Here is a 283,219-nt window from a genome sequence, read left to right as displayed (position 1 = left end):
TGAAAAATGTAGTTGTAGGCGCGAAGGGATATCGTCCCATAGAAAATTTGAATTTCGCGCCTTTTTTGACTGACAAGATTTGGTTGACCAGCTATATTTCAGTTTACACATTTTTTTTCGTTTAATTTTAATAAAACATTAAAGTTTTTAAGCATTAAACTTTATTTAATTTTCTTCACTATAGATTATTTTCTGATATTCAAGTAGGTATGGTGTTTCAGGTTGGTAACAGGAAATAAGAAAACCACGCTGGTGGTCCACATCTGTAAGTTTAAATATGAAACATGATAAAAACACTTAAATTAAAAACTTAATGTCTTCCCAGCTTTGCTCGAAAACATATAAAAACTCAAAAATGCGCGTTTTCCCAGATATAAAACCTAGCTAGATCGATTTTGCGCCCCCGAAAACCCCCATATAGCAAATTTCATCTAAATCGTTAGAGTCGTTCCCGAGATCCCCGAAATATATATACATATAAATAAATAAATAAATATACAAGAATGGCTCGTTTAAAGGTATAAGATATATATTATTAAAAACTTATAAATAAATTATTTGCCCTAAATCGTGGTAGTGACCTACCAAGTGCGGTAGGGTGCCCAGAAAGGCTGCAGGCTGACCGCTTGCCCCGCTGGATAACAATGCTGATCCGCATCATCAGAAGCATACAGATATAAAGCGCTTTGACAGCTCCTCATAGAGGCAACGCGCGCTAGGCCGCACGCCATAAATCTAAGCTAAAGTCTTAAATTCGAGATCATGAACATGAAATATTTGTTCGCTATAATAGTAAAATCATAGGTCTAATACCTATGATTTTAATATTATAGCGAAAAGTTAGCAGGAGACGGCCGTGCCGTGGTCGTGGTAGGTACAGCATGCGTGGACCAGACAAGCAAACCCTGAATTATTTACCTACCTATTTTACTATACCTTTGTTCACCATTGTGTTCACCTATGTATATTTACTCTTCTTTCCAAGATAATCATTTTTTTTTCAAGATGTAACCCGTATAATCGGGCTGTATAATTTGCCTCAATTTTTTTACACAATGTTGTATGTAATTTTAATTCGATAATTAATGATGTTTTACATATTTATCATATACTATTTTTCCAATTTTTCTTGTATATTACGTTGTTTATTTCGATTGACGTGTTTATTATTTTCGTTACTATGACAGCGGTTTTTTTTTGGCATTTAGCCAGTGTCATGTCGATATAAAAACACTTTAAAAATGCAACGGAAAGGTTGAGTCCTCCATACAATGACATTATTATAACTCAAACAAGAACCATCCAAAGGGGAATGGGGGAAATTGCGATAGGTATTTGCTTCTCTATCACTCTTGCATATCCGAGCGAAATTTAATGGTGGCACATAACGAAATTGGTTTCGCGGAAGGAAACCGTCTTTATTCATCAATGTTATATTTATTAGGAACAAACGTTGACTGCCGACTGTCCTATATATTACACTACTCTTTGCTGCCGACTTCTAGCGCTGGCGGTACACCGCGAAAATCAGTAAAATGCTGCAAATGGTGTTAAAGGTCTGAAAATCGGTACGATTGATCTTTAGGACATTTGAAACAATTTGACCCGAAGCGCCAACAAATAAAAAAAAACGAGAGGAGTTATGACGTCATGTTTCTTTTGTATGAAAAAAAAAATTAGAAACCTATCGTGTGTGGTATTCAACGAAAGGGCTTTCTGAGCCAATGCTAAAAGTATATCACATCGTTACATTTCAGTCATTTTGTTTAAATTATAATAAAAATAGTTTTCAAAACATACCAAGTTTGGGCTTCTCCAGATACAATACCGTTAATTTTTTTTGTAAAATATACCTCAAATTATCCGTAATATCCTCATATCTAACCCTAATAAAGCAATTTTGAAATTATTTACATTTAATTTTTTTTTTAATTTTTCAATTTTACAAAGTGTAATAATAGCCCTGCCGAATATAATGTCCGAATATTATGTCCGAATGAATAAATACGAGTAATAATGTCATTCGGGTAAAATAAGAGTATTGAAACTTGGTTTTTCTACTCCCGTACTTTTATTTGTCATTTAAAGGGTCGTGCACACACCTTTAAACCCCCTATAGTTCTTATCTTATAGTTAGCAGTATCTTTTTGGCACTTTTACGATACTTCGTGTAATCACCACTTAAAAAATATTGTATGGAATACATTGTTGCCAACCTAATTTTAATTGTCATTTCTGACAGACGAGTGAACCATAGACATGTTTTGGTTACTGGTACGATTTTTTTTTTCATCTTTATAGGGCTGTATCTCCTAAACCGTGCGTCGTAGAGCAAAAATAATCAAATTTTCGTTCCCCTTTAAGAAATCCCTAAGTAAGATTTAAAAAACAAAAAAAGAAAAAAAGGAAGAGAAATATTTACAGGGCTGTATCTCCTAAACCGTGCGTCGTAGCGCAAAAGTAATAAAATTTTCGTTCCCCTTAAAAGTCCCACCCACTGAACAACCTATCACATTAGGACATGAAACAATCATCATCATCCATTTTTATTATTATTTCATTGCATTTCAAAGTAAGCGCTTGGTCGTAGAAAAAGTATTGTATGCAACGTTGTTTAACTTTCAAAAAATACTCGTGGCGTCTTTATTAAATTTACTTACTCACGCCACTCGCCTTTTTTGACCTCTCTTAAACAACGGTTGCATAAAATACTACTGCATGTTCCTTTGGTAATATCTAAGCTTTAAGTAAGAAAAAGTTCTAATGAGTGTGGGTGGAGAACTCGGGAGAGGGGGAGCGTTAAAGGTGAGTTTTTTCAGTTAATTCTTTCTTAATTCTTACATAGACAATTTTTACTACGACTTATAGATTCCGAGATATAAGCGACTTTCTGAAAAAAACGTTATATATTAATTTTATGCTTTCTTTTTAAATATTTAATTGAGAGATTCATAATCACACTTTGTAAAACTGAAAAATTAAAAAAAAAACCTAAATGTAAATAATTTCAAAATTGCTTTATTAGGATTAGATATGAGGATATTAAGTATAAAATTTGAGGTATATTTTACAAAACATTTTTTAACGGTATTGTATCTGGAGAAACCCAAACTTGGTATGTTTTGAAAATTATTTATTGTATTATTTAAAAAAAAATACTGAAATGTAATGATGTGATATATTTTTGGAATCGGCTCAGAAAGCCCTTTCGTTTAATACCACACACGATAGGTACAATATTTTTTTAAATTCCATAAAAAAAAAAGATGACGTCATAACTCCTCTCGTTTTTTTTATTTGTTGGTGCTTCAGGTCAAATTGTTTCAAATGTTCGTACCGATTTTCATACCTTTAACATCATTTGCAGCATTTTACTGAATTTCTCGGTGTACCGCCAGCGCTATATATATTATACTACTCTTTGCCTTTTCTTTAAACTTTTTTTTGACAAGTTTTCACAGACAATTAAAAATTTGACATTGATACATCAAGGCGGTTTGTTTACAAAGGGGCCTACCGGGAAGTGCGAAAATCGAAACTCAGCTATTTGCCTCTTTATCGCTCGAATATGCAAGAGTGATTGAGAGGTTAGATAACAAAATTTCGAATTTCTGACTGTATTTTTCTTTAAATAGTTTCAAATACAATTAAGTTGCGTTGTTTTATCACAAAGTTAAAAAGACTTAAAAGACTACTGTCTGTATCATCACCATCAGATCAGCTCGATGGTACCATAAAAATATTGTATTGTCACCCATATTCATGAATCTAGTATTAAACTGGATTGGGCATGAGTGGTGGGGATAACTGACAGAACGGGATAGACTTATGTATCTTTCAGTAGGAGTAGCAGCGAAAGCGCTATTATTGTGTGTCCTTGTCACAGTCTCACATTTTTTTTTATTCCTCACCGTAAATTAGCATGGATGATTGGTCGAATTTATTTGTTGCCCACCATAACAAATAAATTCTACCTATCATAGCGTCGCATTGCGTATGTTTTGTCCCTCACGGAGGCACGCGTAGACCACTTCTATAGGATGCTACCTTCTATGCCCATATTACATATTATGTACTTATGTAAATTTTCAGCTTCATTGAACACCCGGGAAGTGGGTCAAATTTAATTTGCATGATTTGATTGGAACCGGGACAGATGAAACTAACTAAAAGCTTGTAAAAATGTGGCTTTCCAATTTCTATTGCAACTTCAGATGAAAACGTCCTTATTGAAGCATAAGGACCCTTAATTTATGGAAAGCCACATACAACAACCAATTCGAGGCTACTAGGCGGCAAAATACGACTCAATACGAGTAGGTAGGTCAAATAAGAGTAATAAAATACGGATGTATATTTGGCCAAATATTCTTTATTGTGACAAAGTTATTCTTCCTCGCGTTATCCCGATTTTGCCACGGATCATGAGAACCTATGGTTCGCTTGACAATTAATCCCAAGAATTGGCGTAGGCACTAGTTTTTCCGAAAGCAACTGCCATCTGACCTTCCAACCCAGAGGGTAAACTAGGCCTTATTGGGATCTGTTAGGCTGTTAAAGTTTAAAGTTAGCTACTCGTAAGTCTCGTAACACAACATATAAGTTTCACATTATAACAAAAATTACTTACATATATATTATGTACCTAAACATATTACTTTTCTAAAAAAAGGACTGAAATCTAGTGCTGCGAAGAAACGGTATTTTTGTTCGGCTTTTTTGTTGCTATTTTGGCATATGGATACATGGTAGAAGAAGTAAGTGTATGGAATCCTCCTCCATTTTGCGTGGTCCGACGCACCTGGCCGGGTTTTCGCGATTTTCCGTCAATGTTCAATACCTTATTTCTTACGAACACCTAAAATAATAAGTTTAAAATTAATCTCAATGTCTCCAGTTTGCTGTTCATTCAAACTGACAAAATCCAAATTTCTGAGGCAATATACGACCGCTGTCTTATATAAGCCATTAAATATCAACATGAATAACCCCACGTTGCGTTGTTATAAATTTAATTAAATAAATAATTATTTTATTATTTAATTTATATCAACTAATTAGGCATAGCGTCCAATTTAGAATATGGCACAGGCACTAGTTCTTACGAATTTTACCTTAATTTATTAATCAAAGGACCTGAGGTAAAAGTGAGAAGAGGTTGATATGCAGATGCAACCAGCTAGTCGCCGACGCTCCGCTTCCCCCGGGATTAGCCCTTAAGCCTGCACCTAACAGACTGGCTCATAGGGGGCTATGAGCTCGCCGTTGCGTCAATTTTCATTTTTAGAAAAAAAAACTAGTCTACTAACTACTAACAACACAATAAATGCTTATTTTGCCGCATTCTTCACTATCTCTCCCTGTTTCACTGCCATCTAACCCAGAGGACAAAAATATAGCTTATTGTGGCTACTCCGTCTTCCTCATGACTCATGATATTTTACTTCACCATAAAGTAATTGGTGTAATATCAAATGATATTTTTCGCACAAGTTACAAGAAGTTCATTGCTAAGAACCACGACGATTGGTTTAAAATTTAAACTTTATATATAATTTGTTACCTAGTAATTATAATAAATCTGTTTTCTTTTTGACATTTAATGGTATATGTATTGCTGTATGTTTATTGTCAAGTTTTTTTTAATTCTGGACAATTGTCATATATTCGTTTTCATGATAGATCTACACCAACGCAACTGCATGTCATGTTCTTGCGGTTTATTTTTATAACGCCAAGATCAAAATTTGACTGTTAACTCCATCTTGCGTCGAGTAGAGGAATCAAAAAACTATAGAAAATAGAAATGCAGTTTACTCTATGCCATAGAATCCCCTTTTAAATGTCATAAATCCAAACATGGCGGCCATACCAATAGACAATCAAGTCTAGCGATGAAATGATTTGTTTACATGAGATTCACTGACAGATAATGATCTTTACCTATTCGACAACCCACGATAGTTCAGATTCAAATGAACTTCAACATGCGACGTCAAAATTGGCATGTCGAATAAGGCCCCTGGTCACCATACTAACTCCATAGTTAAGGCTAGTTTTAGTGTCACGCGGACCGTCCGTGCGGATCGCTCCGCACCGGACCAATATGTATTAAGTTCAGGGAGCGTTTTAGAGTAAAGCCGACGGGTCCGCGCGGACGACCGTTCGCGTGGACAGCTTTCTCTTGACGGTGCGGAGCGATCCGCACGGACGGTCCGCGTAACTTTAAAACCAGCCTAACCGGTTAACCCCAGGTTCATGGAATGGTGCAAGTGGGCCTAAGAGTCTTAATTCTTCTACGTAATTTACTTTCTACGTTCGCACTAGTATGCGAGTGCCAGCAAGATGAATAGAAAGTAAGTTACGTTCTCGATAGCGTTTATGTCATACCAAACTGGTGGTAGCCGCACAGGCGGCCTAGCCAAGGTGACAATCGCTGTCGCTTCGACAACGAAACGCTTTGTGTCTCCCTATCACTCTTACACATTAGTGCGACAGTGACAGTTGTGACAGTTGCATTTCGATCGCCACGGAGCGTAAGCGATTGGCACGTAGGTCACCTTCAATCGCATGACGTTACTTCTTTGCTTGGTTGTAAGCAAAGCAGACAAAAGCATCAAAACAAACATAATAACACCCTATTACTTCCCAAATTGCCCTCTCATTGTTATGACGTTTAGTACACGAACGTAAAGCGAGTGCTACATGAGCGTAATTTTATTACCGTCGGCTGAATCGCCCGCTCCCTGCCTAATGTCCTTATTAATGCACTGCAGTTTGTGTGCGAGAAGTTGCATCATAACAGGAACATGGTGGAACTTCGGTACAAGTGTACCATTTTACAAGCTTTTATTTAACTTGCAATGTACCTATGTAAGTATGACCGTTATTACAAGCTTTTACTTAACTTGCATTGTTTGTACTTATGGTTAATAGGGGAATCGTTATTCCTTTATGTTGAAGTTCATTTGAATCTGAACTATCGTGGGTTGTCGAATAGGTAAAGATCATTATCTGTCAGTGAATCTCATGTAAACAAATCATTTCATCGCTAGACTTGATTGTCTATTGGTATGGCCGCCATGTTTGGATTTATGACATTTAAAAGGGGATTCTATGGCATAGAGTAAACTGCATTTCTATTTTCTATAGTTTTTTGATTCCTCTACTCGACGCAAGATGGAGTTAACAGTCAAATTTTGATCTTGGCGTTATAAAAATAAACCGCAAGAACATGACATGCAGTTGCGTTGGTGTAGATCTATCATGAAAACGAATATATGACAATTGTCCAGAATTAAAAAAAACTTGACAATAAACATACAGCAATACATATACCACTAAATGTCAAAAAGAAAACAGATTTATTATAATTACTAGGTAACAAATTATATATAAAGTTTAAATTTTAAACCAATCGTCGTGGTTCTTAGCAATGAACTTCTTGTAACTTGTGCGAAAAATATCATTTGATATTACACCAATTACTTTATGGTGAAGTAAAATATCATGAGTCATGAGGAAGACGGAGTAGCCACAATAAGCTATATTTTTGTCCTCTGGGTTAGATGGCAGTGAAACAGGGAGAGATAGTGAAGAATGCGGCAAAATAAGCATTTATTGTGTTGTTAGTAGACTAGTTTTTTTTTCTAAAAATGAAAATTGACGCAACAGCAAGCTCATAGCCCCCTATGAGCCAGTCTGTTAGGTGCAGGCTTAAGGGCTAATCCCGGGGGAAGCGGAGCGTCGGCGACTAGCTGGTGCATCTGCTTATTAACCTCTTCTCACTTTTACCTCAGATCCTTTGATTAATAAATTAAGGTAAAATTCGTAAGAACTAGTGCCTGTGTCATATTCTAAATTGGACGCTATGCCTAATTAGTTGTTATAAATTAAATTAAATAATTATTTATTTAATTAAATTTATAACAACGCAACGTGGGGTTATTCATGATGAATTTTAATGGCTTATATAAGGGCCCTTACGCACTAGCGGTTGGCCGCTTAGGCGGTTCGTTTGAATCTACTATTTCTTCCCATTGTTTTCGTTTTAAAACTCTATCCTTATATACTGCTCCTTCACAATTCGAAATAGCTTCTCGTTGTTGAATTTAAAAAATGAATTTCTCTGTTTCGAAGTTCATGGCTGTGCAACTCAAACGTACAAACTTTTTGGTAATGGTTTGTCGGGGTATCCTTTTTGGCGGACATGGACATCCCCACTGTCTCCCGCTAACGGTACGATGAGTTTCTCACGCAACTAAAACTACGCTAAAGTACACAACAATTAAATAAACAATAATCCTTTTACGCTAGACAGAGATGAACACTAATAAGGTAATACAAAGGTTACAGGAACTTTAAAACAATAGTCGACCGTAGCGGTCGCAGCTTGTGCAATAAACTTTATGGCTAGGCAATCGGGTCCGAGTTACTAGGCAATGTTATGTAAGAAAACGACGGTTGGATGACAACTGATTTAATTTTATAAGTCTACCCACAACATCTTCCCCTTTTAAAGATTACAAATTAATATATTTACCCAACACCAGATTACATAACTTGTATGTTGACCATACATACCCCAATCAATAGGGTTTTTTTTTTAACGTAGTAATGTGTACGTATACCTTATATATATATACTTATAACCTAAATGAAAAATGAATAAAAAACATTTTAATGTATGTACCTATAGAGTGATGCGGGACAAAGCGTGATTACTCGGCTATTTGTCCGCCTCGTTTTCTGATTGTTATCATGGGGGAATGTGACTCGACAACACTTTCCTCAGATGACTCTGCAGATGAAAAGCGGTCCATGTCAGGTGACAATTCCTGTTCCGCATCACCCTCATCGTCACAATTAACATTGGCTTGGTCACTAACATGCGATAAGCATTTTATGAGATGTCTCCTATTCCGTCTATAAATTCCCCTTCTATTTTTCACTATATACGATCTAGGTGTACTACTTTTTGATACAATTTGACCTCTCGTTCTGTAATTTCTGTCTAATATTATAACATTATCGCCTTTTTTCAAAGTTGGTAACGCCTTACACCGCTGATCATAGTACCGCTTACTTTTTTGTTGATTGTTAACAATCACGTCGTATTGATCGGCGGGTAGTGGTTTAGGCTGCAGCAGATCAGGATGAACTGGCAAACGACACTTCAACATACGACCCATTAGCATTTGGGCGGGGGAACTCAAGTTCTCTCGCGGTGTGTTGCGATAACTAAGTAGATTTAAGTGAATGTCGGTGTTGCTTTGAATTGACTTTTTCAATATGTTTTTTATTGTTTGAACCGCTCGTTCACTTTTTCCGTTTGCCTGTGCATAATTTGGCGAAGTCGTTATATGTTCGAAGCCCCAATCTGCTGCAAACCGCTTAAAATCTCTGCTGGTATACTGCGTGCCATTATCACTTACTACTTTTTCTGGAATTCCGTGTCTAGCAAAACTTTCTTTTAAAGCCTGTATAACTGCGGAACTAGTTAAATTATTTAAATAGAGTTCCGACGGTGGTCTCGCGTGTTCCATACTAGTTTTATGTAGGTAAACAAACTGAAACACTAACTTTGTTGCACTTTTACACCGAACGCGAACGCAAACTCAATTTAATCGTAATTTAAAACACCACCGCTGCCACCATGTTATGTAAGAAAACGACGGTTGGATGACAACTGATTTAATTTTATAAGTCTACCCACAACAGGCAATAACTATTATTTTCTTGCTTTACTATAAAAAATAATCTACGTAATTTATTTTGAATTATTAATAAATTATTCTATATCTACATGCTAAATAATATTGTAATTTGTAGTGGACGGATACGTCGGCTACAAACTCATCGGCGGCTCGCCGCACCCTGAACCGCCAGTGCGTATAGACAAGTAGGCGGCCAGCCGCGAAGCGGGCCGCAGCTCTTCATTCAACCGCCGCGGTTAAAAATTTTGTGGCGGTTAAGTGCGTACGATCACAAGCGGTTGCATATTAAATTGGAAAAGCGGCTGGCCGCGCGGCCAGCCGCCCCCGCGGTTAACCGCTAGTGCGTAAGGGCCCTAAGACAGCGGTCGTATATTGCCTCAGAAATTTGGATTTTGTCAGTTTGAATGAACAGCAAACTGGAGACATTGAGATTAATTTTAAACTTATTATTTTAGGTGTTCGTAAGAAATAGGTATTGACAGACATTGACGGAAAATCGCGAAAACCCGGCCAGGTGCGTCGGACCACGCAAAACGGAGGAGGATTCCATACTTACTTCTTCTACCATGTATCCATATGCCAAAATAGAGCAACAAAAAAGCCGAACAAAAATACCGTTTCTTCGCAGCACTAGATTTCAGTCCTTTTTTAGAAAAGTAATATGTTTAGGTACATAATATATATATATGTAAGTAATTTTACGGAGGAGGATTCCATACTTACTTCTTCTACCATGTATCCATATGCCAAAATAGAGCAACAAAAAAGCCGAACAAAAATACCGTTTCTTCGCAGCACTAGATTTCAGTCCTTTTTTTAGAAAAGTAATATGTTTAGGTACATAATATATATATGTAAGTAATTTTATTATGTGAAACTTATATGTTGTGTTACGAGACTTACGAGTAGGTAACTTTAAACTTTAACAGCCTAACAGATCCCAATAAGGCCTAGTTTACCCTCTGGGTTGGAAGGTCAGATGGCAGTTGCTTTCGGAAAAACTAGTGCCTACGCCAATCCTTGGGATTAATTGTCAAGCGAACAATAGGTTCTCATGATCCGTGGCAAAATCGAGATAACGCGAGTAAGAATAACTTTGTCACAAGAATATTTGGCCAAATATAAATCCTTATTATATACTCTCGTGTATTTGACCTACCTACTCGTATTGAGTCGTATTTTGCCACCTAGTAGCCTCGAATTGGTTGTTATATGTGGCTTTCCATAAATTAAGGGTCCTTATGCTTCAATAAGGACGTTTTCATCTGAAGTTGCAATAGAAATTGGAAAGCCACATTTTTTCAAGCTTTTACTTAGTTTCATCTGTCCCGTTGGTTGTCTGTCTGTTCCAATGTAGTTCCAATCAAATCATGCAAATTAAATTTGACCCACTTCTCAGGTGTTCAATGAAGCTGAAAATTTACATAAGTACATAATATGTAATATGGGTGACAAATTGACAATACAATATTTTTATGGTTACCATCGAGCTGATCTGATGGTGATGATACAGACAGTGGTCTTTTAAGTCTTTTTAACTTTGTGATAAAACAACGCAACTTAATTATATTTGAAAATATTTAAAGAAAAGTACAGTCAGAAATTCGAAATTTTGTTATCTAACCTCTCTATCACTCTTGCATATTCGAGCGATAAAGAGGCAAATAGCTGAGTTTCAATTTTCGCACTTCCCGATAGGCCCCTTTGTAAACAAACCGCCTTGATGTATCTATGTCAAATTATTAATTGTCTGTGAAAACTTGTTAAAAAAAAGTTTAAAGCAAAGGCGTAGGTAAAGAGTAGTATAATATGTATATAGCTGGTCAACTAAATCTTGTCAGTAAAAAAAGGCACGAAATTCAAATCTTCCATGGGACGATATCCCTTCGCGCCTACATTTTTCAAAATTGCCGCCTTTTTCTACTGTCAAGATCTGGTTGACCAACTATACCTATATAGCGCTGGCGGTACACCGAGAAATTCAGTAAAATGCTGCAAATGATGTTAAAGGTATGAAAATCGGTACGATTGATCTTTAGAACATTTGAAACAATTTGACCCGAAGCACCAACAAATAAAAAAAAAACGAGAGGAGTTATGACGTCATCTTTTTTTGTAAGGAATAAAAAAATATTATTTAAAAACCTATCGTGTTTGGTATTAAACGAAAGGGCTTTCTGAGCCGATTCCAAACATATATCACATCATTACATTTCAAATTTTTTTTTTAAATTATAATATAAATAATTTTCAAAACATACCAATTAAGTTTGGGTTTCTCCAGATACAATACGGTAAAAATTCTTTTTGTAAAATATACCTCTAATCTTATACCTAATATCCTCATATCTAACCCTAATAAAGCAATTTTGAAATTATATACATTTAGGTTTTTTTTAATTTTTCAATTTTACATAGTGTGATCTATGAATCTCTCAATTAAATATTTAAAAAGAAAGCATAAAATTAATATATAACGGTTTTTTTTTCAGAAAGTCGCTTATATCTCGGAATCTATAAGTCGTAGTAAAAATTGTCTATGTAATAATTAAGAAAGAATTAACCGAAAAAACTCACCTTTAACGTCCCCCCTTTCCCGAGTTCTCCACCCCCCACTCATCACAACTTTTTCTTACTTAAAGCTTAGATATTACCAAAGGAACATGTAATAGTATTTTATGCAACTGTTGTTTAAGAGAGGTCAAAAAAGGCGAGTGGCGTGAGTAACAATAACAACAAACAACAACCGAAAATTGTTAATAAAGACGCCACGAGTATTTTTTGACTCAGTTAAACAACGTTGCATACAATACTTTTTCTACGACCAAGCACTTACTTTGAAATGCAATGAAATAATAATAAAAATGGATGATGATGATTGTTTCATGTCCTAATGTGATAGGTTGTTCAGTGCGTGGGATTCTTAAGGGGAACGAAAATTTTATTATTTTTGCGCTACGACGCACGGTTTAGGAGATACAGCCCTATAAATATTTTTCTTCCTCTTTTTCTTTTTTTTTTCTTTTTTTGTGTTTTTTAAATCTTACTTAGGGGTTTTTTAAAGGGGAACGAAAATTTGATTATTTTTGCGCTACGACGCACGGTTTAGGAGATACAGCATTATAAAGTTTTTTTTTTTGTTTTTTTTTTTATCTCCGTTTTGTGTTTTTTTTTTAATATTAATTAGGGTTTCTTACAGAGGAATGAACATTTTAATATTTTTGCGCTACGACGCACGGTTTAGGAGATACAACCCTATAAAAAAATTCTTTATTTTTTTTTTGTTTTTCGTGTTTTCTAAATATTACTTAGGAGTTTCAAAGGGGAACGAAAATTTGATTATTTTTGTGCTACGACGCACGGTTTAGGAGATACAGCCCTATAAAGATGAAAATAATCGTACCATTAACCAAAACATGTCTATGGTTTACTCATCTGTCAGAAATGACAATTAAAATTAGGTTGGAAACAATGTATTCCATACAATATTTTTTAAGTGGTGATTACATGAAGTATCGTAAAAGTGCCAAAAAGATACTGCGTGTATGCACAAATATTTTTTTGGGGAATAGACTAAAGACTTGTCTTGATAACTATAAGTTAGGGGTTTAAAGGTGTGTGCACGACCCTTTAAATGACAAATAAAAGTACGGGAGTAGAAAAACCAAGTTTCAATACTCTTATTTTACCTGAATGACATTATTACTCGTATTGAGTAATTCGGCAGGGCTATTATTACACTTTGTAAAATTGAAAAATTAAAAAAAAACCTAAATGTAAATAATTTCAAAATTGCTTTATTAGGGTTAGATATGAGGATATTAGGGATAATTTGAGGTATATTTTACAAAAAAATAATTATGGTATTGTATCTGGAGAAGCCCAAACTTGGTATGTTTTGAAAACTATTTTTATTATAATTTAAACAAAATGACTGAAATGTAACTATGTAATATATTTTTAGCATTGGCTCAGAAAGCCCTTTCATTTAATACCATACACGATAGGTTTCTAAACATTTTTTTTTATTTCATACAAAAAAACATGACGTCATAACTCCTCTCGTTTTTAGGGTTCAAATGGCAAAAAACGGAACCCTTATAGATTCGTCATGTCTGTCTGTCTGTCCGTCTGTCTGTCCGTCCGTATGTCACAGCCACTTTTCTCCGAAACTATAAGAACTATACTGTTGAAACTTGGTAAGTAGATGTATTCTGTGAACCGCATTAAGATTTTCACACAAAAATAGAAAAAAAAAACAATAAATTTTTGGGGTTCCCCATACTTCGAACTGAAACTCAAAATTTTTTTTTTCATCAAACCCATACGTGTGGGGTATCTATGGATAGGTCTTCAAAAATGATATTGAGGTTTCTAATATCATTTTTTTCTAAACTGAATAGTTTGCGCGAGAGACACTTCCAAAGTGGTAAAATGTGTCCCCCCCCCCGTAACTTCTAAAATAAGAGAATGATAAAACTAAAAAAAATATACGATGTACATTACCATACCATGTAAACTTCCACCGAAAATTGGTTTGAACGAGATCTAGTAAGTAGTTTTTTTTTAATACGTCATAAATCGCCTAAATACGGAACCCTTCATGGGCGAGTCCGACTCGCACTTGGCCGCTTTTTCTTTATTTGTTGGCGCTTCGGGTCAAATTGTTTCAAATGCCCTAAAGATCAATCGTACCGATTTTCAGACCTTTAACACCATTTGCAGCATTTTACTGATTTTCGCGGTGTACCGCCAGCGCTAGAAGTGGGCAGCAAAGAGTAGTATAATATATAGGACAGTCGGCAGTCAACGTTTGTTCCTAATAAATATAACATTGATGAATCAAGGCGGTTTGTTTAAAGAGGGCCTGCCGCGAAACCAATTTCGTTATCTGCCACCATTAAATTTCGCTCGTATATGCAAGAGTGATAGAGAGGCAGATAACGAAATTTCCCCCATCCCCCTTTGGATGGTTCTTGTTTGAGTTATAATGTCACTGTATTGAGGACTCAACCTTTCCGTTGCATTTTTAAAGTGTTTTCATATCGATATGACACTGGCTACTAGTAGTAAATGCCAAAAAAGAAAAAAAAAACGCTGTCATAGTAACGAAAATAATAAACACGTCAATCGAAATAACGTAATATCCAAGAAAAATTGGCAAAATAGTATATGATAAATATGTAAAACATCATTAATTATCGAATTAAGATTACATACAACTTTGTGTAAAAAAAATTGAGGCAATTATACAGCCCGATTATACGGGTTACATCTTGAAAAAGATATTATCTTGGAAAGAAGAGTAAATATACATAGTTGAACACAATGGTGAACAAAGGTATAGTAAAATAGGGACATAATTCAGGGTTCGTACTTTTCGCTATAATAGGTATTAGACCTATGATTTTACTATTATAGCGAACAATATTTCATGTTCATGATCTCGAATTTAAGACTTTAGCTTAGATTTATGGCGTGCGGCCTAGCGCGCGTTGCCCCTATGAGGAGCTGTCAAAGCGCTTTATATCTGTATGCTTTTGATGATGCGGATCAGCATTGTTATCCAGCGGGGCAAGCGGCCAGCCTGCAGAAGGGCACCCTACCGCACTTGGTTGGTCACTACACTCACTACCAGGATTTAGGGCTAATAATTTATTTATAAGTTTTTAATACCTTTAAACGAGCAATTCTTGTATATTTATTTATTTATTTATATGTATATATATTTCAGGGATCTCGGGAACGGCTCTAAACGGATTTAGATGAAATTTGCTATGTGGAGGTTTACGGGGGCGCAAAATCGATCTAGCTAGGTTTTATCTCTGGGAAAACGCGCATTTTTGGGTTATTATATGTTTCCCGAGCAAAACTCGATCTCCCAGACATTAGGTTTTTAATTTAAGTGTTTTTATCATGTTTCATATTTAAACTTACAGATGTGAATCACCAGCAGAGTTTTTGGAGAGGTGTGGTTTTCTTATTTCCTGTTACCAACCTGAAACACCATACCTACTTAAATATCAGAAAATAATAAAGTGAAGAAAATTAAATAAAGTTGAATGCTTAAAAACTTTAATGTTTTATTAAAATTAAACGAAAAAAAATGTGTAAACTGAAATAGATCTAATTTTTTTATTTGTAGTTGAATAACATATATGTATTTAATCTCCTTTAATTAAAAATCATCTCTGAGTAGATACATATTAAACAATAGGTACTTTTAGGTCTTGGTAGTAATGTTAGGTCTTATGACCTACTGTATTTGACTATATTACTTACCAAGACCGGAGCCTGACCTGTCAGTCACCAACTATTTTGATGCTCTTTGTAGGTAGCATCAAAATAGTTGGTGACTGACAAAGTTACCAAGTTACTAAGGTAGTAGGTACCTATATAGTAGGTAGCAGTAGCGCAATATTTAGTCAAAATATTTTGACTAATTTAGATTCTTTTTATGCCAAAAAAGTAATACAAGCTATTCATGTTCCACTTAGTAATAAAATACGGACTTTTCTGAATATGTGGTTTACGAAATGTGTTAAGGTACAACTTGTGGTTTATTAACGTGGTTTAGAAATAGGCAGCTTGAGTTGAGAGAGGTGATGAGTAAATTGTTTCATTTTTTTACAATTTTGAGCGTTTATAGGAGAATGTGTGGAGCAAGCATTATTTGACGTGTAGGTGTGGGTTCAACAAAAAGATCGCTTGTCAATAAGGCATTCTTGCTGTTAAAATTCAATTATTAATAGCCTTTATCGACCATCAGCAATGTAGTCCCTTTTTGATTGATGGAAATTGTCACGTAAGTTCCACTACTCGCCGCCGCATCGCCTACAGCGCATTCGTTGGTCTATCGCTCACAAGATGTCATTAATTCATGTAAACTTACGTACTGAAAAAAAAAAGTTTTACTCTTTGCTATAAATTACCCTTTCGCACGTCAAAAACTCCAAGATGGTGCCGAAGGTCATAGAGAACCAAGTCTACCTTTGGAATCATTACTTGTCAAAATTTGACATTAGCAATCCACAGTTAGGTGACAACCAAACCAAACCATTATAAACCTTAAAGTAATAATAAAACAAAGTTGTTTTTTGTTAAATTATTGTTTGTACCAAATGAACTTCAGCACTTGATGAACTTCAAATGAACTTCAGCAGTTGAATTTCAAATGACGCGAAATCTGACAGTTGTACATGTCGAATAAGGGCCCAGTACAATTTGACACTGGTTTAACGGTTTAACCGGTTAACTTCGGGTTAGTGGGACGGTGCAAGTACCTAGCGCTTAAAGTCTTAACCAACATCACAGCTAAGTCTTTTATCCTGGTCGGATAGGGGCCCTGGGCCCCTATTCGACATGTACAACTGTCAGATTTCGCGTCATTTGAAATTCAACTGTTGAAGTTCATTTGAAGTTCATCAAGTGCTGAAGTTCATTTGGTACAAACAATAATTTAACAAAAAACAACTTTGTTTTATTATTACTTTAAGGTTTATAATGGTTTGGTTTGGTTGTCACCTAACTGTGGATTGCTAATGTCAAATTTTGACAAATAATGATTCCAAATGTAGACTTTTTTCTCTATGACCTTCGGCTCCATCTTGGAGTTTTTGACGTGCGAAAGGGTAATTTATAGCAAAGAGTAAAACTTTTTTTTTTCAGTACGTAAGTTTACATGAATTAATGACATCTTGTGAGCGATAGACCAACGAATGCGCTGTAGGCGATGCGGCGGCGAGTAGTGGAACTTACGTGACAATTTCCATCAATCAAAAAGGGACTACATTGCTGATGGTCGATAAAGGCTATTAATAATTGAATTTTAACAGCAAGAATGCCTTATTGACAAGCGATCTTTTTGTTGAACCCACACCTACACGTCAAATAATGCTTGCTCCACACATTCTCCTATAAACGCTCAAAATTGTAAAAAAATGAAACAATTTACTCATCACCTCTCCCAACTCAAGCTGCCTATTTCTAAACCACGTTAATAAACCACAAGTTGTACCTTAACACATTTCGTAAACCACATATTCAGAAAAGTCCGAACATGATGATGAGTGGAACATGAATAGCTTGTATTACTTTTTTGGCATAAAAATAATCTAAATTAGTCAAAATATTTTGACTAAATATTGCGCTACTGCTACCTACTATATACCTACTACCTTAGTAACTTGGTAACTTTGTCAGTCACCAACTATTTTGATGCTACCTACAAAGAGCATCAAAATAGTTGGTGACTGACAGGTCAGGCTCCGGTCTTGGTAAGTAATATAGTCAAATACAGTAGGTCATAAGACCTAACATTACTACCAAGACCTAAAAGTACCTATTGTTTAATATGTATCTACTCAGAGATGATTTTTAATTAAAGGAGACTAAATACATATATGTTATTCAACTACAAATAAAAAAAATAGATCTATTTCAGTTTACACTTCTTTTTTCGTTTAATTTTAATAAAACATTAAAGTTTTTAAGCATTCAACTTTATTTAATTTTCTTCACTTTATTATTTTCTGATATTTAAGTAGGTATGGTGTTTAAGGTTGGTAACAGGAAATAAGAAAACCACACCTCTCCAAAAACTCTGCTGGCGATTCACATCTGTAAGTTTAAATATGAAACATGATAAAAACACTTAAATTAAAAACTTAATGTCTGGGAGACCGAGTTTTGCTCGGGAAACATATAATAACCCAAAAATGCGCGTTTTCCCAGAGATTTTTATTTTATTTATTTTTTTCCACACTTACAACTATCTTTACAGGTAAACCTAAGACAATAGTGTAACTATTAACCATACATATCTAAAGTAAGCCATTACGTCTATAACATAATATATTTAATGTTGATATTGTGAATTCAGTCAAAGAGCATGAGAATATGTCAATATTTTCCGCTATTATATTGAGGGTCCGAATAGCGCGCGTCAGTGGCGCCAGACCTAGCAGGTTGGTGCGCCCGCGCGACTCGGCCAGCAGTCGCGGCCGCCGCCTGCGCCCCACGTACCTGTCCGGCACATAGATAAAAACATAGATAAAACCTAGCAAGATCGATTTTGCGCCCCCGTAAACCTCCATATAGCAAATTTCATCTAAATCCGTTTAGAGCCGTTCCCGAGATCCCCGAAATATATATAGGTACATATAAATAAATATACAAGAATTGCTCGTTTAAAGGTATTAAAAACTTATAAATAAATTATTAGCCCTAAATCCTGGTAGTGAGTGTAGTGACCTACCAAGTGCGGTAGGGTGCCCTTCTGCAGGCTGGCCGCTTGCCCCGCTGGATAACAATGCTGATCCGCATCATCAAAAGCATACAGATATAAAACGCTTTGACAGCTCCTCATAGAGGCAACGCGCGCTAGGCCGCACGCCATAAATCTAAGCTAAAGTCTTAAATTCGAGATCATGAACATGAAATATTGTTCGCTATAATATTAAAATCATAGGTATTAGACCTATGATTTTACTATTATAGCGAAAAGTTAGCAGGAGACGGCCGTGCCGTGGTCGTGATAGGTACAGCATTCGTGGACCAGACAAGCAAACCCTGAATTATGTCCCTACCTATTTTACTATACCTTTGTTCACCATTATGTTCACCTATGTATATTTACTCTTCTTTCCAAGATAATCATCTTTTTCAAGATGTAACCCGTATAATCGGGCTGTATAATTGCCTCAATTTTTTTTACACAAAGTTGTATGTAATCTTAATTCGATAATTAATGATGTTTTACATATTTATCATATACTATTTTGCCATTTTTTCTTGGATATTACGTTGTTTATTCCGATTGACGTGTTTATTATTTTCGTTACTATAACAGCGTTTTTTTTTTCTTTTTTGGCATTTACTACAGTAGCCAGTGTCATGTCTATATAAAAACACTTTAAAAATGGAAAGGTTGAGTCCTCAATACAGTGACATTATAACTCAAACAAGAACCATCCAAAGGGGGATGGGGGAAATGTCGTTATCTGCCTCTCTATCACTCTTGCATATACGAGCGAAATTTAATGGTGGCAGATAACGAAATTGGTTTCGCGGCAGGCCCTCTTTAAACAAACCGCCTTGATTCATCAATGTTATATTTATTAGGAACAAACGTTGACTGCCGACTGTCCTATATATTATACTACTCTTTGCTGCCCACTTCTAGCGCTGGCGGTACACCGCGAAAATCAGTATAATGCTGCAAATGGTGTTAAAGGTCTGAAAATCGGTACGATTGATCTTTAGGACATTTGAAACAATTTGACCCGAAGCACCAACAAATAAAAAAAAAGAGAGGAGTTATGACGTCATGTTTTTTTGTATGAAATAAAAAAAAAATGTTTAGAAACCTATCGTGTATGGTATTAAACGAAAGGGCTTTCTGAGCCAATGCTATCACATAGTTACATTTCAGTCATTTTGTTTAAATTATAATAAAAATAGTTTTCAAAACATACCAAGTTTGGGCTTCTCCAGATACAATATCATAATTTTTTTTTTGTAAAATATACCTCAAATTATCCCTAATATCCTCATATCTAACCCTAATAAAGCAACTTTGAAAATATTTACATTTAGGTTTTTTTTTTAATTTTTCAATTTTACAAAGTGTAATAATAGCCTTGCCGAATTACTCAATACGAGTAATAATGTCATTCGGGTAAAATAAGAGTATTGAAACTTGGTTTTTCTACTCCCGTACTTTTATTTGTCATTTAAAGGGTCGTGCACACACCTTTAAACCCCTAACTTATAGTTATCAAGACAAGTCTTTAGTCTATTCCCCAAAAAAATATTTGTGCATACACGCAGTATCTTTTTGGCACTTTTACGATACTTCGTGTAATCACCACTTAAAAAATATTGTATGGAATACATTGTTTCCAACCTAATTTTAATTGTCATTTCTGACAGATGAGTAAACCATAGACATGTTTTGGTTAATGGTACGATTATTTTCATCTTTATAGGGCTGTATCTCCTAAACCGTGCGTCGTAGCACAAAAATAATCAAATTTTCGTTCCCCTTTGAAACTCTTAAGTAATATTTAGAAAACACGAAAAACAAAAAAAAAAAGATTTTTTTTATAGGGTTGTATCTCCTAAACCGTGCGTCGTAGCGCAAAAATATTAAAATGTTCATTCCTCTGTAAGAAACCCTAATTAATATAAAAAAAAAAACAAAAAAGAGATAAAAAAAAAAACAAAAAAAAACTTTATAATGCTGTATCTCCTAAACCGTGCGTCGTAGCGCAAAAATAATCAAATTTTCGTTCCCCTTTAAGGAATTCCTAAGTAAGATTTAAAAAACACAAAAAAAGAAAAAAAAAGAAAAAGAGGAAGAAAAATATTTATAGGGCTGTATCTCCTAAACCGTGCGTCGTAGCGCAAAATAATAAAATTTTTGTTCCCCTTAAGAATCCCACGCACTGAACAACCTATCACATTAGGACATGAAACAATCATCATCATCCATTTTTATTATTATTTCATTGCATTTCAAAGTGCTTGGTCGTAGAAAAAGTATTGTATGCAACGTTGTTTAACTGAGTCGGTTTTTGTTTGTTGTTATTGTTACTCACGCCACTCGCCTTTTTTGACCTCTCTTAAACAACAGTTGCATAAAATACTATTACATGTTCCTTTGGTAATATCTAAGCTTTAAGTAAGAAAAAGTTCAGATGAGTGGAGGGTGGAGAACTCGGGAAAGGGGGGACGTTAAAGGTGAGTTTTTTCGGTTAATTCTTTCTTAATTATTACATAGACAATTTTTACTACGACTTATAGATTCCCAGATATAAGCGACTTTCTGAAAAAAACCGTTATATATTAATTTTATGCTTTCTTTTTAAATATTTAATTGAGAGATTCATAGACTATGTAAAATTGAAAAATTAAAAAAAACCTAAATGTATATAATTTCTAAATTGCTTTATTAGGGTTAGATATGAGGATATTAGGTATAAGATTAGAGGTATATTTTACAAAAAAAATTTTTACCGTATTGTATCTGGAGAAACCCAAACTTAATTGGTATGTTTTGAAAATTATTTATATTATAATTAAAAAAAAAATTACTGAAATGTAATGATGTGATATATGTTTGGAATCGGCTCAGAAAGCCCTTTCGTTTAATACCAAACACGATAGGTTTTTAAACAATATTTTTTTATTCTTTACAAAAAAAAGATGACGTCATAACTCCTCTCGTTTTTTTTTTATTTGTTGGTGCTTCGGGTTTGTTTCAAATGTTCTAAAGATCAATCGTACCGATTTTCATACCTTTAACATCATTTGCAGCATTTTACTGAATTTCTCGGTGTACCGCCAGCGCTATATAGGTATACTTGGTCAACCAGATCTTGACAGTAGAAAAAGGCGGCAATTTTGAAAAATGTAGGCGCGAAGGGATATCGTCCCATGGAAGATTTGAATTTCGTGCCTTTTTTTACTGACAAGATTTGGTTGACCAGATATAGTCCGTCAACCAAATCTTGTCAGTAGCAATGTAAAGCAAACTAAAGTAGGGCAACACTCAAAGAGCAGTATTGCGCTAAGAAAAGCAGCAATGTACATCGAACCAAAAGATTTTTTTTTCCGCTGAGCGCGCCCTGCGTAGGTCAATTCAAATTGTCACTCGCGGTTTATTGAAAAAATTTGAAACATGGACGGACAATTTAAAAGCGATGTTAAAACAATGTTAATCAAAATTATGAACAAATTTGAACTATCGTAGTGCTTATATTCTCTTTGTTCCCTATCTATGTCTTCTAAGTTTACTAAAATAAAATCATATCAAAATGCAGATAATTAGATAGTGCATATATTTGTTATTTACAATATAATATGCCACTTGTTAATGTAAATTAGTGTACTCTTCTGGATGAATATGACATACCTGTGTAATTTTTTTGATTGGTATAGGTATATTGTACAATAGGATTACATATTAAAAATAAAACAACTGATATTTGGGTGTTTATTTAATTTAAAGGTAAATAAGATAAGGGTCACTTTAGCTTACACTATAATTCAGGTCATTAATTGAAAAAATATAATGAAGTTACCAATGTTACCGGGTCACTTCAACCAAGCATAATACTCTGTAGTATTCTATTGCATCTTTGTAAATAGTCACAACTGATTGCTGAAAATATTAGACATGTGGGCCTATGGACGGTTTCCAGGACACAATTTATGGTCTTGTTGGATAGATTTAGGCATACGTTTTAATTTTATTTATGCCTTTTAACCCTAAAACAAAAAAACTGAACATAATCTTAAAAGTTCGAAAGAGTTCTTCCAGTATGTACTTGTCATAACCTCAATTTTTAGTCATGTTTACCATCAACGAGCATGATTGTACATTGTAGGCCCCTTAGCTTTGCTTATTCTTATTTAATGTATTGGTATTTAATGGTGACAGCAGAAATATCTCATGAAACAGAAACGATTCAGAATGAAAACCAAATGAAAACAAATAAGGTGACGGCTGTCATTCACGATCCACATTCCACAGATAAAACACAGATGACACGCATTTTGGAATTATTCGAACACAGTGTTGCTAACCCGCGATTTTTCAAATTTGCCGCCTTTTACTACTGACAAGATTTGGTTGACGGACTTTATATATATACATATTATACTACTCTTTGCCTACGCCTTTGCTTTAAACTTTTTTTTAACAAGTTTTCACAGACAATTAATAATTTGACATAGACACATCAATGTTTACAAAGGGGCCTATCGGGAAGTGCGAAAATCGAAACTCAGCTATTTGCCTCTTTATCGCTCGAAAATGCAAGAGTGATAGAGAGGTTAGATAACAAAATTTCGAATTTCTGACTGTATTTTTCTTTAAATATTTTCAAATATAATTAAGTTGCGTTGTTTTATCACAAAGTTAAAAAGACTTAAAAGACCACTGTCTGTATCATCATCGATGGTAACCATAAAAATATTGTATTGTCACCCATATTACATATTATGTACTTATGTAAATTTTCAGCTTCATTGAACACCCGAGAAGTGGGTCAAATCTAGACACGCGGTAGCGTGTCCAGCCAAGTTCAAAGAAAAAGGAACTGGCGACGCAGCAACCGTGTGTAATATTACACGAACCATTTCGAGCTACTTTTGACCCCTTCACAACTTGAAACCTACTTAACCTACACACATGAAATTTGGCACATGTATTCAAGTCCCTTAGCTTGTTCAAAATAATTATAAAATAATAGAAAATCCTGAAATTATAAAGGATTTGTCTTGGCTAGTTTTTAAGTATAGGCATATCTATCTATATATATAAATGCACGTGTCCTGACTGATTGACTGACTGACTGACTGACTGACTCATCAACGTAGAGCCGAAACTACAAATGCTAGAAAGTTGAAATTTGGACACTAGGTTGCATTTATAAAACGTATAAGAGCTAAGGAGCGATTTTGAGAAATTCAACCCCTAAGGGGGTTAAAAAGGGGATGAAAGTTTGTATGGGGTTCAAGTTTTATTTTGAGCTAGGAAATTGAAACTTTGTAAAAATGTACTATATTAAAAAACAAGAAAATTAATTTCTGCGTTTTCGAAAATTCATCCCCCAAGGTGGTGAAAAAGGGGTTGAAAGTTTATATGGAGATCAAATATTTTTGTGAGTGTTGGACTTGAAACTTTGTATATGGGGATATTATTATAAAACAGGAAAAGTAATTTCAGCGTTTTTGAAAATTCATCCCCTAACAGGGTTAAAAAGGGGTTGAAAGTTTGAATCCATTACAAATGCTTTGAAACTTCTTAGAAAGGCATAATAGCCGATGACAAAAAAAAGTAATTGCGACGTTTTAGGTAATTCAACCTCTAAGGGGGTAAAAAAGGGGATGAAACTTTGTCCTGGGGTGCAAATTTTATTTTATGCTAGGACCTTGAAACTTCGTAAAAAGGTATTAAATTAAAAAATAAGAAAATTAATTTCTGCGTTTTCGAAAATTCATCCCCCAAGGTGGTGAAAAAGGGGTTGAAAGTTTGTATGGAGATCAAATATTTTTGTGAGTGTTGGACTTGAAACTTTGTATATGGGGATATTATTATAAGACAGGAAAAGCAATTTCAGCGTTTTTGAAAATTCATCCCCTAACAGGGTTAAAAAGGGGTTGAAAGTTTGAATCCATTACAAATGCTTTGAAACTTCTTAGAAAGGCATAATAGCCGATGACAAAAAAAAGTAATTGCGACGTTTTAGTTAATTCAACCTCTAAGGGGGTAAAAAAGGCGATGAAACTTTGTCCTGGGGTGCAAATTTTATTTTAAGCTAGGACCTTGAAACTTCGTAAAAAGGTATTAAATTAAAAAACAAGAAAACTAATTTCAGCGTTTTTAAAAATTCATCCCCCAAGGTGGTAAAAAAGGGGTTGAAAATTTGTACGGAGATCAAATATTTTTGAGAGTGCGGGACTTGAATCTTTGTATTTGGGGATATTATTAAAATACAGGAAAAGTAATTTCACCGTTTTGTAAAATTCATCCCCTAACAGGGTTAAACAGGGGTTGAAAGTTTGAATCCATTACAAATGCTTTGAAACTTCTTAGAAAGGCATAATAGCCGATAACAAAAAAAAGTGATTGCAACGTTTTTGTAAATTCAACCCCTAAGGGGGTTAAAAAGGGGATGAAAGTTCGTCTTAGGGTGCAAATTTTATTTTAAGCTATGAACTTGGAACTTTGCAAATAGGTATTAAATTAAGATACAAAAAAAACAAATTTCAGCGTTCTTAAAAATTCATCCCCCAAGGTGGTAAAACATGGGGTTAAAAATTTGTACGGATATCAAATATTTATGAGAGTGCGGGACTTAAATCTTTGTATTTGGGGATATTATTAGAAGACAGGAAAAGTTATTTCAGCGTTTGGTAAAATTCATCCCCTAACAGGGTTAAACAGGGGTTGAAAGTTTGTATGGCGTTCAAATTTTATTTTAAGCTAGGAACTTGAAACGTCGTAAAAATATATGGTATTAAAATACAAGAAAACTAATTTCAGCGTTTTTGAATATTCATCCCCTAAAGTGGTGAAAAAGGGGTTGAAAGTTTGTATGGATATCAAACATTTTTTCGAACGCGGGAATTGAATCTTTGTATTTGGGGATATTATTAAAATACAGGAAAAGTAATTTCAGCGTTTTGTAAAATTCATCCCCTAACAGGGTTAAACAGGGGTTGAAAGTTTGAATCCATTACAAATGCTTTGAAACTTCTTAGAAAGGCATAACAGCCGATAACAAAAAAAAGTAATTGTAACGTTTTTGGAAATTCAACCCCTAAGGGGGTTAAAAAGGGGATTAAAGTTCGTCTTAGGGTGCAAATTTTATTTAAAGCTAGGAACTTGAAACTTCGTAAATAGGTAGTTAGGTAGTAGGTTTTATTAAATAGAGGACATGAAAATCTTCTAAGGGGGTTTAGAGGGATTACATCGAGGACAATTTTATTCAGTTAGGGGCTTGAAACTTCGTAGGTTGTGAAAGACAAGTCTCATGCGTCGTATAATATTAATAATTAAGAAATGATTAACCGTCCTACCGCAATCTCTTGCTGCATAATGTTCTAAGCTAATGTAGAATATATAACCACCAATATACAAATCCACGCGTACGAAGTCGCGGGCAACAGCTAGTAGGTCGGGCTTTTTCTGTTAGTTTTTCAAAAACTTGGTTTATTGTTAAAAACTAGCCAAGACAAATCCTTTATAATTTCAGGATTTTCTACACAGCACAGAACTTGGCACCCATATAGATCTCAATTCTTTTGTCGGCGAGTCAACAACGACACATATTCTTAATATTGAACTTGGCTCTCATTTCACATTTATGTTTTTGTTGGGATTTAATTTGCATGATTTGATTGGAACCACATTGGAACAGACAGACAACCAACGGGACAGATGAAACTAAGTAAAAGCTTGAAAAAATGTGGCTTTCCAATTTCTATTGCAACTTCAGGTGAAAACGGAGTCTCTATTGTTTCCCAAATAGTTTTAAGCCATAATGTATTGTTTGCTCGAATTTTCGTTAGTCATAATTCCTTTGGTTCAGAAACGCGTCACTTTTCAGGATTGCCATAAAACAAATCTAACCTAACCTAAGCTATCTATAGGATAACCTAACTAAAATCTTGAAATGTTAACGGTTTCAGTTTTATGAGTAATGATAATATGACAAACAATACATTGACTTAAAACTTTATGGGAAACAACGGGACCCCATGAAAACGTCCTTATTGAAGCATAAGGACCTTTAATTTATGGAAAGCTACATATAACAACCAATTCGAGGCTACTAGGTGGCAAAATACGATTAAATACGAGTAGGTAGGTCAAATACACGAGAGTATTAAAATAAGGATTTATATTTGGCCAAATATTCTTGTGACAAAGTTATTCTTCCTCGCGTTATCTCGATTGTGTCACGGATCATGAGAACCTATTGTTAGCTTGACAATTAATCCCAAGGATTGGCGTAGGCACTAGTTTTTCCGAAAGCAACTGCCATCTGACCTTCCAACCCAGAGGGTAAACTAGGCCTTATTGGGATCTGTTAGGCTGTTAAAGTTTAAAGTTACCTACTCGTAAGTCTCGTAACACAACATATAAGTTTCACATAACAAAATTACTTACATATATATTATGTACCTAAACATATTACTTTTCTAAAAAAAGGACTGAAATCTAGTGCTGCGAAGAAACGGTATTTTTGTTCGGCTTTTTTGTTGCTATTTTGGCATATGGATACATGGTAGAAGAAGTAAGTATGGAATCCTCCTCCGTTTTGCGTGGTCCGACGCACCTGACCGGGTTTTCGCGATTTTCCGTCAATGTCTGTCAATACCTTATTTCTTACGAACACCTAAAATAATAAGTTTAAAATTAATCTCAATGTCTCCAGTTTGCTGTTCATTCAAACTGAGAAAATCCAAATTTCTGAGGCAATATACGACCGCTGTCTTATATAAGCCATTAAAATTCATCGTGAATAACCCCACGTTGCGTTGTTATAAATTTAATTAAATAAATAATTATTTTATTTAATTTATAACAACTAATTAGGCATAGCGTCCAATTTAGAATATGACACAGGCACTAGTTCTTACGAATTTACCTTAATTTATTAATCAAAGGACCTGAGGTAAAAGTGAGAAGAGGTTAATAAGCAGATGCACCAGCTAGTCGCCGACGCTCCGCTTCCCCCGGGATTAGCCCTTAAGCCTGCACGTAACAGACTGGCTCATAGAGGGCTATGAGCTTGCTGTTGCGTCAATTTTCATTTTTAGAAAAAAAACTAGTCTACTAACTACTAACAACACAATAAATGCTTATTTTGCCGCATTCTTCACTATCTCTCACTGTTTCACTGCCATCTAACCCAGAGGACAAAAATATAGCTTATTGTGGCTACTGGCTACTCCGTCTTCCTCATGACTCATGATATTTTACTTCACCATAAAGTAATTGGTGTAATATCAAATGATATTTTTCACACAAGTTACAAGAAGTTCATTGCTAAGAGCCGGGGTTAGGACCCACGACGATTGGTTTAAAATATAATTTGTTACCTAGTAATTATACTAAATCTGTTTTCTTTTTGACATTTAGTGGTATATGTATTGCTGTATGTTTATTGTCAAGTTTTTTTTAATTCTGGACAATTGTCATATATTCGTTTTCATGATAGATCTACACCAACGCAACTGCATGTCATGTTCTTGCGGTTTATTTTTATAACGCCAAGATCGAAATTTGACTGTTAACTCCATCTTGCGTCGAGTAGGGGAATCAAAAAACTATAGAAAATAGAAATGCAGTTTACTCTATGCCATAGAATCCCCTTTTAAATGTCATAAATCCAAACATGGCGGCCATACCAATAGACAACCAAGTCTAGCGATGAAATGATTTGTTTACATGAGATTCACTGACAGGTGACACACTTTACCTATTCGACAACCCATGATTGTTCAGATTCAAATGAACTTCAACATGCGACGTCAAAAGTGGCATGTCGAATAAGGCCCCTGGTCACAGTCATCTGCGCAGTGTCTGCGGTGCCTACATCCATAAGTGTTAATACTCACTAAAAATACTAGCAATGTTCATTCAGTTCATTAACCCACTGTTTTGTTTGTGTATTATCGTTGTCGCAGGCTCGCAACGTTGCTGACGAAATACGAGGAAAGCCCTGAAGGACGAAGTGGACGAACACTCGACAAAGCTATCGCTACAATTCCAGCGGAATCTTAACGAACATCCGGCCCGGTTCGAAGCAGAACTAATTCCACATGTCATCATCAGCACACACATTCAAAAACCACATCTATCACGTGCCGCAAAAGATTCAAAGTCAAATAATGTGCTCATGATGAAATTCTTTGACACGCGTGATGGTTGCGAACAGAGTAAGTAATATAATATAGTATTGTTTAAGAGGATATAAGTTGTAGTTGCATAATGTTTTATTAATATTTATGAGTTAGTATAAAAGAAGACAGTCGTCTAGGTTTTAGATCACAATAACCGAGGAAATTGCAGCATTTATAGGAAGGATGGTTAATAATCTGAGGGGCTACCGCGAAAACCGAAAATCTCAAATTGCGGGGATCTTTCTCTTTAAAAAAAAAATCGATCTAGCTAGGTCTTATCTCTGGGAAAACGCGCATTTTCGAGTTTTTATATGTTTTCCGAGCGAAGCTCGGTCACCCAGATATTAAATACCTAATTATGCATTTAGTTTACAAAGAAATACCTATACCTACCCCTAAATCTTGAACAAAACCCTTGCGACTACCTACAGAATTTGCTCGCTGCCGGGAGCAGGGAGCTCACACAGAGCACGGAACAATGTCTTCCCCGGGCCAATCAGGGCCGGGGGCGGCGGAAACTTTGCCACGATTCAATTAAACTTGCCCCCGCTATCTGATGACTCCGTGGAGAGGCCTGCGCCTAACGAGGTCGCTAGGGTTGGCGGTACTCGGAAAAATGACTTAACCTAAAGATCAAAAGCAAAAAAAAAATCTTAGTTCTTGGCGCTGAAGTTGTAATTACATTGTTTTGATTTCAAGACTTCTATTGGTCCACCTTACAACATGTAGTATCTAAGTATGATTGATTTTCATGACATTTACCTAGTATTATAACTCCCAATGTAAGCCTATTACTTATAACATAAATTTATTTAAGTATAGAATAGTGCGACTCCACAGTCAAACAAATGTAGTTTTGTGGAGCTTTGTCCTTAACAAAAAAGGTGTAACTTTTGTGTAATAAATAACTAAATAAAAAAATAAAAAAAAATTTAAGTGACGCATGAAATGTTAGAAATAGAAGATAAAAGTGTAACCATCATATCAGTAACAATATTGGCCGTAAATACTTCTGTAGAAAGAGCGTTCAACTTTTTATTTTTGTGAAAGTGAGTTACACCCTAACTTATATTTTATTTTATTTATTGTCACTTAGCAACTATCCTTACAGGTTAACCCTAATACAATAGTGCCTTACTATGTAGGTAATTTATATTAACTTATATTAATTATAATAACAACATATAACATTTGAACAGATTCTTACAAATTCGGACATATTACATGAAAACAAGTCAGTTTGATCAGCCACCAGATTTAGTGTACGGATGGTGCGACTGAGAGGCGCCTTACGAAGCAGGTTTGTTCTGCCGATAGGCTCCACCAGCAGACGCGGTCGCCGCCTCCGCTCCACGTACCCCTCGGGCACACATAAATACATTTGTTGTAGGATCCCCGGGTTGTAAATGCTACCGCGAAGGATCTGCACTAAGTAGCATGCGAGTGCTAGATCCCTACGTGTTTCTAGTTTATTATAACCCACCATGCCTATTACGAACAGTGTGGGATACATTAGCGGATAGAAAGGATACACTCCGTACAGTTTCCAATAGATGTACCTTGTAAACTTATTTTGTATCCTTTCTATCATGGCTTCGTACTAGGGCATTGTACAAAGACGAAATGGCCGTCACGTTCGTAAAGCCCACTGCTCGCCGAAGTACAAAGCCCAGGATTCGGAACGCCTTTTTGCACGTGCTTACAATATGGTCCCTGAAATTCAGGTCTGCATTCAAACTTACTCCTAGATCTCTTACCGATTCCACTCGTTTCAATTGCGATCCTGATATCAAATAATTGTAGGAGAGTGGTGTTTTGGCCCGGGTGAATGTAATTGTCATGCATTTATTTACATTAAAATCTAACTTGTTTCTCCGGCTCCACTCCACCACTCTTTCTATGTCACTCTGAAGTCGCTTGCAGTCATCCTCATCTTTGACCGCCAGAAGCAACTTGAGGTCGTCCGCGAATAGTAGACATCTAGCTTCCTTGACTACTTCCGGGAGATCGTTAATCATGATTATAAATTCTAACGGCCCCAAGTTGCTTCCCTGACTTACTCCGGTCCTGGTAAAATACGGTTTAGACTTGTACCCTGCATACTCAACATACTGTTGGCGGTCCCTCATATAGTCTGCGAAAAACTGCAGTAGTTTGGGTGTGCAGCCAACCGCCGCCATCTTTGCCAGCAAAACATCATTATCCACCATGTCAAATGCTTTCTTGAAGTCAAAGTACGCGGCGTCTACCTGCACCCCAGCGTCAACATAAGGGACTGCGTAAGCCATGGCGTCGAGTAGGTTGCTGGTCGTACTCCGCGCCTTCCGGAATCCGTGCTGCGCGTCCGACATCTGAGCCGACACCTGCTCCTGAATGCTGCGCTGCACAGCCGACTCGAAAACTTTTGCCGGCGTGGATAATATTGCCACTGGTCTAAATCCACTTACCTCCGACCCGGAATCCCCTTTGGGTATGGGAATCACCCGAGTGACTTTCCAGCGTTTTGGAAAATGTGACTTCTCCAGACACAAATTAAATATGTGTAAGAGCGGTTCCTCAAGGGCTCTGCCGCAATCTTTGATAATGATATAGGGGCTTTGGTCGCTTTCTGCATTGATAAAAAAATTGAGTTGGTCGTTTTCTGCATAACTACGGTCAATTGTTGAAATCCGTCCAGATAGTACGTAGATAGTTACTATGTTTAAAGCCCCACCAGAAATATATGATCATTGTCAAGAGGGCGCTATTATTCTAAATGTATGTGGTGACAGTTCAGTTTAGTATGAAACATTTAGCTCCAATGAAATTCCGTAATATGGCGCGTGATCATCTTTCTATACTTTACATAGGTATGACACGCGCCAAAAACATAATTCCATAAACCCCATCTTTCCATCTTTAGGTTGCGCGCAGCCGGCAACCTATACCTATTCAATCCCTTCTTTATTTATGAGTACCCCGTTGTACACTTCTAATTACCCCCAACTCGCAATTGCTGCAATTAACAATCGTAATTTGCGGTGTCGCAACGTATGCGTACGATTCTACGCGCTTGCGCAACGTTATAGATCATGGCGCTATTGGAACATGCTTAATAACCAGAAACTATTAAAAAATATCAATAGGAAAATCAAATATGTACCTAACATTGATGACAGGAAGAAATATAATTTGCTATGAATTGCATCTATGCCGTGCACTATTTCCCGGTGGCATCCCAAAGAAGCCCGGGATTCTCTTAGGCTACCTAACTCCAAGAATTAGCACAGGGGGCCGATTTTTGAATTTCGATCGCTCGATTTTGTCACTCTAAAATCGGTAGAAAACGGCGAAATGGTAATTTTTGAAATTCGACCGATAGAAATTGGGAATCTAGTATTGACCACTCGTTTTCAATTCTATTAGTAGAATTTACATGCCTAGTAGTGGAGATATTACTGAACGAAATACACGAAATTGAGCGGTATAATTTCAAAAATCGGTCCCCAGGAACTTTTTCGAAAGCGACTGCTATCCGACCTTTCGACCCATTAGGGGAAACTAGGCCTTATTGGGATAAGTCCGGTTTCCTCGCGACGTTTTCCGTTACTGAAAAGCGATTGCTAATTATACAATGATATTTCAAACATACATATGGTTAGAACATGCGACCTTTGGTTGAAAGTCACGCCTTACCTAGCCCATAGTGGTACCAGTTACATCTACGCCACTTAAGGATTACCTATCAATTCTACTCAAATTTAATAGCAAATCTTTAGTTGGTGCAGTTCCTTTCAATCATAAATTTCCTCTCAATGCACGTTTTTTCGTCCTGTTGTTGCTTCAGGGATAAAGGCGGGATTCCAGCAGTGTGCGGCACAAGCATTCAGTACAAAAATGCTTGATCCGCATAGTGTAGTCTTTATGTGTTCAAAAATACGGCTTTTACTTTACAAAACTAATTTTTCGTAAGTGTCAGCCCTACATCCAGCCAATAACGTTCAAATCCCCATCCCTATGGTAGCGGAGCGTCAAGCGCGACTCTCGTAACCGCTAAGCCCGACCTGTGACGTTATCTGCCCGCCCCCACTTAAGGTCGCACCCTTACGTCCGTGCCAACTTACCCCAACACCCTCTCAAAAAATTACCAAGCAAAAAGCAACCTTATTTTGGAAGGGCTAAGGGTTTTAAAGTATTTTTTGGATGGTATATTTGATCATTGATGTGTTTGGATAATCAAGGGGATGAACTGTTACGACACGATAGCTTTCAATGAAATTTGAAGACGATCCTTCAGTGCCGGTTGAATGGGCGTGGTAGCTGCTTAATGCCCGGGCTCGAGTTTCTGATGGCTAAATTTATATGTATACCTAAGTATAGCGATATTGTTGTGATTAGGTATATATACAAGTATGATATTAAATTTAGTTTAATAATAAAAAAACTTTGAGCTTTTCTTATTTAACAGCTAAGCAATACGTACAAGTACATGTAGGTATTTATCCGCTAGACATTTTTGGGACGGAACACTTTGAAAAAGATGGATTTACAAGAAAATAATTACGTATGATTTAATACTAACTTCTTAAAAGTAGGTACAATAAATCATATTTACAAGAATATAAATGCTACATAATAAGTAACTTCAGTTAGGGCACACCCTTGTTTTAATAACGAAAAGAGAATCGAGGACCTTCTACTCTAACCGCATCATTACATTTGTAGATAAATAACGTAAAGAATTTCTCGTCAAATTAGTTGCACCCGATATAAGTCATTACCTTGCGGTTACACGTTCCCCGTCTACTTGGAGTTTTGACTAGAATAAATGTAGGTACTCACCAATTCTCAACATATTCTCGTAAAGTTTTGTGAGGTGGGGCCCGATTCTCAAAAGCTTGTAACTTGTAATACAAGTGGAAGTCCCTTTCTAACAAAAGCTGTCAAAAAGTGACATCCGGTTGTATTACAAGTTACAAGTTTTTGAGAAACGAACCCCAGGTTCGATGTTTAAATTGATTTTTAGGGTTCCGTACCCAAAGGGTAAAAACGGGACCCTATTACTAAGACTCCGCTGTCCGTCTGTCCGTCCGTCCGTCCGTCCGTCCGTTCGTCCGTCCGTCCGTCTGTCACCAGGCTGTATCTCACGAACCGTGATAGCTAGACAGTTGAAATTTTCACAGATGATGTATTTCTGTTGCCGCTATAACAACAAATACTAAAAACAGAATAAAATAAAGATTTAAGTGGGGCTCCCATACAACAAACGTGATTTTTGACTGAAGTGAAGCAACGTCGGGCGAGGTCAGTACTTGGATGGGTGACCGTTTTTTTGCTTGTTTGTTTTGCTTGTTTTGCTCTATTTTTTGTTGATGGTGCGGAACCCTCCGTGCGCGAGTCCGACTCGCACTTGGCCGGTTTTTATTGTCGATTCAATTTCTGTAAAATTGTCAAAATGGCGGAGCCATTATTTTTTCACTTTTAAGTGAAGCTTGTGAGGTTTACAGCTCACGGAGCCACTAGTTAAATTTGTTTCATACTCGTAATAATATTAACTTGATAATCATAATAATGTTGCATTGTACATAAACTTAGCAGAAGCTTGTGAGGCGACCTCATTTTAGAGTTATACAACAAAAACGATAACGCGCGTAAAATGGAGCTTATCCAAATACGCACAAATGGTGACCATTTCGAGCTACGCTGTTTTGAAAATGTCTATAGCTATTTTGCAATGGTATTGGCTGTGTGTGCGTGCAGTAGTGACGCTGCCCTGGTGGTGGTCATGAGAATTATTTAAATTACTCGACTGTTACGTTGACTACTTATAGATGTCAAAATACTATGAATACTTGACGAAATTCAGTTTTACTGAATCATCAATAATTTATAGAAAACGCCAATCGCAACTTAAATAATGTAACATGGAAATGATCTTGACTTTTGCTCCTGTCATTCCGATACATTTTTATTTTTAACTGGCTTTTATCGATAATCGATTATCATCTTGGCGGAGGCCCTTATTGTAAGGCATTTAAATAATAAAAGGGTTAAGCAAATTTAAGAAAAAGGTACAATACAATAAAAGATAACGACTCTGTTACATATAATATCCCGGTTTTCTTATTTGAGTCTAAAGTACCTACTGAAAAAATGTATCCCGCCTGTAAGGGTGCAGCATAAAAATTACCTTTAGATTACTTATAACTTTGCAATGTCTACAGGAAGGATGCGATGCGAACGAGTTAGCAGTAAGCATACTATAAATGTGTATGACCCAAAAATCATCTTACTTAAAATAGAAATTATCTCGATTTCGACTATGATTTGATATCACAGTGAAAGCCAACAAAACGAGAATCAACTACCTGTTTAATCAACATGTAGAGCAATCAATCACCGAGCAAGTGCGAAATTAAACGCGTACGTAATAGAAGTAATTAGACCTGTGCGTAGATTATCATCGACAGACTCCGCAAATGGGGCAAATTACGACCGCGTCGGCGCGTGATCGCCGCAGAAGCAACTGGCACATAGGCATTTGCTTTGCCGCAAGGAAAGGTAGATGCTGTGGCCAATGATGATGATGATTTGTATAATTATAATTACGTTAGCGACTACGGCCGCGTAAAACTACAGCGAGCGATAACCGCGAGTCACCATCTACCTATAATCATAATCATAAATCTTTATTTGCGATAGATATAGTATATACAAGATCTTAGGCTAATTTACACAGGTCCATATATCTAGACTTAGATAAGTCATGCAAATTTTACATTTTTAGCTTAGTCGCTAAAATAGCCTACTTCCGTGGTACTATAAAAACATTTGTTAACCAGCCAAGTAAATAGTTTGTGTCTAAATGTTTTGAGGGGCTTTTTTTTAAGATGTGTCTCGCCGAGTTTTTGCCGGTCCCATATTGGGATACCCTCCTCCACTTGAGGGGCGATTTAAATTTTCTCGGGGCAGAGGTGTAGGGTTGGAGCCGGTCTACCTAGCTTTATTTGACGTTCATAAGCGCATTGTAATTATGCCTACTTGAATAAACTATCTTTTATCTTATCTCATCTTATCTTATCTTATTGCTGTGGTAAATGATTGAATGTCTTAATAAACATGGCGTAACAATTTCTACCCCTCATTGCAGTGTGAATTTTTGGAAGCACAAGTTATTCAATGTTAGTATGTCTCACAACAGTTTAAATTCGAATGAAGCACGTTACAAGTCTATCCGGATATCGTGTGTTGATGTTTGTTACCTCTCTTTTCTTTGTGAACATTTCATTATGAAGCTTAGCAAATATACACACTTCAAAAATGTACATTGAGTGTACTGTTAGTAATTTTAAGCTAGTAAAATATTGCATGTAGCAGGTAAGTAATCTATTGGCCTATGCTGTATGCTGTATTATCTGCCCGTCATGTTACGTTACGGGGTTTCATTGCACGGACGCTACTTTGTATAATATGTTTGTATGATATTATGCATAGATTTTTTAACACATTAATCCGACGTCCTAAATTAACTACTCATGAACGACTTTGATTTCATTTGCACCTGTACCATATACCATGCCAATTTTTTAACTCGATAACAATGGAAAAAGTTACGCTTCCGGCAGGACTTGAACCCGCATCCTCCACAATCCGTGTGTTGCTCTTAACCAATTGAGCTACGGAAGCCTTCCAGGACCTCGCAAATCTTTCCATTCGTTCCCTTACCATGCACCAATCAGCGTGAGCGATCTTAAAGATCGTATCAAATCATAATAATAGGCCTTTACCATCTGTGTCAGATGTTTAAGCAGCATCCCGGTTACGACACTTGTGTTCGTGGCTGTAAAGCCCTATACGAGAATAAATTGTTAATTCTGAATATTCTGAATCGGTCGGATGAGGCGGTTTTAGTTTCATTCTAATATAGGTACTTAATAATTATAATTTATGGACTATAATTATGCACTTATAATATGTATGATTTGTATTTAATACGAGTATAATAGTTGTATACTTACATAGATACAGTCTAATACCTTTTACGTTAGGTAATGCATGTCGGATGTTATACATATAAATAGTAAACGTGCAAATCTACTAGGTACGGAAAAAATCAAACGAGATCACGTAACTATCTTTTATCAAGCAGAGACATTTGCAAGCGATACTATTTATTTTATATATTTTTAGTTAGCAGATCGTTACTGGTGAATTCTTTAAGACTCCGGTGCCGTAAAGATAGAGCTTTCTTAGGGTACCTAATAGACATAGAGAAATAAGTAAGCATAGAGTGCTATTTTTCTGTGAGGTAGATGTCGCTATGCTAAGGCGTGGAAACAAAAAGGAAGCTTATTAAGCTTAAGCGTAAACTTCGGTAGCTCAGTTGGTTAAAGGGGCCCACTGATTAACAGTGCGCCGGATGGTATCGGCCTGTCAGTTGTTCGGAACTGTCAACTTATTGTTCTGACGGAGAATCAGTGGGCCACTTTAGAGTGGTTTTACCGGTGTTCCAAAGGAGTCTTGCCTCTTGCCCAAAGCGTCGAATTATTTTTTTCCTTTAATTTAAAAATTTGAATTCTCTTGACCCACACCCTAGTTCTAGACTCACTTCTTATATTTTTAGAGTAGTTGAATTTGCCCCATAGTTGCAATTGCTCTGGCTAGTCTGGCTAAACTTAGGCCTATATATCCTGGATTTCCCCGCCACCTGGTTACCCTTACGACGTATATAATCAGTTTTCTTTTGAACGATAATAATTGGACGGATCCTCAAAATATGAAAGGATTTATCAGTTTTCTAACTGCGTGCACTTTAAGTTAAACTACTACTTATACAAAAGACACACTGCCACCCAAAACTATGCCAGCTGTGAAAGTAGGTACCTACTCTTGAAAACTATCACTGCATTGTTACATTTCAATATAACTATCACTTACTCGTATCTTACAAAAACCATGGTTTGCAAAAGCTGCTTTATTTCTTCCGTATAAAGTTTATATCTATCTGAAGGTCAGCGTTGACTTGGGAGAATGGTAATGTAACTTAGAAACAACATCTGTTTCCTATGCGATGGCGAAATTCGAGATCAGATGATATTTGAGATCATTAAACTGTCAGGCATCAAGCAGTGTTTATTAAAGTTGCTTTTACTGTAGTAAGTAAATGTTATCTTTCAATGCCGCAATACTATGTAGCATAGCATTTGTAAGCTATGGGGATGTCATTTAAAAGACCAAGGGCCCATTTATAAAAAGCTTGTAACTTGTAATACAAGCGGATGTCACTTTTTGACAGCGTTTGTTAGAAAGGGACTTCCACTTGTATTAAAAGTTACAAGCTTTTGAGGAACGGGCCCCAAGAGTCACTTTCAAAATTAAAAATTAAATGGTCCATTGCATTTTATGGGTTGGTACTGGGTAATCACCTAATCACGCTTCGCAGGAAATCTCGGCTGTATACTATAGATTTAAAAAAAATCTTTCCAATCAATTTCTGTATTAGGGCAATACACCTCATTTAATATAAATAATAATAATAATAATGGCGCTGACGTTAAAATGTGTGTGTGGCCTCTTCATACCGAGTAATACCAATAAAGTATATACATATTTGGTAACTTTAATCAACAAGATCATAAAATACTTACTTAATACTGCAGTTATGTACATACAATAACGGAATTATGTTTATAAAATTATGTCAAGTGATATAATTTCAGCATTTTGTTTGCCCCTGTGTTCATGTAACGTGTATCGTGATTACAAATTATTCGTGCTGGAATTTTGACAACTTGTTTGACAGACTGGACAAGTGGACAGACAGACTTAAGATAATGTAGAATTAGGTAGATTTATCGCCGGGTAGTTTACGGCGATTTCTGTAGGTACCCCTAGTGTAAATTACATTCGATAGCGTGACGTGATATACGCGTTTTCTACAAGTCTAATTTTGTATAGGATTTTGAGTTTCCAAAACGTCCCGCTTGGCACACTGTTAACCTTTTCCACGCCGTGTCAAACACAAAAGCTGTCACTCAGACGCCATATCATTGAAGTGTCAAAACTGATGTTGAACTTTATGTATATGCACGTAGGTCGATGTTGCTCTGTGGTCTGTGACCGATTAATCGGTCTTTGGCGTTGAAATTACGGTGCGGATATATCGGTCATTGGCGTCCGAAAGGTTACAATCCCATACAAAATGAGACTTAACGCAAACGCGTAGGTACGTCCGTCAGGCTATCGAATGAAATTTACACTAGGGTGATTTGAAGAACCTCTTATTCATCTCGTGCTGATGCGGGTCATGCGAGTGAGATGAAACTTCCTGCCTCGCACTGGAATGAACTGTCGCCCGCGGTATTTACGGACCGAAACGACCTTCAAATCTTCATGAAAAGAGCGCACTCCCATCTTAGAGGCCGGCAACGCACCCACAAGCCCTCTGGTGTTGCGGGTGTCCATGGGTGACGGTAATTGCCTACCATCAGTCAATTAGTCTGCTCGTTTGCCTCCTATAGAAAAAAAAAACAGTGCGTGCGAGTCGTGTGATGTTCGTTTTATCATATCAATAATAACACTAAATTTTCTTTCCTATTCCTAACAGGCTTCCTCATTTATTGCTTTGATTGTTCCTACTGATAGAAAAGATATTTGATACACATACTTACATACGGCGGATAATGATGTAACACATTATATAAACCTAATTAGACGATAGGTGACCGCGAACGCGTGCAAAATAAAATTAAACTCTAAAAACGAAATCACATTATTGATATTACGTAAAACCGTGTTAGTGTCTTTTTATATTTTTGCAATACAAGTGCGTTCGGAAGAGTAAAGTAGTAAATGTAATTGCATTTATAAGTTTTGCTTAATTAGTGGGTCAAGGCTAGGAGAAATTGCAAGAGATGTCTTTACTTAAAGGCTGAAGATTAAATGATGAGAAGGAAAAAAATCGCTTTTATCAAGACAAAAACATGATTGTTCAAATATTTTTGATACTTTGACAGCGTCGTTAAATCTGATGGTGTATGTACGAGTGAGACCCACAGGCGAGTGATTAAATTAGATATAATTTTTAAGAAAAAAAAACCGACTTCTATGCGGCCCGGTGAAAGATTATTGTAGATGGTGCGCTATGTAGAAAATGAGGTAAAACCACCCACTTTTCTAGTAGCATTTCGTTTCTGTAAGGCTCGCAGTTCTAACCTAACCTAACCCACTTAACAGCGCATATGCGGTGCGGTGTACGGGGGTTTGAGCGGGAGGGGTTTGGCCTCATCATACTTTATACCTACATTTTATGGTAGGTAATCATAGTGGTTTATTTAGTTTAGGTATCATAGTGGTTTTCCGGGTCAAGGTCCGGGTCTGTGTCCGAGTCCGGGTCTAGTCCAGGTCCGAGTCCGAGTCCGAGTCCAGGTCCGGGTCCGGGTCCGGGTCCGAACCGGATCCGGATACGAGTCCGGATCTGGATCCGAGTCCGAGTCCCAGTCCAAGTCAAAGTCGAAATTCGAAATCACCAAACGTGTACTATGCGTCGTTGAAGAGTTCTGTTCTGATCATCATCAGCAGTTCCAGTTCATCAAATGCGACAGTTTTTAATGTTAATGCTTTATTTTATGATGAAAATACAGAAAATTCTATACGTGTGCCTTTAAGATTTGAGGAGTTCCCTCGATTCCTCATGGATCCCATGTTCAGAACTTGAGCTTGACATAAATATGGCTTAAAAACCTAACTTGCTTAACAAACATAACGAAGAGGAAAAATCGTCAAACGCGAGCTATGCGTCGTTAAAGAGTTTCGTTCTGGTCATCATCAGCAGTTACACTTCCTCAAATGTTACTTTTTTGAATGTATATGCTTGATTTGTTGATAAAAACACAACAATCACTATATGTATGCCTTTAAAATTTGAGGAGTTCCCTCGATTCCTTATGGATCCCATCATCAGAACTCGAGCTTGACAGAAATGTGGCTTAAAAACTAAGCTTGCTTAACCAACATAACGAAGAGGACAAATCGCCAAACGTGAACTATGGGTCGTTGAAGAGTTCTGTTCTGATCATCATCAGCAGTTCCACTTCATCAAATGCGACAGTTTTTAATAAAAATGCTTGATTTTCTGATGAAAATACAAAAATCTCTATATGCATGCCTTTAAGATTTGAGGAGTTCCCTCGATTCCTCATGGATTCCATCATCAGAACTCGAGCTTGACAAAAATGTGGCTTATAAACTTAACTTGCTTAACAAACATAACGAAGAGGACAAATCGTCAAACGTGTACTATGCGTCGTTGAAGAGTTCCGTTCTGATCATCATCAGCAGTTCCACTTCATCAAATGCCACGTTTTTGAATGTATATGCTTGATTTGTTGATAAAAACACAAAAATCACTATGCCTATAAGATTTGAGGAGTTCCCTCGATTCCTCATGGATCCCATCATCAGAACTGGGTTTTGACAAAAACGGGACCAATCTGTATGCATATACATACAATCAAAAAAAAAATTTTCAAAATCGGTCCAGTAATGACGGAGATATGGAGTAACAAACATAAAAAAAAATAAAAAAAAGCGGCCAAGTGCGAGTCGGACTCGCCCAAGAAGGGTTCCGTATTTAGGCGATTTATGACGTATAAAAAAAAACTACTTACTAGATCTCGTTCAAACCAATTTTCGGTGGAAGTTTACATGGTAATGTACATCATATATTTTTTTTAGTTTTATCATTCTCTTATTTTAGAAGTTACAGGGGGGGGGGACACACATTTTACCACTTTGGAAGTGTCTCTCGCGCAAACTATTCAGTTTAGAAAAAAATGATATTAGAAACCTCAATATCATTTTTGAAGACCTATCCATAGATACCCCACACGTATGGGTTTGATGAAAAAAAAATTTTTGAGTTTCAGTTCGAAGTATGGGGAACCCCAAAAATGTATTGTTTTTTTTCTATTTTTGTGTGAAAATCTTAATGCGGTTCACAGAATACATCTACTTACCAAGTTTCAACAGTATAGTTCTTATAGTTTCGGAGAAAAGTGGCTGTGACATACGGACGGACAGACAGACGGACAGACGGACAGACAGACAGACAGACATGACGAATCTATAAGGGTTCCGTTTTTTGCCATTTGGCTACGGAACCCTAAAAACATACAACCGAATTGATAACCTCCTCCTTTTAGATTTGGAAGTCGGTTAAAAATAAGATAGGATATTAAAATGAGATATAACTTATGGCATTTTGGTAACATGTTTTTAAGACATTCGTTTCTATGAATTTTAAGCATTTATTACGGTGTTAGTGAGGATCAACTTCCAGTCGAAAACAGCATCTTTATCTCAACAACTTTAAAACAGATTTTATAATAAGGAGTGAGTCATGTTTCATTCTTTTATTTTATTTAAAAATTAACTTATCTAACGGTTTCTCGCAAGATAAAGTGTTACATTTTGGGAACATTCGTCATATTTTTGTTTAAAGACTACCTATTAACGACTTTACAAATTAATCTGTGTTTATAAAACATTAACCACATAATAAAATTTACATAATATTAACATTGTGTGCAGTGTGCAGACTTGATTAGTAAAAAAAGATAAAGAACATATCTAAGTTCGCTTATTATATGTACAGTCGCCAACAGATATATCGGAGCGGCCAAGGCGCTCACAACTAGGTAAACACGCCTCTATTGTCAGGGCGTTAGAGTGCGTGTTCAGATATTGTAAACACCTTGGCCGCTCCAATATATCTAATGGCGACTGTACATACCTGATGATAAAGAATATAACGATCGTCAGACCTGGGAACGTCTCAGAAAAAAAAACATTTGTACTCTTTTCTTGCTAATAGTTACATTGCCTAGATTTGTCTATGATTGAAACTTTGGACACCTATCAGTATCACACCTATCACTCTATCAGATTATGATTGCTTTTGAAAAAAAAAAAAATTAGTTATATATTATGTTATTAAAGTATAACGTAATAACGTAATATATAGGTATATCATATCAATGCGTATTTTCGCTCACTATAATATGAAAACGTAACATGAACAGGTAGGTACTCATCATTTAGTAAGCCTAGTTAATTCATTGCAGTGAAGTAAACATTAGGCCTGTAATAAAACATTTGCAACAGTATAACTGAGTATGAAGGTCGTCGCACATATATGAGAAATTTCGCTATGTTTTCCTATGGTCGAGTGCGTGCGTGCAGGTGCGAAGGCAAGCGCGATTCAGCAGACCATACCTAAGGGCCCCATTTTATACTATAGTTAAAGGGACAGCTACAAACACAACTCTTTAATATTTCTGAAAATGCTACAAGATACGCAATTATAAACTGAAATCGATGCCATATACTTAAGAAAAAGTGACCTCGCCCTCTGGTGGCTGGGGCGGGAATCGAACCGGCGTCTTTAGCTGACGCGGCTAGCTTCCTGGCGACCAGATCACCCAGCCACGACGGTATCCGTTCCAAATTGTCTAGGATATGCAATCTTTGAACTGCCGGCCTAGCCAAGGTTACAATCGCTATCGCTTCGACAACGAAAAGCATTATGTCTCTCTATCACTCTTCCATATTAGTGCGACAGTGACAGTTGCGTTTCGATCGCTACGGAGCGTAAGCGATCGGCATCTTGGCTACGCGGCCTGGGCCTTTGACCAACTCTAAACATAACACAATTTTTCTAGGATCGAACTATACCTTATGTTTTAATATTGATACTCTATGACACTTATAACTGAATAAAATATATAATCCACATTACTTAATTACGGAAGATAGAAGAGTCGTAGAATGTATTGGATCCCATACATTCCACGACTCTTCTCTTTCCGCACAGACTCTAGAACAAAAGATACCAACGAGCTTTTGAACCATCATGCATGCGCCGGCGCTTCGTGGCCATGGTATTCGATTGAAAAGCTTCAATTATGTTACGGTTGTACAAAATGGTGGTGGCCGAGTGGATATGACGTCCGACTTTCAATCCGGAGGTCGCGGGTTCAAATCCTGGCTCGTATACCAATGAATTTTTCGGAACTTATGTATGAATTAATGGCTATGGGGCTCTCCGGGTCCAATATAACAACGCGTTCCGGGTCCTGGTGGGGCTGCCCCGCTTCTGTAGCGCATCAGGGATGTTTGCTGAAGCACGCATATAGGTAGATTGCTTTTATACGACTATGCACAAACGATGCACATCCCTGGTGCGCCGGGTGCGGGCCAGCCCCAACCCTATCCTGCGTTTGATAGCCGAGAGGTTTGACTGCCCATATATGAGGCATTGTGATAACATGCATGTTTCTAGAAGTACTTATTATGTCTAAACGCTACTTAGTAATGTTGTACTTCTAGAAACATTATTTTATTTTATTTAATCAATTTTTAATTATATTTTTAACAATTATTCTGTATATATAGTGATAAGTGTAAACACTAACATAGCTATAAGTACATACTAACAATATCTATGAGTCTGTAAAAGTTACTCGAAATAAATGATTATTATTATATTATTATAATATCAATTGATATTTACCACTAGCTTTTCGGTGAAGGAAAACATCGTGAGGAAACCTGCATACTTCTGCGAAGAAATTCAAAGGTGTATGTGAAGTCCCCAATCCGCATTGGGCTAGCGTGGGGATATAGCCCAAGCCCTCTCGCGTATGAGAGGAGGCCTGTGCCCAACAGTGGGACGTATATAGGCTCAAATTATATATATTATATCATTATTATAAGTTTACTGTAGGGAGTGTAGGGGAACAGTCTAGTTCACAAACATCTTTGCAACCCAACGTTCCAAAAATATGTATATTTACACGTCTCTAAGAAACTGACAATAAGGTCGTGTAAATATATTTTTTGGAACGTTGGTTTGTAAAGATGTTTGTAAACTCGATCGTACAGTACACTCAAAATTATTATTATTTATATATAAATTTATCGTATTTTCTATATATAAATAATAGTAATGGTTAGTGTAATCTTTAAGTAAAATAGATGATTAAAGCAGGGATCGGATACCGGTATTTTTTGTATGGGAACGGAAACGGTATTTTTTCGTTCTTTGCTAATTACTTCATTTCTAATTGGGCAATCTAATAATACGAAGTCGTAACCTACAAACACAACTGAGTGCTACATTTCGAGTATAAAATAATTCGAAAAATAAGGTTATTTCTATGTTTTTGCAAAAAACCGGTTCCGATCCCTGGATTAAAGGCAAATATGTACTCGTTACGCTACCAAACTTAAATTATAATGATATAGCCCACTAATTTCTTGGTTTATCACAACACCATTACTATCAATTACTATCAAATGTTTGTGTACAAAGAACAATAGTTTTCTCACAGATTGGTGGCCAATCATTATGTCACTTCCATTACGTTAGGTATGATAGGCTGAAAACCCAAAAACTTTCTTCTTAATTACAACTCTGATTACAACTAACGCTCTCTCTTTCGAATGTAATTAAGTAATTACTTCCACATGCGGCCCAAATGTGGTTAGTGCGGTTTGTGTCATCTCACCCACAATAACTACGTGGTCACAACCCAAAACCAAGCAGTTTCATGCGTTATCAGAGAGGGTAGAGGGCCTACTGCGAACTTTAACCCTTTCGCCGCCATTGACTTGATATGAAGTCCGAACATTTCGTGCCCTACACGCCACGACTTGATATCAAGTCGTAGTTTTGGCCAGGTTTGTATACGAGCAATTTTTAACATGGCGCTGATGACACTTTATTACTTCATTGACGTGGCGGCGAAAAGGTTAAAGTTCGCAAAATGCGGGCATCTTTCTCTTGTGATGAATATGTGACAATAGTGACATCTATATCAGTTTATATTTAAGGGTAGTATTCCACCTGTCCAACTTCTTTTTCCAATTTGTGTTTTCTCTCACATTTTGCTTGAGGGAGAGAGTAAGACGCCATGAAATTGGACAAACATATTGGACAGTTGGAATACCACCCTAAGTCCTTAGGCCAAATTTTTACTAACGCAAATTATAAAGAATAGTTACATACAGTAACCAGGTAACCACCTAATATATGTAGAGCAAGGTTACGCTATGAAGTAAATTCATTAGAAGACAAAAACCCACATTATTTTTAACGCTTTACGCCGGCTTGGGAAATTCGCTAGAAAACAATGCGCGCAACAACCAAGTTTATAATACTGTCTTCCAGTGATTAACGATTCACTGCAATGTATCTGTAGATATTGCTAAGTCAACTATAAATATTTGGCAATACATTTAGTATAGTTAGATTGATGATAGATGATTTTTATGCATTTAAGTCTAGCGTAACATCATTAATTATGAAGTGGAACTTTTAATAGATCAGTCAACTTTTAAAACAGGTTGTTGTCATGGTAACATGAAATCATAAATAATAACTAATTAGTAACTTCTTCTTCTTCGTAACAGTAGGTATATTTATAAAGGTAATCAGAATATTTTTAATTTTAGTATTTGTAACCTAATTATTCTGGTCATGAGCATTTCCATGGTACGGTTGTTTTCTGTTTTATCTATCAGATTGGCCATATATTCTAGAAACATTCTAGACTAGTATTTTTTATACAATTTTTTTTCATGTTTGACGATCCTTTTGTGAAATTCTTAATTTAATTTAATTTGTGTTTAATTTGATTTGTATAATAATCCAATATTCTTATGGAATAATAACATCAATAAATTGCTCTGATGAAATTAGCTTAAGATAATTTATAAGTATGTTACGATTCATAAGTGCTTGTTGCTAGGCCTACATGAATAAAGTATATTTTGACTATTGACTATGTAGGTAGGTACATATAGGTAAGTTGCTACTTAAGTACAAATCGCAATTATGAAAATAGGAAGTGTGCGATATTATATAAGTATGTACCTAACTACTAGTATATACTTTACATACTACACCTGTCTACCTAGTTCCTCTTTCGTGGCTCTCATCTAATTGACAAGATTACAGATGTGCAAGATGCAGAAAGTTTCCAAGATTTTGAAATGTTAGCAATTTTTTTTACAGGAAACAAATATATGAAGTTTTAGAAATTTGAACATGTGGATTTTCGGAATTTAGAAAGTTTTCGATGACATATCAGTAGACAAAAGCGTATTTTGGGCCCCCGCCACACTCGCGTCTTTTAAAACTTTTTTTTTCTCATTTGCCATTTTGGCACCCCCTTGCCATCCGGCGCCTAGAGCAGCCACTCCACTTGCTCTACCCTAGATCCGGGCCTGGCTGTCAAGCGGACCCCAGGCTCTAATGAGCCATGACAAAATGCCGGGATAACGCGAGGAAGAAGAAGATTCTGACTAGGAATATCCTGACAAACGACAGATGTACCTAAGTTTTAACGCTATCTCAAGACGACTTCTTTTACCAAAAACCTACCTACGTATCAAAAAAACACTACGACTAGAACCAATCTTCTAGAAACGTACTACTACTAATACTTACAACAAGAAAACATTGAAGAAAACGGGATCTCTCATTCAATAGGTCATCGTCTGCCTCATTTCTTACTGAACAATATTTACCTATGGTTGTCAGAGTGAATTGCACTGAAGATGGAGCTTTCGGACACCTGTCAGATGAAACCCCAAGTTCATCAAAGAAGATCGGTCCACTTTAAGGCGGAATGCAATCCGAAATAATGACCAAGTTACAATTAATACATGTCATTATCGGCGCTCACCCTTCTTCGCGCGCGCGTGGGGCGTATAAAACGTGCGCGCGCGCACCGATCGACACACAACCAGTCTTCGGCGGCGGCGGAGACGTGCAGCAACATGAAGTTCTTGGTGAGTTCAGTGAAGTGAAGTGACAGTGACGGTTAAGTGAAAAGTAAATTGAAAACGGCTACCTTCTATCGATCCCGAATTTTGCACCCACTCGTTGAAAAGGATCTGGATCGTACAGAAGTGACTGAAAAGGTCAAATTGGGATCCTGAAAGTTCAAATGCACTTTTGGGACTTTTGGCCGCAGAAGTGGCTAAGGGGCTGGTTTTTCAAATTGGCTAGCATTCGATCTTGTTCGCTAAAAAAATAAGTTGTGTTTAGCTCATTTTGAGCTCTTCGCCCGCTTAGTTACTTTATGCTCCCTTAACAATTCTCATTATTAGGAGTGACTCTCAAATTTTGAGATTTACACATAATTTTAATCAATTTGATTTGTATATAAAGTATATCTTATACCTTTAACCCTTTAGCGGGCAAGGCTCAAAAAAATCCTCAAATCAAGCCTCATCGCCAATCTATAGCACAAAAAAAATTGTACAAGAAAAAAATACAAAAAGACGATGTTATAGGGTGGTATTTTTTAAGACCCTTACCCTATAAAGGGTTAAACGAGAAATTCTTGTTTATTTATATTTTCGGGGGCGAAATATAGATCTAGCTAGCTAGCTAGGTCTTATCTCTGGGAAAACGCGAATTTTTGAGATTTTATATGTTTTCCAAGCGAAACTCGGTCTCCCAGATATTATTATTTATATCAAACCTCACGTATCATTTCCTATTTGTCGAGTGGGTGTATTATGAGAGTAATTTACTTTTCACTTTCAAAGTCTCAGACTGAGAGTAAATTATACCTCCATAACTTACGATTAAGTAAGTGAATCATAAGTAGCACTTATTCACTTTGAATATCCGTGTAATTAATTTAAGTAGCTTTATTGCAGAGCAGCTAATAAATATGTATATCAATTAACCTACTTTGAATTTGTTAGGTTTTCTATTTAATGTTTAATTAATTTATCATAATATTATGCACGATATTAACTTCAATTTATACATACATAGAAAGAGCAATATAAATTACAAGGATGAACTAAAATTACCAAGTTTTGACGATACATAACTACATAGATTATAGATTACTGAGTTATCTACAATAGTGTTTATATAAAAATTAAAAATAAACAAAAATAAAACCAAAATAAAATTACTTAATATAATATCTTTTTAAAAAAAAGGGAACCGCCTTCAAAAAACCAACCTACTGAAAAGTACAAAATAATTTTTATATGGCACCCCTTTACGTGTCCAGTCCCTATCCCACGGCGTAAAGCAAATTTTTGCCAAAAAGTAATTAATACCTAATAATAAGAAAATTAATAATCATCCGGGTAATTACTTAGTTTTTGAAGTCGGTGCCAAACCAAAATTTTTGAGAACCGATATTTTATACAACGAAGAACGCTGCACTTACTTGCACTTGGCACTTGGCACCGCCTTCAAAAACTAAGTAATTACCCGGGTGATTATTAATTTTCTTATTATTAGGTATTAATTACTTTTTGGCAAAAATTTGCTTTACGCCGTGGGATAGGGACTGGACACGTAAAGGGGTGCCATATAAAAATTATTTTGTACTTTTCAGTAGGTTGGTTTTTTGAAGGCGGTTCCCTTTTTTTTAAAAAGATATTATATTAAGTAATTTTATTTTGGTTTTATTTTTGTTTATTTTTAATTTTTTAATTATTTTTATTTATTTTATTTTATTTTTTACTTTTTAGTGATAGGTAGGTACTTCATTTATTTTAGGTTTTGGGCTAAAATACTAGTTTGTTAGGCTCTCTATTTAGTCTACTAATGTTGGTGATGGCCTAACTCGATGATAATCGCGACACAACATAATATGACGTTTTGGTGCTAAACGATTTGTATGTATATTGCTCCCACTCCCACTCCCATTCCCAGTCCCAGTCCGAGTCCGACTCCCACTCCCACTATTTTATCTAAATCGGTTTTAGCAACATAAATTTGTTGGTAGGTATACCGAATACCGATAGCATGGCCACCTACCGGGTCCAATTGGTTTTTCAAACCATCCATGTACTGTACACTAAAACCTTCTCCAGAATGTAACAAACACTTTTCTGAAAACCGCATCAAAATCGGTTCAGCCAAACGCGAGATAATCACGAACAAACATACATACACATACATACGTACATACATACGGGTCAAACTGAGAACGTCCTTTTTTTAAAGGCAGTTAGAAAAAAGTTCATCGACCCACCTAGTGGACCTCTGCAACATAGGCAAACGACGACAAGTCGGTTAACCAAAACAAAGTGTGCCTATGTTGCACCAAACCTAAGTTCCACTAGGTACAGCAAGGGTTTAGCATCAGCTCTATCTTGGGTACTGCTCTCCCAAGTGCTCATCAAGATGTGACAGATTACCAAAATAGCGTGGGCCTATGTTGCACCAAACCTGAGTTCCACTAGGTACAGCAAGGGTTCAGCATCAGCTCTATCTTGGGTACTGCTCTCCCAAGTGCTCATCAAGATGTGACGGATGGCCAAAATAGCGTTGGCCTATGTTGCACCAAACCTGAGTTCCACTAAGTACAGCCAGGGTTCAGCATCAGTTCTATCTTGGGTACTGCTCTCCCAAGTGCTCATCAAGATGTGACGGATGACCAAAATAGCGTGGGCCTATGTTGCACCAAACTTGAGTTCCACTAGGTACAGCCAGGGTGAACCCTGCCAGCCAGGGTGGTTTGGTGCATCAGCTCTATCTTGGGTACTGCTCTCCCAAGTGCTCATCAAGATGTGACGGATAGCCAAAATAGCGTTGGCCTATGTTGCACCAAACCTGAGTTCCACTAGGTACAGCCAGGGTTCAGCATCAGCTCTATCTTGGATACTGCTCTCCCAAGTGCTCATCAAGATGAGACGGATGACCAAACAGCGTGGGCCTATGTTGCACCAAACCTGAGTTCCACTAGGTACATCCCGAGTTCCACTAGGTACATCCATGGTTCAGCATCAGCCCTATCTTGGGTACTGCTCTCCCAAGTGCTCATCAAGATGTGACAGATTACCAAAATAGCGTGGGCCTATGTTGCACCAAACCTGAGTTCCACTAGGTACAGCAAGGGTTCAGCATCAGCTCTATCTTGGGTACTGCTCTCCCAAGTGCTCATCAAGATGTGACGGATGGCCAAAATAGCGTTGGCCTATGTTGCACCAAACCTGAGTTCCACTAAGTACAGCCAGGGTTCAGCATCAGTTCTATCTTGGGTACTGCTCTCCCAAGTGCTCATCAAGATGTGACGGATGACCAAAATAGCGTGGGCCTATGTTGCACCAAACTTGAGTTCCACTAGGTACAGCCAGGGTGAACCCTGCCAGCCAGGGTGGTTTGGTGCATCAGCTCTATCTTGGGTACTGCTCTCCCAAGTGCTCATCAAGATGTGACGGATAGCCAAAATAGCGTTGGCCTATGTTGCACCAAACCTGAGTTCCACTAGGTACAGCCAGGGTTCAGCATCAGCTCTATCTTGGATACTGCTCTCCCAAGTGCTCATCAAGATGAGACGGATGACCAAACAGCGTGGGCCTATGTTGCACCAAACCTGAGTTCCACTAGGTACATCCCGAGTTCCACTAGGTACATCCATGGTTCAGCATCAGCCCTATCTTGGGTACTGCTCTCCCAAGTGCTCATCAAGGCGTGTCGGATGACCAAAACAGCGTGAGCCTATGTTGCACCAAACCTGAGTTCCACTAGGTACAGCCAGGGTTCAGCATCAGCTCTATCTTGGATACCGCTCTCCCAAGTGCTCATCAAGATGAGACGGATGACCAAAACAGCGTGGGCCTATGTTGCACCAAACCTGAGTTCCACTAGGTACATCCCGAGTTCCACTAGGTACATCTAGGGTTCAGCATCAGCCCTATCTTGGGTACTGCTCTCCCAAGTGCTCATCAAGGCGTGTCGGATGACCAAAACAGCGTGAGCCTATGTTGCACCAAACCTGAGTTCCACTAGGTACAGCCAGGGTTCAGCATCAGCTCAGATCTATGTATACTAAAACCTTCTCCAGAATGTAAGAAACACTTTTCTGAAAACCGCATCAAAATCGGTTCAGCCAAACGCGAGATAATCGCGAACAAATATACATACATACATACATTCATACATACATACATACATACATACATACATACATACATACGGGTCAAACTGAGAACCTCCTTTTTTTTTGAAGGCGGTTAAAAATATATTATTATGCGATGTTAATTAAGTAACATTTACGAACCAACAAAAGTTACAAGTTCTATAACACCGAGTTTCTATGGTAGAAAAACATAGTCACCATACCCATAATATTTTTAACTCTTGAACCATTTGACATTCCTTTCTAGTTATTCGATTTCAAACCGTAATTCTTATAGTAGAGATGAGTTTTTGTTTTAAGTATGATGACAAGTATGGTGCTGCTACGGACTAAAGGCTTCGTCACACAGGCGCGTTTTTCGGGCGGCGCGTGAGCGGGGCGCGCCGCGTTTACATATAAAACACTCACGCCTTGCTCACGCGCCGCCCGGAAAACGCGCTTGTGTGAACGCGCCTTAAAGGGTTAAAAACAAAACTTACAACCGCAGAGCTTTGCACGAAACAGCATATTTATCAGGTTTTTTCGATATAAAGTTTCACATGTGAAGTTTTGAGACATTTCCCACTTTAAATATAAATAAATGTTAAACAGTGCATTTTTCAAGATATAAATTGTAACTCCACACAGACAAATGTTAAATGCAGATCAATAGCATTAACATTGTCGCTAAATGAAACTAAAAATGTTAAAAGATCTACCTCATATGTTCTGCACATTAAATTATGGTGGAAATGCTATTTACCATTTTTATACTATTTACCATTATATAATACACCCTTACTGCATATAGTTATTTCCGCCGGCGACCGTTCCGCTAGTCTCCTTGCGTTTCGCTACGTGCACAGTCAGACGCACCCACCGTTTCGGCTACAAATTAGACAAATTTCGGAGAGAGTCAATTGTAAATTCGGTAAACGTGCTATGTTACCAGCGTATTTAATACACATTTGTTAGTTATATTTAGAACTAGCGACCCGCCCGGCTTCGCACGGGTTAACAAATTATACACGAACCTTCCTCTTGAATCACTCTATCTATAAAAAAACCGCATCAAAATCCGTTGCGTAGTTTTAAAGATCTAAGCATACATAGGGACAGACAGCGGGAAGCGACTTTGTTTTATACTATGTAGTGATTGATTAGATTTTCTCAATTTAGCATGGGTATGGTGACCACCCTAAAATATACCCACACAAAAATCACATAAAGGCTGATCGTATGATAGAAAATGTAATCAAAATCGGCGTGGGCTGATGTAACCATACTTAAAAAGTTTCAAGCGGACTCTGGGATCCGATTTAGTAGCTGAGGATGTAACGAGAGTAGCGATCATTTCCCGAAAATCGAATTTTACTGGAAGCAATATTTCCATTCGCAAAATTTACCATTTTATTCTTTCTCACTAGTTTCCCTTCCCGGAAGTATTTTTAACCAATTCGCATATTTTCCTATTATAATTATATTTCAATAGCTTATTTTCCTGATACGTTTTCAAACCATTCGAATAGTTTGGATAACTTTTCTTATTATCTGTAATGTAGATCAATATTGTTCAATAAAATATGTTGGTTCTGGCACTGTTTTGGTCGCAGTTCACCTAACACACTCCTCCTCGCTTCGCTCGTCGTCGTACCTAACTAGGCCCTGTCAAATGACACTCTTTAGTGATTGTAAACAAATAAAATATAGCGGGAAATTATGCGAATGGTTAGAAATCCTGTTAGGGAAATAATCTATTGAATAATAAATATATAGGAAAATATGCGAATTGGTTAGAGATGCTATCGGGAAAGGAACTTATTGAGAAATTAAAAAGTGGTAAAATTTGCGAATGGCAGAAACCGCAACTAGGAAAAAACGATTTTCGGAAAATAGTAGCACCACTCGATGTAACAAGGATAAAGTCAAAGATTAGACTTCCTTAAGTTGGCTAAATAGTTTACATAATGGTACAGCATCTGTATTGCATTCGTGCCTATCACCTACTTACCTAACAACGACGATAAAATCAGCGCAGTTGAAATGTATCCGTACGAGTAGATGCTTATTTACGAAATAATCATAATATCATGTTTCCTCTGATTAAAGCATAGATTAGGTGTTAGAGTACTCATTATAGCGTGTATTCGCTTGATCACTTATCATCAGCCTTTCATTATCCATCCATATTTTTTTATTATCATAATCTTTTTTGAGATCAGTATCGCGGGCGACTGCCTTGCTTGCAAAAATGCGAAGTCCACATAATTATGATAAATTGGCGGAACATTTATACTGCCAATCAATTAAAACCGCTATCCATTACGTCTACATTAAGTGATAGTCAAACTAACTTATGAGCTGACTAAATATAGATCATAGGCGTAATACAGTTACGCAATTCATCCAACATGCTCGACGAGCCGATAACGAATAATTACCGATTACCGCGAATCAGCGACCGAACGATCTAATGACAGATAATTGTTCGATAATATTACGAGCAAAATAGATCATCGGAACAATGGTTATGTATGTTGATATTGCCTGAGACTGTTGATAATTGACAATACGACGTATAAGGAAAATATAACGTCGGGTTTACGTAAACCTCATTGTTTCTACTCGTAATGTTTCTTAAAAAATGTTGTACCTACACGATAATGTGTCATTTATAAAGGACGTGTAATAGACTATTTTGAAGCTGTAGATTAAATGATTAATACAAAATAAAAAGGGCAGTACCTAAATGTGTATAATACATTCGCTTTCTATGAGTGCTTATTATTTAATCTCAAATTGCTGGCTAAGTAGTTCCGCCAGTGTGTCTCATTACAAGTGCTTCAAATGATCGGTTACGTATATGCCTATCTCGTTGCTTTCTCTGCGTATAATAGCAATTAAACATTATAACAGCGGTTTACTTTAATAAAATGGGTTGTTTAGCAACATTATAGTAAAAATAAAACTGAGCTGTTTAGAACTTAATTTCAATGTTTCCTTCATATATTATGACGAGCAACACTTAACTAGAAGTAGAAATAAATCGAAGTAAATCGAATCCACTGTGCTTAAGAACACGCAAAGTAACATTACAATAAGTACAGTATTTAAATACTGTATTGCATTGTCGAAATTACTTCACCTGCCTTGAATGAGAAATAGAAATAGTTTATTTGGTGTTGAATACAAGCTTAAACTATAATACAAATATCTTATTCTAATACAAAACTATGACCAACTATGACTATCGTCCTTAGCCATGGCGCTGGTTTTCAGGGCAATTGTATTATGCAAAGCAACCTTGTTTTAATTAAGGACACTCAGATTTCTTTCCGAGCTCTAATACCTGGTTTAATTGCATCGATTATTCTGGTCATTTGGGGATTATGCGTTCATGTAATCGAGAGATCTGCAGGATAGGCTTTTTATAGACAAACACATCCTGTGTAATTATATTTTCAATCAGAACGGAACGGTTATCTTTGTATTAGATTTAATAGGCCATTGTTTGTTCGAAACTGGGCTAATGCCTGATTGTCTAAAGCAGCGGTCGGCAACCTTTTAGCAGCCAAGGGCCACATAGTAGTTAACGAAGTTGACGTGGGCCGTACTTTGTTAATATTTATGACTTTATCAGACATTGTCGTTTGTCAATATTACATACAAAATAGCCAGAGAGGCTCGCGGGCCGCAAGTGACAGGTTCACGGGCCGCATACGGCCCGCGGGCCGCGGGTTGCCGACCGCTGGTCTAAAGTCTCTTTTTGAACACGCGCCGCCACTTTATATGTAGAACCAGATTTATTCACCGATTACTTCGAAAGTAAAAGTAAATTTTCCACGATGAGGAGAATATGTGGTTTCCAACCTGTTTTCATATCGTATCCGATCGTTACGTAATGGTGTTCAAGTCTTACAAGTGCAGATTAGTCGGATAATTTTCCCGGGTGAGAGTGGTGAGACGTGTTTTCGTTGTCATAACTCGTAACACTATACGTAATGCAAACTATCTGACTACATTGGATAGCAAAAGTATTTAATCTTTTAAAAAGGAACAAGAAACTACTTTAATCGCTAATTAAATCAAAGTATTTCTTATATTTTTATCAATTAATAGTGCTTGAATGTTTATATTAATCATACATAATCACACAGTAAAAAATACAAGTAAAGGTTAGTCTCTGTATGATATTAACATGGACATAGGGGGAAGTTACGCATAAATAATACATTACATTACACAACGACAGTAAATCTAACAATAGCTCTCATAGTTACAGCTTTTTAGCGTCACCTACGGCTAATTACTACACGAGAAACAAGTGAAGATAAACAATTCAAATTCCACGCTCCACTTTGACGCGTTTAACTTACCACTTCCTCGGTTTCCTCTTTTCACTTACGATTACGACATACTTAACGACATGTTCACATTTTAATGTCTTCGTTTTGTCCACAGGTTGTTTTAGTAGCCTCATTGGCCGTGGTGGCCTTTGCCAGCGAGGAGAAAGGCGCACAGAAACAGGCGGCAGCCGAAGACAAGAAGCAGGAGAAGCGAGGAATCTACGACATCGGCCATTATGGCGGCGGCGAGGAGCACAGCTTCGGCGGCCAACAGAGCCATGACTTCGGCGGACACGACTTCGGCGGTCACGAGTCCCATGGCCTGAGCCAAGGACACGGCGGCGACTTCGGCGGCTCCCACGGCTCGTGGAAGCCCATCCAGACCCATCACGGACACGAGCATCACGAGCACGTCAAGCACGTCGAGGTTATCAAGAAGGTCCCCGTGCCCTACACCGTCGAGAAACACGTGCCCTACACCGTTGAGAAGAAAGTGCCCTATGAAGTCAAGGTGCACGTGCCCCAGCCCTACACCGTCGAGAAGAAAGTCCCGGTCAACGTCAAGGAGTACGTCAAGTACCCCGTTTACGTCCCCGAGCCCTACACCGTCGAGAAGAAGGTGCCTTATGAAGTCAAGGTCCCCGTCGACAAGCCCTACGAAGTCAAAGTGAAGGTCCCCACCCCATACACCGTCGAGAAGAAGGTGCCCTATGAAGTCAAGGTCCCCGTGCCCCAGCCCTACACCGTGGAGAAGAAGGTCCCCTACCCGGTGAAGTACGAAGTGAAAGTTCCCCAGCCCTACGAAGTCATCAAGAAGGTTCCCTATGAAGTGAAGGTCCCAGTCGACAAGCCCTACAACGTGTACGTGGAGAAGCCCTACCCCGTGACCGTCGAGAAGCCCTACCCTGTGACCGTGCACAAGCCCGTGCCGTACGAGGTCAAGGTCCCCGTCGACAGGCCCTACAAGGTCGAGGTCGAGAAGCCTTACCCCGTGCACGTGAAGGTCCCGGTGCCCAAGCCCTACGACGTGTATAAGAAGGTGCCCTACACGGTCGAGAGGAAAGTGCCTTATGAAGTGAAGGTGCCCATCGACAAGCCGTACCCCGTGTACAAGGAGGTGCAAGTGCCGCTCGTCAAGGAGGTGCCGTACCCCGTGAAGGTGCACGTGCCCGTGTACTTCAAGAAGGAGGTGGAGCATCATCATCATCAGCACCACGAGCACCAAGCGCCCCAGCACTACGAGAGCCACGGGTGGAACTGAGCAGGAGTACTACGTTAGGTCTCACACCAGTACCTTATTAGGCTAAGTTCGAAATGTGATCAATTAGTATTTGTAGTGTATATATGTTTGCAAAATTGCAATGGTGCTCGCTCGGCAAGGTTGTGATGGCCCGGGCGACCGGGTCTGGCGGCTGCAAGGCTACCATGGACATCGAAATTCGAATCTTCTATCTGCGTCTCTATCTCGCAAATAAAAGAGAAATAGAGATGCACATAGATCTTTGCATTTCGATGTTCGCGGCAGCCCTTCTGAAATGAAGGCTAACTTTCCGCATAGAATTGTCTACAATTCGCGGTACCCAGTTGTATTATAGTGATCTGTTATTACTTGTTTAGCTTTTTGTATGCTTTTGTTATGTATGTAAAATAATCAAAGTACTTTGTACTTTGAACTGAGGCTGATTTATTAAAAAAGTGAAAATTTTAAATGACGTTTTATTCATTGGTCGATAAGTGGTGTGGGTAACTGAATTGTGTTCCTAAATGTCGGAACTACCAAAATACTTTCAGAATTATAAAAGAAACATATTACTATACTGTTTAAGAAAGCCGATCATTGCTGGGTAAAAGATGAAGATATACAAAAAGAGGGACCAACATGAAACAAATAAATTATGTAATCATGATTGTTGGTTCCGATGTGTGCTGGTAGATAATGAATCTCAGTCCCTCCCTAGACCGATTTCATTAGAATTCAAAAACTATCCGAGATAAACAAATGATGATAATTTGTGTCAAATGCATTCCGTCACGTAAATAAGAAAGTATGGAGAATTTACAAATGTTGATGATGATGACGTATGAAAGTAGGCTCTACTCGAATTTATTTGATTAGGCTACATTAGGCACACGTCGTGACCATTGAAATGGTAACGCGGCCAAGAAAGCGAATATACTTAATGTGCTGCCATAAAAATATGTGTCACATTATCTCACATGAAGGCCACAGAAAGCAATGCGCAGAAAACAATGAAATAGTTACAGAAATATTAGAGATTGTAATCCGCTTTAGCATTGAAATGTCGATGAATTCGATAGTAATTGTGCAAGAAATGTAATGGTAATCTCGCAACATTCATTGCTCTTTTAGCCATGCAGTAATTGGTACATTACGTGAACGGTAGATGTGTGTTCTCGACGCCTGCGCAACTCTGTATATAACATAATCTAGAAGGACACATGCGCAGATGAAAGGCGTACATGTAGCCATTTTGGATTGAGTTCGTATGCAACTATGTACGTAAGGCTAGCCAAAGATTCCAGGTCTTATTAGACTAGATAGGCTTGCGTGAGCAATATGTAGATCTCATCACAGTATAGGAACCTAATGATCATATTACATTACAAATATGAGTCAATCAATTCACTCCTTGGGTGATGCACTCGAACTATTGGAAGATGGTTTTGGGATGTTAAATCATTTAATTAGGAATAACAAAATATAATACATATATTATGTCAATACTAGTTTTCAGCTAAACCCACCAGCCACCAGTTTACCAGCTTACACAGCCAACAATATCGGAACCGACATCATTCATTTACTTATTTTATCTAGGATGTAGCTGATACCTAAGAGTGCTGAGAATATTCTCCAAAAAATATAATACTCACATAGTCTCGCATCAAAATAGCAAGCAATTCTTTAAATCTATGCGAAACATCGTAAAACCCAAAACTGTCATCTTAATTTGATTTTGTTATTTTTTGGTGGTTAATAAGCTACTTGTTCAGGAACGTATAAGTCGGGGGGTTTCAAAAAATCCTGTAATAACTCCCTACAGTGTCCTAAATATTGTAGTACCTACTGAAATATCTTTTAGCACATCGCTTGCATTGCATCGATATTTTGACCTTGACTGAGTTGAATAATCACATAAAAATCGCGCAATATCATACCTCAGTTATTAGTGTCAAATTCATCACCGATCAATAACGCTTTTTCGATGGATCGCCGGCGCATCTATTATGTTTCTTTCGATTTTAATGACTGCGCGCACGCGATGACTCGGTTGATCCGGAGGACTATTCAGTAGTAATTTCTTGTTATCAATTGTTATCTGTCTGCTTTCAAGGGTGATATTTCTGGTTGTAGAAAATGTTAATGTTGAAAGCTGAAAGATCTTATCCGTAACAAATTGATAACAAGATATTACTATCTGAATGAGCGTCTCTGTTAGGTCATCTCAGAGAGGTCAGTAGACTTGGTAGTAATGTTATGTTATGACATGAATGGCCTACTAACAATATACACTTAATGTTAATGTTAATAATGTACCCTTAATGTTAATATTAACTAAACTATTTTGTAATTTTGTAAACAAGTTTTTTTTAATTCAGTGAGTTTTACTTATTGAAATTAGTAAATGTTTTAATTGCTACAATTGTATATTATTAAACATCCAAAACCAAATGAATACGCAATTTATATCTAATACCTTTAAACGAGCAATTCTTGTTTATTTATTTATATATTTATATATTTCGGGGATCTCGGAAACGGCTCTAACGATTTCGATGAAATTTGCTATATGGGGGTTTTCGGGGACGAAAAATTGATCTAGCTAGGTCTTATCTCTGGGAAAACGCGCATTTCCGAGTTATTGTATGTTTTCCGAGCGAAGCTCGGTCACCCAGATATTAACATTAGTACGACAAACTTATCGTACAATAATCTTTACCTACTATCAAATGTTTAAATAGGTATGCGATTTATCGTAAACAACAATTAAATGACACACGTCCCATACCTATCACACATTTGACACAAAATATTGACATTAAAAAAATATTTAAAAATTATTATTTAAAGCATTTTGGAGGAATATTGCTGTAAGGTAAGCTAATAACAGTAATAACTACCATCACAGATGCAGGTACGTTGACATTTATTCTCCCAAAATATGCTTCAGTGAAAGCAACCGAGATGTACGTACGTACATGCGTGTTGTTTAACATTTGAAATTATATATATTATAATATAACATTTTACAAGCATTTAAACGCATACTTACCTATGACTTTGTTTCGCCATTTGCAGTAAACTCAGTTTGAGCAATATCCGCGCAACAAGTAAAATGAAAAGCAAATATAATAACTAACTCACTGATTATCTGTCAATTGCTTCATCAGTGTGTCATATTAGTTGGACGTGGTTTACTCGGGACCATAATAATTACTTGTTGAGGTAAATTGCAAGCGATTTTGCGTGGGGTTGGTGTGAAATCTTGAGGTCTGTTATTTCTTATGTAAATGCTAATGTGAGAATTAGAGTAGCGGAACATAATTATTATGTATAAAATATTATAAAGGCGTTTTACTTTGTCCGAGGTATAAGACGTATCACTGCCTTACATTTTTTTAGACCTAAAGAGACAGCTGTATGTACTCATTGTCCACACCGTCCCTTTCTCATAAATATTACCTATTAGTAAATTTTATTTAGTCCCTTAGTAATGTTGATACCCACAACATAAGCCTCATTCAGCGACGATGAAAAAAAAAAGAAAAAATATAAAGAAAAAATATAGAGGAAAAAAAACACAAACCCTAAAAAATTAAGAAAAAATATAAGGAACAAATATACAGAAAAAATAATGACTTATATACATGAAAACTTCCATATTTCAGGAATACATATAATCAAACAACTAAATTCTGAGATTAAAACCCACGATTACCTTATTTGCGTTAGATCAGAACAAGAAAGCTCACTTGCACTAACAACTTCACTTGCTCTCAGCTAGGTATTCTTGATGCAATTAAAGCAATTTGGCACAATTGGAGCAATTCCATATTAACAAACTTGCGTAAGACAAGAGCACCTTGCATTACTTGCAGCAAAAAAATGCAAGGTCACCGTATGGGTGAAATTAATCGCTATCCAGTTTTATTACAATCACTTTCTATGTCTCAATAATTATGAAAATATTAATATAGCCGTGTTCGTCATCCTTAAATCACAATTGGTCAAGAAAAATGCAATTTATCGAAATAGACATGGAATGGAGAATATTTTCTGTGCTTTTTTTGGAGGATATACCTATTAATCTTACTAGACTGAGATAAGTCGGTTCTTACTCATAGTAGGTAGTTAATTTTTTATAAGATATTCGAATGTTAAGAAGAGCTCATAATCACAAGTGACATTCGGGCGTGTAAAAATTTCGTGTTATTTCATGCAAGAGAACTTTTGCGTCACTAATCGTCCTTTTCGATGCTATGAAATATCAGTGGGTACCCAACAAATGACACTTGTAGTGTTTAAGCCCACGCTTTCTTGAGTTTGCAGTTTTCTTGAGCGATATTACAAAATTGAGAGAAACAGAATCACTTTCCGCGATCCATAAATATTAATAATAGGAAGTGTGCTAGCGGGTTAGACGGCCGCCGTCGGCGGGCATTCACGGGCAGACTTCAATATGTGCGGCTCAAGTCCGGTCGTATGGTAAGTACATGGTTGCGCTGGTTATCCTATCTATGATTATCAATTTATCATACAACCTACCGGCAAGTCAATTCGAACGTACAGTCGCCATAAGATATATCTGAGCGGGCGAGGTGCTCAAAAATATCTGAACACGTCTCTATTGTCAAGGCGTTAGAGTGCGTGTTCAGTTATTTCTGAGCATCTCGGCCGCTCCGATGTATCAGATGGCAACTGTACACTGACATCAGCATGATATTTAAATGATGTCATTACCAAATTTTAACGACTAATTGATACGAGAATTATCTAATTAACTATCACAGGAAGATCAGCGCTCGAAGTCGTCAGTAACATGCTGACATGAGGCCATTTCGTGGCATTTCTATTTTTTTTGTTATATGTAAATTGTATGGTGTGTGTTTAGGAATAAAAATTATTTCTATTTTCTATCTACTTGGACGTTAATCTGCCTGCAAGCTTTCCAACTTTTCTTACAGCGCATTTTTTATCCAATTGATAAAATCGCATTGAATTATGCCTACTTAAATAATAAACTATGTTTATCTTATCTTTATAGAATTTGGATTCGTCATGCATCAGTCGCACCGCGAATGGCGGCTTTAGCCCCAAGCTTCCACGTGTTACGAGAACGTTGCGCAACGCCGCGCCGGCGCACCGCGGCGATATCATAATTAACGACTAAATTGATACGAGAATTATCTGCATTTGCGACGTTAATCTGCTAGCAAGCTTTTCTCGGTTACACTCGAGATGTTATGCAAATATTGAGCGATTTTAATTACTCGTAATCTAAATACTTAAATAAAATATTTGTAATTGTATAATGTTATCTAGATATTCTGGTTGCAAACGCAATTATTATATGTCAGTTAATCCGTGATAGACATAAACACATATATAGCACATACCCCTTACTCGTCAGTAGCATAAGATTAAACAATACTTAAATATGTATCGCTAACTTTATATGAGTATTCGGTAAGGTGTGAGGGATTTCGGAATTTGGATAGTCAAGAAAACAATTAAAAATCACACATATTTCTATAAACAAAATGATGCAGGCTCGTCTGACAGCGGCATAATACAAAGCAGTCAAATATTTGCATACGTCGGCCAAATTAAATTAACATAGTAACCGCGTACACATATAACAGTTAAATCACTTGATGACTAACGGACTCATAACATAACCGCCAACTAGACTGGTTTCTGCTTAGCGCGTGCGCGTAACTTTTACTGCGAGTTACGTTGGCGAATAACTATATCAATATATTTAACTAATTATGACAAAACTGGCTTAACTAGCAAGGTATGTTCAAAGGATTAAGTTTACTAGCTTCTGCCCGCGACTGTGTCTGCGTAAAATATAAGAGACCCCTATATCCTTCCTCGGGACTCAAACTATCTCGATACTTGTTATAGTTGTTATGCAGAGCCCGGTTATGGGGATCATATACACAGCGAAAGGAAACCGTCCGCGCCGCCGCCGAAGGAATCGTTGGCATAAAGGACACACTGATGTATTTCTAATATTTCTATAATCCACAAAATGTTAAAGGTCGTCAACAGCCTTAAATTAACTTATAATAGGTATTGAGAGTAAATCTAATGAGATGTTCATCGAACGGTCTATGATATCGAAGAGGAAGTATGACAGGCGACCAGTTGCCAGAGTCGAAAATAAAGTAAAGCGCCCTTGTATGAGCATACTGATACTGTCACAGCTAAAGTGTGCTGTGTGACTTTCCAACAATACTAAACTTCATTTACCTAATCAGTTCAACAGTTAAAGCGTGAAGAGCGTGAAGAGGTAGGTAAGAGACAAACAGACATACAGAATTACTTTCGAATGTTTAATATTACAGTATGAACATATCAATACATTAAACTAATTTATTATGGCAGATATTGCAACTTTTGATTGCGGGATATTTTAATTTTTATGAGTTTTTATTTTAACATAATGATTAATAATTGCCAAAACTGGTTTAATTAGCTGAGTTTTCAAAATATATACATATTTTATTATATGATAATGCAATATACATAAATGAATAACGTAATGTAAACATTGCGCAAATTAAATGTTCACTTCAGTACGGATATGATGGTCGTTCTTGTCTACGTGACAGCGTGATAAAACGGTGTCCGTCACTTTCTTTCCCACGGTGTTAAACAGTGACAGTTATTTTATCACTTGGATAAAGATGGATAAAGCTATCCATAATAGGCTGGCAGGAAATGTAAAGTTTACTTCAATGTCATTTTTCGCTTTAATACAAAGGAGTAAGGTGGAAAATTAAATAGTAACTTTTACTGTTGTACCGTCGAAATTATTTCAAAACTGCAAAATTTACAGCTCATATTTTTGTATAGGACATAATATTTTCCATTTCTATAACGAAAATGTCCATTGTATCCTGTGAATTTTTCCTGAAGTTTTCTAGAAATTTGTGAAGTTTTTGTTAATATTCCGCAACTTGCACATCTATAGGTAAGTGTAATCATTATCTTTGACGTCGACTGTACTACACTACTTACATACGCTGGGTGGTTTTGAAAATACTTGCGAAAATACATTTATACATAGTTCTCATACTAACTAGTCGTAACGCTACCATAATAGACCATGCAGACATCAACGCGCTCGGTGAACTTAAACATCTGAATAATCTGAACGTAATAGAACGCTCTCAAATATAATATTGAATATCGTGTATTGGATCTCTATGACGTTTGTTGTATCTGTATGTATCACTCTATCTGTGACACTACTTTGGTCAAAATCTCCACATCGCAAACATGGCTCCGTGATTGTCTTATTTATTTAAAATATTAATCTTAATTAATCTTAAAGTTTTACAACACTTTTCGACTCACGATGTGGTAAATTTATTATTTATCCAATAATAAAAAGACATTGGATGGATCTCAACAACCTCTCTCAACATATCCTCGGCGACGCGAACTGCTACGCATTGATCTGCCAATATACAATTTGCAGGTTTAGAAGAGCTTGCATTCTAATTGAAAAAAAAATCACGAAAAACAAATTCATAACCCTAAGAGCCACCCCACACTATCGTCTCCCGAGCGTAGGCGTCTAGTCAACTCTATGGTAGCTGCTTGACGCAACGTTGGTGCAACTGCGCAGCGACGCCATTATCCATAGCGCTGACTAGACGCCGACGCTCGAAAGATGATAGTGTGGGGTGGTCAGGGTCTGTAAGTCGTCCCCAAGTCGCGCTCGTGCCACGTGCCTTTTCACACTATTTACAGTTGCACTCTTAATCGTAAAATGATACCGTTCCAGTAATGTATACGCGGATCGATCAGGCGTATAATTAGCGAAGTCATCGCCGCGGTAATCAATACGTGCTGATAAGTGGTTTGCATAATACAGTGGCGCTTGACACACTAATTATGCATGTTCGCGAGCACATTATATGTTAGGGGCCTACTTCGTAACAATGATACTGCAAATTATTATATTACCTAAAGGAAAAATGGTTTACATTACTACTGGTACATTCTCAATATGATTTAAGATGAAACTTTCTTACGGTTTACCGTAAGGATGTTGAAGCGACCTCTATGTCGCTAAGTCGCTAGTCGCTATGCACCACTATCTGTTAAAATAAAATGACTATCGCGGTCCGTTTTTCCTTGAGTTTATTAAATAAGCAAAAAAAAAATTATAGGTCGGCGGTCCGGATGGGGACCGCGATCCGCCTTTTTGTGACCCCTGGTCTATACTGTAGGACTACGTCAAAATGTCTAATTAAAGACTAAAGAACTTGTAAATAAGATCTTGTGCTTAATATACGTAGGTACGGGAAATAATTACCTCGACTTTAATATTTGATTAAGTATCTCCGTGTACACGCTACAAGTTTCCCGTACGGTTTGGGGCAAAAAATCATTAACGTTTTTCATAGGTGATAATTCAGCTTATTTGCAAGAGATTATCATAAAAAACCGGCCAAGTGCGAGTCAGACTCGCGCACGGAGGGTTCCGACCATCAACAAAAAATTTAGCAAAAAAATCGTATTTGTTATATGGGAGCCTCCCTTAAATATTTATTTTATTTTATTTTTAGTATTTGTTGTTATAGCGGCAACAGAGATACATCATTTGTGAAAATTTCAACTGTCTAGCTATCGCGGTTCATGAGATACAGCCTGGTGACAGACGGACGGACGGACGGACAGCGAAGTCTTAGTAATAGGGTCCCGTTTTTTTACCCTTTGGGTACGGAACCCTAAAAACTATATCCGTTCATGCGAGTGATGCGAGAAATAAGAATTTTCCTATGATTATGTAACACAAGACTCGTAAATGGAGTACTTAGTATTAATTATCGCATGACGGTTTATTGGCGTAGCTATGAATACATTCATCATCGTCTTCCTCGCGTTGTCCCGGCTTTTTTCCACCTGGCGGTACGCTTGGTAATTTATCCCAAGAATTGGTGTAGCTTTTACGAAATCTAGAGCCATCTGGCCCCTGTTTCACCACTGTAACAAATGTCACCTGACAGTGACAATTCGCCGTACATTGGGTCCAACAAGTATGTGTCATGACGCTACTAGAGTACTGTCCTGTCAGGCGATAATTGCCAGCGTGGTGAAACAGGGGCCTGACCTTTCATTTCAACCCAGAGGGGAAACTAGGCCTTATTGGGATTAGTCCGGTATCCCGATGTTTTCCTACACCGAAAAGAGACTGGTATATATCAAAATTGTATATCGCACCTATAATCGGCAATTAGGTACATAGTTCGTCTATTGTTTTCTCGCTGAATAATGTAAACACGTCTCGTGTGTTTTTCATGGCGTTGGAAAATGTGACAGTTATGGCAACAACTGCCACTTAAGTTGACGAGATGAATACGGAAGTCATAATTTATGCCATATACAGATTTTACAAGCCATTTTCCCAGGAGGTAGACTCGGTATAACAGCGTATTGCAATCATAAGGCGACAAAACATTTTTTTTTGTCTACGACATAACATTTATTTTATTTATTTATTTAAGTATGAAACAAACGGTCGTACAGAAAATATTGTTACAGTTTCTTCTCTTAATCTAGACCTATAGTTTCCATTTTTGTTACACATATATTTATAATTAAAGCACGAAAAAGTACCTAGCATAATTAATTGGTTTAATAGCTACATATTAAATGACTCTTATTTGTCAGAAATCTTTTCTTAGCTGAGAAGAGCGCTGGTAGCCTAGCGGGTAGAGCGTGCTACTTTCAAATGAACCTAAACAACGAAGTACCTAGACATTTTGTCGCTACTTGTAAGGCGACTTATACCTGTTTTACCCTCTCGGTTGAAAGGTCAGATGGCAGTCGCTTTCGTAAAAACTAGTGCCTATGCCAATTCTTGGGATTAGTTGCCAAGCGGACCCCAGGTTCCCATGAGCCGTGGCAAAATGCCGGGACAACGCGAAGAAGATGATGATTATTATCGAAATAAGGTTACCAATGATCATTCAAGTACAAGTACGTCTGCACTTGCATATTGTAGAGCATCGTACGCGCATTAATCGAGATCAGTAGGGCTAAGATGGCCGGTTCTTTATCATTTGTCACCATAGCTGTCACGTTCTAACAAATATGTAAGTGCGAAAGTGACGCATGGCGTGACAGGTGATAAAAATGCGACCATGATAGCTGGTCTGGAGAAAGCTCAGGACGTGGCGATAACTTGAGAAGCCTGTCGTGGCAGACATCCAGTTGTATTTACAAGTAAGTATTTAATTTACGAGAAAGACAGGATGGAAAAGTGTTGTACTGTTAGCACCAGAAGCTAAGAGTAAGAAGTTCAAAATAATCTGAAAACGACTTTAATGTTAAGAGAATAGGAGCGTGTACAAATTGTACAACTCAAAATCAAGACGCATGCCGAATCTTGTAAGTGACGTAACTAACAGCCCTACCACTTATCATTAGCACAATCGAACTAGGACAAAGATCTAAGTAAATCTCTAGAACAGTCCTCAAAATAGGTATATGTATGTTAATAAAACGTCCCGTTTTCATGTTCACACTATCTGACGATTGAGGACATCGATTTTTCACCCTTTAGAAATTCGCCTTTTACTCTGAATTTACACACTGAAAATATGTTCCAGGGCAACATTGAAGCTTATTCAATACTACACAAACAATACTACACATCTTAGTGGAAAAATAAACCTTCATAGAAAAAATATTTGATCAAGCGAGGTTTTTCGACAATCCCTTTCCAGGGCAGATTCTCTTAACCGCATAGGTACGCGTAGCCATATATGGCGGATATGATATTCAACTCTATTGGCAGCTATTAAAAATCAAAATGAAACAAATATTTTTTATTATATGCATTAAGGGGTATTAAGGGAGAATACGAAACTTACTTATATGCAATCTGACACGAACGAACTCGTAACCCTTGAGCAGGACACCTATTTCCTTGAGCAGGACCTATCCTGCTCCTAAAAAAAGTAAATATGTACATTCTAAATGTAAATAGAGATTTACCTGCAACTTATGACCTGCAAATGGACATTAGGTGTTTTTATGTCGTAACGGAATATCGCGCTAAACCGTATTAAATCCACTATAAGTATTCACGACGTGTGGCAAGTGCGTGCGAACGGTCTTAAAACGAGAGCAAATCGAGATAGAAACAAACACATTGCATAACGAGAGATAACCGACAAACACTCATATTTAACTTAACCACCCGTTTGAAAATTTAACTCTCATCGGTTGAAATAAAATCCAAATTCATACGCACGGAAAATCGAGATGCGACACAGCGAAAGTAATTTCGCGATAAGTAGAAATCTAAATAAAACAAAACGGTAGCAAGCACTTCATTTTAAATTATTAGGCAACTAGTTTGATTGTTACCGTTATATGAAATTTAACTTTATATCGTAGGCGATAGCTTTCGGTTTTCCTTGTCAATGAAAAGTCGATTTACTAAGTGTAGCGTCAAATGAGAATCATTTCTAAAGCGTGTTCTTAAGATTCATTTTCGAGTGGGTTTTTTAACTTCTTGCATATCCGTGTATGGACATGTGAGTTTCAAAAAGGTAATTGACGTTAAAGAATTTTTGAGTCCTTTATTTAGTGTTAAAATAGTTTACGCTTTTTATTTAAAATTATTGTCGCTACTTCTACAAGTAAATGCATTAAGATTTTACGATTCAACATTCGTAGAGAGCCTTCTATTGCTATGCTTATTTAGTAAAGTTAGAATGGTCCTTATGATCTTATGAATTAAGGTTGAATCTTAAGTGTCTGTTTGAACTGGTCAGTATGTCCGTCGAACGGAGATAAGATCTCGCTTTGTTTATCGATTCGCTTTCATACTTTCCATTTTAACTAACAGATTAGGGTGCTTTAGAGTTAATTAAGATTAACTGCAGGGGCGCTATTCTACATTGTTTTTTGATAACTCATGACATCGCATAATGTCTTGAGACTGGGTCACGGACACGGAATTGGCCACATGTCCAGCTCAACTTTCTAGAAGTAATGGATATATCGGTTAGTATTAAAATTATTAAAATGTTAAACGTTTGTTGGTGACATCGACACTTACGGGTCAAAAACTTTTTTAGTATGAGTTAAAGTTATGCGACCTTCCTGTGGACCAAAATAAATGGACATGTATGCCATTAAAAAACTTTGCATTAACGTACCTTATCGGCACTAAGCTTACATACCATTTTTATGTGTAAACAGAAAATTAGCAAAATACTTACTAAATATGACCAACAGCCGGCTCTAAGGGAGTCGCGATGCGACGAAGATGGTTTTAAAAAGGTGGAGAAGAGAAGGAAACCAGCTCGTCAGAACCAGTGCGGTACCGCACCGACCGGACCCAATCATTTGCTGCGTCCTGCAACACCGTCGACGCTGCTGTATGTGTCCCGTCTACACTACCTTACGAAGGTCGATGATATGAATATCGTAAAGTATGTGAAAGCAAAAGCCGGATTCATCCTGAGGGTCGCGAAGTTGGAATCTCGACACAATGCGAATTTTAATTCGTTTGTGGTGACCGTTCCGACTGAACATCTAGCGACCTTCACCAAGGAGGAGTTTTGGCCGAAGGGTGTCATGTTTCGGCGGTTCCGCGGCCGGTTCCCTGACACTGCGGGGTTGCGTAATTAATGCATCGCAATCATAATGTGTCTTTAGTGTTTAGATATATTTTTATAATATGTATGCTAATAGTTTTAAGATATTTATGTATGGGCCACTAGTTGCCTGAAATCATAAAGTAAGTATAGTATAGAGTAGTCGGCCCATACAAGCCTCGCTTAGTTCCACAAAAATTCAAGAGATGTCACTCAGAGCACCATTGGGCCTAAATATATATTTGTGTTATTTCAAATCTTGCCAATTTTTAAATTAACATGTATAGTTCTAATTTATTTAGCATATTACAACAAAAACCTTTTAAAACATCCATTTACACATAGTAAATCGACGCAGAAAAAAATTAATAAATAATGGCATGATTGTTTGAGAAAGACTATCAATAGATGTCACTGTAGTAAATCCTCATACTTTATGATCATATCAACATTATTAAGTAATAATATAATTTATCTCAAAAATGGACGGCAAAGTCGACGTTGCCGGTTAAAAAATAGGTCGCGAAGTGTGTAGTTTATGGTCATTCTAAAAATTAAAAACATTGCAGTCTCGATTTCGGGACTGCAATGTTGCATACAAATTCCATTATTAAACGAGTTCCAAACTTTTTAAAACTTTAAATGGCCTTATCAAATGCATGCATAGGTCCATTAAACAGCCAAACAGATGATCAGCACTTATTATTATTATAATGTTGGTACCGCGACTATTTAGGTGTCTCAAATACGTTGGCGTATTTTCAGCAGAAAAATACACTTCAATTTTTTTTTTAAAGGCGGCAAGCAAATCTTTTTAATGGTTTTACTTTTCTCTGTGAAAATTAGAACGTTGCTTCTGTAAAATATTTCTATTTCTTGCACCATTTTTGAGAAAAGCACTATATATGACTCGGCTGGAAGGCTACTTGCTGGCTTCGGATTCAATTAAACGGACTCCCAAGGTCGTCCGTTTAAAACGAATCCTCAGCCTGCAAGTAGCTACTTCCGAACCTCGACAATAATGTACTATTGTTCTTAGAAACGTGATAATAATTAAAATATATTAAACCTACATGGTATCATCACCCACACTGTTAAGTGTTAACTGTACCGATGTACAGTTAGGAGTGTTGCTGTTTGTATATTAATTTACTTAACCTTACGCATTACAAAATTGTCCTCATATAGCTATACATATATTTTAGGACAGTCTTACACTAATCGACCTACTTGGTAACAAAACATTGTAAATTCTTGAGCAGTTTGAATAGCAGGGCAGGTGACAAAAACTTGCTCAAAAGCATAGAAGGTAGCATCCTATAGAAGTGGTCTACGCGTGCCTCCGTGAGGGACAAAACATATAAATTCGACCAATCATAGCGTCGCATTGCGCCGCTATGATTGGTCGAATTTATTTGTTATGGTGGGCAACCAATGAATTCGACCAATCACGGTGGTCAATTTACGGTGGGGAATAAAACAAGATGTGAGACTGTGACAAGGACAAACAATAATAGCGCTTTCGCTGCTACTCCTACTGAAAGATACATAAGACTATCCCGTTCTGTCAGTTATCCCCTGCTTCTATTCATGCTCAAAAGAGAAGAGACATCCGACATTTAACCCTTTGAGCGCCGTTGGCATGTATACAAGACAACGATAGAACGGTACACTGGCGCCGCTGTCTTGTATACAAGACACAAATTCAACCGCTCGGTAAATGTGAAAAAAATATCAATTGTAAAAAAAATTACACTCATTTTAATGTTTTAGGTCTTTGTTTTTAATAAAAAATGCATTTAAAGCAGCTATATAAATCCATTCTTTTATAATAAGGCTATCAAAGAATTTGCTCCAGTTTTCAACGTTTTTCATGTTTCTCGTCGCCGTTGTCTTGTATACAAGACAGCTAGGGATGGGAATGTTAACTCGATATGAGAATATTCAAAATAAATATCAAATCGCAAATCTCGTTTTATTTAAGCATTTGAACACTTGTTAAATGCCAATTGGTGGTAACTGGTAACCAGTAACTAGATTACGTAAAACGAGAGAGAGACAGGCACAACTATAGCTGAAGTTCAGGGAGCTTCTTCAGCTGTAGATAGTAGAGTCAGACAACTGACAAGTAAATCTGTCCTTGTGGTCTATTTGTAGAACAAATGATTCATTTTGACATGATAGTGTAGTGGGGAGTGATACTCCTGCAGTGAGTCATTTTAAAATAAAGATGATTACAATTTTCACGTGCATATTTTTAGTCACGCACACGTGTTCAAGTGTATAAAAATATCACACTGTTTTAAATCACACGTAGGAACAAAGGACGCGCCGCGCGCCGAGCGTTTATTATGTGACGGTTTATAACCCTTAAAATTTTCTTTGTTCATTCGAACCGAATAACACAGGAACCAAACCTAAAAAGGACAGCTAATTATTTTTTGATAAGAAGTTAGGATGGAAAGTAAAAAAACTCATTGTTCGTTGAGGAGTTAGGATATAAAGTAAAGCTAGGTATGCTACTATTAAATAGTTTTTCAAACTATTACATTAATAAATGACTGAATAAATATTATTGTTCTTCACTCATTGACAATTCAACCCACGTGTAATTTTCCCCAATGCAGTTCCGGTCGACACACTATACGCGGCTCTAACGTTACGCTTATAAAGTTTACGTACCGACGAGCGCTTACGCCGTTGACCGAGAGACTATTATTACTTAATCCGTGCGGAAACAGTCCTTGTCGGTCTGCACTGCGGCCAGTCCATGCGCGCCGTTGTCTTGTATAAAAGACTTCTCGTACAGCCTAGTGCAGTGATATTACGTAATGAATCGATATTGTTTAGTGGTTGTTTTAAATGATAAAGACCTTTATTTTTAACATTGTCGTGTGTAAAAATATGTAAATTTTTGGCATTTTCGAAATAAATTAAAGTTGGTTAAGAACAAAGCCAAATTGAGAAGATTTTTACCATAAATTGTAAATATCGATATCACTATTTGCAATCCCTAAACTTTTTATTAGTTGTTTACTTAAAATTTACTCTGGCGTGTGAGTGAGCGTCTTTGCGGACTAGGTCCGGCGGCCAAAAGGTTAAAAAAATATCCAGTGTTGCCAGATCGTACCTTTTAGTACGGTTTTACGTACTATTTTTTGACCTTGCGTACCTTTTTTGTACGCAGCGTACATCGTACTAAAACCGTACCTTTTGATGTACAATTGTTTATCAACTTTTTTTTTCGTTATATTGGTTCAGGATGGTTTGTTCAGGGCAAAATATCTAATCTGACAACAATAGCCACCATAAAAAAGTACCATGTACTATTGAAAATACACGTTTCTTTAGATGCAGTCGGCAGTTGTGTCTTTCTTACCTGTGCTTTGCTACTAGTAATAGTAATATCGTTTATTGCAAACCATGGTACAATAGAATAGATGTTACAATGGAAAAAGATGACATGGCACCCTGATAGGTTATTGGCAATTATCCATAAAACTACATTAAATAATTTATGTGTAATATTATTCATATTGCTTTGTGATTGCTTCTAATGCAGTTGCTCGAGGAATAATAAAAACGCTAAAAGAAGTTAAAAAAATGATAAAGAATTTGTTCTCGGGCTGTCAGGTACCTAAATCCTACTTTTATTATTAAAAAGGGAAGTTACATAATTATTGTTACTTATCTGCCAACTTGTTTATCTTACCAATCTTATTCAAATGCATTTCTTTTTAATTTATATACTTATGTACATTTGCATATCCAGTAGAAAGTTACTTATACTTGGTCAAGCAGATCTAATCAGTAGAAAAAGGCGGCAAATTTGAAAAATGTAGGCGCGAATGGATATCGTCTCCCGTTACCGTTACCGTTAGGTAGGTCATAGAAAATTTGAATTGCGCGCCTATTTTTACTGACAAGATTTGCTTGACCAGCTATAGTCATCTGAGTGTATTTCGTTTTATTTGGCATTATTATCCAGATTACAAAACTCAGGTAGTCAAAATTCAGCCAGCCATTTATAGCCGGTCAAACAACTTAGTCAGTATAAAATGGCGCGAAATTTAAGTTTTCTATTGGATCATAACCCTTCGCACCATTTTTTTTTAGATTTGCCGCTTTTTTCAACTGACGGAAATGGCTTGACAAATTTTATTTTTCATGTACCTATATCAATGCAAACAAAATTGGTTAACTATGACGTGTACACTACACTTATAGTTGGTCAAACCAATTTGTCAGTCAGTAACAATCAGGAAAACTATACTCATCCACCCACCATACCCCCCACCCACATAGAAATATTGTTTCTGTAAGAAAATTTTACTATAGTGTGTCAAAGGTCTGTTTGATTTCAAACATAGACAGAGAGAATCATACTATCTTTGTCTTACACTAGTACTAGCACCCAAAAGAAAAGGATGAGTATAGTTTTGTTGTTCCTATTTACTGACAAGATTTGGTTGACTCAGTATAATAAAAAAGCGGCCAAGTGCGAGTCGGACTCGGCCATGAAGGGTTCCGTATTTAGGCGATTTATGACGTATTAAAAAAAACTACTTACTAGATCTCGTTCAAACCAATTTTCGGTGGAAGTTTACATGGTAATGTATATCATATATTTTTTTTAGTTTTATCATTCTCTTATTTTAGAAGTTACAGGGGGGGGGGACACACATTTTACCAATTTGGAAGTGTCTCTCGCGCAAACTATTCAGTTTAGAAAAAAATGATATTAGAAACCTCAATATCATTTTTGAAGACCTATCCATAGATACCCCACACGTATGGGTTTGATGAAAAAAAAATTTTTGAGTTTCAGTTCGAAGTATGGGGAACCCCAAAAAATTATTGTTTTTTTTCTATTTTTGTGTGAAAATCTTAATGCTGTTCACAGAATACATCTACTTACCAAGTTTCAACAGTATAGTTCTTATAGTTTCGGAGAAAAGTGGCTGTGACATACGGACGGACAGACAGACGGACAGACGGACAGACAGACAGACAGACAGACATGACGAATCTATAAGGGTTCCGTTTTTTGCCATTTGGCTACGGAACCCTAAAAAACCGTACCTTTTTTATCAAAATCGTACCTTTTTTGACGTACGACTGTACATAAGCTGGAAGCGCTCTGGCAACACTGAAAATATCCCTATATGTATGAGAGCAATAATACAATGTGTAAATGTAAATACATACATATCTTATATTTTGTGATCATATAAAAGCTGGAAGTCCTAGGTTCGGATCCCCCTAAAAGTGTATTAATATGGTGTCCCATGGTGGTGGCCCATTTGTCCCCGCCGCCATACAAGAGGTGTGGACAGATGGGAATAGATATAGACCATTAATATATACACACACAATTAAAAAACAAATAAATGTCCTATGAGGATTTGAACCCAGGACCTCCTACTTCATAGGCAGAACAGGGTCACTGTCACTACTGACTAGCTAGGAGGCCGTAGAAATAATATACAATTTATATATGTTTAAATTAAGTACAGTCAACGTCGTATAGTAGGTCGCATCCAAAGTATTCAAATAGTTCAGTTCGCCATACAAATAATATGGTGTACCGAACTATTTGAATACTTTGGATGCTACCTACTATATGACGCTGACTGTACTTATATAACAATTAACAAATCAGACTGGTAGCCACAGTTTAATGGCTAATCTAGGATTAAAACTTTTTAGTGGCTTGCCATTATGTTCAAAACATTTAGCTTCATACCACATCAAATATTTAAGTTTAATGGGGCGGCATTGCCCGCCAGCATTGAACAAATTGGTTGTTAGTGGGTAGACAAAATAAAGTCACTATCATGTTAAACATTGAATTTATTAATTGTATTTTATTATTTTTAAGAGAATCTTTATAGCATGTGTCTGTCCGTTGAAACAGGAATCAATCTCAACCATCTTCCATTCAAAATATTTTACTTGTGGTACAGTCGCCATCAGATATATCGGAGCGGCCAAGGCGCTCACAAATATATGAACACGCCTCTATTGTCAGGGCGTTAGAGTGCGCGTTCAGATATTGTGAACACCTTGGCCGTTCCGATATATCTGATGGCGACTGTACAGAGATGCATTGACTATTTCATCTTCACTCTCTTGTTGCATACGAGTACATTGTAACTTCTAGTAGCTAGAGGCTGGGTCCTGAAATCAGAAACATATTTTTTATATATAAAATGTAATAATATCACAATAAAGTCACATTGCCTTCACATTGGAGTCTGTTTGCAAATTGATTACATACATTTGCTTACTTTCACTTGCATTAAGTGGCAAACACTAACCATTGTATAGATTTAGACCAAGAAAAGTCTGCAGCGATATTGATCGCCTGCGCAGTACATGTGTTATTTTAAATGTCCAACGTCTTTGAAATTATGATGTATCAATAACAGATGCACTGCGTGGGCTATCAAAATCGCTGCAGAATTTTCTTGCTCTAACTCTAAATACTTTGGAATCTTTCGCTTGCTCGGGTATCAATATTAGCATGGGGGGTTAAAATAAAACTTGACAATAGTTATTAGTGGGCAAGGGGGCAAAGCAGTTGTTTAACCGCTCATGCTAATGTTGATTCCAGAGCAAGCAGAAGATTTGAACTATGAGCGTAGCGAGTGGTTCGAGAAGTGGAATCTTGAGCGTTGTGAGAATTCAAGGCACGAGGGTTAAACAAACATTGCCACCTAATGAAACACAGAATTTATCACCATGCCAAAGCAGGGAAAATACCAACTATAAAATACCAAAAAAATCAAATCCACATGAACATTATAAAGAATTTATAATTCAAAATCATCATTTAAAAGTAAATTTAGTTTTCTCATTAGTATTTGAACAATCAAGGGGGCCTTTACCAGTTGGTGTGGTGATAAATTATTTAATTAACCTTTGTATTCAAAACAAACTTACCTGAAGTGTTAATTTTTTATCATTTATTGGCAAACAGTAGACACTGTCAGATTCATATGTAGATCTTACGATGAGTAGTGTTCCGTTACTACATCGGCAATTCACGTCATCATCACAGGTCTTTCCGTCTATTGCAGACGATTTATGCATTGCTGTTTAGACAACGGGTTTGGTGACTGTGGAGGCCGATGCGTGAGCGGCACGACCTCTCATATTTTGGGCACATATCACGCTTAGCACAGTCTTTAAAGCGCCACATCGGTCTTCCAACGTTCCTTTTAGCATACCTACGCAACTGCACCAAGCAAGACACGTCTAGGTATTCTATTCACGTACTTGTACTATATTTCAAATGAAGCTATAATATGAAATTAAAAAGTTTGTATAAACAGAAACAAAGCAAAGGCAACAAACGCGGTGCCGCTTTGTGGCGACTTGACTACTTGACAGTTAATTTTTAGTGTTGCCGTTGAAAGTTCTTTCTTGTCCCTAAATAGAGCTTTTATGATTTATTATTATACAATATTATTAGTTCAAATAAAATATGATATTCCAAAAGACTACAAATAATATTATATAGTACTTAAATTCCAAAATAATGATAATTATGCCTCAGTGTCCATTTCTGCTTTTTTAAGGAACAGGCGTATAACATTACCCTGAAGTAGGGGACTAATTTTAAAATAGCAATAATCATTACTTGATGCTCTTGATGCCGTTTTTGACGTTTCTGTGCACGCTGTTGTCTGTCTATACTTATAGGTCACATAATTAGTGATACAAACACCTGCCTGGTCAATATACGCAAAATTAGATATATTTATTCTAATTATAACAGAAAAAGTTTATTAAAACAAACATTAAATGCTTTTGTGTAATAATTTCAGGTTTGATAGGTACGGGTTTTGCCATGGGAGAAGTTGAAAAGGAACGTTATGAAAACATGTCTTTGTATGTATAGGTACTAAGATGGTACAAATCATGTACAAATCTGTTGCTTAAAAATAAAAGCACGACGCGACGTTGCCAAACTGCTATGAGTTACTGCGAAGCGAGTCCAGTTTAACTCGACAACGTCGCATTGTATTGTTACAATAGGGTATTTTCGTACTAGTCAAATCAGTTACTTTTTTATAGTTATTGCAATGCAACTTGTATCGTAAATTTTTAGAAGGCACGATAAGAGTGAATTGAGCATGAATTGAGGTATTTTATCTCATTAGGATCGAAAGAGCTCGTGAATTTGAGTACAAATAACACAAAAGTGGCAAAAAAGTACACAATATAAAAAATGGCAAAAAATAGTAGTTTTCGATATAAGTGCGAGAAGTATGTCATTTTGCACGAGTACCGAGCTTTCGATTTTTCCGGTAATATACTGAGGGGCTACCGCCAAAACCGAAATTCGCAAATTGCGGGGATCTTTCTCTTTTACTCCAGTGCAGGCGTAATTAGAGTGACAGAGAAAAATGCCCGCAATTTGCGAAATTCGATTTTCGCGGTTATAGCCATGTCACTTACAACGGATGCCTTTGCTTTGATATCTGGTGGCGTTAAATTAACTCCAAAATCGTCTGAATCACTCATTTTTATTTAATAACTTATGCTTTCTTGGCAATTACTTACAAACATAAATCACTTTAAATGTTGAATAAAAAAGGCGGGAAGGGAATAAAAAAAGTTTTACTTTTAATTGCCATGTTTTTCAATGTGGATTCTGTTGTCACTGTTGTCAGCATTATGCCAATTGAAGAGAAATTGTATTATTAAAATTAATAAAATTAATTTTCAGAACATATAATTATACATGGTCAACCAGATCTTGACAGTAGAAAAAGGCGGCAAATTTGAAAAATGTAGGCGCGAAAGGATATCGTCCCATAGAAAATTTGAATTTCGCGCCTTTATTTTACTGACAAGATTTGGTTGACCAGCTATATGTAAAAAAACATGAATCTTTTTTTATTTCATTATATTGATATATATCTAATTAATTACATTTATATTAAGTGTATAAAGTGTATTGTACGAACGTCAGCTTCATTCAGTCGCGCGTTGTTCAAGTAATACTATTGGGTCTCGAATAATACTCCTTTATGCCCAATCGCGCGTTGTTCAGGTGGGTCATTTATAAGCGGGTCTCGCATAATACTCATTTATTTAAAATGTATCAATCAGATTACTTTTTAGCACTATTGTAAAAAAATCAAACTTTACGCACAATTTGCAGCTACAAAAACTAAACTTTTTGAGCAATTGGATTAAAAAAATATAAAGAAACGCTCAAGTACCAGTGGCATGGTGGCATATAGACGGACTTACGCCAGTAGTAATGTCTAATCCTTTTGCCATGCACCAATGGTAGCATGCGCAAAATTATTATGACAGGTATTTATTTTCAGCCGGTTTAAGTAGTTTCGGCAAGACTTATGTAGCATTCTTATAATATATAAATATTATCATCACCACAGTATCGTTTTCCGAAATTACTTTATGGTTATACCGTTTGGCTACGCTATTTCTCTGTACCCTGCCTCTCCCTTCCCTCCCTGTACTCCTTAAGTACCCGAACTCTCTTTACTCCTACTGAAAGATACATAAGACTATCCTGTTCGGTCATTTCCTTCCACCCCTCATGCTTGATCCAGTTTTAAACTAGATTCATGATTTATTCAATACGCTATAAAGCGACATCTGTTGATTACTTCTAATCGTTGGCAACGACATATGTCTACTAACTTTCAATGAAGACGTATAGATGTCGTTAGGAATTCTATGATTTGGATGTGACACAGCGCCATCTTGTATCCATGATAGGCAACAGTGCATTTTCATTGACGCCATCTAGTAATGATGCGCTTTTAGGCGGTCACATTTGAATGTATGGGATAGCAGCGTCTGTATATATGTAGTCTGTGCTGAAATAAACGATTTCATTCATTCATTCATTCGGTTTTACCAGTTAACGGATAATCCATACATTACCCACAACATCCTGTACATAATATAATTACATAGCTTTTATGAGCTTTAGTACAACTACGTATACTCTCATTTCCGTATTTCTCTGCTACTACTAATACAGAAATACGTGCCTAATAACCATAAATACCTATACATGGTCGTTCTTTCAACCCTTAAATCATAATCCGCGGGGTAAATGTACCGATGTAATTTTTTATGATATAGGAAGCAAACGAGCAGACGAATCGCCTGATGGTAAGCACTTACCATAGCCCATGGACACCCGCAACACCAGAGGGGTTGCAAGTGCGTTGACAGTTAAAATGGGAGTACACTCTTTCCTTGAAAGTTTCAAGGTCGTATCGATACGGAAATAACGCGAGAGACGCAGTTTAACCTTTTCGACGCCGTGTCAAACACAAAAGCTGTCACGCTGACGCCACAGAAGTGTTAAAACTGAAATTGAACTTTATGCATATGCACGTAGGTCGATGTTGCTCTGTGGTCTGTGACCGATTAATCGGCCTTTGGCGTTGAACCTACGGTGCGGATATATCGGTCATTGGCGTCCAAAAGGTTAACTGTGCGAGGCAGGAAAGTGGTGAAGATGGAAATGTTGTCGCGTAGAGCGATATACCTACTGATCGACTTGTACTATGAGACAAACCCTGAAAAATGGATGTTCCAATTTCTTTCGCGCTTTCGTGCTTAGCCCTATAGAATAAGCCGTTTAGCACCTGTAAGCTATATCTTTACCTAGGGTTCCTTGCGGCAAAAACCCTTATATAGCAATCATAGTTATTTATATACCAATCAAAGTTACAAAGGTCCTTAAGATACCACTTATTAGCTCATTTATAAGGTAACATCTTTATCTAGAAAACTAAGTTGACACTGTTAAGACTTTAAAGTACCTAATTAATATCGAGAAAATAATCTTCTATAATTTGTAGCAGAAATATTTAATCAGCTGTCTATAAACAAAAAAAAATAGATAACCGTAACAATAGCCCCTTGATGCAGTTAGATTTGGCCATTGAGTAATAACTTTACGATAGACCGATCAAATATAGATATTTAAACTATTTAAAGTTTTGGTAGTGTTCCCATTCGGTAAAAGCCCGTTTGGGCTCTCGTTTTAGGTTTGTACCTCTCGCGTCGATTGATGGTTCCATCCAGTCTCTTTTGGTTGGGCTTAAATAAATAAAATATTGGTAATTTTCCATAATTAATAAAAATAAAATGAAAAAATTCCAATTCCAATGTGTTTGGGTTAGCGTTGTTCATAACTATTCCAAATTTCAAATCTATAGCTTCAGTAGTTCTTGAGGTATATTTTAGCAATGTGACAGACGGACGGACAGACGGACAGAGTCACACCATAAGGGTTCCTTTTGTACCTTTTTGGTGCGGAACCCTAAAAATAAAGAAATATGTTTTTACCCCACAATTATCACTTAAATGTTTCGTTTCTAAATTAATTTATGTGCTTCACTCCCAAACAATTTCCACAAAAATTTCACGTGACAGCTTAATTTTCATTTAGGACTTTGTTTTATAAGGTGTAGTGATAATTTTAAGGATAAGCTTACTTTTAGGGTTCCGTACCCAAAGGGTAAAAACGGGACCCTATTACTAAGACTCCGCTGTCCGTCCGTCCGTCCGTCCGTCCGTCTGTCACCAGGCTGTATCTCACGAACCGTGATAGCTGGACAGTTGAAATTTTCACAGATGATGTATTTCTGTTGCCGCTATAACAACAAATACTAAAAACAGAATAAAATAAAGATTTAAGTAGGACTCCCATACAACAAACGTGATTTTTGACCGAAGTTAAGCAACGTCGGGCGGGGTCAGTACTTGGATGGGTGACCGTTTTTTTGCTTGTTTTGCTCTATTTTTTGTTGATGGTACGGAACCCTCCGTCCGCGAGTCCGACTCGCACTTGGCAGGTTTTTTTCTCTATGCTGACGTGACGAAACGATCCGACAGAAGAGACCGAGAACCCAGCCTCGTTACTTATCACACAAATTAATCGGACTCAAGTCATAAGAATAAAAAAAAATCAGACCGATAGGGTTGCCTCATTTGCCGCGCGACCGAGTCTTTTAGCACGACAAACTTATCTCTGCACTCACCATCTACAGTTAATAGACATTTTGCTCATGACAAGTTCAGAACGATATTTACATAATCGCAAATATAAGTTGGTCGGCCAAAGGGCGGAAGTTAAGAGGGATGCTTACACAAATAAAATGTTTTAATGCTCCTAATATCCAAATACAGGTGTATCTGTGGACGTGTAATAAAAATACAAATGATATCAAACAAGTTGAGATATCTCTTTTAATTAATAACGAATGAAATGAATTTGTTTATTTAGACGGCTATTTGTAACGTGTAGAAAGTTGTTACATATTTGACAAGCAGTTGTCGGGTTAATGGAGTTTTGATGGTTGGTGCAAATTTAGGTCAAAATAAAATTAAGTACATATGAAACAATAGACATGCAACATATAAATATTACTTTGTTTCATAGTTATTACTAAGTAAATTTTATATTAGGTATAGGAAATTTATTTATCCGATCGCTCTCTAAACTTGTGTCACATATATTGTAACTAGCCCTAGCACAGGCCCCGGTCTTTTTGGGCTGTTACTGCACACTATGCCTTTAAATGCTGGCTTCAATTAAAATGTATAATTAGATATAGTGAAAAGTTTGCTGTACATATTTAATGAATAAACAAAAAAAAATGTACTTAGTAATAAGAGTAAGAGTTTTTTATTTTTATTTTTTAAGGAGGTTTGAGGGTTTTCTCTACCACATCCTTTACTTGACTCCGGGATGTCCTGGAGGAACATCCTCGGGCAAAGACACCCCGAGGTAAGTGGTAAGAGTGGTAACGCGTCAACAATACGAGTATGCAAGTCGGTTAATTTAGCTTTCGTTTTCAAGTTCAGCAGGTAAGTTATAGGGAAAGTGTTCAGCTGTCTGAATTTAGGCAATAAGGTCGAATCTTATTATAAATAAGTTTTCACAAGGTCGCTTAAAACTTAATATGATGGCTTTCTATATATGCATGGACTAAGCACTATAGGTACGTTTAGTTATTTATGGTATACCTATGGCATAACGCTTCACGGCACTTGGGAAGCTGCAAAAGTGCGTAGTTGCGTACCCACACCTACCTTATGAATTAATTCCATTAATAAAGTTGGTAAGCACTTTTCAGCTGGGTGTACGTGTATGTTGTTGTTCTGGAGATGAGGCCACTCGATGACGCCTATTATGAATAGCAATACAGTTTTGTACTAAGAAAGCAAACACGACAGTCGCTTTGTCGCTAGCCCGCGGTCGCGCGACAAACCGCCGCGCCGCGCCGCCGTAGTAGGAAAAGTTCTCGGATTATTTTACAGGAAACAAAGTAAACTTTCATTTTGGAAATGGAAAATTTCGATTCCCAAACAAATAAGAAGAGAAGTTTTTTTTTTCGATTTTTTTTCATGTAGAAATTTCGCGAATTGGGAAGCTTTCAGACGCGACGGTATCAGTAATTTAGAGTAGGTAATAATGCTGCCTAGGTCAGGGGTTCTAAACTTCTAAACTTTTTTTGTTAATCACGTTCAAAAGAAGCAAAAGCTATAGGTTATTTTTTGAACTGGCCAGTTAAAAGATCATTTTTCCCATCTTAGGAGACTGATCCGGAAAGTTAGATAAGTTTACATGTGAAAATTATGGCTAAACAAATTTACGTCCAGTCTATCTAGTATTTATTTACTCCATAGGAACATTTTGCCGTGTATATACCTTCCTACCTCTCTACAGCCACTAATGAAAGCACAACTCATACGTTTTCACGTGAACACTCATTCGGCGATCGCCCCAAATATGTAACATAAGATGTTATCGCGCCAACTATTAAGTTATATCGCCCCTATTAACAGAAATGCCTAGTTAACAGCGCGTTTTGCTTCCAATTCGGTTTAGATGTTTAACCGTTAGGGTTTAATTATAAATATGCAGTTTTCACCCGAGTAACAAAAGTTGTAAATGTAGACTATGACAAAGGGAAAATTAATATGACGGTGGATATAATAAATAAATAATAAATAAACAAATAATATGAGCACAAATATGGTTTGATAGTCTGATTATACCAGAGCCTTTGTGGTTTCAGTGGTTTGTGCAAGTAGGTATTAAGCATAGATTTTTAGTGACTCAGACTTTAAAAATTTAGTTCTTATTTCGGTAAGCCTAGATTGTTACCTAGATAATAATGAGTGAGATAAATGTAGAAAATAATGAGTAAGAAGTAGACAAATTCATACCTGCGACACTTTTACTACTATTTAATATTAGTTGAAAATATTGTAGTGATGGGACAAAAGGGAATAGATTGATATATCTCAGTTAACAAGGGAGTAGTTCTGAATACCTTTAAAATTATTTTAATGGTGTTGACGATTGTACTTACTTACAATGATGATCTTGATTTGACCGCCTTAGGAATATAACACGTAAATAGTTAGTGGAAGCTTTTGCTATACTAAAAAGAGCAGGCGTCACTAAATAATAAAGCAATAACAAAATAAAACATATTTTTTGTGACAATACCTTATCGATTTACATTTTAAACAGATATGGTGTAATATAATATTACACTCGTATACGTTTGGTCGAGTCAAAGAGCGTAGAAAGAAACCTGGTTTTATAGGTACATTATTCAATTCAACTTTTTAGGGTTCCGTAGCCAAATGGCAAAAAACGGAACCCTTATAGATTCGTCATGTCTGTCTGTCTGTCCGTCTGTCTGTCCGTCCGTATGTCACAGCCACTTTTCTCCGAAACTATAAGAACTATACTGTTGAAACTTGGTAAGTAGATGTATTCTGTGAACCGCATTAAGATTTTCACACAAAAATAGAAAAAAAACAATAAATTTTTGGGGTTCCCCATACTTCGAACTGAAACTCAAATTTTTTTTTTTCATCAAACCCATACGTGTGGGGTATCTATGGAGAGGTCTTCAAAAATGATATTGAGGTTTCTAATATCATTTTTTTCTAAACTGAATAGTTTGCGCGAGAGACACTTCCAAAGTGGTAAAATGTGTGTCCCCCCCCCCCCGTAACTTCTAAAATAAGAGAATGATAAAACTAAAAAAAATATATGATGTACATTACCATGTAAACTTCCACCAAAAATTGGTTTGAACGAGATCTAGTAAGTAGTTTTTTTTTTATACGTCATAAATCGCCTAAATACGGAACCCTTCATGGGCGAGTCCGACTCGCACTTGGCCGCTTTTTAAATGTAATATAGGTACTTAAGTAATAAACAATTCAATTAACTTAAGTGAATATGTACAAAGTTATTCTTAATTATTAATTAATATAGATGCCTAGAGTAGATATTTTCTATTTAATTGTGCTAAGCCTTTATCAAACGCGCCGTCAAACAGATAAATCTACTTAATTTGTACGAATGACTTAATCTTTTACTTTTATTTGTTATCGAACGCACCCTTAACTCTGACAACTTATTAATTAAGGGTGGTTAAGCAGTTTCCGCCCTCAACCCTTCACGGCCGCGTAGTTTCGATAACATCTCAATCAAAGCACTTTAGGTTTTATAGTGCGGAGGAGAAGTTAAGGATTTTGAAGAATTTCTCGGTGCATTAGTTTAATGGTATGCTTGTTAGAATTTGTTAATTAACCGTTTTCTAAGCCAGGTAACGTTCACGTTACGCACCTATAGGTACATTTATTTTGCAAACAGATTTACGATACTGATGAAACGTCGGTTGTCTACGATATGCCGAGACCATATACTCACATACTAAGGACACCTCTCCCGTCGCTCCTCAGATAGCCTGGAGAAAGGCAAATTTGAAGGCACGAGACCTCAGAGTCCTCACCCTGCTAGATGGTTGGCCCAAATTACTGCACCTATGCAATTAAAATTAAAACTGCACGGCGCCATATTACGCTTGGCGAGGCTCGAAGAACAGAAGCCTATGGACGAACCTGGTTTTCAACAGAACATTGGTTGTGGCATTAGATATATTTGGTTTGAAATAATATCTTGTATGGGAGTGTCAATTTTCTTATCGATATTTCGGGGTTGGTCCCATAGTAAAAGTTGCTATACAATGAGTACCCACCCCACTTTCAGTGGCTGATGTAACACGTTGTATAACTTTCATGAGTAAACCCTTACCTTTTATTATTTTTAAGGGCACAGGCGCGGCGATCCAGCTTTGACCATGCTTTGACTGACCACCTCACGTTTTTTTCTTTTCCGTGTAAATCCTCCACCTCATTTTACTTACCCGCTCTTAATCTTAACGCGCTTATGTCCATAACGTTAAAGACGCAAATCTAAAACAGCATCCATTTTAAGGCGTATAGTAAAATTTGACACAAATGTAACCGGTGTCCTTTTATTCAAACGTGTTGATATCCTTAAAGATAACGATTGGCGTCGTTTAAAAAAAATGGCGACAACTTTTTTTAAATCATCATGGCGGGCATTGTCAAAGGTCGGTGATAAGTTTGAGATTGTATTACTACGTGATGATCAAAATGGTTTTACGGGCTATTAGTTTTGATAGATCGTAACGTAACTATCGATTTCAAAAACATTGATCTCCGCTTTGGGCAATATATTAGCTAACAACGGAAAAGGGAAATGCTTACTATACCGGAGATACATATAAGAGTTGACATGAGATAATAGCCATCCCTTGAATCTCAAATTCTTGTGAGTATTTTTGTGAATATGTTTTTATTCAAAGAAGCAGTTTGCAAAATCGATTTTCCATGGAAATTGATTATGTGCACGACTGCAGGCAGGGTACCTATAAAAAAAAAAGATTTTGCTTGGTGTGAACATAAGGTATAAAATTAATAGTGTGTAATAGCAGAATTTCTGGCTACCTAGGTATCTATACACACCTGCCCTAGTAGCACGGTCGCATTTTTATAATTTGTCGCCCGTATCATGTGTATGCCTGTCACGTTCTAACAAGTATGTAAGTGCGAAAGTGACGGGCATAGTGATAGTCGATAAAAATGGAACCGTGCTGAGCCCGCTGATTAGTAAAACTAATTTTCTTATCAAACAAACGTTGCCTTGTGATGAATTGCGGGTAATAAAGTATTCATACATTTTGCTTGTACATATTTCGTAGGAGCTTCAAATAAAACCTATTGTTAGTTTGAAAAGTGTTAAAAATTGGCACGAAAATAAAGTATTTTTATGAAAGTAGCTTGAATTAGACTAGATCTGATATATTTATTAGCATATACATCGGGGTTTTCGGTGCGGGAATGTTTTACACTAGGTTTACACAGGTAAAAACTGTAAAAAACGATACTAATTTAACATTTCTAAGGAATTTGGACCTTACTACCTACGTTTAATTCATAGTTTGGTAATTATTTTACAATAAACAAAGTTATAAATACACGAAATCATTCCCGCACCGAAAACCCCGATGTATGTTTATTAGGTAGGTATATAGTATAAGTTTTTATACTTCAGTAATTCCATAGATCTTAAGGTTTTCGCCAGTTTTCATAAATCATTCGTAATGTTTATGACAGAGTCATATTAAAACCGTATCAAGAAATCATCTGCCTGTTAAAAGCAAAAACAAGTGGACATCTTAATTCACCAGTGACAACAGCCCCCCGCTGCGGGGGACGCCGTGAAGGGTCCTCGCGGGGGTCCGCACTAAATCTAGTTTTTGCTGGGTCTAAAAAATGGCTACCGTGGGTGACCGTGGCCCGCAAATAAATTATTTGAGTCTGATGACAAGTTGAGATCGGTGTTGAGGGCAGGGTACAAAAAGTTGCGTTGCGTGGACGATATTGAAAAGTTTTAGCAGTTCCGTTAAAAAATACGAATCAATTCTGACTTGGGGGAATCATTGGGTCAGCATTGTCAGTCAATAGTCAATACCAAACATACACACTAAAGTAACCAGAATACTAACTAGGTAAGTAAGTAGATGTAGTTGGGTGATTGTTGGTTAAGGTAGAGTTGGGGGCATTCCACAAAAAGGTCTTCTTTGTCGGGGACATGACATATATGACCGCTACCTTAATAACCTAAAAATCTGTATTATACTTAATATATTATCATTAAAAAATGTTAGCGCCACGTAATACCCGACACTTATCTGGAATACCGCGTTGGTATATTTTAGATTATAAATATTATATGTAGAATTCACAAATATGAATGAGAAATTTTTAACCCTATGAAGGCAAGTAAGAGAAATATTTCTAAAACAATATGAATCTGTTGCTTATTTATTGAGATAAGGCATTTTATAATTACTTATTACAAAAAACATGTTCGACTTCAATCTCCAGGGGGTACTACTGCCAATCTCAAAGCTTTTAAGTTTTATGAAAGCTTTACGGTTATCTTTGGGCGTCTACTTTAATTTATGGCGGTTTAGATGATCAGCGGACATTTATTGGACTTATTTCCCATAATATGGCTCCCGCCGTTGGTTCTCGTCTGTTGGTCTAAATAATTCACCGTTAGGCTATTGTTAGATCATAATTATTTGTTTAATATTAATAAACAATCTCCAGTGGAGTGTAGGGACCGTCAAATGTGGGGATCACTGTACTGCTTTTATTGAAATTTCTGTATTTCTTGAAATAAATGTATTTGAACTTTTGGATTTTTTTGAATTTTTGAAAATACAGTCCTTAAACTAGGTTAGATAAATCAGTAAACAGTCGTAGCATAAGCGAGCCCAGCTTTAAAGTTGATTGAGACTTACTTGTTTTTCAAGTGGTTCTCCACCTAGTGAAGGTTGGAAGTCAGAGGGGCTACCGCGAAAACCGAATTTCGCAAATTGCGGGGATCTTTCTCTTTTACTTCAACGAAGGCGTAATTAGAGTGACAGAGAAAAATGTCCGCAATTTGCGAAATTCGGTTTTCGCGGTTGCCCCTCAGCTCCGCGTAGTTGTTTGTCCAAAGATTTCAGCCACATTTTTCATTCCATTCCATTCTCGAACATTTTCCTTCAATCACCGGCCTTTCTCTCCCCGATTACGATCAGATCACAGTTACCGTTCGCCTCTCCATCCCCTAAACAGTTGTAATTCCGTAAACACACTAACAATGCAGTCGAATAATCCATTTCCATTTAATTATCTGTCACGTATCACATGTTAACTACAAGTGTTTTTCGCCCTCACCAAAAGGGCCCAAGTGTCATGATTGTCATGAATATCGGACTTAGCTACGATCAACTTCTAAAGTATGCACACATTTCTCGCCCTATCACAATAAAATAAAGTGCAATATCGAATTGATGTTTATGCGAACACGTCAGTTAAAGAGTGCCCTCGCATTGCGACCCCTCGATTTTACACGTTGGGGTGAGTGGAGCGCAATGTTGTGATTCACCGTCCCAATTATGTGATTATTTATGTGCGACAAAGTCATTTGGCTGTTTGTAAACACATTATGCGACCGCTTCCATCGGGTCTCTCTACTTCATCTCTCAGCACAAGGTGGGATGTAAAAGTTTGACAACTGGTCTGGCCTAGTGGGTAGTGACCCTGCCTGTGAAGCCACGGTCCTGGGTTCGAACCCCGTGAAGGGCATTTATTTGTGTGATGAGCACAGATATTTGTTCATGAGTCTTGGGTGTTTTCTATGTAGGTATTTATGTATTTGTATATTATATAATTATATCGTTGTCTGAGTACCCGCAAGACAAGCCTTCTTGAGCTTACTGCAGGAGTTGCAGGACTTAGTCAATCTGTGTAAGAATGTCCTATAATATTTATTTATTTGTTTATTTTATTTAAAAGTATCGATAAATAGCAAGTACTCAATATTTTTCCGTTCCTGTTCTTGTGAGTTATTCAGAATCAAAATCAAAGCATTAGTACCAATTTTTGTTTCAAGCTCTCTTCCTTTATTGTGTACCTAAATGTTAAGAAAATTTTATATGCTTGCTCGAAAATTTGGCCCTCTCTCTTTCGAATAAGTAACTATAGTGTCTATTTAGTTTTTGTTAGTCTATCTATTTACAGTACTTTAACAGACTAATTATGATTATAAATGTTGTCATATTTACGTACTATTAGCCTACTTGAATATTAAATTTCTTGTCAATTCTCTAATTATTATATTTACATACTTACGTCGCTGCGATCATGTTTTAATTTTTTCAAACAACCGACATTTATACGTTTTTATCAGTCATTTAATTTAAATAAATTTGGGTTTATTATCAACGTTTGAATGGGTACTCCTATTGTATTGCACAATTTAAATCATTCTTTTATATTGTAAAGGTCTGAATACACTGGCGTTGCGGTTAGGCGGTGGACAGATGTGGTGACAACCTGACATTCGTTACCATTGTTATCGAATGGTGTCGCGATCTGTTTGCGGCTTGCGCGGACGCGTGTAATGGATCGTATAATGTTATGGAGTCATCACAGTTCGTGATAAATGGGAAGAGAATTGGTTAAACGTATGTCATCATTTGATGCTTGTTTGGTATTAGATGTTATAGTGTTAAAGTAAGTATGTGTACCACATGTTAATTATAATACAATCATCATAAAAATTATACCTAGGTTTAAATTAGAAATGAACTGCAGATATATTTATGGCAATTGAGCAACTTTATGGTAATATCAGAAAAAAATCTATCTAAAAGATGTTGGTATCATTTCTCGCCAGTCTGTCAGTGAAACATAATGTCACGTTCGAAACGTCAAGCCAAATAATTAACCTTTTAACCGCCAGTAATCTTTGATCGAGCGTGCTCGTGTCGCCACCGACAGTAATTGTACCACGCAGAGTAAGGTTGGCATAGTTACGGGAGTTATAAATGTGCTGTAAAAACCAAATCAAATCTTTGTCTTATTTTATCAGACTGTGGCGAAATGAGCTGGATATGTATTAATGTCTAATATATCAGACTCAGGCGGTTAAAGGGTTAAAGTAAGTGTACCTACGCTCTGTTCATTTAAAATTATCATTTAACAAAACAAGAACGGATCATACAAAGTGACCCGTTTTCATTGTTTATTGTTGCCGATTTCCACTATCAGAGTCACGATGTGCTTGTCAATCCGTGTGGGCGTTCCAAAACTTCCATAATATCAAAACGGCTTATCAAACTGTCGACCCGAATGAACAGCCCAACAAAAGGAATTCACGCATGCGTCAACACATCACTTCACCCTGCAAAAGCGCAGTTAGTTTTTTAACGTCTCCTGGGAGTTTTATCATTTTAATTACCGCCCTTCCGGGCCGATAGTCGTCGGTTGATTGACAGACTACGACGACCGACGACGGGCGACCGACGACGGGCGACGGCCGACAAGGGTGGCACGCGGCAGAATTAACTTCGTGTTATCCTGATAGTTGTTATCTGTGGGTGCAGCTTACGTGAGATTAGGGTCCGATTTGGAAGAGACCTCTTAAATGCGATGTAAGCGAGCTTTTGAAATGTTTTATAAGTTAGCATCGCACGAATTGGTACTTACTTATCACAACCTCAAGAAAAATTGCCCGAATTTTCATTTTCCAAATTTTTACTTTTTTAAATAGAGGTTTCTTCATGATGCATTTTGTTGCATAGATGGTGGTTGAAAAAAAGCGGCCAAGTGCGAGTCGGACTCGCCCATGAAGGGTTCCGTATTTAGGCGATTTATGACGTATAAAAAAAAACTACTTACTAGATCTCGTTCAAACCAATTTTCGGTGGAAGTTTACATGGTAATGTACATCATATATTTTTTTTAGTTTTATCATTCTCTTATTTTAGAAGTTACAGGGGGGGGGGGGGGGACACACATTTTACCACTTTGGAAGTGTCTCTCGCGCAAACTATTCAGTTTAGAAAAAAATGATATTAGAAACCTCAATATCATTTTTGAAGACCTATCCATAGATACCCCACACGTATGGGTTTGATGAAAAAAAAATTTGAGATTCAGTTCGAAGTATGGGGAACCCCAAAAATTTAATGTTTTTCTTTTTTCTATTTTTGTGTGAAAATCTTAGTGCGGTTCACAGAATACATCTACTTACCAAGTTTCAACAGTATAGTTCTTATAGTTTCGGAGAAAAGTGGCTGTGACATACGGACGGACAGACAGACGGACAGATGGACAGACGGACAGACGGACAGACGGACAGACGGACAGACGGACAGACGGACAGACAGACAGACAGACAGACATGACGAATCTATAAGGGTTCCGTTTTTTGCCATTTGGCTACGGAACCCTAAAAACATGTAGAGTCGCGTTAAAGCGCTCGATCCTTATTACATGGTAATGTAAACTTCCACCGAAAATTGGTTTGAACGAGATCTAGCAAGTAGTTTTTTTTTAATACGTCATAAATCGCCTAAATACGGAACCCTTCATGGGCGAGTCCGACTCGCACTTGGCCGCTTTTTTTTGATTTTCATTCGATTTCTAGCAATAACAAATCTACAAAAAGACTTATAGATATATTACGGTGTATATATGTAACTGTAACAGACAGTAAATACACTCCCTTTTACGTTACTCTTACCCAATTATATAACTGAAATCAAATAGCCACTCCAAACATCGCTCGTAAAACATTATAATCATCATACCGAAAGCATCATTAAAATCAAATATCGCAACGGAACCCTCACCCCAAGCTATCACACGATAATAGTTTAATTCGGATTAGATAATGTCCCACGGGTGGGCGAGGGCTGCAGGTTGGACTTGAAGGGTGTTTGTGTTCATTGGATTTTGTCCTCAAGTGCATTTATTGGGCAAAGACTTGATATATCTTATTAACTTGCCTTTGCTAGCAGCCCTATTGTTTGTCTCTTGTATATGTCACCGTAAAATTGTAAACACCCGTCAGTTTATAATCTCGCTAGTTAAACTAGTAGTTCGCCCCGAACTGAGAACTCGCGGTTAACCAAAAATTATATAGCGATTGACTTTGTTGCACCTACTTAGGTACTCGTATAGTGCGACATAAAATAATAGAAAATAAATGAGGGCGCCACTTTCTACGTACCTGTCACATTTTTGACGTAAAATGCTTACACATGACAACAATTTAGTATGGACATTTTTGAGTTCCATTTTATTTAATTTCTACTATTTTATGTCGCTCTATAGGCGGCAATGGATCAAAGATCGCGTGGATTTATTGCAAGGTCTGTGGAGCCTTTAACTGATTGATTTAAGCAAAGATTAATATGTATATATAGTTGGCCAAGCATATCTTGTCAGTAGAAAAAATGTAGGCGCGAAGGGATATGGGCTCATAGAAAATTTGAGTTTCGCGCCTTTTTCTACTGACAAGATTTGCTTTTTTGCATCAATTTTGAAGCGCCATTTACAAGTTTAGCGTTAAGTAATATAGATGGCGCTATTTTTTCGAATAAAGGGCTTCGTATACGGCTGTCCCTCCCCTGGATTTAAGTCACCACTATAGAGATTAAAATAAACTGTATCTGTGCTAAGCCGAAATATTTCTTGTCAAATGTCACATACATATATTATGTTTATTCTATTTTATTTTTATCTTGCTAATTATTTCAAAGTGGTAAATTAAAAAACGATATTATAAAAGTGTAAGTCGAGCACTTTCATTTGATACTAAACTCGACCATGTTTCTTGCAAAAAATTGACCAGAATAGCAAGACCCCTCACAAACAGCTTTTTGGCCTTCTAAGCTCTTCTAGCTCAATAACCTCTTGATCGGGCCTGCTCATAATTTAATGACTAAAATATAATGCCCTCGACTACACGTTTACCCAATTTCATTTAAATTAGAACAAATTTACTTAAGTTATTGAGTATCAAACTATCTTCTGACAGTTCAGCTTAAAAACATCGAAATGCCGAGACGTGCCGCTAGCCAGCCGCGTGTTCAAAGTCGAATGTAAGAACTTCGCTTCGCTTCGCTCGCTCGTTCGATTATAAACTGACGGCAGGAGATTATAAACTAACCTAACCTACGTTAGATTATAAACTATCGGGTTCACAATCTTACGGTGACATAATTATATTAAACTACGAGTAGGTATGTATACGGCCAATGTGAAAAATTAAAATGTGACCAATTATAACATACAATTTCCGTACCGATTCCGACAACTCGAGGTCCTCATAGTTTTGGTGAACCAAAATTTTTGACAAATATTTCATGAATACATAGAAAAGACGACAAATTAGATCCTAAATATCTTACATCATGACGCAATTAACCGACCCCGAACACGTACACGATTCGCGCGTCGGCGTTTTCGGCAACATTCAGATGTTTCGGGCCGTTCGCGCGTCTATTACTGATTGGATACGCGCGTCCCCGCCGGCGGCGTAGCCTTTACCGAAAGGGTAGCCTTTTGTAGAAGAGGACTTTGTATCATACTGAAATATATAGCCACATTTTTGCCTGTGTATGCTGTAGAATTACTTTTAGCTTATGACGTCTTTTAACCACGTACCTACGTAATTCAAAGCGGATACCTCATCTAGTGGTTTCCCATCTAGATAAAGCGTTACTGGGTCAGCTTCGCTACCTCTTGGTGATTGCTTGAGGATTTGAGTCTTGGATGCACTTATGACCAAGCACCAAGCTCCAAGTTCGGCCTGGCCAGTCACATCCGGGCCCATAATAGGCGTCACAGATCACTAGTCTGCCGGTCAGTTGTTCGGAACTCTCACCTTTTGCGTTTAACTGACAGGCTGATATCGTCCGGCGAACTGGTATTCCGTGGGCCCCTTCGAAAATTTCTAATTATTATGAAAGACCTTCTTAAATAAAAAATATTTAATTACCTACTATGAAAGTCGCTTATAAAATTACCGAAAACTATTCCAACTTTCTTTCAATCACTCTAAAACTAAAGAGTTTCACTCCACAACATCCAGCTCCGCCGCTAGTGCCGCAAATCTTCCAAACGATATCAGGTAATGATTGATTAGCCTATTATAGGCCCCGCCCTGCCTGCGGCGGCCGGCGTCCACACAAACGGATCGTCACGCCGAAAAGTCTGGTCACACCTTGTTATACCATGACCATTGGAATGAGTGGAAAGACAAATTAGCGTGCTAAAGTGGTAGAAACAGCATTCGATCATGTTGATGAATTTTTATGTCATTTTGACATCACTCGCAACTTTTTGGCACTTCATCCCTCATCCTCATCAAGGAAGTAAGTTCATAATATAACATATAAGAAGTACAAAGGGTACCTACATTAGTAAGTAGTGGTTCACATGGGTCGAGCTCAGGAGCTCAGAGTTAACTTTTGTTTTTTCAACATCCTTTCAAAAGGGTACAAATCTTATCCAACTTTACCTAATGGCTTTTCTACACAATGCTTCTTTTAAATTTTAGAGTAATTAACGGTTAAATGGAAAAAATGTGTTCGAGCTTATGAAATTCTTTGCAACATCTAGGTTACCCTCACGTCGAAATCGTATTGGTATCACTTTACAAATCTAAATAAATATGCCCCTAGCGCTGCAGAGAATAAGCTTCCACAAATTCATTTGCTACGTAGAGATCTTCCCATTGTGTGACAGCCGGCATCAAGAACGCAAACCTCCACAGGCGACACCAACCCTTCATTAGGTACTCTAAGTACTCTTTGATACAAGCAGCGACGTTTACTCGACCAACAACCGCTTGTTGATTAAACGTATGCCACCTAATGATACCCCAGAACTCATGTACGCGCAGTCTCTACTTATAGTCCTTATCTCGTCGCAATAAGGTTTACGTATGATCAGTAATATGTGTCAACGCATGTGTGTATGGACACTGGTAACAGCAAATACAGCAATTAAACTGATCTTTGATCGTCCTTATAACGTTGAAATAAGGGTTACAAGTGGTTTATTAAATGCCTCAATGATGTCCAATCGTTTTGATATGAATGCCAAATGAATTCGTGACTGTCGTCTCTGTCTTTGGCAATGTCTGTAAATATTGGGTATTAACATTACGGAGCAACTTGGAGATAACATTTGCAATTTCGTTCCGATTAAAGGGAACTACCGCGAACGTTGTAAATCCAAATTTTACGATTTCAAGCACACGTCAAACTCCTATGAAAATATAATATTACCAAAATTTTAATTTTAACAAGGTCGTTACTGATTTGCTTTTGTAAGGCCCGATGTGTCAATGTTGTGAGAGAATTGTACCCTTACAAAAAAATAATGAGGAAACTTGAATCTATACATGAAACTAATTTTTTGTGAGATTTGACTGAAACCACTTTTTCGCTGTTTGCTGCGGCGGGGTACTTTTTAGACAAAAGCCCTAAACTCCCATTTCTCCGCTCCGTCAAGGTGCGTCAAACTGTCGCGGCGGGCCGGTAATGAGAGGGCGCGGTGTTCGGTAATGACGTAATTCCCGGCCGCCGCCGCCGTCGCCACTTACGGCCAAATTAATTTACACTGACTTATTGCCGGTACACCAGCACCGGGAGCCTGAACACGGAATTAAGGAGTCTTGAAAAATCGCTTCATTACATGAAATCACGTAAGTTATTACTGTAGCCTATCGAGTTCTGTAACTTTAGAGATGTCACGTGCGCTTTGCTAATATTTTAAAAACCTGTAAATACACCCCTTATTTGAAGAACTCCATAAGCAAGATTTGATGTAGTCAAAACTTAAGAATTCTGTCTGAAGTTACTATAGCTACGCGAATGTTCAGTTATAACGTTGCAGAAACGTTGATAAACTTTTCGTTTGTGCCTCTCTAGAAAATTAGCCCAATAAAAAAGCAAATAATGAAAAAAAAAACATGATAAAAGATGTCAAAAACTTTGTCAATATTTTACAAAAAATTAGCAGATTTCATACAACAAATTAATAATAAAACTACCCGTTATACAAGTTAATTCGCCCACAAAGTGTAGGTATTACGGCTACGACCACGAGTAGAACATTTAAAAAACAAGATCAATAACACATGAAAATATAATTTAAAACATGTTTTCAACAGATACGACGTCAAATTTGAAGAAACAAACCAATAAACACTCCTGTTTTACCAAAAACTGTAATAAAGCCATGACTTCTGCTGATAAAATTTTAGTTACAGCAGCGCCAGCGTGTCGTAAAATTAAGTCTAATTTTACCGCTCACTCGCACGCGGTACGAGTATATGACCATATATGACTCCTAATACATTGTAATACAGCCGTATTACAAAGATTTGCTGTATTATTTAGGATTATTAAGATCTTGAAATAGCGGACCTCCTAAGCTCTTGAATAGCGGAGCTTGTAAAGGAGCTTAGTGACGTTTATATGTATTTTTTTTATTGTTTTGTATGTGTTTTTATATTTTACTTTTATATTCATATTATAAATAACCTAACCTAAGACCCAAATTAAATAAAGAAAAAAAAACACTAAAACTTCAATGTCTCAACTATACTTGGTCAACCAGATCTTGACAGTAGAAAAAGGCGGCAATTTGAAAAATGTAGGCGCGAAGGGATATCGTCCCATAGAAAATTTGAATTTCGCGCCTTTTTTTACTGACAAGATTTTGTTGACCAGGTATAGGTACCCAATGTGAGATTTCCGAGATAATATACAGAGTGATTTTGTTGTCTGAGACATTTACGCTATCGAGAACGTAATTTGCTTTCTATACATCTCGTTTGCACTAATATGCGAGTACGAGCGAGATGTATAGAAAGTAAGTTACGTTCTCGACGGCGTTTATGTCAGTGCCAAACTGATGGTAGCCGTACTGACCATACTCTCGCATGTGAATATTTAGGTATACCTACTGAACAACTTTTACTATAGGGTCAACCCCTAAATCGCAAAAAAAATCGGCTGTTTCATACATTTACCATAATGTAAATGTTTCCTATGGAATAGCAGATTTTATTTGTGATTTCGGGGTAGGCTCCATACCTAGTAAAAGTTGTTTAGTATAATTAGTATATATTCACCCGGTTCACCCCATATTATATAGTCTAGTCAGACAACAAAACCAGCCTGTAGGTATAGGTAAGGTTATTATATGTGGAGTCTGCGCGGAAAGAGAAGAGTCGTCAAATGTATGGGGCACAATACATTCCACGACTCTTCTCTTTCCGAACAGATTCTATATATTATTAAGTAAATTTATATTGTAATTTTATATTAAGAAAACAAATATATGTCTCTGATAAGATGAACTTAGGCAATTAACAACCAAAAAAATATGAAACTAAGCAGAGTACAGAGCTACGTTATTAAATCGATGTATACATAGCTTTTAATACCTATGTGGGCTAGGGTCTTATCACTCTTATCAGTTAGCAAAATGTTCGTCGACAATTAACTGTCGCCAACTATACAAGCCATAATCTAGGCGTCATAATACATATTCCACAACTCGCCTCTCCATTTACCGCTGCCCTTTCAGTCCGCACACCAATCAAAATATCCTCAACGCAGCGCTTTTTACACGCCCGATCAAACTTCATACATTTTTCATACGGCAAAACCTGATTTTACCACAATAGCTGTATCATCACTTTAAGCTAAACTACACCTTAATAGGTTGCTATTAGGGTTGTGTGAGATGTTTCTGTGATGTGGTTTGTGTGTTTGAGTGCAATTAAAGCGCAGAAACGCACGTCATTAGCGGATCGGTAATATTCCACGGTGTTCTTGCGCGGGCGCAGGCGCGGGCGTGAGGAGGCTTGTTTAATTAATAGAATGCGCGGTCTGGTGACACGATCTTTCCCTTTTATGTATGGTTTGGTTATTGATTAGGTTTTACTACGTTTTCTAGGATATGTTTACATATTTATTTACCTAATAAATATGTTTACTGTTTATGCTGGCTGAGATGCAGGATCAGTATCGCCGTTATACGCGCCACCAGCATGTGCATCCGAGGCACACGCCACCGGTTTAAGTCCACAGCCAGGTGGCTTGGATTCGACGACGGTGCCACCTTTCCACACATCGATTGAAACCCCTTTTCTACCCTACCTATGTATCTACCCCTTTGCCTATGTATTATGATTGTTATAATAAATGCTTATTCCTATATTTATTTACCTAATATAACTATCTGACTATATGGAACTGTAAACTGAAATAAATGTCATATACTAAGAAAAAGTGACCCAAGCCTCTAGTGCCCCAGGCTGGAATCGAACCAGCGTCCTCTGCTATAGCGGAAGGTGCCTGTTACCTCTCGGCCACTGGGGGACAGCGGCATAGGTCGAATTTTTCCCCCGGTGGCCGAGAGGTAACAGGCACCTGCCGCGATAGCAGAGGACGCTGGTTCGATTCCAGCCTGGGGCACTAGAGGCTTGGGTCACTTTTTCTTAGTATATGACATTTATTTCAGTTTATAATTTATACAGTAGTGTGACTACTCGAAATAATAACAAATTAAAATATTTTCTGAAAATAATTTAATTTGTTCTAGTATGTATATGGAACTGGTCATAAGATAACGCTTCAGTATCGCCAATCGTAAAACCACCCAACTATAATCCAGTACCTAGTACCTACTACAAATATGGTCCACAACTTCAATACGTAATTAAGTATCAATAGAAGAGACGTTTCCACGTAGATTTTCGTACATTGACCCGCCTGTTGTTTTCTTTATTGCACGGGCATAATCGGCATAATTAGGTATATTGCTGTCCAGCTCGCACAGTGATATTGACAACCGGCATCTCGGCGTGACAGCAATATAATTTATGTACGTGCAATAGAGATAGGAAAAGGCGAGTCAATGTATGGAAATCTATGTGGAAAGCGTCTTTTCTTTAGCAATTTTGTTTTTGGTTTTGTTTGAGTTTTTCTTCCATTTATAACTGAAAATCCCAACTGAACGAAGATGTTCGAGTTTATTTTGGACCATAGTTAGTTAGCCTTTGGACTATACTTGGGTGATATAACGGTTTTGCTGGCAATAATGTATAAATTAAGAGAACAGACTACTAAACACACAGTAACAGTAAGTATCTAGAGTCAGACCAAGAAAAGTCTGCAGCGGATTTGACAGCCCTCGCGGTGCCAGTGTTATTATAAACGTCAAACTTCTATGAAATTATGACGTGTAAATAACACTTGCACTGCGTGGGCTATCAAATCCGCTGCAGACTTTTCTTGGTCTGACTCTAGTATAAGTGAGACCAGTCGAGAAAAAACCTTATGAAATTTCCTAAATGTCAAATAAAAAAACATCTATTGAACAGTACCGCAACTATAGGTACTGGGAATCAAGCGCATGGCGCAAAACCATCGCCATCGCCATATATTATTTCCACAGAAAAAGTATAAACTTCAAAAATGGAACGCACTTCGGTCATTCCGACGCGAGCTGTGACCGCTCCTCGCCAATCATATCTCGATATTTATGAGTTAGCATCGAGTCCGGCCGGAGTCGACTCGAAAAACCAAAGAAATTCACGTCCCAATACCGCTGATCCTTTTTATGTCTTCTTCCCGTCTCGCATTTTTCGAGCAAAACTGATTGTTTACCGGAAAAAATTACGCCTGTTAGTCGAAAAGGAGCACATAAATAAAAGATGTGGTCGTTGGAGAATTTTGATTCGGTACTTTTTGCCCTTACAGAATACCGATTGTGGAGCGAATCGATAAAAACGGAGCGATGTACGATTGAGAAAGGAACGTAGTGTCAAGTGTGGCTCGGGAGATTTATTTGAGGCGTGTTACACGATACGACATATCGGCGACTAATGCCGGATGACTGACTACGACAATAGCCAGCTCTTATCACCAATTAAATTAATCTTTGTCATGTTTAATTTTTTATTATTAAGACTTCTTAAGCAAAAATAGAATCGTCTTGTTATTTGGGTGTATGAGACCAATCATTAATTATAAAATATTTTCGAAACTAAACAGGTATAAATTAACTGACCATGTAAAACTATGGTCACTACTGGAAGAAGACGCTAAGTGAGAGAGCTAAGTGACACTACGAAGCATGGTTTAATCTTCTTCACACTAGGCGGGAATTGAGACACCAGCGCTGATTTCGCACCTTCGTCACCGGCTCACCGGGCATGACATTCTTCTGCCTATGCTAGTCATTTTCGTGTAATTGCCGCACTCTTATTGATGTTAGAGGCCAATGATGATGGTTAATCTAGTCGTCACGTGTAAAAATCTCTAAAATCTCCAGGTTTTAGTTGTGAAATTTGAAGTGTTTTAATAAGCGGTAAATTCATTTATCCTGGTCGCCAGTACCTTATACGGCATAATTAGTAGCTGACTTATTTGTGGGATCTAAAAATGCAAGCGAATTCCCGACGTAGGACGTGAGTTTTACTTTGTAAGTAAAGTGGAATGTCTATTATAAAGTAAGTTTAAGTAAAATACAAAACAGTTATGGAAAATTAAACCTTCTGGATTGCAGCGTAAAATCGATATTTTCATTGAATAATTTTCAATTGAGAAGATCCAATAAATGTTAGCACAATCTACCACTTGTGTGTCCACAACATCGATCGTAAAGAATTTACATTAAAATTTAAAATCTAATTTTATAATCTTAAGCCCTATTTAGACTGTTCAAGAACTTGCATATAATATTCGATACATTGCTAACTAACGTAATGAATATAGCATGCAAGTCTTGAACTTCTTGAACTATCCAGTTGCGGCTTAGTCGTAAAAAATCCTGGTATCTTTCCTACTCGTATAAAGGCCTATCTTTATTTTGTTGCAGCATTTTGTCAGATTTCGATTACATTTGGTGAATAGATAGAATTCCTTGTTTTGCACAATATACCTAAGTGCTATTTCAACGTATTATGTATGCAATCTATGTCCTAAAAAAATTTTCCCATAAAAATAATCTTAACTCCACAGAAAATTACGTACATTTTTGTTAGTCCCAAATTGTGATGACTCTGATAGAACATACATTACGCTAGTGACAGTAGTGACCATAGTTATGATGAACTATCGGAATCCATCATCCAAGTACGTGTGATGTGATGAGTAGGTATACGAGTCTTTTGGCTTCCAATGTTAAACTCGAGTTTAAACGGAGTCCTTTAATTAGATCATTAACTCCGCATTATAGTTAATTATTGAACTTTGGCGGGATGTCTACCGGTCCGCGGTTCTTGGACTCCAATACAATTAACAACCATGCCTTGCTCGTTTCAACACTTTGCAACAATGTAACATGGGTTACTGTTAATGGGCCATTTATTTTAATTTGTACTTCGTTTTTTTTCTATTTCTTCGTATTTTTATATTATTTCTACATAGAATCACGAGCTCTTTCGAACCTATTATAATAGGAGAAAAGCTAGAATGAGCTAACTAAGATATCTTTATATTTGTGGTATAAAAGCATTTTTAGTTTTTGCTTGCGATAGTTTTATTTCAGCGTCGAAAAACAATGTCCATCCATGATGCAATTTATTTATGCACATTTTAAGGATGGCAGCTCAATGATAGTTCATGAATAAAACTATTCTTTAGGTGCATGGGGTTACTTCCAAACGGAATAGTTTTGAAAATCACAATATCTGATAAACAAGAAGCACTTCACACTTTGGCAACACTTACGTTACTGCAACGCTTATATAAGTTATATATCAAAGCATATTGCTTACTGTTGCTGTAGCAGAAAATGCTTCTAGATAAAATATATATTTTCAAAACCACCCCGTTTTCGAAGTTACCCCAACATACACCTTAATAGAAATTATTGAAATTATCACACCAGGTGCGAAAATAAACACGTAAACTAACACTATTACCCGCGCAATCCTAAAACATAACGGAGGGCAATCTCCCGGATCAAAAAATAAATCGATCTTCAAAATCAATATTAATTTTGCGCCTTCTAAAAACTGACCCAACTTTTTCACAGTCGCATTCAGACTTAGCTAGTGTTGCAAATATGAGGCGTATACTGTTACAGTTAAGGTTGTTTCTTGAATTGAACTTAAGAGTGAGATAAGAGCTTGGGAAAGTGAGTTCTAGGTGGAAGATTTGGGTGGAAATTGGCGTGGTTTCCGGGAGCGCTACATGCGCTGCGCACGCGACGTCTCGTGCGCGCGTCTAACACCTTTCGACTGAACCAATTAATAGGGTGGCCACCAATCGAGATATTGGAGGACAGTCCTGTGAGGATTTTAAGAGCTTTAGGGTGAAGACACATCTATCAGCATCGAATCGCATTTAGCTGGATGATTTTGAACACACTATACTCATCGCAAATTAAAGTATGCTGTTACATGTTTTCAGCTGCTAAAGAGTGCTATCGCATGCTTTTATCTGCTAAAGTATGCTAGATGTGACTTCACCCTTACGCAGCAGCAGCTTTGGAGTTCATAAATGTATGAAATGGGCAGTATTTTCCAAATCCAGTCTTTACTACTGGCTGACTGGTTACCTATAACTGAATAAATATAGGTATAGGAAGATATAGCAATTTCATGGAAGTCTGGCAGCTGGTGAAATGTATTATTGTATTTATTTAATTCAAGCAACATGGCTCATAAATTATAAAAGCTTTGAAACATACAAAAATTAAGATTAAATTATATTTCTTTGCATAATATTTTATGACATTATGTAATAAAGACATTTTAAAACTGTTATGAGCCTTGTAGCTCGAATTGAATGTTTTTTTGGTGTTCGTGTCCACCGGTTGGTCAGTGTGTTGGTCATCTGCGCGGACGCATGGCAAATTGCCTCGTCCGCGAAACCGCAGCCGTGTGCCGCAGCCGCGAGGAAAATAAAGAAGCTGCTCCAAATTCGCCCGTGACGTCCACTGTCAGCCGATTTGTGGGTATTGCGCCAAAAGGTGTTAATGACTCGGAATATTGTATGAAAAATGAACGCCCAAGGCTTGGGTGCTCAAATTGAAAAACTAACTTTGTACGCTACATATATAATAAAATTCATGTATAGCTATATATTAAAAAATAAGTCAAATTTTAAATAGTTGATATTGCTTGTTATTACACTTGCTATCGGATAGTTAAAATCACCACCACTTTTCCTAAAGTACAGCTAGGCGGCCTAGCCAAGGTGACAATCGTGCGCTTCGCCATCGAATCGCTTGGTCTCTATCACTATTCCATAATAGTGTGACAGTGACAGTTGCGTTTCGTTCGCTACGAAGCGTTACCGATTGGCATCTTGTCTACGGGGCCAGGTCCCGTAAGGACTAGCAGTTCCCTGTTCTCACCTAACGATCAATCTGATCAGATAGTCAGTCACATATTTATACATATAGCTATTTAGTTCGATCTACTATGTGCTACCATAACTTTCAACCCTTCCCTATTAGTCCCATTATCTTACTATCCATTACTTAAAGCAAGATTGTATACATTTATAACATTTAAGTAACTATTTAAGCGTATTATGATTGTTGTAAATTTTGGATATTTTTCAATGATATAAATTTTATCTTATCTTATCTTATCCTCTCAGACTAACGTTTACAGAAAAAATATAAATCATTTCGGACTGTCCCTCAATAACATAAAGTTGCAACTCCTAACCCAATCGGCGCAGCGTGTCTCGATCAAAGTGTGTGAACATAATCGCGATGATGCCGAAGATCTGTGGGTTCACGGCATGCGTGATATAAATATTTATTTGAAAAAACTTGCAGCCTATCAAAATGGTGTGTAACATCCCAAAAAAAAGAAAACGAAGTCATTAGGTAATACAAGTTCCTAATTTATTTTGTAAATTGGTTAAGCAGAACTTTATTCTTGTACTTAGATCATTTAGAAAGTATCGTATTTTTACAGGTGGCCATGGGAACTCTGTGATAAAACAACGCAAACTAATTGGGGTTATTAGAATTGTCTCGATGATTATTCGTTGCCTGTGGAAAGAAAAGTACAGTCAGTGATAAAAGCTTGTACCAAAAATTTATTTTTTCCCATAAAGTTATTATGTATACTTGATACTTACTTACTTACTTACTGCTGTGGCGCAACGACCCGAAGTGGATCTTGGCGTCCGACACCAAAGACCGCCACGCTACTCTGTCCAAAGCCTTTTCTGTCCAGTCGACGGGGCCGAGCTCGCTAAGGTCTTTCTGCACTCCAGAGTACGCCCTCCAGACTGCGCGATCTTCCCCCATCCGGACTACAAGCCCGAGCCTAAGCCTAAGAATTGGCCTTGTGACCGCAATTCCCGATGGCGGAGTGGAGTTGAATGGCAGACAGCGGTGTGTTGGGTATGCTGATGACCTGGCCCTTCTAGGAGAAAGTGAAGAGGATGTTCGCAGAGCTGTCCAGAATTCGGAGGGGGAAGCTGTGAAGGTTGGCCTGCGAGTGAATTACGACAAAACTGAGTACCTTCAAAAAGAGATTCACACGAGGATTCGTAGGAAAGACCTCACAGTGGGAGATACCTCATATAAAGGCGTGGAGAGGTTAAGTATCTTGGATGCATCGTCACGGATTCCAACCAGAAAGAGGGCGAGATACAGGTCCGGATCCAGAATGCACTACACTGTGCTGCTGCCCTGCATAAAGTGTTAGTGTCCAAGCTAATGTCCAGGAACACAAAAATTCAAATATATACTTGTTACTGATACTAATATAATTTCCCTGTCCTGTAGGCCTTCTTCGGTGGCACGAAGCGCCGCGCACGCCGGTCGCGTGCCCGCCGTAGGCGCACCCATACCCTCAAAACCGAAGGGTCACATGTCTCTTTATAACCTCAAAATTATACGCCATTTTTCTTTCAGCCGCCTAGAACCAACCTAATCGCTACCGACCTAACTGCCGTTTACATTATTAAAAATAAACATTATTTTAATTGCTTCCACTGAATTTTTTGGCGACCTAAGTGCTTTTAGACACAAATTTGTCGTCGACATGTTATTGGGAGTGGTCCTGAATTTTGAAGAAAAAGGCTAATTATTATAATATTACGACGAGTGATTTTAATAAAATATAGAGTATTTTGTTTGCAAATAACTCAATAATGGTACTAATACTTGATAATACATGCATGCAAGGTAACTCAGTAATGGGAGTAGGTAGTTATTTGAAAAAACTTGTATTCATTATTGTGATTTATTTAACCAATATTCCTAAAAGCGGCTCTTAAGAATTTAGGTGATCCCTTATGGTTCTTAACTTTGTTGAAAATTCAGAATGCCCCGTTAATTCTATCACAGAATTCCGAGACTATATCTGAATTATTCAGAGACAACTCTATGCAGGCCTTCAGATTCTATTTATATTCAGAAGATTCATGTCTGATGTTGCCCTAAGAGTGCAAAAGATTGCATAAGTGTGCCGATGGACGAGTAAAATAAAAAAAGTAAATAAATGTTGACCATCTAACTTGTCTCCCGCGCATCTAAAGTGAGCCGATGCGCCCGATAAATCTGTCGCAATCTCATAAAATTACCGACTTTTATTTATGCCCTAAGCAAAAAGCCCCCGAACCGGTTGCCTCACTTTGGGAATATTTATGAAGGAATTTTGGACATGTACTGCCATGCCTTTAACCTGCTGTAGCTTTAGAAAGCTCGTTAGTTGCCCAATTTGATCGTTCAAAATGCAGCCTTGTTGTCTAATTTTAAGGTGTATATTACTAGATATACAAAGAGAGTTTTAAGAGGTTGTGTTTAAATTTGAAAGGCTCGAGATGCGGCGCCTTCCAGCCACCGTAATTTATATTTTAATGAAACAAAATACAGCAAAATGTGACTTAATCGACAACAGTGGCGTCGACCGCAAGTGGACCATTTTGACGCGTTTTAAAAAGCGATTCTGTTTGCTTTCGTGATTAATTTGAATTTGAAATTTATGTGCAATCGATGGCGAACATTTTTCACGATGCAATCGGATGAACGTGAATTGAAAATCAAAGATGCGATACGATAGCATCGTTGTAAAACGTCTTATTGGATTTATAGCTACATAAGTAAAGTAACGTGTTTTTTTCTGTTTAGTAGGTACACATTTTGCTCGATTCTGATTTACTATTAGTTAATGATTAGATACATGGATGCAGCTTACCATTAAGTTCTTACGAAAGTTTTCTAATTAAGAAACAGTTATAACTTTTACGTACAACTACTTTTATGTAGGTACATTCTGCCAGGCTAATCGTGTCAATCACATACGACAAATTCTAAATAAGGTTCGTAAAATAAATATGTACCTAAACACTAATCAGTGACGGGTTACATAATATATATTGAGAATTTAACGCATATTTCTACGAAAAATAAAAATGTCCTCTGGGCAAGAACAAAAGTAACAACTTTTCAAAATATTTTTATTTATTTACACCTACATGTAGATTGCATAATTGCATCCATCAAGTTTCATAATGTTCACTATCACAACACAACCAAGTAAATCATACAAACTTAAATAAGGTTCAGACATGCGAATAATGTATTTACCATTTAGTATAATATAAATTACATCATATTCCCCTTTGCAGACTTCTTCAAAACGCCCATGGCCGTGTTGAAATACAAATTTGGGTTATTTATACCAATTGGCTAAACATAATTATTTTGATGCAAGTAACGAGCATTACTTTGATAAAGTCATTGCGCGGGCGCGGCCCGCGGCGCGCGATATCATCGAAATCAGTTGATCACGCTGCGGAGACAGTAGACGCAGAAGCGGAACTTATTTGATAAAATAGATTTCGCTACACCAACTCGTAAAGACTCTCTTTATTCTTCAATAACTGATGAGAAAGCTGCATTTTATCCACAAGAGTGACGTAGCATATTTATAATGTGATGCAAATTTTAAATTGTTTGCTGGTAGATTTGACTTTTAAGTGATGATTTTGAATGAGAAATATATATATTTGGCGTTCATTTTGATTTGTTTTGTTGTGTTTTACAGTTAGTGTGCAATTTTGGAATATTTCGCTTGCTCGGGTATCAATTTTAGCACGAGGGGTTAAACAACAACTTTGTCCCCTTGTAAAACAAATAACTAAGTATTTGGACGTTGAGAGTTCCCGAATGATTATGGGCAATTGGTCAAGTGCAGTTTATTATTTTTGGAACAATGTTTTATTAATGCTGACCGAACTCTCTTTTGTAGAGACCTCAGCCCGTACCATGAGTCACTGACAGTGTCAAAACTGACATTTACGCTATCGAGAACGTAATTTACTTTCTATACATCTCGCTCGTACTCGCATATTTGTGGAAACGAGATGTATAGAAAGTAAATTACGTTCTCGACGGCGTTTATGTCAGTAACAAACTGATGGTAGCCGTTATCAACTCTACAAAAAATCTAAGTCAAAAGTAAGTTTCTCTTTCGTAAATCTAAGTCGCGTTAAATCATCATTGACATCAAGTCTCGCTTGATGTCTGGAGCTGCGCAACTTTAGACAAGATATATTTTGCTAAACGTGCAAAGAGCAGTAAGACGAGAATCTCCAGCATCTTCACCGATATTTTCCATATTTAGGGTTCCGTACCACAAAAGGCAAAACGGAACCCTTATAAAATCACTCGTGCGTCTGTCTGTCTGTCTGTCCGACCATTTCGCCCCCTTTATCTCCGAAACTACTGGGTCTAAAATTTTGAAAAAAATACACAAAATAGTTCTTTACCTATAGATGACAGGAAAACCTATTAGAAATGTGCAGTCGAGCGTGAGTCGGACTTAATGTACAGAACCCTTCTTCAATACCGAAGCCATTCCACAACTCTACCCAGCCTAGTCTATGGCGCGCGCCCTGGGTGCCCGCACCTGCCATAACTCCGCCATTACGGCGACGCGTGCGCGTAATTTGGACGCTAATTGATACCTAACCGACCACTTGTTTTATTGCGATCTTAATTTGTCAATTATTTTAATAAGCACTGCGTGAGGGCCTAGATCATAAGATTTATGGCATTTTAAATGTGTATCAAAATTGACAGCCATAAATTACACCTAGTAATAACTTAATGCATTTTTCTTGCTAATGTACTAGGTCAAGTATAGGTCATCAAGGTCTAAAATATGGATTTAGATAATCGAACAAATCAAAAAGGTTTGGTCAATGTAGGTACCTGTATTACCTTGACTGACCCTACTCATATTTTAAATTACTTATGTAAGTAAGCATTGAATTTTTACGTGCATTTATTTCTGGATAACAATAGTACATTACATACCTAGGGAGGTGAATTCGTGAATGCTCCAGATCGCAGGTGTTTGTGCGATCTGGGGCTTTACGAATTACCGCCCGTGGTTTATATAAAGTTTTACGTCTTGCCTTGGCCAGGAAGTGAGATTTTCTTCTGGCGTAGCAGGAAGAAAAACCCACTTACGGGCCTAGGGTGACGTAAAATAACTTACCCACATATAAGTATTAGGTATGTATTTAAAAAGTTTAAATTTGATTTTCAACTTTTTTCCAGTAAATGCCACTAAGTAATGACGCAAACACTTTAAGAATCTTGTAATAACGACACCATAATGCGTTCCTTTTATTTTACGCACAAAAATCGCCTATTTTTTCGATTCTTTTTTTTTATTAATACCCTAGATTTTTCGAAACAATAGAATATGCTAGGATATTGTTTGCAATAATGTAAACTAGCGATTACATTACATCGCTTCTCAAACCAAGCGAGAACGCGCGTGGCGTCCGCTCGACTAGAAAATCCGTCAAGTTTTCACACGCCCTCCGTCCGTCACTGTCGTCGCACAGGGGCGGGACACAGATACAATATCTCTCACATTGTATTACGTGTGATTACAATAATAAGCCGATTGAGCGACTTATGAATTAAATGTTTTGGTTGAGCTTTTTTAAGAGGCGTTTTGGGTTCGTAATCTGGTGACTTTAGCCTGTAATTATCTGATAGGTTTGAAATACGCTGTTACTTTATGCGCGATTGTCGTATTGAATAAACTGCACAATATTTATTGTCGAGGGATTGTCCAATAAGTAAAACTTATTTTGTTTTTTATAACCAGCCTACGCCCACCTAACTACCTACGGCTGCCTACGTAGTCGGCCCGGGTTCAATATGTGAAAATCTTTTATTTGTGTCATTCATCACAAACATTTACTGACTATTTCGTCAGGTGACAAGCAAAAGTCACTAAGTACCACCACAAGTTCATAGCCATAGTGAACCATATTAGTTCGAAAAGAAGGTTGATTTTTGTTTAAATACTGTTTGTAAACGACTGTATGTTTCTAAAATATAATAAATAAATAAAAAAAATTAGTAAATAGTGACTTTTGCTTGTCACCTGACGATTTGTAAAACTAATTTTTATAGGCAACTATTTCGACGAGGCGTTTTTAAAGTTGACTGTATTTCGCCCTGTGATGTTTCAGCATTAGATGTGCAGTCTTATTACGCCCAGCTAAGGTTGAAATTAAGTTGACATCCAAGTCTGCAATCAGTTTATCCCGACAGGATGTTACCACCAAAATTAAAGGAATAAACTGCCAGCACTCGCAAATAAAACAAATAACCAATTTTTAAACCAAGTCTAAACTTTATCTCTCAGGATTTAGGTATATTTTTCTCAAAACACAACTGATTTCTATGCTGGATATTTGATGTTATGATTTTGGGAAAATGGCGACAAAAATCACATTAAGTAAGTTCGAACTAATTTCAAAATTGCTACGTTGTCTCCAAAGACAGGATGCATTCTCCTTTCCCTGTTTGAAATGAGGAATAAATGACAGTTGATCATTTTAATTGTATGAAATTATGTTGCATCAAACAAAGTGAATAACAACACACTCACTGAACTTAGTACTGGAAATGTTATGACATAATAATAAACTAAACCGTGTTATTAGAATCGCAAACAAATTTTTGTGGCATTTTATACGCATTATGTAAATCGTGGGTGATTTAAATTCATTAGGTTTGTTTTGCGTTGTGTTAAACTGGAAAGGTAAGAGCTGCACATTTTAATTTGCGACATATTTTCGTACATATTATTTTTAATAACACAAACTTTATTTATAAATACTTTCTAAATTTAATAATCTATATATATAAATGCAAGTGTCCTGACTGACTGACTGACTGACTGATTCATCAACGCAGAGCCGAAACTACAAAAGCTAGAAGGTTGAAATTTGCACACTAGGTTGCATTTGTAAAGTGTACAAGAGATAAGAAGCGATTTTGAAAAATTCAACCCCTAAGGGGGTTAAAAAGGGGATGAAAGGTTGTATGGGGTTTAAGTTTTAGTTTAAGCTAGAAATTTGAAACTTTGTGAAAATATATTATATTAAAAAACAAGAAAACTAATTTCAGCGTTTTCAAAAATTCCTCCCTTAAAAGGGTTAAAAAGGGGATGAAAGGTTGTATGGGGTTCAAGATTTATTTTAAGCTAGGAATTTGAAACTTTGTAAAAATGTATTATATAAAAAAATAAGAAAACTAATATCAGCGTTTTCGAAAATTCATCCCCCAAGGTGGTGAAAAAGGGGTTGAAAGTTTGTATGGAGATCAAATATTTTTGTGAGTGTGTGACTTTAAACTTTATATATGGGTATATTATTATAAGACAAGAAAAGTAATTTCAGCGTTTTTGAAAATTCATCCCCTAACAGGGTTAAAAAGGGGTTGAAAGTTTGAATCCATTACAAATGCTTTGAAACTTTTTAGAAAGGCATAATAGCCGATTACAAAAAAAAGTAATTGCGACGTTTTAGGAAATTCAACCCCTAAGGGGGTAAAAAAGGGGAATAAACTTTGTCTTGGGGTGCAAATTTTATTTTAAGCTAGGACCTTGAAACTTTGCAAAAACGTATTAAATTAAAAAACAAGAAAATTAATTTCAGCGTTTTTAAAAATTCATCCCCCGAGGTGGTGAAAAAGGGGTTGAAAGTTTGTACGGAGATCAAATATTATTGAGAGTGCGGGACTTGAGTCTTTGTATAAAGCCATATTATTAAAACTCAAGAAAAGTAATTTCAGCGTTTTTAAAAATTCAGCCCTTAAAAGGGTTAAAAAGGGGATGAAAGGTTGTATGGGGTTCAAGATTTATTTTAAGCTAGGAATTTGAAACTCTGTAAAAATGTATTATATAAAAAAATAAGAAAACTAATTTCAGCGTTTTCGAAAATTCATCCCCCAAGGTGGTGAAAAAGGGGTTGAAAGTTTGTATGGAGATCAAATATTTTTGTGAGTGTGTGACTTTAAACTTTGTATATGGGTATATTATTATAAGACAGGAAAAGTAATTTCAGCGTTTTTGAAAATTCATCCCCTAACAGGGTTAAAAAGGGGTTGAAAGTTTGAATCCATTACAAATGCTTGAAACTTTTTAGAAAGGCATAATAGCCGATTGCAAAAAAAGGAATTGCGACGTTTTAGGAAATTCAACCCCTAAGGGGGTAAAAAAGGGGATGAAACTTTGTCTTGGGGTGCAAATTTTATTTTAAGCTAAGACCTTGAAACTTCGCAAAAAGGTATTAAATTAAAAAACAACAAAACATATTTCAGTGTTTTTAAAAATTCATCCCCCGAGTTGGAGAAAAAGGGGTTGAAAGTTTGTACGGAGATCAAATAGTTTTTAGATTGCGGGACTTGAATCTTTGTATAAAACTATAAAGCCATATTATTAATTCTCAAGAAAAGTAATTTCAGCGTTTTCAACAATTCATCCCTTAAAAGGGTTAAAAAGGGGTTGAAAGATTGTATAGGGTTTATATTTTATTTTAACCTACGAATTTGTAACTTCGTAAAAAGTTATTTCATTAAAAGAGAAGAAAACTATTGTTAGCGTTTTTCAACATTCAACATTTAAGGTGGTGAAAAAGGGGTTGAAAATTTGTATGGAGGTCAATATTTTTTGTAAGTACGGGACTTGAATCTTTGTATAATGACATATTATTAGAATACGAGAAAAGTAATTTCAGCGTTTTTAAAAATTCATACCCTATAAGGGTCCAAAAGGGGTTGAAAGTTTGTATAGGGTTCAAATTTTATTTAAAGCTAGGAACTTGAAACTTCGTAAAAAGGTATTTTATTAAAAAACAAAAAAAACCTATTCAGCGTTTTTAAAAATTCATCCCCCGAGGGGGTGAAAAAGGGGTTGAAAATTTGTATGGAGGTCAATATTTTTTGTAAGTACGGGACTTGAATCGTTGTATAAAGGCATATTATTACAATACAAGAAAAGTAATTTCAGCGTTTTTAAAAATTCATCCCCTAAAAGTTTAAACAGGGGTTGAGAGTTGGTAGAGGGTTCAAATTTTATTTAAAGCTAGGAACTTCAAACTTCGTAAATAGGTAGTTAGGTAGTAGGTTTTATTAAATAGTGGACTTGAAAATCTTCTGGGGGTTGAGAGAGATTATATTGAGATTATCGAAAACAATTTTATTCAGTTAGGGGCTTGAAACTTGGTAGCCAGGTTGTGAAAGGCAAATCTCATGCGTTGTATGATAATTAACAAATGATTAACCGTCCCTACTGCTATCTTTTGCTGCATAATGTTCTAAGCTAATGTAGAATTTATAACCACCAATATACAAATCCACGCGTACGAAGTCGCGGGCAACAGCTAGTCGCTAAATAATTGCTCTTAGTCACAGACTAATATGTCACATTTAATAAGACAGCTGCTCACAAATGCCGATCAAGTTTTTATCGTCAGATTAGCAGAAAATTGTGCCAGCTGGCTTAACCAATGCCCATCGTTTAGTGATTTAAATCACACTAATGACCCAATCACAATCACATGCTCATATCAATCAAAGCGGAATTTCAATCATTACTCATTAGGGGAGGGTTATTCTGAATACTGTTAGGAAACTTGTCATATGAATAAGCATGCACTTACGATTATGTAAGTTTTGCGATTCCGCTTTTTCTCAGTTTTAGTAGAGTGTTTTTGCATCTTATGTGATATATGTAAAGTGTACGTAGGTAGAATCATTAGAAGTTTGTTTAAAATCTTAATTATGGTTTTAGAAATTTCCAAGGAATACTTACCTGTAGTTTTAATAAAATAGAATGCGCATTTGACACATAAGTACTACATAACTCCATAGCGTATTACTAGCGTATTTCTTTCTGCCATTGACGAAAATGTATATTTTATGGTATGTTATACGACTATTGAAATTAGTGCGTCGTGCATGCGTCATGTAAATGTACGAGTATACCACTACGTATAAGAATATTAAGAATAACTACCATACTGTTGTCCCGAATTAACCACTAAGAATATGGATCTTTAACCATTGTCCACACGTAAATTGACCGTACCTGACCCTTGTTGCATCGAGATAAAGTCTCCCAATGATTAGTTAAAGTATGTTCCTAATACAACAATGTACAAACAGCAATACTCGGGTCCATCGGGGACCTTATGCCTTTTGTAATAATGTTTACAACCTGTCAGTTACCAGTTAACAGTGTGGGCGATGGTACGGAGGCTAAGCTTCTTGGATTAACATTGCACGAATGCCGATTTGACAGGTGGCTGTAAATTATGAGGACTCCGTTTTTGCTAGGACATGCATTTAAAGTTTAAGAGTGGATTCCTTGTTTTATACATGCTTAGGCAATTCGAAAAATCTATTTCTTTAATTTGCAGGTTTTCTTAGTCAATATCAGAGCAAAGAAAGTAGCTTTGAGAAAACTTATTTATAATAAGTAGCTACTTATATAATGTACTAGCGACCCGCCCTAGCTATGCACGGGTTAGCAAATTATACACTTAAACCTTCCTCAAGAATCATTCTATTGATAGGTGAAAACCGCATCAAAATCCGTTCAGTAGTTTTAGAGTTTGTTCCAAACATACATACATACAGACAGACAGATGCGGCGGGGGCCTTTGTTTTAAATAAGGTGTATAGATTACGTTTTAAAAGCGACCCTGAAATGTATTAATAAGGTAGGTTAGCCATATATGGAGTGAGCACTCTAAAGTTTACTTAATTCTCTGTGGCTACCGTTAATCTATCCAACTATTGTCCAGTAACATAACTATAGCCCACAAGTTCAACACGTAATTAAGTATCAGCAGGTACCTACCAATCTTCTTTTTGCTGTTCCTGAGGTTTTTCTTCCCATGTGAAAATGTTTTGCCTTAGAACTGCGACATTCAAAGATAAAAATAAAGATAGTTTACTATTCAAGTAGGCATGTTTCAATGCGCTTAAAATGAACGTCAAATAAAGCTACACCGGCTCCAACCCTACACCACTGCCTCGAAAAGATCCCCCCTTTCCTCCCCTATATGGGACCGGCAACAAACTCGGCGGGACACATAATATTCACAAGATATTCGAGTTAGTTTAGAACAATAGTTGGGAAGTTTTGGACTATAGTTGGACGGTTTTAAGGTATTTCAAAAGACACGGGGATCAAAAGGTGCGCACGCCTCATAATGTCCGCGTTCTTGCCGGGGGGCGCGTGCGCGCAACAAAAACTCACATAAAAACCGTAATGTGACGAAAAAACTGACAGAAAAACTATACTAATGCGCTTTGACAGTTACACCGTGTAGGCCGGTTAATTAAAAGTATATTAGTCTTTAACCGACTTAGACAGAAGTGGGTGTTTTTGGGTGGGTGTGTAAGTACAAGTACCTAAATATATTGTGACACTTCTCTATATGAATTTTAATATGTTAATTTATTTTCGTATCTACTTTAAACAATTGTTAGAGCAACGTTTGAATCGAAATGACGTTTGTAAAATCTATGAGATGCCCGCGTGGCTTTTATATACAGGATGTCCCAAAACAACTTGTACAAAGAATTTTTTGAAATAATTTTCTTACTTGACACTTCTTTTTTAAAAGCGGCCAAGTGCGAGTCGGACTCGCCCATGAAGGGTTCCGTATTTAGGCGATTTATGACGTATTAAAAAAAACTACTTACTAGATCTCGTTCAAACCAATTTTCGGTGGAAGTTTACATGGTAATGTACATCGTATATTTTTTTTAGTTTTATCATTCTCTTATTTTAGAAGTTACAGGGGGGGGGACACATTTTACCACTTTGGAAGTGTCACTCGCGCAAACTATTCAGTTTAGAAAAAAATGATATTAGAAACCTCAATATCATTTTTGAAGACCTATCCATAGATACCCCACACGTATGGGTTTGATGAAAAAAAATTTTTGAGTTTCAGTTCGAAGTATGGGGAACCCCAAAAAATTACAGTTTTTTTTTTCTATTTTTGTGTGAAAATCTTAATGCGGTTTACAGAATACATCTACTTACCAAGTTTCAACAGTATAGTTCTTATAGTTTCGGAGAAAAGTGGCTGTGACATACGGACGGACAGACAGACGGAGAGACGGACAGACAGACAGACATGACGAATCTATAAGGGTTCCGTTTTTTGCCATTTGGCTACGGAACCCTAAAAATGCCATTTAAAATTACAATAATCTTATACCTTTAAGCGAGTAATTCTTGTATATATGTATATTTCGGGGATCTCGGAAATGGCTCCAACGATTTCGATGAAATTTGCTATTTGGGGGTTTTCGGAGGCGAAAAATCGATCTAGTTAGGCTATCTCTGGGAAAACGCGCATTTTTGAGTTTTAGAGTTTTTATGTTATCCGAGCAAAGCAGACTGAGCTTTGCTCGATGTTTTACGTCATGCTCCGTGGAAACCCCACTGTCTGTTTTGTGATTTATTGAAACGTAATGCTGATGTACACAATATGTACTGAATTAGTACATATTTAAAAAAAAATGTACCTCAATAGATCGAGAGTACAATTAACTCAATTCGGACTTGCTGTAGAGCATCTCCCCAGCAACCCCAAAAATTATTTAAAGAAAATTCACGTAAATACTTACTTTTTAGCAAATAAGACGCTGAAAAAAAATTGTACTGTGGTTTTTAACGTTGAATCAGTTAGCCATGGCTAGTTAAATTACCTAATTGTCGCCAGGACGCAAGCGCCTCCAGCCGACTTCTCAAACGTACGAAACTTTGTATTTTTATATACAATGGGATACACACATTTTATTTATGTTATGAACTTGGTTTCTGGTGAAAGTTCCAATGTTTTCTTGTCAACCAGCAATGGTGCATTGATCATAAACGTACCTAATTATTTTTAGGGCTCCGTACCTCAAAAGGAAAAAACGGAACGGAACGGAAACTGCTGAACCAATTAAGTTGAAATTTGGTACACATATGTAAGTCTGTGACCCAAAGACGGACATGTAACGTAATTAAATGAATTTTAAACATAGGGGGCACTTTTGGGGGGTGAATGAGACAGCTAAAAAACAAAGTTTTGCAAACTTTGCTGCCCTGACTGACCCCTGAAAGTGTGCGATAATTGTTTGAAATAAAGCCTGGAAAATAACATTGGAACTCTCACCAGAAACCAAGTTCATAACATAAATAAAATGTGTGTATCCCGTTGTATATAAAAATACAAAGTTTCGTACGTTTGAGAAGTCGGCTGGAGGCGCTTGCATCCTGGCGACAATTAGGTAATTTAACTAGCCATGGCTAACTGATTTAACGTTAAAAACCACAGTACAATTTTTTTTCAACGTCTTATTTGCTAAAAAGTAAGTATTTACGTGAATTTTCTTTAAATAAATTTTGGGGTTGCTGGGGAGATGCTCTACAGCAAGTCCGAATTGAGTTAATTGTACTCTCGATCTATTGAGGTACAATTTTTTTTAAGTATGTACTAATTCAGTACATTTCAATAAATCACAAAACAGACAGTAGGGTTTCCACGGAGCATGACGTGATGTTTTAACTAAAACAAAACAAACAAATCTTAAAAATATGTGAGGTACCTGGTGTACATACCTAAACGCAAGACGCAAAACCACAGTCACAAGATACAAATAAGTTTAGAAATCAAATTAGTTGATTGTAATTAGGTAGTTACCTTCCTACAATAAAAATATTTTGCAAATACGCGAAAAACAGCAACACAATTACCTATTTTGTAGGGAATCTGGATTTGAGATCAACTTTAATTAACTTCATTCTAGACATTCAAGCTTGCGAGCTATTTCTTATTACTTAATTCAATCCACTCATAGAATCAAACCATCTTATAACGATCTTATTAATCCCACTTACCCAGGGTTAAGCGGTTAAACCGTTCAGTGTCAAATTGTACTGGTAACCATGGTGACTCCAGGTTTAACCGGTTAACCCCGGGTTAGTGGAATGGTGCAAGTGGCGTTGAAAGAGTTAAATCATCCTATAACGTCACATTGATGCGACGCTCCATCGCAATTAAGACCGTTATACAAACTCAGAATATATCCAAACAAAAAATATTCCGTCGCGCTTCGAGTTGTCTAGTCAGCCACGCCTCCCCTAAACTGCGGGAAATATACTCGTGCTCTTCGCACTCCGGCTTTCGCCGCTGTCCGTCTCGCTCGTGCGCGAGATGAAAGCTTTTTGTTGGAAAAGCGAGTGTACGGAGATTTTCTTTGGCTGAATAAGGTTTTGTTTGAATTGAGGGGAAGGAAAAAGGGGTCTTAGGTATACCATCACAAGAGTCACACGAACCTTGCCGCCTCCATACAATCGAAGTATTATTCTCATTTTAAAATGACACTCTGAAATAACATGAATCGCTGGTGGCCTAGCGGTAAGAGCGTGCGACTTTCAATCCGGAGGTCGCGGGTTCAAACCCCGGCTCGTACCAATGAGTTTTTCGGAACTTATGTACGAAATATCATTTAACATTTATTTACCAGTCGGTTTTCGGTGAAGGAAAACATCGTGAGGAAACCGGACTAATCCCAATAAGGCCTTGTTTCCCCTCTAGGTTGGAAGGCCAGATGGCCAGTCGCTTTCGTAAAAACTAGTGAAATTTTGTAATTGTGTTTAGGTATTTATACAGTATGATCCCCTATTATATGGGCATAAAAAGGCAGATGGATCCCAAAATGAGAAATGAAAGAATATTCAATGATATTACTTAAGTTTGTTTTGTACCTACAAATCGTAAAAGTTAATTGCAAGTGTACACCAATCAATAAGATGTTTGTAAGTGGATAACGTAGACCACATGAAAGTAGGTAATCAAGGTAAGTACCCTAAAATCACCCAACCATAGTCCAGTACCAGTACTACAGCTATGATCCACATTTTTAAATAGTAATTACGCTAATTACTAATTAATTATTAAAAATGTATTCTCATAGAACTAATGGGCCAATACAGACGGACTGCAACCCGACTGCAAGTTGTATGGGAACTGCACGCCAACTAGTATGTATGTCAGTACGAGCGAGATACTAAGTAAGTTACGTAGACGTTAGCGTATGTCAGTGTTGACACTGTCATTAACTCGTGATAAGAGTAAAGGCTTGTGTTATGAATACCATACAACGATACATAGAAAACATCCATAACTCAGGAACAAATATTTGTGATGAACACACAGATAAACGCCATTACCAGGATTCGAACCCTGGCCCTCCGGCTTCGTAGCCAGGGTCACTACTCCCTAGGCTGTTAATAAGTTTGAAATATACTCAAGTAGGAGATTTGGAAACAGTAGTCTTTATCTATTGGATTACATCTCAACCACACCCAGGAAACATGCAATTCCACGTTTATATTGCAATAACTTGTAAGCCCTTATCGTCAATAAAAGTTGAGAAAGGTGTCTCAAATCGATGTACACCAGGTGAGGGCAATTAGCCGAATGTCCAGTGTCCGTCGTGTGTTTAGCCAGGTGCACACCGACCGCACGTCGTGTCCTAACTGAAGCGAAGATCGGAACATAGCGGCACGATACAGCGACAGTAACATTATCACAGACTGCTTACAGATTTACTTCTTCTAACTACGTACTTAATAAGCTGTAGGTAAGTACGTGTTTGTTTTGAATTGTCACGTCGTGGCTTGTATTCCATAGAATATCTGATTCTCTGCTTTGCGTTTTACGTACTCGAGTCGGGTCATTCGACTACCCAGTACGTTATCTTGGGTAAATTAAATAGTTAAAAACCCACAAATTACTCAGTGATTGTTAAACTACGTTAGGTGTCTTGCGAGCTTCGAACAGTCTTTTATGATTCCTAGCGCGGCTTAGAAAGAAGACGTGTGCTGTTTCTTAGAATCAGAACATTACTAAAGTACTGCTAGATCTCGCAATGCCGCGGTGCGAGTAAGTCGGATTTCGACTTGCGCGGGACTTCGTGGATCTAAACAGACCCTCTTGTGCACTAACTAAGTATCTCGGCCAATATCGTTCGCACCCTCGAATTACGAGAATACCGTTTCAGATCGCCGCAATCTTCAACATTCTTACAATGTTTCTACGAGTATCTAACTATATAAAGCACTACACGGTATTTATCGTCGCTCCGCCAACCTCAGACCGCTCAGCATGACTTGCGCTGTATCGCGCAACTCAACTTCAACTTCAACTTCAACATTTATTCAGCAAATAGGCCACAAGGGCACTTTTACACGTCAACATTGAATTTACATAAAAGCAAAATAATAATAATTATACATCAACAATTATTAAATACAACTACAACTACCAAATCAAACTAACGTAATACAATTACTTAGAGATGTATAAGGTCTCTTAATGTCGAATTACATAAAAAAACTATAATAATAATATTAAAATAAAAACAAAACAGATACATGGAAAAAAAATCTAAACTTATTTAGAGGTGTAAATGTCTCTAAGTGTCAGAACTAAAAAATAACATAGTTTATCAAATTATCCTTAGAGATGTATAGGGTCTCCAAGAGTCACAATCCTGTATGATTAACACATTACGAGAAAAAAAAAACATACGAGAACCGAATGAGGCGTCTCACTGCAATTAAATTAAAAAATAAAGTTACTAAATATATTCGTGTTAGCTTAAACAGACCCGTCTCCACAAACAGCACCCGTTCACGAGTACGACGCGTATCTCAGCCATCGCCTCCCTCAACCTTCATTCGGGAAAGTGGCGACCCGATCAACGACGCCACCGTAAGCAAAGACTTTTAAGCGAGCATGACATGTTCAAGCTACCGGCCTATATTAATATTAAAATAGTGATAACACTTAGCTGTGAGACACAGCATTTTGTGCTCGTATGTTACATAAAAGACGGTATAGCTTCACATAATTACTAGCCTAAATTGACTTAGAGATGTAAAGGTCTCTAAGTGTCCGAATCATTAAAAATATAAGTATGTACAATAAAATAAAAATAATAAAATGAATAAATACTTAGGGATGTAAAGGTCTCCAAGTGTCAGAATCATTAAAAATAAAATAAATAATTACTTAGAGATGTATATGGTCTCCAAGTGTCCAAAACTAAAATTAAATTAAACAATATAATCAAGCGAGAACATGATTGTCTCATGTGTCAATTCTACTGGACACTAGCATATTTAATTTACAATGAAAAAACAATATTTATTGAACTCTTATCATACTATCGAAATCAAGCTACAGGCTTAAAGGCATCTCTATCGTGTATAAAATCATTTACAGTGTAGTACGCCTTACTTAACAAGGAGCGCTTAATGTGTGACTTAAATTTGGTAAGTGGTAAATTCGCTATGTCAGTAGGGACTTTGTTATAAAAACGTGTACAGTTCCCGACGAAAGACGTACTAACCTTACGGAGGCGGTGGGCGGGCACAGCAAGTTTATGTTTGTTTCTAGTGTTATAGTTATGGATGTCACTGTTAAGCTTGAATTCGTGGATGTTTTTCCGAACATACATAATATTCTCAAGTATGTATTGAGATGCAATGGTAAGAATGTTAACCTCTTTGAATTTCTCTCTCAGAGATACTCGAGCGCCCAGTCCATAGATGGAACGTACAGCTCGTTTTTGCAGCACAAATATTGTCTGAATGTCTGCCGCTTTTCCCCACAACAGAATTCCATACGACATAACACTATGGAAATAACTAAAGTATACCAGCCTGGCCGTCTCTACGTTTGTTAGCTGTCTGATTCTCCTCACTGCATAGGCTGCTGAACTGAGTTTGCCGGCTAGAGTGGCTATATGTGCATGCCATTGCAGTTTTGAGTCTAAAGTGACTCCCAGGAAAACAGTTCGATCTTCAAATTCCAGCGTATCACCTTTTATTTTAATCTTGCTGTTAGTTACCTGCTTGACGTTAGGTAGCGTAAACTTGATGCATTTGGTTTTCTTGGCGTTCAAAAGCAAATTGTTTGCCGTAAACCAATTTACTACGGTAGATAGCGCTTCATTAATGCTATCGAAGCTATTTTCCTTTCTGTCCACTTTAAATATAAGGGAAGTGTCATCTGCGAATAACACTATATCATGTCTATCTTGCACAACTTTTGGTAAATCATTAATGTATACCAAAAACAGGAAGGGACCAAGAATTGAACCTTGAGGCACTCCGAGGGCTACCGGGGACCCCGCTGATTGAGCTCCATTAATAACTACTCGCTGAGTTCTATCCGAAAGGTACGATGAGACTAGGTCAAGGGCACTAGCCTTTATCCCATAGCGGCTTAATTTTCTCTTTAAATTTTCGTGATCAACGCAATCAAATGCCTTTGACAGATCACAGAAAATTCCCACAGCATCTTGAGCTTTTTCCCAAGCGTCAAAGATGTGTTTTAGAAGTACCGCACCGGCGTCAGTAGTAGATCGACCTCTGGTAAAACCAAATTGATTGCTATCCAGCAGTTTATTTCTGTTGAAATGTGACAATAGTTGATTCAGAATAAGTTTCTCGAACACTTTGCTTAATGCCGGTAGTATTGAAATTGGTCTAAAGTTCGCTGGATCTGTTTTCGTTCCTGATTTAAACAGCGGGATGATTTTACTATGTTTCATAATATCTGGAAAAATACCAGCATCAATGCATCTGTTGAAAATCTCAGCCAAGTATGGTGTAATCGATTCAATAATGGAATGTAATACTTTGACTGACAGGCCCCAAAGATCTTCTGTTTTCTTTAAATTTAATGACCTAAAAGTCTTAAGAACAGTTTTCGGAGTGACATGAAAATTTGAAGATTTCTGTACATGCCGCCACATTTGTCTTCAAAATTTCTTCAGCGATGTCTGGCGATGAATTAAGAGCCTTTGTCGTTTCTACCGGTATATTCGAGAAAAACCGCTCAAAATGATCTGCCACTTCACGATCGGAACTTACTAAAGTGTCAGCAATTCGTAGGTTGTAGTGCGGATCCTTCATTTTACGTTTTCCAGTTTCATTGCTGATTACTTGCCATACAGTTTTAACTTTATCACTAGAATTTAGGATCTTTTTGGACAAAAAATCAGCTTTCGCGGCGACACACATCATCTTAAAAGATTTAGAAAAATTCTTAACGTACTCCAGAAATTCCGGCCTTTTATCAGTTGCTTTTAAATCATATAAGTCGTAGAGTCGGCGTCTTTTCTCGTGAATATCCGGCGTAGCCCAGTCGCTAAATTTAGTCTTGGTCTTACCTTGAACCTTCTTCTGAATGAAACAGGCATCAAATTCCTTTTTAATACAGTTAAACAACTCGGAACTCAAACAATCGGGGTCTTCCTGAGTACATGAAAGATAACATAATTGTTTAGTGATATTACGATTGAATAAATCTAGGCGCCTTTCGGAAATCGGCCTGCACATAGTATCTTGAGGAATTTCTTCAGTTTTCCCGCTGAAAGAAGCTTTTAGTCCACAGTGGTCAGAACTTAGGTTGTTAATAACAGATTTACTAATCGCATCCCTGTTACTAAAGATGTTATCTATACATGTAGCACTGGTTGCTGTGATTCGAGTGGGCTCACAAAATAAGTTATCTAAATTAAAAGATTTGAAAGTATTTAGTAACCTTCCACAAGTTGGCGAATTTTCAAGCAAGTTAATATTAAAATCGCCACAAACAATTATAATTTTCTGAGTTCTAAAAACACTACTAAGTACTTCATCTATCACATATCTCAATAATTGTAAAGCGCGACTTGACATGCAGTCTGGTTTGAATAGACCCTTATGTCCAGTGCTATCTCGGGCAATCTCGTTCGCACCCGAGCGAGCACCCTCGAATTACGGGAATTGCCGAGCGCGCACGCGACGGACGCAACGCGAACTCGGAGATGACACCCCAGTGACAGAATGACAGTTGAGCATTTACGAGTAAAAAGAAGACAACCAACTCGGGTATTTTAAAACCTATTTAGACAAATTACGAGTAGAATATAACTAAACATGTTGTCATTTGCACGATTTTTGTGTGTCTGCACTTCGAATATACCTAACTAGAAATTAATTAATTTTTTATTGCGCAAAAAATTTGTAATATAAATTAAACAAACGGAAATGCTGTCGTCCAATGACCCCGAAGACTTATTCTAATGTTATTACAACAGGGTATATAAATTCGATCTGGATTTGTTATGGAAATGATCTGTCAGTGTTAAAGTGACGTTTATCCTCTAGCCGCCAAAACGTCAAACCTTGCCAAGCAAAATGAAATTTTATTTTGTCAACACAAAGTTTAAATTAGAATGGAACAGGAAACCTTTTTATAGGTCTCTGGGCGGCTAGAGGTTACGGTTGAAGAAATGTAAATTTTGACACTGAGAGATCATATCCATAAGATCAATATCATAACCTGATATTACAATTAGAATAATCCTCCGATCAATTCCGGTACATACCTACGCAAGCAGCGCTCTATTTGTCCGTTTGTCCACGTGAAATTTGTAAAAACCGTCCCACGCATCTGCCTTCCGTCTCAAGGTCCCGACGTACCAATTACATGGAAAATGACGAAAACAACCATTTTAACAACTCTCTTACCCTCACCATTTGTTCAAATTAACGTCCAAAAAATTACCGGAATGACTCATTGTCTTTGGGCGTAATAAAAAATATGAAATTTTGTTTAAGAATTATTTTTTGCGATAATACTTGCGCTTTCGGTGTTATAAAATTCAATTTCAAGTTTAATTGTTTTTTATGGTGTGTAAGTACCATAAAACATGATATAAAATGTACGTTTTTTAATCGTTATTTTATGATTGGTAACTTTATGACGAGTCACTCAAATTTTATTTGTCAATTTTATTGATATATACGCCATAATACTATTAATCACTTTGAACTACATATTACTGTTGTTTGTAAAAGATTGCTTTTTGCGATAAGACCGCGTATTATTTTTTTCTACCTTAAATTGCTGTATTCTTTGTATTTTTCTCTTTTATTGAGGTGTGCAATATATGTATAAAATGTACATATATACATACCTACTAATAATTTGAAAAATTTGAATCTCTTTGAAAATAACTCGGAAAACCCCTGTAATTACTATTGGACCTGTATGTCCCCTATAATGGCAACCAAACACCGTCGATAATCCATCTTCCACCCTTCAATTACCGCGTCATAGTGTTATCTGTGGACACAGCGCGGGGCGAATAGGCGAGGTGCGTAATGCTCGCCCCTGTGCAAACTGCATGACCGACGTCGCTCTTACAAAGCGTGGTGCAATTTAAAGGTAAATGCGTATAGCTGTTGGGAGTTTGGGAGCATGCGTGTGCTGTTTAAGACTGCCTTCTACAACCGTTAATACATTGCGGTATTTGATCGATCGATTGAATTCGTTGCCCCTACTTAGCCGGCATACCCTTCGAACAGGAACTACGAACAATGCCAGTATCGCGTTGGAGTGGCGGCCTCAGGGCGGAAAGCGAGCCCGCAAACGCCCTGTACACGCCTGGAAGCGCAGCGTAGAAAACGAGCTGCGAACCGTAGGACTAAGCTGGATCTAGGCTAAGACGGATGCTCAAGACAGGAAGGTGTGGAAGGATATTGTGGAGGAAATAACAACGGGTCCAAAATTGACCCCTGTGAAACTCCTAAAACATTTGACTACGTTGTTTGAATTTCTTTCAACCTACGCGCACTGATCTATCTGAAAAAATCTTGAAGAATTAACTTGATCTAGGGCAGTTTGTGTCCCCTTGTTTATTTACTTTATATATAAATTATTGTGGTTCATACAATCAAACGCCTTCGATAAATCATTAAAACTTCTTGGGCTTTTACCCTATCTTTAAAATTTAAGTGGTGTTAATCGCATCAACTATATTTTTAACACATCTGATAAAGCTAAGAAGCCGATATTTGGCATGACAAAGTTTCATAGCTTGCCGTTAAATTCAACGATATATAACACAGATTTCTACACGTTGTTAAGGCATTAGCTGCCATACGCGTCACGTTCCCGACAAAGTAGACCTTTTTGTGGAATGCCCGTATAGATTTATTACAATTTTAGACCACAGCCCCGCCTGTAGCTTCTAACTTGAGTTCCCGCAGACTAGACTGTCGTGAAACAAACAAACAGACATTACCAAGTTCCCATGACGCTTCTCAGTAATTAGCTTCACATGATGAAGTTGTGTTTTTCCGGACTGTACGACTTGGAACAACTTACGAATTTCCGACATAGATAAAATTTAGTGCTTATTATCTTTGGCAGTTAGTTATCCTCATTTATGCTTCTTGCTCTATAATCTGAAATTGATCTGACATATACCTACTCTATTCAGATATATGCTACTGCGTATGTTTATTTAAGTTATTACAACTTTAAATTACAGGGATTTAAATAAAAACCAAGCTTTTTAGGGTTCCGTACCCAAAGGGTAAAAACGGGACCCTATTACTAAGACTCCGCTGTCCATACGTCCGTCCGTCCGTCCGTCTGTCACCAGGCTGTATCTCACGACCCGTGATAGCTAGACAGTTGAAATTTTCACAGATGATGTATTTCTGTTGCCGCTATAACAACAAATACTAAAAACAGAATAAAATAAAGATTTAAGTGGGGCTCCCATACAACAAACGTGATTTTTGACCGAAGTTAAGCAACGTCGGGCGGGGTCAGTACTTGGATGGGTGACCGTTTTTTTGATTATTTTTTTTGCTTGTTTTGCTCTATTTTTTGCTGATGGTGCGGCACCCTCTGTGCGCGAGTCCGACTCGCACTTGGCCGGTTTTTCTTATTATGGCGCAAATTACAAGCATCGATCTCCGCGAATGAAAAGTGAGGACATAAGACCTAGTAATAAATTCAAATAAAATATATTCAAATGAAATACTTCTTGACAAAAAAAATCGTAAAAAGACCTTTTACAGAAACCTTAACCCGAGTAGGTCTATTTTTGGTCCTCAGATCGCTGTATAAGAGTTGTACATTCGGGCGAATGTTTTCAACTAACCCATTTACAGATGTTTAGGTACATTAAATTACTTCCAAATACTGCTGATTTACTATAATAGTACATATTAAAAAAAGGTATTTTGATTATGACGCAAAATATAATAGTCATAGAACTAATATTATTAAAGAAATATAATGCGTTAAAGCTAAAGTTAATTGGCAAAGCTATCGTCGGTCCGATAAAAACAAGGTCACATTATCGCCTCCACAGTCTCCAAGCCACATCCTCTTATCTATCCCGCCCCGTTCCTTTCCTACTCCGCTTCTACCATCCACAAATACACTTTGGGTGGACCTTATGCCGCAGCAGTAGGGCTTTAAGTTGTGTGAGCGGGGTGATTGTAACGCGGTGTAATGTTGACCAGAGAAGTGAGAGCTGTGGAATTAAAGCGTGAGAGGTAAGTTACACTTTGGTTTTTGCAGTTTTATTGAAATTACCGTTTCCGTTTGTTGGTTTAGAATGCAACTTTATTTTTATTTCATATATTTGATTTACGTTCATCTATTCCATTTTTTTGAGTTCAAAAATTATTGGCATTATTTCATGCGGAATAGAAATCAAGACTTGCGCAAAATTAACTATAGATGGTCAAGCAAATCTTGTCAGTTAAAAAAAGCGCGTAATTCAAATTTTCTATGGGACGATATCCCTTCGCGCCTACATTTTTCTTTGCCGCCTTTTTCTACTGACAAGATCTGCTTGACTATCTATATATGTCTTATTAATAATCATGACGAAAATGTATTATTATTTCTATGAGTGTAGTGTACTGGTTAATGATAAATTTTGTATGAAAATACATTAGGTTAATCTAAGTTTAAATCCTCAGCAGTAGGTAGGTATTGGTTTTAGATTAGGTATACCTAATTAAGTACTCACACAAATAAGTACTCTGTATACACATACGTACACTGAATATATAGTGTTCTATAAGTGTAATTTTTTTTTCTGATAATCGTCATTAGAAATGAAATGAATATATTTTCATACCTAAACTTACAAGTATAAAAGCTCTCACACAGCCGCTCATAGCTCAACCTAAGCCGGCGTAACTAGTAGGTACGGTAAGTGTGAAGAAGCTGAGAGGTGTAGCCCCCACCCGTGGGCGGGGCGACGGGCTGCCACGGCCGACACGCCGCGCCGCGCCACACGCTCTACGGCCCTACGCCACGCCGCGCGCTGGCCGACTGACCAAACCGAGACGATCCTATTCCAAATTTGAAAAAGTTTTTCTTTTCTAAACTGCCAGTGCGTTAGATACGAGGCAGCTTTTTTTTACGTGAATTTCAAATAGTTTATTAGTGGACAGTGCTTTCGAATTGTGTTTTGACTATTAACGAATTATTTTGGACTTTTTTTTGTGGTTTGAACTATGTTTATAATTGGTGAAAATTGCTGATCTTACGTCATTGTACTTGGAAAGGTAGGAAAACTTTTTGAAAATATTTTATTATCTGATGTCTCTACAATTATTTTAATATGTTTTTTTACTACGATTACTCTAGATTATTTTGCAATAATTCTACGATGAACCTAACTTTAAGCGAATTAAACTAATTTTAGTTAGTTTTTTCATAGTCCGCCGCCTCGATTTTGTCAATTTGTGTGATTCTTTAGTCAGTTAAATATATCTTATCCTTGATATACTTATAATTGTTACGAGTGATACAAATTTAATTCAAATAATGTAAGATTAAATAGATATTGAAAAATTTACAGTATTCCATTGAATTATTTTATAAATCAGTTTCTTGTCTACGCCGTTAGCGGCTACGTCTCAAGGAAAGACATCAACGCGATCTGCCCGACGCATCTTCTATTTCCGTTTTGCTCGACTCGCACTGTAGGTGCAATGCAAAAACATACATAGTTAAGACCATAATTGAGATTTAATTCATCCACATTTATTAATTCTACTGTTTTACAAGAATTACCCATATAAATCGTATTATTTATTATATCGTATTAATTTCATAGTCATAAGTTTACAGATTACGCCAATATTACGCACATGTTCATGTAACTTACATTACAACTAAAATAAAAATTGGTAACACAATAAAATAATTTGAATTAAGGCTTAAAAATAGTTATAAAACATATTTTAACTACATAGGTATGTACATTTTTTTGCAATACATGACAGATAATGTTATGATAAAAATTATCATGAATCTAGAGGTATGTAATAATAAAACATTAAAAATATATGTTTGAACTTTGTATAAAGCACCTTACTAGAGTATAATTGGACTAATATTTTATAGACGTGTTAGTCTACAATAAACCCTAGCTCTGGCCAAAAGTATTGAACCCTTTATTTTTATTTTTATTTGATCAAAAATATGATTAGGTAGCGGTAGGGAAATTCTCAACGAACGAAGGGTGCCAATGCGTTATTCAAACAGAAACACATTATTTAACGTTGTATGCGTTAATTGCGTTATTAGTACGGAAACAGAAAGTGAAGTTGATTTTGAAAACCTGGAGGATTAATGATAGCAAGATGACATCTCTTAGATATCATTTTGATGTCGAAATTTATGTTTAAATTGGTATTGATTAGTTATAAAAATATTACTACTCGCAACTCGCAGCGCATCTCGCCTGCGTCAATACCAATCGGTATATAAGTATGTATTTGACATCAATGTATTAATTCGAATCGGCCTTTTGAGATTCACTCTAAGAAAAATATAGTTCTTTTTGGCTCGATACTGTAAAGGAATTCCACAAAAAGGGATATTATGCCGAAGACGTGACTCGTATGGCAGCTTCCTCAATATCCTGCAGAAACCTGTATTATATATGGTTTAATTAAAAGTTATTAATCGTATTATACCAAATAACAAATTTAAAAAATTGTGTACCAGACAGTCTTCTGGTATGTCCCTGTAATACATGTAATTAAATATAAAATGTACGCCTCATTTGCCCTGTGGAGTGTGGGGGCTGTCGGTTAAGTGTAAAAGTAGTAACAGCGAAAAGCATAAAATATGTAAAAGTCCGGTAAGCACCGTAAAGTTCTGTTCCCATGCCCGCCCGGGTGTGATTTTCATTTGTCTATTTGTCTAACGTTAATTACTACGCGCAGCTATAGTAGCACGGTCGCATTTTTATCGTATGTCACCATGCCTGTCACGTTCTAACAAGTATGTAAGTGCGAAAGTGACGGGCTAGTGATAGTCGATAAAAATGGAACCGTGCTGAGCCCGCTGCTTTCTCGCTTATCATTGTTGACGGTATTTTATATTTGTTACTAAACAATGCCGCATTAACTTGTTTCTTTTTTATTTCCACTAATTTTGCGTATTAAATAATGTAAGTACTTACGGAGAATTTAACTTTATAACCTAGCTGTCACATTCCAGTAGCAAACGCTCTTACTGTTAGGTACCTATACTTAATGTTTATCTTTAAAAGAAATACCTCATTATAATGGGCATTTAAATTTAAATAAACTATTAATATTCGAATAAAGCAAATATGCCTACCATATTATGTAGTATTCTAATTTTACAGATTTTGCTCCATTCATTTAATCGTAGTTCTCTCTGTTTAACTTCATTACCTTTTGATATCAGTCTTCCAACGTATTAATTTCTTAATTTTATAACTCAATAATATCTACTATCTTTCGAAATAACTAGGTAACAGAACGACACTGTAATTTGTCGTCTCATTACGTAAATAAATGCAAAGTTATTTACGAAGAAAGAAATGATGAATTTATTTTTTCATGGGTTCCGATGACATATTTTACAAAAAGTTAAAATGTATTTTGACTCCATAAATGTTATAATATTCAATTGTATGAAAAAATATCTTCAAAAATCCATTTGTATAGGGACAGGATTTTCCACATTGAGCTATAATTAATACATATATATATATATATAGCCATACTTTCCGGGAAATATTTGTAGATAATCATGATCAACTTTTAAGTTTTAACCAACCAAGAAATCACAAATAGGTACCTATAATGTAACGAATGATAAAACAAAATTACGTGCGATTGTTGCCATTATGGAAATTTTTCTACTTTCTACGTGGGAAATAGTGGGAGTTAACCAGTGGAAAGGCAGCCTTACGAATAAGCCTAATACTGATGATGGTGCCGAAAGGTGGCCATATTAACAATGAAATAAAACGTATAAATCCCATCGAGTTTTTATCGAGCCTTTTTATTTTATTGAAGTGAAAACTTCTTTAGCGGCGCTGTGCACTTTTTGTGATGGGGAAAAAATGTTAAACTCGCGACAGGTCACGTGACCGTAAGATTCGTAAGACTTAAGACGGACACGTGACCTGATCGAAAAACTGTTACAATGTCATTGAGTTTTCACTTCTGCCGGCACTCCCGGAGTGCAAACCCGTTGTTTTTTTTATTTTTTAAACATGTCGTTTTTTGAGAAAAACTCGTTTTTTCTCACTGCCTCTTAGCGGTCTTTTAAAACCTCACGTCAACATGCACCATGCACACCGACATTCGACAATGACAAGGGATCCCTACATGTAATGACAGCTATCGTCCGCGAACAGCGCTAAAGCACCCAAATTGCTCCCAAACGCCTTAAACATTGCATAATAACCCCCCAACATCCGATTTTCGCACCTTCACAACTCTCGCCCTGCAATTCAGTATAATTAGTGACGCGTTCCGAACGCCTTCTGATTGGAAATGCCATCACTTTCTCTCCTATCCGAATTTGCTTAAGACGGGAAAGAAACGAGAAAGGTGCCATGTGCAAAAAAGTTCAGCGCTTTTGCTGGTGGATATTTTAATTCTAGATCCTATTGGGAAGGTGTTAAGGTGTTGATTGACTGTAAATTTATTATGGTTGGTAGCCGCCGGCGGCCGGACGTTTGACATTTTGCGTAAATTTGACAAATTGCGAAGGTGTTTATGAGACAGCTAGGGGGGAGCAATCAGGGGAGTCAATTGGCAACTGGTTAATAGTGATTTAACTAATTTGATCGCAAACTTTTCACGCTTTTATCATCACGATTTTGCATGTCCATCAACAACAGTTTCACGGAAAAAACCATCGACAGTAATATTCACTGAGAATCGGGAGAAAAAAAAACAATGGGTTGCACACCGGGAGTGCTGGCAGAAGTGAAAACTCAATCAACATTGCAAAATGTCTGCAGCACTATGTATAATTGAGGTTAACGCCATCTAGCGTTATTTAGTCGCATTACTTGAAACCCCTTAGCACATCACTGTTTGTACTCGAGTTATATTAATACCTGTTAGAGCGAAACTCACTAGATGGCATTTAAATCAATAAAGAAAAACTCAATGACATTGAAGTAACAGTTTTTAGATCAGGTCACGTGTCCGTCTTACGTCTTACGGTCACGTGACACCTCTCGCGTGTTTAACATTTTTTTCCCCATCACAAAAAGTGCACGCCGCTAAAGAAGTTTTTACTTCAAAAATATAACAATATAAAAAACAGAATATACACGAAATACCGTTACAATATGCCGGAATTATAATTAATTATATCCAAGCGCACGTCTTCACACAATATATGCAGTGACACGTACTTAAAGAATATGGGACCTGCACCTTCGGTATTACCCAAGGATTACCTGGTAATAAATCATAATCATACCTTAATGACTTAGCTCACTGAAGAAGCTTTCTTCCTCGTCTTAATGCTACATAGTAAATAAAGACCTGCTTCGAGCACAGACTACTCATACTAGAGTAGTATGAGAGAAGAAATCAGACTACTCAAGTACTCATAGTATTGTTTTCCTGCTCGGTGAATAAGGTTGCCAGAGCTCAACAAGGGTGCGGAGTGTTAGGGTCGGCAATGCGCATGTAACTAAGTAACACAACTTTGTATCAAGACTTTTCGAGACTGACAGTCTTTACTTCTCAGATGTCTCTGGTTTAATTACAGTGTCCTCTTCCCAAATCTTACTTCGCAAACTTCCATTGTTCCCAAACCAAATCAACCCTGCAATTACCAAACTCTAAATTATCCCTTATCCCCAGCACGCACGACCTAAAATCGGCTCCAATGCATATCGCTGACGGCAAACGTCATTTTGTCAGCCATCTTGTTTAAATAATTGGTAATGACGCGCCTTAGGGGTGAGTGCGATTGGCCTGATCGATCAAATGACCCGCGTACGCAATCTGCGGTCATTATATGCTTGTAAATAATTGTGCTCGTGAAAACTTGGTGTGGTCGAGCATTTTGGGCTACTTACTTTGGCTAATTGGTCAGACAATGACATTTAGTGTAATTTGAGATTGCAAGTCAAGTGGGTGCTTTGAAAGAGAAGATGCAATGATTTTTATTTATAAATTACTGATTTATTTCTACCACCGGCGAACTGTCAGTTTTTGGCAGTTGGCATACACATGGCCGTAATTTGCCATAATAATTATTCTTGTTACATATCACCACCTTTTTTTTGTTTACCTGTACAAAACGGGACTAAAAATATCACACTACAAATAAGTAGCACTTAAAGGAGCCCACTGATTACCAGTCCGCCGGACGATATCGGCCTGTCAGTTGTTCGGAACTGTCACCTTTTGCGTTTAACTGACAGGCCGATATCGTCCGGCAGACTGATCATCAGTGGGCCCCTTTAGAGAAATATGATAATATGACAGGAAATTGAGTGTTTAGACACTATATTTGTCTCGGAGCTATGCAAATGAAGAAAAGGTAGAATATTGAAATCATTCGAGGTTTTTAAACTACATATTTCATTTCATTGAATAATTTAAACGCAGAATATTCTACATTCTAGCTTCGAATGATCAAGTAAACTACATTAGTTAAAATGTATGCACTAAGTAAAAACCTGAATTTAAAGCCTGAATAAAATTCACGAGTATTAAAGCGTTGCCGTGACGTCTTAAATTTAAATACGCTAGTACCATCGCCCACACTGTTCACTGTACATCAGTGGACCCTATGCCTTCTGTAATAAGGTCCACCGATGTACAGTTAGGAGTATTGCTGTTTGTACGATTGGCCTTCAGGATAAAGCCTTCCTGAAATTAATTAATTCAGCATTTTGCTATGTACTGTCGCACACATAAGCTTACAAGAATGCAACTTAGAGCAATATTTTAGAAACAGATTCAGCACTGAGAACACTTAATCCGTCCAACCATTCATTAATTTCATTCATTTAATCATTCATTTCATCCATCTAATCATTCATTTAATTCATTCATTTGATTCAATTTTGGAGCGTTTTTACATTGTCCTATCCGATATCGGATGTCGGATGACATTTGGAGGAAAACCGCTGTTACAAAATGCCCTATAGCATCTAGTCCTTTATTTTTGCATTATCGCTTTCTTTTGAACAAAAAACAATAACAATAAATAATGTATGGTCAGTCTCGTGACTTTTCGTAGCGTCGGTCAGCCCGGCACATTTTTAAGATTCCGTACCTCAAAAGGAAAAACGGAACCCTTATAGGATCACTCGTGCGTCTGTCTGTCTGTAAGATTTCCGGCTAGGCCCCCGCTCAAACAGTACCGTGCAAATACATAGTGCTACACTTGCGACCGTGACTGTACACATCACGGAATGAGCCTCTAAACCTTGTTAATCAACCGAAGGCTCGGAACATGTAAATTTCGTGCGGATTCATTAAAAAATTCAAAACACACGAACCCGTGGTAGGTATCAAAGTATTTCATGTGGCACGAAAATGCAAATCGCACGGTTATGCCATATTTCCCGATGTCAGCTTTGCCGGTTTTTGTTGCCATTTCGGGGCCGAATGCCGGGCATTTGCTTAATTAGAGCTATGGCCTTAAAGCGTTTAAGAGACCTAATCTTTGCAACCTCGTATCTATAACGTCCTTTTCTAAATTCGACCTAATTCGCGGCTCATAAGGTTTGTATTCTAATCAGCGAGATCGGGATAGGTTTTAGCGAAAGTTGCGCAGCGTAATGTATTACAAACGCGCGTATTTCTTGCTGGCTGGTGACGTATCGCTTCATTTCTGCGCAATTATAGCGGTCGCGGGCCGTTCTCGGTTCGGTTTAATTGCATAGCTCTATAAATAACAATGAAGTTGATATGCAATAATTCGCGTAGATAAATGAAATATACTTTTTATTGATTAAGATTTGCATATCAGGTGACAGCCAATACTCATTAATAACTACTACCTATAAGTTCGGAGCCATAGTAAATGGAGTCGCTAAACAAGTTTTTTGAAACTAAATACCTAAGTAGTTTTGAACGAAGCTAACTGCATGGCACTTTTCTTTTTTAAAGCGCATACAACTAACTCGAAAATTGTATCCTTAGTAGATACCTACTTAATTCGCCGACATTCCTATGTCGGCGAAGCTAGGGGGCATAATTTTTGAGTAAGATGTGTGCGTGCACCCATATTTTTACACTTGACTACTGCTAGCTCTATTTGAAATAATAAAATTACCCAGTAGCCACTTTTTAATGGCGATAAAGTAGTAAAACGCGACACCTCAGGCGACAACCGTCCGATAGTCACAATATTAACATGTCAAACTGGCAAACGGAGAATTTATTCAAATCAAATTAAACATAAACATATTTTGAGCCGATGTCGCGCAGGATATAGCGTAATATAAACGCCGATCATTTCTCATATAGTTGGAAATCTAACGATATCTAATCTAGATCAAACTGGGCATGGACGGAACGTTTTTTTTTTAGCAATTAGGACTTGGAAGTATAGAAAACTTTTATTATAAATGCTGACTATGTGCAAATAGTAGACCGTATTAACGAGATATTAATCGCATCGCTTTATCTGACCCTGGTGTATATATCTTCATTACCATTAAACTATTTAACAAGGCGCTGGCTCGCGGGCGCCGCGCACACCGAACTGTAACAATGTAACGCGAATGCTGTAACTCTGGTCGAATTTGTCGACAATCTTTAAGAAGAAAAGAGACGACTGCTTTTTTATAAAAACATATCGGGTCTGGATATTGGTATTGTGGAAAATATTTTTACATAATTTGATGTAAGTAAGTATTAACTTAACCATAGCTGTGGTGTGAGTGTGACACCTTCCATCCGATCACTCGGCAATGAGCCGGCTTCGGTACTCTCCGGTGAGGGAGTGTAGCGCTTGCACTCGCCTTCCATCCTATAATGCAGTAACTGTCTCAGCTTCATTATAATATCCGGTGTGCGCGGCGGCCCCGCAGGTCTGCGCGGGCGACGGTAGCGCGCATTTGCAAGACCATCTTTTGCCGTGTAGCCATCATCCACCATCACCAATCACCATCCATCCAAACACGGCGATCACGTATGAGGCTTCACCTATGAGGGCCTACCGCGAATCTATTCGTTCGTGTATCTATTTGCTTCTCTATCGCTTAAATATGCAAGAGCGATAGAGGCAGATAACGTATCGATTTTCGCCGTAGGCCCCATGTTCGGTGTGCGCGGCGGCCCGGGCTGCGCGGGCGGCGATAGCGCGCATTTGCATCGCCACACAGCGAGACCACCCTCTGCTCGTGTTGCGTTTGCGCAATTTTCACCTCCCGGGCCAATCGCGCGACAGATCGCGCCGGGTCTCAGTTAGAAATAATTATATTTTATAGTTTATACTATACTTTGGAGTATAGACAACGGAATACGAAGATATGGCAATGTGTGACTAAGACACTTACTACGAAAACGTTTTCAATCAAATTTATAATAAACATGCGATTATCGGACGAGGAAAAAATTATCAAGTTCGTTTTTTATCACTTTTTCGCGGACAGGGAAAATTTTCTTCATCTTATACATTTTCTATTATAGTTCCCTTTTTTGTACTTAGTTTGGGTATAGCTGTCTCGTCTTAATAACTGTCGTCAAAATATTAACTATAGTTTGTCACAGGACTGTCTCATTTCAAACATAGACAGAGAGAATCATACTATCTTTGTCTTGTTACACTAGTACTAGCACCCAAAAGAAAAGGATGAGTATAGTTTTTATGTTCTTATTTACTGACCAACTATACTTGTGGGAAAACCTGGACTGGTTTTACCAAAAATTAAAACGTCTACAATGCAGTCATTGATCACTGATCAGTGATCACCAAACTTCCGCAATGAGCAAATCAGTCGCAAAAAGCTTGAAAAAATAGCATAAAATTCCCTCTGAAAATAAAGGGCTGCCCACATGACACCCGATAAAGCGGGACGCACACGGCGCGAAAAGACAAGTAACTTAATTGAGAGAGCAGCCGTGGGGGGTCCCGAGGCGTCGCTTTATGCTAATCAGCCAGCTAGTTTGTTTTTTAACAGCAATCGCCACTGGGATCGCGCTTACGTTTTGTTGGGGTACCGCAAGGGTTTTCCGGGGATGCTTTTCTTTTTGAAGTGAAAACTTCTTTAGCGGCGCTGTACACTTTTTGAGGTGGGGAAAAAATGTTAAACTCGCGACACGCGTCACGCGTCCGTCTTACGGTCGTCACGTGTGACCTGATTGAAAAACTGTTACAATGTCATTGAGTTTTCACTTCTGCCGGCACTCCCGGAGTGCAACCCGTTGTTTTTTGTTGTGTACGAGTATTTAAGATTTGGTTGTGGATTATATAGATTTATTGCTATTTCATCTCTGTTTTAATGGTAAAATAATTTAGAAATTAATACGACATCGACAATCAAGTACCTACTTATTCATATTGCTTTATAGGTAAGTAGAAGAAAATTACTATTTTCATTTAATAATATGAGTACGGTTTGGTTAAGAAAATTTATTGACCCTGGGACGAGCTGGAACAATGATCGTAGCTCTTGGCTCTTAAGTATTTAATACTAGCTACCCGCCCCGGCTTCACATGGGTTAACAAATTATACATAAACCTTCCTCTTGAATTACTCTATTAAAAAAACGCATCAAAATCCGTTGCGAAGTTCTAAAGATCTAAGCATACATAGGGACAGACGACAGACAGCGGGAAGCGACTTTGTTTTTATACTATGTAGTGATATTCAAGTTTCTAATTATACAGAACCCCGTCGCGTCGCAGCCTCCGCCATCAGATATATTCGTGTAAAGGAGCGTATAATTTAACTCTGTCGTCGGTTAAGATATCCCGTGTGGGGCCACTGACGGGTGACCCTTACGTTCTCAGAACCCACAGGGCGATTCACATGAACCACACCCTTAACACCAAAAGCACTTACGGCATTTTGAAAACTATTTATATAGGAATAAAGTCTAAAACAGCGTAAGCGTCGAATGGGCTAAGGGTGTATTTGATGTGCAACAGATAAGTGACACTCAACTTCTGCTTTGCGATTTAATTAGATCATTATTAATGATTTTTTATTGAGTAAAAATTACCGTGAGGTTTAATTGGATTTTTCTGATTGGACGTTATGTTGTATAGCAGTTTAAAGGGTTTGTTCTAATAGGAAGATAGAAAAACCGTATTTATTTTATTTCATCCGTGCCGCCTGTCTAAGCTAACTAAGCTAAGAGCCACTTGCACCATTCACTAACCCGGGGTTAACTGGTTAAGCCTCGAGTTACCGTGGTTACCAGTACAATTTGACACTGGTTTAACGGTTTAACCGGTTAACCGCGGTTAGTAGGATGGTGCTAGTGGCGGTAAGGGTATTTTATTATAGTACCCACACAAGCCTAAAATATGACTCACGCTAAAAAGGAACGGAACGTGGCTTCCAACACTTCTTTTTCTATGACAGGTGATCGATGATCACGTGATAGCCGTGATGCTTTCATAGAAAACTGAAGTGTCGGGCGCCGCGGCCCGTGCCTTGACCGTTGTAGCGTGACTCTTCCTTTATTGAGCTTACCGTGGGACTAAGCTGATCTGTGTAAAATTATTGGTAAACATTAAGTTTATCAATTTAGAATACAAGATGTAATGATACTATAGAATTCATGTCGATAGTGCGGCGTTTACCATAAAAATGTTATCACAATAAAACATGCACAAATTGTGTATCACACGCAAGGGGGAGGCTCAAACTCCGCGAAAACCCTTTTTTGTCAATCCTTCAATAGTTTTAATAAAATATGAAAAGTTTTGATGACAACATTTCTGGTTTGACACTGTTAAATATCTAAGGCTAATTAAACCAAAAGTCTTCTTTCTGGTTTTTTCAAAGTATACGATATTTATATCGGCAAATAATAATGATACCGCCAATTTCTGATAGTTACCTAATTACTGGTTTAGTTTCACCAAATTTGATAGGGAAAAAAGCAAACAAGACGAATAGGTAAATAACGAGTGACGAACATAATGAAACTAAATATGGACGACCGATGACGATACAAAAATATCTAACTGTAGGTAAATATAACACTTTAAACTCTCGCGTTTTGTACACACATTTAATTACACAAACGGGTCTACCGCGATATAGTCTCATTGTTTTTACCTGAAATTCCGACGTTTCAGCTGAGTTACACCAGCTGTGGTCACGGAAAGACTGACCGTCCCAGCAAATGTCAACGGAGATATGTATAAGTAAAACACCACTGAACTACCCGAAATTAGTTTATAAAAATGTTCGGGGTAGACAAAGAAATTGCAGCTAGGTACCCGTTAAAGTTTAATGTTTATTCTATATCGCGGTAGACCCGTTTGTGTAATTAAATAAGTGTAGGTAACTACTTACAAAGTTTCGAATTGTACCCCTAAAACAACATTAGCACTTAAGTTCTTTGATTTAGGGTAACCAAGCTCGCCCCCGACCGTTGTACGGCATTTTGTCGTATCACATTATGGTAAACAGTCTCAATAATATTTTGGTTCCGCTCGCCCCCACTTAGGGTTATTTTAATGCATTCATTATTCGCTATTTAGCGGCACCGATTAAGGCAACGTGGGCATACAACCTGGCTTTTAAATGTTGAGGTTAAATTTTAATAGTAAAGTGCATTGGATTAACTTCGAAAGCGGGTTAACTTTGAAAATGGCAAATCTGTCGCAGCCATTTGGTTAAATTAACCAGCTAATTATATAAACGCCTAGGCTGGCAAATGTCGAAACATGAACTCACGGCCTTTGGATAGATACTCCAGCGCTCTGCCAACTGAGCCACCAAGACCTCATCCATAGCCAGCGAATATTTCCACCATATGGGTCTAGGCCTCTACGGGACCCTAGCCTCACCCGAGGCGGTAATCTTTCCACTTTTAAATTTATTAAAATCTTAATAGCATCGTTAGCACACATTTCTGCTTGTTAAAAATTAATTGGGCTACGACATATATACTACTAACCAAGAAGCAAATATCTATTAAAGTATAGCAACAGTAAGCAGGATGTCTTGGTAAGCGTTTCAGTAGCATCAAATAACTAAAACCCTCCCAGTTTAATGTGACACTTGCAATTAGTAAAAAGAAAACAAATTGTTTCGATACATTTTTCCCCACACTATTTATGGCGTTATGCAAAACAGCTTCTATCAGATGGTGGGCAAGCGCGGCCACAACCGTTTCGGGGACATTATGATCTTTTATTTTTACGCATTATTAATAAGAGGCCGGCTTTCGTAATGATACGTTAATGTTAAATTTTGTTTTGGTAATTAAGATACGAATTGTGCCTAAGAAAAAAGCTGTGATATTCGCAATCATAATATTGGGAGTTTGTAAGTAGCATACGTAATTGGGTGGATCAACTATTTATTGTTGTTATTCTGTTCGGTCAGCCAAGAGACAATAGTAGCATAGTTTGTAAAAATATTGTACACCACCTTCGTCTGACACGCTTGGTAGACGACCCTCTATGGAAAGGGTTTATAATAAGTTTCACAAAAAAGCTTGTGTGAAGAATTTAAATGCCTTAAAACCAGGTTTTAAAGAGTGACCCAGGGGAACGTAACCATGGCAACGAGTGACAAGAAAAAGTACCGTTGATACACCCAATTAACGAAGTACCTATCAGCTGTAACCGATATATTAGAATTAAATCAATTTGGTTCGAATTTAGTTATATTTATGATTAACCAGTTCTGCATAGTACAGTCATCAGCGAGTATCACTCTTCATCAAAAGTATTTCCCATCCTGGAAATTATTTTTCAAATAGAGATATTTCTTTTCAGTTCGCGTTCTAAAGTATCTGTCACAGTCGAATTGTTCTACATATACGGGTTAAACAAAACCTTAACAAACTACACATTTAAACATTTTAAACCTTCCTAAAGAATCACTCTATTTATCGCGAACATAAATACACACTGACAGACGCGGCGAGGGACTTGTATCTTTTTGTTCGCGTATTAAGCCTTCCTTGCTCTAAACTAGAGTAAAACAGTTGACTTGTCGCGTATGACCGATTTCCACCTAGCACTAGAGTCTGTGCGGAAAGAGAAGAGTCGTGGAATGTATGGGACCCAATACATTTCACGACTCTTCTCTTTCCGAACAAACTCTAACAGAAATTATTGAGAATATCTTAAGGAACCCACGGAACACCATCGATGATGCAGGCCGGGGTTCAGGGAGACCAGAGAGGAGATGGCGGGACGACATGGACGCATTTTATCCGGATTGGCGGGAAAATACAAACGACAGGGTTGAGTGGAGGAAAGGAGGGGAGGCCTTTCCAGCAGTGGGACACTAAACCAGGCTAACAAAAAAAATAATCTTAAGGAAGCATTGCGCGCCAATAATTACTAGTTGCCGGTCAAGCGTAGGCACCACGAAAAACAATTTCCTTGCTGCTCCCGCCTCGCACGCATTTAAAACTGATATTCGCGTGTAGGCGCACTTTTTATATTCATATTTTTTGGATTTTCACGGTGATCGTACGCCCGATACCATCGATTTTCCACCCAGGCACGCACCGACTCACTTAATTCTTGATTTAGTACCGCATCATATTTTGATAAGTATTTTTAATTTGAATAAATTATGATTTAAGCGTGTTATCGCCGGGTAATAGGGAGGTTTAATCGCAGAGCGCTTTCATGGCAGAATGTCACAGTTGAGTTGTTGCCTTTGTGTGGCGTGAACGAAAAAATGAAAAGTGCGATAAAGATGTCGTTGTTTCTCACTTTGGAATTTAGGTGCGAGATTGTTAAGATAATGATAACTTAGGTACGATTGTTCTATGATATGCCGTGTTTTTGACCTTGTTTTTCTGTTTCAGGCTTGGGTTTTCATCAGGATGCCTCACACAGGTACGTAAAACGTCGTCCAAGAACATTTCTGAGTTTCTAGCGCGTATCAAAGCGTTCAACGTCCATTCTGTTCTTCATCTTTTCAGAAGTACGGTTTCTCAACAATATAAAAAGACAATGTTAACATAGCCCTTACGGAAGATCATATTGCATTTTAGTATCAGGGGCGTAGGGATTGCAATCCGGTCCGGCGGAATCGGTAATCCGGCCGGATCCGGTACATTTTTCTAGCTACCGGATCCGGCAAATTTCATCGGATCCGGTAAAAGGAATAAACGTCCTAAAATATAAAATAACAGCTTAAAACACTGCTAAAATTCAAAAGTTTTCGCCAATATTCCAACGTAATTCTATTTTAATGCTCCACTCCCCGCGTTCCCGCTCGCAAACAGCAACACAAAAACTTGTTTGTTAGTTGAAGCCAGTCTTCTACCGACGAAATATGTGTCGTCGTAGTGTTGGTTGAGAATTGAGATTCCCGTGCACCGTAAGTAAGTACTGAATTGTTTTATATTTAATTAATTGTGTTGTTACATGATAATATAACGTACATGTTATTTCGTTTCATTTAGTACAAACCATTATAGCCCGGTTATAATAAGTGTTAACTGCATTTAAAATAGAATGAAGAAATATTTATAAGACTTCATTCAGCAGTCAAGTTAAATGTGTTGTCGAATTTAATGTTATTTTGTTATTATTATGCTGCTAAATAAAGCGAAGAATTGAAAGCACCTTTTTGTGGGAGTTGGGGGGCTATAGATATTTTAAGATAAAAAGAAGATTTTAATTTGTGGGAGGTTTGATTTTTGAAACCTCAAACTCTCGTTTTATTAATCCATTAGAAAAATATCCTAAACTGCGCATATAACGCTAAAAAACATAATAAAATACGTGACTGGACGAATTTTTCATACGCAGTACCAATCCGGCCGGATCCGGCCGGATCCCCGGATTGAGGCCAAAATCCGGCCGGATCCGGCCGGATTCAAAACCAAATCGGATTGCAATCCCTACAGGGGCGCTATTCCAAATACCTAGAGTTTCGTAAGTAAAATTTCGCTGACAACTTATACTGGAAAATATTTAGTTCAGTATTTTGGCACTTACATAAGTACAGTCACCACACGGGATTGCTACGCCATTTAGGGTTATAGCTAAATTGCACATTCCATATCGTAAGTATAAAACATCCCATTTAGCTAGGACCCTAAATGGCGTAACAATCCCGTGTGGTGACTGTACATAGGTACTTTACTTCATACAGTTTATCAATGCTCATAGACCGCTGAACCAGATTCCCACCACAACACAACAAAACTAGACCTCAAAAAGAACCGTATCACAATCTCGAGGTATCCGATTACCGACCTCCACAACTCAGATCTTAATTAACCTAAACGATTGACATTAAACAAGTGGAGGAGCCGACAAAATGCCGCCTTATCGAGCCGGCTACACAAACTTTTATAGTACGGGCGGCTTAAACTGGAACTAAATTCCTGGTTCGTTTTATTAAGCATGTAAAACCAGTATATTCTGACCGTAATGTACATCGCTACTAGGCTAAATTGGGAATTAAACTTATACTAGACGATGGAGATGAGGAGGCGGTAAGCGACGGATACAAAGGTGTCATTTTAATCATGCTTCCAGCGTCAATAAGTTAATCGCTCAGTCTATCTAGTATTATAAGAATGCTCTCCGATTACGACTAGTTGTTACTGATCTTGGTCAAGAAATCGTCTCGCTTTTGTCGCGCAAGCATTGAGAATGTACGACAAGGTGGTCCCGTATCGACATTTGTGTCGGCGTCCGACGGTAGCGACATAATTTGGCCGTTTAGATATGTTTGTCGCTTTTTTCAGTTACTTTTCGAAAGCTCTAATCTCCGTATTTTTAAATTTCAATTATACACTTTAAATACACAGCGCAAGGTAGAATTTTGAGCTTATAATTTCTTAGATAAGTGTCTGTGAAGTTTTAGTAAGTTTACCTCACGCATTGAAATCATAAGCGTTTCAAAGAAGCTTCGCGTCGTTCTCGGGTCCCATTAAGAGTAATTAAGGGGATCGAGAAATCTCATATCGAGATAATATCGGATCCGTATCGAACGGCCACCCGCGCTTACTAATACATTATACATACTTGCCTTTAGCCGGCGACACGGTTTTTTAATAGGTAGCATTACGCTACTGACATTTCAAGGTTTGCGCATTTTTCAATTATTTAATTCTTAATGTGCCATAAAAAGGGGGATAATAAAACCAAGCCCCCTTGACCCCTTGGGATTCAGCTCAAAGATATATTGTACATAATATGTCGATACGCAATCACCTTATCGTATATTCTTAGTATTTCCTATTTTCAATGGTGTGTAAAAATATAGCCTTTTTGTATCCCTGAGTGTACTAGTGTAAAAAGGCATCTAGGTACCTATTCTTATCCTCTTTTTAACATATACATACATACATATATAGATACCTATTGATTTATAACCTCTAATACTATACTTGTAACTGACTTATTATGCCACCAACCGTGTTACACAGAAGCTGTTCAAAAGTTGAACGGATTAATTATCTAAAGATTTAAATTGAGAACATAAAGTCTCTCTACTCTTGCCACATTTTGAAAAACCCGAACGGTAACACTTTCCTAAAAGACATAAGCTTTAGGTGTCAGCATCTCCGGAAGCGTCGTGTGTGTCTCAACCTCTCAACAATGAGTGAATACATGAGGAATACATCAAATAGTAACATTCTGTGCTGGATTCCGTCACCAGGTATTAAGATGCCATCTAATTATTTCCTCATAAAATATTTTATCTAGCTTTAATGTGGCTTTAAACTCAGAAATTCGGCGTTTAGTTGACTTGTAAAGTGCTTATATCATGTGAGTGTGAAGAGACCCTTGTTTATGAAGTGTTGAGGTTTAAGGTGGTTCGACTAGGTTACTCAAAGCTTAACCCTCGCTAGATGGTGCCACTTTCGCAAAATTTCATGTTTAATTTTTTTATGGAATGGTCTTGGTATTTGTATACTTAAAAGTATGTTTAGCGAACTCTTTAAGTAAATATTGAACTATTAAAATAAACATTGAATACTTCATTGTGCAAAAACCACCCTTTAAAGTCGACGGAGTGTTGCTGTCATGCTTTTTCCTACCATAACTCACACATGCAAACAGTGTTTCCGTGATGCTTATAGTAGACAATTTCACACAACGTAAGTATACTGCAATAGCGTTACGGTATGTTCGTGGAAATACGTGCAAGAGGATTGGGGTTCAAGACTGGTGCGAGTAGGTAATTTCTTTTTGTTTATTTTTGTCCTTTTTGTGTTATCTTACCTTTAAACGAGCAATTATTATATATATATTTATTTATATATATTCCTACCTTAAATGTAACTTTTACTTGTTGTTATTTTAGTTGTGTTGTGTATTGAAATAAAGAAATTTTATTATTATTATTATTATATATTTGGATGATATCAGAAACGGCTCTAACGATTTCGATGAAATTTGCTATAAGGGGTTTGATCTCTTAGTTAGGTCTGATCTGTGAGAAAACGCGCATTTTTGGGTTTTTATATGTTTTCTGAGCTTTGGTCGGTCTCCCAGATATTCAATCTCTTCTTCCTCGCGTGGGGTCCGCTTGGCAACTAATCCCAGAATTGGCATGGGCACTAGTTTTTACGAAAGCGACTGCCCTGACCTTCCAACCCAGAGAGTAAACTTATTGGGATTAGTCCGGTTTCCTCACATTGGTTTCTTTCACCGAAAAATAGGTATCGGTATATAAATAGGTTCCGGTAAATAGGTAACAAATGATATTTCGTACAAAAGTTCCGAAAAATCATTGGTACGACGGTACGAGCCGGGGTTAGAACCCGCGACCTCCGAATTGCAAGTCGCACGCTCTTTCCGCTAGGCCACCAGCGCTTCCCCCAGATATTCAGTATCATCATCATCACTATCACTATATAGTATAAAACAAAGTCGCTTTTCTGTCTGTCTGTCTGTATGCTTAGATCTTTAAAACTACGCAACGGATTTTGATGCGGTTTTTAGGGTTCCGTAGCCAAATGGCAAAAAACGGAACCCTTATAGATTCGTCATGTCTGTCTGTCTGTCTGTCTGTCTGTCTGTCTGTCTGTCTGTCTGTCTGTCTGTCTGTCTGTCTGTCTGTCCGTCTGTCTGTCCGTCCGTATGTCACAGCCACTTTTCTCCGAAACTATAAGAACTATACTGTTGAAACTTGGTAAGTAGATGTATTCTGTGAACCGCATTAAGATTTTCACACAAAAATAGAAAAAAAACAATAAATTTTTGGGGTTTCCCATACTTCGAACTGAAACTCAAAATTTTTTTTTTTCATCAAACCCATACGTGTGGGGTATCTATGGATAGGTCTTCAAAAATGATATTGAGGTTTCTAATATCATTTTTTTCTAAACTGAATAGTTTGCGCGAGAGACACTTCCAAAGTGGTAAAATGTGTCCCCCCCCCCGTAACTTCTAAAATAAGAGAATGATAAAACTAAAAAAAATATATGATATACATTACCATGTAAACTTCCACCGAAAATTGGTTTGAACGAGATCTAGTAAGTAGTTTTTTTTTATACGTCATAAATCGCCTAAATACGGAACCCTTCATGGGCGAGTCCGACTCGCACTTGGCCGCTTTTTTTAATAGATAGAGTGATTCAAGAGGAAGGTTTATGTATAATTTGTTAACCCGTGCGAAGCCGGGGCGGGTAGCTATTATCAATAAATTACATTATCAACGTTTTCGAAAAAAAATCAATACCTGATTTTCACAGATTATGATCTTTTTGGGTTCTTCCAACTCAGAATCACTAGCATATTCTTGTTGAATCCTAAAGCTAATATAAAAACTATGTCCCAAATATTTGTATAGAAGTTTTAGTTTCCGCTACGTCACGCAGGCTGGGAAACATTTTTGATACTAAAACCTGACGTGATGACCGACATTTTAGGATATCTTTTTATGCTAGGATGGAGAATACCTACTGACGATTCTTAGTAGAATAAGCCCAAGGAAGTCCAGTTTGTAAGTGTCAGGTATCAGTTTTTTTAAAGCGCTAATAGTTTGTTCTACAAGTAAAGCAATCCCTTACTGCCCAGCCTCTAATAAAGTAGTAGGTAATTGTAAAATAAAATAAAAGGAAAACATTTTTTTTTTAATTCAAGTACCTACAGTACATTTTTTTATATTTGTTATCCGTAGTAGTCCCTGTACCTGAAAGAAATATAATATCATGAATCATGATAGAAAAAAATATCTAATGTAATAGGAAGAAAGATGATGCAACAATATGGATTCTAATAAAGTTATAATCAAGTTATAATTTACATACCTGGTAGTAACTAGTAATAATTGTGTTTTTCATTCATAGACAAAATTCCATTATTTTCAACCACAGGAAATTTTATACATTTCTTTTTTATTGCTGTGAGGATGTCCTGATTGTAAAAATCAAAGAGATTAGGTAGAGTATAATTTCTAATTATCTTTGTAAAAATTAAACGAATACGCTTAGCCCATACTTAATCCATCGATTTTTGAAAATAAGAAAAATTAAATAAAAATAAAAAACACAACACGAAATTTAGGTGTAAAAAAAAATACAAAAAGTTATGTCCCAGCATACAATGACTGGGGTTTGAACCTTGAACCTTCCGTTTGTAAGCAAAAAAGCGACTGTTTACAAAACGCGCCATGATAGTTCTTAGCTAAGCTGACGGACTTCGGGTACTTATTCAACAAAATCGGGTAGGTCAACAAAATTGCGCTAAACATGACGGCACTTCAAATTCGCGCCGTAGTCAGCCCGGCAACGTCGGAAATGGTATGGCAACGTCGCAAATGTATCCGTACACGACATTTGTGACGCACACATACGTAAAATTGATGAAAAGTTAACTATGATTTTTGCATGATTTCTGTATGAAACATTGTTTTCCTATTCATTTAGCGAAAATGGATATTCGAAAGAAGATAAATGCGGAAATATTTATGTAGTAATAGTGTGTAGTTACTTAATGAAAGTCAATTGAATTTTGTATGAAAATCGAACCACCTTAAATTATAAATATCTGGGAGACCGAGCTTTGCTCGGAAAACATATACAATCTCAAAAATGCGCGTTTTCCCAGAGATAAGACCTAGCTAGATCGTTTTATCGCCCCCGAAAACCCCCATATAGCAAATTTCATCGAAATCGTTAGAGCCGTTTCCGAGATCCCCGAAATATATATGTAAATAAATATACATATAAATAAATAAATAAACAAGAATTGCTCGTTTAAAGGTATAAGATAGAGAAACGATGAAAACTCGAAAACATGGAAGGCGGGCGAAGTAAGGCGCCCAAATGGCACATGTCAGCCGTCAGGCAAGAGATGTCTGTGGAAAATTTCGTTCAACGTAAAAGATGGAATGCTAAATATAAATATGATAAATACAAAAGTCATATTTCATCATCAGTTATCAGAAGAACACGACTAAGTTTTACGAAATTGTTTTCTGCTAGAGTCTTTTCGAGTCGTGAGTAGAATTTTTTTTCCGTTTTTCTAGGGCGTGAATCGAAAGGACTCGAAACCAAGACTTATTAATAAATTCTGAAGGTATTGAAAATTGCAGCTATCGAAATACTTTCTTTACTGAAAGAATATGTCCTTAATTTTTTGTGAACGTTTAGATTATTCCCTGAAACGGATTTATGTTTCTACCAAAGATCCAAATTTCCAACAAATTAAGAACTCACGTTTCTGTCTATCCTATGAGAACCTATTGGATAAGTTCTTCCTCATTGTAGAATGCGTGTCTATAATTGATTATGCGTAAGTAATAATCGTAAAAGGCGTCAAAGATCTAATCACAGCCCGTCAAAATCACTTTGGTGATTTCATAACAAAGTCAAGTGCCAAACATCCTGCAGAACACGTTCTCTAGCTGTACCCAGCTTGATTCTTATCAGATGTAACTTTAGCGCCTAGCTTGATGAATATGATTATATTTTTATCATACCTATGTATATTCAAGAGCTATGAAAACTGATATGTTGTGAGGAAATCTTTAGATCGAGATCGTAATAGTAGTTTATGCAACAGTGATATAATAAGGGTTCTTAAAATTCAAGGGTCGAAGTTACAAAACGAGACGTAGTCGAGTTTTGTTAAAAAAGACCCGAGAATTTTAAGAACCAATTATGAGCTGTTGCATACATTACTTTTTCTATGACAGCTGCAGCAAAAAAAAAAAAAAAGTTATTATTAAAAAAAAAGAGATTATTAAAAAAAAAGAGATTATTAAAAAAAAAGAGTTATTATTTAAAAAAAATTGAGTTATTATTTAAAAAAAAAGTTATTATTGTAAATGAAAACATACCTCTTTCAATCAAGATGATCGGAACTTGTATCTTTAAAAAAAATAAAGCAGTTGTATTATACTCATAAGATGACTGCTAGCAGTCATCTTATGAGCCTATAGACAAATCATTCAAATGACATTGCTTTAGATATCACTGTCAGTCATTTAATTGACACATTTAAGTGCTGGAGTAGAAAAAAGGTTTTAATAATATTTTAATCTAATAACGGATTCGGATTTTATTTGACATACTCCTTTGTGGAGGTTGCTTAAAAATTAAGTAATGTCACCCGGGCCATAAAGATGCATTATTTGATACATGTGATTAAACATCATTCCGTTTTAATTTTACCGTAATCTAATCGTAATCGTAATCGTAAAAAAGATAGATCCCCAGGCCGCGTAGCCAACGTGCCAATCGCTAACGCTCCGTAGCGATCGAAAGGCAACTGTCACTGTCGCACTAATATAGAAGAGTGATAGAGAGACACAAAGCGATTCGATGGCGAAGCGATAGCGATTGTCACCTTGGCTAGGCCGGCAGGCCCCGTAGACAACATGCCAATCGCTATCGCTCCGTAGCGAACGAAACGCATCTGTCTCTTTCACACTAATATGGAAGAGTGATAGAGAGACACAAAGCGATTCGATGGCGAAGCGCAAGCGATTATCACCTTAGCCTTGGCTAGACCGCCAGCGGGCTCAGCACGGTTCCATTTTTTATCCACTATCACTAAGCCCGTCACTTTCGCACTTACATACTTGTTAGAACGTGACAGGCATGGTGATAAATGATAAAAATGCGACCGTGCTACTAGGGCTGCTCTTTTCTTAAGTATGCTAATATGGATGACTACCTACCAATAGCCGAGTCCGTAAGTTTGTTCGATCGAACCTCGGGTTGTCATAATCACACATTGATGGTTGACGAAGCAACGGCTCAAGCCAACCGTTCGGGAACACCTCTGATGTATCAGTAGGGTAAATCAAGCATAATGCCTTCACAGGCGCCGCGCCGCGCTTGATGCGGGCTCGGTTCAACTTTTGCTTTCACTAAGTACATTACTTTTTGGAAGGTTAAGAAGATAGTGGACGAATGCTTCTCCATACAAATGTAGGCCCCATTTTCTTCCCTAGATATTGACATTATGAAAAATATTTTTACACCATGCCCCTTAGTTTGACTTTATTCTATTTTTTGATTATTATAAGAGTTAGGAGCGAAAATATATAGGTACCTATTGTGTCTATCAGTGGCGGCGCATCAAACATATTCATAGGCAAGCCGGGGCTAATTTGGGTCACATATTGTCTTTACAACTCTGCTCAAACGTCCAAAAACAGGCAAGCCGGTGGGAATCGACTTTCATGGACGCGCCGTCACTGGTGTCTATAGAATATTGTGTCTCAAAGTACCTGCGCCAAGGTACATAGTTAGGTTTAATTCAATAGGGCCTGTACTTGCACTTTTAAACAACAAGTATTATAATAACTTTTTCCTATACATAAACCAATCAGAGATCAAAAACGCCCGCTCCGTCAGAGACATCATTCTTTAGCCGCCGTTTACAACTGTGTTACAATTTACAATTTCCAGTCGTAAACCTTTATTGGTCTTTATTACGAATTGATTGAAATGAAAACTAATTTCGATATAAATTGGAATTGTGTTTTAATGTCATATACCTAAACCACGTGGAAACGGAATTTTAACTTTTTTGTGCCTAATTTGAAGAGGTTAATATATTTGCATTAAAATATAATTTATTTTGCCACTCCGATATTTTTGGTTTAAATACAAGTACTTTTGCCGTAGGGAATCTAAAATACCCATCAATTTGTAATTTTCTGGCAATAACATAAAGAAAAAACTATAGCATGTAGTGACACAATATCACAACACCATCATACACGTCATTTGTTCAAAGGAAGTTTAACATTTATGGTGGTGTTGTCCTATACCTCATACCTCATTAAAAAAAATATGTTTTAGTACTGGAAACAGTCCAGAAAAACGCGTATTTCTGACCTGGTCACCTCCTAACGGGCGTCATGTAGCAGCACCACATGTGCTCGATCCTGCGGTCCTCGTGTGACAGCGAGTCCCTCTGGCCTGTGTGCACGGAGCGCACCTTCGGCCTCGAAAACTTCATGTCCTCGTAGCTCGGCACCTGGCGCTTCCAGTGAACTACGAAATCGCTGGCTGGAAAGGAAGTCATAGCTTACACGGCCAGCAAAGTAAAATGTGGAGGTATATTACTTTAGTGTTATTCTTCTTGTAGTTTTTGTTCACATTCGAGATTTGTCTAAAGGCTTGTGAAGTTGTGAACACTGGATGCGTGTGTGTCCATGCAGGTTGCATAATATTATGCTTGAAAATGTAATACAATGTCATCACATCATAACCTGCCAAGACAAATATGCAATTGTGATTAGTCAAAATAAAGATTCAAAATATTGTAGTGTATACTAGATATAGTTATGTACGTAGTTCATAGGATATATATAAGGACCATTTACTCATGTATTTAGTGCAGTAATAAATCATCATTCTAGCTGAACACTTGTTTGTACTCAGCTCCGAATCCTCACCTTACAATATAACGAAATGGACCTTTTAATAAGCCTTTATAATTTTACTTACACCTATTATAATTTTTTTCTACTCCAGCACTTAAATGTGTCAATTAAATGACTGACAGTGATATCTAAAGCAATGTCATTTGAATGATTTGTCTATAGGCTCATAAGATGACTGCTAGCAGTCATCTTATGAGTATAATACAACTGCTTTATTTTTTTTAAAGATACAAGTTCCGATCATCTTGATTGAAAGAGGTATGTTTTCATTTACAATAATAACTCTTTTTTTTTAAATAATAACTCATTTTTTTTTAAATAATAACTCTTTTTTTTAAATAATAACTCTTTTTTTTTTGCTGCAGCTGTCATAGAAAAAGTAATGTATGCAACAGCTCATAATTGGTTCTTAAAATTCTCGGGTCTTTTTTTACAAAACTCGACTACGTCTCGTTTTGTAACTTCGACCCTTGAATTTTAAGAACCCTTATTATATCACTGTTGCATAAACTACTATACTCACAGTCGAAATTCTCCAGTATATCAGGTCTAAGCGTGCCCACAGTGTAAAACTTTAGTTTTTTCACGGCCTCCGCGTATTCATCGCACCGGCACCGGTCCATTATTTACGATCAATAAAATCATGAATATTAATCACAAAACTTATGATTTGTAATTAATTTCAACTTTAGTAATTGCAAAAATATTGTGTGATTAATTGATTATTTCTTTGACATTAAAATTTGACTGTTCGACATATTTTTTTACATTTTTTTAAATTTCAAAAACCTAGAGGGCTGTTTTGAGGCCAACACCCAAGAGGTTGCATTTATTTCACTAGGAAAATCACGAGGAGAATATTTATTATTTTTATTGTGATTTTATTACTCAATCATACATTAGTTGGCTGTTGAAGTTGCTATCAAAATCAAATCAATTATTTTTCATCAATACAAAAAACACCGATTATAATAGAGTTTTTAAACAAGTGCAAAATCGCACTCACGCGCATCCCATTTCGCGCCTATTATTTTTAAATAAGACTTCTGTAACATAAAATACTTATTTTAAAAAACAGTACTTATAAACTTTCTATACCTATGGTATACAGAAGCCTGCCCACGCTACGCTCCCGTGGTCCATAAAAAACGCTCAATTCATTTTACCGGGCGTTAGCGAAGGTCTCCGTTTCACCCTGGGCAAAAATGCTTTCGTATGTCCGGATGTTCTCCCTTGCAGTGCCCTGTTTATCAAAAGCTTGTAACTTGTAATACAAGTGGAAGTCCCTTTCTAACAAAATCTCTCAAAAAGTGACGTGTATTACTTACTACAAATTACAAGCTTTTGAGAAACGGGCCCCAGGGGCCTCCAGGGGGCTCCAGGTCGCATTTCTCAACCGATTCTTGTGAAATTTTGTGAGCAGGTTCGATAGTCGGATATATTTTTTCTGTACTCTGTGTGGTCTAGATCTGGAATGACATCCGTTGTGCTGTGCCCTAGTATACACAAAGTATACACGAGATCAGTTTTAAAAGGGCCGCCATACCTCTCTTCGGCTATTGGCTATTACCGAAGTGGCACAAATTGAGAAACGTTAACAATTTTGAACACTAACTTTATTTTACACTTTACTTTTTTTTTACTTTTTCATACACTTTTCAACGGGTAGTTTTGCTGGGACATCAGTTAGCCGCGACCACGACCAGTGAAGTGAAACCTTTGTCGAAACGTCGGTAAATAAAGGTAATAAAATAAATGTCGCGATAGACCTGTCTATAAATGTGAGTTAATGTTAACACACATAATATGATATGGTACTTTCAGGCATCTCGCTTTCTAATATTTAATTGGCGGAATGACTGAGTCACGTGATTGGGTTTGTTTGTAAACATTCCTGAAAGGCATCATTTCAGCCTCGGACTACAAACTACCTTGGCAGAAATGAAGTGCCTTTCATCCCTTGGTTAACAATCTACTATTTAATCAAACTTAATGGACTAAAGACGGCCACCAATATCAAAGTGTCAAATCGAATATCGAAACAAGATAACATTTTAATAGTTCGAACGCTCCATCATCTCCCATCGCAGTAAAATCAGTCACAAGCTGTAAAATACGCAATATACGACCGATATGCGGCCGGCAAAAAAACATTTACGGCCCGACGATTGTAAACCAGGGGGCATATTAGCTGTAAGCGAGCTTAAGATGCGTGCAATTCCGCGTTTAAAGACTTCTCGAAACTTATATCATAAAATTACCTATATATTTTGTATGATGTCAAAGACGAGTATGGTATATAGACTGTTAGGCTCCATACGTCGCGGCTGCTGTATTGTCATGTTAGAGATATGTTCAATTTTGGATAGCGCTTGAATATTTAGTTATCTAGAGGTGTCTATTATCAATATTATCATTATCGGTATTATAAGTAACAGCTTTCAGCAAATAAAAAAAATCAAAATCAAATACCTCTACCCTAATATGTCAAACACCCCTACAATACATGTAGGTACAGTCACCTGCAATGCAATAATATGTTACACAACGAAGGCCGCAAAAATATCTGATACGATCTTATTTGTAGACCCATACCTAAGAGCGTGTCACATATTTTTACGGCCTTCGAAGAGTAACATATTATTGCAGGTGACTGTACATATGCACCTACCATATATAGGTACCATACTATAGTGGTTCGAAAAACCACCTTACTATTAGAATTTTTGAGGCACCCCATTTTTAGGGTTCCGTAGCCAAATGGCAAAAAACGGAACCCTTATAGATTCGTCATGTCTGTCTGTCTGTCTGTCCGTCTGTCTGTCTGTCTGTGTATGTCACAGTCACTTTTCTCCGAAACTATAAGAACTATACTGTTGAAACTTGGTAAGTAGATGTATTCTGTGAACCGCATTAAGATTTTCACACAAAAATAGAAAAAAAACAATAAATTTTTGGGGTTCCCTATACTTAGAACTGAAACTCAAATTTTTTTTTCATCAAACCTATACGTGTGGGGTATCTATGGATAGATCTTCAAAAATGATATTGAGGTTTCTAATATCATTTTTTTCTAAACTGAATAGTTTGCGCGAGAGACACTTCCAAAGTGGTAAAATGTGTCCCCCCCCCCCTGTAACTTCTAAAATAACAGAATGATAAAACTAAAAAAATATATGATGTACATTACCGTGTAAACTTCCACCGAAAATTGGTTTGAACGAGATCTAGTAAATAGTTTTTTTTAATACGTCATAAATCGCCTAAATACGGAACCCTTCATGGGCGAGTCCGACTCGCACTTGGCCGCTTTTTTTTTACATATGGCTTCTGTAATAATGTCCTAAAATTATGACCGTCTAGCTTGTCTCTACCCCTTAGGGGGTGCCTTACAATGGGGGTGAATGTAAACAAAATGAGAAAAATTCCATTTTCAAATTAATACTCATACGGCTCAAGCCTCCTACTCTTTATGAAAATTCACGGAGCTCTTACTGTGACTGCTGAACTGAAACCTGAGGGGCTACCGCGAAAATCAAATTTCGCAAATTGCGGGCATTTTTCTCTGTCACTCTAATGACGCCTTCATTGGAGTAAAAGAGAAAGATCCCCGCAATTTGCGAAATTCGGTCTTCGCGGTAGCCCCTCTGGCATAGTGGACAGTGTTGCCATTTAGGAATTTAGTTATGGAGCTGTGAAGATGCAACATTGTATGGAGACATTATAACCAGTCTTTAAAATCTACTTGTCAATTTTTTTACACTTATATATTATATGTAATGCTTATGGGAATAGGATCTTGCAACAATGTGCGTTTGGTACTTTACGTTTCATAAATTTGGTTGTTCATTTGACTGATTTTACGGGCTAGTTGTATTAACCAAATTACCCAACTAAATTGTACTGCCCATTTTCCCTTTCATAATTATTAGTACAATGTAACCCCCTTACTCATAAAACTTAGTAACTTCTTACAAACCTTTGTTAAATTTGTCTCTTTCGCACAAACAGACATGTCAGAATGACGGATAGGGACAAACGATTATCAACGGATTATTAGATTTTACAGATGATTATGAATAACGCCATATTAAGATTAATATATTAATTATATAATGCAATTTTTAAACTTAATATGCAATTTTTGAAAGACTTAGGCGCTTTTGACAGCTCACAAGGAGACTTGTGTGCTCGCACCTTCTAAATATGTGACCACTTTTGTAACTTCAGAGCGGCCGCTAGCGAAGTAGCGACCGCATGTATATGTCAGCGTAAAATTGTAAACACTCGTCATATTATAATCTCGCTAGTTACATTATAAACTGACGGTAGGGAGATTATAATCTAACCTAACCTAACCTACGTTAGATTATAAACTAACGGGTTCACAATCTTACGGTGTCATATACCTACACCAAAACGTACGGTTAGCGGACTGAAAAATACGAAAAGCTGTATCCAGAGGATACGATGAGTGATTACCTATATGTATCTTGGAATATACTGTTACAAATTATTTACGCAATTGATGCAATGCTTCCTATGACACTTGACATTATTCCGATTTTGGTCGCACTTTTGATATTCGACAGGCAATCTTGTATATTGTTGATCTGTGGTCTATGCAATCAGTGCAGAGTTAACCTGTCCCAACTCTACTAGTATTACTAGTTCTAAGTTTTCGTGAAACGGGTCTCTTGGTATAGGGCCTCATATATGAGGGGTAGAGGTAAGGGGTAAGGGGGTGGGGTACTGTGTGGGATGCGTCGTATACGAGCGTCGCGAATCGTTCGATACGCGCGCGCGGAATTAGCTACCGGTGTATAAAGATAGGGCCAGCGCACATTTAAAGTGTTTTCGTTACTCAATAGGGTATTTGACTGTATTTAAAATAAATTATTTTACACCATGCATGAAATAAAGCGCCAAAAGATTAATAGAGAAACGTAAACAGCAGTTACTTTTAGACACAATTTTTATTTTAAAACCCGTATACATTTTATAGAACTATAAAGAGTAGGTAATTTGATTGTGACGTCACATGCTAGTGTTTCATATAAATTCCATAGTAGCAAAATAGTTTTGACAGTTCCAAAAAAGAAACTGATCTGACTAGTAGTCAAATACCCTATAATGTAAATAGCAGATATAATATTTTGTAAAACTACACATATAAATGTAGCGACTATACGGGTTTTAAAATGAGTTTACTAAATCTGCGAATAATGATACTACCAAAAGGTGTAAACCATCACCATCGATCAAAAGACTAGACTCTTAGTTAGATTCAAAAAGGGCTTTCGAAAGTAGGTATCTCCGCTGTATGTCAAACCAATACGTTATGCGAGAAAGCTACTCTCTGCGATAAATATGCCTACTTTCGCCAGGGTGACGGCCACTACTAGTAACAAGTAGTATAGGTAATTCTTCATACGTACATATAGACACGGTTCAGATATGGCAGCCCAGTGTCAGATCCCCTTAGCGTTTACGACCACTTACTAAATGAGATTTTATCGCTCAGCTTTTTGCCTTTTTTAACTCCTCGCCGCGCCATTACAATTTCAACTTAGATATCTGCGAAAGCACGTGTAGTGATAATTTTAATTAAATATTTAAAAAAACAATTGTGGCATATGGCCATGTAATGCAACACGTATAATTAACGCTTGAACGATCCGGACTTTTGCAAACAACGAATTCACAAGTCGATATTTAGAAGACATCAAACTTTTGTATAAATTATGACTCGCGCTAAAATGGTCCGGGTATGGGCCGAGGCATACGACACTTTGTTTTCTATGATGGGCGATCGGTGATCATGTGATGATTTCTCAAATAAAATGAACAAAACGTGGCAGAAACCATTGTTTTAATTTAGCGCAAATACCTACCTATAGGTAATAATTAAATTGAGTAGGAGAGCGATTTCTTTGAACTTGACGCCGAAGTCGGGCGCTTTGATGCGTCAGCTCATCACCCTTAATTCACAATATACTATTAAATTGATCCTAGGTAAAGATCTAAACGATTTCACATGATTGCCTTCAAATTCAGCAAAAATCGAAACTGGGAAACGTAAAGCTAAATGCGCTAAAAAGTTAATCTAGATAAGTAGAGAATGGATAAAGGATTGATACCTAGAAACGATGTCATTGCTGAACTCCGGCGCAGGCTATCCGTCGGCCATCTGCACGGCATCAGCAAGACAGTCTTTTAATAAAATTTCCACCGGCCCCCGACCAAAACTGACCCTTACACCTATAACCTTAAGGTCACTTTCACACACGCAGCCGCCCGATCATTACTGCAGACTCTTTGAAAGAGGAATCGTAAAGCAAGGAAAGTAATTTGCATCTCAAGAAGTCGTCGCCACGACAATAGCCGTGAAATGCCGAAGTGGGAGCCACCACACCTTCGACAAAACGACATAAAACTCAAGACTCGACGGACAAATTGGCACACTAATTTTATTGCAGTAAGGTGATAAATCGCGTGGCATCAAGGGATTGCTTTATTGCTTAATAATGGGCAGCGTTAACAGTAGCAGTTAAAGCATGCGTACCGATAAATGAGGTTCCTAGAACGAGATTGGTAGGAGTCGCCGGCGATTTATTGGTTCCTTTAGGACGCCGATTAAATAGTGTCGTGAACCGGTGGCCGTTAATTAAAAGTATTAAAATCTGATTAAGGATCGCCCATGCTGGTATACTTAAATGCGGTTGACGTGCAGTTTAAGAAACATAATGTATCATAAGCGTAACATACGCTGCGGCGTTCCTGAACTTGAGCGACTATTAAATAGAAATAATAGATCAGAAAATTGTTTACATAGGCTTTAGCGTATTACAGGGGACGTTTATAAGAATACCAACAGTCTGGTCAAAGTTTTAATTTTCGAACATTGATGATAATGATAATTTTTATATTCAAAAAATAGTGCGTAAGTTTAAATTATAAGTAAGACTTTCTGTTGCTTCCCTGGTTCACCAACATTAAACACCGCCTCAAACCAAATTGTCATCAACTGACAAAAGCTCAGTCATTACTCATACTAATCAGGACTTGGCTAAAGGGCCGTATCTCCAAGATCTGACAAAAAATACGTTATGCCCATAATTGAGGGTTCCGTCGGGGATGTGGATTTGGCAATCAAATAAATATTAGCCTCAAGACAGGTGTATGTGTGTGACCGTTAGTGCGAAAGTCGACTGTATTTGAATTTCGAATGGTCAAATAGTCGAGTTAATGAATGTTATTTATTGTATAGTTATTTACGGATCGGTAGCGCGTTTACAAAAGAGACTATAATATTGATATTAGAGTTGTATTTCCTGTAATAAATTAAGATATGATAAGTTATTAAAATAAAAGCATTATTTTATTTCAACGGGCTCTTATTTTCCGATTAATGCTTCAACGTTTTAACTATTAAAATAATTCCTCTGTTATCAAAAGTTTACTTAAGGTAGTAAAACCATAGCAGACAGGGCGGGTTTTCTACGTTTAGCCATACTGTGCAAAGTTAATATATTATACAGTATACTGAAAAACTTTTCTTTCGAAATAACAAAAATAAATTGGTTACCCCACACAGTTGTTCCCCTACACAACATTTGTCGTAGTCAACTAGTGACAGTATGAACAGTATCGCTTGTAGTAGAATGTTTCGCTTTACGTAAGAAGAAGATAGACATTATTTCCCTTTCGTCTCATAATATTCCGATGTCCACAGGGCAAGCGGGCGTGAACCAGCTCGGCGGCGTATTCGTCAACGGGCGGCCGCTGCCAGACGTGGTGCGCAAGCGCATCGTGGAGCTCGCCATCATGGGCGTGCGGCCCTGTGACATCAGCAGACAGCTGCTGGTGTCACACGGGTGCGTGTCCAAGATACTGACGCGGTTCTATGAGACGGGCAGCATTAGACCAGGCTCCATAGGCGGAAGTAAAACCAAGGTTAGTAAAGTTGTTGTGCTAGACCATATTGCTTGCGATCACGGGTGTGCAGCATTGTGACGTCAGTCGACAGCTTTTAGTATCACACGGCCGCGGCCGCGTGTCCAATAAACTCACGGAGTTCTAAGAGACAGGTAGCGTTACCCCAGGTTCCATATGATTGTACATCAGCGTATGCGTACGGCCTAACATTAGCTACTTGTATCACATGACTGCGTGTCCAAAACCCTATCACGGCTCTACGAGACGGTCAGCATTAGAAGGGGCTCCAAGGTAAGTAAAGCTAAGGTAGTGAACCTACCAGACCCGCCACCAACTGCTGGTCTCTTTCGGTTACGTATCCAAGATCTTTTCGCGGAGAACCGTTTGTAGAAATAGATGCACTTATAACAAGGAACCTGCATTAATTAAATAATTTAAATTATGCTGCACCAATTCAACATGTTTTGTATAATATAACATAAAATATTAAAATCTGCTAGGATTTTTGACCAAAATTGAGGGTGATGTCATAAGTGGTATTTAGATTGACTTGACATATAACTTTAACGTGATATCGGCGTGATCAAACAATAATTTAATCGGAATGTAATCGTCAACTTTAGGTCATTGCAGTCAACTTCCTGGTCTATCTAGACGTGCAGTCGTGTTGTAAAACAATTATTTTTAATAATAACCGAGGAAAGGATATTATGACGATATTTAAGGAATATTGCTTTTTAAATTCTAAACCATTAAAGTTACCTCCAATGCAAAATTAAAGCGGCTACCTCGATTCAGCACAATTTTCTCACAAATATACAATGAAGTATGCAACTCAGTTATTTTTCATGTTCTGTAGTCTTGAAAAGATCGATAGTATATACTAAACCCATAATAGTACTTATTGATTTATTTTCCTCAGGCGTCAATCAATAGTAAATTCACTACCTACCAAATCAATCATACAGTCAAATTTCTACTCGAATCTCCAAAACGATATCAACAAATTATCTCCTTCGCCACCTGGATCCAATGGATCTAACTCACGCAACGCACAACAGAGAGCATCAAAATCAACAATGCAACCGTCGGCCGGCCGAATCGGCAATGGCTGTAATTATACTAATTATAAACTATAAAATGACCCGGCTTTAGGCTTCTGAGACGCCTTTCGACACGGCCGGGAGGCGAGAAACGCGGGGACTGGGTGCTGCGGTTCCGTCGTAGGTTTTTCGTTTTTAGATGGCATCTAGTTTTTGAGTGGCCAGTGATTTTATAAAAAGTGCCATAAATAAAAAGAATCCATTATACTCTGGCACATCTACTTTAAGTAGAAAAAGGCGGCAAATTTAAAAAAAATCGAAACTGATGGATTATTTGTATAGTTTTTCTCAGTCTTGTATTTCAGAGGTATTGTTATAGTTTATTATCGTTTCCGCGTATGGATGGATTTTTTGCAAGGATAATTTAAACTCTTCTATTTAACATATTGCGTTGTTCTTGATTTAGATTTATAAATTATTTCAATTTCATTTAAAACAGTACAGATAAACCTAAGTTTAACTAGGTAGGTACTTAAACATTTAATCAATATTAAATAAAACTATGCTAAAAGAAAAGAAAATAAAATAAAATATTAGTGTTATAAAAAAACATTTTATTTAGTAATTAAATGACATCACCAAAACCAGCTGACATCCGAATTTAAATTTTTACTCGCATACTTATTAATCTTATTCAACGAAACGTTTTCATCGTGTCAATGAGAAGTACGAGTAAAGTCAAAGTAAAACAGTTTCTAAAGCTACATTTTACGAAACGAGCCATTAGTCCTCGGGAACCCAGAAGCGTTCTCCAGTAAGCGTATTCAACGCGGCCTCGCCGAATTCGGTACGCATATAAAACTACCATTCCAACTCAAACGAATGCCGACGTCAAAAATTGATTACAACAAAATACTACCAAATCACCGAATACTTTTATTGGCGCTGTTATTTTTTTGGAAATGCTTAATTGACCGCTAATCAAGAGTGTAAGAGTGTCGATTGCTGGATCGAATGCCGGTCGGGTTGTCGTCGTGTCGGATGAGCCAATGACATGATATTATCGTGAAATACATATTTTTAAACTTCAAATTCTTGGTCGAGGATGCTGATGCAGAGTTAGGAGTATGATTCATATTTTTTTAAATTTCTACATACTCGTACATGTTTAGTAGTGAAAGACAACCTCATTGTTGTGTGAGGTACCCTATCAGCAAAATCCCGACAATGCTGCCCATTGGTTGTCTCTACGAGTATTTACTATGGCGTTTCTTACAATTCAATGCAATTTGTGGGCATTTATTATACGTAACATATTTACTTTAATAATAGAGGGCCGCATATTGCTATTAAATGAATTAACGCATAATATTGTTTTCGATTAGCGTGATAGTCACTAATGAAATAAAACTATGTAAACGCAGTATATTGCTGTAAAGGGTTCGATACGTCGGGATGTATTTTAAACTTATTACGAGTATACGCGATATAATCGCTTTACACAGTTTTATTTCATAAATTAACGCACATGCGACATTAGGTTAGAGAAGAAGGAGATGGTGGATAGAGTCTAAAAATCTACTCTGTGAGACAAAAAACAAGGATAACACGGTTAAATGAATATCCTCAAAGGTACCTGACACCAGCTTAAACTCTCATGTAGCAGTCTCAGTTTTGTTCAAATACCTAATGAGTGGAAAAATTTAAACTGGTAAAGCTTTGACACAAAATATAATTAAACCGCAAAAACAGTCCCTTGCCTAATTGCACAAAACACTGGCAGAATAAATCCGGATCGAATCTCAGACCGAATCGAATTAAAACTGATCAAAATCGATTGCAATGTCATATGTCGGACAAAACCTTTCGGCGAGTGACCTATGCTCAAGGCCCGATGAATCCGATAATTGTCCAATCAAACGATTTCTCGATAAAATATTTGAGTGTTCACGACTTCAGAATTAGACTATAGCAATGTAAATATGTAAAACACCTTACAGCATGGTGCAAATGATGCAATTGACCCACATTTGGGAGGACGACCATGGGATAAGTGTTATTAGATTCGTAGAGAGCAATAAAATGATAGTGTATTAACATAGAAGGACAAGCCAACCGATGATGGGATAATAAACTTACTTAAGAGAAAATATATTAGTACCTCCTCAACGCTACTGTGATTCCTTTTGCTCTTGTTTTTCAACCAATTATATTGCCGTTGCTGGGCTTTGTTTTTTTTATTATTACTTTTGACTAGTTTTGACTCGACCGTTACGAATAAAAATCTACGAGCGAAATTGATTTCAAATAAAGCTAAACGTTTCTAATGAATTCTGCGATGAATCATAGCAAAATCCGTAAGTGTATCGTAATTAAAACAAAATCCGACCGAAACTAATTTCTCAACGTGAGAAAACACGCGAACTCCACATATTTACCGTTACTTCTGTTCTAATGGCGAAAATCCTGAGCTTCACAGTAATTAACAAATCCATACGAATATAAAACGGATACAAAGTTAGTTTTGCAGGTTTTCTCGCGGCGTCAAACACTACTCGTAGTTTGGTTGTATGTAGCTACATGCTACGTAAGTTCTGATGTGGCATGTATAAGTTTGTTAAGCCGTATCACGGTTTTTCTAGATAATCGGTGATCGGTTCAGAAGCTTTAATACGCCGGTGCCACTTGATAATAATTGGCCCTCAATTCCCGGAACAATTAAACTTTAACTGTTGCTTAGCACGAAAGTAACAGCGTAGTGGTAATAGTTTGTAATAAATACGAGGCTTAGTGTAAAGGAGTATAGTTCGGTGTGTCTTTGATCTTCAAACTATGTATAAGATGTATATGATAATACAATGTTATTCTGAAGGGAAAATTATTTTTGCTGTTGGCGTGAAAATGGTGTGACTATTTATGTAAATATATATTGATTCAACAAAGTGCTAAAATTGGCAGTTATTATAGACGTTACTCCACGACATAATCGTCTTTTCCCAACTTTCTTTGAGAAAGTGCCTTTAGTTAAGGCTTCTTGCCAAAGCTACGTACCTAAGTAAATAAATAGTTAATTCTGGATGTAATGATAGTTTAATTACTTATTCAGTTACTATAATAAGTAATTAATCGATCATAAAATTTGCTTTTTTGATCAAGCATAAATTGTAAACATAATACCTAGAAGGTTTTGGTTCGAATTTTGTTATTATAAGGAAAAATATCTTTAAATTATATTATTGCCTATCACAAACTATACCAGTTTTCCCCGTCAATTTTAGTACATACTTATTGGAATTTTTCCGATAGGTACCTTTGCTATATTAATCCGGATAAGTTTATCGACCTCCAAACAAAACAAAGCATAATTAGGTACAGACGCAGACTGCACGGTCGATCTCCGAATCACCAAACCGTTTATGGTCACTTATCAAAACACCGTATTTGCACGCCTCAAACCCCAATCTACATACGTACGCTATCCGTTTTACGGCCACGAGTTATGGCCTTTATGATCGATGGCCACAGTTTATGGTCAAATGGGCATAATTAGTGGAGCCGCCACAGCTTCTCCGCGGCTTTATGGCCTGTGGGCGGTACACTATTGAACTCGACTTTCACAGTTCTATAATTTGGCGTATTTGCACCGCTTCGCCTTTATTAGCTGTATTAATAGGTACGAATTAGTGTTCTTTACATGTTTCTTAATTTCTACTTCCTTCCACTGTGCTGTTAAGTGTGTAGTTTAGCTGTGGGAACTCTGCTATATATATGGCAGCAAATGACTTCAAATTATCTTCGTCTGTTACCTTTTTATGGCTAAACTATTAATAAAACTCATAGTAAAACAAAATTATTGGGGACAAACTTACACAGCTCGACCTCTCCCCAAACCAAGCAAAGCTTGTACTATGGGTACTTACTAGGTGACGATATAGGTATCTACTTATTTTACTTGTTAATATGAATGTGACCGAAGTATCGCTTCGCTATGGCATGGCCAATTAGAAGACTTTCGCGCACTCGAGAAATTCCCTCGCCTTATTAATATAGTGTGTGAATACTCTTATCTCATTACATGGGCAAAGCATGCATGTTGGATATGTAAAAAAATACTTTATGTCGCAGTAAAGAAGATTTAAAATAAAATAACACAAACTGATGTACCTACAAAAGTTACATAAAAGAGATGAAAACATTACTTATAAAAGTTTTCTCTATGGGACTTATGTATCTTGTACTGTATATCTATTTGAAAATTAACTACGGAACAATGTAAGTACATTATAAAGTTCACAATACATTTAATATTAACGCCGGCATGAAACAAAACATAATAGCCACCATAATTAGTTCATGTCGATTATAAAACGACAACTCAGAACATGGTTGACGATTATTCAAACACAACGTACACGGAACCGCGCCAATTAAATACCATCCCCACACGTTCCGAATCGCCCCCAATTTCCGGACGGAACGCGACAATTTATCCTAATAACATGTTAATACAACGGGGGTGAACTTCTACCTGAACGCGGCTTCAGAACGCTCTTTTACGTTATCTTTATTAGATCTCGCGTTCGGAATCCAAAAACAAGGTCGGAAATTTTTACTATTGTTTTTTTTTTAAGATTGACATTCGATAGGATAAGGGAAATAAATGTACGTTCGTTTTATTTATCGCTTATTTGTTATTAAATAGATGATTATGATGTTTAAGGATCAAAGATTAATACATATATTATTTCTAGTAATAAAGTTGCCAATTATTTAAACATTAGAGAAGTTTTAATAAGATTTTATATTCGCTTCTAGTAGTTGTTTGATTAATGATTCCGGACGCTTGTTTATGGTTAAGCGCATGGCAAATATATCATTCGCTATGAACATAAAAGGGTTGAAAAAAATATTCGTATATTATTGAAAACTTTCTGATAAGCATCGTCCGCCATGACATGCCAAAGAGACATTAACAGCTCTGTCAACTAATATGACGTGGATATGAAATATTCCATAGCAACACTAGCAATGTTTAATAGCATAAGCAATGGCAACACTGAAGCGCATGAATTGTAATTGTTGTGTTCATGAAATAATTAACATGGGGTCACACACAGGTGGACACGCTATGCCATTCGAATAATTTTCAACTATTTTAAGGACCACCGTAGACGCAACTGAATTCAGAATTCAAATTTTAATGTCTATGGTTCTACCTGATTTGACAGAGTTCAGAATGTCAGTTCTTTTTTAATTTTGTGCCAAGTATTCTTGTATTTGAATTTAGGTGGAAGTCTTGACTGTGAATGGGAGGGCTTTTCTTTGAGGGCCTCCCGATTTATAAAGGATAATAATATTAATCTACACTGTCAAGTGGTATGGGTTACCATGGCAACATGGAAAATAGGCCCCTGAAATCAGCAGTCGTAATCGTTGTAGTAATAGTAACTATATAACATACTTAGTTGACCATCGGTGGTTAAGGACCACCGTCTTCGGGATGAGGGAGGGAAGAAGAGTAATACATTTCCCAAACTCACTATTAAACCTGCTTACACTTGAATTTACGTGACAGACTTTATAACCGTAAAAAAAGTAAGAAAAAGGATTACTTACATTCTCAAAACAATATAAAATTACGACTTTATTACACCTAAACCAAAATGTCAGATACGTACACTGATACCTGAGAACTTGTGAGGCGAACTACCTAAGATAGTGCAGAAATTGAAATTAATCGAAGTGATATTATATCAATATTTTGTCATTTTTTATTTATTTATTAATTAACATTATTAACTAATTTGTAATTTACTTACTTATATTCGTGATGAACACACAAATAAATGCCCTTGCCTGGATTCGAACCCGGGACCCCGGGAATATTTTGACATTTTTTATTTATTTTATTAATTAACATTATTAACTAATTTGTAATTTAACGCTCGAATATTTATTATTATTTATGCAAGCCGTTATTATCTATTATATTTTTCAATTATTAATTTATATTTTGCTACAAAATGACATTGTATAGTTTATAGAGCATAATACTAACAATATTTTATTTTTATTTTATTTATTTATTTTTTTTTTTTATTGGGAAACAAACAGCTTTCAATCTTACACAATATGAATTAATATTAATAAAACACAAGCCAAAACAGTTTCCACTAGTAAATTATAGCAGATATGCTCAAAGGGAAGTACTTAATAGAATACAAAAAATACAAAACGTATTATCCAAAGCAATCAAGCAAACTGAAAGTTATTGAACTACATTATTGTTTCATTTTAACTACTGTATTATTTTAACTAAACTTGTTAGTTAAATCGAGAAGAGAAGAGAAATAAAGGAAAAATAAATAAATAGATGTACATCCTATGCTAATGTTAGTTTGTTAGGTACATCGTTGTAATTATTTCTGAGTTAGGGTTTATTTTATTTTTTTATTGAAGTGAGAAAACCCAGCTTCATATTGAACACATCAAAATTGGAATATTTAGAGTTATACATTGAGCATGCTCTAGCAAGATATGAGTTTTTGAAGTACCTAGTACGACAGAATGGAATGGCAAATAAAGCTTTTGATCTAGTTCGGGAATTAGGACATCTATATGAAATATTGCTAATAAGATATTGCGACTCGATTAGATGGTTTAATAATTTTTTCGATGGCATTAATGTGCACCGAATATTGAGGACTCCAAACGACTGATGCGAATTCTAAATGCGACCTGACAAAGGCATTATAAAGTAAAATAACGGTTCGAGGATCACTAAAATTTTTACTTTGCCGGAAAATAAAACCTAACATTCTATATGCCTTAGACGTAATTTTGTCAATATGAGAAGTGAGCTGGATTTCGCTGTCTATGTAAACACCAAGATCTCTTACTTCGGTAACCCTATTCAGTTTTTTGTTCTTAATCTGGTAATCAAAAAGAATTGGGTTACGCTTGCGAGAGAATGAAATAGAGCAACACTTTTCGATATTGACGTCAAGACAGTTTTTGGCGCAGTAAAGATCTAACCTTTTTAAGTCATCCTGTAAAAGTATGCAATCATCAATAGATTAACCAAACCAAACCAAAGTAAAAATTTTTGTATCGTCGGCAAAAAGTAAAATTTTAGAATGGTGAAAGCATTTAACTACGTCATTAATGAACATGTTAAACAGCAAGGGACCCAAGTGGGACCCCTGCGGGACACCGGACAAAACAGGGACAAAAGAGGAGGTATATCCTTTGACAGATACAGCCTGGGAACGATCTCGGAGGTAAGATGTTAACTACCTTAATAAATCGCCGTGTATTCCGAAAGTCTTCAACTTGGCAATAAGGATAATATGCGAAATTTTATCGAAGGCCTTAGAATAATCAGTGTAAATGGCATCAACCTGAAACCCTTTATCCATGGCCTTCAAAGAAAAATATAAAAATTCAGTGAGATTGGACTCAACCGAACGCTTATTTATAAAACCGTGTTGATTAGGAGTAAGCATGGGTCTTATTGCATTAAACATTTTATCATAGACTATTTTCTCGAATAATTTGGGGATAGTGGACAGTTTTGATATACCGCGATAGTTTTTTATGTTGTGTTTGTCACCGTTTTTATGTATAGGGACCACTAAAGAGCGCTTCCAAACGATTGGCATAATTCCTGATCTAAAAGACAGTGAAAATAGCACTGATAAAGGAAAAGCTAAGGTTTTACTACAATTTTTAAGAAAAATTGGGTGTATACCATCAGGGCCACCGCCTTTAGATTCCGATAGTGCTTTGAGATACCTTTCAACCAAATCTGGATGAAACTCAATGTTATTAATTACATTTAATGTCGATTCGGATTTAGTGGGCGAAGATGAATCATTAGGTAATAAATCATAAGTAAATACCGATTGGAAAAACGAGTTAAAAAGATTGGCAATTGTTTGACCGTCAATTTTATAAGGCATAGTCGTAAGTACTAACAAAAAATGATCCCTGATGGTCCTTAAATAAATGAATTTATTTATTTATTTATCGTAAGCTCGCAAAAAATAGACGAGACACAGTCCGTGTTGACTATGTTAGAACAAAAACTACCCACAAAAACTTTATTGAAACTTCAAACAACCCGTCAAATCGAACGCGACATTTTCAAATAATTAGGTCGTTTTCCACAATCGCGGGTAGGATCGGGTAATTTGTAACAGTAATGGCGCGATTGGTCAAGTCGGGTCATGGGAAAGGCGAGCACCTGTCACCCGCCGTCACCTATCGCCGCGTTATCTGTGGAGGCCTTAATAACCACACGTGTGGAAGGGATGCGGGGAATTCGAATGATAAATAGTAGTTTATGCAACAGTGATATAATAAGGGTTCTTAAAATTCAAGGGTCGAAGTTACAAAACGAGACGTAGTCGAGTTTTGTAAAAAAAGACCCGAGAATTTTAAGAACCAATTATGAGCTGTTGCATACATTACTTTTTCTATGACAGCTGCAGCAAAAAAAAAAAAAAAAAAGTTATTATTAAAAAGAAAGAGTTATTATTAAAAAAAAGAGTTATTATTTAAAAACAATTGAGTTATTATTTAAAAAAAATTGAGTTATTATTTAAAAAAAAAAGAGTTATTATTGTAAATGAAAACATACCTCTTTCAATCAAGATGATCGGAACTTGTATCTTTAAAAAAAATAAAGCAGTTGTATTATACTCATAAGATGACTGCTAGCAGTCATCTTATGAGCCTATAGACAAAGCATTCAAATGACATTGCTTTAGATATCACTGTCAGTCATTTAATTGACACATTTAAGTGCTGGAGTAGAAAAAAAATATAGTCTGTTTCACGCCGAGCTAGCTTGGCTGGAATTGACGTATTTACTAAGTCTCGCGATTTTTGAAGAGGAAATTTTTATGAATAATTTGCACATAATGCACATATAATTTATCCATCAGTTAAGTTGCCGATATTTAGTGATGGGACAGAGACAGAGTCGCACCATAAGGGTTCCTTATTAACTTTTTTACGCGGAACCCTAAAAACATTTTCGTTAAATGCCTAATTTTCAGGACAATCGTGAAATTTTGTTGTATGCGTGGTCTCAACTTAGAGTGCGATAGGTACATATTCTTATTTCAAATAAAATATGAGTATTTTATTGTACATATTATGTGCACAGGGGTAACTGCGGCTACCCGACGTATAATCATGTAAAAAAATAAAGGACAAAAACCCTTCCACCGTGACCCAACTTTCCCTTTCCTTGCTGTCAAATTAACGCAGCTGACTGTACGTAACGTACATTCAAAAAACATTACTCTCATAATTATATTCTGTATAGCCTCAAAACTGTCCGAAATGTTGGTTTTGTCAGCACGCGGACAATGGACATTTTTGACGAGTTTCAGCGTTCGACAATAACTGGCCATTTTTACCAGATTCGCTTCTGAATTATTTATAGCTTCATTTATTGACAATGACCATGGTTTACTGGCAGAGAATTTTGAGTATTAAGTCCGCGATTTTAAAGTTTTTGGGAGGTACATTCCTGTTACAAAAATACTGGAAATCAAAGAATTCGCCCTTTTTTATTAGCGCAATGTAACGTGAGCAGCTGCCGAAACGCGATGTCGGTCAGAGGCGAAAAGCTCAATTTCAGGTCCCTACCTTGTCATTCAACTACCGTAAAACGGGGTGAGTAGTTTTCGCGGGGAGAGGTGGGCTATGAAGGTTTGAAAGGGAGGTGAGAAGGGATTTTAAGGCTACTGCTACAAAAATAATGTATTCCACGCGTAGACGTGCACGTGCGCTAAAATGTTGGATCCGTGCACGCATACGTTACACAAGCCGTGCACGCACACGTCACACAAGCCGTGCACGCACACGTCACGCAAGCCATGTGCTAACCTGCCGACTCTCATAAGGTATGTTACAACGCCCATGTGCATGTGCACTTATACGCGCACGCATCCGGTGTGCACACTTGCACAGGCCTTAAAATACCAATTACAACTGTTAAGTTAAAGCAAAAAATCATCGCCCGCGTTAAATTCAAATTCTCTTCATTCGCAAATACCTTCTGAAGTAGGTAAATAATTTAAATTCCTACCCATTTTGGACTTTGTTTTAGTGACAATAGTAGGTCTCTAGCGACTTTCATATTGATTGGCACTGTGACACGGTACGAAGTGGATCGGAAATTAAATTCTTTGACTGTACAATCCAGTAGCTCTACAACAGCTAAAAATTAGATTCACAAGCTGTAACGAATAAAAGCCGAATATCTAGACTACAGTATTATATCATTATTATATATTATGTGCCTATCACAGAATTATATCATCATGGCAGAGTAACTCGCGACTAGCCGCCACAAAAGCCGGCCGATTGGCAGGCGATCGGATTTTCGGATTTGCACCGATAATACACCGTTTACGAGTTCTCCGGATTACACTGTCAATATTATTACTCGCTTTAATACCGTAAAGCTGCTTCATAAAACATATTGGAAATTATAGCAGATATGCCCAGTTTATCTCTCCGGTTAGGACGCAGGCGCAAAGCTTGATAAGCAGTATATTGACAAACTCGGTGATCCTGTGCTTCTTTTCTGAAACGGTTTTAGGGTCTAGACACGTACAATGGCCTTGGCCTGGCTTGGTTCTCTGCTAAATAAGTGCGGTAACTGGATTCTATAACTCCTACCCCCACTTTAAGAAACATAACGAATGATGTAGCTTAGAACGGATCCCCTTATAGTGGTCGAGAGGCCAAAACTATACGAACACATCTTTTCGTTTTAAAGAGTGTCGGTTTAACCTTTTGACCGCCAAAGACGTCAACTGACGCGCACAGCTACAGCCCAATATCATTTGTACATACCTTTGTTTTGTACATCCCAACAAGGTTCACTATATGACTGGCCGCACACAATAGAGTCCGTGCGGAAAGAGAAGAGTCGTGGAATGTATGGGGCCCAATACGTTCCACGACTCTTCTCTTTCCGAACAGACTCTATAGGCGAACACTCTTGAGAATAGTACCAAGAGCATATCTAAAGTTTATATACTGATTAAAATATTTAAGTATTGCGAAGTGCTTCGACGTGTCATTCAAGTACAGTCGTATAAGCGTAAGCCGACTCTAAACTTCTTACTTATGGCTACGCATCTAAATTATACGTTTACGATTATATCCCTAGGAGAGCGGCTTTCTTGCTAAGTACTTATATGCAACCGTCTGGATGGGTGGCAAATTTCCTGTTTTATTAAATTTACAGCTCGTTTAGTAATTTTGTTTTTAACACAACTTTGGGAACAAATCAAATTATTTTATTAAATATCCCGCCTTCACCACTGGAGGGCTTCGTCACTTTTTCTTTAATTATGACATCTGTTTGAATTTGTTTTTAACAGTTTTTTTTACCCTGTAGTAATGTGATACGCTGAGGAAAACCCAATTTTGACACGCTGGCTGTACGCGTTTGACCAAAAAAGAGATATGTAGCAGTGTTTCCGAATTAGTTTATTAAACTGTATCTTATTGGCCACCCAGCCAACTTACCGATGCGCCTTCCTTGTGAAATGTCAGCGTGCAAAAACTGGGCAAAGATATGCAATAATATGCCTGGGATATCATTCACACCAAACAAAACCAAGAAAAACGCGTAATGATCGAAATCCTTCCGTTAACTTTAACCACAAGGCACCTAAAGTATTTAAGACTCGAACAATCATCGAATCTTTTAACAAAAAGAACCGTATTGTTACCGACATAAAGGCGCATTTATATGGCGCTTTATTTAATATGGTATGATATCCGTGGTGATCTAAAAATAAAATAATAACTCAGGACTGCCTTCCCGACAGTTTCATCTTTGAATAGTCGGTTTCCGTCAACCTTGCAATCCCTGTTATAATTCCTCGATGTAGGAATCATAGCGTTTTAAGTAGAGGTGGAACGACAATGTAAAAATTTTATACTTATACAATAAAAACTTTGAACTTTGAACAATATTTTTTTTATAATTTGCTCACAAGCAACTAGCACATATCACACGTACTTATCAATGTGAAAATTACGTAAAGTTTCGAAAAACTTGGAAAAGTTCTTAGATTTGGAAATTTCCCATATTTTTGAAAAATTTTCCCTCGTAGTTAGTACGGAAATTATTTGAAAAACCATTTACTTGCCATCATGAATGACCCGTAAATTCCGGAAGATAATAGGTATACCTAATATGTACAGTTTAGAAAAGTGTTTGATGGAAGCATGCCTTTAGAAAATTTGACGCAACGCCCACTTTATTTTATCCAGTAATTTTTTGCCACCATTCGTTCTAATTCTAATCAACACGTTTTCAACATAATTTTGACGTGACATTCTCAAACGCGGTCCGCAGCGCGACACAGTAGCATTCCCTCACCGCGCACGTCACGGCGCCGTTCACCGTTTTTGCGCCGCACATCCATCATGCCTTGACACATCCAATATCGCTTTTTGCACCAAGATGGCGTAACTGTCCGCAAACGCGTGGACGATTAGTGATTCTTATTACGGATTTCTATTAGACTTTCCAGCTTGATGGGGTGAGAGATAATTCGCAGGGCGTGCGACTTTACTATAATGACTATAATGATACATTGATTCGATATTAATTCTAGAGGTTTCTCCGCTAATGTGGCAGGTGTTTTGGTATATAGTCTAGTTTACGGGGTGCGTAATTATGAATGAATTATTGTGGCGATGTCAACGGGATACTTCGGGATCCAGCTGGCCCGTGCCAACTATTTTGCTTAACGGGTAACGTAATTAGGAGGTGATAACATGGATAAAATAAATATACAGGTACCTGAATATTAAATTGTTAGCATATTTACCTGATTAGGAAGGTAATAATAAAAAAAGGCGGCTAATGATTTTGAAATGTAATATTTTTCCCGAAGAGGTCTTAGCAGTTAGAGTTAAACCAAGTAAAGTCTGCGACGATTTTGAATATTTTGATATCATACGCAGAGCGAATGTTATTTGTACGTCATAATTTCATAGAAGTTTGACGTTAAAATAACACTTGCACTGCGTGTGTTATCAAATTGTTGCAGACTTTTCTTGATGTAACCCTTCCTACATGTCAAAAAAGTTAATTCATTCATTCAATCTTTGGAATATCTCAAAATATTCGATCCAACTATTCATGTGTCAGTTCGAATTAAGAATTTCCGCTTAGCTTCTACAGTTTTGCCACAGGAAGTGGTGCCATTCTTCCGGTTATGCTGCTTTTTTTTCGCGTCTTTTCGTAGTAGACCTGACTGACAGTAGTAGTTGGCCATAAACATTTTTACCATCTTTATAATGCGTAATCCCAGTCTGTCCCAAGTCAAGCTACTTAGACTGCGATCATGTTGCGGAGTAAATGACCATGAGATGAAGCGGTTTTTTGCTGTCATTTGTTATACTTTAACGCAGATGAAAGTTACACTACAGTTTCACATCACACGCGGAGCTTTGCGACATATGTTGTAAAACTTACACTTACACGTAGGCACATATAACTAGGTATATGTTTCGTCTTTAAATTCAGATATTCAGTGATAATCTAGGAAATGGGCTGTAATATTAAAACTAAAATATTATTTGATGAAAGCGGAAAATGGATGTCGGCAATGTCAGGTACGACCATCAATATTATTATACTTATTAAGAGTTTAAAAAATTTACCACAACAGCCGACAGAGGCGCAGCTACCTAGTTAGAATGAAAGGTACCTATTCATTGCCGTCTCATTTTAATAGATAGATGCGTTCTTATCACTCACAACTTGAGTGACATGTCGTTATTGTTACTTCTGTTTACTGGCTTGGTCGGATTGTTAAGAAAACGCAAGAAGTACTTAGTAGGTACTATAAAGTTTTATTTAATTTTACCGACAGGATAATAAAGAAAAAATATTCCGTTGCAACCGTTTCCTTCATCCCAACTATCATCTGTTTGATTGAATTTACGGAATCGAGATTAAAAATCAATTATACTTATTTTTTGCCGCGAAAACGCTTCCTCGCACGCATGCGTGCTTTTAAAACATAATTACGGTACGCTTAAGTAGTCTGTCAAAGTTAATGTGTAAATAGCAGCCTTCGGGATTAGGTGTGGTAAAGTATCCATTTTCGAGCGAAGGCGTCAATTTTGGCGGGAAACTAATAATTACGCCATTAGACGCTCAATCGATATCCTACTGAGCGCACAGTTTTAGCGCCATATTTTTTCTTTTTTCAATCGAAGGGCGCGTTCACGGGGTAATCTATAATTATTGTGATGCGTTCGAAATGCATTGTCATAATATTTTGTAAGACTTGAGGATTTCTATTGTGTGGAAGTTGAACAATTAAAAATTACTTCCTTATAGTAGTCTAGTAGAGTCTGTTCGGAAAGAGAAGAGTCGTGGGGTTCAATACATTTCACGACTAACCTTTCTCTTTCCGCACAGACTGTATTAAGTACCTATTTAAAAGGTTTACCTCTACTTCATTTTTACATAGGTACTTATCTATCTAAACTACCTGCTACACAATACTCTAGATCACGAAAAGAAATCCGGAGGAGTTTGAGAAGAAATTTGATTAATTTAGGTATTACATAATATATGTATTGTATATCTATATTGCACATAAAAAGCTCTATTTATTTCTCTACCCTGAAATGTATGTAGAGCGATAATGCACACAATTTTGTAGGCACATCCTCGTATCGTATCATATAACTTAAGAATTATAAGTAGGTACCTAACCTTGCTCGATCTTTCAATTCAATTTCATCCATTCAGGAAAAGTGTCTCTAAATGTATAATTCAAACTAATAAGTGTTTGCCCAATTTATTTTATTTCCTCGATTCAAAATATAGCATCACACAAAAATAGTAACGTTGCAATAACGCTTATCAAAATTAGATTTAGTGTCGGTATTTTAATTACAGTCCCGTATCTTTACAGCACTTCATGTCCACAGGTAATATTGGTGTATTAGTCCGTGCGAACTCACAGGTGGCGCCAGTAATGACTTTGTACGCCGGCTTTACCCATTACTCGGTGGTGAGCGTACTGTCCACGAATCTGATTATTTGTATGCCTTATTACAAGGGCATAAAGTCTTAATGTGGTCAGGTAATTGTTGCTGTTAGTATAGGACGTATTATTGTGTAATATGATCGATATGGCTACTGGGTTTTGTAATTTTTGGCCGGTAATCTGGATGATAATAATGTTTTTGGGAATGTCACACGTGTGGTAAAACCAAATAAAGAAAACATAAAAGAATTCAGCCTAAATCCAATATATTCATTATCTTTTTCTTACGCTTGTTACATGCCAAATTTAATCAATGTTGATCTAGTACTACTGTACTACTGTTTAGCTTCTAACTTTCAGCCAGGGTTCCTTAACTTTTAACTTAAACGCCGTTTATTGATTCAAGATGTCAGAGTTAATAACATTATATTATAATTATCATAAATATGCATATTACAAGCGAGTAGGTAAATACTATCGACTAATTACCTACCTACACCAAGTGCAACCAGGAAGCAATCTGCAATAAATAAATAATTATCCGCACACAAAAACAACGCTGCGCAACAAATGGGATTATTACATTGCCATTAAAGGATAATACCGCTATACAGTAAAAACTAAAAAGAGCCAACGTTTACGCATACAATAGTATTAACACTATTTCTTACGAATTTTACAACACATGCACCATCCCACTAACCCGGGGTTAACCGGTTAAACCTGGAGTTCCCATGGTTGCTAGTACAATTTGACTCTGGGTTAACGGTTTAACCACTTAACCCCGGGTTAGTGGGATGGTGCAAGTAGGCCTTAGCGACACTTTGTAGCTTTGTACCATCCTACTAACCCGGGGCACAGGTATTTTTGGTACCCTTAGAGCATTTATTAACCTGGTACACAATATTATATGTTACTCTTCGAAGGCCGTAAAAATATGTGACACGCTCTTTTGACTCTACAGCATTGCTGCTCTGCAGCTCTGCAGCATAAGATCGTGTGAGATATTTTTGCAGCCTTCGTTGTGTAACATATTATCGCAGGTGACTGTACCCAAATGTATTGTAAACTTAATATTTTGATAACCAGAGTTACTGCATAATATACAATGATGTACAGTGCCATCTATCAAATGCGCGCGAATTTGTCTTATCACATTTACATCTATATCTCTAACAATCAATTTTATAAAACCAAACAACGTTGATACATAGATACAATGTCATGATCTCGTGGTAGAGTTATAGCTTGCATTGATACCTACAACGCGACTGCCAGAAAAAAAAACTTTATAAGATGAAACGGGTTTTGCGTCCGAACGTCCTAATTTGATCGGACAATTTAATCAGATTGGCGAAAATTTGTCTTCGTCTGGACAGGCCTATAACTCAAATGCTGTTTTAAAACTATATTCTAAAACCCCCTTTCTTTTCCAGCAAGTGGCGACCCCGACCGTCGTCAAGAAGATCCTGCGGCTCAAGCAGGAGAACCCTGGCATGTTCGCTTGGGAGATCCGCGAGCGGCTGCTGAGCGCGCGCGTGTGCGAACCCCACTCCATACCGTCCGTGTCGTCTGTGAACCGGATCCTGAGGAACAGCGGGCTGGCGTGGAGTGAGGATGAAGGCCGGAGCGGTAAGTAATATTCAACATTCTTTTTAGCAAGTAGCGACCCCTACTGTCGTGAAGAAGCTCCAACGCTTAAGCGCCTTGGAAAGGCTTGCGGTTGGGCCGAATCCATAGTTCGGGCCCTTGTTATAAAGCACAGCGTGCATTCGATACGCCACGCTGAATGCAGTTCGATTTCCGTATCATCTATCTCGCTTAGAATCATGGTTGCTACCGCGAGTACCTACACGAGACCCGATTTCCATTTCAGCGTTTGTCGGACTGTCTAATATTTTTAAAGATTCGATAGGTCGCTTCATCTGAAGTACCTACCTGACCAAAGTGAAATCGTTCCTTCCGCCTAAATCACTAAATACACCATTAAGATTTTTTTTTTAAACCATGATTAATTCAATTAAGTCAACCTCTTATCAAACCTACTTATAAATGTAAGCGACAAGAATCTACACATTAACCAACTATAATCGTATTTCAACACCAAAATAAAAGCAAACAACGTCAAACAACTTCACAACGGACGTAAATTCTCGGCACCAGGTGCGACTGCGACATACAGAACTACTTCTATCTAATTATAGGAAAACAGATTGTCGGGAACCATAAAATGTCGACTAAATTAGTAGGCTTTAATTAGGTTAAGATGTTCATAGAATTTGAGGGCCCCGTTTTGTTTTAACTGATTGCATTGCTGTAATCCATTAAAAGAACAACAGGTATTTGTAGATATTTAATACATATGTAGGTCAATCATTTCTCGAAAACGTCTTGGTTTTAAGATGTAAGGGGTACCTATACAAAGACGATAATCTGATAGTCCGGTGTTGCACTCCGTGTTTTCTCTTGACTTTTTTAGGATACACCAGGGAATGCGCTAAAAGGAGGAACAACATTGTATACTTGAATTTTTTTAAGTCCATCCATGGTGTCCAATTTTGAATTAATAACAGTGTCTATTTTGGGAGCATTACCGATAAATAATTATTTATTTTTATTTTCAGATTCCTACCCGCCATCAGAACCTCAAAACGTCATGGATTACATGTCGTTGAAGAACCTACCGCCATCTATGCCATCTCAGCAGAACCCACCGTACTTCGCGCACACCGCAGTCAGGATCCCGCCCCCTCAAGCCTCGGAGCCGCTTTACGACAGGCGGCTCGCCACCTCCTGGCTCCTCGCCAACCAGGTCCAAGCCCAAGGCCTCTTGAAACCCTACCCCATATCCCCATGGCAGAGGATCATGATCCCCTACCATCCAGACTCGAAAAACTTCTCACCATACGCCATTAATCTGCACAACGATCTTTTAACCAGGATCAATCCAGATGAGGTAAAATCCGAGAATTCTGAGCACATTTCTGTAGAAGCAAGCGACGACAGCAGAGATAAACAAGAGACGGAAGAAGAGAGAAAAACGCCACATGAAAAAGAGAAGAAGAAAAACCCTTATTCCATCGAAGAGCTTCTGAAGAAGCCAGATAAAATGGTGAATTCGAATCCTGTCGTGTTCCAGAACTTTCTGCGACAGCCTAGCGGGAGTTTGATAGAGTATGGGAGGGAGAAGGACTCTAGTAACAGAAGCTCGCCTGCCAGCTTCTGCTCGGGCCAGAGTTCCACCGATGGCTTCGCAGAATCGGACAGACCTGAAATAAAAGCAGGCAACTAAAATGTGATAGGCAGCTGTTTATCACTGGCCATTGTAAGAAATTATTTAAACCAGTACCTATTTAAGTTTAAGAAAAAAATGTATCAATAAATTTGCCATATTTCGGAAGAGATTATTTTACTCTTGCATTTGGTTAGGTATTTTATTTGGATGTATTTTAGTGTTGTATATAATATAATATATCCTTTAATTGTTCGTCGAAGCTGTATATTTTTGCACGGGAAAAAGTTTCGTGCCATACAAAACTGACTTCTACCAGTGAAAAAATAAACTTTGAATTCCAGTGACAATGCTGTAACAATAGTTATTTACGATACAAGTGCGGAAAGTAGGAATTTCGCGTTTTTTTTTCACTTGTATCGTAAATAACTATTAGCAAACAAAACTATGAGTTATGATATAAATATAATTATGTATTGTTAGAAAAACTTATTCTTTGTAAATGATTGTCATAATTCTAGCTAGATATATCTTTTTTCTACAGTAAAAATTTTCATTATTATACATTGATATTATGTATAATAATGAAAATTTTACTTACTTATCTAAATAAAGTTTGAATTTATAGAAAAATAAGTTGTTCTTAAGTGACAAATTGGGTTCTACTCTATACTTACTTTTGTAGATTATTTTCCATCATTAAGAAACATTACAGCTACTCGGCAAGATATTAATCGTGAAAAATACTCTACATTTGAAAATTTAAACTTGTCACTTTAACTATATTATGAAATACAAACTATTTTAGAAAAGCTCACTTAAAACTTTCCATGTTTGTTGTTCAATGAAAGTTAATTTTAAGTTAGGTACCTAAGTAAGTAAATTATGTTGTCTATATCATGCTGTACGATTAATTGCTATATTTAGATATAGAACAAACTTAGTGTAATCATCGTGTAATATATGATTCTGTGATATTGTAAAAAATAGTTTTAGTAAAAATAGAAACTTTTCAAATTATTTTGGTTTTAAGCCATTATTACATTTTGACCAAGTAGGTAATGTAAAGTAGTAGTTAATAGATTAATTCAGTACGGTCAATATTTACTTATTAATAATGGTGTCCAAATGGTCAAGAGTGATGGTATCATAAATCAGATACAGTAAAATTGACAGGAATTTTTTTTTAAATATCATTCGATACAGGCATTTTTTCATTCAGGTTAGGTACTCTATGTCATTCTGGATAATGATTAGTTATTCCGCAAGAAAACCACATTTAAATGATTATTAAACATACTTATTTATATGTTTTACACATTTATCTATTGCTTGTTATTTATTTGACAGTATCATATTCTTGTATAGTTTCCGTAGGGACACAATAGTTGTTTAAAATTAAACAGCACAATAAACCAAATATTTAAAATTATAGCATTTCATTTTAACAACCCTAAATGAAATACAGACAATGGTCAACCCCTATTTCAAAAATCTAATAACTCTACATATTAAAAACTTCCGAATGGTTTCAAAAAAGCACCTTTCAGTTTTCAGTTTCATCATAGGTTTAAAGTTATTTGATGTTAACCAAACTGAGGTAACAGACGAAACCCAAAGAAAACAACTGTGAAAACCATGTACTGTTTAACATTTAAATAAGTTAACACTCCGGCAATCTTCGTTGATTACAGAATATTCGATTTTAGCAAACGGCCTGCATCCTTACAGACTGTTTAGGCACATATATGGGGTGTGGCCTGTAACACGAGCAAAAAATTAAACTGTAGAGTGTACTCCTCAAACTTGACCAATATTAGTTCAGCGACATTTAAAAATAACTTGTGTTTTGATTTTTTAATACACTATAAAGTTTTTTCTAAGACGCAATATATTGCGAATTTTGTTATGTTTAAGGCGTGACAAGCAATCTCAATCAATCACAATGATAATGGCGTACATTGAAGATTATTTTGTTAGAAAAATACATCTTAATTTTTCATTATTTTTTAAAAGTCGCTGAACAAATGTTGGTCAGTTTGAGGAGTTTAGCCAACAGTTTAATGTTTTGCTCGTGTTACAGGCTACACTCGGTATTATCTAGCAATGAGTTACTGTCACGGCCAATTATAATTCAGGTTACTTACTGCAGATAAACAGCTGTTCTAACTCCCACTCATTTTCACTGATACCACGGATCAATTTAATAACCCCACCGGATCTCCGCTGGGCCCATAACCTATAATTTCTGAATGCCTAGCTAATACTAGACACTGTGTAGGCATTTAGGTTTCAACACGAGCGAAACTAATAAGTATCTTAATGACCAGGTGAGTGCGAGTAATCAGACGGTATTTACTTACAGAAAATACCTCTGCTACCGACTTAGGTACTATGATTAACAGTTGTTGTCAGTTAGGGTTTGCTCCCGGTAATAGATTTCCATAAAATTAGTCCCGAAACCGGGAATGCCAGGATTGCCAGGTTGTCGCCGTACAAAATCGGACATGGCAGAATTAAAATAGTCTGTAGAGATAGAAATCTGTAGAACTGGGAGAAAACCCGGTAGAAAACGCTCAACTTAGTTTCTTAATTTTTGTCTCCGTAGTTTCAAAAAGATGTATGACAAATGAAAACGTTGATTAGGTAATTTGAATTAAATCCGAATTACCCACATTCATAGAGCATTAGGTTTGATTGTAGCGCATGGGTAATCGCCAGTGTCGTATGCAAATCGTACACCTAATAGATGTATTATGGAAATGCAACCGGAAACTTTGTAATTTCATACATTTTCCTCGATTTGCTTTAGATTCGACGCGGTCACATAGGTACCTAATTGCTTGGAGACATACAATATTTTTATGGGATTTCATGCCGCATTTGTTCAGAGTTTGTCCTTGTGGCTGATTCATGTCAGATCTGATAAAAGAGACCGAAGATGACCCTTCTGATGAAGTTCGAGTTTCTCAGAATCGCCTCGAAGATGACTGTTGATTGTTGAAATAAAAGTGCAGTCGGCGCTGCGATAAAAGCCAAAGAGAATATAAATAAAAGCTTGCATCAAAACTCCTCTTAACAACATAAACATAATATATGCAATACATAGGTGTACAATGCAGTATACAATAATGTAGTTAGTGATTGGATGCTTAGAGGATATAACCAAACGGAGTAACCATTATTTACACTCTCGCTGCGATTCGCGCACGAGTGTGGAGGGGGCTTAAAGGCGCGAAAGCGCCATGTGCAAACCTTTTTATATTATCCCACGCGTTTCGCCCGAGTAGCGCAGATCACGTGAGTTACTTACGCGGGTGGCTTACGCTGGCATAAACTCTTTATACGGTAATTTACTCTAAAATAGTATCCTAGCCTATTATAGCTGGTCAAGCAAATCTTAATAATAATAACTAAAGTCGGATAGTCCGCCGGTTCCTCTCTCTGCGGCCCTGACACCGATAGCTTGGGCCTTGCCCCGCTGCCGGCGGCACCCTAGGTTAGGTTTTTTTATAATGTGTTTATATGTATTTTTTATTGTTTTGTAAGTGTTTTTATATTTTACTTTTATATTCATATAATAAATTACCTAACTTAAGATGAAAAATAAATAAAATAAATAATAAAATAATAATAAATGTTCTTTATTGTGCACCATACAGTTAAAATACACAGAAAGTTCAATTCAGATTAAAATTAGCTATGTAACAACAGGCGGTCTTATAGCTAAAAAGCGATCTCTTCTAGACAACCTTTCAGTAGCAGTAAAAAAAAGTCGGGAATTCTTATTTTCTATGGGACGTTATCCCCTCGCTCATACATTTTTCAAATTTGCCGCCTTTTTCTACTGACAAGATCTGCTTGACCAAGTATATTCCTCAAAGTGTGGTTACATGCTCCGTGTGCAATTACTATAAAATATTTGAACAACAAAACGCATTACTGTCACTGTCACCTTACTTTTGACATTGACAGTGATTGCATAGATTTTAACTTTTCAGATTTACACAAGATTTCTGAAAAATAAATACAGTAAAAAGTGAAAACAATTAAATCTGTAAAACACACTAAGATGTTTACTGAGAATTTGACGAAACAGGTAACTTAAGACCATTGCTATTTTCAGTTTGACATATAAATGCAAACAATTTTCAGTTTATTTCTTTTTAGGACGAAGAAATAGAGGCCTTAAGCTCAATATACGGCAACGACTGGACCACAGAGAGTGATGTGACAAGATCTTACAAAATCAGAGTTGAGGAGAACAAACATGAAGCTATTTTGTATGTTACCATGCCACCGGAGTATCCTAGTCAGTCGCCACCAAAGTTTGAGCTCTCTGCGCCTTGGATGGAGAGAAAAGACAAGGCTGATCTTCACCAGGCCTTGAATGAAGTTTATTTGTAGGTTGTTTACTTTTATTTTATATTTTTATCTTTGTAAAATGTGTAAAATGGCAAGTAATGGTCAATATAGTCCTAGAAAACCTTGGCTGGGCATCAAGAATATAGCGGATATTCCAATATCTTAATTTCATCTGCATTAACCTTCTGGGGCTCCCTGGATCTCTTCAGATGATCCCTAACTTTAATATAATATAGACAAATTATGTCCAGGATGACCAGGGTTTCAGTGGCTGTCGAAACATTAGCCTAGATATGCCACTCTGCCGAATATCATTCACAAATTAAAGGGATTGGTAATAAACCCTGTATTGTTTTACTATGGCATTCAGAACCTTGTAGCTATGCTATACTGTCACACTAGACTTGAGAAATTCATATCAATCAACGAAAAAATTAATACTTTTCAGAGACAACACAGGTGAAACAGTTGTATACCAATGGGTAGAGAAAATAAGAGAAATATTACTGACAATGAAACCTCCTGAAGTAAAGAAGAAGATAGACCAAAAACAACTGGATGAAGAAAATATGGATTTATTACAGGTAGAAATGTGATGCAATTATTATTATTCAAGCAGATAGATTCTCGGAAAGAGAAGAGTCGTGGAATGTATTGGGCCCCTTACATTCTACGACTCTTCGCTTTCCTCACAGACTCTATAAACATTTTATGTTTTTTTATACATACATATATAGCAGATATAAAATTTAAAAAATTTGGAATGTTTTTCTGCTATTTTGATCAGGGATCGGATACCGGTATTTTTTGTATGGGAACGAAAATGATATTTTTTCGTTCTTTGCTAATTATTTCATTTCTAATTAGACCATCTAATAATACGAAGTCGTTATCTAAACACACAACTAAGTGCTACATTTCGAGTATAAAATAATTCTAAAAATATGGTTATTTCGAAGTCTTTGCAAAAAACCGGTTCCGATCCCTGATTTTGATGAAAAAAATTCTATTCATTTTAACACTTTCAGTGCCAACTGCCAAGACCCGCTAGTCTGATTCGTTTTCGGAAATGGGACGGTATCGGAATGCTCCTGTTCAATATGTCACTGTCACACTGACATTTGAGAAATGTCAAAAACCACTAAAATGTAAACAAAGCACTAGAAAGTGAGGGTTTTACTCTAATTCAATAATTTTATTGGTTTTATCACTGGTAAAAATATCAAATGGCATTCACAAATATACCTAAAATTATTAAATTATCTATTAAGACTCCAGTATTATATTCAGTGAGGTTATATATCCGATGGTCTCATATCAAAAAATTGAAAAAAGATACAAAGGTACATCATTATAATAATCTTATTATTTAAAGCTCAGTTGTTTTCATTTTGTGATATTTGCACTAAAAATGCAATGAAGTAGACACTTGCAAAATAATGGTATCCTGCCACTTATAAATCAATCTGAAACATGTCAGTTTAATACAATTTGTATCAGAAATTATTTTTTACAAGTATCATAATTTATTTGTAAGTGGTGAGCGTAAATAATCTAACCTAATTTACTTGTTTTTGTATTCCAAAACTTTTTAACTCTTGGTCAAACCAAATTGTTAGTAAATAAGAGCAAATAAAACTATACTTATCGTTTTCTTTTGGGTGCTAGTACTAGTGTAAGACAGAGATAGTATGATTCTCTCTGTCTATGCTTGAAATGCGACAGTCCTTTGACAAACTATAATTTATCTATTCCTTCCAGGTAGAAAATTGCCCTGAGATTACTCATGGTGAAGTGATAAAGGACAGGAAAAGTTCCTTTCAAGGTCACGCAGCTGAGGTCCACAGCATGGAGGATGTCAAGTGAGTTATTTCATATTTTTTTACAAATGGTTGACCCATAGACCGCTAAAGACCTCAACTGACACTTGGCTACAACTCAATATCTACTTCATGCATTGCAACAAGGTTCAATTTGAAGCGCTGCACTCAATAGGTTCAAAGGGCTGGTTGGACTGCCTTTGTCATATCACCAACCTATATGGGTTCTATTGCTGGGTCATACAACAGAAGTGTCCATGTCAGCCCAAAATGGATTGCGGATTTCAAACACACCTGTGAACTTATTCAAAGATGTATCCTTGTTTTTATTTACCAAACTCCAAACCCTAAGTTACCCTTACCTAAACCTTCGTAAATCTTGGATCTTGGTTTCTAACTAAAGATAAACCTCCGTGTGTGACCAACTTAATTTCGTCCACTCACCATTTTTATCTTAATCACTTACCATATTTTTCATCAACAAATTCCAGCGCCGTCATAACAAAACTGAAACAGAACAAGAAGATAGTGAACGCAACTCACAACATGTTCGCATACCGTATCGAGCGTAAAACGGACAAGGGTACAACGATGCTACAAGATTGTGATGACGACGGAGAGACGCACGCCGGCGGTCGCATGATGAAACTACTGCAGATACTGGATCAGAAAAACACCTTGGTTGTTGTCTCCCGATGGTGAGCCTACCCTACTAGCCGACCTTGTTTCACAACTTTCTCAACAACTTAGGGAACAAATCAAGTTATTTTAAGTTGGGTATAGACAGCAGCACCAGTCTCTCTCGCTATATCGTAATTCCGTAAGGAATTCGTATAGGAGGTACAAGCGCATATTGCTTGCCCTTAGAGTTGGTCAAAGACGCCTAGTCTTAGTAATATGGTATATAGTCGAGAAATCGGGACGGGTTCCACCATGGCGGGGTGGCCAAGGGGTTCAAGGCGTTAGCCCGGACTGCTAAAGACGCCGGTTCGAATCCGGCCTTTACCACTGGAGGGCTTCGTCACTTTCTCTTTAATATGGGACATCTATTTCAGTTTATAACTTTCTCAACCCTTTGACCGCCAAAGACTTCAATTGAGGCGCAGCCCAATATCAACGTTTGTGCATTCCGATAAGGTTCACGATGACGCGCCGCACACGATAGGCGTGGCGTTCAAGGGTTTAAACTTAGAAACTGATAGAACGGATAGAAACCCACAAACTGTTTCTGTATCACAAATATGTTCTCTTACACTTGCGGATTTCCCCACACTAGAATGCCGTAACACATCTAACTATGGAAGTAACTGTAGTAGGTACTTATTTGTACCTGCTCGTACTTATTGAGCTGTGTCTGACTGTTAAAATACCAAATCCTTGTCAAAGCATAAGGAAAACAACATAATTCGTTACTTTGTTGCTAAGTACTGTCAAACTAAGAAACACAGTATCTGAAAATGTCGATGAATGATTTCCCATCCTGTTTAATGAATAATGTTAATTTCAGGTATGGCGGCATCCAACTAGGGCCTGATCGGTTTCGACACATCAACAATGCCACCAGACAGGTCATCGAACAAGCCGGCTTACTAAAGAAATGACATTTAGCCTAAACCCTATTTTAGATTGTTTGTAAAGATGTGTCCAGACTTGACGAAAGGTCTAGCCACCCGTACCCGTATATGTATATGCTTTTCAGCTCTCTGCGTAGTTCGACACTTGCGTTACGTTCATTCGTTACGGGTACCTAAGTAACACAAGCGATCTACTGCGGAGGGAGCCGTGCTTTGGCGCCATTCGCGACTTACTTTCCGATACATATCGTATAATAGGGATGTTGACATGAATCGCGAATATATAATATGTTATGTTTTTACCATAGCAGGGAATATTAGAACGCGGAAAATCATATTTTGCAAGTGTAAATATGCGTAATAAATTAATTAAAAATAATCAAAAGTATTTAAAATAATGCCCAGTATCACGTGACTGCAAACGCCAATCGGAGCGCGTGACGTAATCACAGTGGAATCACCAAAGACAAGTTATAAAACCTGCCTAAGTGTCTACAGATTATCGTACCGAAACGCGATCTTGGTGCGGTGCAGCGCACGAATCGATAGTGTGTAAGGTGGTGCGTTAAGGACGCAGCTATAAGTTAGAGCGAGAAAGAAGGTCACTGTCCGATGCGGTAGTGTGTTAAGGCTTTTAAAAAAATTGTCAATTGCCATATAAAGAATTTAAAAAAATTACTGACAGCAGTTTGTTTAAAACGCCGTTACGTCATCAAGGTCACGTGACAGTTTGGAGCGTTTAGGCGCGAAATTTAAACACGAAACTTATTATACATGTTTTTTTATTCAAAATTAATGAATATTTTTTTTTTATATTTTTTTCTGTAATTATTACGTGTCTATCTACAAAATGAAACCAGTTCCAAAAAATTGTCAACATCCCTATTGACGAAATATAATTTGTCGTGGGGCATTTGTCGCCTTGGCTTCAACAAGATGTGGCATCATTATTCTCAAATTTCTATGAAAATATGATATTTTTAATATCAATACCTCACTTTGTTCTGTTCAAGTTGGTGCAGAATTAGCTTAGACGGACTCTGTTCGTAAAATCTGTACGCACCTTAAGCCGAAACATTAATACTTTTTAAGGCAACTCATTTGACTGAAACGAGCTGTCATGTCGGCATTACTAGTATTTTTCTTTTTTTGTATTAGATTGCAAACCTAAACTAATCTCTATGCAGATCTTATCTCTTTGTTATCTTACAACTTTGTAAGAGTTGTTTTTATTTGACATTATTAGTATTATGGGGTTCCCACCTACTTAACCTTTTCGACACCAATGACGGATATATCCGCACTATATCCAATCGCCAGGTATATCCAACGCCAAGAACGGATAAATCCGTCACTGACCACAGAGCAACATAGACCTACGTGCACATGCATAGGGTTCAATTTCCGTTTTGACGCTTCGGTGACGTGGCGTCCGAGTGACAGCTTTTGTGTTTGACATGGCGTGGTTAAACCGTTAACCTAGAGTTAAATTGTACAGGTAACCATGGTAACTCCAGGTTTAACCAGTTAACTTCAGGTTAGTGGAATGGTGCAAGAGGCTCTTAGTAGCAAACCCCGTTATCAGTGTTGATAATCAGCAATTCATAGAAAATATAATAAATAAACTTTTGTAAATACATGATTTAAAATGAAATCATAGGTTACCTAATGTGTATCAGTTATTTAATAAAAATCTAAATGAAAATAATGGTGTTTATTGCATATCAAAGCACAAGAACCACGGAACATAGGCCATTGACACAACTAAGGGCCGATACAGACAGACTACAAACCGACTGCAATTTGTATGGAAACTGCACGCCATCTGCAACGTCGGCGTGCAGTTCCCATACAAGTTGCAGTCCGTCTGTACCAGCCCTAAGGCGCGTAGAGTAGTGAACAACTTTATATCCAGTTTTGATAACTTAAAAACCAGGTTATACTAACGTTACAAAAACTATACGGCCGTACAGCGCCGTCTACTTCAGCTGTCAAAACTGCAGAATACATTATTTTGCATTACTTTTACGCATTTTGCATTTTTCAGTGTCCAGTTGTGCTCTGCACATAAACACAGTTTCAGTTATTTTGGTAAAAGTAGAGTACATAATTATCCTCAAAAAATACGCAATATCTAAATCTACCTACATCTATATACAAAACTAATATTACGCTGTTAAATAATAAACCTTATCACCTCACAGCAAAGTCCAAATTGGTTTATAATGAACACATGATTGTCTATAAGTTATTGGATTCACTAGTACCTCTTATTGTTTTTGGTATTATCAGCCGTTTTCACTGTGATGCATCTCTTGTCCAGGAATTTTAGAAGATCCTAAAAAAAACAATGTAGTATATTATCTAAAATTTAAACTATGACTGCTTTGGTCGGGAGATACCTACTTTATGTTATACTAGAGATGGCCTATACCTATATACCAATAGCTAATTTGACAGCTACGGGGTCGTAAGGCGCCATCTACTTTAACTGTCAAATTTGAGGTTAATTTAAATTTTTGCACAAATAAGGATAAACGCGCGAAGCTTCACGTAGATGGCGTTGTAAACGTTAAAAAACGTGTCTCAAATCCAAAGAAACATTAAACCACAGACTACAGACTTTGGGCTCCTTTTAGTTGGAACCATTTTTAATCTGTGGGTTTCTGACCTCATTTAAGTGTGTTTTTTTGATGTCTATGCTAATTTACCAACTGGATCGTTCGGTTGATTGGATACCAGACTATTTTATTTTGTAGAACAGGCAAGCTTGGGGTTATACCGGTGCCTACTGGTGACCTCATGTATGACGTCTATATTGACGGGCTCACAGCGGAGGATGGCTTCATGCATCACTGAACAACACAGTTGTAGAACAGGCAACTCCTACCTTGCTGGGGTCATACCGGTGCCCGCTGGCAGTCAGTTCCTTGTGTATGACGTCTATATTGACAGGCTCATAGCGCAGGATGGCTTCATGCAACACTGAACAACACATAGTTGTGGAACAGGCAAGTCCTACCTTGGGGTCATACCGGTGCCCGCTGGCAGCCAATCCCTTGTGTATGACGTCTATATTGACAGGCTCATAGCGGAGTATGGCTTCATGCAACACTGAACAACACAGTCGTAGAACAGGCAACTCCTACCTTGGGGTCATACCGGTGCCCGCTGGCAGCCAGTCCCTTGTGTATGACGTCTATATTGACAGGCTCATAGCGGAGGATGGCTTCATGCAACACTGAACAACACAGTTGTAGAACAGGCAAGTCCTACCTTGGGGTCATACCGGTGCCCGCTGGCAGCCAGCTCATTGTGTATGACGTCTATATTGACGGGCTCACAGCGGAGGATGGCTTCATACAACACTGAACAACACATAGTTGTAGAACAGGCAACTCCTACCTTGGGGTCATACCGGTGCCCGCTGGCAGCCAGTCCCTTGTGTATGACGTCTATATTGACGGGCTCACAGCGGAGGATGGCTTCATGCAACACTCAACAACACATAGTTGTGGAACAGGCAAGTCCTACCTTGGGGTCATACCGGTGCCCGCTGGCAGCCAGTCCCTTGTGTATGACGTCTATATTGACAGGCTCATAGCGGAGGATGGCTTCATGCAACACTGAACAACACAGTTGTAGAACAGGCAACTCCTACCTTGGGGTCATACCGGTGCCCGCTGGCAGCCAGTCCCTTGTGTATGACGTCTATATTGACAGGCTCATAGCGGAGGATGGCTTCATGCAAACGCAGGCGACACGACACGTAGTTGTGGAATGCTATGTGTAAAGGCACCCGGCAGGTGTGGAGCTGGAAATAATGAATATGATATTAATTCATATTTAAATTCATATTTTCATATTCATAATAAAAAGCGCTGGTGGCCTAGCGGTAAGAGCATGCGACTTGCAATCCGGAGGTCGCGGGTTCGAACCCCGGCTCGTACCAATGAGTTTTTCGGAACTAATGTACGAAATATCATTTGATATTTACCAGTCGCTTTTCAGTGAAGGAAAAACATCGTGAGGAAACCGGACTAATCCCAATACGGGCCTAGTTTTCGCGCTTTCGTAAAAACTAGTGCCCACGCCAATAACTGGGATTAGTTGCCAAGCGGATCCTAGGCTCCCATGAGCCGTGGCAAAATGCCGGGACAACGCGAGGAAAATGATGATGATACATATACACATGATGATGATATTTTGACACTTTTGAAGCATTTTGAGTTCGGGAGACAGAGGCTCAACCCTAATGAAACTGCTACTATAAATGGTTTTTTATAATATAGGCTTTATGATTATCATTATAACGATAACGTAAAGATCAAATGTATAAAACCCCTATGTCAAAAATAAGGGATTTCAATATTTTCTATCTCACTCACCTTAGCCTTCTCTCTTTTCTGGAAAACCCAGTCATCGGCATCACACTCTATATTTCTAATGACAGGCACTTCTCTTGTCACCATGAACAAGTCATTCTCTTTATCTGAATCATTCAAATTTCCCTCTTCACTTGTTTTTGGTGATCTTGAACCTTTTTTTGGTGACTTTGTAGGTTTTCTTGGTGATTTTGTAGCTTTTATTGGTGATTTTGAAGTTTTTCGTGGTGATATAGATATACTAGAGGAAGATTTGGAAGATGAGGGCTGGCTTAAGTTTTCTGTTCTGCGCTTTTTGGATGGTGAAGGCAATTCCTCTGTCGATTCAACATATGGGTGGGTTTGGTTGTACAGATGCGTTAAAAGTTGTATAGCTGGAAAAAAACATAGACATTTATATTGAGATTTAAAAAAAAAAACAAATGCACCATTGTCCACATCCACACTGTTAACTGTCCATTGGTGGACCTTATTACAAAAGCCATAAGGTCCTATGGACAGTTAAGTGTTGCTGTACTATTTGTATTGAGAAATAAAATTACCTCTTTTCCGTTTAAATGGCTTCAGACCATATTTGTCCAATTCTCTATTCCTCTCCGGTGAAGACATAGAAGCATAATCCAGCATGGGAGTAACATTATCAGTCTTTACTATATATTCCGTTTGCTTGGGTGTTTCTACATTAACATGTCTGTCAACTTTAGTTTTAGGAGTTTGTATTGCAGCTTCAATACGTTTTTCATTTAAGCTTATAGGATCAGAATTGGGATTAATAAGATTTTTTACTGGAGACTTGGGTTTCCAAGTACCTTTTACATCTACCATGGGTAAACTGTCTCGTATGCTACCATTTGGTAAGCTATTTGTATGTCTTGATTTATCATTGAAACTATGTAGGTTATCTATTACTGAAATTCCGCCAAAATCAAAACAGTTGTCTATGTTATTACACGAAGAATTTAAATCATTACTGGGTTCTGGTACTTTACTTTTTGAAAGCACTTCATTATCATTAGTCTTTTCTAAATGATCTTCAGCCAATATTATATCATTATTATAATTTTCATTGTCATAATATGGGAAAGAGTTCATGTTTTCCAAAGCTTCATCATAGTCTACTGACATGTTATCTTTTTTTCCAAGACTACTGTTGTTTATATGATGGCTATTGTTTTGACAAATATTGTTAGCCTCATTTGAGTCAGATGATTGTGTTAAATCTACATTATCATCTTTTACTTCAGGAATATCACTTTCATCAAGGTTTATTATTAGAGCCTCAGCTGTTTCTACTGATATATGTTTTGGAGATATGATTTCAATGGGATGATCTGGGCTGGTAGTGTTTGGATCTTGATTTGGCAGTTCATCATCACTAACATGTAATTTCTTATTACCTTCTGGTGATTTTGATTCTAGATACTCGTTTTCGTTTAATATTATTGTATCATCTAGGGATTTTTCTGGTACTGTTTGTGTACCACCAACTTGAACAAAGGGCAATGAATCACCACTTGTGTTTGAAGACTGGGTTAAATCCATATGTTCAATATTATCAGCATTTACATTATTATTATTTTTTTCCATGTGACCAACACAATGTTCTGTTAAATCAATATGTTTATTAGTCCTGCCTTCTAAGAAAATATTTGAATTTGTTATATGTATATTTTCTGTATATGATCTATTTGTAGTTTCAGTATCTTTTTCATATTCTGCAGTTAAATCTATATGCTCATCACCCTCATTGCCTATAAGTAGAGAAGAATCACCATCACATTCTACATCTACTGGATTTTCATCATGTGTATTATTCCTTAATGTTGTAACAATGTTTTCACAAGGTCCTGTCAAATCTATTTCTTCATCAATCTTATGTATTATATGTTGGGAAGAGGTACCTACACATTCTGTCATCTCCATGAAATCATTAGATTTTCTTTTGGTCACATCTATTTGTTGTGATTTTTGAGATAACGGTTTCATATTGCTACTATTATGCATATTTTTTTGAGCATTAATACATTCAGTCAAGTCCATGACTTCACTGACTTGTTTTGTAAAGTTATTTGCAGGTTCAGTGTCTGTCACTGTTTCATTAAGTACTTCAACAATTGTGTTATCTTCATCGTCAAATAAATCAGGGGATAAGCTTCGGCTTGGCTGTGTTACCAATAGTAATTTTTTCTCTTCTCTATTTCCTACTTTTATTGAAGATTCATTGACGTCAGTTTCATTCATTTCTTTGCTACTACTTCCCGATATAAACACTGGGGATTGATTGCCTGTGTTATCTTCTACAAAGTCTGGACTAAGCTCTATTACTGTTTTACAAATATTTCTTTTAACTGGGCTCTTTCCCCTATCTTTCAACATGTTCTTCTGTTTAAGAATATTTTTGCTATTTTTTAAATGTCCACTAAGAACAATGTCTAATTCTTCTTGAGAGCATTCTACTTCTGAAAACAATAGTTCGGATTTGTTCACATCTGGGCTTGACAGTCTGCCGGGTATATCAGACCAACTTTTTAACAAGCATCCCATACTATTTGGTGCTTCTTCGACAATATTCTCAACATAAAATATAGCATCATCCTTAATATTTTCATATTCTATATTAGTAGCCATGTTGTATATAAATAAATTAGGTAAATCTAAATCTTTATCACTAGTTGTACTTTTCAAGTTATTCAACTCAAAAAGTAGGTGCGAGTATCTATCGGATATTATTTGTTGTTTTTCTTCCTCGCATATTAAAAGCAACTTGTAAGGTTTTCTTCGTTTCTTGGTTTTCCTACTTGTAGATGGCTTTTCAGGAACTTTAAATCCATACTCTTTTAGAGTTGTGCGTATAAGTCCTGTCCTTTGTTGTGTTGTCAAAGATTTTGAGCTTGAACTTAAACTATCAACAGAATCTGATGTTTGTAGTGATTTGGACAGTGCTATAGCTAGCTGGAGCTGTTCAGAATCAACATCGATGCCCGATTTCTTACATACCGAGTCAAAATCTTCAGAGTAAGCTACTAACTCATTCTTTTTTGCTTTCAACACAGTCCGTATATCCTTCTGGCCTTTGACTCGTTTTACCTTTTTGACTTTAGGCTTGGCAGGTGCTTTATTATTGTTTACTTTAAAACTTTTCTTCTCTTTAAAATCAGATAGACTTTCATCCATAACAGTTTTAGCCACAAAGTATTTGCTTACGACTTTGTACTTGCTGGCAACAAATAAAACAAATTTTAGAAACAATTCAACTACAATTTATTAATTTACATATAATCTATAATATGTTACATACCTATTTAAAGTATCTACATTCATTTTACGTTATTTGTGAGGCAAGTCCACTCGCTGCTCTTCTTCCATCATCCGCCGTATAGTACGTCCTGATCTTAATGGTAGGCCACTAGCTATCAATATTTTCCTCTCCTGTTCCTCAATGGGATCCTCGTAAAGTACGTCTGCGGCTTTTTTCATAGGCTCAGTAAAACTAGAATATCTGTAAGCACCGAATACAATCACAATAAGCAACATAACCTAAATATCACTGTTGCATCTTGCATCTAGCGATTTATCTGCTGATACTCACTGGAAAAATGCACCCCATAGTATACCGACGCCTAAAATGCCGGCAGCAAGACGATTTCTAAACTTTGCAGCAGGTGTTCCTGTTATTTTTCTAGGTTTCCATTTTGAAGTATCAACACCGATCGCCATTTTTATATTTTACTTGACGTTTGTTTTTGACATTGACATAACGAAGGCAACGAAGCTAAACACAGCGCGACTTTTTTAGTCGTATCTGAAACGTTCTTAAGACTATTTTTTTTTCTTTTTCTACTTTGAACTGTCAAATAAAGTGAGTCAACCGCGAGTTCAATCAAACTTTGCTAGTGTTTGCTACAATAACTTTGCTTTGAAAATATTATTGAGCAACATATTTAAGTATAGTAATTGTAGTAGTGGAGCATTTACTGGTTATATATATTTTTTTAACTGATTTTCTAATTGTTTACCTTTAGAGAAATAAACTTATACCGATAACAAGGTGCTAGTTAATATTTTGATGATACCAGTCCTCGAAACGTGAAGAATTTGTTAGGTATCAGAGAAAATGGATTTAGAAAACGATTACGGCCTTTTAAAGGGAGATTGCTTAGAAAGCTTACAACCTTCTAAAGAATCGCAATTACAGGAAGTTCTGAATTGGGATTCGAACGTCATATCATTAGAAATACGAAGAAAGGGCAGTGATGCCAGTGAGACAAGCTCAGGTACCTATATAAACAATAAAGACAACACAGTTTTGGCAGACTTCATTGAAGATTTTTCATATGACCAACATTTGGATAAGTTTGGAGCCCAAGGAAAAACTGAGTCATTATAAAAAACCTAATAAACAATGCAAAGGTACATTATCAAAGCTACCAAAAAGCCTTGTAGAGGACCATGAACGTATTTACCCACCTTTTGATACTTCCGATCAGCCTGCTGCAAAAATATTACAAACCATTGCTTCATTCAATAGTTACTATTCAGGAGAATTTGGATATATTATAGGTAAAGGGGCGAACTCAGTGGTTATTCATGTTTGGATCCGTAGAAAGTCCTTCCCGCCTTGGAATCCATGCCCCGATTACAGGTTTAATAGAATGTTCAGAAATTGGCAATCAGAAGATAATGCAGTCAAAGTGTATAAACTAACGGAAGATTTATTAAAAAATGAGAGGATATTCGAACAAGTTCGGAAAGAAAAAGCACTTAATTTTACTCAAGAAAGCAAAATGCAAAGTCCCAGAAGTGATCCGTTCTTGTCGTAATGTTATAGTTATGAGCATAATAGGAACAAACACCGGAACTGCACCATCAATATCGACTGTTCCTTTAGAGAAATGCCAAGAGTTTCACCACACCATTGTGAAACAAATAGAAATGTGGTATAAATCTCTTGGTTTGGTTCATGGGCAACTATCCTGTTGAAATATTTTGTATTGGAGCAATAAGATTTATTGCATAGGCTGGTCTCATTCTGTCAAGAAAGAACATCCTCTAGCTTTAAAAAAGTTGATGAGAGACTGCATTTTTATTACTAAGGTAAGTTATTTAAGGAAAACATGCAATTTCCTTGTCTCACGCCTGCCTATGTAAATATTTTCAGTGTGGCAAACTATTGAATCTTATAGTAAACCTATGAACTCCATGTACTACAGAATATAATCCCTAAAACATTTAAAGTATTTAACTATGTTTTTTTTTCAGTTCTTTGAGGCAAGATATGTCCAAGTGAAATCTACCGAGAGGCTCTTCAAACATGTCACAGGGCTCAGTGAAATTGACGATCATGTCTTAAAGATGATCCACACGAAGGACTTATGGAAGAGTCAGCTTTTGACAAACCCTAACAGAAATATTAGCCATAATCTTAGGCCTAGAAGTTGTCGCTTTAAGTAATCTTTATGAATTCAAATGTATTGATGGGTAATTAACAGAAATGTATCTTGCATGGGTAGTTCAAATTTAAACCTTTTATGGATATCATTGATTTCCATTTTTGCTGCAGATTAGTTAACATGGCAATTAAGCACAAAAAACTTGCCTTTACACTCTGCAGAAATAACAATCTTAACCATTAAAAGACTTTGTACTTGGAAATAAAAACTACTGAACGGTTCTTAACATGTTTTATTCTTACACTAATACCTCCCGCCTCTGTCTCTGTCCCTTCTCTCAACCTCACGCCTCTCCCTCCTCTCCCTGTCCCTCTCTTTCTCCCTTTCCCTCTCTTTCTCCCTTTCCCTCTCTTTCTCACGTTCGCGCTCTCTGCGTTCTCTGTCGCGGTCTCGCTCGCGTTCCTTCTCCCTCTCGCGGTCTCTTTCCCGCCGCCGCTCGCGTTCTCTGCTGCGCGAGCGCTCCCGTTTGCGGTCTTTCGGACGGCGATCACGGTCTCGTGATCTGTAATGATTATAATGACTGTGATTTTAAACGTTTTCATAAAAAAAATAACTAAAGTATTTGGACAGGGGTCAAAGTTCAAAGTTTTATAGGGTATATTTTCATTCAAAGGAATGGGTCAGCAGAATTTTCTAAACCACTGACTTCAAGCTAGGGAAAACTGAATATGAAACAACAAAGAAAGTATGTACTATTTTTAACCTTTTGGACGCCAATGACCGATATATCCACACGGTAGGTTCAACGCCAAAGACAGATTAATCGGTCACAGACCACAGAGCAACATCAACCTATGTGCATATACATAAAGTTCAACTTCAGTTTTGACACATCAATGATGTGGCGTCTGAGTGACAGCTTTTGTTTGACACGGCATGGAAAAGGTTAATAATTTCGGAAATTAAATTGTCCTCTAGTTGCCTAAACCAAAACCTGTTGAGACAAATTTTGATTGGACTGGATACAATTTCAAATGTAATTAAGTTAATAGACCTCTGATCCCCTAGAGCAGGGGTCACCAAATGGCAGCCCGCCAACCAATTTTATTTTTTTGCTTATTTAATAAACTCCAGTAGAAAATAGACATTTTATTTTAAGAACCGGACCCCTGAAGAGACTATTAGTAGTGTTACAATAATAAACTAGTGGATCTGTCAGCTGTAGACCTTGTGAGCATAACTTAAAACTGAATAAAAGTATGCCTTCGCTAATGCTCGGGCGATAAAGAAAAAAGATTCTAACCTTTCTCTTCTCTTGTCCCTTCTGTCCTTGTCTCTTCTGTTTTCTTTGGATTCTGGGTCATTATCGTCATCAGAGGGCATATCTTCGTCCAAATCATCATCCAGGGCTGATACTTTCGGCTCCAGCTCGTTGTTTTCCTCCAGTACATGACGTTTCTGTATCCTCGGCAGTATCACGTCGCATAAACGCTCTTCACGAAGCAGCTCGTCGATGAACTCGTCTACGTGCACTATCTCAAACTGTCCCGTGCGATTCTGACGCCTCAATTTGCGGTTATCATTGAATAAGGGCTCCAGGTACTTGTAACAGTCTACGGACGTTCCTGTGAGGCGCATGTAAAAAGCGCCCAATGCACGGACATATTTAAACTCCTCGTTCTTTATGAACTCGACCACAATATCTTTCTCCGGTTGGATCTGCAGCATTTTGAGTACTAAACATAGAAAAGGAGTCGGGTAAATAAAACCGCCGTGCACGCCGCCAACGTAACGTAATTCCATCGCTTTGTCCACTAACAACTCTGCTGTAAGAGCGAAACATTCTTCTTTCCAATATTTGGAATCGTATATACGTGCTCTGATGATTTTTTCTATTAAATATTGTGGATTTGTGCCGCGAATTGATTTCGCGTCCTTTACCGTCCGATTCGCCATCTTTCTTTACAGTTTACTGTTTTTGACAGCTAGCTTAAGAGGCGTCTAAACGAATAATTGTTCGTTGTTCTCCATCTTGGAGGATACAACTAAACGGAGTAGCCATTAACAGGCTTTCCCCTCTGTCGAAAATAGGCGGCCAACGGTCATACACAATGTATGGACTGACGTTTATCTGACATGGCTATTTTTACGTTACGCATACATTTGACGTTCCCCTCCCCCGCAAAAATCGGCAGACTGTTTTGTACAGAAAATTACAGACATGGCGTCTCCGTTTGATTATATCCTCCAAGTTCTCCATAGTTGTTCTCCCAACAAATTTTTAAAAGTCAGGTGATTAGTATTTAAAAAGACGAGAAACAATGAGAATCTTTAACAATAAATCAGTTAGTGAAGAAATAGCAATCTAATTTTAAATATTCGCAAGATTTTTAAATAAATTAACACAAACATCGTTTGCATCAGTTTTAACATGCCATAGATATTTCAGGTAACTTTTAAGATTTCCAAACTTGTGTGACTTGGAAGCTCTAAAATATTGCTGCCAATTTTTTAAGTCCATTGATATTCATTGACTTATCTTGTAATTTTTGCTTAAAACATCATATTTATATGCTAATTGTTTAATTCGTATAAGCTTTAGGTCTAAGTCTGGCGAGTTTTTTTTATACATCAATTGTTATCCTTTTGACAAAGATCGCACAACAGGAGAAACGGAATTTATTTTTAGTTTTGACTATGGTTTTGACTTTTGACAATCAGCTGTCAAACGTGACTTCCAATTCGCGCTTGGATTATTGTAGAAATACTACCATCTATGGATTATTGTCTAAACGGTCGTTGTTCAAAATATTTTCAATTCCGTTTCAAAATATTGTATCGCGTCGCATTTCCCCGGTTTGTGTTAAATTGAACTGTGTTTCTAAATTTGCCTCACAATGACAACGAACCGAAAGAAAAAGGGTAACGCGGAGCCCATGGAAGTCGACGAAGTGGATGAAAACACGAATGTGGTTACAAACGGTGGGACTGATGCGGCCGATCAAGAGTTCCTTATAGACGGTGATGTAGACCGTGTTTCTGAAGATGAAGAAGGGGGGATCCGCATGGGCGGAGTGTATATACCGCCAGCGCCGAAGCCGGCGTGCACTTTTGACGCCACAGGGCCTAGACTGATAATAACGCATATTGTTAATGAGAACTTTAAGAGCTATGCTGGTGTGCAGACCCTTGGACCCTTTCATAAGGTATGTAACTAAGTATAAAAGCTTTTTAGACAATTGTATAAAAGCTTTTTATTTTTATTAGAATACTTTTTGTTAAAACCAAGCTTTGTTGTTGATCACCATGCAGATGGATGTTATTGTCTATCTCAAATGTTTTACTAGCAGCAAGTTACAGGATGCTGATAAATAATTAAGAAAAGAAAAAACTTGTTTTAGGATATTGTTATAAATATGAACTAGATAGTAAGCTTGATGGGCTTGTGTTCTAGGCTCCTTGCAAGATTATAAATGATAAGAAATATTTGATGGCATTAGAAAGAATTGCTCTAATTGGAAATAAAATCTGAATAATCAGCATTATAGGCAAGGTAATCACTGAATAGATTATAATTTTTTAACAATAACAATAACTTTTAAAGACATTACCTTAACCTTGTGTCGCCCACCATACAAAATTATAGCCAAGGAAGTTTGAATCTTGTTGTATTTTCAATTGGGTTGAATTACATTTGTTTGAAGAATTTACGAGACAAATTAAATGCTACCTAATTTGTTTTTAATTAAGGTTGACATTCCATCGAAACTGAGTGTATATACTAATGTACATTGGGCGGCACAAGGATAAAATGTTTAAATATGTTTAATTTCAGAGCTTCACCTCAATCATAGGCCCCAACGGCAGTGGAAAAAGCAATGTGATAGACTCTATGCTATTTGTGTTCGGCTACCGAGCCACCAAGATCCGGTCCAAGAAGATCTCCGTGCTGCTCCACAAGTCCAGCAAACATCCGAACATCACCAGCGCCAGCGTCGCTGTTCATTTCTGCCAGATCATCGATGGGGTGAGTTTAGAGTTAGTGTACAGATGTTGTTTTTTTTTTCTAGGGATATTATGCGTGACCTTGGTAATTTGGCGTAAGTGCTGAAAAAAGGAAAAAAATATCTTATATATTTTTTATAATAATTTCAGCATTTCGGAAATTATTATTTAAAAAATTATGATAGTTTAATATACCTAAAGTAAATAATAGCTATGGACATCACAGACAACCAAGTTCAGTTTTAACTTTGAAGAAATGTCACAGAAATTAAATTCTTGCATATGTGTGATGGTGTTTATTGATGAATGGTGTTGATAGTACACTTTGCAGATAGCAAATTAATATTGAGAACTATTATTTGTAGGCAAATATAATGAAGCTGTTTAGGTTATGCTACACTAACATTGTTACTAGATCTACAGTACAGAGGGGCTACCGTGAAAACCGTTTTTCGCAAATTGCGGGGATCTTTCTCTTTTACTCCAATGAAGGCGTAATTAGAGTGACTGAGAAAAATGCCCGCAATTTGCGAACTTCGATTCTCGCGGTTATAGCCCAGGGGTGACATCGTCACTGTGTTACAAAACCCCGAAACCCCATTAAAAAAACATAAAAAAAGCGGACAAGTGCGAGTCGGACTCGCCCATGAAGGGTTCCGTATTTAGGCGATTTATGACGTATAAAAAAAAACTACTTACTAGATCTCGTTCAAACCAATTTTCGGTGGAAGTTTACATGGTAATGTACATCATATATTTTTTTTAGTTTTATCATTCTCTTATTTTAGAAGTTACAGGGGGGGGGGGGACACATTTTACCACTTTGGAAGTGTCTCTCGCGCAAACTATTCAGTTTAGAAAAAAATGATATTAGAAACTTCAATATCATTTTTGAAGACCTATGACGTATGGGTTTGATGAAAAAAAATTTTTTGAGTTTCAGTTCGAAGTATGGGGAACCCCAAAAATTTATTGTTTTTTTTCTATTTTTGTGTGAAAATCTTAATGCGGTTCACAGAATACATCTACTTACCAAGTTTCAACAGTATAGTTCTTATAGTTTCGGAGAAAAGTGGCTGTGACATACGGACGGACAGACAGACGGACAGACGGACAGACAGACAGACAGACATGACGAATCTATAAGGGTTCCGTTTTTTGCCATTTGGCTACGGAACCCTAATTTGCCATTTGGCTACGGAACCCTAAAAAAGATATATTTGTAGGCATGTATAATGCACATAAGCACATTATTAAAGGTAACTGAGTGCAATTATTTTCTTAATGGCACTAAATGTGTGAAAAGCATAAGGCTGTATACACCTGTGCCTGTGATTTATGTGCATATACATAATTATATATTTTTAAATAAAAAAATTCTTTACAATCTCATTAATGTGATTAAATCAACTTATTATACATTCCATTACATTTCAAGGTTACTATTTCGAGAACATTTTCAACCATTTCCAATGAAAAAGCTTCATCACTACATGCGGTCTTGTCTGTCCTACCCTTAGAGTGTTTTGGGAGTGCAGACCTAGCCCATATCTGCATTTCCCTGTTGTTTATATAGGTAGGTATTCAAAATTAATAATAAGAGTGACAATGCTGCGAGAAACGAGAATCGTCAATGTTATAGATGACATTCAATATTACTCTTTTATTTTAGTTATTTGTGTATGAAAACTGCCACCTTCACTTAAGTGACTACAGTAAACAGTTATAGTCACAAAAGTAGATTAAGCTGGAGCCATTAAAAATAAGTATATACCTAAAATGATTTAATTATAGGTACTTTTGTGATGTAGTGCATAATATTTTACTACCGTATTTTGAACTTTCACGGAAACGTACGAACGTGTCGTGCAATTTCAGTCAATCTCTGTACACAAAGTACTGAGATTGATTAAGATAAAAGATAGTTTATTCAAGTAGGCATAATTACAATGCGCTTATGAAATAAAGATTGAAGTTAGCATGACAAATATGAACGTTTCCGAGACGATGGTAAAATATTGTGCACTTTGCACTACATCTGTACACACTAATAATATTAGACTGATATAGTTCGAGAAATGGGCCCCTGAACAAAGATATTGGAGTTAATTTTCGACCATAGTTGGGAGCTTTTGGACTATATTTGGGTTTATAGTCCCTGGTGCAGTCTGTACGTATGACAGCGCCTTGGAAAGTAGAATTTCACGTTTAGAAGTCATAAAAACAGTGAAGGTGTTCGCTTATGATGATATTTACTAGTATCTGTTCTTATATAATAGATATTTAAAACGTTTAAAATATAACAGCTAGTCAGTATTAATAAATAATTTATTGATCTTTGTATTTAGTAAGTACCTAAACATATTGTGACAATGCAACTACTTGTAGGTAGTAAATGGTATATGTAAAAACCAAAGAAGAAAGAAGAAGGGTATCAAAGAATATCTTTTAGAGGTAATGGATGATATCTGGTCGCAGATATTAGTCTACGGTCTATCTGATGCTAATAGTTGAGAACGGTACCACCATAATGGGATTGTCTAAATTTGGCAGTAAGTAATTAGTATACAATTGGAGTTGGTTTAGGTTTTGGAGGCAACGGAATCACATAAGGGACTGGAGGCAGTGGGTAAACATCTGGGTTTGGAGGTAAGGGGATGACGTCTGGGTTAGGGGGTAAGGGACGTACGTCTGGGTTTGGAGGTAAGGGGTTGACGTATGGGTACGGAGGTAAGGGACGAACGTCTGGGTTTGGAGGTAAGGGGATGACGTATGGGTTTGGAGGTAATGGGATGACGTGTGGGTTAGGGGGCAAGGGTCGTACGTCTGGGTTTGGAGGTAAGGGGATGACGTATGGGTTTGGAGGTAAGGGGATGACGTATGGGTTTGGAGGTAAGGGGCGAACGTCTGGGTTTGGAGGTAAGGGGATGACGTATGGGTTTGGAGGTAAGGGGATGACGTGTGGGTTAGGGGGCAAGGGACGTACGTCTGGGTTTGGAGGTAAGGGGATGACGTATGGGTTTGGAGGTAAGGGGATGACGTATGGGTTTGGAGGTAAGGGACGAACGTCTGGGTTTGGGGGTAAGGGACGAACGTCTGGGTTTGGGGGTAAGGGAATGACGTCTGGGTTTGGAGGTAAGGGGATGACGTATGGGTTTGGAGGTAAGTGACGAACGTCTGGGTTTGGGGGTAAGGGGATGACGTATGGGTTAGGGGGTAAGGGACGAACGTCTGGGTTTGGAGGTAAGGGGATGACGTATGGGTTTGGAGGTAGGGGGTTTACGTCTGGGTTAGGGGGCAATGGGTATACATCAGGGTTAGGAGGTAATGGGTATACATCAGGATTAGGAGGCAACGGGTAAACGTCAGGATTAGGAGGCAACGGGTACACGTCAGGATTAGGAGGCAGTGGGTATACATCGGGATTAGGGGGCAGTGGGTACACGTCAGGCGAAGGCGGCAACGGAAGAACGTCTGGTTGCGGTGGCAACGGTTTCACGTCCGGCGTCGGCTGTAGCCGGTAGAGTGTTGGCATTCCCCGTGGATACACCACGGACGCCAGCCCGAGCAGCGATACTGAAACAGATTTAATAAAGACATTAAATATCCTTGAAATTTGGGTTCATTTAGCGATCTTGTGAAAAGAGCACGAGTTTTAAAGTAGACGGTGGATGAAAAAGCACCAAAATACATGTATAAGTAGCCATTTTGCGGGGTAGGCATTGCCTTCTGGAACCATACATCAAACATACGATTGAGCACAGGTTAGGCAATCAAGAGAACGACCCTCAAAATATCTATAGCGTCTACGAGTTGATTGACTATCGATTTTCAAGTCGCAGTCTATTACCACCAGGTTACTCGTATTTGAACAATTTATATTATCTAGGGATTAAGTTGTAGTGAACCCCAGGAACGCTATAATGACTATGAAAATGTATTTAATTAAAAAAAAGCTAGTCATGGGTGAACTTAAATTCGCCCACAATATATATTTTGTTATCGATTACTGTAAGTTACATTGGCTACATTGCGTACTCGTATAAAGTAGAATAGGTACTTACATGTAAATACAAATGCCTTCATCTTGGAAGTGTATTACATGATATTAAACGAAATAGCAGTTTTCAATCATTTATATATGTCGGCGCCGTCGTCATTTTATATCCATTTCAAATGAATGCCATGCGTGGCTTAATTTAGTTTATGTTTGAAATATAACATGTCACAAAATAAAATATTACCTGACTACCTATATCTCGTGACTTTGTTCGTTTGATTGTCGATAATTTTTAAGTGAAAAAGGCCGGTAAGTATTTCAACATTTAAATTTATACAACGGTCCAGAACTCTTCACTAGTTGCCGTGGGTCTGCCCAGGGAGGCAGCGTCGATCACAAAAATACAACATTATTTACTTACAAAATTTTCATTGACTATAACACTTGGCTGAGGTTGTCCTGCTGAGTTCCATACATATGTACGGTACATTAATTATGTACCCCTCCAACCTGTAAGATTCTATGTCCATAGTGTCCTCTAAGATTCTCTGTCCGTATTTTCCTGTACGGTACATTAATTATGTATCCGTCCAACTTGTAAGTTTCTCTGTCCATATTGACCTGTAAGATTCTCTGTCCATATTGTCCTCTACCTCCGCACACTTTTCCCTTCGACTTTACTATCAATTATCATACTCTTCTACTACTTTAGCCAAAATTAGTTGAATAATTTTTACTCAGTTTTTAATTGTGTATGTAACATGAATTACATGAAATTGTTTATTGGAATTATTTTTGTGGATCTGTCCGATACTCAAACGTAAGAACAAGAACATTATTTATACATATAATTAATATTCCAACGATTGAGTTTATATCAGGTATATAAATTAACAGTTCATAAGAATTAACATTCATAGAAATTCAATCTACACCCATTACCGAGTACTTGAGTCTAATGCGATTTGTTCCTGTCAACGTTAAATTGAAATAAGTCAACTTCATTTGTGTTGTGCTCTATGTAGCATGAAGATTATGCAATAGTTATTTATTTAATTGTTAAAAAATAATTAAAAATACGGTTGCCAATGCCAAGGTTAGGTTTAATAACTAGATGACAGCGTCTAAAGGCATTTCAAAATTATTAATTAAACTTTTATTTTTGCGTTCCTAAAATGTGTCCATCAGTGTAGTTCGTTACACTAAGTCAATGGCATTGTGCGATCGGGACAGCTATATACCTAGGCGCGTACGTCAGAGATGGGAAATGGCGGGTCAATGTACCTAATTCTTCGTGCTTACCGTACTTATCAATTGATATGATATCATAGCGTAGTCCTGTCATAGTCATAGGTATTATGTTGTCATTAGCGTCACAACTGCCGTATTATTTCTATGTTGTGAGTTGGTTCCATGTCATGGTTTTGGTCATACGAACTTTATGCTCTAACTCGTGCGAAAAAAATATACATGAGAGTCATCGGCTCATACAAGTTATACATGAACAGATTTCACGTGTATGTCGTACTTAAAGTGCTTACTATGTAAACAAACCGCCATATTGAAATTGTCTCCGAATGATAAATTTACTAGTGACTTTTGTTTACATAGTTAGCAAGTTCCATAGAATGACACTTTAAGTGATATTTTATAGTGATTTTATACACATGCTTAAGTGCCGCATATTTAACCCATATTTAGCCAAAAACCCTATGAACATTTGTGGATCGATATTTGTGATCTTCACTGTACCTGTTACTGTATACTGAAACTTTAAACTTATACCTACCGTTTGCACACACCTTTATCATCTTGTTAACATAATTACTCAAAATACCTCTTGCTAATTGATTTTCTATTGTATATCACACTTCCACCAGCTCTCGAGATGATATTAGCGTTTTTTGCGTGTATGTATATTTCATTTGTGAAACAATTTCTTGACTTGACTTTTTACCACTTAGTCTTTAGCCTACTTTTTCACTTTTAAACGTTTATATACCCGGTTTTTTTACTTAATTTCCATATGGGTTTTCCTCGGAGTTCTATATCGGCCCAATGATGTTCCAGTGACAATCCTCGCTGTCGGGTGCGTGGACCAGAGAGGCGTGTGCAAATGCAACCCTCTCGAATGCACCACGCCAATTTGCGGCAGCGACCTAAACACATACAAATGCATGTGCGAACTGGACTGCCACAATTATTTTGCCGATCCGGCCGCGCACGTCCGTAAAGTGCACGACGGGAAGTGTACCCCCAACTGTGGATGTAAACCTGACTCCAAGGGCCCGCTTTGTGCGAGCGACCTCAAGACGTACGACAGCGAATGCGTCCTCACTTGCAACCATCCACATTTGGTACCATTGTATCCGGGGCCTTGCGTGGATTAAAAACAATCCGAAATAATAAAAAAGATAATTAACTTGCTTTACTTTTATTTCCAGGGTCGGTTGCACAAAACCGCCTGTCACCGTTAAAGCGTTTGCTAATTTTTATTATGGGCGCTTTCATACTTCTCTGCCGAGTGTAGTTGATCAGTCTGTAAAATGTGGTTGGTGCAACTGACGCTTAGTATTTTATTTATGCAGAAAATATATTTAAAAGTACCGGTTCGATTAGGTCCGAAATTTTGTTAATTAATTTTCGGCCACAGACTTGGTGCCAAGCCAACAATCGAGATGATAGTTACAGGCTTTTATTACTGTTTCTCATTTGTTTTTTTTTTTTTTTTATCGAAGCACTAATGTGACCCAATTGGTGGTTTACACATTTTATATACCCAAGGCCAAAAGTATGGAATCAAGGTTATTTTCTTTGTTGTAGGTAGGGTTGCCAGATGGTAGGGATTTGGCGGGATTCTCCCGATTTTTAGCATGTGTTCCCGATTCCCGACCAAGTGCAAATTGTCCCGAAAAACAGGTTCACGTTAAAAAACAATGATTTCAAGTTCCGAACTGTCGGTGAGCGAGCGCGCGGGGCGTGCGTGGCGAGAGATTGTGCGGTGAGGTAGCGATGTTATTTTTTTCCCGACTTAAGTCCCAAAATCCCGAAAAAATTATATTTTTTCCCGATAATAGCGCCTTTCGATCTGGCAACCCTAGTTGTAGGTATATTTGAATTCTAAATTTTACATTAGGCAGCCCCAAAAGAATAAAAAATACTTACAGGATAAATATCAAAACATCCTAAACTATTATTAAAAAGTAAATATGTAAATAGGAAAATGTTATAATACCCATTTAATTTACACATACATTTTAACAAAATGTTTAACTAGCTACTATCATAGCCAGCATTTGAGTATTTTACTTGTATAATGTTGTATTATTATTTTAACCATTTTTTAGGGTTCCGTAGCCAAATGGCAAAAAACGGAACCCTTATAGATTCGTCATGTCTGTCTGTCTGTCTGTCTGTCTGTCTGTCTGTCTGTCTGTCTGTCTGTCCGTCTGTCCGTCTGTCTGTCCGTCCGTATGTCACAGCCACTTTTCTCCGAAACTATAAGAACTATAATGTTGAACTTGGTAAGTAGATGTATTCTGTGAACCGCATTAATAATGTGGGATAATGTGCATGTTGACTTATTGTTTGTGTGTTTTGTAAATTTATTTGTGTTGTCTAGTTTTTGTAATATGGATACGCTGTCCGAAATAAACGCATTTTATTTATTATTTATTTATTTATTAAGATTTTCACACAAAAATAGAAAAAAAACAATAATTTTTTTGGGGTTCCCCATACTTCGAACTGAAACTCAAAATTTTTTTTTTCATCAAACCCATACGTGTGGGGTATCTATGGATAGGTCTTCAAAAACGATATTGAGGTTTCTAATATAATTTTTTTCTAAACTGAATAGTTTGCGCGAGAGACACTTCCAAAGTGGTAAAATGTGTGCCCCCCCCCCCCTGTAACTTCTAAAATAAGAGAATGATAAAACTAAAAAAAATATACGATGTACATTACCATGTAAACTTCCACCGAAAATTGGTTTGAACGAGATCTAGTAAGTAGTTTTTTTTAATACGTCATAAATCGCCTAAATACGGAACCCTTCATGGGCGAGTCCGACTCGCACTTGGCCGCTTTTTAGGGTTCCGTAGCCAAATGGCAAAAAACGGAACCCTTATAGATTCGTCATGTCTGTCTGTCTGTCTGTCCGTCTGTCCGTGTATGTCACAGTCACTTTTCTCCGAAACTATAAGAACTATACTGTTGAAACTTGGTAAGTAGATGTATTCTGTGAACCGCATTAAGATTTTCACACAAAAATAGAAAAAAAAACAATAAATTTTTGGGGTTCCCTATACTTAGAACTGAAACTCAAATTTTTTTTTTCATCAAACCTATACGTGTGGGGTATCTATGGATAGGTCTTCAAAAATGATATTGAGGTTTCTAATATCATTTTTTTCTTTCAGCTCGCGCTTGCGCCACCTAGCGGTCATATCTGTCGTAATAGACGCGTTTTGTAGAGTGAATATTCTGTACCTAGTACTATTATTTATGCTGTAGTAGTAGTCATAACCATTTTTTCCAGTGATCTTTGGCGTCTTGGACGTGTTGACCTCTGACGTGTCGCACGTTGAGCAGGGCTGCTGCGACCCCACCACCTGCACGGACCTTGTCTGCGGCAGCAATTTAAAGACGTATAAGTGCATGTGCGAGCTGGAGTGCGTCGATTACTACTCGGATATGTTTACAGGTGGGGCATGTAAATCCAAAAAAGTGATAGGGCACTAGAGTTAGACCAAGTCTGCAACGATTTTGATAGCACTCCATTCCATTGCCATACCATTGACCATTCTACTTGTTCGTTTAATGTCACATACAGCCGGGCTAACACATGATTGGCGCGACAGTATCTCGCGGAGAGATAGACTACCCGTTCCTCTTTAATTAACATAGGTAGTTAGAAAAAGACGGGCAGTCGACGCCGCGAGATACTGTCGCGCCAATCATGTGCTAGGCCTACAGCTAGGCTATGTTAAGCTAGGTTCACGTTTTATGGAGGTGGAATATAAAATTTAATTTACCTGTGGCTAGAATCAAGCAACTTGAAAGTGCCGATCTACAAAGTCCACGACGCGGATTGTCCCCGTCGAGACCAGACCGTTCTTCTGGTTTGTTAAATTGACACATACAGCTAGGTTAGGTTCACGTTTTATAGCGGTTTTAATAATATATAATTTCTCTCTGATTAGAGTCCCCTGTTACCTCAAAAATGCCGCTGTACAAAGTCCACGACGGGAACTGCACCCCGCAGCCGTGCGACTGTCCCCCCGACCCCACCGGACCGTTCTGCGGGAACGACACCCTGACGTACTTCAGCGAGTGCGTGCTCTCTTGTACCAACTCGACCACCTTTAAAGTGCACGAGGGGCCGTGCAAGAACGGGACGGACGAAACAACAGTGCGACCATTTTAACAACTATCTATACAGTCAGCAGCAGAAGTTGCTACGCGGACCAGATCCTCAATATTTATTTATTTATTTATTTTATTGATAAACATTTTTTACATGACTTTACAGCTAAACCAATGCGTCACGAAACTTAGACTAACAGCAATAATACTTATAACAACAACAATTATAACAACAATATAGCACATTAAACTAGTATAGACAAATTACATAGGAACAGTTGAGCACCTAGCATCCATCGCCTCACAGAATCTCAAGCATTCAGTATACACTGTCGTCCATCGCCACGCAAATAGGTCGCACTCAGGTGTCAGTGCCAGGAGCGCATTGAGCAGTGAAAGGGCGCGGGGCAGCGGCGAGTTTCTGCGCGATACGGTGCGCGCCGGCGGCACAGCCAATAGGTCGCGTTGTCTCGGTCTGAGGGCCATTCTCGGAACATCCGGAACAAACAGACGCACGAGACCAGAGACAACTTCGGGCAATATGATCTTGACGCGACTTTATTGTTAGGAGAATAGGAGCGTGTCAAGGTATTTTTGAACACCTCGCCCGCTTAGCAACTTCTACTGCTGACTGCAAAGCCATCCGTGTGAGATAGGTTTACGGCTCTTTCGCAAATATGAAAAAAAAAAATTGTTTTTGTATCCCAAATATTTAAATGACAGTTATACTGCTCCAAGTCTCAGTGATCTGTCATTTTAGTATCTGTGGTTTAAAAACTCAGGTTAGCTAATATATGAAAGGGGTAAAGTAAAATGAAGCTTTTTATTACAATTGTTACTTTTAAATTTATTTGTTTTATTTTTTATGACATATACATAAACAAATAGGAGTTATGAACTTTGATAATTGGAGGATTACAACTAAGTAGTATTTCAAGTTAAGTTCAGGCTATCCTGTGATGTGTTGTCGATCTATCCTAAGCGTGCGGAATAAACGAGTGTTCACTGAGTGCGGTCGTTTGCCTTCTCGCCACATAACCTATTCCTATATACAACATATCCTCAACTTAGTATGATGAATTTGCATAGATACTAGGTACTAGTAGGTACCTTCACGCTCCGCGATTGTTGAGCCATTTAGGATCCTACGGTGCACTAATCTATGACCTTTGGTGGTCACGACTCTCAGTCATGAAGAAACAAAGAAGAAGGTAGGTTAGGTATTAAAAAAATGTGCAGACGAAGTCGTGGGACAAGCCAGTGAAATTATAATTCAAAGTTGTCACATTAGTTTAGTTAGTACGAGGACTTACAGAGATATATTAAAAACAGGTCACTCAAGTATTTTAAGTCGAAAACGCTCGACATGTTTCACTTCGTACCGAGGAGTATCATCAGGAGGTAGCGTTTCAGATGACTATTGACCTATGCGTGGCGTAATTATGGCGTCTTTATAAAACATAAGCAAGGCTTCTTTGAATATTTTAATCTTTAGCGAGAACTTGCATGCAATTTACGTTACATTGCCGACTACTAAGGTAACTGCGTTCAAAAGTTTGATCAGATACCACAATGTCCGCACTCCGCAGCCACACTTACCCGCATTGATCTTAATGTTTTTAATTAATACGACCAGATAATATATGTACCTACTTTATTATGAACCCATGACAGATGTGATACAAGCATAATGGCGGAAGACAGCTGTGTTGGCAGCGTTATAACTCCAAACGGGGGGCACAACAGACAGTATTTTCGGTTGTCTCCTCAGATGACGAATCCTGACTCGGCACAGTTTTAGTCATAGGTTGATTAGTTGTAGTCATAGGTTGATTAGTTGTAGTCATATGGTGATTAGTTGTAGTCTTAGGTTGATTAGTTGTAGCTATAGGTTGATTAGTATCCTGTGAAAAACAAGGCCCGTTGTACAGTATAAACCAGTCCTGGAACGGGGTGGAGGGATGTTTGCACTTGTACTCGCAGATGCTGTGGTATGTCTGGTAGTCGTTGGCGCAAAATTTGAAGCTGTTTAAGCAGCCGCACGGGCCACGGTTCGAGGCGACCGCTGGCCCTAACAGAACCACTGAAATATAATAATTGTATAATTAAGTGAGGGCCAAAACACAATTCAGTTTTTTACAAATACTTACATGTAATGTGACAAAGAAATTGGTAAGATTTAGACTATATAGTTTGACCAGTGTGGCTACCACTAGTTTGGCACTGACAGTGACATAAACGCTATACGGGTACAGATACTCGTACTGTCTCATTTCAAACATAGGTATTAGAGAGAATCATAGAATCATACTGTTTTTATCTTACGATAGTACTAGCACCCAAAAAAGGGATGAGTATAGCTTTTTCTTCTTATTTACTGACATAACAGGCGGTCCTATCCTTGAAAAGCTATTCCAGAGAACCAAGCCTAGAAAATTCGTGAAATTTGATGTAACGAACTTTTTACTTACTGAAACAAAGTCCTATTATAGTCCTCATGTTCACTTCGAGTGTTTCGACAAGATTATGAAAACTATTGCTATTTTAATTACTATTTATGTGACTAATGTGTACGTACACTCGAGCACATTATCACATATGAAAAGTACAGTACAGTAGTATAAAATACCTTGACAATCATTATATTCCTCCATTTTCCCATCAGCTGTCACCACATTTAGATCAGGTTGAGTCGGCTGGAGCGCAAACTTAGTGGAACTAAATTCCTGTGTAGTAAATTGAGTTCTGGTGCTTAAAGGTCCCAGATTATCCCCGGGACAACAGGCTACCTTCCCCGACACGCCCGATTGCTACGTCAAAACAATTTGTTTTATTACTTTCGGCTTTCGTAGTGAAATATATTTTTGCTGGTGGCTGTACTTCTTATAGGTGATAATGTGCTCGAGTGTACACATTAGTCGCATAAATAGCTATTAAATCAGCAATACTTTTCTTAATTTTGTGTCAGCATTCGAATTGAACATGAAGTCTTTAATAGGATTTGGTTCAAGTAAGTAAAAATTTCGTCAAATAAATTGTATAATTATAATTAATGAATTAATTATAAGTTATTTTCGCAAAAAATACTTTTTTATACAAGTTTTTTTCGCCGACTGTACTTTTTATTCAGCTGGCAACTAATGCTTAATGAGACAATTCTAACAAACCCAAACACAATTAGATTGCGTTGTTTTATCACAAATTTCCTACGGCCACCTCCTGTGCCCATCGTCAGATCACTCAGCTTTATGGTACCATAATATATATGTATTGCATTGTCACTTAACTTACATATGTAATGCGAAGTGGGTCTAACTTAACCTGCAAGATTAGACCCAAACATACCTTGCAATTTGAATAAAAGCTAGTAATAATAATTGTTGTATTTCAGTGGTTCTGTTTGGGTTAGTGGTAGCGACTGTAGCGAGCCCACTTGGGCCGTGCGGCTGCAAACCGGTGTTCGAATATTGCGCCAGCGACTACACCACGTACCACAGCATCTGCGAGTACAAGTGCAAACATCCCTCCATCCCGTTCCACGACTGGTATATTCTGTATAACGGGCCTTGCTTGTCAGGGACGGAGACTACAACTGAGCCGAGGACTACAACTGAATCGACGACTACGACTGTTATACGTAGGAGTCGTAGTACTTTTAGTACAACAACTGAAGCTGAGATTTTCCAATATACAGTCAGAAATAGTGTTAACGGCGCCGGCGGCGGCGATTTTTTTATAACATATTCGCAGGGATAACATTAATTTAGGTTAGGACACCCAAGAAAGTGAAATAAAGTATTTAACGGTTGATATATTTTTATTTATTTCAACTACAATGCACAGAACATAAAAATAATGTACAAATGGCGGACTTAATGCATAATTGAAATCCACGTCTACATTTTTGATTTAGTTGAAAATGATACCAAACTTTTGACTGACTGAGAACTTAGGACACTAATTAATTGCAAATGGTCTCTAGAGTTTAGAACAACCCCTTTCAATGAGTACCTATTTCGAATTAACATTCACTCTGTATAACGTAGCTTTTTAGTGTACAAGTGAAATTATTTGGTGAATAAGAGCTTTTTACATTTTTTTTTAACTTGTTATTTTTATGAATGATTTTGTAATGCATGTTGTACCCAATAAGACGAAAGCACGCCGTGAAATAGCTACCGCTTCTCGTTGATCGTGGGCGGTAAAACTTTCGTGAAGTCTGTGTTAATTAATACACTATGCAATTGATTGGTTTTTAATTTCATTCGTTTTGCTGTATGCTTAATAGAAACGCCTTAAATAATTAGTAATCAAAAATCATTTAGCACAGACTTGGCAATTCGTTATTTTCTTTATCGGAAATGAAAGTAATGCCACTAGTTCAACCAACAACGTGTTAACAAACCACTAAATAAAAAGCTGACATCACGCAAACGAAGTTGTCAGTTGTTAGAATCAGCATTATTGTAAGTTGTCTACACCCATATTTTTACACTTGACCATACGACTATTCGGGACGGATTGGATAAGCTTGAGTTTGCTGATCCAACGTACTTACAGTGCGTCGAACGGAACGGAAAAATGCTTAAAAATATTAGAACATACAATTTTTGACAGAGGCGTGTTTAGATATTTTCCCATAGTTTTAAGTCATAATGTATTCTTTGTCCACATTTTCGTTAGTGAAATATTATTTCTCAGAAACGCTTAACTTTTCAGGAATGTCCTTGTTTTAGGGCTAACCTAACCTGACGAAAATCCTGAAAAGTCAGTGGTCAAAAAGTAGCCGAAAACACTTCGCCTGATTTGTGCACAAGCCCATTGAAAATAGGTAAATGTAGGAGTAAAAGGTGCCAATTAAAAGAAAAACTATATTTTAACTTTTTAATCGCATTGAAATCGTTTGGTAGCTAGGTAGTAACAGTAACACAAATTAATAGCAAGTAGAAACAGCTAAAAACTCCCCGAAATTTGGACAAACCATTTCCAACTATATATATTTGCGACCATCATCTCAATGGTGCGGAAGGGCATCTTATTATTAATTAATCTTCTTATCAGCAGTACTGTAGATAAGCCTTGTTATAAGTATTTTTTGTGATTTTATTTAAAAAAATTGCCTTTCTACTACCAAATCCCTTGCGTTATGTTAGTGTTTTCCCATTTTTAACCGCGCAAGCGTGCCTTGCACGGCCCGTAGTAGAGTACCGACCAACCTACTACTCCAGGGTTCACGCACTCGAACTCGCAGACACTGTAGTAAGTCTTATGGTCGTAGCCGGCGCAAAACTCCTTTTCTGGTTTACACCCACATAGTTTAGGTGTTCGAAGCATATGAATCGGGGGAATGCGGCCGGCCGCCGCCATGCCTAGAAAGGCCACTGGAACAAAGATATCGGTGTGATAAGTTTTTGTCAAAAATTTAATTTTTGGTACAAGCTTTTATCGCTGACTAGTTTTCCTTCCACAGACAACTAATACTCATCGAGACAATTCTAAAAACCCCAAACACAATTACGTTGCGTTGTTTTTTCACTGAGTTCCTATAGCATGGCCACCTCCTCTCTCCGTCATCAGATCGGCTTCATGGTACCATATAATATTTAAAACTTTCGCGTTTTGAACACATATTAACTCACATTTATAGACATCTATTAAATGTGAGTTAATATGTGTTCATGGTACCATATTGCATAAAATTTGCGGGAAAGCTTTTTACAATAAGCTATTTCCGATTCTTTTTAAATATTAATTTAGTTTTAATTTTCATTTTATGTGTTAGATGTGTGAAAATGGCAGAGCATATGTTTCGGGATTACATTGGCAAGTTTTCAATTAGAAGCTGCTAAGCGGGCGAGGTGTTCAAAATGATCTTGACGCGACTTTATTGTTAAGAGAATAAGAGCGTGTCAAGGTAATTTTGAAGACCTCGCCCGCTTAGCAACTTCTGCTGCTGACTGTAGGTATACTATCCCCATAGTCTTACAGGTGTTTCAAAATCAAAACCTACTATGTAAAGTTAGAACTTGTTTTGGTATAGGTACTGGGTATACCTACCTATATGAATGATTAAATTTTTTTAAGCAATGAACAGTGTACAATAGAATTTAAGAGAAGTCGAAAGTTAATTATAGCAACGACAGGAACAACTTCAACTTTTCGCTAAATGAAAAATTACTACAAAAAATACTGATAATTTTCCATAAAAACACACGTAAAAAAAATTAAAACTTACCAAACACTCCTAACAGTAGCACTATGGTTTTCATGATCAGCTCTAGTACTTTTAGAGTGGCTAACAAAATATATTCTGCCTTTTTATAGCAAGGCGCGTGACCAGTTTAATTTATATACAAGGACATTTTTGCAGATAAAAAAATAACATAAAATTATTAGCACAATTTATTGTTTTAATAATTGCCTACAATATTTTCAGGTTTCGTTTAATCGATTCGATTTAACACAACACGACTCTTGTCCCCAACTAAAATACTTATTACTTACTATACTTACCGTAGCTGCAGGAAACGGGAGATGTCGATGTTAATTTCTTCGATAAAATAAGTGACCCGAATGAAACGTCTTCATAAGTAAATAACCACAGTAATGTGGAAACTACAGCAATGCAATTTATTAAGGAAAATGACAGTGAAATCTCGTGTTTTGCGTTGCAATTTTCAAAATTTTAGCAATCTTGAGCAATTTCTCTAGGAATTTCATCGATTTGAACCCTGATTTTTTGACTTTCGCTCGATAGAAAAATATCACGATGATACCCGCTATTACGCTCAGCGAGAGTGAGAAATAACCCGAATCTACGGGGCCTTAAGGCCCGCCGTCCTGAGGCATTGAGGTGTGCTTGGGAATGCCGAGGCATCCCTCAGGCGTTCTCAGGCATATCAATGTGTCTTAGACAACAACCGGGGCGTTCTAAGCTTTTCTGGACATCTGGGCAAGTCTGCATGCCTGAGGACGCCACGGCAATACGCCGAAGGTTCCCTTGCCGTGCCATGCCGATAGTTGGCACCGGGCCTTGATGGAAGGTCATGAAGACATTTTAAATTAAAACGTAAAACATTTGGCATACTCGGGAGTATTCCGTATTAAGATTTCTTGAATCCTTTTGGATTGCGTTATTAAAAAGCTAGGTTTTGCTGATTAAACGTACCTACAATACGTTGAACGGATCGCATCGGTATAATACTCAAAAATATCTGAACATGCAATATTTGACAGAGGCGTGTTCTGATATTTATGAGTACTTTGACCGCATAGATAAGTTTAATATCTATTAGCGACATTGGCTACTTAAAGTGTGCAACTGCATCTGCGGGACTACTTAGGGGCTGTCCATAAATTACGTCATCTATTTTTGACGATTTTGACCCCCCCCCCCCCAAATCATACAAAAATCATGCTTCGAATGACCCCGTTTCCTCCTACGTCTTGCTACCATCATCCGATGTCCAGACCCCCCCCCCCCCCCCCAATTTGAAATGACGTAATTTATGAATAGCCCCTTAGCATCATCCAAATACCTAAGTAAAAATGTGTACTAAATACTGCCATTGTGTCCATCAATATTTTTGTTTGATTGGTTGTTTAGGTACTTCAATAGGTACAGGTACAGTCAGCTGCAGAGAAAAGTTACCTCCCCTGCATAGAAGTTTGTATGCAAAGGTGTTAAGCAAATAGTATTGCTGACTGTATAATTTAATAAAACAACATGTAGAGAGCGTGTGCCGTACGGATGGACACATGCTAGTTTGTTTTCCATTGAAGGCCATTAGTCCACCCCATGAGGGGAGGGAGAGTTACAGAGAGATCGAATCCAATGAACAGTTGGACATCACCAAATGCTCGAGTAACAAATATGACAACTATAAGATCCCAATAATTAAAGGCATATCAAATGAATCGATTTGTGATCCCTCGCTTCCTTGAGAATCCCTTCATTTTGATAACAATCGAACCGAGTTTTTGCTTTTATATCACTGAATTGACGGAGTACAATAATAATATGTTCTGTTGTGTTTTACTGTTACTATTTACTAATATAACCGACTTTCCAAAACTGGGCTATCACCGCGAAAATCGAAGTTCGCAAATTGCGGGCGTCTTTCTCTGTCACTCTAATGACGCCTTTATTGGAGTAAAAGAGAAAGATCCCCGTAATTTGCGAATTTTGGTTTTCGCGGTAGGCCCTCTGGAGCGATTTCGAATATTCTTTGTAGTTGTCATCGAGAAATCAGGGCAGATCTCTTTACTCTTTAGGGTCATACTGGTCATTCTTGTTCGATAAAAAGTAGCCTCGAATAGGGAGAATAGGGAGAGTGAGAGTGAAGTCCATTGTTACGTTACGTGTATTAAAAATAAGTAAGTACAAACATAAACTTAACTGTACATCGATAGACCTTATTACAAAACGTATAAGGTCCACCGATATACAGCTAGCAGTGTGGGCGATGGTACCTAAATATACGAGTAAAAGGTGTCAATTAAAAGAAAATAAATATTTTAACTTTTTAATCGTATTTATAATCGTATTTTACTCATTAGGTAGCTAGTAACGCCAACACAAATAGTATGTAGGAACAGTTAAAAACCTCCTTAGGGAAGCATACTTCGTCCTATTTTACCTAAATTTAGACAAAACATTTCTGACTACATATTTGGGGCTCGGTTTGGTGGTTAACGTGTTTTCAAATTTTTAAAATTTCCAAATTAGCATAAGTAATAATAGGACATCTTGTTATTAGTTATGTAAGAATTTTATTCATAATTTTGCCTTTCTGCTACCAAAAACATCTGTTACGTTAGTGCTTTCCCATTTTCAGCCCCGCAAGCGTGACTCGCACGGTCCGTAGTTGAGTATCTTCCAGCCTACCACTCCAGGGTTCACGCACTCGAACTCGCACATACTGTGATAATTCTTATGGTCGAAGCTGGAGCAAAATTCAGTTGTTGGTGGACATCCGCATAGTTTAGATTGTCGAAGGTGCCCCGGCGGAGGTGTCGGGGGAACATCGACGGCCGCCGCCATCCCTAGAAGGGCCACTGGAACAAAGATATCAGTGTGAATAGGTATTGTATAGCCTGACCAGTAATATATGATAATTGTCAAGAGGGCGCTGTTATTCTCATGTATAGGGTGTAGATATGAGCGCCGATAGGCATATAGCCGGCGGCGGCGCGCCGGTCAAAATTGGTCGGCGGCGGCGGCGAATCGGCGGCGTGGCCTTGAAACACCTTTGATTAATGAAAAAAGAGTTCAAACCAAAATTTTACCGAAAAAACATGTTTTTGCTGTAAGGAAGTTATGAAATAAATGCATTTTTTATTTTCAAGTATAATTTATTGAATAATGGTACGAAAAAATTTGATATCGTATAAACTGTGGATAAGCGGTATCGCGCGGCATCAGAGGCGGTCTTAATCATCTCCCTTATCTTTTGTGCTATGTTAAAAATTGCGAATTGACTGTATCAGGGAAACGTCTTGTCGACAGTCCAAAAAAAACGAGCTCCGTCTAACCAATATCGACCTAACAAAATCGATTTATGTCAAAAAGTGAGGCCCAACGCCGAGCTCCATGTAACACCGAAGACTTGATTTCGACGCCTCCCAATGCGAGGCCAAAGGATGAGCTGCAGGTAAGCATACAGCTAAGAATCGAACGCTAAGTGTAAGCTTGGCTGACGGCTGAACGCCTGGAGCGCCGATTGCAGCGCGCTTCTGTGCGAGGCCGAGCTGCAAGAGAGCAGAGCGAGTGTGCAGGCCGATAAAGACTGAAGCCATAGTGTTAAAGATCTGGAGCTTTCCTGCGGGCGCATTCGTGCGACGCCAAAGGCCGAGCTGAAATGGAGCTAAGATCGGATAAGGACCAATGCTCAAGCGTTTTGAAACAGGCCGAAAGTTGAGTTCAAAACTTGCAGGTTCAGATCAGGGATGTTGCGGATGCAGATTTTTTGACATCCGCGGATGCGGATGCGGATGCGGATATTTAAAGGCTCACATCCGCGGATGCGGATGCGGATGCGGATGTCAAGATTAGGTACTTAGAAAACGTCAAAAATTACATTTTTAGTATATTTTTATTAAAAAAAAACGAAACGTTTAGTATTTGAGCAAGAATATATAATAGGTGCGTTATATTTAATAAACAGTAACTTCGCCGACTTTTCTGGATCTAGACGATTTCGTTATAGGTAATGGCGAAATTACCTAACACTTACGCCGCCGCTAAGACGTTCCTTTACCGACTTGTTCGACATCCGCATCCGCATAAGCTCCGCATCGATTTTATGCGGATGCGGATGCGGATGCGGATGTTGAAAATAATGCGGAAGTTCCGCGGTTGCGGATGCGGATGCGGATGTTCGCAACATCCCTAGTTCAGATAGCGGCTTAATTCCATGCGAGCGATGCAAGGCCAAAGCTTGACATTTCAACAGGGCGCGCCCTTCCGTGCGAAGGCAACGGCCGGACATTTGGACGTGGAAACGCTTAATATCTTAAAATTAACCCCATTTTATACCTTTTAAAGACGTTTAACCATGCTTGCAATGGTTAAATTCGCGGTAAATGACGGATGGTTAGCTGGCAAAATTTGTTATGCATTGGATCGGTAATCCAAAGATGTGGGTTCGAGTCTCACGTTAGCCAGAGTTGATCACAGTAAATTTTTTCATTGTGATTGACATGTCTAGTGTATATATACCATCTATAAATTGTAATGTGGAACGTTCCACAATAAAAATGGAAGGAAATCAGTATGTTTATTACAAGCATATTGAAGTTAAAATTGATATTAAATCATTTCGTTTCCCCAAGACTAGTAGCGCGGTTACTATAGTTCGTTTTTTTTAGCACTAGAAAGAACTTGCATAAGCGATCTTGACATGTCTTTTAACCTGTCGAATCCCACGATATGACGTCACCATAAGCGTTCTGGCTCATTGAAAAACGCTTTTTAAAAATCAAAAACTATTACTTATGAAAGCAGAAGAATATAAATGATCGTATTAGATTCATAATTGTTACATATTTGCCGTAACTTATTTTTAAAATGTGTTTTTCAATTAAAAGACACATCAAGATTGTTTACCTTATTTCTAATGTTAAAAAAACGAACTATACACAGATAAGTTTGCATTTGCCTTCGATATTTTTGAATTATATGGGCCTAAAATACCCTTTGAATGCCTACAAACTATTCGAAGTGGCGCCGTTAATGATCTAAACTCGATTAAAAATATATTATCTGATTCTGAAAGTAGTAGTAACTACCAAGGTCACGCCGATGCCACGCCGATAGCGCAGTGTCGGCGGCGGCGGCGCAAAAATTTTGTCGGCGGCGGCGGCGCGCCGGCGCGGCGCTCATATCTAATAGGGTGACAATTCAGTATAGTATGAAAAAATTAGTTCCAGTGAAATTCCGCAACATGGCGCACCCTCAATAGATCCTGGTTCACCTATAGCACGGGCGATATTTCCGCAACTCGACGACTATTCGAAAGGCATTTTTAAATTTGCCGCCTTCTTCTACTAACAAAGACACCCCTTTGTTAGTAGAAAAATCGGTCTGAGTATTATAAGACTTAGGAGTATTTAAAAAAAGTTATTGAGGAAAGAAAAACTCATAATCTCAGTCTAGTTTTTGAAGTGAAAACTTCTTTAGCGGCGCTGGGCACTTTTTGAGGTGGGGAAAAATGATAAACTCGAGACAGCGTAAGGCGATCACGTGACCGTAAGCCCCGTAAGGTGGCCACGCATCATTTAGATGGCATTTAAATCAATAAAGAAAAACTCAATGTTATTTGACATTTATGTTGCGGACTCCTTTTCAAAACCTATACTTACCTTTTTACACACTCTTTACTTATGATCAAATAATTTGACGATGTCATGGCAGTATGTAAATAAACATGTCAATGAAAAAGTGTGATCTTATTTGAGAATGATAATATATAATAAATAAATAGAATACCTCCGCTAATAAACGTATGTATCGTGTTACCGAGCGTCGGTAACATAGTGAGGTGAGTTTTCACTTCTATCGGCACTCCCGGAGTGCAACCCGTTGTTTTTTTGTTGTTCCTATTTACTGACAAATTGGTTTGACCAACTATAATATCCAGAGAGGAGAATGGGGACTTCGTTTGTATGGAGAAGCGGTCGTCCCCTGTCCTCTTTTAGACTTACCCAACACTCCCAACATTATAATTTTCATGACCAGCTCGAGTACTATCAGAGTGGTACAGAAAAATGTTCTGCCTTTTTATAACAATACGCGTGACCAGTGTAATTTAAAAGACAGCAACAGATTAAAAACAGCAACAAATTGTTAGCACAATTTATTGTTTTAATAATTGCCTGTATAATATGTTTAGGTTTCGTTTAATCGATTCGATTTAACACAACGCGACTCTTGTCGCGACCTACTTACCTGTTAAGGCCCGTCCAGATCTAGACAATACGCCGCAGGCATTGGGGCTCATACCACTGCACGCTCACTCTGGTTGTTGTGGTAGATCTGGATGCACCTTTAAGGCACGGCGTCCTCAGGCATGCCGAGGTGTGTTTGAAAATGCGGAGGCATCCCTCAGGCTTCTTAAACATATCAACAAGGTGTCTTAGACATGCAGGGGCGTTCTTAGCATTCCTGGACACCTTTGTATGTCTGAGAATGCCTGAGGGATGCCTTGACATTCCCAAGCATACTTCGGCATGCCTCAGGTCGCCCCGGCAATATGCCGAATGATCCCTTGCCGTGCCATTCCAATAGTCGGCGCCAAAAATTCAAAAATTTAAATAGTCCTTCCGCGCTAACATATGACGTGCAGACACTCATGGAGCTCAAAAACTAAATCGTTATTTAAAAAAAAAGATGACGGTGGTTAAATTATAGTTTGTCAAAGGACTGTCACATTTCAAACATAGACAGAGAGAATCATACTATCTTTGTCTTATATGTCGTAGTCAGATCGTATAATCCGCCGTATTACATTACGGCTAGCCGTTTTACAAAACAGGGGCGTTTTGAAATGCGGCGGTTCGACGATTAGCCGGATTGTCATTGCGATACGTTCTTCAATAAGGCGGCCTACGTTTAGCCGCATTGTATCTACTATTTAGATTGTGGAGTGACCAGTTCTTTCGGTCGCCTACGTAACCTTTGTTTGACAATGTTTGCAATTTAATTTATTTTTACCATGGTCCCACTGCGCTACATGTGTTTCTTTTCCAAAACATTTCCTTCACAACTTAAATAGACGGAGCCCCGCAAGGTTCGTTAGGTAGCTTCAGATGCCCGAAGGGCAAACCGCTCAGAAATAGGAGCCCCGCCGTCTAGTTATGTTGCGAAGGAAATGTTTTTTGAAAAAAGAAACAGTCCGACGAACTCCAGATTTGATGGACACCCCAGCGTTTTTCATAGTTTGTTGTTGTTATGTCAGACAGCGCCACGAGTGTTAAAAATGGGAACTAAAAACTGTCAAAGCAGCAGCTAATGACTCGCTGTATTACATTACGGCTAGCCGTGTTGAAGAACGTATGGCGCCGAATACATTCCGGCGGATTTTCATTCAGCCGCATTCAATCCGGCTAATCGTCGAACCGCCGCATTTCAAAACGCCCCTGTTTTGTAAAACGGCTAGCCGTAATGTAATACGGCGGATTATACGATCCGGCTGCGACATATACACTATTAGTACTAGCACCCAAAAGAAAAGGATGAGTATAGTTTTTAGGGTTCCGTACCCAAAGGGTAAAAACGGGACCCTATTACTAAGACTCCGCTGTCCGTCCGTCCGTCTGTCCGTCCGTCTGTCACTAGGCTGTATCTCACGAACCGTGATAGCTAGACAGTTGAAATTTTACAGACAGTTGATCTTGTCAATGAGATCAGACGTGTTTATTAAAATAATTATTCACGTGCATAATTTCGTGATTGTCTGCATTTACAATCGTGCATTATCTGGGTCATTAGTCATCTACCCCGACCTACGGCTACAGTATAATGTATAAGTGTAGTAAACAAGTGTAAGCGAAAAATGTCGGAGAATAGTCCATTTAATCGGAGTGGACTAACACGCCGCAGCCCGCCCTCAACGCCCACGCCGCAGCCCGGCCCGCCCGGGCCCGCACCAGCAAACATGCCGCAGGAAGAAGAGCCCCCGAAGGTATTTCCCACGAGTGACATCCAGACCTGGCTAAAAAAGATCGAACTGAACCTCCACGACGTATGCTCCACATCTGCAGAAGGTAAACTTAACACTGACCAGAAGATCAGAATTAACAACTTGTGTCGCAACGTGAGCCACTTAGCCTCACAAATGGCTATTGAATACCAATCCCTAAAAAGCCACGCAGTCCAAGCATATCAGTCTCGCCAAGCGCATCAGGAAAAAATGGACCTCGTACAACGCATCCAAGAACTAAAGGAGTCAATTGAGGAATCCAGCCGACAAGTTTCGGAACCTGTATCGTTTGCCGACGCCCTTAAGAAAAATGGAACGAGGTACGTTCAACCGTCTAACATTAGCTCAGTCGCAATCTATCCGGTTGACAAGTTGAAATCGAGTGAGGAGACAAAATCTCTCGTTCAAAAGATTATCCGGCCCGAAGTAATGAAGCTGCACGTGAGAGGGTTGCGCAAGATCAAAAACGGCGGTGTAGTGATAAGCACTGACTTAAAAGAAGACGTAATAAAACTCAAGCAATCGGCGCAGCTTATGACCTCTGGACTCACCGTTGATGAGCCACAAAAACGCAAGCCCAGAATTGTAGTCATTGGAGTTCCCGCGGACATGCAGGAACCTGAAGTCCTCAAGTGCATATTCCATCAAAACTTAGCCGATAAATTACAAGATTGGTCGCTCGAAAAATTTATGGCTTCCACTAAGCTCAGTCACAAATCCGGAAAAAAGGACGCCGAGACCTGTAATTATATAATTGAAGTTTCTGGAGCGATACGCAAGGCCTTAATTACGAACGACAGAGTTTTTGTGAATTGGTCATCGTGCCCTGTTAGGGATTTCACCTTGGTTACGCGCTGTTTCAAATGTCAGCTTTACAATCATGCAGCGAAGACCTGCAAAATGGAGACTAACATCTGCGGCCACTGCGGCGAAGCGGGTCACTCATTTAAGGAATGCACAAAAAAGGACGAAGCACCAAAATGTGCAACATGCTCGTACTACAAGAAACCATGCAACCACCAAACAGGCGAAGCCGACTGCCCAGCTAGAAAAATGGCCGAAAAAAGGTATTTAAACTCTATAGATTATGAAGGCGCCTAGGAGCGCTAACTTTTCACATACTTTTATAGCACTTCATTCACTTTCATTAGTTTAACTACCTATGAACAATAGCATATTTTCTGACCTAGATAGTTTCTCTGTATCAGAGTCTAAAGCATAAACCTGCAAACATCATGTTCGCCGCTGTTTAAATATAAACAAACTTGGAGATGATTTACGCAATATTGACTTTGGCCCCGTTTATAATTCTGCTGATGCAGAAAATAGTATGACCAAAAATGTCCAGCAAGCAATTTTACTTAACACAAATAAGACACGTCTTAATAGCAACGCCCTTCAAAAAATGACGTACGATGATACAGAGAACTTACTAATAGCCGTAAAATGATTACCTACTGTACTCTGATATTTAATGGTACTTAAGAATCCACTTTTTGTTTAGGTAATAAGACTTATATTGTGTACCATACCTATAGTTTATAATTAAGTGAATAAGTAATAAATAATTAATATTGTCCTTTGCTGCCTGAAACACAGGGAATCCTAGTTCAGGCATTTGTAAATCACTTGTCTTTATAAATTATTAGTCTTTAAGAGCAACCACTGTACTATACTTTTCTCAATAAATTATTTGTATTTGTATTTGTTGTATTTGTATTTTCACAGATGATGTATTTCTGTTGCCGCTATAACAACAAATACTAAAAACAGAATAAAATAAAGATTTAAGTGGGGCTCCCATACAACAAACGTGATTTTTGACCGAAGTTAAGCAACGTCGGGCGGGGTCAGTACTTGGATGGGTGACCGTTTTTTTGCTTGATTTGTTCTATTTTTTGTTGATGGTGCGGAACCCTCCGTGCGCGAGTCCGACTCGCACTTGGCCGGTTTTTTTGGTTCTTATTTACTGCTAAATTGGTTTGACCAACTATAAATTTCTAAGTAATGGCTAGGAAGCCGAAGACCAACCAGAGCGGGCTGACGCCCAAAGCCTTCCTATGAGAACAAACTTTTTAATTCGTTTGGGCTCTGGGAGCCTTAGGGCCAATTTAGACGATGCGAGAACTCGCATGCAATTTTAGTTACATTACGGACTGTTGATTACGTCCAATTCAACCCACCGATCAAAACCCGCAATGTAATAAAAACTCGCATGCGAGTTCTCGCATAGTCTAAATGGGCGGGCCCTTACTAAAGCCCTTGCTACACGGTCGCCGACAAGCCTTCTAACCGTCTGACCTTGGTCTGTCCTTGGTCAGTTTTGGTCAAATTTTGTTGGAAACAACTGTCTACACGGTCCGTCCAGACCAAGGCCACGCGGTCTGAGGGGCTTGTCGGCGACCGTGTAGCAAGGGCTTAAGTCTAAGTATACCTATGCGAGATTGCGAGATTTGAAGCGAAAAGAAACATCCCCAGAAATAAGTAAAGAAGCCAAATCATATGGTGATCCTAGTGGACGAAATCTTTATCAATCTGTTATCAATATAACCGAAACTAATATGACAGTTTTCAATTACTGTATTCTAAATGGCCCCGTGCTCAATCTATTAATAAAATTAAAAATATATTATAGTCAACACGGTCGCGTAAGTTTAAAGAATACATTGCCTTTATATTTTATGGGCATGTGTAATGTTGTACATTGATTTAAATTGTGTGTAATTCAGATTAGTTACGCAAATTGTTATAAAAGGCGGATAATATTTTGCGCGTCATTCGTGTATCAGTATTTCATCTAGCCATGAAGTTTATACTAGCCCTTCTATTGAGTAAGTAAACAGTTGTTTTTAAAATAATTTAGATTTTTTACTTAATCATGTGAGCTACAATGACAGGGTTTTAAAAACTTTCCGTAGAGCCTACCAAGATTACAGTTGATATTTACATTTTTAAATATTTTCTTCATACAACGCAAAATAATATAAAAACTCGATATATCTATTTTAGAATGCAATTTGTATGGCTCGCTTTTTGCCACATCAACATCGCAGTGCCTCCTTATAGTTCGTTTTTTTAGCATTAGAAAGAAGGTAAATAAGCGATCTTGCTGACATGTCTTTTAATAGAAAAACGCTTTTTAAAAATCAGTAACTACTACTTCTGAAAGCAGAAGAATATAAATAATCGTATTAGATTCATAATTGTTACATATTTGCCGTTATTTATTTTTAAAACGTGTTTTTCAATAAAAAGACACGTCAAGATTGTTTACCTTATTTCTAATGCTAAAAAAAACGAACTATAGTATGCCGCATTCCGTTGAAAATGAAGTAAAGGAAAATAAAGTTATTATATTTTTTTCCAAATATGTATACCTATTCTTTGATTCGTTCTTTCGTGACCACGGCTATTTCGTCCTCTCCTCATCCATGATGGGTAACTCATGGATGCATATTTTTTCTGCGATTGTTCAGATTTTCGTTACTTATGTGACATTTTTTAAGGCCGGTAACACAACCCCTCTGAGGTTGTGTGGGTGTCCAGTAATCGTTTACCATCAGGTGATACGTCTGCTCATTTGCCTCCTATATCACAAAAAAAAACGTAATATTTTAATTCTATCTCCGTTCCCACTGCAGTTTAAATTTGTATTCGTGTTATGGGCTTTTTGATACCATAGATCCGTATCATTCATAACATATATTTGTCAAAGGACTGTCTCATTTCAAACATAGACAGAGAAAATCACACTATCTTTGTCTTTCGCTAGTACTGGCACCCAAAAGAAAATGAGTGTATATTTTGTTTTGTTCTCATTTACTGACAAATTGGTTTAACCAACTATACTTAACACTTATTTTCCAGTGGCTCTGCTAGGGCTTACGGTGGCGGCTCCTGTGCAGCCCTATGGCATCGACCCCCTTTGCGGCTGCGTACCGGACCATACGTTCTGCGCCAACGACTTTAGAACCTACACCAGCGTCTGCGAGTACAAATGCAAGAATCCCAACTTCCATGACTGGTATATACTGTACGATGGGCCGTGCATGCTGACGCGTCCTGGCTAAACACCAGGAATTACTGGGGATATAAAAAGATTATGATACATTAAATCATTTCTTATTGGGAAACAGTGTTGTTTATTTTTATTCATTTGATGATTTGTACATTTAACGTTTTTTATAGTAGATTACACGTTTAAAATTGCTTTATCTTCGAAACTTAACATATTCTAGTAAAGTTTATTTTATTCTGTAGGTGTAAGATCACAAACATACCAAAAATACTTAGGAGTCCTCCGGTCCAGAGTTTCCTTATGTGTATTTGGGTTTGTGGAAGATAAAATGCCAAATGCTCTTGCTAAAAAATCGTCGGGATACTTCCAAAACATGATAACTGACAAAATGGTCAAAAATGAGTTATATATACAGTTTTGTTCAAATTTTGTTGTTTTAAATATATATGTGGCATTTTTTAATTTATTGTTATTATTTAGAAAGTTATAGAGTGTAAAAACGTAATAACATACAAGAAATAAAATATAATGTGCACGTAAAAAATAATAAGGGTACTTAAAATTACATATTTCATAAAACTGGTTACGTAAAATATTTATAAAGTAACCTTTACATTTTTTGCCTGAATGTAAATAATTAAGAACCTAATAGTTACAGCATCTGGTAAAACACTATAACATTATTTATTACTATTTACTTGTACACATTTCTTTCAAAACATTGTGTAGTTAAACAACTAGATAGTATTAAGTTTACTTAAAACTGATTAAAATATGCTCGTTAATTGCAAAAAAAAACAGTAATATACATTTTTTACAGTTATTTAATTAATAAGGAGTGTATTGTCAATTTGTCACCCATATTTCTTCACTAAAGGAGGGAAAAGTCAAAAATTGCAAGAATAATTCACTTATAACTCTTTACCTGTAAATAGTAACACGTTGCATGTAATTTGCTTATAATCCAGGGTAAAAGGATATTTATTATCTTTCTCATTATTTTCAATTATATAAATATACATTTTTATATATTTTTTACGTAATACATTAATCTTAGTCCATTTTGTATACAGGCAAAACATGATACCTAACTAACACATCCCATTTTTATATCGGCCAATATTTTACATTTTTCAAATTGAAAATATCAATTTTACCAATTTAAGGCAATTTTAACATCTCAAAAATTTCATGTCTAGAATTAAATTAGTAAAAACGCGTTTCTAAATTCACACATTTAAGGGTCAAAGTTTCAACTCGCGTTTTCTCGAAACTATGTTTCAGTTAGTTATCATGTTTTAGATGTATACCGACGAAATGCTTATACGAAACTTCTTAGCATCAGTGCAAGAGCTTAGCGAACAACCGATGTTCCGAGCTTTTGTGAAGACTGTAATACACTTATTTACCTATAGCAGATTTATAATATACTAGCGACCCGCCCCCGCTTCGCATGGGTTAACAAATTATACATAAACCTTCCTCTTGAATCACTCTATCTATAAAAAAAGTCGCATCAAAATCCGTTGCGTAGTTTTAAAGATCTAAGCATACATAGGGACAGACTAGGGTTGCCAACTATTTTTTGGTGGAATATAGTATTTTCCAGAATAAGGCATCAAAAATATAGTACATTTCAAAAAAATATAGGTAGTACTTTTAGATAAAATACTAAACATAAGTGTAATATACGTTTAATCGGAAATATAGTATTTTAGCGTATTTTTCCAAAAGTATATAGTACAGAGAGCCAAAATATAGTACAATACTATATAATATAGTACGGTTGGCAACCCTAGGACAGACAGACAGCGGGAAGCGACTTTGTTTTATAATATGTAGTGATTCTTCTCTTTTTTGTCGCATCCTCATGGCTGAGGGACGTCACGAATGTGGACACTCCTCACCAGTGCTCTCCAAGCCGCTCTGTTAAGCCCTTGCTACACGGTCGCCGACAAGCCCCTCAGACCGCGTGGCCTTGGTCTGGACGGACCGTGTAGACAGTTGTTACCAACAAAATTTGACCAAAACTGACCAAGGACAGACCAAGGTCAGACGGTTAGAAGGCTTGTCGGCGACCGTGTAGCAAGGGCTTACAGCGTGTGCTAGCAACGCTTCTTGGTGTAACAGCCCACACATTTCCTGAGAGAAATCAATTCATTGGGGATTTAAAGACACCCATGTTTAGCAGAATTGTACAACAAAGGGGGTACAATTAGAAGAGGAGGGGGTTCAATACGTAATCAAGTATCGATACTTATCTTCTTTTTGGGTTTTTCTTCCATGTATGAAATTATTTTTCCCTGGAACTGCGACATTTAAATACCTACCAGTCCTAAACGAAGACATACGAGTTCATTTTGGACCATAGTTGAGAGATACTTGACTATATTTGGGTGGTTTGACTGTAACTATAAGTGTTCACTTGACAAACCCTTCTACTTAGAAAGAGGGGGAGGTGCCTACCCTCTAAACCTACACCAGCGCGTTCCGCAGTGTCCCGTGTGGGTAGACCAATGAAGTGACAGTTGGAATTAATGTTCATTTATGCAACTGACATTAATGTTCGTAATAATTATAATGACATTGACTGGAAAATAATCGCAAGGAGATTTCCCATACAAAACTAAGAGTTTTCTCGAGAGATAAGAGAGAGAGAAGATGTTTCGTCGTGTCCATAGTGAGTCGGCTACCAAAATAATGGCATGTGTTGTATGTCGGTAAAGGCTGACTGGTAAATAATGACTTATGGCATTAATCCACTTTTTGACTTCAAGGAACTGTTACACAAGTTTTTTTTTTCAATCATTAATATTTGTTTCTTTTTGTCAACAGGAAGGAGAGGATTTCACCGTAGTCCCGAACAGCGAGATAGTGGTGTCTCGCACGGCATTCTCCAACAACTCGTCGTACTACACGCTGAACGGCAGGAAGGTTCAGTTCAAGGAGGTGGGGAAGATGCTCAACTCGCACGGCATCGACCTCGACCACAACCGGTTCCTTATTCTACAGGTAGGTAATATATATGACGGCCATGTTGGACCAACAGCGAGATAGTGGTGTCGCGCACGGCGTTCTCCAACAACTCGTCGTACTACACGCTCAACGGCAGGAAGGTGCAGTTCAAGGAGGTGGGGAAGATGCTCAACTCGCACGGCATCGACCTCGACCACAACCGGTTCCTTATTCTACAGGTAGGTAATATATATGACGGCCATGTTGGACCAACAGCGAGATAGTGGTGTCGCGCACGGCGTTCTCCAACAACTCGTACTACACGCTCAACGGCAGGAAGGTGCAGTTCAAGGAGGTGGGGAAGATGCTCAACTCGCACGGCATCGACCTCGACCACAACCGGTTCATTATTCTACAGGTAATATACATGATGGACCAACAGCGAGATAGTGGTGTCGCGCACGGCGTTCTCCAACAACTCGTACTACACGCTGAACGGCAGGAAGGTACAGTTCAAGGAAGTGGGCAAGATGCTTAACTCGCACGGCATCGACCTCGACCATAACCGGTTCCTTATTCTACAGTTAATATATATGACGGCCATGTTTTTCTCGCAACATCAGCCGAAATACGGTTGCTGCTGGACATTAGGCTCATCTCAATTACTAATGGTTGTGCGCTGCCATCATTCTACGGTTTCCAGGGATCTTGATCAGATCGTCGGTCCATCATGTTAGTGTCAAGAGACATTCTTCTGCTGCGACTTCCGTTGACCTAATTCGTTGGTTCCCTGTGATCTTGATTCTTGACTTAAACCACGTAATTGTTGCCACGTCCTCCTTATTATATTTTATGTAAAACAAGGAGCGATAGCTACGCAGAATTTGTTGTAATGAATTATATGATCGTAAATATTATTTTGACATTAGAGTAATGCAATTCTTGCTGCTGGCTGAATCTAATTAAAATTTTCTTTGTAGGGAGAGGTGGAACAAATCGCGATGATGAAACCTAAAGCTCAAACTGAGCATGAATCCGGGATGTTGGAATATTTGGAGGATATCATAGGGACTTCTAGATATAAGGTAAGTCTCATCTTTTATTTGATAGACTAGGTATTGATATGATTTTATCTTGAATATTGTTTGTCACATTCACAAAAATAAGATCTTTCGGCAGCTTACATCAAGTATCCGATGCAAATCTTATCTAAATGACTACTTACCTGAGGTTATCGTAATTTGTATGGATCAGATTATCTTGTTCTGATTCTTATCCGGCCGTTTCATTTGATTGAATTGATAAGTCACTTAAGTTACCTATACCTGCAAGTAAAAACTTAAGATCTACAGCCACATCTTATCTTTAGGTACCGCTAGAACAGCTGCTCGTAAAAGTGGAAGAGTTCAGCGAGCTTCGTAAAGAGAAACTGAACCGAGTGCGCCTTGTGGAGGCGGAGAAGGCTCAGTTGGAGGCGCCGATGAGGGAGGCCGTGGAACAGATGAACCTCACCAACGTCGTTGTGAGGACACGGAATACGCTGCTGCAGAAATACATGTGAGTTGTACTTTATCTACTAATTATCAACCAAATGCTCGTAAAAGTGGAAGAGTTCAGTGAGCTTCGAACCGAGTACAGGTCTTAGAAAATTTTAGCTCTAGGTGACATGCATTATCATTTATCATGAAAAGCAGTATATATAGTTATAATTGTACTTACACAGTTAACATAATTTATGAACCTCCAGGTCTTTTTTATTGTACCTTTTGTTGCAGTACATCTTTTGTATTGTATTTTTGATATGTTTATATGATTGTTTGGTTTTCTAAATAAAAAAAAAAGAATCAAGTAGCGTACCTATCTACTCTTGGTATTTCGTATTCGTTGGTATTTCGGCAGGCGTGGCTCACTCCGCGATTTCGTCGCGTCGCAACAAGTACCTACAAGTACATCTGTCCCACACCAATTTTGGTGGGTAGCCATAGGCCGTCCGTGGCGCTTGCGCCACCTAGCGGTCTTATCTGTCGTAATGGTAACAGACGCGTTTTCGTGAGTGAATCTTCTGTACCTAGTACTATTATTTATTCTGTGCTTCGGGTCAGTACGGAACCCATATTTTAGAGAACACTCATAAGGATGTGGAATATTCTGCTGCAGAACGGCTTTACATTGACCATAGCACGTTATGGCACCAAAGAGACGGAGTAGGTCTTGCGATTCATTAGCACACTACCATATGCTCGTTGTAATTGTTACATGTATGTCTTAGACTTTTATTTGAATTAACCTGTCAGCTCCCAAGGGATCAAATTTGAGAAGAACGCTTATGGTGACGTCACACACGTGGGAACTGACGTGTTAATAATAGTACATTATTGTCGAGGTTCGGAAGTAGCTACTTGCTGGCTGAGGATTCGTTTTAAACGGACGACCTTGGGAGTCCGTTTAATTGAATCCGAAGCCAGCAAGTAGCCTTCCAGCCGAGTCATATATAGTGCTTTTCTCAAAAATGGTGCAAGAAATAGAAATTATTTACCTGAGCAACGGTCTAATTATCACAGAAAAAAGTAAACCATTGAAAATATTTGCTTTGCCGCCTTAAAAAAAAAAGAAGTGTATTTTCTGCTGAAAATACGCCAACCTATTTGAGACACCTAAATAGTCGCGGTACCAACATTATAATAATAAGTGCTGATCCTCTGTTTGGCTGTTTAATTGGACCTATGCCTTCATTTGATATGGCCATTTCAACTTTTAAAAAGTTTCGAACTCGTTAAATAATGAAATTTGTATGCAACATTGCAGTCCCGAAATCGAGACTGCAATGTTTTTAACTTTTTAATTTTTTGACTGACCATAAACTACGCACTTCGCGACCAAATTTTTAACCGGCAACGTCGACTTTGCCGTCCATTTTTGAGAAAAACATTATAATTTACAATTTGTCTACAGTCACGAGACGAATAAGCTGATCGAGGGAAAGACGCAGTTGTTGAATGAGTTGCTGGCCGCGTTGGCGGAAATAGAGGGAAAAGTGAACACAGCTCAAGAAAACCTCAATGAAAAAACCGCGGTGCTCAGCAACGGGACTAAGTAAGTCATTGTTTACTATCATTGTATGCTGTGATATGCACAAATCTAATTGTATAGAATGAAGGAGTCGAGGAATATTTCGTGGAGTAATTTTTAGTGTTGAACTACCTATATCAGTGGTTCCTGGTAATTACCCCCGTGGGGGTAAAACTGGTATTTTACGGGGGTAATAAGCTAACCTAATATGTATAACAGGCAGACCAAAGAGGAGATGGTGGGACGACTTGGACGCATTTTATCCGGATTGGCGGGAAAATGCAAACGACAGGGTTGAGTGGAGGAAGGGAGGGGAGGCCTTTGCCCAGCAGTGGGACACTAAAGCAGGCTAACAAAAAAAAATATGTATAACAATACAACAAACGTACACTTTTTATTTTTTATTACCATTGGGAGGAGGGGTAAAATCAGGTTCCCTAGTTAGTCATAGGGGTGACCGGACTGAAAAGGTTAGGAACCACTGACCTATATGGTATTCTTAAACACGTTACGGCCAGAATGTAGCTTAATTGATAATCATGATTAGGTACCAGAAACGGAACGGGACCGTACAGCAATATCCACTTCAGTTCGAGGCACGATTTTTCTTAGAATTTACACTTCTACTCTTATCTAACTTATCTTCGACTTGGTCTACCTTTATGTACTTACAAGAAACGATAGAATCCTTTAATAAATTTACTAACATGTAATTCGACTTTGAAACACTGAGTCCGTTGTTGAACATCATAAAACACTATGTCACGATGTTAACCAGGAAATACGACGACTTATCCAAGAAGAAGGAGGAGTTCAGTCAGAAGCTGTCCGTGTGCAAGAAAAAAGCGGTAACCACACAGGCGGACATCACGCAAGGGAACAAAAAGAAGAAAAATCTAGACACACTCATCGAACAGGAGAAGGGGAAGCTGATTGAGTTAGAATTGGTAAGTAATTCATTAGCATGGATAGTGTCAGCGAGAATAAAGGAACTTAATTGACGAGTTGGTTTCCACGGTTGCGTGATGCGAGGTGGACATCTATAAATTCATTGGTTGAAGTATCGTCTATGAGGAAACCTGCTCATGGAAATAAAATTTGCGCTAAAGTTTGCTTTAGTGGTCACGAGCAAACGTAGCTTTTACAGCTGAATAATATTAAACATACATTTCAGGACACTCTTTACACATATCGTTATCTTAAGTGTCACTAGTTGTTTCACTTTTTTCATAAATATCCCTAATTTCAGTTCCGCCCATTTTACATTTACACGTACACGCTTTGCGGCGTTGCCTGGCTTATCAACGCAGGCGTGAAATAGTATTTGAGAAAATCCAATAAGACATATACTTTTTGTTAGGTGCCAGAAAAGAACGCCAAGGAAATAGAAGATTGCGAGAGTCTGCTGGCCAGACATCGGGAGAACAAGGTGAAAGCCGAAGAGGAGTTGCAGACGGTCATGGCCAGTGTCAGGTACGAAATACCACCTTATTTCGAAGCCATAAGGTCCACCAATGGTAAGTTGAAATTGTTGTTTAAGTAGCTAACCCACTTCTTAGGCCCTTCTCTCACGAGACTATTCAAAAGCTACGCGACTGAGATGCAAACCATGATCGCCTACTGGTATGCTACTCGTTTCCGCACACGGTGCTACGCAAATGAGACTATTTTGTATCATTTGCGAAACAACATTCGTACGACAATGTCTAGTGACTCCAGCGATGAAGACAATCTTCTTCTCTATTCTCAATTCTTTATTCGTCCAATTATTGTGTATACATTTGATTGAAATAAAAATATAATTCCTGACCTGTCAAATTATTTTTTTTTTCCAATTTCAAGCCACGCCTTTTCTGTCACATCTTTTCTTACATAATCAGGCAGCTTATAATTATATGAACATGGTTATTTTCCACCTCTTGAACGAAATTTATATTAAAAACTTGTTCCGCCGCCATCTTGAGTATACAACGCGTATACGACTCGAGTCGCGTGCGACCAGCAAGACAGTAGCGTGCGACTGATATCAAACGCGTCGTCGACGCGTCTCGTCGTGTGCGAAACGTAGGAAATAAATATGGCGGGTACTCACAAGCGACGCGTAGGATACGCGTACGAAACACAAATCGCTTGAGAGTAGCCTCGTGAGAGAAGGGCCTTACAGTAACTGGTAAAAACGTTTTTGACCCCGATATTCTTAATATGGCATTGGTCTTGGGCGTCTTATACTTTTGGAATTCGCGGAGGAGGTTTTACCCTTTTTTGGAACTAAAAGTCTGAAAACATGTCTCTGACAGCGTCACTGACTAACTTCTTTAGTTTAAAATATCACTACATAGTATAAAACAAAGTCGCTTCCCGCTGTCTGCCTGTCCCTATGAATGCTTAGGTCTTTAAAACTACTCAACGGATTTTAATGCGGTTTTTTTTAGTAGATCGACTGATTCAAGAGGAAGGTTTATGTATAATTTGTTAACCCGTGCGAAGCCGGGGCGGATCGCTAGATTTTTTATATTTTATCCTATTTCCCATTTAGGTCCAAAACGCAAGGCCTCCAAGAAACAAAAGACAAGCTGCAAGCAAAGATGATCGAGCTAAAGCGGATCGTAGACGAAGCCAACAAGGACTTCAAACTGAGAGAGTCCGAGCTCAAGATCTATCTCAGCACGGAGACGAAAGAGACGGAGAAGCTGGAGAGAATGAGAGAGAGCTATGAGAAGGCGGCGAGGGACTTGACTGAGAAGAAAACGTAAGTAGTGTCCATAATAAAATACGGTAATTAAAGTGAAAAAAATACGATCCTGTTTCTTACTTTAGTTGACGACCGGCGTATATGGTATTTCTTCTTATGTTAAGTGTCGCAAAGGTGTAGAATCTAAGCGTAGCGACGGTTTCTACCTATACACCACCTGTTATTTGTTGACGATCCCGCCTGGCTATGACGCCGACCGGGCTATGAACCGTGATTATCTTTTGTACTCGAAAACAATGCAAAAGGTAATCACGGTTTATATCCCGGTCGATATAAATCTAGTGAAACTAACCGTGAATCATTCAAAGCTGTTAAAATTGACAAGTTAATACTTGCGAGTACTTGAAAACATCAGATACTCTTGAATAACTGTGAATATTTAATTATATCGGCCTCGGCCTTTGATTATCATGGGAAATCGGTCACCAACAACAAATCATCTTACCCGTAAAACTATATTGCAGTCTGCAAGAAGAGCTCGCGTCCACGGTACCGACCAATGAGAAGCAACTGACGGATCTTCAGTCGAAGCTACGGAACATGAAGCAGGAGGAAACCGGTGTGCTCACCGAAGCTAGAACTCTGAGGTACGTAAAGCGTCGTGAACGTCAGCTGCCGCTCCGTTGGTGGGGATAGAAACGTTCACTACCTGAGTAGGTTAAAGTAAAAAAGTAGAAACTTTATGAGTTAGCGTCGAAGATTAAATGACTAACGAATTTTGCACCTAACCCGGGGATTTATTCATACATATAAAGGCGACAAATTTGATAAATCGCGGGTTAGCAACACTACGTTTGAATTGTTCGAAAATCGCGTGTCATTTATATCTTATCTGTGGAACTGTTTTGTTTACATTTCATCGTTGGTCAATGTACATTGCTGCTTTTTGTTTGTTTCCTAGGGATACCATACTTTAGTTTACATTGCTACTGACATATCCAGCTTGACAGACTGTACATATCTATATTATGTTTCAGAGCTCAGCTAGAAGAATCGCGAGCGGCGTTGAACGCGAATCGATCACGCGGCAGAGTGCTGGACTCGCTTATGAATGAGAAGAAAAAGGGCAAGATGCCTGGCATCTTTGGAAGGCTTGTAAGTACATCTATTATTACAATAAGCACATATAATTCGCTATAGTATTCAATATGTGCCAGATATGTCATTGGTTAAACTAGAATCCCTATCATGTCGAGGACTTAAAATCGTGTTTGACAAACGCCTATAATAAGGTATGGTTCAGGACATCGAACAAGCAAATATGCAATAACGTGTTTGCGATGCTTTAACTCTTTGGACATGACTGTCTAAAATAGGCTATTAAAATCGTGACCTCTGTATTTAACTATTAGAATCGTAACCCCAATACTTCAAAATTGGAAGTTCATAGTCGATCAGTTACAGATGCTCGCTTCGAGCTTCGTAACAGTTGAGTGGTTAAAAATCCTAGCATTGCAATTGTCAGGTATTGTGATATGTAATACTGATAATGTTGACCCGACCGGCTAGCAAGAGTTGCGTTCTCGCGGGCCCATACTTGAAGTTGCGCGCGAGAATGCAACTGACCATGCTAGCAGGTCTGATTTGAGTAACAAAATGTTCTTCCCCAGGGCGATCTCGGAGGCATCGACCCAAAATACGACGTAGCCATATCAACTTGCTGCGGTCCATTGGACAACATCGTAGTAGACACAGTGAAGACCGCTCAGGCCGCGCTCGACCATTTACGTCGTCACGACATCGGTCGAGCCACCTGCATCACGCTCGAGAAAATACAACATCTCGACTATCAGACTAAGAAAACATTGTAAGTAATATTTGCTTCAGCACGGTACCGATTCCATTTTTGTTAGCGTCAGTCTGGTGTATAAGGCCTTATGTGGACGACATGATATCGACAAGCAGAAGGCTATAATATCTTAGTCATTTACGCTGTGACGTCGTCACGACATCGCCCGCGCTACGTGTATCACGCGCGAGAAAATGGTACATGTCGACTATCAGACTAAGAAAACATTGTAAGTACTTCTACTTGCTTCAGCACTGCACCGATTATTTTCTCATTAGCGTCCGTATCTGGTGTATAAGGCCTTATATGGAGGACATGATATCGACATGCAGGAGGCCATAATATCGTAGTCATTTACGCTGTGACGTCGTGACGACATCGGCCGAGCCACCAGCATCATGCTCGAGAAAATACAACATCTCGACTATCAGACTAAGAAAACATTGTAAGTAATATTTGCTTCAGCACGGCACCGATTCCATTTTTGTTAGCGTCAGTCTGGTGTATAAGGCCTTATATGGACGACATGGTATCGACAAGCAGAAGGCTATAATATCGTAGTCATTTACGCTGTGACGTCGTCACGACATCGCCCGCGCCACGTGTATCACGCTCGAGAAAATACAACATCTCGACTATCAGACTAAGAAAACATTGTAAGTACTTTTACTTGCTTCAGCACTGCACCGATTATTTTCTCATTAGCGTCCGTATCTGGTGTATAAGGCTTTATACGGACGACATGATATCGACATGTAATAATATTGAATACATTAAGTATACAACAATACAAATCCTCTTATACTAACAATAAGACGTAAGATATGTCTATAGATTAATTTTTCATGTTATCATTTCAGCCCTGAAAACGTACCACGTCTCTTCGACCTGATCACAGTTCGTGACGAACGCATGCTACCAGCATTCTACTTCGCTCTCCGTGACACCCTAGTAGCGGACAATCTAGACCAGGCGCGTCGCATCGCGTACGGCCGACAACGACACCGTGTCGTCACTCTAGCTGGCGAGGTTATCGAGATATCCGGTGAGTGTTAAGCAAGAACTGTACAGTACCCGTACCATGAGTCACTGACAGTGTCATAACTGACATAGCATTGTCGTGCACGCAAAGGGACGTCAAGTTGTGCCAACCCTAATAATTGCTCGGAGCAATGCTGAGCCGAACGGAGCCGAGAATGCCCGAAAGGAGGAGTTTCGCACCCCTGGCCTAACTGCGGTTTCGTATCTTATATCTTTAAACGAGCAATTCTTGTATATTTACATATATATTTCAGGGATCTCGGAAACAGCTCTAACGATTTCGAAGAAAACTGTTTTCGGGGACGATAAATCGATCTAGCTAGGTCTTATCTCTGGGAAAACGCGCTTATTCGACTTTTTATAAGTTTTCTGAGCAAAGCTCGGTCTCCCAGATATTTATATTAAACAGCTTACACGTATAAGTATTTAAAATGTGTGTCTTCACAGGTACCATGTCGGGCGGCGGTCGGACCATGTCCCGCGGCCGCATGGGCAGCTCCGTGCAGCAGGACACCAACGAACAGGACCCCAGGGTGCTGAAGGCTAATGAGGAACGACTAGCTGCGCTTGAAGAAAGGTAAAATGCGTGTCTCCACAGGTACCATGTCGGGCGGCGGTCGCACCATGGTGGGACATGTCCCGCGGCCGCATGGGCAGCTCCGTGCAGCAGGACACCAACGAACAGGACCCCAGGGTGCTGAAGGCTAATGAGGAACGACTCGCTGCGCTTGAAGAAAGGTAAAATGTGTCTCCACAGGTACCATGTCGGGCGGCGGTCGCACCATGGTGGGACATGTCCCGCGGCCGCATGGGCAGCTCCGTGCAGCAGGACACCAACGAACAGGACCCCAGGGTGCTGAAGGCTAATGAGGAACGACTCGCTGCGCTTGAAGAAAGGTAAAATGTGTCTCCACAGGTACCATGTCGGGCGGCGGTCGCACCATGGTGGGACATGTCCCGCGGCCGCATGGGCAGCTCCGTGCAGCAGGACACCAACGAACAGGACCCCAGGGCGCTGAAGGCTAATGAGGAACGACTCGCTGCGCTTGAAGAAAGGTAAAATGTGTCTCCACAGGTACCATGTCGGGCGGCGGTCGCACCATGGTGGGACATGTCCCGCGGCCGCATGGGCAGCTCCGTGCAGCAGGACACCAACGAACAGGACCCCAGGGCGCTGAAGGCTAATGAGGAACGACTAGCTGCGCTTGAAGAAAGGTAAAATGCGTGTCTCCACAGGTACCATGTCGGGCGGCGGTCGCACCATGGTGGGACATGTCCCGCGGCCGCATGGGCAGCTCCGTGCAGCAGGACACCAACGAACAGGACCCCAGGGTGCTGAAGGCTAATGAGGAACGACTCGCTGCGCTTGAAGAAAGGTAAAATGTGTCTCCACAGGTACCATGTCGGGCGGCGGTCGCACCATGGTGGGACATGTCCCGCGGCCGCATGGGCAGCTCCGTGCAGCAGGACACCAACGAACAGGACCCCAGGGCGCTGAAGGCTAATGAGGAACGACTCGCTGCGCTTGAAGAAAGGTAAAATGAGTCACAGGTACCATGTCGGGCGGCGGTCGCACCATGGTGGGACATGTCCCGCGGCCGCATGGGCAGCTCCGTGCAGCAGGACACCAACGAACAGGACCCCAGGGTGCTGAAGGCTAATGAGGAACGACTCGCTGCGCTTGAAGAAAGGTAAAATGCGTGTCTCCACAGGTACCATGTCGGGCGGCGGTCGCACCATGGTGGGACATGTCCCGCGGCCGCATGGGCAGCTCCGTGCAGCAGGACACCAACGAACAGGACCCCAGGGTGCTGAAGGCTAATGAGGAACGACTCGCTGCGCTTGAAGAAAGGTAAAATGCGTGTCTCCACAGGTACCATGTCGGGCGGCGGTCGCACCATGGTGGGACATGTCCCGCGGCCGCATGGGCAGCTCCGTGCAGCAGGACACCAACGAACAGGACCCCAGGGTGCTGAAGGCTAATGAGGAACGACTCGCTGCGCTTGAAGAAAGGTAAAATGCGTGTCTCCACAGGTACCATGTCGGGCGGCGGTCGCACCATGGTGGGACATGTCCCGCGGCCGCATGGGCAGCTCCGTGCAGCAGGACACCAACGAACAGGACCCCAGGGTGCTGAAGGCTAATGAGGAACGACTCGCTGCGCTTGAAGAAAGGTAAAATGCGTGTCTCCACAGGTACCATGTCGGGCGGCGGTCGCACCATGGTGGGACATGTCCCGCGGCCGCATGGGCAGCTCCGTGCAGCAGGACACCAACGAACAGGACCCCAGGGTGCTGAAGGCTAATGAGGAACGACTCGCTGCGCTTGAAGAAAGGTAAAATGCGTGTCTCCACAGGTACCATGTCGGGCGGCGGTCGCACCATGGTGGGACATGTCCCGCGGCCGCATGGGCAGCTCCGTGCAGCAGGACACCAACGAACAGGACCCCAGGGTGCTGAAGGCTAATGAGGAACGACTCGCTGCGCTTGAAGAAAGGTAAAATGCGTGTCTCCACAGGTACCATGTCGGGCGGCGGTCGCACCATGGTGGGACATGTCCCGCGGCCGCATGGGCAGCTCCGTGCAGCAGGACACCAACGAACAGGACCCCAGGGTACTGAAGGCTACTGAGGAACGACTCGCTGCGCTTGAAGAAAGGTAAAATGAGTCACAGGTACCATGTCGGGCGGCGGTCGCACCATGGTGGGACATGTCCCGCGGCCGCATGGGCAGCTCCGTGCAGCAGGACACCAACGAACAGGACCCCAGGGTGCTGAAGGCTAATGAGGAACGACTAGCTGCGCTTGAAGAAAGGTAAAATGCGTGTCTCCACAGGTACCATGTCGGGCGGCGGTCGCACCATGGTGGGACATGTCCCGCGGCCGCATGGGCAGCTCCGTGCAGCAGGACACCAACGAACAGGACCCCAGGGTGCTGAAGGCTAATGAGGAACGACTAGCTGCGCTTGAAGAAAGGTAAAATGCGTGTCTCCACAGGTACCATGTCGGGCGGCGGTCGCACCATGGTGGGACATGTCCCGCGGCCGCATGGGCAGCTCCGTGCAGCAAGACACCAAGCTTCACATAGTCTCTATGGAAGACCAGCGTCAAGATACCTGAAAGGTAACTTGACATCAAGCTGAGGGGAGACCTTTTATGTTTTAGGGCCATTGTTTTGGGAGTGGTTGATGTTAGCTTTTAGTCGTCCAGAAAAATAAATGCCATCCAAACATGTTTGGGTGGATGGTGTTATATGTTTGACGCCAATGTCTGTCTGTCTGTCGGTGGCATCGTAATTCCCCAACGGATGGGCTGATTTCGATGCGGTTTTTTTTTACGTGAAAGCGAGTTGTCTTGTGATGGTTCTTAGCTATGTTTTATATAAATCGATCCAGCAATTTGAAGAGTATGGGCTCTTATACAAAATACTTAAGGCATTTTGACATAAAATAGCCTAGGGTTTTATTTTTATTTAATAGTTATTTGTAACATTTTCGAACACATTTGTAACTTTTATTACGTGACCAATTTCCAGACTAACAGCGTTGCGAGGCGAACACAGTGTGATAGAGGAGAACGTGGTATCGCTGCAGCGTAGCACTCGCGAAGGGAAATCCACACTCAACAAGCTCAACTTCGAACTGAAGAGTCTTGCCGAGCAAGTGCCGCTGTTACAGGTTCTATACTTATGCTTATTTTTTACCAACAATAAATAAATAAAATAAACAAATAGATTATTCTATTCTATTCTATAAATATTATAGGAAATCCTTATGGCTCCTCTACACGATTGGCCAACGCCGGCCACTCCAAGGGACGCAGCCATGCGGTAGAATGAGATAGCGATATCACTTGCTCCCTCTAACGCATAAATGCGTCCCTTGGAGTGGCTGGCGCTGGCCCGTCGTGTAGAGGAGCCATTACACAGATCGACTAAAGGGGGCCCTGTTGTTCGGAACTGTCAACTTTTTGTTCTAACTGACAGGCCGATACCGTCCGGCGGACTGGTAATCAGTGGGCCCCTTAAGTCTCACGGTAAGCTCAAGAAGGCTTGTGTTGTGGGTACTCTGACAACGATATATATAATATACAAATACATAGAAAACACCCAAGACTCAGGAACAAATATCTGTGCTCTTCACACAAATAAATACTACCCACTAGGCCAGACCAGTGTCGTCAAACGAAACGACACAATAATACGAGTAAATTGCGATATTTGTAAACATCTTTGATTTTATAAAACTGTAACCATGTAACATTATCGTTCAACAGAACCAAGTGCGACAACAAGAGACCAAAGCGGCCTCGTCCCGTGTCGACGAGGCCCAGAAGGCGCGGCTCGAGGCCGCCGTCGAAGAGGCCAAGGAGGAACTCGACAAGGCCAAACACGACGCTGGCGAGGTAAGGACATCTTTGAACTTGATCGTGACACAGCAATAACATAAATAAAAGCGGCCAAGTGCGAGTCGGACTCGCGTCCCAAGGGTTCCGTACATTAAGTCCGACTCACGCTTGACTGCACATTTTCTAATAGGTTTTCCTGTCATATATAGGTAAAGAACTATTTTGTGTATTTTTTTCAAAATTTTAGATCCAGTAGTTTCGGAGTTCGGAGATAAAGGGGAGGGGGGGATGGTCGGGCAGACAGATACGAGTGATCATTATAAGGGTTCCGTTTTTTCCTTTTGAGGTACGGAACCCTAAAAACAACCGACACTGTCGCTTCTGATGTAATCGTGTCAAAACTTCTAACTTACGGAATACTCACTTTTTCTTAAATCATAGTGGAAGTAAATTGAATGTTTTCGGGGATGTATTGTTTTGCAGTGTATGTCAGTATTGCACTATACCGTAATCGTAAAATAATACATGAGTCGTTTTCAGGGTTTTCGGCAGTGTCGATTTGATTATGTTATGTGAATCGAAGAAATCATATTTCGGGCGCATAAGTCGCATAACATATTGGATATAAAAGATTATCTTGTATTTCTAAATTTACTCCCAGTCTATTTTCCAGCCAAAAAACTACCTTGGAAGTTTAAAATTTGTACCCTCTTTTCCGATCCGATATCGCGTCCGGGGGACTCAAAAGGGATATCTTTTAAACACTTTATGGTACATAAGGCAAATTACAAACACAATAAAAACAAAATATATACAATGTACAAAGGCGAACTTATTGTCTACTAGCGACCCGCCCCGGATTCACACGGGTTAATAAATTATACATAAACCTTCCTCTTGAATCACTCCATCTATTCAAAAAAACGCATCAAAATCCGTTGCGTAGTTTTAAAGATCTAAGCATACATAGGGACAGACAGCGGGAAGCGACTTTGTTTTATACTATGTAGTAATTTTTATTACTTGTAGCTGTAAACTAACCCCAGAATAATTCCAGGTTGAGAAGGAAGTCCACGGCGTGGACGCCCAGATCGCTGCCGTCGCCGGCGGTAAGGTCAGAGAGCTGCAGAAGAGCGTCGACGACCTCTCCAAGAAGATAGATAAGGTGTCTAGCGAGATCACCAAACTGAGGGTCGCTATTAACACTAGCAAAAGGTCGGTTTTTCTTTAACATTACACAGTTAATCAACCATAGCTGGTAGTAAGTTACAAGTGTTCCAGAAAATAGATAAGGTATCCAGCGAGATCACCAAGCTGAGGGTCGCTATTAACACTAGCAAAAGGTCGGTTTTTCTTTAACATTACACAGTTAATCAACCATAGCTGGTAGTAAGTTACAAGTGTTCCAGAAAATAGATACGGTGTCCAGCGAGATCACCAAGCTGAGGGTCGCTATTAACACTAGCAAAAGGTCGGTTTTCCTTTAACATTCCGCAGTAGACCAAAGCTATAGTAACAAGTAGACAACTTGTTCGAGAAGATCGACAAGGTGTTTAGCAAGATCACCAAGCTGAGGGTCGCTATTAACACTAGCTAAAGGTCGGTTTTCCTTTAACATTCCCCAGGAGACCATAGCTGGTATAGTAAGTTACAAGTAGACATCTTGTTCCAGAAAATAGATAAGGTGTCCAGCGAGATCACCAAGCTGAGGGTCGCTATTAACACTAGCAAAAGGTCGGTTTTTCTTTAATATTCCCCAGGAGACCATAGCTGGTAGTAAGTTACAAGTGTTCCAGAAAATAGATACGGTGTCCAGCGAGATCAGCAAGCTGAGGGTCGCTATTAACACTAGGAAAAGGTCGGTTTTCCTTTAACATTACACAGCAGACCATGGCTGGTAGTAAGTCACAAGTAGACAACTTGTTACAGAAAATAGATAGGTGTCCAGCGAGATCACCAAGCTCAGGGTCGCTATTAACATTAGCAAAAGGTCGGTTGTCCTTTAACAATACCCAATTCATTCAATATATCAGACGGCCATGGTTGGTGGTCAAAGAGTGGAGAGCGTCGACGACCTGTTCAAGAAAATAGATAAGGTGTCCAGCTGAGGGTCGCTATTAACACTAGCAAAAGGTCGGTTTTCCTTTATCATTGTCAAGTAGCCAAGTAAATGACCTTTACAAGAAGACCACGGTCGTTTCTGATTTTCGTGATTTGCGAAAATTTGTCGCACTTGTGTGTTGTGGTTTGGTGCTTGTGAAGGTTTGACGCACTACGTCTGATGATGCATTATGAAGCCTCGCTCGCTCTCACACACCTTATGTGCAATTGTGCAGTCCCTAAGTACACGAATTTATTGCTCAACCTGTAGGTACACGTACAGCCTTAATAAGTTCCTAATAACCAAACAATCCCACCTGCCTGCGTGTTGTGTAACCCAGACCTAACCCGGCTTAGTTTTTAAAGATACCTGTAGGATAAAGTGCAATATGCCTTAAAATTAGGGAAGCCGGTAAGAATTGAGCTCTATAGATGCTTCACCACTGACTTGTGTACACTTTAGTGAACCTTTTTAGTCTCTCAAATGATAGCAAAAACAATGAATAAAAACAATCTTTTCAGAAACGCCAAAAAGTCCAAAGACAAGATAGCTCAAATGGAAGCGGACCTCACAGAGAACGAGAGGAAACTGGAGACTTGGAACAGCGAGAAGAAACAGCTGACCCTCGACAGCGCAGAGCTGCAGAAGTTTATTGAGGAGGTAAGGTGCGGGGCACTCAACGGCTTGTTGGCCCAAAGTACAGTACGTCTGCTTTTCGTGACAGCTTTCGATACGCTGCCACAAAGTGTTGGAATAATCTGCCACCACCTATAAGAAATTGTACTTCGACAGCAAAGACCCACGAAAACATTTTTAGTGTTTTATTTTTACACTATATGTCTTATACAAAAATGTCACTCACTTACCATGGACCTTAAAACCTTCAGCAAGAATATTACATTAACAACGTTCGTACACAGTAGCAGTGGGGAGACACTCCTGACTTCGCTCGGCTCAACATTGCTCCGATCAATTATTAGGGTTTACACAACTTGACGTCCCTTTGCGTGCACGAACACAGATAAGATAGGCTTGAATTTTGACAACCCTTAATAGCCGAAAGGGATAGTGCCATAAGTTAGAAAGGGATATCATGACTCGACCCTGAATCGCTGTCAAACTTCGGTTTCGTAGGAAGTGTCCTTTCTGTATGGTAGTACTTATTCTATGACAGTAGTTATTATAAGTGTTCCTCTATCACCCACGACGAATTAACGTGTCTACGATACATAAAGGGTTGAATGGACGATATAAATCCAGTTTTCGCGTAGCGTACGGAGTCACTAATACGTGACAATAGGCCGATCTTATTTGAAGGTCTAAACACAGCACAGCGCGACCTCTGAAGTGGCGAATCAATAGTTTTTATTTAACACATCATTTATCATAACCGCCAAAACAAATTCTTTAACTTATGACTAAGTATATGGTTAAATTTACGAAATCCTCTCATTTTAGCTCGACGAGCAAATATCCGACGGTACGGACTCGTTTTCAGAGCTGAAGAAAGAGATAGCAGCACTACAAGCCAAAATGAATAAATACAAAAGCGAGCAGATTGAAGCAAAGAACAATGTGACCAAGATGGAGAAGAGCATCGTCGACTTTAGGGCGAAAATGCCGCAGTTAGAGCGAGACGTAAGTATTATGTATAAGATATAGTCACACTACAACACAGCAGATGTAGAGTTAGACCAAGAATAGCGGTTTCCTAGAAACCGCGCCATTTTTTTTACATAGACAAAGTTCTAACGTCATTCAGCCGCTATATGACGGCACCGCTATCCTAGGAAACCAGAACTTAACACATTCAATGCTGAAAACCCGACTATCGGGTATTTTATGATTTCGTTCCCAAGCCAGACGACCCGATAGTCGGGATCGTGGTACTACAGCTTTATATGAAGAATTTTTTGTAGCCTGGCGCGAATGTCTTGTTTGGCTGGTGACAATGAATGTGTTAAGAGAAGATAATATAAATAACGTATACTGATTAATATCAATTACTTTTCGTATCTTGTAACCTTGACTTAATATTTACCCGGGTTATATTATGATTATTAAAGTGATTATCCATATTTCAGAATCTGCAAATGGACATAGGTTTTGTTCTCCATAGAATAACGGCTAATAAATCATAACCTCACTTTTTCAGCTACGAAACCTGAAACTAGAAGACCCAGGTATCGAAGGTGTGCCTGGCATCGAGCCCCCCGAGCCTCTCGTCACACATACTTATGAGGAACTAGAAGAAATGGCGGTAGACCAACTTAGGGAGCGGTTGACAGCTCAGCAAGGCCGGCTGGGCGATGCTAAACCTAATCTCCAGGCCATACAGGTGAGAGTCGCTCGACATGGAGTAAACTACGACTAGAGGACCTTGTATAGCCTCTCGACTCGCATACTGCTGAGGAACTAGAAGAAATGGCGGTAGACCAACTTAGGGAGCGGCTCACAGCCCAGCAAGGCCGGCTAGGCGATGCTAAACCTAATCTCCAGGCCATACAGGTGAGAGTCGCTCGACATGAAGTAAACTACGATTTCGTCACACACACTTCTGAGGAACTAGAAGAAATGGCGGTAGACCAACTTAGGGAGCGGCTGACAGCCCAGCAAGGCCGGCTGGGCGATGCTAAACCTAATCTCCAGGCCATACAGGTGAGAGTCGCTCGACATGAAGTAAACTACGATCTCGTCACACACACTCCTGAGGAACTAGAAGAAATGGCGGTAGACCAACTTAGGGAGCGGCTCACAGCCCAGCAAGGCCGGCTGGGCGATGCTAAACCTAATCTCCAGGCCATACAGGTGAGAGTCGCTCGACATGAAGTAAACTACGATCTCGTCACACACACTTCTGAGGAACTAGAAGAAATGGCGGTAGACCAACTTAGGGAGCGGCTCACAGCCCAGCAAGGCCGGCTGGGCGATGCTAAACCTAATCTCCAGGCCATACAGGTGACAGTCGTTTGACAATGTTGATATAGGCAAGAGAATATGGTAGTAGATGTGCTTCAGCGGGCCCGTAAGATAGGCTACCCGTCTCTCTTTCATTATTAATACAGTTAGAAAAAGACTGGTAGTCTTATCTCGCCGAGATGTTGACGCACCCTTCCTGTGCTATGCCCACGGGAGTGACTTAAACAGAAGTAGGGCTGGCTGGGTGATGCTAAGCCTTATCTCCAGGCAGTACAGGCCGCGTAGCCAACATGCCAATTGCTTACACTCCGTAGCGAACGAAACACAACTGTCACTGTTGCACTAATATGGTCTTCCATGAGTGATAGACAGACACAAAGCGTTTCGTTGTCGTAGCGCAAGCGTCTGTCACCTTGGCTAGGCCGACAGGTGAGATTCGATCGAAGATGTTTTTACTGTCTCATTTCAAAAATATTTTTATTCGCAGGACTACAAAGCGAAAGAGGAATTGTACCTAAAACGGGCGGCCGAGTTGGACCAGATCACGGCGCAGCGGAACGAAGTGCGCAACGGATACGACCAGCTCAAGAAGAGACGCACCAACGACTTCTTAGCAGGTACATGGAGCTTGCATGAACTAATATAGGGGTCAGCACAGGCGTAAATGTATAGTTTATGCTTCCGATGTAGCCCACAAGATGGCAGAACATACTGTGCACAAGAATTCGTACGAGATTTTACGAGAACGGTAGATGGCAGCACTTGCATTGGCAAATGTACATTGTGTACAAGATGGCAAATCCTCCAACGCGCACAGTCCCATATCGCAGATCCTACTTCCTATACAGGGTGACATTTTTAAGTCATACTGAACTCGCAAACAAAATTTTGCCCGCCCCATAGACTGCCGGAATGTATGAAATAAGAATCTTTTCTTTCAGGATTCAACACGATAACCGCAAAGCTGAAAGAGATGTACCAGATGATCACGCTCGGCGGAGACGCGGAGTTGGAACTTGTGGATACCCTGGATCCATTCACCGAGGGAATTACCTTCAGGTAACTATTTGATAGTTTATCTACTAAAAGTGTCGCGAAACGAATTTACGCGAAACTCTGCGTAGGGGGTGCCACTTCCACAATCCGTCACAATCTAAGGGTCTACAGCAAACGAGAGAGTCAAAATTTTGTTATTTAACCTCTCTATCACTCTTGTATATTCGAGCGATAAAAAGGCAGATAGCTGAATTTCGATTTTCGTGTTTCCCGGTAGGCCCTTGGTAAACAAACCGCCTCTATGTATCAATGTCATATTCGAGCGATAAAAAGGCAGATAGCTGAATTTCGATTTTCGTGTTTCCCGGTAGGCCCTTGGTAAACAAACCGCCTCTATATATCAATGTCATATTTTATTGTGTGTAAAAACTTGTCAAAAAACAGTTTAAGGCACAGTATGTATAGGTTTACTAAAGGCGCAAGCGTTGCACTTTGGCGGCAAAACATTGCAGTAATACTCCCTATTGTGTCGCTCCAAAGCTCTTGTAAAATTATTGTAGTGAAGACAGTTTACAGATTCATTTCGTTATCCCCAGCGTCCGGCCCCCGAACAAGTCTTGGAAGAACATCTCCAACCTTTCCGGCGGAGAGAAGACCCTCTCCTCGCTCGCGCTCGTGTTCGCGCTGCACTACTACAAGCCCACGCCGCTGTACGTCATGGACGAGATCGACGCCGCGCTCGACTTCAAGAACGTGTCCATCGTCGCCAACTACATCAAGGTGGGTGCTGTCTGTGTGTGACGAGCGAGACAGATGTAGTAAGAGTGAGGAGCGCGACGCGTGCTATATGTTCGCGCTGCACTACAAGCCCACGCCGCTGTACGTCATGGACGAGATCGACGCCGCGCTCGACTTCAAGAACGTGTCCATCGTCGCCAACTACATCAAGGTGGGTGCTGTCTGTGTGTGACGAGTGAGACAGATGTAGTAAGAGTGAGGAGCGCGACGCGTGCTATATGTTCGCGCTGCACTACAAGCCCACGCCGCTGTACGTCATGGACGAGATCGACGCCGCGCTCGACTTCAAGAACGTGTCCATCGTCGCCAACTACATCAAGGTGGGTGCTGTCTGTGTGTGACGAGTGAGACAGATATAGTAAGAGTGAGGAGCGCGACGCGTGCTATATGTTCGCGCTGCACTACAAGCCCACGCCGCTGTACGTCATGGACGAGATCGACGCCGCGCTCGACTTCAAGAACGTGTCCATCGTCGCCAACTACATCAAGGTGGGTGCTGTCTGTGTGTGACGAGTGAGACAGATATAGTAAGAGTGAGGAGCGCGACGCGTGCTATATGTTCGCGCTGCACTACAAGCCCACGCCGCTGTACGTCATGGACGAGATCGACGCCGCGCTCGACTTCAAGAACGTGTCCATCGTCGCCAACTACATCAAGGTGGGTGCTGTCTGTGTGTGACGAGTGAGACAGATATAGTAAGAGTGAGGAGCGCGACGCGTGCTATATGTTCGCGCTGCACTACAAGCCCACGCCGCTGTACGTCATGGACGAGATCGACGCCGCGCTCGACTTCAAGAACGTGTCCATCGTCGCCAACTACATCAAGGTGGGTGCTGTCTGTGTGTGACGAGTGAGACAGATATAGTAAGAGTGAGGAGCGCGACGCGTGCTATATGTTCGCGCTGCACTACAAGCCCACGCCGCTGTACGTCATGGACGAGATCGACGCCGCGCTCGACTTCAAGAACGTGTCCATCGTCGCCAACTACATCAAGGTGGGTGCTGTCTGTGTGTGACGAGTGAGACAGATATAGTAAGAGTGAGGAGCGCGACGCGTGCTATATGTTCGCGCTGCACTACAAGCCCACGCCGCTGTACGTCATGGACGAGATCGACGCCGCGCTCGACTTCAAGAACGTGTCCATCGTCGCCAACTACATCAAGGTGGGTGCTGTCTGTGTGTGACGAGTGAGACAGATATAGTAAGAGTGAGGAGCGCGACGCGTGCTATATGTTCGCGCTGCACTACAAGCCCACGCCGCTGTACGTCATGGACGAGATCGACGCCGCGCTCGACTTCAAGAACGTGTCCATCGTCGCCAACTACATCAAGGTGGGTGCTGTCTGTGTGTGACGAGTGAGACAGATATAGTAAGAGTGAGGAGCGCGACGCGTGCTATATGTTCGCGCTGCACTACAAGCCCACGCCGCTGTACGTCATGGACGAGATCGACGCCGCGCTCGACTTCAAGAACGTGTCCATCGTCGCCAACTACATCAAGGTGGGTGCTGTCTGTGTGTGACGAGTGAGACAGATATAGTAAGAGTGAGGAGCGCGACGCGTGCTATATGTTCGCGCTGCACTACAAGCCCACGCCGCTGTACGTCATGGACGAGATCGACGCCGCGCTCGACTTCAAGAACGTGTCCATCGTCGCCAACTACATCAAGGTGGGTGCTGTCTGTGTGTGACGAGTGAGACAGATATAGTAAGAGTGAGGAGCGCGACGCGTGCTATATGTTCGCGCTGCACTACAAGCCCACGCCGCTGTACGTCATGGACGAGATCGACGCCGCGCTCGACTTCAAGAACGTGTCCATCGTCGCCAACTACATCAAGGTGGGTGCTGTCTGTGTGTGACGAGTGAGACAGATATAGTAAGAGTGAGGAGCGCGACGCGTGCTATATGTTCGCGCTGCACTACTACAAGCCCACGCCGCTGTACGTCATGGACGAGATCGACGCCGCGCTCGACTTCAAGAACGTGTCCATCGTCGCCAACTACATCAAGGTGGGTGCTGTCTGTGTGTGTGACGAGCGAGACAGATATAGTAAGAGTGAGGAGCGCGACGCGTGCTATATGTTCGCGCTGCACTACAAGCCCACGCCGCTGTACGTCATGGACGAGATCGACGCCGCGCTCGACTTCAAGAACGTGTCCATCGTCGCCAACTACATCAAGGTGGGTGCTGTCTGTGTGTGACGAGTGAGACAGATATAGTAAGAGTGAGGAGCGCGACGCGTGCTATATGTTCGCGCTGCACTACTACAAGCCCACGCCGCTGTACGTCATGGACGAGATCGACGCCGCGCTCGACTTCAAGAACGTGTCCATCGTCGCCAACTACATCAAGGTGGGTGCTGTCTGTGTGTGACGAGTGAGACAGATATAGTAAGAGTGAGGAGCGCGACGCGTGCTATATGTTCGCGCTGCACTACAAGCCCACGCCGCTGTACGTCATGGACGAGATCGACGCCGCGCTCGACTTCAAGAACGTGTCCATCGTCGCCAACTACATCAAGGTGGGTGCTGTCTGTGTGTGACGAGTGAGACAGATATAGTAAGAGTGAGGAGCGCGACGCGTGCTATATGTTCGCGCTGCACTACTACAAGCCCACGCCGCTGTACGTCATGGACGAGATCGACGCCGCGCTCGACTTCAAGAACGTGTCCATCGTCGCCAACTACATCAAGGTGGGTGCTGTCTGTGTGTGACGAGTGAGACAGATGTAGTAAGAGTGAGGAGCGCGACGCGTGCTATATGTTCGCGCTGCACTACAAGCCCACGCCGCTGTACGTCATGGACGAGATCGACGCCGCGCTCGACTTCAAGAACGTGTCCATCGTCGCCAACTACATCAAGGTGGGTGCTGTCTGTGTGTGACGAGTGAGACAGATATAGTAAGAGTGAGGAGCGCGACGCGTGCTATATGTTCGCGCTGCACTACAAGCCCACGCCGCTGTACGTCATGGACGAGATCGACGCCGCGCTCGACTTCAAGAACGTGTCCATCGTCGCCAACTACATCAAGGTGGGTGCTGTCTGTGTGTGACGAGCGAGACAGATGTAGTAAGAGTGAGGAGCGCGACGCGTGCTATATGTTCGCGCTGCACTACTACAAGCCCACGCCGCTGTACGTCATGGACGAGATCGACGCCGCGCTCGACTTCAAGAACGTGTCCATCGTCGCCAACTACATCAAGGTGGGTGCTGTCTGTGTGTGACGAGTGAGACAGATATAGTAAGAGAGAGGAGCGCGACGCGTGCTATATGTTCGCGCTGCACTACAAGCCCACGCCGCTGTACGTCATGGACGAGATCGACGCCGCGCTCGACTTCAAGAACGTGTCCATCGTCGCCAACTACATCAAGGTGGGTGCTGTCTGTGTGTGACGAGTGAGACAGATATAGTAAGAGTGAGGAGCGCGACGCGTGCTATATGTTCGCGCTGCACTACAAGCCCACGCCGCTGTACGTCATGGACGAGATCGACGCCGCGCTCGACTTCAAGAACGTGTCCATCGTCGCCAACTACATCAAGGTGGGTGCTGTCTGTGTGTGACGAGTGAGACAGATATAGTAAGAGTGAGGAGCGCGACGCGTGCTATATGTTCGCGCTGCACTACAAGCCCACGCCGCTGTACGTCATGGACGAGATCGACGCCGCGCTCGACTTCAAGAACGTGTCCATCGTCGCCAACTACATCAAGGTGGGTGCTGTCTGTGTGTGACGAGTGAGACAGATATAGTAAGAGTGAGGAGCGCGACGCGTGCTATATGTTCGCGCTGCACTACAAGCCCACGCCGCTGTACGTCATGGACGAGATCGACGCCGCGCTCGACTTCAAGAACGTGTCCATCGTCGCCAACTACATCAAGGTGGGTGCTGTCTGTGTGTGACGAGCGAGACAGATGTAGTAAGAGTGAGGAGCGCGACGCGTGCTATATGTTCGCGCTGCACTACTACAAGCCCACGCCGCTGTACGTCATGGACGAGATCGACGCCGCGCTCGACTTCAAGAACGTGTCCATCGTCGCCAACTACATCAAGGTGGGTGCTGTCTGTGTGTGACGAGCGAGACAGATGTAGTAAGAGTGAGGAGCGCGACGCGTGCTATATGTTCGCGCTGCACTACTACAAGCCCACGCCGCTGTACGTCATGGACGAGATCGACGCCGCGCTCGACTTCAAGAACGTGTCCATCGTCGCCAACTACATCAAGGTGGGTGCTGTCTGTGTGTGACGAGTGAGACAGATGTAGTAAGAGTGAGGAGCGCGACGCGTGCTATATGTTCGCGCTGCACTACAAGCCCACGCCGCTGTACGTCATGGACGAGATCGACGCCGCGCTCGACTTCAAGAACGTGTCCATCGTCGCCAACTACATCAAGGTGGGTGCTGTCTGTGTGTGACGAGTGAGACAGATGTAGTAAGAGTGAGGAGCGCGACGCGTGCTATATGTTCGCGCTGCACTACAAGCCCACGCCGCTGTACGTCATGGACGAGATCGACGCCGCGCTCGACTTCAAGAACCAACTGTCAACTACATCCATAGACTAGGAATCCTCTAGACTGAGTTTAGAGCAATTATTTCATGAAACCGATGCTGCCAAAAATACGGGGGTGCGGGGTTGGTCCGTTCAAAGACACGGACCAATCACGGCACGGGATTGACTCGAAGATGGAGTAAAACTACAGTATAAGTGGCAGAGGGGGTAGCGTTACTATGCTCAGTCTAGAGGATGTCTTGTTTGTGACTACATCAAGGTGGGTGCTGTCTATATGTGTGACGAGCGAGACAGATATGGTATCCCCCGAGTGCCGTACTCCAAACAAATTCTGTTCCAACGTCTAGGGAGCCCTTTACACTGTAGGATCGGGCCAAGCAAGACATTCAGAGCGCGCGAATCCTGCTCTAATATACGGGTTGCCTGCGGCATAGAGAAATATAGTAAGACAAGAGTGCTCACTCCATACATCAGTTTAGACTATTAATTTCAGTGTCTACATCTAGCATCGAGTAGCGGAACTATCAGTACTGCTACTTGACAATAGATGTAGCACCGACCGGAAAGTCTTATCTCACCAGCATAAGACTTTCCGGTCGGTGCTACATCTATTGTCAAGTAGCAGTACTGATAGTTCCGCTACTCGATGCTAGATGCTAATAGTCTTTTTGGTACTAAAACTGATGTATGGAGTGAGCACTCTATGTATTTTTTTCTCTATGCCTGCGGCACCTTTTACACTGTAAGCTTTGCGCGCTCTGACATGCGCACTGTAGGATAAGCGCGCGCTTACATTGAAGTCACACTAACAGAGCGCCTGTGACGCCCTACACACTTTAACACATTCAGTGCCGAAAACCCGACTATCGGGTATTTTATGATTTCGTTCCCAGGCCGGACAACCCGATAGTCGGAATCAAGTCGGAATCGTGGTACTGTAGCTTTATATGACGAAATTTTTATGGCCTGGTGCGGATGTCTTGTTTGGCTGGGTGGCAATTAATGTGTTAAGATACTCAATACTACAAGATAAGATACCTACTATTGTTCCATGTTTGAGTACTGATCTCGCGGCCCCTAAGCGGCCGTGCAATATTTTTCCACGCCACGTTTCACGTAAACCCCATTGCGGCTGTGTTCCTGATACAGCCTATCCAATTTTTAGGGTTCCGTACCCAAAGGGTAAAAACGGGACCCTATTACTAAGACTCCGCTGTCCGTCCGTCCGTCTGTCACCAGGCTACAGCCTGAGATACATCTCACGAACCGTGATAGCTAGACAGTTGAAATTTTCACAGATGATGTATTTCTGTTGCCGCTATAACAACAAATACTAAAAACAGAATAAAATAAAGATTTAAGTGGGGCTCCCATACAACAAACGTGATTTTTGACCGAAGTTAAGCAACGTCGGGCGGGGTCAGTACTTGGATGGGTGACCGTTTTTTTTGCTTGTTTTGCTCTATTTTTTGTTGATGGTGCGGAACCCTCCGTGCGCGAGTCCGACTCGCACTTGGCCGGTTTTTCTGTTATATTTTAACAGTTTTGTTTTCCAGGAGCGCACCAAAAACGCGCAGTTCATCATCATCTCGCTCCGCTACAACATGTTCGAGGTGTCCAACCGGCTGGTCGGCATCTACAAGACGGAGGACTGCACCAAGTCGCTCACCATCGAGAACAAGCTGCCCGAAAAGCCGCAGGGGGATATTGCCGTCTCGTAAGATACACACTGATGTGACAAAGAGGGAGGGAGGGTACCCTTTGAATGCCTGTTGTGTACGGCGCGTCATCGTGAACCTTGTCGGAATGCACGAAGGTTGATATTGGGCTGAAGCAGCTGCGTCAGTTGACGTATTGAGTGGTCAAAACAAGTAAACCAGATTCTGTTTGGATTTGGTATATCCAATGGAGTATTTAATTTTAAAACTCCAAAGCGCCATCTGCTTTAAGGTTTGCGCAATTAATTCAGGTGGAGTAAAGCTTTGGATTCCTCCGAAAACGGTGCCGTCATATTACGGCCGCTATATAGCGTTGACTGACGTCACTAGAACGTTGTCTATGTAAACAAGATGGCGCGGTTTCCTAGACGGCGTTACGTTACGTTGATTGTCAACGTAACGTAAGATGACGGCCGTCATGACGGTGTCGATAGTTTCGTGAACGTTTTATTAGATAGCGGTGACGCCATTTTGAATAAATGACACGAGATTTGAATAAATGATTCCGTACTACGATTATTTTCCTCTTCTGATGATATTTCATCCTCCAAGTAAATTATAGATGATCAAGCAAATCTTGTCAGTAGGAAAAGGCGCGAAATTCAAATTTTCTATGGGACGTTATCCCATCGCGCCTACATTTTTCAAATTTGCCGCTTTGACCTTGGTGGATGACGGTGTGTTATGACGCCGTGGTACTTTCCACATGTCGCCACCGTAAAGGCGGCCGTCTTTTGCGGCCGCTATATGACGGCCGTCATATGACGGCACCGTTTTCGGAGGAATCCAAAGCTTAACTTTTTTAACATTTGCCACCTCTTTTAAAATCGGTCTTCTTAGTATGTAATAGTGAGGTTGTTGTTTTCTCGTATTCTATTTGCTTCAAATGTGTTTGGACAGCATACGATGAAATATATTTGAAGGATTTTTAAGTTGTTTGTTCATGAAGGGTTAAGACCATTCGTCTAGCTAGAGTTATCGATACCCCAGTAAATACAGTATAGTTCGTTACTCATGTTTGGGTGACTTTCGTTTAGTTTTGATTAATTGAAATATAGTAGGAAAGGCCTAAGGATCTTTCTTGTGCTTATTGTCATACTTATCTTTTTAAGATGTTGATGTAATTGATTGTTTTATAATAAAATGATAATACATTATAACGTTGTTTTAAATATTTATTCGACCAATTTACAACTCGATATACAAAATACCATACGATAACGGCTGCTATGCAAATGTAAATATCCAGTCATATGTGTTATACAATTATTTTATACCTTATTGCGAAGCGATAAGGTCCATCGAGGGACAGTAAAGTATTGTATATCTTGGAAGTTAACCTTTTCCACGCCGTGTCAAATACAAAAGCTGTCACTCATACGCCACATCATTGAACTTTATGTATATGCACGTAGGTCGATATTGCTCTGTGGTCTGTGACCGATTAATCGGTCTTTGGCGTTGAACCTGTGGTGCGGATATATCGGTCATTGGCGTCCAAAAGGTTAAGCTTTCAGTGCGTTCACTGCAAATCACCGGCTTTGAATACTACCTGTACTAATAATAATAACAAAAACTTTAAATAAAAAAATACGAAACATTACAAATTAGGACAACTCGTATTATTGGGTGAATCAACTTTTTCTTGTCACTCGTTGCCAAGGTTACGTTCTCCTGGGTCACTCTTTAAAACCTGATTTTTAGGCATTTAAATTCACCACATGCTTTTTTCTGATCCTTATAAACCGTTTCCATTGAGGGTCGTCTACCAAGCGTGTCAGAAGAAGGTGCAATGGTGTAAAATGTCTTCTAACAAACTATGGTACTATTGTCTCTTGGCTGACCGGACAGAAGAACAAGAAATAGTTGATCCACCCTATTACAGAGATAAAAAGTGCAATGAGGTGCAATAATTTAATAACAATTAAATAACGTAATCTAGTGGAAGGAAAAATGTCGGAAAATGCTTTTACATACACAAATCTGCCATAAAGGCCGGTGCTGCATAGTTTACGGTGGATACACCTTTACATTTTGATACTTAAAACGCATTTCACGTAAAAATAAGTAACGGCGGGGACAAGGAAATAATAGAGACTGAATTTCTATACTCAGGCGTGTTTCTCGTCATCATCAGTGGGGAGACACTCCTGACTTCGGGCAAACTCGGCTCCGTTCGGCTCAGCATTGCTGCGAGCAATTATTAGGGTTGACACAACTTGACGTCCCTTTGCGTGGACGACCACAGATAATATGACTTGAATTTTGACAACCCTAAATAGCCGAAAGGGATAGTAGGTACCATACACAAGAAAGTTAAGTTAGAAATTATCATAAGGGATGTCATGATTCGATCCTGAATCGCTGTCAAACTTCGGTTTTGTAGGAAGTGTCCTTTCTTTCTGTACGTACTTGCGGCACCACGCCAAAGGACTTATTGTGATATATTTTATTTTTAAGTGTTTTTGGAAGTCTGTATTATTTTCTTGTCGCCGACCGATTAAGGCAAACAAATAGAGGCTTAGACAGACAGTTAATCTGTAAATGAAAACAGAAGAAGTATTTGAGCAGGCGAGGTATTATTATTATATAAAATGACACTCTCAGATTTTAACCTTCAACAGGCGTGGCTCACTCCGCGATTTCGTCGCGTCGCTACAAGTACATGCGACCCACACAAATTTTGGTGTCTAGCCATAGTAGTTGCCGCGCACCGCTACGGAACGGACGCCTGCTCGCGCTTGCGCCACCTAGCGGTCATATCTGTCGTAATAGACGCGATTTGTTAGAGAGTGAATCTTCTGTATAGTCAGCCAAGAAAGTGGTCTACCACTTTTCGACTCTATCATCTGATTGATAGAGTCGAAAAGTGGTAGACCACTTTCTTGGCTGACCGTACCTAGTACTTAGGTCATACTGAAAGTTCCTGGACTGGCCACTTAGAAAAAATAAGTTTTCACATATATCAGAATCCAGAAACTTTCAGTATGACCCATATTAGTATTATTTATTCTGTGCCTTCAAATAAAACTATAATAACTCGCCTGATCAACCCTTCTGCTGAATGTACCTAAGCGTCATCCATCATTCATTGCTATCACAATCCTAAATCTCATTAACAAGAACCATAACTTCTGGCTTCAGAAACACATCCTTATTGGGACTGCTATTGATCTGATCGATCACGGACACGTGCCACGCGAAAGTGAGCACTGTAGCCGGTACCAGCCGAAGGTCGATAAGGGTCTTAGTCGCGTCCTCTTCTAGGGTCAATTTATGGCCGGTAGGCGTGTTGAGGATGAAAGGCAGGTCGTACTCTAGGTTTTGTTGGACGAAGTCGTGGATTTCGCTGTAGTGCTCGTAGACGGAAAATGTGCCCTGAAAGAGAAAATTAATAAGCATGCGTTTGCAAAGAGAAATCACGATTTCATGTCTCAAAGAGTCAAAGTTGAATATTGCACTACGAAAAATCTTAATATACTGCGTGAAAAATAATTATGGGCCCTGGAGGAATATTACCTAAAATCTTAAGTTAGCTCAATTTACTTAAAGGAAACATTCTTTTTTGTTTAAAAAGAAACAAAACTGCATAATTTTTTTTTACTCGCTTCGATTCCCAGGCGAGATTAAGCGAATTAAAAAAACCGGCCAAGTGCGAGTCGGACTCACGCGTACATTAAGTCCGACTCACGCTTGAGTGCACATTTCTAATAGGTTTTTTATTTTTATTTTATTGGTTTACCAGTAACTGTTAGACTGTTACACAGACGCATACATAAATTTATTAAATACTTAATAACTAAGAGCTTAGTGTATAATAAAATTTAGGTAAACACTGCATGCAAATTTAAATGTATTACCAACTAAGTTTAATTACTGTACTACTTACTTAACTACTATTTTTGTGAAGCTGACGTTTAAGCTTGTTTAAAGGAGTGCAAAACATGTGTGTTTTCCTGTCATCTATAGGTTATTAACTATCTTGTGTATTTTTTTCAAAATTTTAGACCCAGTAGTTTCGGAGATAAAGGGGGGAGGGGTGGAATGGTCGGACAGACAGACAGACGCACGAGTGATCCTATAGGAGTTCCGTTTTTTCCTTTTGAGGTACGGAACCCTAAAAATCTTTGAATGCGGTTATGTTTGTTGGTAAAAATAAAATAATGTTTCCTTTAAGTAAAATGAGCTAACCTAAGGTTTTAAGGCACTTTCCTTCCAGCGCCCATGAATTGTTTCCACCCTGTATAGTAAAGGGTCACCTGCAAAAGTATCCCGTCGGGGAACCGAACCCGTATGATGGCGAACTTGTACTTGCGCATTTCGCGCAGCTCGTCTCTCTCGCGCATCGCCTTCGTGCGCAGCATCTGCATCTTCTCTATGGCATCGGTTCTGTAACAACGTATACTGGGTCAAGCAAATCTTGTCAGTAGAAAAAGGCGGTAAATTTGGAAAATCGCGGGTTATCAACACTACGTTTGAATTGTTCGGAAATCGCGTGGCATTTATATCTTATTTGTGGAACTGTTGTTTACATTTCATCGTTGTTCGATGTACATTGCTGCTTTTGGTCCGTTTCCTAGGGATACCATACTTTAGTTTGCTTTACTTTGCTACTGACACATCCAGCTTGACGGACTATAGTTTTCACATCACCTATTCGAAAAAGGGCTTTTTCTTCCCTGCTAGGATCAAGGTGCCACTTTTCTGTTCTAGGACACTATTTTTGTTTCATAATGAAAATGAAATATAAACTGAAAATGATTTCCTCATTGGTGATGTGAAAAGCAGTATGTGTCACATGGTAGCAAAATTATTTCCACCTTGGGCGTTAACACTCGAATCCCTCACAACGCGCGGGATTCTATTTTAGAATCCTTCGCTTCGTTCAGGATTCAATGTACGCCCTCGCCGTAAATATGTTATTTTGCTCCCTTGTGACACAATATACCTTGATCTACCTAAACAAACAATCAAATCTGCCGTTACTAAAACCACTCTCCTCTACATTATCTACGTTACATGTAAACAAATCTAGTGAACCAGCATAGTCACAAAAAGCCTATATTTTTATAAGTACCTCTCCAACCCTTATATATACTAACGCAATGAAAATCTCGTTAGCGCGATGCAGAAATCGTCGCATGCGGTTCAGCGCCATCTACCGTCGTATTCAGTAAACTTCTCGTACCTCAGTTGCTGTTCTCGCTTGATGTCCTCAGGCTTGAGCGCGTAGAAGGAAGGCGGGAGCTGCACCTTGGTGACGGCCTGCGATGGCAGCAGCACTTGCAATCCTCGGTCTAGTTCTATAGGTATCGGCTATACTATCCGAATCTGCACCTTTCAACCTTTCATATGCCATGTGTATAGCGATGGGCGAGTCGAGTTATCTGATTCGAATCAGCCTACAGATGAGTTAATTCGAATCAAGACTATTGGCAATTCGAATCAACTCGACCACTAGCTAACTCGGCGAATGAATCACCAATTCGCCAACTCGCCGAGCCGAGTCAACGCTATCACACTGCTACTAAGGCCATTCAAAAATAAACCTTAATACCGTAGCCCGAAGGCTCTTTTTACAACAACTGCCGCTCGATTCGCCGTCTCAACTCGAGTTGGTACTATGACCATTCAAAAAGAAACCTTAATTCCGTGACCCGAAGGTTCTTTTTACAACAACTGCCGCTTGATTCGCCATCCCAAGTATCCCAACTCGAGTTCACTGCTAGTATGGCCATTCAAAAATAAACCTTAATTCCGTGCCATGAAGGTTCTTTTTACAACAACTGCCGCGTAACTCGCCGTCTCAACTCGCTCCGCGCCTGTGCCTGTGACCTTGTCGCAAACCACGCGAATCGTCGAGTCGAGTTAACTCGATTTTGAATTCGAATCAGCGGCCGAATCAATTCGAATGATTCGAATTGAAAAAAAGTGGACTCGTCACATCGCTATGCTGTTCTCGCTTGATGTCCTCAGGCCTGAGCGCGTAGAAGGATGGCGGGAGCTGCACCTTGGAGACGGCCTGCGATGGCAGCAGCCAGCAGGACTGCCAGGACTTGTGGTCTAGTTCTATAGGTATCGGCTAATACCAGTGGCTAATACTATCCGAATCTGTACTACTACGAGAGAACAGCAGTCACTAAAAAGCTTAATTACGAATTGATTCTCCAACCCTTATATACTAACGCAATAAAAATCTCGTTAGCGCGATGCAGAAATCGCCGCGTTCGCGTCAGCGCCATCTCCCGACTTTTACCTCAGTTGCTGTTCTCGCTTGATGTCCTCGGGCTTGAGCGCGTAGAAGGAAGGCGGGAGCTGCACCTTGGAGACGGCCTGCGATGGCAGCAGCACTTGTAGTCCTCGGTCTAGTTCTATAGGTATCGGCTATACTATCCGAATCTGCACCTTTCAACCTTTCATATGCCATGTGTATACATATCACTAAAAAGCTTAATTACGAATTGATTCTCCTACCCTTATATACTAACGCAATAAAAATCTCGTTAGCGCGATGTAGGAATCGCCGCGTTCGGGTCAGCGCCATCTTCCGACTTTTACCTCAGTTGTTGTTCTCGCTTGATGTCTTCAGGCTTGAGCGCGTAGAAAGATGGCGGGAGCTGCACCTTGGAGACGGCCTGCGATGGCAGAAGCACTTGCAGACCGCGGTCTAGTTCCAGAGGTATTGGCTCGGCTGAACGGAGCGCTTCTATTAGGGTCTGAAATAAAAAAAACATAAGTACGGTCGAAAGTATTAATTTATGACTTATGACCAATTTCGTACCTTGTCACAGTGACAATCAATATGAAAGTCGCTAGAGACCTCATACTAATGTCACTGTGACAAGGTACAAAATGGGTCATTAATTAATACTTTCGACTGTACATAAGCTATTTCACAATCTCGGTTTTTTTACTCATGATGGACTCGAGATGGAAGTAAACAGTAAAGGTGTGAGGGTGCGTTTGTGTTTTTGCATACAAATATATATTCCCAATTTGGTCTATTTATTACGACCCCGCACGGCAACAGTATATTATGCGGTAACATAGGCCAACTACGCAGGTTTGGTGCTAATAGCTAGGCTACGGTGACTGCTTACCATCAGGCGGGCCGTATGCTTGTTTGCCATCGACGTGGTATTAAAAAAGTTTTCGTTTGTCAAATCAGTTATCGCAAACACCTTACAGCGCATCTACTTCAGCTGTCACGATCTTATTTTCTTAGATTTGACTTGTGGAATCTCTAGTAATAAGTATAGTATTGTCAAAGAGAATAGAGTGAATAGAGAGTTACTGTCATGGTAAATTATGTAGTCCCAGTACATTTACTGCCATCTATTGACAAAACAAAAGATTAAAACTGTTAGAACGCCATTTGACATTGACCCATTCTTTCACTGATACGTGTTAATTTGTTAAATATTGAAATTATCGTCAATGCCATCTATCCGAGTGTATGCCAAAAGCTATGGCGCCGTTGCTCGAAAAGATTGCACCTTGCAAGATTGCCTTTGGCCTACTCTCGGGTAGATGGCGTTAATTTCAATATTTAACAAATTAACACATATCAGTTAAAGAATAAGGGTCAATGTCAAAACGCGTTCTAACAGTTTTAATCTTTTGTCGAAAGATGGCAGTAAATGTACTGGGGCTACATAGTTTACTTTGACAATCCGCCTCTATTTCAAATTCTCTTTGGTAATCTTACAATCAAACTCTCGACGCTCGGCACGTTGTCCTTGTCGAACACCAAGTACTCTTCAACCTGACCCTCCGGGTTGGGCAGCGTCTGCTGAGTAAACCCGGCTGCCATCAGCAGGTCCATGGAGCCCTCTATAGGTTGTACGCGGTCTGTGAACGCTCTGCAAGAAGAAATGACAACCGTTATTAAATGACTTTGAAATAGAATAGGTTCTCAATAGGGAATATGCAATATCTCTGCGTGGGAGGGGGGGGGGCGCCACTCCCACAATAAGTCACAATCTAAGGGTCTACCGCAAACGAGAGTCAAAATTTTGTTATCTAACCTCTCTATCACTCTTGCATATTCGAGCGATAAAGAGGCAGATAGCAGAGTTTCGATTTCGCGTTTCCCGGTAGACCCTTTGTAAACAAACCGCCTTGGTGCATCAATGTCATATTTAATTGTCTGTGAAAACATGTCAAAAAAAACCGGCCAAGTGCGAGTCGGACTCGCGCACGGAGGGTTCCGCACCATCAACAAAAAATAGAGCAAAACAAGCAAAAAAAACAAGCAAAAAAACGGTCACCCATCCAAGTACTGACCATGCCCGACGTTGCTTAACTTCGGTCAAAAATCACGTTTGTTGTATGGGAGCCCCACTTAAATCTTTATTTTATTCTGTTTTTAGTATTTGTTGTTATAGCGGCAACAGAAATACATCATCTGTGAAAATTTCAACTGTCTAGCTATCACGGTTCGTGAGATACAGCCTGGTGACAGACGGACGGACGGACGGACAGCGGAGTCTTAGTAATAGGGTCCCGTTTTTACCCTTTGGGTACGGAACCCTAAAAACAGTTTAAGGTACAGTATTTATTTATAAGTTACTCTATGGTATACTAAAGTCGCTAGTGCTGCACTCTGGCGGCAACACATTGCACTAATACTCCCAATTCGTCAGCATTTTATTGTATGTTCACGTGACTTACTTGTACAGTCAGCAATACTATTCGCTTAGCACCTTTGCATACAAATATCTATACAGGTGGAGTCCATTTTTTCTGCAGCTGACTGTAGGTCGTATTTTGCTTTGTTTAAGTTATTGATTTCTCAAACACGATTGGACTAAAACTTTCGAAAAAAAACTTTTGTATATGGTAGTAATGTTTTCACACAGATCGCATATCTGACATAAAACAAATGAATTTCTAACGGTTATTTACTAACCTATAATATTTTCCTAATATCCTGGCAAGTACCTAAAGTTAACAAATAAAAAGTTAAAAGCTTGCCTATTGGACATCCTGATCTTTTGGTACTTCTCCTCCTCTGGATAAGTGACTATGTTTTCTAGGTACTTGCACAGCGTTTCCACGCAGGTGTTAACCTGGAATAAAAATATAAACATTACTAAAAATAGTAAGTAAAGTGTCATTCAATAGAACTTGCTAACTATGTAAACAAAAGTTACTAGTAAATTGACATTCAGTGTCAATTTTAGTATGGCGGTTTGTTTACATAGTTAGCAAGTTCTATTGAATGACACTTTAGTAGGAAATACCTGGTCCCGTAGACAACATGCCAATCGCTAACGCGAAACTGTCACTGTCACACTAATATGGAAGAGTGGTAGAGACACAAAGCGATTCTATGGCGAAGTGATAGTAGCGATAGTCACCTTGGCTAGGCCGCCTGATATCCGCCGTAAGATACAAAACAAAACTAATGAAATTTAATTACTTAGGAAGAATTTGAACTTATACATTTTCAACACATACTAAATACTATGTTTTCTTGTTTTATGTGCCTTTGATTTTGACGTTTCAACGCAGGCTTTAAGGGTCAAGTTCGCATATAACTAGTTAATTTTAATCACAGTACAGTCAAATAATTTAATTTCCGACTCATTTCGTACCTTGTCACATTAACAATTAATATGAAAGTCGCTAGAGACCTCATACTATTGTCACTGTGACAAAGTACAAAATAGGTAGGAAATCAAATTCATTGACTGTACATGGTATTTACAAAAAGTTCGTATAATATATAATAGGCCATTCTGGGATTTCTGGGCCATTTTCACTAAGATTTTTACTTTCTTGTGAACTTGCGACTTCAATAATAATTTAGGTCTGAGACAATAACTAGGCTTTAAAAGTGTAAAACAACATTTACCTTTTCCCTGTTATCATTGCAGGACTGTATTATGAGACAGGCTGTCAGCCCTCTCTCTTCCTCTAGCTGTTCATACAAAAACGTTTTTATTTTCGCTTTCCATTCTTGTTTAGTTAAAACCTCATCGTTAATCATTGGACATCTGAAAATTAACGAAATTTTAGATCAAAAAACAAAATGCCTACATACCAAAAGTAAGGTATAGCTGGTCAACCAAATCTTGTCAGTAAAAAAAGGCGCGAAATTCAAATTTTCTATGGGACGATATCCCTTCGCGCCTACATTTTTCAAATTTGCCGCCTTTTTCAACTGTCAAGATCTGGTTGACCAAGTATATTTAAAAGTTCCACTTTTGAATATGTCCGAATGTTACATAAGAGCTTTAATCATGCAAGACTGGGTCAACCACCTGTTAGAGTGAGATGATGCTACCCTGCCGTATCTACGTCTAGGTCTCAAAAGACTGCAAGTAGGTATGTACTCGTAAGTAATGGTAAAACTCAAAATACTTACTTGAAAAACACACCATTTGTAGCCATATTCTTAGGTAACAACAGCTCTGTGTTGTCTTTTTGAGCGTCGCTGTCTGGTTTCAGTTCTGGCTGCTTAGAAGTTGTCGCCTTCTCGTTTTCAAGTTCCTTCTTAACTTGCGCCTAATACACAGACATTAATTGTTACTAGAAAATTTACAGTGCTATCCAAAAATATGAATTTAACGCTTTAAAAGGAAATTACTTATAAAATTACACACTTAAACTGCAATAAGTTACCTGCACCAAAGAAGGCCCAGTTCTACATGTCTATTTCAAACTTTATTTTTTTCAAGTTTGAATAACAACACCCTCATTATAATTTTTTCATTTAAGTTCAATATACCTGTATAGCAGCATAAGATGTGTTGAATCCAGGGTTAGTGCTCTTTTTCTGCATCCTTGCCAGCGCTGCTTCAGCGGCAGTCTTACTCTCTTCCGACAAACCGGTCCTCCTAACCACCGGCTCATTCTTCACCGACGCCGAGCTCTGACTACCCAACGTTGCCTCACTAAGCTTGTGCCCAGGCCCTGCCCGCTTAAACTGAACATCTGACTTTTTCTTCTTAAAAAAATTTATAATCTTGTCCGCCATTTTATATTCTCGGTGTGTGCTCTTTAGGCAGTTTTAGCTTTGAAACACTTTCTTTAAGCTGTTCTATTGTATCCAATGTGGCTGAAAGATTAGGTTAAGATAAGTTATCTGAGATAGCATGATGTTGTTTTGTTTGATTACAAACAATTTTAAAACTTTTTTTTTATTGTATACATAGAGTAATTTGCCAGTAACTGGCCACGTTAGTAACTGGCCTCCCTAAACTAAAAATGAATTCTATTCACCTATAAACAGAATTCATTTCAGTAGGTGGCTAGTTATTGAAGGCTGGCCAGTTATTGAAACTTTATACTAAAATGAATACCGTTTATAGGTGAATAGAATTCATTTGGTGGCCAATTAATAACAGTGGCCAGTTACTGGCGAATTATCCTACTGTAGTAAAGACTATAGCAATGAAAGGTAAAAAGTAATAGTCATTTAATTTAGTTTTATTAAATGCCTCACGACATTTTTAAAGCTATTATTCAGTTTTGCACAAATGCAATGTCAACATTAGGTAGTTTGTTTTAGATTTTAATTATTTTATTCTTCATCATAACTTAATAACGGCTTGGTTTAAATTAAGACTATAATTATTACATACAAAATGTAAATAATCCAAAGAAGTAGTAATTGTGGTAATGAAATGTGACATTATAAATTTAAAACATATTGTAGGCTGAGGCAATTTTGGATTATTTTTCTATAGTTAGATAAATAACTTCTCTTTATCTGTTGTACTACTGTATAATGACATAGAATTAAGTAAATAAATAAATTTTAATGGACATTTTTACACAAATTTACTAAGCCCCACGGTAAGCTCAAGAAGGCTTGTGTTGTGGGTACCCAGACAACGATAGATATAATATACAAATACTTAAATGCATAGAAAACAACCATGACTCAGGAACAAATATCTGTGCTCATCACACAAATAAATGCCACATAAATAAGTAAAACTTCATTGACAACCAACTATATCCTCTAATCACCCACAAATAAATATTTTCCAACACCCAAGACAAATACAATTTTGATTTATCATAGTAAAGATTCAAACTTTAATACAACAGAAGACTTTTTATAGGTATCTGGGTTGCAAGAGAACTAGGTACCTTTTTCCTAAGCCCCGTCTCCATATCGCGCGGCAAACCATCGAACATTGGCTCGCGCTGCAGACGCGCGCAATGGATACCGGGCGCATCGAGTCGCCCGGCAGCATGGTAACCATTGCGCGCGGCTGCCGCGCGAGCCAATGTTCGATGGTTTGCCGCACGATATGGAGACGGGGCTTTAGAAGCATCACAAGTATACATCACACAGTTGACTTTAAAGGGTTACAAAAGAATACTCTTTTTATCTCAAACCTAACCTACCTTGGATTGCTAATGTTGGTATTATGCTGACGGGGATTGGGACCTCTACCTTCATGCAGTCTAAGATTCCATGCCTATGTTGAAGTAATCTTATAAATAACCTCAATAATATAATTAAGAATAAATAAGCGTGATGTTTTCCAGCAACAATGATGCAAATACATTAAAAAGCAATCATATGGTCTCAATTATTATAAATATTATAATTAGCAACTTAATAGGCACTAGGAGACATAGGCGAGATGGGAATAACGAATAAAAAAAAAACAATTTGTATGTCTTATTCGTCTACTTTATGCGCGTATACATTAGAATGCAACTGGTGCGCAAAGACTACACATCCAAGGTCATTGCGAGTGTATGCAAATATTGACAAAAATTGACTCACCTGGTTTCATAAACCGCTCAGAAATCCGTTTGCCGTAAACACGCCAAGAAATAACAATCAATAACAAAGTAACCAATAAAATGAGAACGAAGGTCTTCAGTAGCAGAAATTGGAATTCGTTGAAGTAAAATACGCCGGCTATCTCTTCGTACCAAGATAGTTCAGTGAAATTCACAACTGATTTGGAAAAATCCTCAATTTGTAAGGATGACACGCATGATCCGAAAAAGTCCTTTGCTAGAGCGAAAGTGTCCCCGATTTGAAGATACAAGGCCTCGTACAGGGTTGAATTAAAAGCTGCGGTGTCGAATACAGACATCACACATGTAATTTATGTATTTCAGATCGGTTAATATTGAAAATAAAAAGCATTTGCACTACAAAACCGAACTGACAAATGACATTATGACAGTTTTCTTTGACAACTCAATGGCTGTGCTACCATACGAAAAAAGTATGATTATTGCACACGGAGCAATGAACTTGCGCATAATTTGTCTGGCAAAAAAGAGTAGAAATTAAAAAGTGGCAATACTGTAGTGTCGTCCCTTTCAAATCCATCTAAGAAAAGCGGCCAAGTGCGAGTCGGACTCGCCCATGAAGGGTTCCGTATTTAGGCGATTTATGACGTATAAAAAAAAAACTACTTACTAGATCTCGTTCAAACCAATTTTCGGTGGAAGTTTACATGGTAATGTACATCATATATTTTTTTTAGTTTTATCATTCTCTTATTTTAGAAGTTACGGGGGGGGGGGACACACATTTTACCACTTTGGAAGTGTCTCTCGCGCAAACTATTCAGTTTAGAAAAAAATGATATTAGAAACCTCAATATCATTTTTGAAGACCTATCCATAGATACCCCACACGTATGGGTTTGATGAAAAAAAAATTTTTGAGTTTCAGTTCGAAGTATGGGGAACCCCAAAAATTTATTGTTTTTTTTTCTATTTTTGTGTGAAAATCTTAATGCGGTTCACAGAATACATCTAGTTACCAAGTTTCAACAGTATAGTTCTTATAGTTTCGGAGAAAAGTGGCTGTGACATACGGACGGACAGACAGACGGACAGACAGACGGACAGACAGACATGACGAATCTATAAGGGTTCCGTTTTTTGCCATTTGGCTACGGAACCCTAAAAAGTTGTAAATAGTGTATATAGTTATTTATTGAAAAAAAAAACGTGCGGGAGAGAAATTTCTTCCATTAGAAAACAACGAAATTAGCATCTGAATTGACGGGTAAGTTTCAAACTTATGGACAAATGTCACTATAGTCAGGTCGTCACGATTTGGTTGATGTCTTGTAATAATTTGATTTGTGTATTAGGTGTATTGCATGCATCGGTATCACGGATTGCTAGCGAAGGGCGTAAGGGCGGAATTAAACGACCAAACTTAAAAAAAAGAAAACTAAAAAAGAAAATAGATTTGGATGATATTCACGCTATTAATTTTATCTAAATCGAGTCAGCCATTTAAGCGTCAAAACTGAAGAAATATCCAAACATCAAACTTCGCACTTATTAAAGTTGTCGGAATAAAACAAAAATCATCTGCCAATTTCCATTGTCCCCACTATACAAATTGTTGCTATATAAAATTCAAAACAAGCGCCCTCTTGACAATACTCCCAAAGTTCTGGTTTACCTATATGGTATCCCTAGGAAACGAACAAAAAGCAGCCAAGTACATCGAACAACGATGATAAAGTCCGTCAACCAAATCTTGTCAGTAGTAAAAGGCGGCAAATTTGAAAAATCGCGGGTTAGCAACACTGTGTTCAAATAATTCCAAAACGCGTGTCATCTGTGTTTTATCTGTGGAATGTGGATCGTGAATGACAGCCGTCACCTTATTTGTTTTAATTCTGAATCGTTTCTGTTTCAAGAGATATTTCTGCTGTCACCATTAAATATCAATACATTAAATAAGAATAAGCAAAGCTAAGGGGCCTACAATGTACAATCATGCTCGTTGATGGTAAACATTACTGAAACAAACAAACAAGTACTGGAAGAACTCTTTCGAACTTTTAAGATTATGTTCAGTTTTTTTTGTTTTAGGGTTAAAAGGCATAAATAAAATTAAAACGTATGCCTAAATCTATCCAACAAGACCATAAATTGTGTCCTGGAAACCGTCCATAGGCCCACATGTCTAATATTTTCAGCAATCAGTTGTGACTATTTACAAAGGTAAACCTTTTAAACAGTATTAAGAGTCTTGATTATATCGCCGTTCTTTCGCAATATCTACCTAATCCATACATGTTTGTTGCAGGATTAAATCTTGCCCAATATAAGGCGTTCGTAGTAGGTAGTATCTCTTCAGACAATACTTACCTATGGCGGTTTATGTACGTGTACAACGCAACCAACTCGAAAAGTGACCCTTATCTTATTTACCTTTAAATTAAATAAACACCGAAATATCAATTGTTTTATTTTTAATATGTATATTGTACAATATATACCAATAAAAAAAAAATACACAGGTATGTCATATTCATCCAGAACAGTACACTAATTTACATTAACAAGTGGCATATTATATTGTAAATAACAAATATATGCACTATCTAAAGTCCGTCAACCAAATCTTGTCAGTAGTAAAAGGCGGCAAATTTGAAAAATCGCGGGTTAGCAACACTGTGTTCGAATAATTCCAAAATGCGTGTCATCTGTGTTTTATCTGTGGAATGTGGATCGTGAACGACAGCCGTCCATGAAGTTATATTTTTTAAACTGGAGCGAGTTGTCACTTTTTTTGCCATACTAATTTGAACCTTATCACCGAGACAGAAAGTTGTTCGTACCAGACTAGAGAAAACGGTCCACTTGAGATAGAAAAACCCGAGCCCTGTGTCTCACTCGCACATGTTGCCAATGTTAAAAAGATACCATTATGGTAGAAATTATATCAATAAACTACTGAATTTAATTACCTTCTTATACAATTTTAGTGCTATATTCAGACTACAGTTCTGATATCTTTTAAGTAATTTGTAAATAATTATGATGCCAATATTATTAACTGATTAAACCAAGCGCGTACACAGCAAAAAAAAAACTAAATTTTAGTATGGTAGAAGTTGTAGTAACTTTAAATATTAATTGGTATCCCCAACTTGATGACATTTCTTCAAAACACGTGAATGCGAAATTTCTTAAAAATTGTGAAGAAATGTTGTGTTAAAGGTTGTTGGAGTGAAATAATTGCTAATTGTGGAATATTGTTTCACAAGAAAGCACAATTATTACATTTTACTATAAAAATACAAGACAACATTGTCAAACTCATTAGGGTGACTATGATGTCGGCACGTTTTGAATCGGTCTCACAGAATTCTTATTAGTTATTATTAACGTAGGTAATGTAAAAGTAAGTTTAACATAATAGGTACCTTATGTCTTTATTTCGGCATGTTTAATTTAAGATTTGTTGTAGAACAATTGAAGGGATGTTTACAAAAACAACATAACTGCTTAGACCGGTTGACACTTTTTTAAGAACATTGTTAATCGTTTCAGGTGTCAACCAGTGTAGTCAGGTATGTTGTTTTTGTAAACATCCCTTCAATTGCCAAAATTTAAAACCAAAGTGCTTAACTCCTTAAATCACATCGATTCTTTATAGGTAGGACACATTTCCGTCAATAGAAAAAAGGCACCAACTTTAAAAAAAACGTCATATTTGCTAAACAGATCTTCAATGACGCTTATACTTAAAAAAAACTGAAGTGGACAAAAGGGAAGCCTACCTTTATGAACATACCACGAGTGAGTGCGAAAGAGGCCGACTACAAATGAAAAAAAAACCTGACCACTTAAAATTTCACTTTATTTAGAAAATGACACACCCTACTGATATATTCCATCCATGTTATCCTAATATCCCACATACAGATGTCTTATGGTCACCCTAATTAGAACGAGATGCAGGGCTCTAGTTTGACTTCTCATGTGGACACACTTTTTGGTCAATGTACTCGATCCAGTTTATTAACTCTAAATCCGTGCAGCCGTCACCTTATTTGTTTTCATTTGGTTTTCATTCTGAATCGTTTCTGTTTCAAGAGATATTTCTGCTGTCACCATTAAATACCAATACATTAAATAAGAATAAGCAAAGCTAAGGGGCCTACAATGTACAATCATGCTCGTTGATGGTAAACATTACTAAAAATTGAGGTTATGACAAGTACATACTGGAAGAACTCTTTCGAACTTTTAAGATTATGTTAAGTTTTTTTGTTTTAGGGTTAAAAGGCATAAATAAAATTAAAACGTATGCCTAAATCTATCCAACAAAACCATAAATTGTGTCCTGGAAACCGTCCATAGGCCCACATGTCTAATATTTTCAGCAATCAGTTGTGACTATTTACAAAGATGCAATAATACTACAGAGTATTATGCTTGGTTGAAGTGACCCGGTAACATTGGTAACTTCATTATATTTTTTCAATTAATGACCTGAATTATAGTGTAAGCTAAAGTGACCCTTATCTTATTTACCTTTAAATTAAATAAACACCCAAATATCAGTTGTTTTATTTTTAATATGTAATCCTATTGTACAATATATACCAATCAAAAAAATTACACAGGTATGTCATATTCATCCAGAAGAGTACACTAATTTACATTAACAAGTGGCATATTATATTGTAAATAACAAATATATGCACTATCTAATTATCTGCATTTTGATATGATTTTATTTTAGTAAACATAGAAGACATACTTAGATAGGGAACAAAGAGAATATAAGCACTACGATAGGCAGTTGTTTTTGATATCTTCAAATTTGTTCATCATTTTGATTAACATTGTTTTAACATCGCTTTTAAATTGTCCGTCCATGTTTAAAATTTTTTCAATAAACCGCGAGTGACAATATGAATGAACGTACGCAGGGCGCGCTCAGCGGAAAAAAAAAATCTTTTGGTTCGATGTACATTGCTGCTATTCTTAGCGCAATACTGCTCTTTGAGTGTTGCCCTACTTTAGTTTGCTTTACATTACTACTGACAAGATTTGGTTGACGGACTATAATTATCTGCATTTTGATATGATTTTATTTTAGTAAACTTAGAAGACATAGATAGGGAACAAAGAGAATATAAGCACTACGATAGGTAGTTGTTTTTGATATCTTCAAATTTGTTCATCATTTTGATTAACATTGTTTTAACATCGCTTTTAAATTGTCCGTCCATCGTCCATGTTTCAATTTTTTTCAATAAACCACGAGTGACAATTTGAATTGACGTACGCAGGGCGCGCTCAGCGGAAAAAAAAATCTTTTGGTTCGATGTACATTGCTGCTTTTCTTAGCGCAATACTGCTCTTTGAGTGTTGCCCTACTTTAGTTTGCTTTACATTGCTACTGACAAGATTTGGTTGACGGACTATATGATATGTAAACAAAACAGTTCCACAGATAAGATATAAATGACACACAATTTTTGAAGTATTGGAGTACGCATTTCAAGTGTGGAGCCCTTATTTTATCAAGGATATTGACATGTTGGAGAAGGTTCAACGTAGTTTCACCAAAAAACCGAAGAAACTCAAAAACATGTCCTATGAAGAAAGACTACACTTCCTAAAGCTCACAACCTTGAAGGAGCGTAGAGAGCGTGGAGATCTGATCGAGACATATAAAATACTAACCCAACACTATGATCTCAAAGACTTCCATAAGATGCTAGAACGCAATAATAACAACCGTCTGAGAGGTTATCAGTATAAGCTGGTGTCTCGCAGGTCCTACAATAATCCTCATAGACACTTCTTTAGCAACTGAGTGGTCAAAGCTTGGAACAAACTCCCAGAAGACGTAGTATCAGCCCAAAGTGTCAATGAGTTCAAGAACAAATTAGATAAGCACAACGCAAATTCTACTCAGCACGGAAAACTCTGTTGATGACTCTGGATACAGGCATTATCAGTTATTTCAACTGCCTGCCTGCTTTATAAATAATAATAAAATAATAATAAGATTTGGTTGCCCCAGTATATTTTCTCGTAAGTTAATACATACTTAACATACCTTTAATCGAGCAATTCTTGTATAATACGAGGGGTGTTCAAAATATTCTCGGTATGAGAATGAAAACAAACAAGTACGAAAAGTTTGATATTTTTATTTTTCAATATACTCCCCCCCTATGTTCATGCACTTAAAAGATCGATCAATTATTTTTTTTAATCCTGCATAAAAATATTTTTTATCTTTGGTGTAAAAATGCTCCTCCACTGCCGCCTTCAATGCTTCATCATCGGAAAATTTATTTCCACGCAGATCCTTTTTAAGATTGGGGAACAAAAAGAAGTCGCTGGGGGCTAAGTCCGGACTATACGGTGGGTGAGTAACAGTTTCAAACCCACATTCAACAATAGCTGCCTTGGCAATATGAGCAGTATGGACGGGGGCATTGTCATGCAGAAGCATAACACCTTTGGTTAACTTTCCTCGCCTCTTTTCTTTGATTGCATCCTTTAATTGACGTAGAATGTTAGCGTAGTACTGTCCTGTGATATTTACACCTTTTTCTTTATAATCGATCAGTAATACTCCTTCACAATCCCAAAATATCGTGGCCATGACCTTGCCAGCTGAAGGGATGACCTTGAACTTCTTGGGATGAGCTGAACCCTTAATGTGCCACTGCATGGACTCTTGTTTACTCTCTGGGTCATAATGATGAACCCAGGTTTCATCTCCAGTAACTATTCTTTGCAGCACCTCATCAGGATTTTCACCGCACAGGTCAATAAAATCGGAACAACAAGCTACACGCATGTCTTTTTGAAGCCGAGTCAGCATTCGCGGAACCCATCTTGCACTTACTTTTGACATATTAAGATGGTCATGGATAATATCATGTACGGTAGCAATAGAGAGATTGGTTACTTGTGCTATAGATTTTACCTTCACTCGACCATCTTCCAATATAAGTTTTTCCACTTTATCAATATTTTCTTGTGAAGTAGCTACTACAGGCCGGCCAGGTCTAGGGTCGTCTTCAACACTCTCCCTTCCACGTTTAAACTCGCTTGACCACTTTTGAATGGTAGATAAAGAAGGAGCAGACTCACGGTAAACACAATCCATTTCCTCTTTTATGGTTTTTTGATTTTTACCCTGTTTTGTCAAGAATTTTATCACGCATCGATGTTCTAATTTAGTTAACATTGTCAATTCCCACATGATGTTCATGTTTGTTCAGCAATTGCAGAAAAACAAAAGAACATCTCGGTTCGAATTATACTTTTTTTTAATGTCAATGAATAAACCTTAGCGGCCAGTAACGAAAGAAATTTTAGAAGAGGTTGTAAGATATCAATACCGAGAATATTTTGAACGCCCCTCGTATATTTATATATTAATATTTATAATATAATTTCGGGGAACTTGGAAACCGCTGTAACGATTTCGATGAAATTTACTATAAGGGGGTTTTTGGGGGCAAAAAATTGATCTGATCTAGCTAGGTCTTATCTCTAGGAAAACGCGCATTTATAGCTGGTCAACCAAATCTTGTCAGTAAAAAAAGACGCGAAATTCAAATTTTCTATGGGACGATATCCCTTCGCGCCTACATTTTTCAAATTTGCCGCCTTTTTCTACTGTCAAGATCTGGTTGACCAAGTATACCTATGAGTTTTTATATGTTTTCCGAGCAAAGCTCGGTCTCCCAGATATTATGGCTCCTCTACACGATGGGCCAACGCCGGCCACTCCAAGGGACGCAGCCATGCGGTAGAATGAGATAGCAATATCACTTGCTCCCTCTAACGCATAAATGCGTCCCTTGGAGTGGCCTGCGTTGGCCCATCGTGTAGAGGAGCCATTATATGTATATTATAACTAGCGACCCGCCCCGGCTTCGCACGGGTTAACAAATTAAACATAAACCTTCCTCTTGAATCACTCTATCTATTAATAAAAAACGCATCAAAAGCCGTTGCGTAGTTTTAAAAATCCAAGCATACATACAGACAGACAGACAGACAGCGGGAAGCGGGGGAAGCGACTTCCTAATAAATAACCATCGCATGGCTGTTTCTTCAGCACCACATTCCAATTTTGCAGCTCACATGCAGTAATTAATCTGTTAGTTTTATTTTAGAACACGAGCAGCGTTTAAAAATTGCCCATCTTTATTGGATGGTCGGCAGTAATGGGTCGGGACACGCAACGTCGCGATTTACTTGTCTTCGGCCTTACATAAGTGATGGTTTGAATTAAACCTGTGGTTTATATGGGATTTTGTTTATAAATACATAGTGGAACGAGCTGCGTAAAAAAGTTTTTGTCACCAAAAACTCTGTCCTAGGTACTGTTGTTTCAAAATCGGTTGAAAATGTACCGAAAGCGAATCGATTGACATTGATGCCTCATGGAAAATGGACAAAAAAGTAGGTAGAATACTTTATTCTGTCTGAAGAAAAATGTTACAAGAGCCATACCGCATAAGCGTTCCCTAAGTACAATTATATAAGTGGTTATTTACGATTTTCGAAATTGCAGTTGTTTCCAAAGTTTCCCCAATGTTTATATTGATGGCAAAAAATGAATAGCACAGACTGCGTGCCAACGTAAATATTTTAGAATAGAATAGAGTAAAAGTAAAATTCCCGGCTTACACCTAAAATATCAGGCATTTTTCTGACACTTTGTAGGACTTTCTGCTCTACTGCCTTGAAATAAGGTTCACATAAAATGCTAACGCAAGATAGGTTATCTGTAAAAGGCTCAATTTTAGTATAGTAACAAATGCCTGGGGTTAGATCACTGGGTTAGATTGATAGCGGTGTGTAAGCCCAGAGCAATCATAGAGATATTATTATTTAAGTGATGTTAAGGCAAAATTAGATTAGGTACAGTCGACGTCAAAAATATGTTTACACTTTTGCACCTTTACCCCTTTGTAATACTGCGAAAAATGTAAACATATCTCGGGAAACAGGGGGCGTAGGGGAGAAAAGGGGAAGGACTTATATTTGATATATTTATTAAACACTTCAGTACCTAGAATACGAGCAAGTGAAACATAGAGTAGGTAGGTACGATTATTATTTCAGTAAGTACGGTTCGCAGGAGATATATAACACTATTAAATTAAAAATAAATAAATAAATCCTACGTAAATATGCCAAAAAAAGCCTTACATAATTTTGTAAAAGAGCTGATACTTCTCAAACTGCTGGATCGATTTTTATCAATCATAGGCTAAGAACAGCCGCACTCACTTTCAAGCAAAAACACCCGCATCGAAATCGGTCCATCCGTTTGAGAGCTACCATGGTATAATAATATACTCCGCCTGGTACTCTCTTCCGAGATTCGCGAATGACCTAACTGTCACTTGCCTACGTCATCATGCTGTTTACAGGTTCTCAAACTTTAAAATGTGGGAGAATTTTAACCAACGGTGAAAATTATTTTAACGGCATTAATTTTAAGTTAATATTCATGTAGAAACATAGTAAAATAAAACAAATCTATACTGCACTTTTCACTCCTACTCTTACAGTTCCGAATAGAGCAGCCAACCATTTTCGTAACAAAACATTAATTACCAAGCTTACGACGTGAAAAGTTTGGAAAACACTGCGACTGCTGACACTGAGCGAGAAGGAAATAACAATAAACACGCGTTCGACAAGGATGACGGTCAGGGACAAAATGGCGGATTGTCAAATGTGACAGCGCTATCCTGTGTTGCCAGTAGTGTAAACAGAATTACCCGAACGTCAGAAATTTCTTTCGTGAATCGGAATATATTGCTAACGAATAATTAAAAATGACGTGTTATTGTAAAATTTAAGATAAAATACATATAAATGAAAATTATAAAGAAATATTTTAACTTATTAACCATAGATATAATGTACCCATGTAACATGTTATGTTGAAATAAAGTGGCAATGTTATTGTGACGTAGGCAAGTGACACTCTGGGAAGAGAAGACCATGTTTTATTAGACCATGAGAGCTACCGTAGCCACTGGCGTCCCCATTTTTGCGTCGGAAATTAAAAACATAAAGGAAAATATAAAAATTACACGAGTTACACAATCTATTTGTTTTTGACGTTTTTGCTTAAGACGACCGGTCTGTCCTAGTCTTAGTCCTGCCTAGGTATGAAGCCGATGGTTCTGGATCGAAAACTCCGATTATTTGTGTGATGAATACATGTGTTTTTTTAAATAGAATCGCAAAAACTAAAAAAACAATACCACATTTCTCCAGGGAGACATTCCAAAAATAGGTACAGAATTATATTAACGCTTTCTGTAATGTAAAATTTTACTGTTCTGTCAGGGTGAGTGGGAGAGGATACCTTCTAAACTTAGTGGTTTGGATATACAGTCGCCATCAGATATATCGGAGCGGCTAAGGCGCTCACAAATATCTGAAGACGCCTATTGTCAGGGCGTTAGAGTGCGTGTTCAGATATTGTGAACACCTTTGCCGTACATTATGTTATATTTGCTATCGTGTCAATATAAGCCCAACCCTCTTCACGGGCAAGGTCAAACTTAATGGAATTCAACCACTGGGTATTTTAGACCTTTGCCCTTACCACGAGTCACCGACAGTGTCAATAATGACATACTCACTAGCGTTTGCGTAACTTACTTTCTATGCATTTCGCTCGTACTGGTATATTAGTGCGAACGAGATGTATAGAAAGTAAGTTACGTAAACGTTAGTGAATATGTCAGTTTTCACTGTCGGTGACTCGTGGTAGGGCTACTTGTCCCTTCGAACTATCCTTAAACATGTGTCCCTGTAGTCGAGTAAATTCAACCTTACATCCAACTCTATAGAGTTATAATTATGTATAACTTCTATAAATACTTATAGAAAAAAGCTATTTCTCATATAAGACAAGTATCCGTACTTCTGTACAGTGAAGGGTAAAAATATGGTTGCATATTTTGCGCTTTCTATTATTTTAATTCAGCAAAAACTCATTGTGTAGGAGGTGGATTCATAGATATTTCCAACAGGTACATATATTATGACGTCACACGTTTTAATTGTTGAGTTACGCTCGGAGCATTAAGTACGTCATAGCCGATAGCATAGTTTTCTCCGTATGTAGCGAAAATGCTTCATAGAGGCGCAAGCGTAAAGGCAAATTGACGGTTGAATTTTGTTTTGTGATACCTAAGTACTTGTACATGTATTAAAACTGGCTTTTTAAGGTAAGTATAAACACTATAAACAAGATAAAACACTTTTATTACGATTTCTTTATCTTGGGAATTTACTTCGCTAAGTTTGTTTGCCTGTGTTATACAAAGTTATACGTTAAACAAAGATTAGGTACACAACATTTACTTGTTTAAGATATGCCACATGCAATCATATATACATTGACCAACATATAATATTAAGCTTAAAATAAATTTAAAAGTGGAAAAATTACTGTCTTGGGTGAGACTTGAGCTCACGACCTCTGGATCGATACTCCAGCGCTCTGCCATCTGAGCCACCAAGACCTCATCCATAGCCAGCAAATCTTTCCACCATATCAACCATATGGGTCAAGGGGACCCGAGCGACATCTACCGTAAGAGCGTTACACTTCTTAAACGGCTATCGGAGTTCCAAGTCATATTGGAAATTCACCAATTATGATGCGCTACCCATACTATTTTTAATTTTTAACAAGCGGAAACGTCTGCGATCGGTGCTATTAATTAATTTTCTCAAACATGCAATGAAATGTTGTCGCTCCGGGCGTTATATCAGGCTTCGAAGTATCACGTTTAGGGCGGAGCAACTCCAGAAAACCGTAAAGGAATTTCATACGAAATTGAAGGCCTAGGCCGGGAAGTAATTTTTTTTTTAAATTCTAATGTAAACATGGGGTCTGTGTCCATGAACAGGCTAAACAGCCGAATTATATATTTTTTTAAATATTTTTAGTGACTGAATGGTTATCGGACCAAAATATCCGTGTTAACGCCTGTTATACACGAACGTACTGATATTAAGAATACGAATCTGTATGATTCAATGTGTTGATGAATAAATTTAAAATTTTGTCTATACGTAAGTCACCAGAGACCATAGACAATATTTAAAATCCTCTGCATTTATTTTATTTATAGAAATTGAGATTCTTATTATCAGATTGTGTATAATGGCCCTAATAAGGTCTATTCGAACACTACACACGCGAAATACGGACGACTTCCGTAAAAAAAAAACAATTATGGCGGGATTGGAAGGAAAATTAAAAAACTTTATTAAACTAACATCGGTTTTTTTGAGCCCGCCTTAAACACGAGAAGCTCACTTTTCTTTGTGAAGTTGGATTTTTATTATAAAGATTATAAATTTGTTTTTTTTTTTGTGGTGTATTTTTTTATTTCATTGCATGTTTGAGAAAAACACTATACATGCCTAGCCGTGAAAAGGTCTTGCCGGCTTCGTATCACTATCCGGCCTCCCTACGGTCGGCCGGCTATACCTACTCACCCGGCAAGCCCTTCTTTCC

At 38.3% G+C, this 283,219-nt stretch overlaps 12 protein-coding genes across 61 annotated transcripts; 7 read left to right on the top strand and 5 right to left on the bottom strand.

Annotated features, from left to right (window-relative positions):
* Positions 1-47,831: 47,831 nt before the first annotated feature.
* Positions 47,832-58,111, top strand: LOC134660839 (BCL-6 corepressor-like protein 1). Its single transcript, XM_063516685.1, has 2 exons — positions 47,832-47,972; positions 56,525-58,111. Exons 1-2 carry the CDS (start codon positions 47,847-47,849, stop codon positions 57,668-57,670), a joined length of 1,272 nt encoding a protein of 423 aa, XP_063372755.1. The 5' UTR covers positions 47,832-47,846; the 3' UTR covers positions 57,671-58,111.
* A 102,153-nt stretch (positions 58,112-160,264) lies between these two features.
* Positions 160,265-179,901, top strand: LOC134660642 (paired box protein Pax-1-like). The gene is made up of 3 exons (XM_063516421.1): positions 160,265-160,497; positions 178,012-178,207; positions 179,200-179,901. The coding sequence occupies exons 1-3, from the start codon at positions 160,267-160,269 to the stop codon at positions 179,865-179,867; spliced, it is 1,095 nt and encodes a 364-aa protein (XP_063372491.1). The 5' UTR covers positions 160,265-160,266; the 3' UTR covers positions 179,868-179,901.
* A 3,878-nt stretch (positions 179,902-183,779) lies between these two features.
* LOC134662228 (protein IMPACT-like) lies at positions 183,780-187,615 on the top strand. Its single transcript, XM_063518491.1, has 6 exons — positions 183,780-183,906; positions 183,978-184,210; positions 184,621-184,756; positions 185,934-186,034; positions 186,484-186,690; positions 187,500-187,615. Exons 1-6 carry the CDS (start codon positions 183,880-183,882, stop codon positions 187,591-187,593), a joined length of 798 nt encoding a protein of 265 aa, XP_063374561.1. The 5' UTR covers positions 183,780-183,879; the 3' UTR covers positions 187,594-187,615.
* Positions 187,616-189,627: 2,012 nt separating this feature from the next.
* On the bottom strand, positions 189,628-195,390 carry LOC134660625 (structure-specific endonuclease subunit SLX4). The gene is made up of 6 exons (XM_063516402.1): positions 195,250-195,390; positions 192,494-195,168; positions 191,955-192,325; positions 191,320-191,380; positions 190,972-191,063; positions 189,628-189,904 (listed from the first exon to the last, which is right to left on the bottom strand). The coding sequence occupies exons 1-6, from the start codon at positions 195,270-195,272 to the stop codon at positions 189,827-189,829; spliced, it is 3,300 nt and encodes a 1,099-aa protein (XP_063372472.1). The 5' UTR covers positions 195,273-195,390; the 3' UTR covers positions 189,628-189,826.
* On the bottom strand, positions 195,189-195,681 carry LOC134660633 (uncharacterized). The gene is made up of 2 exons (XM_063516410.1): positions 195,541-195,681; positions 195,189-195,450 (listed from the first exon to the last, which is right to left on the bottom strand). Exons 1-2 carry the CDS (start codon positions 195,666-195,668, stop codon positions 195,279-195,281), a joined length of 300 nt encoding a protein of 99 aa, XP_063372480.1. The 5' UTR covers positions 195,669-195,681; the 3' UTR covers positions 195,189-195,278.
* Positions 195,682-197,605: 1,924 nt separating this feature from the next.
* Positions 197,606-199,317, bottom strand: LOC134660767 (pre-mRNA-splicing factor 38). Its single transcript, XM_063516558.1, has 2 exons — positions 198,645-199,317; positions 197,606-197,903 (listed from the first exon to the last, which is right to left on the bottom strand). Exons 1-2 carry the CDS (start codon positions 199,295-199,297, stop codon positions 197,645-197,647), a joined length of 912 nt encoding a protein of 303 aa, XP_063372628.1. The 5' UTR covers positions 199,298-199,317; the 3' UTR covers positions 197,606-197,644.
* An 819-nt stretch (positions 199,318-200,136) lies between these two features.
* LOC134660804 (structural maintenance of chromosomes protein 4) lies at positions 200,137-257,950 on the top strand. Its single transcript, XM_063516605.1, has 24 exons — positions 200,137-200,547; positions 201,177-201,368; positions 231,768-231,944; positions 232,868-232,972; positions 233,257-233,444; positions 234,840-234,980; positions 235,735-235,903; positions 236,317-236,429; positions 237,493-237,705; positions 238,173-238,295; positions 238,686-238,803; positions 239,319-239,515; positions 240,358-240,542; positions 240,986-241,115; positions 244,072-244,213; positions 244,812-244,940; positions 245,941-246,098; positions 247,506-247,644; positions 248,443-248,622; positions 249,140-249,322; positions 250,391-250,520; positions 250,845-250,962; positions 251,496-251,679; positions 257,767-257,950. The coding sequence occupies exons 1-24, from the start codon at positions 200,239-200,241 to the stop codon at positions 257,929-257,931; spliced, it is 3,888 nt and encodes a 1,295-aa protein (XP_063372675.1). The 5' UTR covers positions 200,137-200,238; the 3' UTR covers positions 257,932-257,950.
* Positions 203,848-205,506, bottom strand: LOC134660311 (uncharacterized). 50 transcript variants are annotated; one of them, XM_063516332.1, is made up of 6 exons: positions 205,411-205,506; positions 204,671-204,922; positions 204,590-204,616; positions 204,482-204,508; positions 204,185-204,238; positions 203,907-203,995 (listed from the first exon to the last, which is right to left on the bottom strand). In XM_063516332.1, the coding sequence occupies exons 1-6, from the start codon at positions 205,430-205,432 to the stop codon at positions 203,907-203,909; spliced, it is 471 nt and encodes a 156-aa protein (XP_063372402.1). In that variant the 5' UTR covers positions 205,433-205,506. The 50 variants fall into 50 exon arrangements, with proteins under 50 accessions (XP_063372282.1, XP_063372370.1, XP_063372438.1 ...); XM_063516269.1 differs by lacking the exon at positions 204,590-204,616 and adding an exon at positions 204,104-204,130 and having other exon boundaries at positions 204,293-204,562; XM_063516316.1 differs by lacking the exon at positions 204,590-204,616 and adding an exon at positions 204,104-204,130 and having other exon boundaries at positions 204,482-204,562; positions 204,698-204,922.
* On the top strand, positions 207,129-207,783 carry LOC134662227 (serine protease inhibitor dipetalogastin-like). Its single transcript, XM_063518490.1, has 2 exons — positions 207,129-207,256; positions 207,417-207,783. The coding sequence occupies exons 1-2, from the start codon at positions 207,235-207,237 to the stop codon at positions 207,734-207,736; spliced, it is 342 nt and encodes a 113-aa protein (XP_063374560.1). The 5' UTR covers positions 207,129-207,234; the 3' UTR covers positions 207,737-207,783.
* LOC134655561 (thrombin inhibitor rhodniin-like) lies at positions 208,283-210,774 on the top strand. Its single transcript, XM_063511037.1, has 3 exons — positions 208,283-208,325; positions 209,887-210,051; positions 210,551-210,774. The coding sequence occupies exons 1-3, from the start codon at positions 208,283-208,285 to the stop codon at positions 210,772-210,774; spliced, it is 432 nt and encodes a 143-aa protein (XP_063367107.1).
* Positions 224,768-226,044, top strand: LOC134662226 (uncharacterized). Its single transcript, XM_063518489.1, has one exon. The coding sequence runs from the start codon at positions 224,768-224,770 to the stop codon at positions 226,013-226,015; it is 1,248 nt and encodes a 415-aa protein (XP_063374559.1). The 3' UTR covers positions 226,016-226,044.
* Positions 257,951-260,999: 3,049 nt separating the features above from the next.
* On the bottom strand, positions 261,000-270,822 carry LOC134660831 (UBX domain-containing protein 6). Its single transcript, XM_063516663.1, has 10 exons — positions 270,683-270,822; positions 270,295-270,368; positions 268,664-268,993; positions 268,301-268,440; positions 267,788-267,929; positions 266,905-266,999; positions 265,637-265,790; positions 264,487-264,644; positions 262,188-262,317; positions 261,000-261,306 (listed from the first exon to the last, which is right to left on the bottom strand). The coding sequence occupies exons 3-10, from the start codon at positions 268,910-268,912 to the stop codon at positions 261,034-261,036; spliced, it is 1,341 nt and encodes a 446-aa protein (XP_063372733.1). The 5' UTR covers positions 268,913-268,993; positions 270,295-270,368; positions 270,683-270,822; the 3' UTR covers positions 261,000-261,033.
* Positions 270,823-283,219: the final 12,397 nt, after the last annotated feature.

This window comes from Cydia amplana, chromosome 2 (assembly GCF_948474715.1).
Source record: "Cydia amplana chromosome 2, ilCydAmpl1.1, whole genome shotgun sequence".
NCBI lineage: Eukaryota > Metazoa > Arthropoda > Insecta > Lepidoptera > Tortricidae > Cydia > Cydia amplana.
This window is presented reverse-complemented; position numbering and strand designations above follow the sequence as displayed.

Coding starts and splice junctions, on each gene's coding strand:
- LOC134660642 (XM_063516421.1), top strand. CDS start 160,267: ATGTCCACAGGGCAAGCGGGCGTGAACCAGCTCGGCGGCGTATTCGTC. Junction 160,498..178,011: donor TAGGCGGAAGTAAAACCAAG/GTTAGTAAAGTT, acceptor TTTCTTTTCCAG/CAAGTGGCGACCCCGACCGT. Junction 178,208..179,199: donor TGAGGATGAAGGCCGGAGCG/GTAAGTAATATT, acceptor TTTTATTTTCAG/ATTCCTACCCGCCATCAGAA.
- LOC134662228 (XM_063518491.1), top strand. CDS start 183,880: ATGTTTACTGAGAATTTGACGAAACAG. Junction 184,211..184,620: donor GCCTTGAATGAAGTTTATTT/GTAGGTTGTTTA, acceptor AATACTTTTCAG/AGACAACACAGGTGAAACAG. Junction 184,757..185,933: donor AAAATATGGATTTATTACAG/GTAGAAATGTGA, acceptor TATTCCTTCCAG/GTAGAAAATTGCCCTGAGAT.
- LOC134662227 (XM_063518490.1), top strand. CDS start 207,235: ATGATATTAGCGTTTTTTGCGT. Junction 207,257..207,416: donor GATATTAGCGTTTTTTGCGT/GTATGTATATTT, acceptor ATGATGTTCCAG/TGACAATCCTCGCTGTCGGG.
- LOC134660804 (XM_063516605.1), top strand. CDS start 200,239: ATGACAACGAACCGAAAGAAAAAGGGTAACGCGGAGCCCATGGAAGTC. Junction 200,548..201,176: donor CCCTTGGACCCTTTCATAAG/GTATGTAACTAA, acceptor GTTTAATTTCAG/AGCTTCACCTCAATCATAGG. Junction 251,680..257,766: donor TCGTCGCCAACTACATCAAG/GTGGGTGCTGTC, acceptor TTTGTTTTCCAG/GAGCGCACCAAAAACGCGCA.
- LOC134660633 (XM_063516410.1), bottom strand. CDS start 195,668: ATGGCGATCGGTGTTGATACTTCAAAATGGAAACCTAGAAAAATAACA. Junction 195,451..195,540: donor CTATGGGGTGCATTTTTCCA/GTGAGTATCAGC, acceptor CGGTGCTTACAG/ATATTCTAGTTTTACTGAGC.
- LOC134655561 (XM_063511037.1), top strand. CDS start 208,283: ATGATTTCAAGTTCCGAACTGTCGGTGAGCGAGCGCGCGGGGC. Junction 208,326..209,886: donor GGTGAGCGAGCGCGCGGGGC/GTGCGTGGCGAG, acceptor CATTTTTTCCAG/TGATCTTTGGCGTCTTGGAC. Junction 210,052..210,550: donor CTACTCGGATATGTTTACAG/GTGGGGCATGTA, acceptor CTCTCTGATTAG/AGTCCCCTGTTACCTCAAAA.
- LOC134660839 (XM_063516685.1), top strand. CDS start 47,847: ATGTCATTATCGGCGCTCACCCTTCTTCGCGCGCGCGTGGGGCGTATA. Junction 47,973..56,524: donor GCAGCAACATGAAGTTCTTG/GTGAGTTCAGTG, acceptor TTTTGTCCACAG/GTTGTTTTAGTAGCCTCATT.
- LOC134662226 (XM_063518489.1), top strand. CDS start 224,768: ATGTCGGAGAATAGTCCATTTAATCGGAGTGGACTAACACGCCGCAGC.
- LOC134660625 (XM_063516402.1), bottom strand. CDS start 195,272: ATGAATGTAGATACTTTAAATAG. Junction 191,381..191,954: donor AGAAAAGAGAGAAGGCTAAG/GTGAGTGAGATA, acceptor CATTATTTCCAG/CTCCACACCTGCCGGGTGCC. Junction 191,064..191,319: donor CTACGTGTCGTGTCGCCTGC/GTTTGCATGAAG, acceptor TGTGTTGTTGAG/TGTTGCATGAAGCCATCCTC.
- LOC134660831 (XM_063516663.1), bottom strand. CDS start 268,912: ATGGCGGACAAGATTATAAATTTTTTTAAGAAGAAAAAGTCAGATGTT. Junction 267,930..268,300: donor ACAAATGGTGTGTTTTTCAA/GTAAGTATTTTG, acceptor GTTAATTTTCAG/ATGTCCAATGATTAACGATG. Junction 265,791..266,904: donor AAGATCAGGATGTCCAATAG/GCAAGCTTTTAA, acceptor TTCTTCTTGCAG/AGCGTTCACAGACCGCGTAC.
- LOC134660311 (XM_063516060.1), bottom strand. CDS start 205,432: ATGAAGGCATTTGTATTTACAT. Junction 204,923..205,410: donor GAAGGCATTTGTATTTACAT/GTAAGTACCTAT, acceptor AATCTGTTTCAG/TATCGCTGCTCGGGCTGGCG. Junction 204,563..204,670: donor TCCTGATGTATACCCATTAC/CTCCTAACCCTG, acceptor TTCGTCCCTTAC/CCCCTAACCCATACGTCATC.
- LOC134660767 (XM_063516558.1), bottom strand. CDS start 199,297: ATGGCGAATCGGACGGTAAAGGACGCGAAATCAATTCGCGGCACAAAT. Junction 197,904..198,644: donor AGGGACAAGAGAAGAGAAAG/GTTAGAATCTTT, acceptor TAATCATTACAG/ATCACGAGACCGTGATCGCC.